The sequence below is a fragment of the Gobio gobio genome, assembly GCF_949357685.1.
Source record: "Gobio gobio genome assembly, chromosome: 20".
NCBI classification, from domain to species: Eukaryota; Metazoa; Chordata; class Actinopteri; order Cypriniformes; family Gobionidae; genus Gobio; species Gobio gobio.
Window position 1 is genome coordinate 26,702,596 of NC_137113.1, and position 288,358 is coordinate 26,990,953.

Below are 288,358 nucleotides of genomic sequence, written 5' to 3' on the forward strand. Positions count from 1 at the left end.
TTCTAGGGATTCTGGGACGAGAGGAAGGGGATATCGGAACTTGACAGTGATCTTGTTGAGTGAACGATAATCGATGCATGGCCGCAAGCCTCCGTCCTTTTTTGCCACGAAGAAGAAGCTGGATGCAGCAGGGGAAGTAGACGGCCTGATGTAACCTTGGGCGAGGGCTTCCTTGATGTAATCCTCCATGGCCTTCTCCTCCGGGATGGATAGTGGGTATATCTTACCCTTTGGTACTGGTTCACCCGGAAGCAGGTCGATGGCACAGTCCCATGGCCGGTGTGGAGGCAGCTTGGAAGCCCGTTGCGGGCAGAAGACGTCGCTGAAGGGGGCGTAACACTTGGGGACGTCAACAGAGCGTTGTTCAACTGGACTTTCGATGGATGTGGCACAGAGAGTCAAATCAGGCGGAGACGATGATGGAAGAGGAAGTTCGGTTAAACATCGAGAGAAGCAAGTGTCGCCCCACTTCAGGATTTCGCCCGTCTTCCAGGAGATGGTAGGGTTGTGCTGATCCAACCGTCAGCAGTCGAATCCTCCAGAACCAGCATGTGAGCCTCTTCCCGGTGTAATAGACCTACTTGTAGAGTGACTGGTCCAGCCACGGTGCGGACGTGCTTGCGACTGAGGGGTCTACCGGTTATGGAGCTGATCCTGTAGGTGGTCGGAGACGGAGTGGTCTTGAGGCGTAACTGGCGGCAGATGGCACCGGAGAGGAAGTTGCCGGCTGACCCCGAGTCGAGGAGCGCGACCACTGAAAGGGAGACATTAGCGGCAGTAAGGATGACGACAGTGGTGAGCGGTTTCATTTTATGATCAGCAGGAATAATAGCACTCACCATGGGCCGTGGGGGTCGTGTGGGGCATGCAGCAATGACATGCCCAGGTTCACCACAATACAGACAGAGACGAAGGGTAGGCCGACGGTGGCGTTCTTCAGAGGTTAGGCGGGAATTTTCTAATTCCATGGGTTCGTGGGCTGGTTCTGGAGTGCTGACGGGTTCGGATCGGAGGAAGGGCACGTTGATGGGATACTGGTCCTGGTGCTCTTGGATGCACGCTTGCATGCGAGTGGCGCAGCGAATGGAGTGCTGGATGAACTTCTCAAGGCCGATGGAGTCCTCGCATGCAGCGAGATGCAGCCGTACCCGAGGTTCTAATCCTTGCTGATATGTTGTTATCAGCGCCTGTTCATTCCATCCGCTGACTGCTTCAAGCGTTCTGAATTGCAAAGCATAATCGTAAATAGACATGGATCCCTGTTTTAAATTATAAAGTTTCTCACCAGCTGAAGAATCTGTGATCGGTTTTCCAAACACTTCCCGGAAGTGGGAAATAAACGCTGCGTATGATTGCGTTACCGCGCCCTGTTGTGACCAGATGGAATCGGCCCACATTAATGCTTTGCCGCTGAGCTGAGAGATGATGAAAGAAATCTTTGAAGTGTCGCTCAGGTACAGGTGCGGCTGCAACTCCAGGACCAGTGTGCATTGCAGCAGGAAGCCGCTGCAATTCTCCACCGATCCTGAGTAGGGCGCCGGTTTGGCCATGGGACTTGCATACAGGGGTAGTGAAGGAGGGTTGTTGACAGAGTGGCTGGTGTTCGCAGGTGCAGGTGAATGAACAGTAACTGGAGTGGGTGGTGGAGGAAATGTGCGCCGAAGCGCATCTACCAATTCCTGGAACGGATCCGGTTGGCTCATACTGGGTCTTCGGTGTTGGTCCGGTCTTCTGTTACAGTACACAGGAGGCAGACACAGACGTAACAGGTAATGGTAGTTTATTAGACCACAGTAGAGCAGATGTTGTGACACAGGTGAGTTAACTGGTTGTTGGTAGACTTAGAGGTGATATGAGAGAGAGAGTTACTGTCCTTTGTTTTGTAGATGGATGAACGGTGGAGCCTGGAGATCGCTGGAGAACTGAGGGACTGACTGGAACACACCCACACAGCAGACAAGGAACACGGAAGGAAGGAGACACGCTGGAGACAGGTAAGTAAGTGTAGAGAAGTCCTTGAGGTAAGCATAGCCTTGCGTATATGCGAACGAGACCGGACATGGAGTGCTGTGTGAGTGTGTGTCTTATAGTGCTGGTGAAGAGTGTTGTGATGAGGTGCAGGTGATGGTGATCAGTACTCTGGGGATGGAGTGCGCTGTGATTGGTGGAGGGTGGAACCTGACGTGTCTGTGACAGAATTGTTATTTTATTTTATTATTTTAGTAAAGAGAAAGACCTGTTACTATTTCATTATTTTGAAATTAGTTGGAACAACTTACTTCACATACTTTCATTAAAAGTTGTCATAACTCAAAAAGAACTTATATTATTTATTTATTTATTTTTGGTTGTTGTGGAGGCAAAACAGTTGTTTAGCGTAGTGTAGCATATTTTTGAAGTGGGCATATTTGAAAAAAAAAACTTAAATTGGTTTCTAATTAGTTTAGAGAGCAGTGGACCTTGTTTTCACACACTCGCTATCTAGTACTTCCCACTGCTTGCTGCTCACCTACACGCCGTGACCACTTCAAAGCTTTCAGTTCCCCTGCTGAGGCCCAGAGCAGGAAGCACAGCTGGCAGCTGTTCACAGGAGAACTGGAAGTTTTGCTTCTGCTCTCTCGTGTTCCACTCTGACCTTCTAGTTTATGGGGGCCAGAAGGGAGTACTAGTTTACAGTAGTCCTCCACCTGATGACATGTCCATATTCCCTCAGAGAACCTGACTGTGAGACCTGCTTGTTTCCAACAATGCTATAGCTTTGTACAACAGCTATTTAAAAAGAAACCACGTATAGGTTCCTTTTAGTAACGTGAATCACTCGATTATTCCATTACTCATTTGCAACTGAAAGCAAATGTAGGAGTTTCTCTTATAAATCACTGACCATTATCAGTCAAGAACAGCTAGAAACAAGAGCTCTTTCTGTTTCTTTTTGGGTGGAAAGAGAGAGAGAGAGAGAGAGAGAGAGAGAGAGAGAGAGAGAGAGAGAGAGAGAGAGAGAGAGAGAGAGAGAGAGAGACAGGTCTGCTGCTGATGTTTTTATCTAAACAGCAGTGCAGACAGTAAATCCACTGCTTGTCTCTAACTATACATTGACATATAGTTCAGGGGAGACGTTCCAGATCCCTGGTGACATACAGTATTTATTGCTGAGGTCGTTCATCAACATTTGGAGAATGTGGATAAGAGCATGTGTATATATACACAAAATACGATCTAAACCAAATCGAAGCGATCCATCATACTTTAGCTAACAAATCATCATCTGCACACATCTCTATTATGTTATTAAAGGGTTAGTTCACCCAAAAATGAAAATTCTGTCATTTATTACTCAACCTCGAGACCTTCGTTCATCTTCGGAACACAAATTTTTCTGATGAAATCCGAGAGGTTTCTGAACCATCCAGGCAGCAACGTCATTGCAACTTTCAAGGCCCAGAAATGTATAGTAAAGACATTGTTAAAATAGTCCAACTATTGTGACCATGTGATTTTTGTTTTGTTTTTGTATATTCTCATCTCTTCATATCATTATGGATGAACCACTGTAGTCACATGACTATTTTAACAATGTCTTTACCTTAATGGGGCCTTGAAAGTTGTAATGGTGTTGGTGTTGCTGCTTATGGGTGGTTCAGAAACCTCTCGGATTTCATTGAAAATATCTTAATATGTTTTCCAAAGATAAATTAAGGTCTTACGGGTTTGGAACGACATGAGGGTTAGTAATTAATGACAGAATTTTCCTTTTTGGGTGAACTAACCCTTTAATATTGGACTCGAAAACATAATAGAGTTATAATAGAATACATTTGTAAGAAATTCCAGTAACAGCAATTCAGTGCATATATAGGACACTCTATTTTCAACACTTTCCTGTGCTGTGGGCTTTAAAGTCCACTTGTGCTGCAATAGTTGCATTTTTTATTTTTTTTATTTTATTTAACCTTTATTTATCCAGGTAAACTGTTTGAGAACCACTTCTCATTTACAAACATGACCTGGCCAAGAGGCTACAGGAATAAATCAGAACATACTGTACATAGTACATAGTCAAACACATGACACATATAACAAACAATTGAATTAAAAATCGGTGGACCACAAAGAAAAGAAAAAAAGAAAAGAATAAAGTGCTTAAATTTGTATGTATAAATATGGTTCATGATTATCTGCAGGAACAAAAGTCAACTATGTAATTTTGGAGGTTTTGCTTAAAGGTGGAGATTGCTCGGGGCCGCGTAACTATTGCATTTAAACTTTCTCATTTAAAAGGTGCTTTTTCCTCTTCATTTCAGCATCTAACTTGCCACTCTTCACTACGTGCAGGAAATCCAAAAGTCCCCTCTCTTTTGTATTAGCTAAGAGCAAATGGCTATTCGTCTTTTTGAATGCAAAGATCTAGTGCAACTGTGAGCCTGAGCCAGAAAACTCCACAGTCAATGTTCCAGAAAGAAGTCATTTTGGATCCAAATAGGCTACATTTTATGTTCATATTTTATGTATTTAATGGTCATTTATTGATTACAAATAAGTAAACATGAATGCATAATTAATAAATAACAATAAATTACTTTTTAAATATACTGTTCAAAAGGTTTAGGTCAGTAATATATATTTTTTAAGTTTTAGAAAGAAGTTTCTTTACTCCAGTCTTTACTCCAGTCTTAAAGGGTTAGTTCACCCAAAAATGAAAATTCTGTCATTAATTACTCACCCTCATGTCGTTGGACACCCGTAAGACCTCCGTTCATATTCGGAACACAAATGAAGATATTTTAGTTGAAAGCTGATGGCTGAGAAAGGCTTCACACAGGCCTCCATTGGCATTCAGTACATTGACACTTCCAAGATCCATGAAAGGCACTTAAAACGTCGTTACAAAGTCTATCCCACCACAGTGGCTCTACAATAATCATACAATGCGACGACAATAGTTTTTGTGCGCAAAAAAAAATCAAAATAACACCTTTATCCAACTTGTTCTCGACTTCCGTGTATGCCTCCACGACGCATGCGCGAGAATATGACGCAGATCCGGCGTTCGGACATATGACCCAGAAGCGATTTGTTTACGAGCAGAGGAAGACGCGCGTGTCTAAGCTGTTGGATTCTACATTGATCGTGCTTTAGGTCTCGGCGTAGTGCTCAAAATGGGGTTAAAGTGTGCATTTCATGGAATCCCGAGCCCCGGCGCTACGTCATATTCTCGCGCATGCGTCGTGGAGACACACGCGGAAGGCAATAACAAGCTGGATAAAGGTGTTCTTTTGATTTTTTTTTGCGCACAAAAACTATTGTCGTCGCATTGTATGATTATTGTAGAGCCACTGTGGTGAGATAGACTTTGTAACGACGTTTTAAGTGCCTTTCATGGATCTTGGAAGTGTCAATGTACTGAATGCCAATGGAGGCCTGTGTGAAGCCTTTCTCAGCCATCAGCTTTCAACTAAAATATCTTCATTTGTGTTCCGAATATGAACGGAGGTCTTACGGGTGTCCAACGACATGAGGGTGAGTAATTAATGACAGAATTTTCATTTTTGGGTGAACTAACCCTTTAAGTGTCACATGATCCTTCAGAATTCGTGCTGCTTAATATTTTTGAGGAAAACAATATTTTTTTCAGGATCTTTTGATAACTAAAAGGTTAAAGAACAGCATCTCATTTTTTTTTACATTATAAATGTCTTCGCTGTCACTTTTGATAAATTTAATGCATCCTTGCTAAAAAATAAAAAAAAAAGACTGTAAAAAGAGGGCACAATGTACTGTATAAATATGAAAGAATTTCCCGTATTGTTTTTTTACAGGTGTTTTACGCATCGCATTAGGTTGTGTTTTAAGGGTTAACGGAAATTTTCGTAAAACTACTGGATTATTATGGAATTCCAAAGCTGCCAATATTAAAAATAAATAAATACATAAATAAATATACAAATAAATGTCAAAAAGCAAAAATAAATATATTAATTAATTAATTAATTAATAAATATACATAGAAAAGCAAAATAATAATAATTATTATTATTATTTATACATTTATTTCCTTATTTATGTATATATTTATTTTCCATATTTATTTATTTATTTATTTTTTATTTATACAGTATTCATTTCTATTTTTTATTTATTTCCACATTTATTCATTTCTACATTTATTTATTTATACATTTATGTATTTATACATGTATTTATTTATACATTTAATTGTCCGTAGGGTAATGAGGAGGGCGTGGTTTACCTCAGCCATAGCAATCGAGCTCAGGGTAGTTGAGGGTGAAGCGTTGAGGCCACAGTGACACCTTGTGGTCGAAATACAATAAGTATAGCCTACTGACTTTGATACTGTCTGTTACTTGAATAGGTATATGCACTCTAAGAAATGCCGGGTTGTTGCAACCCAATTTTGGGCCAAATATGGACAAACCCAACCGCTGGGTTAATAAAAAAAATTTACCCAACGGTTGGGTTTGTTCATATTCAACTCAAATTTGGGTTGAAACAACCCAGCATTTTTAGAGTGTGGCCAAAATCTTAAATCTTACTGTGTGACATGGATAGGCTACTCCTTATTCCGAACATGGCAGTAGAACATTGTCTGGTCTGGATTTGTAAAATGTCCTGGGCTAACAATTATGAACAGCAACATCTTCAACAGACAGGGACTTTGAAATGGAAGCGCTTGATATTTTCCATTAGCTGTCAGAACACATGGAAAGGAAGCAGCGCACATATAGGCTACAGTGACGTTGACGCAATGCATTTGAAATGAGACCACAAATTCACTTTTACATTCATATTTCACAACATGTGACAAACGCTTAAAATACAATGCATATTTCAAAGATCCAAAAATGAACGAGGCGACTGTTACAGTAGAACATTTTGTTGCATCGCGTCAATTCACGTGTGGACAGTCACAGCATCACTGAATATAATGGGGTTATGTGCGCTGCTTCCTGTCCGTGTGTTCTGACCGCTAATGGAAAATATGTATGAATATGAATATGAATATTAATGTTGTTCATAATTGTTATGGTGGCCTCAATGCTTCGCCCCCGAGCTTGATTGCTATGTCTTAGGTAAACCACGCCCTCCTCATTACCTTACGCACAAATAAATGTATAAATAAATACTGTCTGTGGCACTGCTTTAACATTTGAGACTTTTGTCCTGGGAAGGAGGATCAACTGTCAAGGAATGATAAATGTTTAAAGGCCCTCATGGGGGCATTCACAGAATGAGGAGACATGACATGGCCTAAGAGGTGAGCAAATAGATAGCCATGTTGAAAGATGTGCACATGATTTATTGCCTGTTTGGCAAGATTTCAAAGTACCACTCACATATTTTGTTTCATGTGCAGAACAATCAAGATCTAAAAAGTTATTGATGTTTCACATTGCTTTCCTCTCTCCTTTCCCCTATACGGCCCTCATAATGACTCATGGGCTTCCTAACTCCTCTAATCTAATGTAAACTGCAGTGAATATCTATTAGCGTGCCATCCAGATATAACACGTCTGAGTGTTTGGCAGGCTGAGACTAGATAGTGTGGGTGGCAAGTGTGATCTACCAGTGATTGCTCAAGCAAACCACACATCAACAGGATTAAAGCAGGGGGAAATAATTAATCTGTAATGCCGTATTTTGTGACTTGATGAAAGGTAGTTCTGTCTTTGGCAAACCCTTGGCTTTTTTATTCAGCTGTACTGGAACGTATTCAATAGTATTTCACTTCACCTGGGCGGCAGTGGCTCAGTGGTTCATGTAGGTTGTCTACAAACCGGAAGGTTGGTGGTTCGATCCCCGGTTCCACCTGACCAAGTGTCGAGGTGTCCATGAGCAAGACACCTAACCCCAGCTGCTCCCGACGAGCTGGATGGCGCCTTGCATGGCTGACACCGCCGTCGGTGTATGAATGAGTGTGTGAATGGGTGAATGTGAGGCAAAAATGTAAAGCGCTTTGGATGGCCGTAGGTCTGTTAAAAGCGCTATATAAATGCAGTCCATTTACCATTTACCATTCACCTAGCATGCAAAAAGCTTTGCTTCTGATACTTATTATTCATTGCCATTTTGGATAGCACAGCTTTTAACAAATGGGTGAGAACATACAGCAAGTATACAAATGCACTTTCCCCATATACATGTATACCCATAAAAGTATGTGGTTTGCATAAGATTTTTGGCCTATCTGGAACCTACATTGCTTTTGGTGTGCTATTGCCATCTAGTGGGAAGCATGCTCAACAACTTATTGTTTCAAACAATACAGTGTGATTATATAGTACTGAGTAATATTAATTAACTATGTACTTAGAGTTAGGGTTTGGTTGAGGGTTAGTTGCATAATTTACTGTTATTACTATTGTAAGTGCATGTAACATATGTAACAAGGACACTGTAAAAGTGTTACCTTTTGTTTTTGTTTTTTACATTTTAAACAATGTCTCTTACCAAGGCTGCATTTTCTTGACCAAAAATACAGTAAAACAGTAATATTGTAAAAATATTATTAGAATTTAAAATGCCTATTTATACATAGTTTAAATTGTAATTTATCACGTGATGGCAAGCCATTTTCAGCAGCCATTCTCCAGTCTTCAGTGTCATATGATCCTTCGGAAATCTTTTTTTTTTCTTTTCTAAATATTATTTTTTTCAGGATTTTTTGAGAAATAGATAGTTCAAATGAACAGCAATATTATTATTATTATTTAACATGACTCTACATATCTTTACTGCCACTTTTGATCAATTTAATGTTCCCTTGTTAAATAAAAGTATTAGAAAATGGTAGTGTATGTCATAACATAAAAACAGTTGCAAAAGTATATAAAATAATAATAATAACAACAACAACAACAACAATAATAATAACATAAAAGCGTTTATAAACAAAATAAATTATAAATTTAAAAACTAAAATCTAAAACTTTATAGTTGTATGTTTTTCAAGACTTACTTGAGAATGTCTTTTAAGGACACACGATTACCCTGAGGACAGTGTGTATACAGATCATTGCAAAACATCTGTGTAACAGGTAGATCCACTGGAGGCAAGTGTTTTGAACCCAAGTGCAGCATTTATTAACAATAAACAAAACTTAAAACAAAGACTTGGCTTAACTTGGTCAAAACATAAAACAAAGTCATGGCATGGCTAAACAAAACTCACCACCAGCAGGTTACAACGTTAATAACAGACAAAGACACATGGCAAACATGAGGGCTAAAATACACACACAGACTAATGACAAGACAAGTGACACCTGTGAACAGTGATGAGACAATGAACCAATGACAGGACAAGACACAAGATCACATGAGGGCATGGGATTCACATGACACTGAAACATGACAAAACCAGGAAGTGCATGACAAGACTGTGAACAAGACACTAAAACAAAGCAAGAACATGATAAACTAAAACATGAACCAAGAACAATGAACATGAACCAACACCAAGACACCATGTGACAGATCCCCCCCTCTATGGGCGGCCCCTGACGCCCAAACAACACCAACACATCAATAACCTAACAAAGAGTCTTAACAAAAAGTCTTGGGGGGCGGTCTTGGGGGAGGGATGGGGGGCCAGGCCCGTGCAGGGGCACCGGACCCAGACATGACACGGCCGGGCCTGGGAGCGTGGGCGGACCTGGACCCTGTGGCGTGGGCGGACCTGGACCCTGTGGCGTGGGCGGACCTGGACCCTGTGGCGTGGGCGGACCTGGACCCTGTGGCGTGGGCGGACCTGGACCCTGTGGCGTGGGCGGACCTGGACCCTGTGGCGTGGGCGGACCTGGACCCTGTGGCGTGGGCGGACCTGGACCCTGTGGCGTGGGCGGACCTGGACCCTGTGGCGTGGGCGGACCTGGACCCTCAGGCGTGGGAGGCCATGGCGGCAACGGCAGTTCATCAGGCCATGGCGGTAATGGCGGTTCAGGGGCCCACAGAGGCGTGGCCTTCATGGCCTCCATGTACCCCCTGCCCCCCCCCAAAATTTTCTTGGGTGGGACAGCGGGGCCGTGGGCTGGAGCCTGGACGGGGCCGTGGGCTGGAGCCTGGACGGGGCCGTGGGCTGGGGCCTGGACGGGGCCGTGGGCTGGGGCCTGGACGGGGCCGTGGGCTGGGGCCTGGACGGGGCCGTGGGCTGGAGCCTGGACGGGGCCGTGGGCTGGAGCCTGGACGGGGCCGTGGGCTGGAGCCTGGACGGGGCCGTGGGCTGGAGCCTGGACGGGGCCGTGGGCTGGAGCCTGGACGGGGCCGTGGGCTGGAGCCTGGACGGGGCCGTGGGCTGGAGCCTGGACGGGGCCGTGGGCTGGAGCCTGGACGGGGCCGTGGGCTGGAGCCTGGACGTGGGCTGGAGCCTGGACGTGGGCTGGAGCCTGGACGTGGGCTGGAGCCTGGACGTGGGCTGGAGCCTGGACGTGGGCTGGAGCCTGGACGTGGGCTGGAGCCTGGACGTGGGCTGGAGCCTGGACGTGGGCTGGAGCCTGGACGTGGGCTGGAGCCTGGACGTGGGCTGGAGCCTGGACGTGGGCTGGAGCATGGACGTGGGCTGGAGCATGGACGTGGGCTGGAGCATGGACGTGGGCTGGAGCATGGACGTGGGCTGGAGCATGGACGTGGGCTGGAGCATGGACGTGGGCTGGAGCATGGACGTGGGCTGGAGCATGGACGTGGGCTGGGCTCACTGGGGTGGAGAGTACTGTGGGAACGTGGAGCTCCTCATCCACCGTTCCCACAGTAAAAGATGAGCCACTCAACTGAAGTGCATAGTCAATATATCCAGCTAGAGTTCCTGGAGAATTGCTCTCTGGCATCAAATACCTTAAAAGGTCATTAAGTCCATTTAAGAAAATACCCTTGAGGGCAACATCATTAAAGTTCACCTGGTAGCAAAGTCCACAAAACTCCTCCACATAGTTCTCTATGGCTTGGTTTCCCTGGCGTAGACGAAGCAAGGATACAACTGCTGGGTCCATTTTGTGGGTCTGTTATTCTGTAACATACGGTCCACTGGAGGCAAGTGTTTTGAACCCAAGTGCAGCATTTATTAACAATAAACAAAACTTAAAACAAAGACTTGGCTTAACTTGGTCAAAACATAAAACAAAGTCATGGCATGGCTAAACAAAACTCACCACCAGCAGGTTACAACGTTAATAACAGACAAAGACACATGGCAAACATGAGGGCTAAAATACACACACAGACTAATGACAAGACAAGTGACACCTGTGAACAGTGATGAGACAATGAACCAATGACAGGACAAGACACAAGATCACATGAGGGCATGGGATTCACATGACACTGAAACATGACAAAACCAGGAAGTGCATGACGAGACTGTGAACAAGACACTAAAACAAAGCAAGAACATGATAAACTAAAACATGAACCAAGAACAATGAACATGAACCAACACCAAGACACCATGTGACAATCTGCAGAGCTGTTTTTTGAATTTGAGTTCTTTGTTTGTCTGTCAAACTCATCATTTCCCACTGGTTTTTTTTTTTCTTCTTTCTTTTTCTCGTAAAATCTTTATATCTGTTAGGGTACTTTTCTTTTTTTCCTCCCTATTTTAATCAAAAATAAACTTTGCTCTATCAAAATATTCATGAATGCCATTTGTTTGTGATGATTTTACTCATTTCAAATGTTATAATAAAGAAATTAAGGCACAATATAAAACGTGATGAAGACGTTGTTTTAATTTGTTTTAAAGTGATCAGAACCTTTTTTAATTGGTGTTTATGTAACTATTTATGGTACAGCCTTGCCATATGGCAAAAAATAATTACAACTCATTTCCTTGTTATTCAGATAAAATACAATAAATTGCAGTATCGGAATTAAGAGGGCAGGCCTTAAGGTAGCCAATGATGTGCTGTTTTTAAGTCAAATGACATTTGAATGTCCCTTCAAAACTCTCTTTACCACTGCCACCCTCACACAGAAGACACTGTTGAAGTGCTCCAGAAACCTCATTTCTAAACACCTCTTCTCAAGGGGGATTTTTTGCAGCATCTTTGATAAGTAAATTAGATATTTTTATTCACAAATCAACTTTGTCTAACATAGTTGTACTGTAAATAGAGAAAATATCAATGTTTCCATATGGCAATGTTGTACCACAGTGGAAGTATTGATTTATTTAAAGTGTTATTGTAGTATAGTTTTTTATAAAAAATATTTTTTACTTTGCGGTACAGCGTTGCCCTTTTGGTTTGTATGATTGAAGCTATTTCATGTAATAAAAACTTATTTGAAAAATATTTCATGGTTAGAACGTAATGCATAACATAGAAGGTTAACACTCTACACTGTAAAAAAAAAATCAGGTCTCCAATTGAAAATTTTCTAGTGACTGATCACATCTACATTTTTTAGTTGGCCAAACTGAATTTCTGTGAATTAAATTGCATCAATTCACAGAAATTCAATTTGGCCAACTGAAAAATTTAGATGTGATCGGTCACTAGAAAATGTTCAATTGGAGACCTGAATTTTTTTTTTTACAGTGTAGTGTTAACCCTCTATGTTATGATACAGTGTATAATCTAATACAGATTTACAGTGTAACAACACATTGATGACAGTGACATGTCACTTGAGGTTGTAAGAATGGAGCTGTTTCCACACAGAAACAGAAGCAAATTAAACAAAACAATTGAAGGGGAGGGCTTTAACAGACAGTTGGGCACAGGAGAAAGTTTTTTAGTTCATTTGCAGAGTTGAATGAGAATAAAGCGATGAGAATAAAGATGTCGCTGAGTAAACCTTCTGTAAAGACTTAAAGGGTTGAAAGCAATTATCAACACAGAATAAATGATTACATAAAATAACAAATATATACACCGACCAGGCATAACATTATGACCACTGTCAGGTCAAGTGAATAACATTAATTATATCTTCATCACGGCACCTGTTAGAGGGTGGGATGTAGGTATCAAGTGAACATTTTGTCCTCAAAGTTGATGTGTTAGAAGCAGGAAAAATGGGCAAGCGTAAGGTTTTGAGTGAGTTTGACAAGGGCCAAATTGTGATGGCTTGACGACTGGCTCAGAGAATCTCCAAAACTGCAGCTCTCGTGGGGTGTTCCCGGTCTGCAGTGGTCAGTATCTTTCAAAATTGGTCCACGGAAGGAACAGTGCGGCGACAGGATCCGGCGACAGGATCATGGGCGGCCAAGGCTCAATGATGCACGTGGGGAGCGAAGGCTGGCCCGTGTGGTCCGATCAAACAGACGAGCAACTGTAGCTCAAATTGCTCAAGAAGTTAATGCTGGTTCTGATAGAAAGGTGTCAGAATACACAGTGCATCGCAGTTTGTTGCGTATGCGGCTTCATAGCCGCAGACCAGTCTGGGTGCCAATCCTGACCCCTGACCACCTCCGAAAGCGCCAACAGTCGGCATGTGAGCATCAGAACTGGACCTCTGAGCACAAAGTTTTCTGTTACATCACGTGGATGGCCGAGTGCATGTGCGTCGATTACCTGGGGAACACATGGCACCAGGATGCATTATGGGAAGAAGGCAAACCGGCGGAGGCAGTGTGATGCTTAAGGCAATGTTCTGCTAAGAAACCTTGGGTCCCGCCATCCATGTGGATGTTACTTTGACACATACCACCTATAAGCATTGTTGCAGACCATGTACACCCTTTCATGGAAACGGTATTCCCTGGTGGCTGTGGCCTCTTTCAGCAGGATACCACAAAGCAAAAATGGTTCAGGAATGGTTTGAGGAGCACAACAACGAGTTGGAGGTGTTGACTTGGCCTCCAAATACCCCAGATCTCAATCCAATGTTTTGGCAGCAAAAGGGGGACCAACACCGTCATAATGTTATGACTGATCGGTGTATATAAAAACATAATAATTAGGAAAAAAAATTAATATGGAATGAAGCTTTCAACAACTCTAAATCAGCTTAAAACACACACACACACACACACACACACACGTTTTCATGTTTTATGGGGACTGCATTATATCCCCTTAACCATACCCCTAAACCATCACATAAAACTTTCTGCACACTGTAAACCCAAATAAGTTGGCAAAACTCAAAATATTTAAGGTAATCAGTTACATTAAAAAAAATTAAATTAAGGAATTCAACAGTAAGCAGAACTGGCTTGAAGTATTTGAGTAAGCTAATTCATACATTTAACTTAAAATTATCATGTAATCTCAACTTAAATATTTTCAGTAGTGGAAACTTGGCTAGTTTAACTTTGCTAGTTGGTAACACACTGCTTTGATAGGCATAGCACAGCAATTACTGAATGAGTACGACAGTATAGAACATTTAACATATATCTGTTCTCAAACTAAGCTCTTGCTCCACTCGTCACCATAGTAACCCCCCAAAAACACCACATAACTGAAACTCTTCTAAATTAAACTACTAAACATCCCATTTAACATTAATCTTGCACAAAAAGATATATATATAACACTTAATTTTAGCATTTACTCTCTAGAGAAAGTGAGAAATCCCAGCCCAGTTTCAGATATATTTAAGTTTGTATAAATTTAAAGAAAAAAGTTCACAAATGAAACAATTCAGATTACTTAAAATGCCTCAGTTTTGTGAACTCAAAAGACAGAGAAAAAATTCTAAATACTCAATTTAAGTTTACCCTACTCAAACCAATACATTATTTTGAGTGTTAGGATTTACAGTGCATTTTTACATTTTCAAAAAAACATCACTTAGGCCTACTACACTCTAAAAAAAAAAGGTTCTATACCTTGACTAAGGTGCTATATAGCACCTCTGAAGAACCGCTGAAGAAGCACCAAAATTGGTGCTATATAGCACTAAAAAAGGTTCCCCTATGATTACGAGCCAAGAACCATTTTTGGTTGATTAAAAAGCTGTTATCCTCATGGGACCAAAAATGTACCCACAAGGACAAAGATTTCAGATATTGCCATCTTTCGGATATTGCCGTATATTTAACCAGGACACACACACACACACACACACGCACGCACACAGAACCAGATCACGGTAGTACTTGCGTTTAGCTGAGTCATGGGTAGTTCATTCTGCAGTAGCATGTGCTGCCAGGAGGGCAGGGCAGGGGTGAGATTGGCGATTGTGCTGCTCCTCAACTTCCACCCACTTTCAGCCCGCAGCTTGAGCCACTGATAGGGACAGCAACGATGGTTTATCAGATTCAGTGCCAAGGCCCCTCCCTATCACAGTAGTGCACGCTCGTAGTCATTACAAATTACAGTCATTTAACATCATAAATGTGTAAGCACTTCACAGTTTTACTTTTTCCTTGTTGTTTTGAGTGACAATTGGCAGTATGTAATTACGACAATTACGCGGGGTTAGTTGTAACACACATACACATCACATCACAGTATCACTGAACATTTATTTAACCATAGCAAATAAAAAGTAAAATTTTCATCTGTGTTTTTTGTGTTTATTTAAAATTAGACACATCTGATATTTTTTTAATCGTATATCTATTTATATAGACATGAGCTGGGTTTAAATCCCAGTTGTGCAGGTTGGGCATGTTCTAACACTGCGTTACATTATTCCCCTATTAGAAATATTCTATTATATTCTAACCCACGAGGAAAAGGGTGAATAAAGACTGATGAGAGTCAATGTACAGAAATGATTCGTTATTATTATGTTTTGAACTATGCTGTATAGCTGTGTTTTGCAGTGTTTGTTGTCAAACTCAATTTTGTTTATTTATTTATTTTTTTAAATGCCATGGAAAAGTTAATAATTGTATTTTATTGACAAAATATTTTAGTTTGTCTCGGATACTTTTTTTTATTATATCAGATAACATTTTAATCTGTCATGGTCATGTTACAATGGGGCATGTTGTCACATTTCACTTCCATTCTTTCAGGGTAAATCAAGAAAAAAGTATACACTGTATTAATAAAACAAAACCACATAATTGTACTAGACATGTGAAATTAATGTGGGAAAAAAATACTCTGGACCCCAAGTGGATTTACACAAACTGAGAAAGTAAAAAAAAAAAAAACGTTACTTTGTGCCTCGCTCTCCCCTACATGTTTTAATCTTTTGAAAGCTGTTTACTGTTTATTTAATATGAGAACTTGAGGAGTATGTCTATGCTTGCTTTAGGAAATGATAAGTTCAATTTAATAATATATATATATATATATATATATATATATATATATATATATATCATAGTAAATTGGTAGCAATATAGCTCTAACACTATTTATCCACTATGGAGGAATTTGCACTACATGAAAATCATCTATTAATAGGTTTAAATGTTATTATCAAATACATTTTATTAACATATATCTAATAGGGTATAGCATATAAGATCATTGCAATTATTGAGAATTTTGCTTCTGAATTACTGCGCAACAAGCCTTGTATAGCCTACTTAAATAAAACAGTTTACACGTCTCGTTTTTGCTTTTGCAATATATTGTGTTGATTTAAATAATCACTTAGGCCTAGTGCAAAATAATGCCTATCATTGAAGTCCCTCAAGGCACGAGAAGGAATCCCAGCATGCCAACATAAGCTCGTCTAATATGACGCACAGCAGACCAACGTTGCGCAGTTTCACCTCTCACGTGATTAACTCTCGGTGAGTTGAAGAGAGAGCGACCGACGGGAACTACATTTCTGCCAACTGTTCTCGTCCGTTTTTGCATTTTGTTGTTACTATTAAGTCAAGTCTGTGGTTAATATGTAATCGAAACTGCATCGCAAAACGGTCAAATAGCTTAGATTTTTTCGCTTTGTTCAGAAGCTAACTCGTTTTAGATTGAGTAGGAGCTGTCAAATCGAGTCCTATAATGCTCTCGAATACCGAAAAAGAGCTGATTGTATATATATGGGACAAAATGACTGCAGTGGCGGAAGAAATTGGATCTGAGGCTCTTTTAAGGTAACATATGCTCTCTTAGATCAAACAAATGTAACGTTTTAGAACAATGTAGCCTAACAGACCGGACAAAAAAGTAGCATATTTTTACATGTCTAAAACTCACGTGTAGATGTCCAATATAAATTATTTAAAGCTTAATGAAACCATTTAAATTCTTACTTACTCTCTTTGGTGGATCCTTGATAGTTGTGAATATCAAAAGTCTTTTCAATGATTGATGGTCTTGTCATATTTGGCAGTTGCCCATGAGTGATGACGCAAGCGACAGAGAGGGAGGAGATAGCTAGGGCTCTTGTGCTTGACTTGTTGACCTTGTTTTCTCCCCTGTTAACTGGTTTACAGGATGTTCACAACGTTCCCCAAAACAAAGACATACTTCTCTCATCTAGATATCAGCCCCAATTCAGAGCATTTACGCTGCCACGGGAAGAAAATCGTCCTGGCTTTGGCCGACGGCGCGAGGAACATAAACACACTCGCTACTACGTTGGCATCACTAAGCAGGTTCCATGCCTACCAACTGCGAATACATCCTACAAACTTCAAGGTGTTCCTCAAACATATGTCCAGTAGGCAATATCCAAATACGTGATGTTGTGTGATGTGGTGTTTTTCCATTTAACTCACTAACGTAAACTTCTTACATTTTTCCAGCTTTTCAATCATTGCATCCTTGTGACGTTAGCCTGCCATATGGGCGAAAACTTCACACCTGTTGCGCACGCGGCGATAGACAAGTTTCTTTCGGCATTCTCAGCTGTTTTAGCCGAGAAGTTCCGATGAAGAGCCTCCGAGGAAGGATTGAATGGTTCTGCAAAGTTTATCTTTAATAAATTAGTAATAAATACGTGTGTCTTTGTATCTATATGCAATGTAATGGAATATTCAATAAAACAACAACAATAGTACTACTAGTCTTGGGACATGCACCTCCCTCATTGTACTCCTCATTGTACTCTTACACTTTGTGTCCACATTTTTTTATTGCTTATAATTTAATAACTGCACGACAGGAATCCAGTATTTTGGCTTCCTAATAAAAAGTCGTCAGTACTTAAATTTATGAAATTCTTCTCACGTTGTGAAATTGATTATTCAATATTTAATGCAAAAGGAAATAATCAGTTTTGCAATTGATCAAAAATGTCGGTAATATCTAAGGGACGTGATGCGTCATGTGGGTGTGGCGCTGTCCAGACTTCAGTGCTGAAATATTGGCTGAAGTCCAAAAGGAAATGTGACGCTCTCCGTTGTGCTGAAAGCATTTAAACAGTATAGGCGTTTCTTTACCTGTGGGTCAGTTACTTTCTCTATACCGTCAGAAAAAAAAAGAAAAAAAACTTTAACAAAGCTATACCCTTAACTCAACTTTTCTCTTGACCATAGAAGGCCGCTTTGAATAATTTTACATGGTTACAATTTATTTTAAGGTGTCTTTGTTACACTGTAATTATACATCTAAATGCTGAGTAATATTAAATAGCTAGGGTTAGGTTTATTTAAGGGTTAGTTGCATGCAATTATGCATAATTTATAGTTACTATAGTACTATAGTATATTTCCTGACTATAGTACTATAGTAACTACATGTAACGTGAAACAATGACACTGTAAAATAAAGTGTTACCTTCTGCATTTTCTTCAACGGCAAATTAGCAAATGTTTCTATTTAGCCTATTTCCCTTAATAACACATTGGCTGATGCATCATCATCGTCCTGCACACGCTAAACTTATATCTAAATATGCTACAATTTAAAAGTAAATGCTCATTGTTTTTAAGGTGGGCATCTTTTCCTATCTTTAGGAACATACTCACATTACTCACCTTAGATAATGTACTAAGGTGAGTAATGTCCCAGTGCAAGCTAAAAGTACAATGTGTTTTTTTTTCAGTTAGGTTAGGGATTTATAGTACTTTCTGGTGTGAAGTTTTCTGTGGTTCTTATGGAGCTGAAGAGGGACCTTGTGATGACGAAAGCTTTAAGAAATTAAGTTTTTCTGGAATAATTGTATTTATGTTGTAGTAGTTAACTTGTTATTTGCTTATCCCGCATTATAACCTAAAAAAATGTAAATTTAGTTTGTTATCACTGAACAAACATTCAGAATAATTAAGTCTAAATTTAAGATTTAGGTATTTGGGTTGCATATAAACTTTTTCATTCATTTAGATCACACAGTTTTACCATAAACAAACGAATAAACTTACTGTGATTCATATTTATATTATTACAAGATATATGTAATGAACTGAATGTGTTTAAATAACTGGTTTACATATTTATTCATTCAGCTTGTTTCAATCTTTTACATTTTAACATTGAATATCGCTTGTTCCACGTCAAGCCAGCTTTATTTTACCAATGTTTATACTTTTCAACTGAATAAATGTAGTTTTCACAATTAGATTTATGCGAATTCTATGCCATTTGAATTAATATATTTTGAAAAAAAAAAAACATTTTGTTCAGAAATTTATTTTATGACTGACAAATATGCATCAAATCAGGTTTATTAGGTTAAATAAACAACTTTCAAATATACATTTTATAAATGCGTAAATCTTAGATTTAGGCCTAAAAAATTGTAGCGTATATTTTGAGTGTGGTACAATAAAGCCAAACTGCATTTTGGACATTAATTAGACATTTTAAACATTAACGATTGCAACAGTTACGTGTCTTTTAAGGTTTTGTAAGACGTGAGAAAGGGATGGGCAGGAAGTAAAGATCATATCAAAATGAGCAAAGACCTCAGATGACCTTCGTGATCTCATATGCAACCTTCTAAAGTTGTGAATATTAGCACTTCAGAAATTACACCAATTTAATGTGGATTTATTGCGTAACCCTTTTTCATTTGAGACACCTTAATGGACAACGAAATCATCTCAGCCATTTATTTTTCATTATGCGTTACACAATTTTAATACAAGGATCTTCTCATCCAGTCGACGAATCTAATGATACTGCCTTCTTAATGCTGATACAACAACAGAAAGGAACTTGTGCCAAGCAGCTTGGATGTCTGGGGTGAACTCGGTCCTCATGCGTAGCGATCACCACGGTCAGGCAGTCAGCTAAGAGCTGTAAAACAAGTGGGGGAAGTGGGGTAAAGCACAGTTCCAACATAATAACCAAACATGGCAGGTGGACTGCTCTAAGTCACCAACCTGGAAATTGCCTGGGTCGACCTGCAGTGTAGGTGTTCTTGATATCTTCCATGTTTTTGAGAGCTTTCTCCAGTCCATGCACTACAGTGCATGCGCCATGACATTTGAATTAGCCATGATTGCCTCCGCGTTATACAGGTTTCCAAACCCACTAAAGTACCGCTAAAGTCCAAGGGTAGACGACTTGACATCAGACAGACAGGTCAGGAACATTAAAGGCCTTAATGGCTAACTACAACAAATACATCTGAAATCAAAATACATAAATTAAACAGGTTGAAAGAGTTCATATTAAGGAGAAAAATTAAGCAGGCGATAGAGAAAAGATTACATTGCCAAGCTCTCGCGGCCCTTTAAACTTTAAAGTCCTTGTGAATAAACTTCTATTGTGTTTCATCACCAGAGTGTGGTTCTTTAAAGGGATAGTTCACCCAAAAACGAAAATTTGATGTTTATCTGCTTACCCCCAAGGCATCCAAGATGTAGGTGTCTTTGTTTCTTCAGTAGAACACAAATGAAGATTTTTAACTCCAACCGTTGCTGTGTGTCACTCATATAATGCTTGTCAATGGAGACAAATTCTATTAGAGTAAAAAAAACATGGACAGACAACTTCAAATTAAACTCTGCAGCTCGTGACGACACATTGATGTCTTAAGACACGAAACGATCGGTTTCTGAGAGAAACCGAACGGTATTTATGCAATTATATCACCTCATACCAGACGAACGCTTAAGCTCTCCAGACTGCCATCACTTCCCGTGAGTGAGGTCAAAATTCCGGCCGGGTCATATATACATAGATACCTCATTAGTGCCTGCGTGGATCGCTCGAATGAGGAAGCTACGTATACATATCTATGACCCGGCCGGAATTTTGACCTCACTCACAAGAAGTGATGGCAGTCTGGAGAGCTGAAGACAGTCTGATATGAGGTGATATAATTGCATAAATACAGTTCGGTTTCTCTCAGAAACCGATCGTTTCGTGTCTTAAGACATCAATGTGTCGTCACGAGCCGCGGGGTTTAACTTGAAGTTGTCTGTCCATGTTTTTTTTACTCTAATAGAATTAGACCCCATTGACAAGCATTATATGAGTGACACAGCAATGGTTAAACAACGGTTAAAAATCTTAATTTGTGTTCTACTGACGAAACAAAGACACCTACATCTTGGATGCCTTAGGGGTAAGCAGAAAAACATCAAATTTTCGTTTTTGGGTGAACTATCCCTTTAAGAGCAATTCAAATGTTTGAGTGCAAAAAAAAAATCTGAAAGTTCCACTTACTTAAACTTAGATTTTTTTTTTTTTACTTAAAACATTTGATGTAACTGTAACTTCTTCTTTTTTTTAAAGTTTTGCCAACTTATTCGGGTTTACAGTGTGCCTCCACTCATGCATGCCTGGTTGGAATGACGTGATGATTGGATAGATCTTGAACGTTTTCCTCCCGAACTTTGTTAACAAAACATAATTTATTGGTATTTATGGTTCCATGAAGAACCTTGAACAACCGTGGAACCTTCCTTTCCATTGCACAAAAGGATCTTTTAGATTAGCCTATTAAAATGTTCCTCGCACAAATGAAAACAAATGGTTATTTTAAGAACTTTTGGAATCGTTATTATTTGGAGTGAATCACTTGTTGCACAATTTAATCAGCTGTCATACAAGCGGCTATTATAATCATTCTAAATATCAAGCAATTCTGTACATCCAAACCAGATCCACTTAATTTACAACTTTGTTGTGGTGCGTATCAATTCCTCTTTATTGAGTTAGAAACATACAATATGTTTCCCTTATTTCAGAGTTTTTAATGATACTGTCTGCGCAGAGCAGAGACGACAACAGCGAGGAACTTCTGCCAGGCAGCCTGCACGGTAACGGTGAACGAGGGACCCATCGTCGCTGCAATCACGATTGTCAGGCAGTCGCCCAGCAACTGAAACAGAAAGGGCAGAAGAGTGTCGCGCAACTGGTAGCTAGATGTTTTAAATAGTGTCTGAATGCATCTATAAGAGTTTAATATGCTGCTATGCTTGCATACCCTGAAGTTGTCAGGATCCACGTGCAGTTTCTCGGAGTGCAGAACGCTCAGATCGGCGTATGCGTTCTTTATATCATCCAGGTTCTTCATTGCTTTGTCAAGCCCGTGGAGCACAACAGTTCCGTGGGCTGCAACCATTGGATTGGAGATGATGGCATCTGCATTGTACAGGTTTCCAAAACCCCCGAAGTACCTCTGAGTCCATGGATACACAATCAAGGTCCTGCAATATACAACATACGCAAATTAATACAATGAAATGTATCAAAGAATAGTTGCATAAATTGTGATAATGAGGCATCATACCTCTGCAAGGCTTTGGGGCCAACGTCCTCATAATTAAGCTTGCTGAAAATGTCCTTGATACAAGCACGCTCCTGGTCAGTCCACACAACCATGTTGTCAGTTTAAGATTTTCTTCTCCGTTAGGAATATGAATCATACCTTTCCACTCTTGTCGACACTATTTATGTCATCGGGTGGCGTCGCCAAACAAGTGGGCTCACTTGATTGGCTGAAACCTCTCATGGGCAGGACGCTAGGCCTAATTGATGATTCTGGACGTTTGCAATCTTCTAGAAGTTTTACTGTAAGTTGCAAAAAACTTGCAGCATAACATACCCCCCTTTCATGAAAAGAGTCAGGAAAAATAGTTTGATGTTGGATAAAAAGTGGATCAACATATGCTGGAAAGGATATCTTTAGATATTGTAGAGTAGCCATCATTTTTTATGTAATTGTTTTACTCCCTCTCTAATCGGTTGTCTAATTACAAAAACGTGACTGTCAAAGACTATCAATTATTGTTATGATCTCAGCTGTTAGATATCTCATACATGCATACACACATTCAAAACGACTCTGCCTTATCTCTACTAACAGACTCTCCATTACGTAGATCTCAAAATGAAATGCATTTGACTGAGTGGCAAAAAAAAATCCAGTCTCATCAAATACTAAATAAAAAGGGCGTGGGCATTTTATCCATTCACCAGGCAAACATTTTAGAGCCGATTAATGATATAAATAATTTATAAATCAATTCAGAATAGGAAAATCAGAATAATCAAAAACTGCTTGAGTTCTTTTTTTAGTCGTTTTGTTTTTGCAATAGTGCCTTGTAAAAAAAAAACAAATGTTCATGTTTATCATTATTATTATTATTATTATTATTATTATTATTATTATTATTATTATTATTATTATTATTATTATTATTATTATTATTATTATTATTATATTGTAACCCTTTATATATACATGTTATATTACTAATGCAATTTTGCCAGAATGAAATGTAATATAGCCTACATCGTATGTATAGTAAAATCAGAGTTGTATAAGTCCATGAGCCAATGGACATTTTATAGGCTATTGCATAACTAAACTAAGTAAATTATCACCCAAAATAAACTGCATTGGGTTGTTTATTTAAAAATTATTTAAATTAAATGAATACAAAAAAGTCAGAATAATGAAAAACTGTGCTTCAGTTCCCTTTTTAGTCTCTTTTGCATTTATGTACATTGTAAGAAAACAAATGTTCATGTATATTATTAATAAAAATAATAATATTCAGATCTTAATAATAATAATAATAATAATAAGACAGTTTTTCTCGATTGCTATGCTATAACTGATTCAGTTGGCACAATTTACCAACCGATTCATTCAGTTCTCAAAACGTTTTCACACACATTCCAATGTTCTTAATGATTTCTGCAAAACTTCACACAAAAATTTCATTTTACACATGTTTAATTACAAACACAAGCACCTAATATAATTAACTCAAGCATCACAATGTAAACTCAAATAGCACAAATAGCATTTATTACAGCACAACTGACACATCAATCAGAATCTCAGGATAATATAATTAGGGCCACAGGTGATTGTGCTTTAGAAGATGCATCCTAACACTGAGAGAGAGGGCTGAAAGAATCATATACAGGGTTTTTTATTCTACTCACTTACAGTTCACAGTACTTTAGATAAGGGATATTTCCCTATTCTAAAGTAAACTGTAGCACATGTTACACAGCCTCAAACTCACAGTTGTCACATTTATTTGTAGCCATTATTTTTCTTGTACTGTATTTTTCGCAGAACTGAGAAATGACAGTCTTTTGTCAGAAGACCAAGAAGCTGCTATGAAATCTAGTCACTATACAGTAATTTCATTACTGTTTGTAATGTAATGAAATCTGCAGAGGATGCTGAATGTATTTATTTTTTCATTACAATAATTGGCAGTAATATTGCTTTTAACTTTTCTTTTCATATAATGTAAGATCACTTTACGGCAGTGGAATGAAAATAAAATTTTCCTGAAGATCATTGCATTTTACTGTATATTCCCTATTTTATTTACAGTTAAATAAATTGAGCTGTAGAATTATTCCTGAATCAAAATAAGAGTGTTCTAAGTGATCTCACTAATGTGCAATTTGTCGGTAGTTGTTCGGTTTTGATATATTGTTGACTGAAATATTTGATTTTGACGTGACAGTTTGAGGTTTGCATAAGTTGGTGTGTAGTTCATGGATTGTGTTTAGAAAATTGTGAATTGTTTCATGAATTGTCTCAGCAATCGAGCAAAAACTGTAATAAACATTGTATTATAATTAAAACCAGCTGAGCATAAATATGTGGGTAAAATGGCTTTTCCCATTCAATGCAATGTATCTACACTGTATCTAATATGCATATTAATGTGTTCTTGGAGCAACATGTAATGAAAAAATAAATGTAATAATGGGAGTAATAGTTGGCAACATTTTCATATATTGATATGTAACATTGATATGTAATTTATTTTCCTATTCACTTGTTATGTCTCCCAAAATGCCTGATAAACATGATGGAGGACATGTATGAAATCAATGCCCAGTTTTGTAACAGAAAGTCATATTTTGATAAGAAACCCCATAACATTTTCATGGGATGTTTATTTATAGCAAACAATTTGAAAATGAGTCAGATTTAAATAATAATTACAAAATAGTATCTAAGATCATTCAGTCATTTTTAAAGACCAAGGAGAAGTTGTTGTCCTGGTGAAACCTCAAAACAAATGGTATCTCTGAAAAGCCCTGAATGAGCTCTTTACAGGACATCCATGTCAGAGAAATTCACTCAAGTCCTCGACAGTGGCACCCATGAGGTTAAAATAATTTAGGCTAAATTAAAAGAGGACATGAAGCATCTTGCATAAGAACTAAACTAAACAACTTACTAAATCAATTAAAGAATTATTTAAATCAGGTTAGCTACATGTAGGCTATTGAAGATGCGGACATGGGCTGATTAGGATCCGACTGTTTACGACTTGGTGACTCAAGTGCGCACGCACGCACGTACAATATCTTCACGTATCATCCCTAAAATGAGGAGGGGAAAATGGGCATCAAGTCAATTTTCAGTTTTCACTGGCAGGAGTTCAATCTGACACGCAATTAGGCTGTATCTTGGGTGTGCCCACACAACTACAAACGCATAAAAAGAGGACCAACATTTAGGTGGGTAAGTCATTTGACCATAGCACGTCCATTAATTCAAAATGAGTCTCTCTGCTAAGGACAAAGCTGCCGTGAAGGCCCTCTGGGCAAAGATTTCCCCAAAGGCTGGGGATATCGGTAATGAGGCGTTGTCCAGGTAAGACAAATCAGACTTGAAGTCTTGAATTTCGATTAAAAATAACTGTACATATCTGAGGTAAGGATCTGATTAAACTGGAACTTTACATTTCCCACCATTTTGCAGAATGCTCGTGGTCTACCCTCAGACCAAGACCTACTTCTCTCACTGGAGCGACCTGAGCCCCGGCTCTGCTCCGGTGAGGAAGCATGGACAGAAGGTTATGGGTGGACTTGGTTTGGCTGTTGAAAATATCGACAACCTTTTCGGCGGCCTGCTCACTCTTAGCGAGCTGCACGCCTTTCAGCTGAGAGTCGATCCTGCTAACTTCAAGGTAAACATAATGTGTCTGACGCTAATTTATTAATAATTGAGCCTTACTTTTTAGTCGTTCAACTCAAAATGGTGTCTATTCATCTTAATTGAACAGATCCTGTCCCACAACATTCTTGTGGTGTTGGCCATGCTCTTCCCTGATGACTTCACACCTGAAGCCCACCTGGCCATGGACAAGTTCCTCGCAAGAGTGGCCCTGGCTTTGTCTGACAAATATCGTTAACCTGTGTGATATTTGTTAAGCAGTATGAATGTTGTTTTGTCGATTTGGTCACAACATGTCAATAAAAACACATCTGGAGACACGGCAATCTTTTTTTACTTTTGTTTGCATAATCTTTATAGCCTAATTATTGGATCATATGAATTATGTTAGAATTATGAAATTGTTTTAGAATATTTAGATCATGTTTCAGAACTCGAGTTAGACAGGACAGTTGCTTGAATAAATGCTACATATAGTAATATGTAGATGTCAATCTTAACAAGTAATCTTTGGCAAACACAGGCTACGGTAAAACTACTATATAGCCTACTGTTATTAATTCTGTTTCTTTTAGTTTAGCCTATAGAATATTACCCTTTATGTAAGTATGGTCAAAGTGTTGGATTTCGTGACGGATATTATATTAGGTTTAATATAAAAAGTAGGCTAGGCTATAATACATAATATAAATATACGCTTTGAGTCACGTGAGAAAGTCTTGCATATAGTGCATTTACGGTCATTCAAAGCTGATTTGTCTGAAAAGAAAAAAAGCAACAACGCTCATCAGGAGCCGCATGCAGAACAAACACCATGCAGAGCAGACGGCCTCTACAAACTATTCTGCATAAAGGGGATAGGTCTACTAAAAATTGTCTCGAAAAATTACATAAAAAATGGTAGACAAATATCACAGAACTTAGTAGACTATTAATGAAATTTACACTCTAAAAATTGGGTTGAAAACGACAATGGTTGGGTTGTTTGGCAGTGCTGGGTAAATATTAGACAGAACAAATGCTGGGTTATTTTGACCCAAACTTTTTGGGTTTGATACATTTGCTGTGTTGCACGTTATTCATTTTAAATAATAATAATAAAATGTTATTCATTTTAAATAATAATATAGGCTACTCTAAAATCTGTTATAAATAAAAGGAAGGTTCATATAAAATATTTTTTATTCCATGACAAGTCATTCTTTGACAATCATAAAAGGCTACTGGCAGGAGCAGACTCGGCAGAGACTACCCAGCATTATGATACACTGGCCCGGCGTAGCCTATATTGTCAGTAAAAATGAGTTACTCAAATCTAGCCAGCATTTGGGTATATATATATATATATATATATATATATAGAAGAAATATAGGAGACCTAGTTGTCACTTGGATATATATATATATATATATATATATATATATATATATATATATATATATATATATATATATATATATATATATATATATATATATATATATATATATATATATATATATATATATATATATATATATATATATATATATATATATATATATATATATATATCCAAGTGACAACTAGGTCTCCTATATTTCTTCTAAAAACAAGAATAAAACATACACAATTCAGTTCGAAATAATAATAATAATAATTATTATTATTATTTGTTATTCCTCTTCTTATATAATTATTCCTCGATTTCGGTGTTATATGGTGTCTGCAAAAGAAAAGCATTTAGACATTTGATTGATGTGGTTTACAGAAGCAGAATCTTGTTTTGAAGCTATAGCCTCCTGTCCTGGGTGCCACTGTCCTCGTACGAGGACATTATATTTTAGTGAATTTCTCTGACACCATACATGTCACAGTTGTAAAGAGCTCATTCAGGGCTTTTCAGAGATGCCATTTGTTTTAAGGTTTCACCAGGACAACAACTTCTCCTTGGTTTAAAAAAATTACTGAATGATCAAATGTAGCACTCTTATGGAACTATGATAATAGTTTGTAATATTTTGTAATTATCATTTAAATCCAAATACGTTTCAAATGGTTATAAATCAACATCTCAGGGAAATGTTATGGGGTTTCTAATCAAAATATGACTTTTTTGTTACGAAACAGGGCATTGATTTCATTCCACTGTAGAGGACACCGGGACTTAAATCATGTTTATCAGGCATTTCAGAAGACACAAAAGTGAATAGGGAAAGAAATTACACATCAAATTTCCTATGAAATATTAGATATTATTATGAAAATGTTGCCAACTATTATCCCATTATTACACTTCTTTTTTCATTACATTTACATTTAGTCATTTAGCAGACGCTTTTATCCAAAGCGACTTACAAATGAGAGCAATAGAAGCAACTAGAACAGTCAACGGAAACAATATGCAAGTACTGTAACAAGTCTCAGTTAATCTAGCACAGAACAGAATTTATTAGACAGACAGAAAATGAATAGAATGATAAGTGCTATCCTTGATTGCTCATTACATGTTGCTCATTAATTCATAATGATTTAATAATAAAATTATTGAATGGGAAAACTCATGTATGGCCATTTTACCCACATAATGAATAAAGTGAATAAAGTAAAGTGATATATCAATTATTTCCACCATATATTTCATAACATTGTTGAGAATCATCTTTAAACAAAGTTTGGTATAAAAAAAACCTAAACCTAAAATTGATTGGTGAATGAAATGAAAAAATAAAACAAATAAAAAAAACATTGTTTTTGCCAATACATTCCATTTCATGTCATTTTACTTTTTTAAACAACTGAGTCCCGGTGTCCACATACAAGGACATAGCATAACCTATGAATAACATATTGTAAAAAATCAATTTGTTTCTTATGCTCTAAACAACGTAATAATACTAAATAAAAACACTTTTTTCTCTGGGTCTTAGGAGGATTTGAAATGTGCAATAGTTAAAACACACTAATAATATAAAAATGTAATAAACTTTATTATGAGTAAATTCTAAACCCCAGTCTGAGATAAAACAGTGAAACATTATCAACAGACAGTTTACTGACATCTGCTGGAAAAAAAAAGAAAAAGGGTTGGCCATTTGTTATAAAAGGCAAGCACACTAATCCACAGTTTTAAATTCAATTGCAATATATACGCTGTTAAGTTAGACATATGAAATATTTAGAGTGTCTAGAAGTAATGGCATCATGAATTTGAGAGGCTTTGCATGCTTGATGTGCTCCAATATCATTTCATTATAACTCGTGTCTTCTCATCTCCAAGCAGAAGCCTGTTAAAATAATAAACAATCTGCTGTTAAAAATAATTTCTTGACACGGAAGACCTCAACAAGGAAATATTTTTGTATCAAGGCAAACTGACCTCACAAGAGCAGCAGCCACCAGACCTCCCCCTATCGGACCGACCCAATAAACCCAATGATAAGACCAGTAGTTAGCTATCAGTGCAGGTCCAAAAGCTCTTGCGGGATTCAAACAGGTGCCAGAAACGTCTCCTCTATTAAATAAAACAACATAGATTTTTCAGACAGACACAAATTCTATTATAGATATGTAACATACAAAAATCCGTAAAAATAGGGCACAATTTACTGAATTAATTTGACGAAATTTTCGTATGCCTATTTATTTTTTTACAGGAGTTTTACCTGTATTTTGAATTTTGAACTTCATTGTGTTTTAGGAAATGTCCATAAAATTACTGGATAATGTCAAGGTAATAAGCTGCTAGAGCCAGTACTTTTTTCTGTTATTATACATTTACTTTATGTATTTTTTACAGTGTAGGCCTAACGTTTGTAAAACTACATTTGCTACAATTACATTTTAAAAAAGTATTATTATTAGGGCCCAAGCCCTGAAAGGGCGCAGAGCCCTATTGTTCTTCCTCTGTTTCTTATTAGGGCCCAAGCCCTGAAAGGGCGCAGAGCCCTATTGTTCTTCCTCAGATTATTCTTTGTTTTTTTTTTTTGTTTTTTTTTTATTTTTTTTTTCGACTTCTCGGGTACTTTTGGGGCACTTAACATGCTCGAAAACTCTTGAAACTTCGCACACACATCGGAATGCGCGGCCATCAGAGCCGGGCTGAAGCTGGTACCCGGGCGTGGCAGGGGGGCTCGACAGCGCCCCCTTAAGTGGGGTCTGAAAACTTGGTCCATATATCAAACACACTTGCACGTACATGTATGAAACTCGGTACACATATAGACCTCATCGGGCCAAACAACTTTCGTGCTCATAGTTACGCGTCAGCCCAACAGGAAGTGAGCTATAATCGGTTGTTCGGAAAACCCATGCTCTGGAATTTAATATACTCCTCCGAGGCCATTGTTTCGATCATCGCCAAACTCGGTCAGCATGAAGAGAACATATCCAGGATGCTAAATTGCGAGCGGATTTTTGATATCTCAAATGGTGTGGCCGTGGCGAAGCAACGAATTTATGGCGAGAAAAGGGAAACAGGAAGTGTGTTATAACTTGTGCAAACATTGACTGATTTGGATGAAACTTCAGCTGTGTGTTTGTTGTAAGAGGCCGATCACATGGATATGACTTTTGTGAGTCAAAGTTATAGCGCCACCAACTGGCAGCAGGAAGTGTGTCACTTTCAAAAATGCTTTGAATCACCATCTTATTTTCACCCCATTTACTTCAAACTTCATCAGTATAATGTGAAAACATGAGAGATAGAGACGTATGAAATGGATTCCTGAAATTTCAAATACTGTTGCCATGGCAACGTGTCAAAGTTTAATAATCTTTTGGCTGTTCTGAGGCTCTTAGCATGCTTGAAATTGCTTGAAACTGCTTGAAACTCAACACACACATCAGAGATGTCAGTCAGTACACATGGACAAAGCCTCAGAAACGGGCGGGGATGAGGGGCTCTCTAGCGCCACCTTTTGACAAAAGTGAAGGGCTTCGTTTCATCTACAATCACCAAACTCAGTATATATATTGACCTCATCGAGCCGGACAACTTTCTAATTTACAGTCATTAGCTCCGACCAACAGGAAGTCAGATATTTTGGTTTGAAGGTAAATTTTTGGTTAAATCGGGGTCTGAGTTTTTACGTTCTCCTCGTAGGCGTTTTATTCAATCTCCACCAAACTCGGTCAACATGAAACAAAGATACTGAAGATGCTAAAATGTGAACGGATATTGGATATCTCAAACGGTGTTTCCATGGCGAGGGATTAAATAAGGACAAAAAAGGGGAACAGAAATTCTCTGTCTGCTGCTCTCCCCTCAATGAACACAAGATGGCAGCATTGTATTAGTTTTGAAGCAGGATAAAAAAAAAACTTGTTTCTCTCTCTCTCTCTCTCTCTCTCTCTCTCTCTTGTTTGTGATTTATGAGGACACAAATTTGTATAATGACATGGGTATTACACTGGTATTACAACGTGTATGTGTGTGTGTTTAAAAACATACTAAAACAATGTTTTATTAAAATGTAACCAAATAGCTTTAAAATAATCATACTATTTTTCAGATCAATATATTTATTTTATTTAATATATTTCTTCTGAATATTTATTCTCTGTCTGCCCTCCCCTCACTAAAGGGTGGCAGTGTTGTGTTATTTTTTAAACTCTCTTTCTGTGTGTGTGTGTGTGTGTGTGTGTGTGTGTGTGTGTGTGTGTGTGTGTGTGTGTGTGTGTGTGTGTGTGTGTGTGTGTGTGTGTGTGTGTGTGTGTGTGTGTGTGTGTGTGTGTGTGCAGGCCCGTCGCGACAAGGCAGGCAAACCAAGCAATTGCTTGGGGCCCCGAGCTGGCCTGGGGCCCCAAGACAGCGACAGGTTAAGAATAAAATGAAACGACAAACTGTGTGAGCGCCCCATTGATAGTCAATGCAGTAAAGTGCAATGACACTGTTATCGGGATCCCCCTTAAGGGGCCCCTCTCAGAAGTCGCTGACAGCAGCCAGCCAACCACGCGATCTCTGCTGCGGCAAAATACAAAATCTTCGGATTTTAAGCGGAATTTTATGCTTCAGGAAGCCAGAAAAGAAAATAGAGAAAGGAAGAGGAGGATAAGAAAAAACAAGATAGTGGTATGTGATAAATTACACTGGATAAAATAGCTCTACTTGTCTTGTACAAAAAAAGTGTAAGTTTGCAGCAGGTAGGCTAGCAAAAATATGTTTATGTTAGCTATCGTTACCTGCCTGATGGCAAATGCTGCTTGTAACGAACAGTTAGTGCAACTTTTTTTTCCGAAAAGACGAAATTACATGAGATTGCTATAGCTTTGTAATAGGTTTTGATGAAAGTGGCATAGCATGCTCTACTAACTATTATTTATGCTATGCATAAATAACCTGGAATAGTTAATATAGCATGCTATATTAACAATTATTATAAACATTATTTAACCAGAAAGAGGCAGAGGAACATGATTTTTTTCATAGCTTATCTTAACGTGCTAGTGTCGGGATATATACGGTAGTGACAGTTTATGCAAATATGACATTATTTTTATGAGTTACCAATAGATCTTGAACAATTACTTTATTCTGTGGCAATTTTTACACTGTTACATTTTGAAGTACAGTATCAGGACAACCCACATGTTTGACTGGTACTGTTTACATGTTTTACTGGTACTGCCCACGTTTTACTGGTACTGTTTATTAAACTATTTAACAAGGTATTATAGTCATCGGTTGCAACTTTATAATAACCATCCAGATAATGTTTATAGACAGTTTACAAAACAACTAGTAACCCTTAAGTATTCCCAAAGTGTTAGGAATATCTGGTCCGTCTATCTATGTAAAAGTAATGTTTATAGATGTTTAAAAAATGGTTACTTAAAGGTTTAAAAAAAATTAATGATACAGTGGTGTTTTTTGCAAATGTTTTCAAATTTTATGCACAGTATATGCAACAACAGTATTTGCACTGTAAACCTTTTTATTAATATAAAGTGTAGGTGAACTTAAACTGTATGGCTATGCTGGTATGCTGTGTGTGTGTGTGTGTGTGTGTGTGTGTGTGTGTGTGTGTGTGTGTGTGTGTGTGTGTGTGTGTGTGTGTGTGTGTGTCAGTGTCCTATCTGTGTGGATGCGTCTCATGTCAGCTAATCAAGGGACACTGACACACACACACACACACACACACACACACACACACACACACACACACACTCGACGCATAGATAGACTCGCGTCAGTTTCCTGCTCACATCGAGTTCTCTTTTGCTCTTGAACAAACAATAACACAGAGGATTGTGAGTATTCTCATATTCGAGTCTTAAATTAGTTAAATAACGTCTTAAATGAACTTCAAAGAGTTGTGAGGAAATGAGATGCGCGGGACAGCGCGTGAGATCCGCGGTTGTTCTTAAAGTGACAGGAGCACTGATGATGCCTGTCATTAATGTTCATCAAAGAACAACGGGAACAGAGAAAATTGTAGCTTTAATGATGATTCATCTATATTTCATTTATTATTTATGCAGTTAAGGAAGGTTTGATAACTATTACATTTCTGTATAACAGGGAAGGCCATGGGTAAATGTAACATTTATTATTTTGGTGATTTAGGTAAAATGGTTTAAAAAAAACACAGCAGAACCACAGCGCATCTGATATGACTGGCATAACGCTGGCGAAGTTAGGGACCGTCTGCAAAGTTACATACAACATTGAAACGTGTATAACGTTACCAAACTTCACTAGCATTTAAAGAGAATGACAGTCATAAAACTGACTGTAAAGTGTTCATCTAGGTGTCAGGTATGATGCACACATTAAATACATTTATAAAAAAAACTATTTATATTTAATTTATATATGAATGTAAATAATTATATGGGCCTACACAAATAATATAACATTTCAAGATTTATAGTTTATTGTAAACGTAATGTGCAGCTCTGTAAAGGGGCAACAAATATATGATAGATACGTGAGAACAAGATTTTTTTTAATCATCTTTAAGTGCACAAAACTATGAAAATATATGAAAGCGCGGCACAATGCGCTTATGCGCATCCCGGGTGCAGAATGATGCGCTTAAAGCAACATGGAGTCAGAGGGCGCAGTGCAGCGCGAGTGCACATTAAAAAGTTCACGGCATAAAGAGACGATGAGCGTTGAGCGCACAAATCCTAGTCTACTATGTATATCGGTCGGTTTCTTCACAGTTTTAAATTCCGGTTATTGTGCGTGTGATGCCTTGTGTTGTCACCCGGGTAGGGAGCACAACATCGTTCAGAAACCGCTAGATAAACTCCAGGAAGATAAATTATTTTATCTGCATATCAAGTATTATAACGGGAATATATCATCTTGGAGTGAGCTTTACCGAGCAGCTGACTGACTGTAACCAAACACGACGCGCAGTTTGAATGCTGAACGGAGAATGATGGACAGCTACAGCGGAGGAAAGACATTCAGCTATGGAATGGCTTTAGATGACTTTGTACTAGCAAATCATAAAATACTAATAATGATTGCTGAAAGATCATGTGACAATATATATTTCTGATGATTATTTAATTACCACGACATGCCTAATCTGAGCAAGTGACTGCCTGTCTTGAGTTTTGTCGACAGACGGAGGTGGCACGAAATGTGACGGAGGCGGCCGCTATGCAGGAAAAACCATAGAAAAACCCTGCGGTCATTGTTTAAACTCATCCTACTCCAACCAGGAGTCCGCAAATTTACATTTCCCCATTTCGGAGTCTGTTTCGCAACGTGTGGAGGGCGACACATCACCTAACTGCGCATTTCGCAAAATACGTGACATCACCCATAGACAGTGTGCGCGCCCGAGCTGATCTCACTGACATATCACTATTCAGACAGGACTAGTTTTCTAAATTATATTTGAGTTACAATTCTCATCACCCAACATCTGTGATTTCAAATATATTCAAAATAATGTTTTCAGAGATTGAAGTAAAAAAAACTTTCGATTTTATTTCTTTTTGTTGTTAAAATCTTGTGAATCTTGTTCAATGTGCAGATTGCCTCTCTCTCAGTCCTTCCCCTCCCCCCTCACTCTCAGGCTCACCCTGGGTGTGTGTGTGTGTGTGTGTGTGGGGTCTCTCTCTCACCCTGTGAGTTTGTGTGTGTGCCTTTCTCTCTTGATGATGATAATTTACCCCTTTCATATCATAGACTATCACAAATAACTATCACTTGTGAATAAGTAAAAAAAGAACTATACAAATACCTTGAATTAAATACTGGCCTTCTGGACTTATAACATTTTGAGCAGGAAAAGATAACTTTTCACATATTTGAAAGAGATCTATTTCATCCCATGACATTAAAAATCATCTACATTTAAATGACATCATGGGTGTGGCTTGTGGTGATAGTGGCACCAGCTGCTGCGGTTAATGTGACATATTCGAGCGATTTAAAAAAATTATCCTGTTTAAATGCATATTGCCTGCCGTGCACAGTTATGCTGATGCCACCGGCGTGGCGGTGCCACCGGCTTGGGCCCGTCATCGCTGCTCGCAGCTTTAATTATTATTATTATTATTATTTTATCGACTTCTCGGGCACTTTTGGGGCCCTTACCATGCTCAAAAACTCTTGAAACTTTGCACACACATCGGAATGCGCGGCCATCAGAGCCGGGCTGAAGCTGGTACCCGGGCGTGGCAGGGGGACTCGACAGCGCCCCCTAAAGTGGTGTCTGAAAACTTGGTCTATATATCAAACACACTTGCACGTACATGTATGAAACTCGGTACACATATAGACCTCATCGGGCCAAACAACTTTCGTGCTCTAAGTTACGTGTCAGCCCAACAGGAAGTGAGCTAATATGGGTTGTTCTGAAAACACATGCTCTGGAATTTAATATACTCCTCCGAGGCCATTGTTTCAATCAGTGCCAAACTCGGTCAGCATGAAGTCAAGACACAGAGGATGCTAAATTGCGAACGGATTTTTGATATCTTAAACGGTTTGGCCGTGGCGAAGCAACGAATTTATGGCGAGAAAAGGTAAACAGGAAGTGTGTAATAACTTGTGCAAACATTGACTGATTTGGATGAAACTTCAGCTGTGTGTTCGTTGTAAGAGGCCGATCACATGGATATGACTTTTGTGAGTCAAAGTTATAGCGCCACCAACTGGCAGCAGGAAGTGTGTCACTTTCAAAAATGCTTTGAATCACCATCTTATTTTCACACGATTGACTTCAAACTTCATCAGTATAATGTGAAAACATGACAGATAGAGACATATGAATGAATTCCTGATATTTCAAATAATGCTGCCATGGCAACATGTCAAAGTTTAATAATGTTTTTGACTGTTTGTGTGCCCTCCCCTCTATCACCAAAAGGGGGCAGTGTTGTATTATTTTTGAAACTCCCTCTCTCTCTCTCTCTCTCTCTCTCTCTCTCTCTCTGTGCTTGCTTATGTGATTTATGAGGACACAAATGTGTATGATGACATGGGTATTGTATTACAACGTAGTGGTTAATGTGGACATGAACTATGACACTATATCAGTACAGGACTCATTTTCTAAATGACATTTGAGTTACAATTCTTTTCACCTGACAGCCGTGATTTCATGTACTCATTCAGACAGAACTCTTTTTTTAAAACAGGAGTGTGAGTGTGTTTTCTATACATGTGCTTTACAGAAGGTCATGTGCTGTGTTTGCAAAGATCACTTTTGACACATTTGTCTTTAAATTCATACTGACATAGTTCAAATTTATTTTAAAAAAAAATTCACATTATTTTCTACAAGTGTCTGTTTATAAGTGTCTTTTTTCACAGAAAGTTTTTGTTTAAACGTGAATATTTGTATAATTCAGGGTCTAAGTTTTTACGTTCTCCTCGTAGGTGATTTATTCAATCTCCACCAAACTCGGTCAACGTGAAACGGAAGCTTAACGCATTAAAAATATTTAACGCAAATAACACAGCGTCCGTTTTTATATCCATTTTTGCTTAGCGTTACATGATCACCACGCTCCTATTCATGTAAATGCTTCCAAGCGCGACAAGACACAAGAGCGCGCGCTGTATGCCAGTGTCCTGTCTGTGTGTGTGTGTGTGTGTGTGTGTGTCAGTGTCCTGTCTGTGTGTGTGTGTGTGTGTCCTGTCTGTGTGTGTGTGTGTGTGTGTGTGTGTGTGTCAGTGTCCTGTCTGTGTGGATGCGTCTCATGTCAGCTAATCAAGGGACACTGACACACACACACACACACACAAACACACACACACTCGACGCATAGATAGACTCGCGTCAGTTTCCTGCTCACATCGAGTTCTCTTTTGCTGTTGAACAAACAATAACACAGAGGATTTTGAGTATTCTCATACTGTCTTAAATTAGTTAAATAACGTCTTAAATGAACTTTAAAGAGTTGTGAGGAAATGAGATGCGCGGGACCGCGCGTGAGATCCGCGGTTGTTCTTAAAGTGACAGGAGCACTGATGATGCCTGTCATTAATGTTCATCAAAGAACAACGGGAACAGAGAAAATTGTAGCTTTAATGATGATTCATCTATATTTCATTTATTATTTATGCAGTTAAGGAAGGTTTGATAACTATTACATTTCTGTATAACAGGGAAGGCCATGGGTAAATATAACATTTATTATTTTGGGTTTATGTAAAGATTTTTTTAAGTTCACTTAAATTAAAAGTTGTTTTTTAAAGACTAATAAATGTTGAAATTGGGAGCTTTCAGTTATACTGTAATGTAACGTCATTAATGTTTCATAGAGAATTTAGTATCAGTGATACTGGTCTTCATTCATAAAAAATGACAATACAACACATATTTACAATATGCTGTCTTTAAATTGTTTCTAAATTAATTTGGAGAGTAACTGAAATTATTACAATATCAAAATATTACAAACTTAAAATATTAAAAACTTGCGATTAATCGTGATTAATTACAGAAAAAAATGTGATTAATTAGTTAATTTTTTACTTTACAGTCATTAGCTCTGACCAACAGGAAGTCAGATATTTTGGTTTGAACGTGAATATTTGTATAATTTCTCTTAGCATGCTTGAAATTGCTTGAAACTCAACACACACATCAGAGATGTCAGTCAGTGGAAATGGGCAAAGCCTCAGAAATGCGTGTGTTGGAGGGGTGTTTATTACAACATAATCATGGTTTATGAAGACATTTCATGTGTCCCCGTAAATAAAAATAGCTTTAACAGCATACTAAACAATTTTTTAATAAAAATGTAAAAATGCAGAATGTTTTCTGTGATGGTAGGTTTAGGGGTAGTGTGTGTGTGTGTGTGTGTGTGTGTGTGTGTGTGTGTGATATGTAGGCTTAGGGGTAGTGTAGGGGGATAGAATGTACAGTTTTTACAGTATACAAACCATTAAGTCTATGGAATGCCATCTGCCTGTCTTTCCCCTTCCCCCTCTCTATCTGTGTGTGTGTGTGTGTGGGGGGTCTCTCTCTCACCCTGTGAGTTTGTGTGTGTGCCTTTCTCTCAGTCCTTCCCCTCCCCCTCACTCTCACTCTATCATTGTGTGTGTGTGTGTGTGTGTGTGCCTTTCTCTTTTGATCATAATTTAACCCTTTCATATAGGCTATCACAAATAACTATCACTTAAAATAAAAACGTCATGTGATGTGTTTGCCAAGATCACGTATGATGCACATGTCTTTAAATTAATTATTTACTGATATAATATAAATGTATTAAAACATAAATTTCACATGATTTTATAAAAGTGGCTATTTATAATAAACTTCCATAAAATGTAGACACGCATCTTACTCTTACCTGACACTGATATTAAAATCATCTTTGCAGTTTCTGTGATTTGGCTCCATTTATACATTTTTTATTAAAAAGAATTTATTGGACCACCCATATTGAAATGAAAGCATGTTTTATGGTGCATAAGATTGGTGCACAAACGGTAGCTAAGGTAGCTCAAAAACACATGAAGAGAAGTGTTAGAATAAAACAACATCAGCATTCGAATGGTATTCTGAACTCATTCCAATTTGACCTTTGACATAATCTGACATGAAATTCATATAAATTTAATTGATCTCATAGATGTGGCTGTTGTGGTCATAGCAGCACCAACTGCTGCAGTTAATGTGGTGAATTCAGATGACTTTGACATAGTCCTTTTATGTTTTCCCATTTTAAATGCCTATTGCCTGCCGTGCACAGTTAAGCTGATGCCACCGGCGTGGCGGTGCCACCGGCTTGGGCCCGTCATCGCTGCTCGCAGCTTTAATTATTATTTAGTATTACTCTGTAAGACAATTACTAAATGCACCAATTTTAAAGTGTCAGGCAGAAACCTCATATCTTTTATTTACATCATATTTTGGTAAAAGGTTAACAATAACACGTGTTTGACCATATATAAAGCCACAACTTTGAATACAGTGTTTTTTCGTTCCAGACTCACCCTGCCAGAATATTGATGATTACAGTGCAGCCCACCATGAAGGGCACCAGGGGGCTTTTGCTCTTTCCATTGACTGCCCCCAAGAGCACTACCATAGTTACTAGGCATGTCATGGCCATTTCAGCAAACACAACCTTCCACAGATGCTCATCAGACTTAAGAACAGCAAAGGCCGCTCCGGTAGCATTCATGTAGTTCTCGTGTGAGGTCATAACCTTGAAAATACATTTGTCTGTTGAGCACTTTTTTTGTGTGTTATGGAAAGTAATCCTAATATTAATTGTCTGTTCTTGTATTAAGTGTATTCTTGTTCACACCTTTGACATTGCAGCTCCCAGCACACCTCCGATAAGCTGACTGATAAGATAGGGAACAACCATCGTCAGCTGAATACCACCACACAACCATATAGCGATGGTGAATGGTGGGTTGAAATGTGATCCGCTGCATGGAGAAAAATAATAATTCAGGTGAGATATGAACTCACTTTCATCACTCAAAAATAATTGAACAAATCCAAAGAAGTGCATAAAAATACATATAGCCTATCTTAACACTTTATTTTATTTGTCCTTACATAAGTGCACGTAACAGTATATTATGCATAATTACTTAACCCTAAACCAAACCCTATTTCTAACCCTACTATACTGTACTATTTCTAACCCAAACTATATCGTAACATGTTGTTAATTATACTATTACGCAGTACTCAGATGTATAATTATACTGTAACAAAGACACTTTAAAATAAAGTGTAACCAAAAATTCTTACCTGATTTCTGCCATACAAGCCACCAGCACAGCCACTGCTAAACCATGTACGAGTGCTGGCTGAAGTCTTCCTGCTGCCTCCACATTTTCAATGACAGACACACAGCCAATGAAGACAAAAAACATTGTTCCCACCAGCTCGGCGACACATGGCTGGAATATTCTTTCATATTTGCTCAGATCTTTGGGTGAGGATTCATTCTTCTTCAGCAAATATTTGTCCAGCTCTTTGAGCTCCAGCTTCTCTACTTCCACAGACATTGTGCACCATCAAGTGCAATGAGTAACTTTGTGACTGTGGCAGAGGGAAGCACTATGATAACAGGGCCAACTTGACTTGTTCCACCATAAATCATTCTTATATCCCTGAACGTCTGATATCATAGTATCATAGGATTATAATGAAGGATGCAGGCAGTACCCACAAACAATCCAGTTTTAGGAGACAATGAAAAGATTTGGAAAGTTTAAACAATAACTGTGAGTTATAAGCATGGATATTTTCAGTCTAGATTTAGATAAATGGATGTTTTTGTTCCCTTATCAGATGTAAGTTCCTTCACATTTGGACAGTATTTTTTCCGCTATTATATCAATGTTATTGATTTGCCTGTCAAGTGTGTGATAACTGCCTAACCTTGGCTGTAAATGCTATCAACCCAAACGGCATTATAAAACAACACATTGACGCTTCAAGGTGAACTTTGAGCCAAAATGTGATATGTTGAAATGTGATGTTTTACAAATTATACTGTATGTGGGTCTCAGAATCATAGTGAGTGAACAGAAGACAGAGACCATGATTTGATTTCGAAATCAAAAAGAATATATATTCGATTATTAGTAATAATTTACATAATTTTTGGCCAGCCTATCATACAGTACATACAGTAGAAATTATGAACACATGCACAAATAAGAGAGAACCGACAAAATATGAATAACTTATTATGGTGTGTATAGTCAATTTACGCTTTTTTTGTTGTCTTATTTTGCCAAATAAGTTCGTCAGATAAATACCTTTACCAAGTTTAGTTTAGAGTTTTGTTCTGCCCTCATATTTAAAATAGCTTATATTTAAAAAAAAAAATTCCTCATATTTTGGTTTGGTTTAATCAAACTCAAAGGGTCATTAAACATTAAAAGGTCAACGGTCAATATATAAAAATAACTTGACTGGTCTGCACAGATTCCTGACCTCAACCCGATTGTCATGATCTCAGCCTGTGTTTTCCTGTCTTGTGAGGACTTTTGTTATGTTCTGCCTTGTGCCATGTTTGTAGTTCTTTGTAGTTTTTCATGTTGATTAGTTTCCCCAGGTGTGTCTTGTTAATTTGTTAAGCTTGTTTTCCCTTGTGTATTTATGCTGCCTTCACGTGCTATCGGAAATTTCCTAATTCCCACTTTAGAAGTCGTGATTACGAGCTTGTTGCATTCAAGTGCTTTGTTGTCGGAGTGAACAGGAATCATGGTGGACACCAGGTTATTCTTGCCTATTTATTGGGATAATCTTGTTAAAACCAACATCATATGTAGTCAACCCATGCACCGACAACCATATAAATTCCAGTTAGTCCGCTTTCTGCTGATTCTATCATTTCAGTCAAATGCAGGCTATTTTCGCTGTGTACCAAAGATACAATTCGCTTCATATGATTACTCTTACATGTAAATATGTACTACATTAATGTCAAGACAAGACGACCTAGCTGTTTTGGAGAAAAAAAACAATAAAACCATACCTGCCACAGCAGTCTAGTTCTCCCCGCCACCATGTTTAAAGCTTATGACACGCCCATCTCGGGAATTGGGGTATCAAAATTATTTCCGAACTTCCCAGTGGTAAACACGACATCAGACGGCGTTCATGTGGAATTTTTACCTAGTAAACTCGTATGTACGATAATTCCGATAGCACGTGAAGGCAGCATTAAACCCCTGTGTTTCATGTGTTCTTTGTCAGGTCTTGTCATAAATGGGAGTACGTTTGGCGTGGCTCATTCTGTTTTCTGTTCTTGGTTCGCTGATCTCTGTGGTTTTGTTATGTTATGTTATTAAACTAGTTTGCATTTGGATCCAGCTCTCCCTTTTGGTTTTGAGTTCACCCTGCGTTACACCGATATAACACCTTTGGGATGAATTAGAGCGCAGACTGCGAGTCAGGCCTTCTCATCCAACATCAGTGCCTGACCTCACAAATTCTAGAAGAATGGTAAAAAAAATCACATAAACACACTCCTAAACCTTGTGGAAACCCTTCCCAAAAGAGATGAAGCTGTAAAGGGTGAGACAACTCCATATTAAACCCTACGGATTAAGAATGGGATGTCATTAAAGTTCATGTGCATGTAAAGGCAGGCGTCCCAAAACTTTTGGCAAATATCAAAGGAACTGTGAATTGCAATTTGCATATCAGCCAAAAAAAAGAGGGACAGAGGATGATATGCTCACTATGGCTGATACAATTGCTAGCCACTTACAACAAGCAAAGGCTTATGTGTTTCCTTTTTACTGACTATACTATGCAAATAAATGTACTCTTAGAACGTCTGTTGGTTTTAGGAGTAAATGTAGTGATAGTTCATTGGATTAAAAACTTAATTTAGATAGACCACAATGAGTGTGTGTCTGGGGGGTTACATCAGATATATGTGGAAGGAAGTGTTCTGTCATCTCTGTTATTTTCTGTTTATACAAATGAATATCTTAAATAATATATAGCTCCTGACAGAAATACTTTTATGTAATCCATCTGTGGAAATTGTCCAGACTTTTAAGTATTTGGGAACTATAAATGATTGTAAATTGAAATTTTCCGGTAATGTGGATCTTATCTACAAGAAAGCAAATCAGAGGTTATTCCTGCTATCCCTTTTTCCCGTATAATATAACAGCTTGGTTTGGAAGAATAACATCTGTGAATAAAGTTAAAGTTACAGGATTATAAGGATGGCAGGTATCCAAACAAAAGTCAATAGATTGATTATATGAAATTGCTGATCAGATGAAAGATTTGGTTATAACAAAAGTTATAACGCACCCACTGAATTATGCTTTTGAACTACTACCATCTGGTCACCGTTAGAGAATACCAAAAGCAATATATAAACAAACCTTTGTGTCATATGCATAGGTCTTCTGAATAAGGGTTAGGAATGGAGTGAGGAATTAATATGTTGATGTGGAGGTTGTGTATTGTTATTGTTGTTTGTATTGTGTATGTTATATATTATTAATGTTGATCTGAATCTCTTTAGAAGGTCTGACACGAACAGAGACAAGCAACGCAAGGGACCTTGCAGCAACTTCAGAACCAGTGGTGGATATCTAAGGCCCAGCAGATTCAATCTTTTGCAGACAAGCATGATATGCATAATTTTTACAATGCAGTAAAGGCCATTTACGGCCCAATATCTTACTCTCTCTGCCCCTTGAGATCAGTTGATGAACTGACCCTCATTAAGGACCAAACAGGCATTGTTCAAAGATGGGGGGAACATTTTCAAGCCTTATTAAATCAAAAGGCATCAGTCGATCTAACAGTGCTGGAGGAACTACCAACCTTACCAAGCATACAGAGTCTTGATGTTCCACCTTCTTTTTCTGAAGTGTATGCTGCAATCAAGAAATTGTAAAACAGCAAGTCCCCTGGGCCTGATCGTATTCTGAGCTCCTGAAGGAAGGAGGGTACCTTTGCACTAGGGCAATCCATCAGTTCGTCACCCTAGTGTGGCAGCAATAAAATATTCCCCAACAATGGAAGGATGCAAATATTGTCACAATATATAAAAACAAGGGTGACCGGTCCATCTGTGAAAACAGTAGGGGGATCTCTCTTCTTTCAGTTGCAGGTAAAGTTCTGGCAAAGGTCATGCTCCATCGACTTGTCAATACTATCTCTGAAAATCTCCTGCCAGAATCCCAAAGTGGGTTCAGAGCAGGTCGAAGTACAGTGGACATGATATTTACCTCACGGCAGCTGCAGGAGAAATGTCGCGAACAACATAAGAACTTGTTCATTGCTTTTGTGGCTCTTTCCAAGGCTTTCGATACTGTACTGTCGTAGCATTGTGATCAATTTTACAGAGCATCCAAAATGCAGAGGCACTTCCCATAAGAGGTCACCTCTATTGGGAAATGCATTTTGGATGCTCTGTAAAATTGATCACAATGCTACGACAGTTCCATGATGGGATGACTGCCAATGTGACATTGGGTATACTAGAATCTGCACACTTTGCAGTAGGCACTGGAGTAAGGCAGGGCTGTGTTCTTGCGCCAGTCTTGTTTAACATCTTCTTACTGTGTGTCACAAAGCTGCTGTACAAAGAAATGGAAGAAGATGGTGGGGTTACAGTGGCTTATAGACTGGATGGTAACCTCTTTAACATCAGGAGGTTCCAGGCAGTCACTAGATTAGTTTGCTTGCGTGCTGGAATTGCAGTATGCGGATGATTGTGCCCTAGTATCACATACTGCAGAAGATTTACAGTCTACTCTTAATGCTGTTGTTAGAGCATACAACAGGATGGGCCTAGCTGTGAATATCAAGAAAACAGAAGTCCTTTGTCAATGGTCATCGCCAGTATTCACTGTTCATGATTCCCATAGTGCCACACTTTAAATATCTTGGCAGTTATTTATCTAGCGACTGTAGCATGGATCAAGATATTCAATACAGGATCAAGCAGGCTGTATCTTCATTTAGGAGGCTGAGGAAAAGAGTGTTCAGCAACACCAATTTAAATCTACACACAAAGATTGCTGTTTATTGGGCAATCTGCCTCACCACCCTTCTGTATGGTTCTGAAACATGGACTATCTATGCTAGACATCTGAAAATGTTGAAATCGTTCCACGTTAGATGCCTGCAGCGCATCCTCAAAGTGACATGGCAAGATCGAGTGCCTCATATTGAGATCCTGCAAAAAGCTAACAGTTGGAGTATAGAAGCAACCTTAATGCTCTACCAACTTAGATGGCTTGGTCATGTTGTGAGAATGCCATCAAGTCGCTTTCCACGTAAGGTACTGTACGGTCAATTACATCTTGGCTGCCGTTCTGCAGGAGGTCAGAGACTGAAATACCAACTAAAAGCCCTTCTTAAGAAGTGTGAGATAAACCCCACATCCCTGGAAAGTAGCACCATGAACCGCAAATTCTGGCGGCAACTCTGTCAGAATGGAGCACAAAGCTATGAAGACAGGAGAACTGAACTTCGCCTGTCTAAAAGACATCAGAGAAAGCAGGCCATGCTTGTTCCGACACCCCCAAGACAATATGGAGAAATGTGTATATACCCTGTCTGTAAAAGACAGTGTGCTCCCCGCATCGGACTATACAGTCATCAAATAACCCACAAATCATAGAAGAAGTCATCTTCTGATGACAATGGACTACCCAGAGAGATTTTTCATTTTGATTGCATGGCAAAGCCAAAGACCAATTTTCAGCTAAGGCTGAACAGTAAAGTACTACTAACTAACTAACTATGATCCAGACAGTGCGGTGTCTTTGGAAATCGGCTGAGAAATATATTATAAATGCATTTTTACCACAGTGAAGCATGGAGGAAGAGGAGACAACCAAGAAGTGGCTTGAGAACAAGTACATCAGGCTCATATTTTGGTCATGTTTTTGAGTCCAGATTTGAACCCTATAGTGAATATTGGTCTCACATTAAACTCAAACGAGCTGGGAGACATTTTTCAACTACTCATGAAATGAATTGAAGCCATTTACATTGAGTGCAACAACACTGATTCTTCTTCCTGTAAAAATCTGTCTGCAAGTTGTGGAAGGATATTCCATGCTTATCTACAGTATTTGTGCAATTCTTGATCATTTCCTGACCAGTGATTTGCGATTAAAATGGTTAAGACCATTAAAAGACCACTAAATATTTTGGCCTTTTTTTTTGCCCAGGACTGTGTGTGTCAGTGTATGTGTATATACAGGGGTGCTGCATATTTACATATTACAAAGTGAAAAAGTGAAGAAATACATTCAGACAATATCTAGCAAAAGACTTTATGCTTATCAACATAGAATACATAATGGCAGGCTATAAAACTAAAACAAACAAATTCATTTGTCAAAGAGAAAATGAAGCATCAGAATACAGAAAAGTTTAGAAATACTGCACTTATATAAATGTTTGACAATATCATACAATGCTTTACAAGTTATCTTGAATTTAAAAAGCTTGCAACATGAGATCCACTGAGGTCCTCCATCTCCATCATTTGAAAATAACACGAATCTTCTTGTCTCCCATTATCAACCTAGAATGAATCAAGCGATTAATTAGAATACTTATACTCACTCATACTCATACTTAAAACCTGAATAAAATATGAATTCTTCTTTCAATCTGAACAGCTTCAAAATTAAATAATTCGTCATATACTGTTTAAGATGATACACTAAATGACTTTATACTTGTCCTAAATGAAGAAAACCATTTATTGTGAAAGGAAAAAGTGAGTTGCAAGAATACCTCACAAGGCTGACAGTGACCAAAGCACCAGTCAAAGGTCCCACCCAATATATCCAGTGGTACGTCCAGTGACCGGATACTATTGCTGGCCCAAAGGCCCGTGCTGGATTCATACATGCTCCTGATATTCCACCCCTGTTTGACATGTAAGACAAATCAGTTAAATAAGAGCTTCTCAAAAATGGCCCTAAATACAGCATATCAGCACTTAGGCAGTTAGGAATTAATATTTCCTTCCGCAATTATTATTCTAAGGCTCTTGATGTCTTTGTTTCCTGTAACATATCCTGTGATGGCTTGTTTGTTTGGTTACCATGTTCATTAATGTAGGTCTCCACATTCTCCACATTGAAACAAGTGTAGCGACTTGTGAGAAAAACATCTGCTTATAAAAAAGTATGAAACATATGATGACAGTTAAGGGAGAGCAGGGAGTGTTGTAACAAAATGAGATAAAACACCATAATTTTCACCAATTAGAAATGATCTACTGGGGTTGGCGGGGTAAAATCACTATCATACATCACCACCACCCAGAGGGGAGTCAGGGGACAGCAGTACAAAAAAAAAATCTGAGCCAAGTCAAATTTGGTTAAAAATTAAACTATTATTAGTATAGGTAATAATTAATAGTATTATATTTCTATAGTTTATTAGTGTATTAATGTAGAAGTATTTCCTTCCTATGTGCCCAGCCATAATATTTCTAGATTTATATTTTTTTTAAAGCAATTTTTCATCAATAAGGCTTCACAAGTCAAGTTTTATAATATGGATAATTATAATGTAACAATTATAAATAAAATATATGAATAATTCTAATATTAGAATTATACTATACAAATATATCATCTAACACCATGGTCTAAAAACATATATAACATGTAAACATTATAAACATAAACAAAACATGCTTAGAGTTGTACTCTATTTAATTTGCTCATTTGAATGAACATGTTTCCTGTAAGTTTTTATTTAATTATTAAATTAGCATTTTGAATTACAATGTACAACATTTAAAAGATCAATGTTCTTGTCAGTTGTGTTACAGTAGTGCAGTAGTAACTCTTTGCACTCGTTGTATTTGACACTAATCTAAACCTTTCACATATGCATATACATATATATGTACATGTATATGAAACCTTTATGTATATGTATATGAAACCTTTCATATATGCATATACATATATATGTATATGTATAAAATGTTGCTGCCTTAAATTTTTAAGTACAATCAACCTGGATGTTAAAGTAATTTCAACTTAAATTACAATAAACTGACTTAAAATAATATATAGGATAAGAGTTGAATCTTATATAACTTATCAAAAAAGTAAAAAAAAAGTGCTTAATTAATTTTGATGAGTTAAAGCACTGTAAAAACCAATGTTGTCATAACTTATTGATCATATATATTTTTTTACAGTGTAGGAGCATTATATGAAAGTCTGAGACTTGAGATATAAATGTTTAAACAAAATGTCTTTCCTATTGTTAAACATTTAACACAAATGCTCTTTATGGCTGCAAAACACTAGACTAGATTTGTTTGCTTCTTTTAAAATTAAGTATGGCATAGTATTACGTACAGTAGGCAATATAATTTGTTTGTGCCTTTCCTGAAATGATAGTTTCCTACCCAGCCAAAATATTTGCAGTCACGGTGAGTCCAATGCAGAAGGGAGCGAGATGACTTCGGGTCCTTCCGTTGATGGCACCCATGCTCACAACTATGGTCAAGAAGAGTGTCATTATCATCTCTGCCATAGTCGCAGAGGCAACGCCATGAGAGGACTGAACGGCATCAAATGCTGCTCCAGTCGCATTTCCAAATGCCTCATTCGTAGTAACAGCCTAAAGAAAAAGAAAAGAGAAAGTTATATCCCATTGGTCAAAAGTGTAAATGATTGGATACTTTCAGCCACTTTGAGCAATAAGGCTTCACCAAGTCACATCACAAACACAGTTAGAAATATTAATAGAGAAGCTTGCACACATACTTTGGCAAGGCCGGCAGCAATCACTCCACCTAGCATTTGCGAGAGCACATATGGCACCAGGAGCATCAGTTCCATTCCTCCGATGAGGTAAACACACACAGACACGGCCGGATTGAAGTGACCACCACTGGAAAAGAAGACATCTTAAAATCATGCATGAAAGAAAATTTGATACAAAAATTATAATCTATTCATATATTTATATTTTGCATAGTATTAATGCATGTATAATAATTTAATTTAAATAGTTGATATTCTGTTTTGTTTAAATATTGTAAATATAACAAGCATATATATTAAAAACTTTATCAACATAGTTTTATCATATTTAAATGTGTCAATTGTATTCTCTAATTAAAAGTCTAGTCAATTGGTAACTCGGTTACCTGATTTCTCCAAAAATGGCAATTGCTATTGCCAGTGCTAGTCCATGTGCCAGGGCAGGCTGGATACTCCCGCTGATGCCCACGTTACCCATGACCGACACACAGCCCACAAACATGAAGAGAGTGGAGCCGAGGATCTCTGCCAGGCACGGCTGAATGTAGTGCTCAAAGAAGGACTTCTTAGGCGTGTTCTGATGGTTGTCCCCTCCATCGCCCGTGGCTACTGTAAAGAGCTCTGATTTGGACTCAGCTGAGGTCATTTTGTCTGTCCGAAGCTTCAGGTGTTCTGTTTGCACACACTGCAGCTTTGTACTGATAAAGGTGGACAGAGGATGGGGTGGAGTGGTGGTAAGGCGGGCCAAAAGTCAACCCCTGTCATCACTCTTGGTGGCTTGGGAAAAACACTTTACAATTACAGCAGTGGAGAGCATTGTTTGGGGGGTGACGGGTTCAGGATATAGCTTATCATCCACCAGCCTGCTATTACACAACTGAGGACAATAAAAGAGAGCATAACGAACTCATATGTCACTCAAGGTCTTCTCGACGGTCTTATGCAACTGAATTGATCAGAGTTAATGCAGTTTCCCAAACTTTATAAATCTAATGGCATATTATAGATCGCTCTGCATTTCAGCGTGGCCCGCAGCAGATTTAGCATTTATCATCTGCATTTCTCACTCTCATGCATCAAATCGGGGTTCCTGGAAGTAAATAACAGCACAAGGTCGCTCTGGGTTAATGTTTCTCTTGAGGGACTCACTGACAAAAACGAATACAGAGAAAGACTGCAGGATGCCTGGCGTTGACGGCTAAAGAGGAAACATTTCCTTTTTTTTGTGTCTTTTAATCGCCTTTTGTTTTCTAAAACAACTTCCTGGTGATTATTTGTGACGTTTGAAAAACACACACAACCATTCAAAAGTTTAGGGTCAGAAAGATTTTTTTTTAAGTTTTTTAAAGAAGTCTCTTACGTTAACTAAGCCTGCATTTATTTAATCAAAAAATACTCTACAAACAGTTGTGAACTATTACATTTTAAAATAACTGTTTTCTATTTTAATATATTTTAAAATGTCATTTATTCCTGTGATGGCAAAGCTGAATTTTCAGCATCATTGCTCTAGTCTTCAGTGTCACATGATCCTTCAAAAATCATTCTAATATGATGATATGGTGTTCAAGAAACACCAAATCACGAATAAAAGAAAGTTCAAAAGAACAGCATTTATTTAAAACAGAAATCATTTGTAACATTGTAAATGTCTTTATTGTCAGTTTTGGTTGATTTAATGTGTGTGAATATATATATATATACAATTTTTTTTTTAGACAAATTTTACTCACCCCAAACTTTTGGTGGTGTACAATCTGAAGAAAAGCCATGACATGATAAAAATGAATGAGCTTATTGAGCATACATAGTTTTATAATATATTACTTTTTTTGAGTGTTCTCTATTTAAAAGTCTAGTCATTTCATAACTTTTTTTAATTGAGTGCTTTTTACGAAAATGTGTGTGGTGTAACAAGGACATTACCATGCCTAGGATTTTAATTTTCCAGTAATTTTACACAATGTAGACGTGTAAAACGGTTTCAAAGGTATCCTAAAGAGCAACAATAAATCATGCACTTAAACTTAACTTAATACTTTCAATTTTCTTTATTCATCATCACTGTTCATGAATATTCATACAGAAGCACACTATCATTCATACAGCCAACAAAATAACTTTATTACATATTCGTTTTTGGGATCTTATGAATGTTTTACAATGGTTTAATAATGGCTATGGCCTGAATTAAAATGGCACTTTTTAGACAGAAGACACTGTCACGAGACAGAAGGAGACAAGCGAAACAAAAGAAAAGACGCTGATGCCAGTAGTCTCCATTTTTATTGGGGGTCAAAAATGGAAATAAAGATATAAATTACTTCCGTTTCCTGTCCTCTGACTTTTGGTCATGTTGTTTCAAATAAAACTTTTACAACCAAGTCCCCATTGACGTCTAAAACCCAATTTGTGAGAGGCCTGAAAAGAGAAGTCCGCTGTTAGTTACAAGTGACGTCAAACTGTCCATGAAACTCTAGAATGACGTTAATTGGGTAAAATGGAAGCCTCACCTAAACTGAGCTTATCTTTTACGGCCCAGCAGATGCAGTAGTGTTGTAGAAGCTGTTGGAGAAGTTCCCTTTCGTCTAAAAACTCCAGGCGTTCAATTCTGTGATTGTAAAACAAAAGAAAGTCATTGTAGAGATTCCGATCTCAATCTTTCCTGGCACAGGTTGTAAAGTTAAAAATATACTCCTGATTACAACTGTACATTAGTGTTGGCTTGTGTACCTAGCTACATCTTCCTGAGGAAGCATGCTGTAGACCGTCATCATGTCCAGCGCGTTCACACTTTCCCAGCCTGCCGACAGAAAGCGTTCTTTCTGTGGAAACACATGTTACTTAAACTAAAAGCATTAAAAAACATTCAGTTTTCATTTCCTGAAACAAATGTTAGCTGAAATCAAATATTACAAAAAAAAAAAAAAAATCAGCTAATTGCCAAGGCAACATTTGTTGTTTAGCTTAACTTGTAGTAAAATAACTGAAAATAGAATATAAAATAAAATTCAGCCAACATTTGTTGTTTAATTTAACTTGAAGCACTAAAATAACTGAAAACAAAACCTAAAAAAAAATTGAGCTCTTTGCCAAGGCAACATTTGTCATTTAGTTTCACTTGAAGAACTAAAACAGCTGAAAACTACAGACATTAACAAACAAAAACGAATACAATAAAAGGTTACAATTTATTTTAAGGCAGCGGCTATTTACACTCAGTGAAAATAGCATCTTTTGCAGCTATAGATGCTATTTAAAATAGCAAAAAACAGCGATACATTATATTTACACTATATAAAAGTAGCAGTTCTTTGCAATAAGTGCAAATAGTTGTTGGAGGCTATTTATATTTATGAATAGTGGCAGATACTATTTGCACCTTAGTATTGTTGTACATTAACAGGATGCAATAACAACAGTGTAAATTATTATATTTATTTAAACTATTAAATGGATGACGCCTTATTGGGGCAATATGCCCTGCCTAGACCTACCCCTAATCCTACCCAATAAATACTTAATTATTAAATCTTTAGGCACTTTATTTCCACTTCTCAAACATTTTCTTCATTTTTATTGAAAATAAAGGCCTTTCTGATCTGATATGTGATGGGAAAAATGAGAAGAGTTTGGCAAAAGGCGGATTCGAACTCGGGTCGATCGCGTTCAAAAACGACTTCCATGCGCTATACTGCTTCCAGCCTAAGCAACTGCAGACGTTGAATGGCACGCGTCTTTTTTAATCAGACATTGGTGGGCGGAGTTAGTGTAAATAGCCTTTGCCAACAAGACAGACTATTAACACATGTTATTTTAAGGTAACAAAGTTACATTGTACTTAACCAAATTAGTACCGAGTAATATTAACTACATGTACTTACTATACTGAGTAAGACTGAGTAAGCCCCGACTGAGCCTGGTTTCTCCCAAGGTTTATTTTTCTCCATTAGGTCACCTGATGGGGTTTTGGTTTGCTTGCCACTGTTGCCTCTGGCTTGCCTTGCTCAGTTGGGGACACTACATTAAATAACCAAATAAATCTAATTATTAAACTAACCATATAAACTAAATTACTGATCTAATTACTGATCTAAAGCCAACACTGTCACTGTATGATAATTGAAATGAACTGATGACATAACCGTTTTCTCCAGAATGGCTATACGGCTGAAAAAAATCATGTTGCATTATTTTCCTGTTTAACACTGTAAAGCTGCTTTGAAACAATCTGCATTGTTAAAAGCGCTATATAAATAAGGTTGACTTGACTTTAGAGTTACGATTGGGTTTGTTTTAGGGTTAGTTACTTGTTATTACTATAGCAAGTACATGTAGTAACGTGTAACTACGTTGCCTTAAAATAAAGTGGTAACAAATAAAATTACTAAAAACTTTAAATCTTTCAAAATTTGAACATTGTAATATTAATAAAACTAAAATAACACTGACACACATTGAAAAGACTAACGTATTTAGTCTTTTCATTCCAAATACAAATTCTAGCCATGCTGAGCAGATGCTGAGGTGTCTACAGACACCGCCGTGGTGGTAACCTTGAGAGACTTGAACTGATACTGCTTTTGTGAGACTGAAGTGTTGGCGTTGGCTGCAGTAAACAATGACCTGAACTTAACTGCGCTGTTTTCCTGAGTCTTGATGACCCATTGTATGTTGAGCAGGAAAACAACTTTGAATTCCAAGCACTACCCAGTGTAATGTTTTGATTGTGCATAGCAAGATACTGTTTCACTGTATGGAGAAGAATTATCAACAATCCCACAATCTGACAGCTCCTGCAGAACAATAACTTTGAAGTACATTATGAATAAAGAGCTAGAAAGTCAACGCTAGTCCTAAAATGTGAGAGTGTCATACTTGAGAGTCCAAAGACTGACACAGATCCACCCCAGCCAGATTGCACTGCCGTCTCTGCAGATTCTCAATCATGATGTGCCCAAAGCGATCGTTCATGTTCACCTAAAAAGATTTGGACATTTAGAAATGCAAAAACATTTCTCATCAAATTCTGCAGGTTTTATGAAGGTAAATTTAAGAGTTTTTTAAGACCACATAAAGAACCTTTAAGGAATAAATACAATACGTCAATGTGTTCTCTAAATGAAAATGTATAGGTAGACACTTTAAAGTTTGGAAATACAACTTCCAACAGATATCCGAAAGTAGCTGGAATGCCTCTGCTCTCAAACACTAGTATATGGAAATATAATTTACTGTACCTTCTGACCACGCTGCAGAAAAGGGATGTTCTCAAAATAATTATGTCCAGTGCTAATGCCTAAAGATTCATAAATCAACATGCATTTTCAAGAGCTAAAAAAATGACAATAAATGAAGTCTTGTTTCCTGTGAACTCTAAAGTGAGTTTATGATTAAAACAAGAATAAATATGTGCCAATGGGCTCAGAAGTTTTTTCCTTAACTCAATGACAAATATTTGTTCTTGTTAAGCATAAACTCAATTCATTTTGTTCAACTTTTCAAGACTTCATTTTACATTTGCTTCTCAAATAAATGTATCTTGATTTAAAGATGTTTAGATATTTTTACTGGAAAACAGGACAAAAATACTGAAGATGACATAAATGTTTTAGTTTTTTGGCAATGCATGCAACATTTTATGCCATGACTTTATGAATTTATGAATGTCTTCTCTGATTTAAGACTTCTCTGATTTGTGTTAGAGTGAATTAAGACCATTTTAAGCCCCTTAGACACCCTGTTCTACCAAGATCAAAATGTTCTGAACATTTAGAATTTTCAAAAATCTAAACACGAGGATTGTAATAATGATGCAGTTTATCATATTATCTCACCTGTTCATAATTAATGAACATGGCCGTAGGGAAGGTGTCTGCGACCCAGTGCACCAGTTTGGAGGACTGCTCAGGGGTCATGTACACCAGTACACATTCAGACATAAAAAGGGTGGGCAACCTGGGTGGAAAGAAGCAGGAATACTGTTAACAAGCAAAATCCTTCAATAGTGGGGAAGTGTTTCTTTACAACACCCATCCTATGATTAAGTTCCTCTAAATAGAGGCTAAATGTAACTGTGAATTATGGGTAAAATTTTACAATTCAATAACCTTAAAGAATTACCATAAACTATCAATGCACAACAGCACTTTTACAGCATTTATTAATGTAAGATAATGTTACAGTCTACATACTGATGCATTTAAGTTGTATTAATTAACATTCAGGGATTATTAACAAACAGTAATTAAAGTGAAAAATAGAATATTTATAAATGAACAGTATAAATGAATACTTTTATTCAGAAAAGATGTGTTAAATTGATCAAAAGTGACAGTAAAGATGTTTATAGGGTGATTCTCAACAGGGAAGGTGCATCCTAGTTAGGCTGTGTTCTTCCTAGTCCTTCAGAGGCTTGTAGGCAAGAGTCCTCCTCAGCATTAAACGCTAGAATTAGACGGTCTAGTACAAGGGTTCTCAACCCTGGTCCTCGAGGCCCACTGTCCTACAGAGTTTAGCTCCAACCTTGATCCAACTCACCTGCCTGTAGCTTTCTAGGAATCCTGAAGAGCTTAATTAGCTGTTTCAGGTGTGTTTGATTAGGGTTGGAGCTAAACTCTGCAGGACAGTGGGCCTCGAGGACCAGGGTTGAGAATGCTTGGTCTAGTAAGTGCGCAAGTCTAAGTCACACGTTCCCGCCCACACAGTCAAAATACTTTGTATTAACTGGCTTTCTATTAATGCAATGCAGTGAATGACAACTGTCAGTGGTCTCCCAATAGCTTAGATTATTGGCAGTTTAGCGTTAAGTGATTAATTTACACCAAAACAAAAGACAACGTATGCCTTCATCTCTGAATTTTTTTTTGTGTCTTACATTTCATAATGAACTCAGGGGCGACTTCCTGACAGTTCTTTTTCAGGAACTGCAATGTGTGCAATGGATTGTGGGTGATTGAAGGACGTGAAGGATACACTTGACGCATCCTTCAAAATGAGCTGAATGAAGGACGCGAAACGATCGCTGCCTTCCAAGTTTCCTTCAAATTGACATGGCCTTCGGCGGCACTTGATAACGTGGCAGCCAAGATATGCATTGCGGCCTTACAGGACTCAGCCTTCTGTTTGAGAAGCACTCATAATGTTACAAAATATTTATTTTACAAATAAATGCTGTTTTGGAACTTTCTCTTCAAAGAATCCTGGAATAAAAGTGTCACAGTTTCCAAAAATATATTAAGCAAAAGTTAAGGCTGTTGTTTTTAATGAGCAATGTTTCTTGAGCACCAAATCATCATATTAGAATGACTTCTGAAGGATCATGTGACACTGACGACTGGAGTAATGATGCTGAAAATTCAGCTTTGCCATCACAGGAATGCATTACATTTTTAAATATATTAAAATAATATAATATTTCAGTATATTACTGTTTTTTATTGTATTTTTGATTAAATAAATGCATCCTTAGTGAGCATAATCCTGGGCATAATCCTCGTCACTAGGCATCACAGGGACTCCACTCCTTTGGTTTGAGTCTTATCTCACAGGTAGGTCTTTCAAGGTTGCCTGGAGAGGAGAGGAATCCGAAGCACATCAACTGACCACGGGGGTTCCTCAGGGCTCAGTGCTTGGTCCTCTCCTCTTCTCCATCTACACTACTTCATTGGGACCCATCATTCAGGCACATGGCTTATCATACCACTGCTATGCTGATGACACTTAGCTCTACCTTTCATTTCAACCAGACGACCCCACAGTAGCTGCACGAATCTCCAGCTGTCTGGCTGACATCTCTGCATGGATGAGAAAACATCACCTGCAGCTCAACCTGGCAAACACTGAGTTTCTCATCTTCCCGGCCAGTCCCACTATACAACATGACTTGACCATCCAGTTAGGTACATCCTTGATTTCCCCATCAAAGTCAGTCAGAAATCTTGGAGTAACATTTGATGATCAGTTGTCCTTCAGAGAACACATTTCTAAGACAGCTTGCTCGTGCAGGTTTGCGCTCCACAACATCAGGAAGATTAGACCGTTCCTAACAGAGCACGCAACACAGCTTCTTGTACAGGCCCTGGTTATTTCTAGACTTGACTACTGCAATGAGCTTCTGGCTGGACTCCCCTCTTGTGCGATCCAAACACTTCGAATGATCCAGAATGCAGCAGCACGTCTTGTCTTCAACGAGCCCAAAATGACCCACATCACACCTCTCTTCATCTCTCTGCACTGGCTACCACTCGCTGCTCGCATCAAGTTTAAAGCGCTGACGCTACAGAGCCACCACACGCTCAGCTCCTGCATACTTTGACTCGATTCTACAAATCCACACCCTCACCAGAAGCCTTCGCTCAGCTAAGGAGCGACGGCTTGTGGTACCAGAGGCAAAAAATCCCTTTCCAGGACATTTTCATTCAACGTTCCCAGCTGGTGGAACGATCTTCCCAACGCCATCCGAAACGCAGAATCATTGACAACATTCAAAAGTCAACTAAAAACTCAGCTCTTCCGTGAGCACTTAACCTCATATAAAAAAATGTAATAAAAAAAAACCCTTTCCTTTCCCCTTTCTCCCCCTTTTTTCCCTCCCTACTCTAGCCTGTGCTACACTGAGCAATGTACACGGTCTCAGTATTTCAGGCACTTGTTGCACTTACTCGACTCTTCATGACCAATCGCTTCGTGTACCCCCAAGTTGTAAGTCGCTTTGGATAAAAGCGTCTGCTAAATGCATAAATGTAAATGTAAATGCATAAGAGACTTCTTTCAAACACAAAAATCTTACAGACCTTAAACTTTTGAATGGTAGTGCAATGCATTAACTAATGCCAATAAACTGATTCCTATTGTTAAGTGTTACCAAATAAAAGTTCCTGCAACAATCTTTTTTTTTTCAATGTTATTTTTTGGAATCAGTTTCAAGATATGCTGCATTTTTTTTCTATTGAGGACATCACAATTTAATCAGCTCATGCATTAACAAGAAGTTTATTCCTGGAATCCGAATCATTAAGGTAATATATGGAAGTGCAAAGCAGGAAATCACATTTTTGGAAGAGTGGTTCGCGTGCGATGACAATAGATTTTCCAGACTTTTTTTTTTTTTCATTTAGCAAGTGAGACACTGATGGGATTTGCAGGCAAGCTGGTAAACGGCAAGACGCCACGTTAGGGTGGACTGAACAGGAAGTTGCAAAAAAAAAAAGCAAAACAAAAAAAACTCAAGGTAAAAGACCTTGGAAATGATGCCATTGATGTCATACACCTTCTAGAACGGTAGCTTCCTTCGGGTCTCATCAGTTCACATCAAAGAAAATGTGTACTTTTGACGCATCTAAGGAAACTCTAAATGCTCCCAAGTGTACTATTGTCGTCAGGGGCATCAACAGAGATGCACGAAAACAAAACAACAGATGCATGCAAATTCTACTGGGAGGCCAAACAGGATGGATCAACCCTATGTAGGATGCGCAGAATCATTAGGTTTACTTTCTAGCAAGTCAAATTATAACTTAAATCCTATTGTTTTAATACACATTGTTCCACCAACCAACAACATTATACAACTCACGTGTGACTGAGGAAAACAAGTAAATGTGTGAACCTTTCAGAAGGACAAATCTGTGCATCACAATAAAGATAAGAGAGGCTCATCCTGATGTTGTAACTGCCATTACTACATAATCATGAATGTTGATAAGACATCACAAATATGCAGTGTAGTAGAAAGACTGAAAAAAATGTGGTATTTATTTTTAACTCGGCCAAGGTTGTTACGTTACAGTACGTACTCTGGATTTATCTGGAACTTTTTTAGTTTGTCCTCTAAAGTTGGGAGGTCTCTTAGATCAGCACTGATGATACAATATCTGTCCGAGTCCAGGCTATGACCATCTGTCAAAAAGACAAAGTTGAACAGATAATTGGGCTAGAGTGAAAAAGATCACTACACAACAGTAAAGTAAAATGCAATACATCATAATTCGATGTCAATACCCAGAAGGAGTGAATCAGTGGAGTGGGTCTCAATCAAAGGTTTCGATAGTGGAGGTTTTGTCCTGTAAAGGATGGATAGATTGATAGATAGATGGATAGATAGATAGATAGATAGATAGATAGATAGATAGATAGATAGATAGATAGATAGATAGATAGATAGATAGATAGATAGATAGATATATAGATAGATAGATAGATAGATAGATAGATAGATAGATAGATAGATAGATAGATAGATAGATAGATAGATAGATAGACAGATAGACAGATAGATAGATAGATAGATAGATATACAGATAGACAGATAGATAGGTGTTAATCATTTACTCAATTGTTGTATGGAAAACAAGACTTTTATCTCAGTGATCATTATCAGTTATCAGATTTCTATCATCAAAGTCATTCATATTTTATCATCAAACAACTCACACGAAATCCACATAACAAAATATAAGTTTGAACTAAAAACTGTTCTGCACATATAAACACTTCACTCTGTATTATACTGTACAGTAGTCTCAAATATATACAAATAATAACATATTACTCAAACAATTTGGACACCTAGTTTGAACTTGAGGGAGACTGACTTTACACAACACAAGAAAGTTACAGGCAACTGCAAAAAAAGGTTGTGAGAAAAGGTCGAGTATCATTTGTTTGCAGATGACACTTTGGTATTCTGTTATCTAATGCAATGAGGGTCGGGTTTGTATTGTATTGTATTGCGTAATTCCCTCTGTACACAGCTTGTGTATTTATTTTCTACATGTCACTAAAACACACACTTAAACCAAGGCACTTTACACAGACATAAAAATCTTCCTCTTCTTTCCATTTCACCTCTGATCTTGTTTCCTAGTGTAGTATTCTAATAAACCTGGCATTGTACACTATGAATGTTGTTTGCTCTGTGACAAATTGCTTATGTTTCTCTATTGCAGTGGCTTCCAAACTTTTTTCTGCCGGGATCCCTTTTGTACTGGAAAATATTTTCAAGCACCGCCCACCTACATGCACCCACATAAAGACTCTCATAAGCGAATATTTTGAGGCCCACAATACACTGTGGTCTCATTACCAACAGTTGTCCTGTTGAATCCGAGGGTGAGATATGCCTCATCATATTGTTTTGTCTTTGCAGCACGTCTACACCGGACGCACCACTTGTTGCACCGTGCATCAACAGCTTGATGAGGCTGTCTGCACAGAAATAGAACGGTGCATCTGACGGGAATTTTGCGGGAATGTTGCATCGCACCACATCCAGTGTAGACAGCATCACCAATTACAATGAGTTCTATTTGCTTTTGTCGCGTTTGTGCCTTGATGTATATGGGGGCTGTACATGGTGCAGCTGATGATGATCTGAATTGTACCTAAGGAGGACCGTCAGCCCGCTTCGGCAGGAAGTGGGTAATTATTTTAGATTGCTTCTGAGCCTCAGTAAACTTTTCTGAAAAAGCCCCCACAGTATCACCAAAATGACTGTAATCGGTTTAAAAGTCCAATCCGAATGAAAATGCTCCATATAAACACCTCGATCGGAATAAAAATGCCCAAACCGAATGAAATTGTAATCAGTTTAAGAGGGGTGGGATAAACCTTTTCATGAACCGATCAAACGAAAAAATTCCACCATGTAAACGACCTGATCCGATTACTTTGACTGAGTGTACATCCTTCTGTGATGTGATATACAGCGCGGGTGCCTCCACCACTGAAGAGTGCACACTGCACTCACACCAGGCTAATGTTGACAAGAGAGGAAAGTTCATTTTTATTTTATTTCTTAACAAGTTATGAACATAATGTTGGAATAATGACACAAACATAGCCTGGCTACACCATCTCATCTTGACAGCGTTTGTCCTAGGCTTCAACTGCGCCTGACAGAAGAATTAATTTTTATGAGGTGATTCTTACACTTTACAACAAACAATAAATAGCTTTTATAAAACAGTATACGTCCTGTTGCCCGTTGAGAGTTGCCACAACAATGGAACATTCAAGCAGCTGGAGAGGACGTGTGTCGACATTTCTTTCTGTTTCTCGTAAGTGTTATATATATATATATATATATATATATATATATATATATATATATATATATATATATATATATATATATATATATATATATATATATATATATATATATATATATATATATATACACTCACCTAAAGGATTATTAGGAACACCTGTTCAATTTCTCATTAATGCAATTATCTAATCAACCAATCACATGGCAGTTGCTTCAATGCATTTAGGGGTGTGGTCCTGGTCAAGACAATCTCCTGAACTCCAAACTGAATGTCAGAATGGGAAAGAAAGGTGATTTAAGCAATTTTGAGCGTGGCATGGTTGTTGGTGCCAGACGGGCCGGTCTGAGTATTTCACAATCTGCTCAGTTAATGGGATTTTCACGCACAACCATTTTACAATTTTTACAAAGAATGTTTACAAAGAATGGTGTGAAAAGGGAAAAACATCCAGTATGCGGCAGTCCTGTGGGCGAAAATGCCTTGTAGATGCTAGAGGTCAGAGGCGAATGGGCCGACTGATTCAAGCTGATAGAAGAGCAACTTTGACTGAAATAACCACTCATTACAACCGAGGTATGCAGCAAAGCATTTGTGAAGCCACAACACGCACAACCTTGAGGCGGATGGGCTACAACAGCAGAAGACCCCACCGGGTACCACTCATCTCCACTACAAATAGGAAAAAGAGGCTACACTTTCCACAAGCTCACCAAAATTGGACAGTTGAAGACTGGAAAAATGTTGCCTGGTCTGATGAGTCTCGAGTTCTGTTGAGACATTCAGATGGTAGAGTCAGAATTTGGCGTAAACAGAATGAGAACATGGATCCATCATGCCTTGTTACCACTGTGCAGACTGGTGGTGGTGTAATGGTGTGGGGGATGTTTTCTTGGCACACTTTAGGCCCCTTAGTGCCAATTGGGCATTGTTTAAATGCCACAGCCTACCTGCGCATTGTTTCTGACCATGTCCATCCCTTTATGACCACCATGTACCCATCCTCTGATGGCTACTTCCAGCAGGATAATGCACCATGTCACAAAGCTCAAATCATTTCAAATTTGTTTCTTGAACATGACAATGAGTTCACTGTACTAAAATGGCCCCCACAGTCACCAGATCTCAACCCAATAGAGCATCTTTGGGATGTGGTGGACATAAATTAGGTTAAACTACTGCACCGCCCACAGAAAAATAAATAAATATAAAAGTTACCAACACAGAACTATTGATCCACGAACGTTGCAGTTAATATAACTGGCAACGTTACGAATCTGATGCAGCAGACAAACTGTGAGCGCATGTCACAAAATGACTCCGATTGAAAGTCAGCACATGTAAACACCAGATCGGTTTAGAGAAAGTCTCATGTAAACAGTCCACCGAATCTTTCAATCGGAATGACAAAAAAGTGCGCATGTAAACGTGGCTAATGTGAGCCAGAGGTGTCCGACTGCCATATAGTAGTCAGACATGGCTTTGACAGAAGCGATGCCATGATGGCCTCCTCGACAGGAGGCAACCGGGCGTAATCCCACCACTTTTCCACCCCCACCAACCATGGAGAGGAGGTGGGTTCTCTGAGCGTGAACTCAGGCTGAATGGGGGCCACGCCCATGTGATCTCCTCTTCAGGGAAAAATGGCGCTCTTGTCCTCTCCATAACCAAAAGAGGTCCCGTGCTTCAGGAGAAGGGCGAAGACTGGCATCAGAACCGGGGGCTGCTGGAAACGTTGAGGACACAGCCACTTGGCTGGCATCAACTCATCGAGGGAGCCTCCCAGGTGAATTTGCCACGGTGGCGGGAGGAGGAGGCGTGACGGCAGGAGTGCTTCTGTTGAGGACAACAGCAAGCCTTGCACAGAGAGTCTTGATTGGCAGATCTTTGGAGAAACGACAACCAGACTCCCACAGTGCCGCTTCGGCATGGGCATGGCCCAAGCACAGCATGCACATGTTGTGTGCATCCGGGAGCTCGATGGGCTCATCACACACGCTGCACATTCCTTGCAGCGATATCTTGTCTTCTTGCTGGATCACAGGAGGGGATCGCTTCTTCTGCATCATTCGCTCGGGTGCGAAGGTCGACGGTGAAGTAGGCTTCAAAGTGAAGGAGAAAGATTCTGAGGCAAAATTACTCAGCGCGGTTGGCCCCGCCCCTCGCATGCACGCTTGCGCACCATTGGCTATTGCAGATGTGCGAAATTAATCCCATGTTCCAGCCGCGACATCACAGAACAATAGAATCCATTTCTAAAATAGAATCTTCGCGTAGAGGTGTCGCGGTTGGTTAGGACAAAATCTCTCGCATTGTCAATACAAGATCTGGACCAAAAATGTATGCACCTCTTGATGGAAATAACATCACAGCATTTATTTTCATCAAGAGATGCATTCATTTTTTATCCAGATCTTGTATTGACCTCTGTCAAGTATCCTCCAGCACATCCCAAAGACTTTCAATGAATTTAAGGTCTGGACTCAGAGGTGCCAATTAATGTGTGAAAATTATTCTTCATGCTCCCTCCCAACCATTCTTTCACAATTTGAGCCTGATGAATCTTGACATTGTTATCCTGGAATATGGCCATAATGTGTATTCCTAAATGGTTGTTTAAGAAATGAAAAGCTACAAACTCAATCAATTAGGATTGGAAGAACTGTTGCCAAACATATAACATGCTAAAAAACACAAAAATAACTGCAATAATGATCCAACCATTGACTCTTAAGCATTTGCCAATTTGAATCCAAACAGCGACTTTTTTTTGACCGGGCAGTGTGTCACATTTCTTTATTATTATTTATTAAATATATTAATTACTTATGTAGCTAGTCACATAATAAGCAGGATCATTTTGCCGTATCCCCCTGAAGAGTGTTTTTTTTTTTTTTTTTTGCATAACAATCTGCTCACACGATCAGCCTTTGAATATCAGTCAAATCAGTTTTAAAACCCCGGGCGCGGCCCCCAGATTAGGAACAACGTCAGAACCCGGAAGACTAATTCGCCGCTGGTTCCTTCGAGATTTCCTAATGGGGGTTTTCAATTTATGAGAAAAATAAGGTCCGTGGTGAAAATAGCTTGATGATATTTTGACGTTTTGTACAACAAAGTTTACACACCCATACCGAAAACGTAAATTTTGAAGCAGTTATGTTTATTTTTGAAGAAAAAAAAAGATCTTATGTAACTACATAAGAACGTGCCTGCAATGTACGTTATAGAACAAAACGTCAACGTATCATCAAGTTATATTTACCACAGGCTTTATTTTATGAATAAATTGAAAAACCCCTCTGATGTCATACCTGCACCACCCTATTGTAAGTCACTTTGGATAAGAGTCGGCTAAATGTGTATTTTGCACAGCTGTACCTACAGCAGTTTCCACTGACTGGGTTATGCAGCAATAAAAAAAACATCTAATCACCCATGACAAAACATCCTCCACACATGAATAGTAGATCATATCATGCATAACAGGTATTGAACAGTATTAATTCCGGTGGGATACTTTAATGTGATAAAAAAGCACCAAAGGACCATTAAATTTAATACAAAAAAGATGACAGATATACAATCTAACCATTGCTTTGAAGGGTGGACATATCTAGACAGAGGGTCCCTAAACTACTCATTTGGGACACTGTCTCCCTCTACAGGAATATGACTAAAAGAACATGCTAAGCATACAAAATCATTAATGTTAATGTCAAAAAGAAAATTATCGAAGAATAACAATAGTAATATTATAAAAGTAACAACACCTTACTTGATGTGGTGTATTTTTCTGGCAACAATCGTTGGGAAGTCAACTTCAAAGAACTTTTTTGGCATAATGTTTTCTTCCTAAGAATGAAAAAATACACATTAAAAAATATATACTTTTCTTTGTTTGCTTATAAAGAATAATGTATTTTATGATTCTGTTTAAGGATACATATTATTCCTATATATATATATATATATATATATATATATATATATATATATATATATATATATATATATATTAGGGCTGTCAAAAGATTAATCGTGATTAATCGCATCCAAAATAAAAGTTTGTGCTTACATAATATATGTGTGTGTACTCTGTTAATTATTATTTATATATAAATACACACACATTCATGTATATATTTAAGAAATATTTGCATGTATATACTGTATATACATTTATATAATCTATAATATATATAAATATAAATGTTTTATATATAAAAATAATATTTTTTTCATAAATATATACATGCTTGTGTGTGTATTTATATATAAATAATAATTAACAGAGTACACACACATATATTATGTAAACACAAACTTTTATTTAGGATGTGATTAATTGCGATTAATCTTTTGACAGCCCTAATATATATATATATATAGAGCCTTGGTCGCCCATGGCCCTGTCGCCGTTTCACCACTGTTCCTTCCTTGGACCACTTTTGATAGATACTGACCACTGCAGACCGGGAACACCCCACAAGAGCTGCAGTTTTGGAGATGCTCTGACCCAGTCATCTAGCAATCACAACTTGGCCCTTGTCAAACTCACTCAAATCCTTACACTTGCCCATTTTTCCTGCTTCTAACACATCAACTTTGAGGACAAAATTTTCACTTGCTGCCTAATATATAATGTTATGCCTGATCGGAGTGCATATATATATAACTATTATTATAGTATCTCAAATTAATTAATTTAAAAAGTAATAATAAAAAAACAACCTTTAATCTCCAAAAAGTGGTATCCAGTCCTGCCCCAAGATTCACCACCTGGCAGTCACATTGCGTCTTCTCGAGAAAAGCATCAAGAAGGAGATTCACCCCTTTGACACGACCATAATAACCTACAGCACATTAATAAGAATAAATAGTGAATTACATTAAACGCAGGCGCAAACATTGGCCAGCAGATGGAGATCTTACCTCTGTTGATCTCGGGTGCTTTACGTTCACCTATTTGCCTCACAAAATACTGGACGTAGAGGTCAGTCCAGTAACCTTTACTGGTAGCAAACCTATAACACAGAATAAAAACCATGCGGTTATATTAAATAAAATAGTTATTATTACACATAAATGGCACATGACATGTATAGCTACAGCACTGTTGATGACTTAACACAATTTGAAATAATGAAAGTCTTTGATGAAGTACTATACATTATAACATAAAACAATCATGTCTGCAATATTGTGAAAAAACACGACTGTAGTAGAATATTTGGTGATACTATGGATGCTCAATAATGTTGTGCTAGAATGTCGTGAGGGAATCATAGCATTTAGAAACCAGCGACAATCATGTTTAATAGTTTTATTTCTGATCACTGTTTGCATGCCGTGCTACCTTTTGCATATCGACGCATCGTCACAAGTTGCTCTGACCGCTTCATCGGCAGTGTCAGAATATGAATATGGCTGTTTGGATGCCATGAACACTTTGAGATTTGAAGCAACGTAAGAATTATTGTAAAACACTGCGTTAAATACACATGTTATATTCCTATTCAACGTAAATGCTAAACGTTAGCTAAACTGACCGGGTTTCGAAAACCGCAAGAGCCTAAAATATTTTATTGCCAATATTATCAACAGATTCTTTAAATATTTTTCAAGCACATTTATTTGAAACAAGCATATTGGTTTTCACAGCGGCATAACATAAACAGAACTGCACCAGGCGCTCCGGTTGACAATCACATGTTTACATCTATTTCCGCTGACGCACTTTCCCATAATACATCACGGGGTGACGAGGAGAGCTACTGCGCATGCCAGTAAATTTAATTCACATTTATGTGTAACATTTACATTGGTTGGGGTTCAGATGTTTGCGCTGATGCAAGTCGCACAAAGAGTCGTTTTATAAATGACGTTTTTTTTAATTATTGCTCACAATAATGTTACTCCCTAACAGTTACATCACTCAAGTCAACGATAACGGGAAATGTCCCGTTATCTACAGATACATAATTAGATATTAAACGTCAAGGATCTGAGGGTTATAAAAACTTCTATCACTTAAATGTCATTTAGAAGCTTATATAGAGAGGAAGAAACTGAATGTTGTGGATTGGATCAGTAGCTCTTTATTATGAATAAACGTCTTAAATAGAGAGAGAGAGAGAGAGAGAGAGAGAGAGAGAGAGAGAGAGAGAGAGAGAGAGAGAGAGAGAGAGAGAGAGAGAGAGAGAGAGAGAGAGTGTGTGTGTGTGTCGATAAAATGTTATTTTACAATATTGGCAAAGCATACAGAGTACTTAAAATAGACAATACATGCAAAAAAAATAATTTAAAAAAATATCTAAAACTAAAAATATAATTATTTATGCTGTACACAGAAAAGAAGGACAGTTTTGGTTAAACCTTATAGAATCGCTATGATGTAAATTCCTACAGGTCATTCAGGGAGTGTATGGGCAGCACACACACAGTAGGTAATATGAGTGGACACTGAACTCTGCGTAGTCTTCCAGGCTGCGTCTCCAGAGACCGCTTTTTGGGTTTATATGCTGTCTACATAGTCAGCACAGTAGGATTTGAGACCGCCCCTGTATCCACATTAATGGCATCATGATCAGCCTGGAGCTGCGCTGTGAAACACACTCAAACACACACTCAGTGCCCGACACGGTTGGAGTCATTAGCCCGCTGCCATGCACTTCCACTCTCTCCCGTAGATGTCACGGGCTGGCATACGTGGAAACACCACTCACTCACTCCCGATTTGAGACCAGTTGCAACACGGAGTGACATGAAACGAGCACCGCTACTCACCGGAGCTAACTTTTTTCCACACTACTGTTTTTTTCTCTCCCGTTCGGCTAGTTTTCTAGCTGCTTGAGCTAACCGTACACCGGGCTGTTTTAATGTAATTATCCACACGACTTCGCCATCGTCCTCAAGGATCTTTCGGCTCATGAGGCATCGACGAACACACTCTCCACGTCTTAAAAACTGGGTTTTGAGGCCGACGCCACTAAAATGAAGAAACAATTTAATCGGATGAGACAGCTCGCCAATCAAACAGTTGGCAGGCGAGTACAGATTTCAAGTTTTTATCTGGTTTTGCCATCTCATGGATGGGCACGGACAGCTCTGTCATGGTTTGATATGTTGTTGTTATGTTGTCAAGGAGGCCGAATTAACTAACGTTAAAACATATATTTTCGGTTTAACTCATAGTAGAACAGCAATTATAGCTAAACACTAAACTTGCTTTGTTGTTTGACATTATATACAAATATAACGCAGTTTTTTGATCACAGAGTCAACTTTTTAGATGTTACTTTTGATTTGAATACTAACTGTTTGTATGATTTGTTGCGGCCTCGTTACTGTTTATTTAATACTAAATCTTAACGGGGCAATGCTGTTAGTAAAGCATCAGATAAACTACTGAAGATTAGATATGTCGTATTCTTGAATGAATCATTCTTTTGACTCGAATCTTTACAATGAATTGGTCGGATCTGTTCAAAAGCTCTGAAATTCATCAAGAGCGGTTCTTAGTTCTAGAACTCATTCACTACACATTATTTAGGTTCTAAAACACTTGAGTCATGGCTGAAACAAACAGAACACCTAAATGTGGGATAGATAGATAGATAGATAGATAGATAGATAGATAGATAGATAGATAGATAGATAGATAGATAGATAGATAGATAGATAGATAGATAGAAAACAGCTATTTAAAATTGTAATATTTTGATCAGGCAGTCATTCACAAAATGTTGCAATTCTCGTCTCTTACTGAATTTATATGCTGTTAGATAACGTACCTGATAAACTGTAGATGTGTCTGATTCGTGAACGAATCAAACTATTGTGTCGGATCTTTGCAATGAATTGGTCGAATCTGTTAAAAAACTGGTCTGAACAATTCGTTCAAACCGATTCTTTGTTCTAGAACTCATTCACTACAAATTATATTTAGGTTCTAAAATACTTTATGACTGATACAACATACTAAAAATGACAATAAATACACCTATTTAAAAAGCGTAATATAAATAATGTAATAAAAGCAATATGCGACTACACATTTACTTATTGGAATGTGTACTGTAATATACCACACATATGCTGTGATATTATTCTTGAACCGGTTATAAGAGCTCATACTTTGTATCCTACATTGAATTGGTATGTGCATGGTCATCACTTCTAACTCCTCTGACTGCTGATAATGTCTCAAACTGCATTCTTCACTCTGCTCAGGCTGCTTGAGGGTAAATGGGCCTGATTCTCAACATGCAGGGCAGATGATGATCACAGGTCTCTTAGGGAGGTGTTACTGCTGTAAATCCTTTTTTTTTCTCAAGCCAAACAATAGTTTGTTTACTTCAAGCACTTAAAGCCACCACAAAATCAAAATTTGATGTTTACTGGCGTGAGGGCGGGACAACCTGTCACTGACATGACATTACAGCAACAATATCAAACCATAACAATCCAATCAGTTCCCGATGGACAAAATCAAGTCCTGCCCTACATTTCTTCTTGTTCGAGAAGCAGTTTCACAACTTCTGTTTCATGCCGATTTAGATATAGATTTTAAAATGAGTTTGGATCCGTTAGGCTAACTTTATTGAACAGGGGGGTATTCCAGAAAGCAAGGTTAACTTACCATCACATATACCCTGAACTCTCGGGTTGATTAACCCAAACCTTGCTTACTCGAGGTATGCTGGTTCCGAAAACATGACCGTGAGTATGTTCAGACCACTCAGAGTATGTTCCCGGTTAACACACAAAACATTCTCAACAAAGCAACAAATCGATTATTCACCATGGGAACAGACGCTAAGAAAAAGCGTGCTCCTTTTGTTTAATGGCAATTTACATAACCTACTTAGTGCACATCGTGGCGATTCTAATTAATTGAATGCAGATCCATGTGTGAGATGACAATAAAATAAATATTTTTGAATTGAATTCACATTTAAACATAACCTTGCTATAATGGCGCTTTAGAATTAATATATAATATTGTATATTATATAACTATTTGGTGGTTATGCAATAATTATTTTATATTTTCGTTTAAATAATGTTTATTCACTGAAAATAAGGATTATATTGTTTGTTTGATGCTAATTAATTGAATGCAGATCCATGTGTGAGATGACAATAAAATTAATATTTTTGAATTTAATTCACATTTAAACATTACCTTGTTATAATGGCACTTTAGAATTAATATATAATATTGTATATTATATAACTGTAACTATATAACACAGATAGTTCTATTAATATAACTATATTAATTATATTACACATATCTGAATACCTCTTAAGCAAACTAACCCTGGAATACAACCTGCGCTGGGATACTTACATACCCTCAAAGTTACCTCTGTTTTTGGAACCAAAAGTTGAGGTTATCTGCTTACTTACCCTTAAACATACCCAGGTATGTCACAGCCTGCTTTCTGTAATACCCCCCAGGCGAATAAATAAACTGTATATGTCATGTAGCATTCCTATCTGGGAATTCTTTTCAGTAATCTCGCTAGTTTAGATAGTTTTAGAGATAATAGCACATCTTTTTACAGATCATAGCACATTTGCAGGGAGGAATGCGCCTACCTATCAGCTATTCTCATTTAACTGGTGGTTAACCTGACCTTTAGCATCCATGTCCTCAGCCTCATTCCCTTTAAATGTGTGCAATTCGATCAGCCACCAGAGACTTTGCTAGCCTGGTGACAATAGAGCCGTATAAGATGAGAAATGCCAGTAGCTAGCAGTTTACTGGTGTTCACACTGAGCCCAACCGGGGGCAAGGCCTTTCCCTTTCAGAGGTGATTTATAATTTTGTTGCATTTTGGAATACCAGGAACTTTACAGCCCTCTCCGTATTTCTAGGCCTTGAAAATTACTGTCTTCTGTAAAGAAGGCGGTTCATTTACCAACACATGACAGCCCAGTGTGTTTTCACAAAATGTGTGTGTCAAATTATACATTTAAATGAAGATCTAAATGCTAGCAATGAACTTAAAAAGCATAATTTGGTTTTTAATTCATCCTAATTCAGATATCAAATTACACCAGTAATATTCACAACCATGGATGTCTGTGACTGTGTACTGTCTCAAATATTCATTTTCATATGCCCATGAGCTAAATGAGCTGTTAGGTGCCGTACCTTTGACCTTACATAGAAGTATGAAGCTCTGTAGTGTTCAATCTGTTGTCAGATCATACACACTTCAGCAGTATTATTTAATAAGATGAGGTCTAGTCCACCTGTGACCTGTAATCTTCCCTTTTTTATTTAGTATATTATTTGGAAAGGAACAGAACAGCAAGGGTAGACATACACTACCATTTAAAAGTCTGTAAGATAAAGTGTTTTTTTTTTCAAAGATATTATTACTTTTATTCCGCTAGGATGCATTAAATTGAAAAAAAGTGACAGTAAAGACATTTATAATGTTACAAAAGATTTCTATTTCAAGTACATGCTGTTCTTTTGAACATTCAATTAATCAAAATCGGAAAAAGAGATTGGGGACTCAGTCGTAGAGGATTTTACTTAAGCCACCTTTCCACTATCTCTTACAAGCAACAGACCGGAAGTCATTCAATGCAGAGTATTACAGGAGCTTCGTGGAATTTCAATCATATGCATATGCAGAAATTTTGGATCCGATTTGAGCTTCTGATGCATTGAAATATTTAAACTTCTGCGATTAGACCATTATGCGGCTGCCTGACCCGATGAGATGATGTGTTCTAATCAAAACTATGACTTTCATTCACAAATGAAGATATTTTTAACGAAATCTGAGAGCTTTCTGTCCCTCCATGCAACTACTACTTTGACGCTTTGAAAGTTCATAAAGAGATCGAAAAACTAATCCATATGAATTTAGCAGTTTAGTCCAAAATTTTCTGAAGAGACACGGTCACTTTATTTGATAAACGGACTGAATTAAGGCTTTTATTTACATATAAACATTTATCAACTCACACATCAGTTGTGGAAAACAGAAGCTCAAGCATGTTTGACATGTGAGAACCAATGAGGTTCATTCTCATGTTACACAGCACGTTTGAGCTTCTGCAAGAGCCAATGAGGTTCATTCTCTGTTGTACGCAGCACGTTTGAGCTTCTGCAAGAGCCAATGAGGTTCATTCTCGTGTTACGCAGCATGTTTGCGTTTCTGCAAGAGGTTTGTTCTCACGCATCAAGCATGTTCGGTTGAGCTTCTGTTTATGTGCAATGATCAATGTTTAGATGTGAATAAAAGGCTAAATTAAACCTGATAGGCACAATAGGCACACATTAAATAATATAAATGGATCAAGTCTCTTCAGAAAATGTAGCCTGGATGCCAGCCGAACTTAGCCCCGCCCACAACATTTGAGCTCGGGCAGTTCGGTCTGGACTTGATCCGTAGAGGAGTAATTATGCCCGAACAGAAACTGTTCGGACCAATGAAATTGTCAGGGCGGGCTTTAGACAATGATTTTTACTCCGGAAAAAATGGCATTTGGGGGGTTAAATATGTGTTGGCAGGGCTGCCTGCTAAAATTTGCATTCCTGGGTCTGTATATCACATAATTGGGGTCGCTTCAACCCGCGGACATGGCAAACAACCTGCATACTTGGCAACACAGTGCAGTTGAGTTCTGTTGACATTTGACAACTAACGTTATGCGTCGCTCCGTTGCTCTGATTGGTTGTCGGTCTATCCAATTGAGGTCTTTCCTGGTTCGGTTGAAACACGCCCCATAATCACAGCCCAACGGAGCAGTATCAGACTCATATTCTTACTAGAATTGAGTATGACAACGTCAGGCTACAGAAACCACTAAATTCATATGGATTAGTTTTATGATCTCGTTATGAACTTTTTAAAGCGCTTTTTGAAGTGGTCGTTGCATAGACTGTCAATGGAAGGACAGAAACCTCTCAGATTTCCTTAAAATATCTTTGAAAATGAAAGTCTTAAGGGTTTGGAACAACATGAGCAATTCTGACTTTATTACACGCAATTCTAAAGTTAAATTCTATTGTATAACTCGCAAAAAATATTCTGAGTCAGAATTGCGAGATGTAAACTCATAATTGTGCGATGAAAAGTCGCAATTACCTTTTAAAATGTTTTATTCTGTGGCGTAAACAAGCCTTCCATAAGATACTTTTTTTCAAAGATATTTTTCCCCCCATTTTACTTTTGTTTCTCATGAACAATTCTGTATAGTGCCATTGGTTCAATTATATAATATGAAAACATTAAAGCCAGTCATTGACTATTGTCTTGTAAACACAAATGTTTTACGTGTGGATAAAAGAGATTCAGCTGGAATTCTCATCTCTTCCTGAATTTATTTTGCAAACAATAAATCACTTCAGTGTGATGCAGAAAGCAGACTTGAAGCGGTTGAGGGTCGGACGGACACAGGGAAGGGGGGGTGTTGAGGTGGCCGGGCGCAGGGCTCAGCTGGTCCCATGGTTCCTGTGATTGTGAGGAGGCAGTACACTGTGTTCGGCATGCAGCCCCTCAAAGGAAATCTCTCCTTATTCTTTTTTAAACAGGAAGTCGTACTGAGGAAGTTTCATTTCTATGAATTAAATCAAAGAATCAACTCCGAGGCAGATCCAGCAATGATCTGGGGTTTAAACCGTGTTATGCAAGATTCTATCCGACGATCTAAACTGCACGCTTGAGCATAACACCATCCCAAGGCACATTAGTGCCACGTTACCTCGCAATTTATCAGAAGACTAGAACCACCTGTCAGTTTGCTGATGATGCACATCTATTGTCAGCTCAGGCTTTTCACTGGCCTCGGGTGCTGTTTGTTTCAGCAAAGAGGAAAAGCAAGATTGTGGTCATTAAAGTAAAAGCACGGCTATTTTGATAGCCTGTTACAGAAATCAAGCAGTGAATGCAGAGATTTTACAGTGTTTACCATATCTGCAGTGCTCTTAATCAGCTTTGATTTATCAAATACAAATCTGTTGATGTCAGTATGTAATGGACAAAATGCTTCAGGTCATGTGTTTATTCACTGAAGACAACATACAGATAAAGATAATGTAAGATAAAGTATAATTTTATCGTTAATGGATATTCCTTTTCCCCTTTATATGGCCATCCACAAAATTAGAAAACTAGAAAATAGGATTAAGTGTTAAGTAGTTCACTTTAAAATGAAAAATTAACCCCATGATTTACTCATTCTCAAGCCATCCTACGTTTATATGACTTTCTTTTCTTTTTGATGAACACAATCAGAGTTATATTAATACATTTCCTGACGCTTCCAAGCTTTATAATGGCAGTGACGGGGGCAAATTGAGTTTGAACCTCAAAAAAGTGCATCCATCCATCATAAACATACACACTGCTCCAGGGGGTTAATAAAGGCCTTCTGAAGCAAATCAATGGGTTTTTGTAAGAAAAATATGCATATTTAAAATATTAAAAAGTGAAATATCTAGTTTCTGCCTTCCATATTCAACTTAAAAGCGCGTAACTGGCGCGGCAACGTAGCGTAAGCGCTTTGAACTGCGAGAGGCGTTTTGAAAGGTTGGAAAATGCTTTGTTTTCAATGTTTGAAATGTGCTTGAATTTCGAATATCGTCTTTAAAAATGCTTGATGTTTTTTAGAAACCGTGTGATTAAATAACCTTTATTAAAGATTGAAGAAGTTGTGGCTCATTTGCGCATTACTTTCTGAGTGTCTTGATGTAAAGACATCCTGTCTTGTCAGCAAGCACATCCTGTCTTGTTTTTATCAACAGTTCAACGGGGTACGGGCGTTTTCATGGCGACATTGAGGTGATTACTACAAGATGTAGTTGCGTTTTAAGTGTTATATTCATAATGTAGGCTAAAGACAAGCATGTAGAATACCAAACTCTCTTGTAGTGTTAGACACGATGTAATAGAGCAGGGATGACATCAGGGAAGACTAAGGGTGCATTCACACTTGTCATGTTTGGTTCGATTAAAACGAATCCTGGTGCTGTTTTGAATGTTTTGAACATTTTATGAGCTCTTCGTGAGTTCTCAGCTGGTAAAAATAAAACCATATGTACACGAATAAAATGATCGCGTTTAATCCAGCACACAGCATTGTCTTGAATGTACGGTTAACCAAGCTCCGTCGCAAAATATATGTCATAAAAGCCGACCAATCCGGTTGTGACCGTATCCCTATGCCTTTGGTTCGGTAACTTTAGGTTCGCTGTTAAAAATGCCAGTGTGAATGCTAAGCAGACCAGGACTATATGTTTTGTTTTTGTTTTTTGGTCCGAACCAAATGAACCAAACGAACCGAACTACAAGTGTGAACGCACCCTAATTCGCCACTGGTTCCTTCAAGATTTTCATATATTGTGTTTTTACAATTTATGAATAAAATAAGGTCTGTGTGGTAAACATTGGCGAATACGCTCTACAGCGTAAATTACAAACACCCATATTGAAAATGCTTTATATATATTTAAATTTGGCAAATTGGTCTTCTTGATTTTGACGTCACCCCTGCACCACTCTTATCTTCAGTAATACCCCACTCATTTACTTCAGACAAATATGTGATGTATATGTGGTAGGGATGGGCATTTTTGTCAATTTCTCATTTCGATCATCGAAAGGTCTCAAAAACGAGTACTCGAGTAGGCTACTCGGGGTTCATGTTTTCATGTGCAGGGGGTGGGGCATGTCCGTCATTGAGATAATGAAAACTGTTATGAAAATGGTTGTTGACAAATACAAACGTGACATGAAAACAGGTATATGAAAACATGAACATATAAAACAAAAAATAACTGCTAGATTATGATGCATAAATGTCTTTGAAAAAGAAACATCTTTATAAAATGACCGTCTCAAATAACCAAGTCAGTAATATCGAGCATTGCATTTGAGCTGAAACATGGAAATAACACCACCCTGCAGAGCTTGCTAGCTGGTTAATACACTCAACCAAACGCACCCTATATCAATATTAATATGAAGATTAATATGAACCTATTACGACATAAATCAACACAAAAGGACGTGAATGCGCACGTGAACTTCAGCGTGCTAGATTTTGCAGGCTATGGTTTGAAACGGAACATTTTGAATGCGCTCTTCCCTTAACAACGCTGATACACGGACAACGAAAGCACACAGAAACAACATTTTATTAAAATTGTGTTCTCATTATAATGCCTTGACAGATTGACTCTGCACATCATGCACTTCATTTTATTATTCATGATCGAAGCGTTTACAGAGATCACTGGGCGTTTTCGAACTCATAACGAAAAACAACTTTAAATAAACTATAGGTCTACTGTTAAAAAATACGAGAACAGTATAGCACTGCTGCATTACTAATATCAATGATTCTGAGAAAGAAATAGCCTATCTAAAAAGAATATCTGTCTCTAAACCATGTTGAGCTCGAGCATTAAAGGGTTAGTTCACCCAAAAATGAGAATTCTGTCATTAATTACTCACCCTCATGTCGTTGGACACCCGTCAGACCTCCGTTCATATTCGGAACACAAATGAAGATATTTTAGTTGAAAGCTGATGCTGAGAAAGGCTTCAGATAGGCCTCCATTGGCATTCAGTACATTTATACTCCCAAGACCCATAAAAGGCACTTAAAACGTCGTTACAAAGTCCATCTCACCACAGTGGCTCTACAATAATTTTACGATGCGACGACAATAGTTTTTGTGCGCAAAAAAAAATCTAAATAACACCTTTATCCAACTTGTTCTCGACTTCCGTGTGTGCCTCCACGACGCATGCGCGAGAATATGACGTAGCGCCGGCTTTCGGGAATCTATGAAATACACACTTAAGCCCCATTTTGAGCACTACGCCGAGACCTAAAGCACGATCAATGTAGAATCCAACAGCTTAGACACGCGCGTCTTCCTCTGCTCGTAAACAAATCGCTTCTGGGTCATGTGTCCGAACACTGGGTCTGCGTCATATTCTCGCGCATGCGTCGTGTCAAAAGATTAAAAAGGTATAGCAAAACACTGTTTTAATGTAGTTAATGCATTAATGCATACAAATACAGTTTACAGATTAGAAAAAAATTTGTAAGGTTTCGTTAAATGATCCATTTGAATTACATTCGTATTAAAATTTGTGTATGCTTAAATATAGATACCAGACTGTTATCCTCTCACTTGCACAAAAACAGATTCCATATTCCTCAAAATGAATAAAAAAAACCCACAGTGGATGGAATACGAACACTGAAGATTTTTTTGAAAGAAATGTAAAAAATCAAATACTTTTATTTAGCAAGGATGCATTAAATTGATCAAAAGTGACAGTAAAGACCTTTACAATGTTGAGCTTTCTATTTGACTTTCTATTAACTTTCTGTTCATAAATTTATCATGGTTTTCACAATTTTTTCTTGAAATATGATTGGAATCACTTCAAAAAGGAAAATAGAGTTAAGTGCAACATGTCATATAGGCTACATACAATTATATGCTTGGGACATGCATGGCTTTTAATAGTGAGGCTTTTGTTTTTGTAAACCGGCTCTCAAAAATTATATAAAAGTGTCTGTTCGGCTTTCAAATGTAAAGATTTATCTGTATCAGCCAACATCTTAATATGCTAGAAATAATAGCAGCATAACTGTTTTCAATTGTGTTCATGAAAAGTAATGTTTCTTGAAGCACCAAATCAGAATGATCTCTGAAGGATCATGTGACACTAAAGACTGGAGCAATGATGCTGAATATTAAAATGGAAACCAGTTCTGTTTAATTCTAATAATATTTCACAATATTAAAAAATCTTACCAAACTTTTGAATGGTATAGTGTATATTTTACATCACAGGAATAAATTAGAGTCAAGTAGAAAACAGTAATTTTGAATTCTAAAACTGTTTCACAATATTACTGTTTTTACTGTGTTTTGATCAAGTGTACAAGGCCTGCAGAAAAAAAATATTTTTGCTGAGCCCTGGAAACCTTTCATTTTCAGCTCTTCTTTATGTGACATCAAGAGCTTGATTCAGACACACACTCAAGATGTTTGGAGTTCAATCTGGATTGGTTGCCGCCTTATAGGCCTTTTTTCTCGTCCTCCTGTGTTAATTGAAAGCAGCTGTCCTCCACTGTCACGAGGTTACAACCGTGCAGTTTTGGCAGAGGGAGGCACTGGGGCTGAGATTTGTGGGTAACATGGCAGACAAAACGAAGACATGAAACGGTACAGAATCAGACTCTTGAGCTTTGACAGAACAGTTTTCCATTATTCAGACCCTGCATTCTGCTTTAACTACTTTAGTCAGGCTCCATTAAGCTAATGCTGATCATCTCTGCTTGATTTCTCCTCAATAATTGCAATGACAATAATTGTTTTATTACTTTTTTCATAACAAAAAGAAAACATAAGGTCTTAAAATTACCATAATTAACTCTAAAGCCAGCTCTGGTGACAGATGTGACCAATATATAAATGGCAAAGGCATGTTTTTACATCTAGAGTTTTAGAATGGATGAAACAAAATAAACTGCATAATCATTAAAAGAGATACAGCTCATTGGCTTTGGGCATGAGCATTCGTTATTAGAACCGGCTAGAGTATAATACATGACAAAAAAATAATGCAATAAACATTAACACACATAAAACAACATAAAATGTAACACAAACATCTTATACAGAACCAGTAACGAAAATAGAAGAAACGTAAGTGTTAAATACAATATAATTCTCTTTTCACCATCAATTCTAAGGGGTTGTATTGTTCTACAGTATCTTACAGTAAAGCTACTTTCATGTTTTATACACTTGCTCAGAAGAAGTTTGGGGTTTTTAAAGATATTAATGCATTTATTCAGCAAGGGCATGTGAAGACATTTATAATTGCAAAATATATTTTTTATTTTTAAGCAGCAAATATTAAGCAGCACAACAATTTGTTAAACATTGATAATAATAATAAAAAAAATTCTTGAACAGCAAATCAGCATATCAAGATGATTTCTGATGGGTTATGTGACACTGAAGACTGCAGTAATGATGCTGAAAATTCAGCTATGCCATCACAGGAATAAAGTAGTTTAAAATATATTTAAATGGAAAACAGTTCTTATAAATTGTAATAATATTTCATAATATAAAAAAATCTTCCCAAACTTTTGAAAGGTATAGTGTATATTGTATGCATCTTACAATTAACCAATTATGTTCTTGTTCCATTACAAACATTTTTGTGTGAATTTATAATTATAATCAGTAGTACTGAATTAATTAATGTTATAACTTTATAATTTACATTTACAATTTATTATACATTTGTAATTATATAATTGTTATATAATGATATAATTGTTATAATTTAAGGAAACTTGATATTTATTGTAAGTGACTGGCTTCCAAGACACTGGGAAAATAAGGCCTTAGATGTAAAACAATAGCACTGTCTTCCTCTTAGAGAACAATTAAGATTTTGTGAGTGTACAGTGAATGTATATACTCTAGATTATGACAGACAAGCTTACACTATTGTGTAACATTTGACATCCTCCATGCTTTCGAATGTTACAGTTGCCACAACAGAAGGTGCAGACACAGAAACGGTCCCACCTCAACACACACAGGAAACATTTCAGCAGCGTTTTATTGCCGCAGACTGTTGTATGCCATTTTTTATATGTTGATGTGAACACGTAGGATCATAAAAATCGACCTGTTCTCACCGTTTTCCCCACATACTTCAGCATATGCGATTAAACATAGTGATGTCCTTTCTGATCTGATCTACAGTAGCAAACACTCAATAACTAACACTGATGAATCAGTAAAAAGATCATTAAGGAGGACAATTTCTAGGTGAGGTCACACAACCTGTCTCTGAGTCATTGTTCTGAAACAGTAGTGTGATAGATGTTTGTGTGTGTGTGTGAACTGAGCTGGTGTTGTCCTCTCACATTCTCTCTGTCTTAGATAGACAGGACATAATCTGTGCCATGGTCAAAGCCCTCTATTAGTTTACTATTAATAGGACCTTAACTATTTGTTCACAAGGCCGACAGTCGACTGCCAAAATTCCCTGGGAAAGTAAATGCCGTTTCGGACAGCTGGTTTTGTTAGACAGATTGTCAGCTGTTGGCTACTCCTAGACTTGACCATTACTAGTGGCTGCATCCGAAAACTGAAAAATGCTTTCCAAGGAATGTAGGCATCAAGGCACGTCCAATTCCAGTGTTAGCTTCACTTCCTGTCTCCTGTGATGCCTTCATCTGATTTTTGAAGGCAGCACAGACGAATCCTTCACTGCCTTTGATATCCCACAATCCTGTGCGTTCCTTTCGGTGACAGTTGAGCTAAATTTTACCAACGTTTTCTGCTTCTGATGTCATTTCTAGTGAGAAATTACAACTGTAGCAATTAAATATTGGATTCGTTTGCAGTAAAGCTCGCTCTATTTTGCTGTAGATCAGTAAACCGTTACACTGCATCAGAAATCTGTCCGAAATCGTTTTGTGCGCAAGCGCAGCGAGGCAACAAGTCAGCTGCCTAAGTTTTCAGATGCATCCAGTGTCTACACTACAGCAGGGGTTCTCAATCCTGTTCCTGGACATCTACCTTCCTGCCCTAATCAAACAACTGAAGCATCTAATTAAGATCTTCAGGAGCACTAGATAATTACAGACAGGCGTGTTGGATCCGGGTTGGACTTTGCAGGTTAGTAGATCTCCAGGAACAGGATTGGGAACCACTGATCTACCGTTTAATTTGTAAACATTATTTTACCACTTTTTAGGGCTGCATGATTTAATGCAATATAAATCAGTAAATATATATTCCGAGAACTTTGTTCTTTTGCACATGAGCTGCTCATGATCCTGTGCTTTAAATGTCTCAGGCTCGATTTGCATTAAATGTTGCTCCATACAAACTCTCATCTCTACATCTGCTCTGAGTTTGCATCACTTAACGTGCATTTGGGAATGCAACATGTTTCAACCATTTTTCCAAACTTGTAATCAGAGGTGCTTATAAACCAGCTGTTGTCAGCAAAAGTGAAACTTTTTTTCTTTTGGCTTTTAGTATGAATATGTTAGCCATACTGTTATCTATAATCTAGTGTGCTCTAAAACAATGAAAAAAATTTGCATTTAGAAGATAAGCATTCAAAACATAAGCATTCAAATTGTATGGTCTCTCACTTCCGCCAGTATGGACACTGATTTTGATGACATCAAGGTGCATTTCAGCTTCTCTTCAGATTTTGTCCAATAAAATGCTCTCTTGAATCTACAGCATCCCACCCCCAAATACACGACGAAGCTTTGGCTAAAATTGGTCACTTGTTCACACATTTACTTCTACATGATGAATGGCATATAGTGCATTATATAGGGAACAATTCAGACAGTGTTAATGCACACACACATACATACATTCTACTCCGGTCCAGAGACACGATAGCACAATGCAAATCATTTGCGCGAGTCGGCGCAGACCAGAAAATGTATCGGACCCATTTGAATTCTGCACAGAATGCTATATTTTAAAGCGATATGAAGGAGATTAGGAGGAGAAACGGTTAGAGATTAGGAGGAAACTGCGGCTTTACTGAGCTCAATGGCTCTGGCTGAGCTGTGATATAAACAAAATTAGGGTTCCCACTCATCCTGGAAAACCTGTAAAATTGATGAAACATTTTCCAGTCCTGGAAAACATGGAACATTAGAAAAAATGCAAAATGTCCTAGAAAAACTGGATAATTTAAACAAAAACAAAAAAACAAAGTTAAAAACAAAGTTTATCGCTGGCCCAAAACAATTACCGTTGGTTGACACGTGAGAGTAGTATTTTCAATGATGATGTCTTGTGTTGCCACTTGCAGCAGTTAGCTAATCCTAAAAACTGCTCAAATGTATGCGGTGCATGTTAACTGGTAAGCAGCTACCTATTTCAGTAACTTGTTAACTATTTCGATGCAATATAAGGTCAATAAGAGATTTATTTTGCAGTGTAGCCAGCTTCATTGATTAAAACAGGAGTTTTCACAACAGTGCTGAACTCCGTGAGCTTACGCTGAAGTGATTAACAGCTGCAATGATTTAAACGGAACAACCTTTGCTATCTTTATAAAGGCCGCTACATACTCCGCAAGAACAGAGAAAAAAGTTCTCGCTCCTAGGACTGCGAGAACAAAATTACTTCATTTTGTTCTCGCCAGGGATCGACCGTTACAGATTTTTTAGTGCCGATACCGATGTTTTTCATCAGCCTTAAGGCCTGTTCACACCGGGACGATTTCCGCGCATGTTTATCGCCGACGTTTAACGCCTTGTGACTAAACAAAGGGCGCCAATGTGAGTGTGCACACCGACGTGCAAAACGGCAGGCGTAAAAGCGTCATTTAAAAAAAAAACGCCTCGGTTCGTTTTTTTATTTTGACGCAGCGTGTTAAAAACTGGCCGACCAATGAGATCAGCGCTTTTGTTCACGTGCCTGGAGCTGCTGAAATGACAGTAAAACACGACTTGGTGGCGCTCAAGCACAAAACGGTCTTGCCGATCACACATTGATACGACGAAGAAGTAGTAAGTAGACAAAGAAGAAGATGAACTGCTAATGCTGCTTGCCAGTTAGCAAAAAGGCTTGCCAGTTACCCAATATCTGTGGTTTTGGCAAGCACGTAAATACTGTCTCTTCGTCTTCTGTGTGACAAGCGATTGTCAGAAGCATAAAGTGCCGCGGCACCACCTTGTGTACCGCGAGCGCATCGACTGAATGTGCACGTTCACTCGACGCATTGCCAGTGGAAATCGCTTGGGTGTGAACACTCAAGACGCGCCGAAAAAACGTCACGAAAAATGCTAGCGATAAGCACGCGCGATATTCGTCCCGGTGTGTACAGGCCTTTAGCCAATGACCGATACAGGCTGCCGATTTTCTTGAGCTGATATTTGGAGCCGATACTTCTTTTGCTCCCTCTATTTACATCATAAAAATGACACAATGATCATGACTCGTCTTAATTTAAAAAAGGAACATTTATTGTACAAAAAAAGCAATATTTAACAAATAGTAAAAAAAGGTAGAACAAGTAAAAAAAGAGTTCAGTGCTGAAAATAAATTCTGAAAATAAATATTTAAGCATAAATAAAATAATTACACTACTGGAGGAGGGGCAGCGCGCGCTCTCTGCACGTTCTCTCAGCAACACATACGAGTGCGTCCTGTCACAAAAGCAGCACAGTCCGTTTCTACGGTAAAAAATTGCTTTGGCGACTGCCAAAAAACGCAAGTTGTCGCGGCCGGTGTTGATTCTGTGGCAACTTATAGTTGTTTTGAAGAGAAGATTCCCCAGCTCTGCTAGTGGGGGGAGGGGCAGTGCATGAACTGCAGCGTCTCCAGCAGCACAGAGCTGCCTGTGGACGCCTGTCTGTAAATAAGGCCGGGAAAAAAATATCGGCGAACACAGCAGCCTTGTATCGGCCGATGCCGATACACGTAAAAAACGCAAATATTGGCCCGATATATTGGCCGGCCGATATATCGGTCGAACAATAGTTCTCGCAGCCCTGGTTTGGGAGTTCTCGCAGCTCATTCTCGACACATCATCTGAGCAGAACTTTTTTCTTGTGGGTGTCCGAGAACTATTGTGTGATTGTAGTTTTGTCGTAATGTATGATTTAAGAGCTCATATTAATATCTGATTGTATAGTTAAGCCATGGCAATAGACCATGGAAGCTTGTTTCTGCCACTGAATAAAAAAATTAAAAAAGGTAAAAAATAAAAAATTGCAACTTTATCTCACAATTACATTTGTTTTCTCGCAATTGCGAGTTTACATAATTGTGATATAAAGTCAGAATTGTGAGATATAAACTCACAATTGCGTGTTATAAAGTCACAATTGCGTGCATATAATTAAAACATGATTAAACAGGGCTGCGCGTTTCAAGGCACTTTAGTGGGCCTTTAAGGGCTCGCTGTGTTTTTCCACCAAAATAAAAGCTTAATGTATGGTTTAATTTTTTAAATTAAAGAAATTAAGACAACCTTAAATATTAATATTGTCATTTTATTTTATTTTACTTTTATTTTTCTTAATTCATTCTACAGTGAAATTTTGTTTTTATTTAGTAATAATAATAGTAATAATGATAATTTATTATTATTAGTATAGTCACAAAACTTTAGCCAAACTGTGCAGCCCTACCAACAACAAGCACAGCAAATCTGTAGGTTTTTTATTATTGTATTTTAAATTGCAATCACTTATCAGAAAGAGATTTTTAGAACTTTTTTCCCCCAAAGTTGTTCAGCCCTACTTTAAATGTAGGTTTTTGTACACTGTGTCTTTTAAATAAATATTGGATTCGTTTCTAATGATCTGTTGACTTCTTTTTCAGAGCGGAGAAAACCGAGGTCCTCAGTGATGACCTGTTACAGGTGACTGCTTTCATTTCCATCTCTGTCTCCTGTTCTTTGGCTCTGATCTATCTTGGTGGGAAACTAGTGAGTCACTGGTTTGGGAAAGGTGAACTCATTGATGTCAAGCAAATACATTCCATGCACTTTATTTTTGTCACATTAGACAGAATGTTCTCTTCTGAATAATCACAAAATGGTTTGCGTCACACTGAGTCTTTTGCTTTTGCTCTCTTTATATGTGAATTTGTCCCCAGTGAAAGTTTTGTTGCTATGGAAACTGTGCCAAAACAACCTTCTAGAAATATAGGAACAGGATTCATTATCTGAACTTCCACCAATATTGTGTCCGCTAGCTTTTTTGACAGCTTGTTTATTGCTCTTAGCCGGCTGCGTCTAAAATTATCTCCTGAGATGTTTGGACGCATCAAGCGAGAATTATGCTGACATCCCCCCCGTGGCACTCAGAGGGGCTCGCTTTTTATTCTGGGTTCTGCATGGTGCTCGAGGAGGATCACAGCAGTTTCCCATCACCCCGTTCTCAGCTGTCTGGACACCCATGTTACTTCAGGGCTTCTACACTCGTGTCACTCACAGATGCATTCTGGGGACATTTTTGACAATCTTGAGCATCTAGATAGTGGCATCCTTCCAATTTGAACCACATCCAGTTTTTCCCTAATCGCTTGTCCGGACAGGACGTGCCTGCGATTTTAATTTCGCCAATGACTAATCAGTATTATAGTGGTGTTTCCCCGTTTTCTGAACATTGTATAATATGTTCCATTACAAAAAAAATCTATAGCTCATTGTTTCTGTGTTTAGTCTGCCCTTTGCTCGCCAGTTTTTAGTCTGTGATGGCAACAGGCAAACATTTAAATACCTCTCACACCAGATAAACCAAACAACTCCCTTCGAACAGGATCTCCCTCAGCAGAAAAAGCTCTGACAATAACAGTCAGTGATTCCCCTTGTTCCCGTGCCAGGTGGCGGGCCTCTGCGCGTTCTCATGCCGGAGACGCCTGAGCGGAATGTACGCTTGACCCAGCTGCGTTGGGACGGCTGTGAGGGAATGTTGTGACGTAAAGGAGGCAGAGAAGTGTGAGGAGGTGGTTATCTCCTCTCCCAGCCTGTGGAATTCCTGAACTGGGCTGTTTTTGGAACATGAGTCAGTTTTTTTTTTTTCTTTCGGATCTCTTTTCTCTTCCTCACTGTTTGTTCAGTCATACCGCTCTCACAGTTCTGAAGTGACATTCTTGCATGGTTGTTTTTAGGGCTGACATGTGTTCGAGCAGGCCTGCCCTGCTCACATAAAAAAGCTGACTTGTCTGTCATGACTCTAGTTGTGGACCTCTGTTCTGACAAAATTTATAAGATGACACGACTCACTTTTTTTTTTACTTATTGCGGGTGGAATAAATAAGATAATAAAATAAAAAAATGTAAATGCCTGTCAAATCCAAAATCAATACAACCGAACATTGTACTTTGATCATTTTGTCAGGTCTTCTAGAGTAATACATTATTAATATAATTTATCAGTTTATAAATGTTGGCACAGTTCATTAATGATCAGATGTCTTCAAATCGGTCTGACAATCCTATCAAGCAATATTTGCAAAATACTTTCTGCTGTAGACATTTTTATTGGTTTAGATCATTTTTGTCAAATAATTGCTTGTCTTTACTGAATTTAGCTTTTATCAGTAGAATGGAATATGCTTCGTCTTTCATAGACATAAAAATTGTCTTTCCTGCATGAATATTTTGCAATATATTTAAAATAATTATTGTTGCAATTTGCAACCTCACCACTAAGATGCCGCTAAAATGTACACACTGCACCTTTAAGTTTTCTTTTAAGTTTTGTTAATCTGTGCAATCTTTTTTTACGGACTGCGATGCGTTTCCACCACTATCAACATAGCAAATCTATGACGACCTCTGCTTCTCAGAACCTAGAAAATGTGACACGGGTCCATCGTCATTGGCACCCCTTTTTATATTACAGATTGAAGTTAATAAAAATAAAAAAAGAGGGTCTGGTCTGCATCTGTATTTTCTATTTATGACATCCTAGTGTTGAGCTCAGGCATCTAAATCTTAGGCATCCCAACAGGGCAGATGAGTCATACTTGTCTTTTTTTTGTAACATAACATATCTTTTTCATGCCTCCTAAGGGAGTGGTGTAATAAATCATGCTTGACCTTACCCCACCCTCAAGACTGAAAAGTGTTCTTTTGTATCAGCAACACTTGTTAATTGACACAAACACTCAGACTGTAATGTCTAGTGTAAGACAATCTGAAGGCTATGATGCAAGGAATTTATGAAATCTGTTTCATCTCACAGAGGCTTGCCATGCTTTATTACGGTACATAACAAGCCTTAGGCATTTTTACAGGCTGTTTACTTTCAACACAATGCATATAGGCATTGAGCGGTAGCCATGGCTCAATATGGATTGTGGGCTGTTATTGATGTTTTGTTTTATCCTGCACAGATTGAGCGGCGTATGGAATTGGTGCGAGTTATTTCGCACAACACGCACAAAAGAATGACTGCGTGTTTGCAGGGGCAGATAGGCACCGATGCAGAGAAGAGACATGTAAGGGCATAACAGTGCTTATGACTGCACAAAACATCAGTCTTCACTTATCTTTTTTCTGCTTGGATTTGCATGTAATGTTGCACAAACTGTCTGTTTTTCTGTCACAGAAAAAGCTTCCACTAACAACGCTGTCACAGGCCATGCAGGACGGTGGGAACCAGCTGGGGGAGGAGTCTCTGATTGGGTAATTGGACTGCATCAACATTTACATTTTAAATTTAAAACGATTTCCCCTTAAATCTGGTTCTTTAGATTTTTCATGGATAAGCTCATTGTATCATACAAATGAGATAATGGTACAAAAGAACAGGATATTGCTGATCTTGAGTCACACATTTCTAAAAACCACCACAAGTGCTGGTATATTAGAGGTTTTGTACATGTGTTGTTGTGTCAATGCACTTTTAACTTATTCCAAAAGTTTGGGGTCAGTAAGATTTTAGGAAATTCATTCAGCAAGGATGCATTAAACTGATCAAAAGTGAGAGAAAATAAATACTTTTATTCTTTTTTCAAAGGATTTCTATTTCAAATAAATGCTAATTTGAGTTAATTCTGAAAAAAAAAATGTTCACCATTTCCCCAAAAATATTAGCACAACTGTTTTCAACATTGATAATAAGAAATGTTTTTTGAGCACAAAATCAGCATTTTAGGGTACGTTTACACGACAACGATGTACTAAAAATGGAAACGTTTTTCCTTTGCGTTTTTCATTTACAGACGACACCACTGTCAAACGATCTCTGTTCACATGGATTCACAACGATTAAAATGCTGTATTATTCATGCCAGGCCAGTAGTTGATGTCACTTTGTAAAGGAACACTATGCCACTTTTTTGTAGTTTACGCTGAAATGATAACAGCATTGTTTTCAAAAACTTGAACTTTAAAAACCTGTTTTCAAATGTTTGGGTTTTACGGCCACCAAAACGCTGTTGTCGTTTAAATGAACAGCCAAAATGGAAAAAAAGGTTTTAGTTGAAAACGGTGTTGTGTAAACGGACCCTTGTAATGATTTCTGAAGACTGAAGACTGGAGTAATGACTTCTGAAAATTCAGCTTTTCAAAATATATTAAAATAGAAAACACTTATTTTAAATAATAATATTTCAAAATAAGTTTTTACTGTATTTTTGATTAAAAATAAATGCATCCTTGATGAGCATAATGCAGAGTTTACAATTTTAGGCCTGATTTTTCACTCGCCAACAGGTTTTGGAAACAGAAACAGAAACAAAACACACACATTTGCTTGACCAGCCGTAAAATTATTTATTTACCACCAACTTTTGAGAACTCCAGTCTCACGCAATCGTGATCTTGCGTTATTTCCTTGTCACTTCTCGCTTATGTTTGGTTGTTAAACGTAGTTTGTGGACGAGACAGAGTTGTCGGCGATTCTTCATATTGTAAAGTCATGCAGTGTGAAACCCCCTGTCGCTGGTCCAATGCACAATGTGAGCAGCAACTGAATGCTACCCCAGAAAGTCGTGCAGTGTGAAAAGTACCGTGATCTGACGAGCTTGAAAATCAAGCCGTGTGAACTCTGCATTAGAGACTTCTTTCAAAAAGCTTACCAACCACAAACTTTTATGGTAGTTTATATTCAGTATATTTTATTCAGAAAAATGATGGAGATGTGCGGAGATACCGAGAACAGACTGGCATCTGAGCTAATGCAGCACGAGGTGAACATTGAGAAGGAGATCTTAGACCCCCTCAATCAGCTAGCAGAGGTATGAACTATGCATGCTAATTTCCCCAATTTCACATTTAGGTCCTTTGCTATCATCCAACACCCACTAGCAAATCTTAAAATGAATGTCAATTTAAAAACAAACAGTTTTTAGTGTTTAATTTATTTACTTAGACAAAATAGTATAGAATTATGATATCCGCCATGTATTGGTTAATGGACATATGACTAGAATGATCAAAATGGGCCAGAATGTTAATATTGATAAATTGATTTTTCAGGTGGACATTCCTAACATCCTGAAACAGAGGCGACAGTTAGCCAAGCTGGTTCTGGACTATGACTCTGCCCGAGCAAGGTAAAGTTTCTATCATACATCTCAGGTACATTATATCATAACTCTAGTTTTACCCAGTTTGCAACTAAAACGGTGTCTTCACAGGTGGTTGCAGGCAACCAAGTCGATAATCTCAGGAACAAACACACAAGCACTGACAGCCAAAGCAGACTCACTTAAAGAAGAAGTCGACGAAGCTATGAACAAAATGGAGCTGTGTAAGGTACTGATGTGCAAACAAGCCTAAACATGCCTTAACCCTACGAGTCGCTTAGTTATGGATTTTACACCAACATAAGATAGCAGGGGCGTAAGAACGATCTGAAAGATGTGGGGGAGCGGGACACATTATACACCTCATTTGCTTGGTTCATGAATATTAAATAGATTACATAACATTTGCTCTGTTCTCCTAGCTGATTTGTTGGAAGGAAGCCTAATAGGTGCTAGTCATTGGAGCGTTGTTCAGCCAAGCAAAATGAAATGCTCAAAATATAAGGTTTATGATGAATTGGGGGGTGAATTTTGATATTTCTAAAAGTAATATACACTACTGTAAAATTACTTTTTTAGCAAGGATGCATTAAATTGATCAAAAGTGACAGAACTGAACTTTTGAACAGTAGTGTAGGTGTATATTGTACAAGTGAATATTCAACATCCTTTTCTGTCTTTATTTAAAATCCTTTAAATTAAAGATTTCAAATAAGACCAGACATCAGTCTGCTAAATCCAAAGTTCATCAGCCGATGGCAGAACCATCAAGCTGCTAGTCAGCCAAATGATGACTGATTTATGATGCAGCGGTTGTTATATCCGAAAAATCCGATGTGTAATCAGTACAGCCTTCATAGAGAGATTTTACTTTCTGACTGCATAGTCATTTTTGTTAAGTGGAGACATGAAATAAGGTCTCGATTCAAACCAGCGTCAACCACATGAGCAATTAAGGCTCAACGTGTGTGTTCCTGTACAGTACAGATTTGATTGCCAGTGAACACATTACTGATACATTGTATAGCTTGAGTATAAGTCAATTTGAATAAAAGCATCTGCCAAATGCATAATGGATTGTGTCAAGAGCATGTGGTTAACCGCTGTGCTTGTTTTCTGTAATATCCAATTTCTCTGTCTGCACAGTCAGAATCACACCAATAGTTTCAATCGTGTTAATTTTTTTTTTTAAGGATCAACTTTCAGCAGACATGTACAATTTCTTCTCAAAGGAGGCAGACTATGCCCGCCACTATGTAATGGTAAGAAGCGTTTTGTTTGTCATCCATGGGTTCAATAACTCAGTTGCTATGTTTATCCCTGTTCAGTTCCATGTTTTTTCTGCCCATTGTTCATTCTGTTGGGCGTCTTTCCTTCCTCAATGTCTTCTCTGTTCTCAGTTATTAGAGGCACAAGCTGATTACCACAGAAAATCTCTCACCTTGCTCGAGAGCGTCCTGCCAACCATTCAAGCTCAACAAGGTGACGGCACAGTTTCTTATTGCTGTGTAACTGAAATAAGTACCTGATTTAGTGACTAATAGGTATCTGCAAAGCTACATATTTTGGATGACATGGGGGTGAGTAAATTATCAGGAAATTTTCATTTTAAAGTGAACTAATCCTTTAAAGAGATAGTTCACCCAAAACAAAGTTTTTCATAATTTCTTCATATTTCCTATTTCTTCTGTAGAACATAGAACAAGTTATTTAGAAGAATGTTTCTACTACGTTTGTCCTGACTTGTATTAACAATAAAACACTTCTGCAGAAGAAAGAGAGTCATTCTGGTTTGGAATTACATGAGGATGAATAAATGATGACACAACTTTTTAAGTCAACTATTCCTTTAAGGAAGCCTTGTATAATTAAAGGGATGTGAAAATTTTCATCATTTACTCACCCTGAACCTATATGACTTTCTTCTGCTGAACACAAAAGGAGGCATTTTGAAGAATGTTTCCCATTGACTTCGGTTGTATTTCTTTTGTCCATAAAATGCAAGTCAATGGTAACCAAAACTGTTTAGCTGCCAACATTCTTTAAAATGTTTTCCACAGAAGAAAGTCATACAGGTTTGGAACAACATGAGGGTGACGGAATTATCATCTAAGGGTGAACTATGTTTAAGCAGGTTTTGGACGTCAAAGACATCAATCTGAAGAGACATGATTTATTTCACAATTTAAAGACAAACACACTAATTAAAGCACTACTGCAAAAAATATAAGAACTAAAAATATTGTAAGAACATCTATAAACTATTAAACTGACTAATCAGTTAGTTGGTTGTTAGATGAGTAGCCATCTGTAGTGACTAATGTAGAGACAGTATATCAAACGAAAACTATGTGAATTTAGCCTGATGTTGCGTTCCAGTATTTTTCTGTGCAGTCCTCAGAGGCACTTAATTGTTTTTGCTCTCATTTGTACCCATAAATCTTGCACTTGAGTGCTATAAATTGTTGTGATGGTTTCCTGCGAGCACACGTGAGGCAAACAGACATGTTGTCCCAGCATGTGGCCATGAGTAATATTTCTCACATCTCACCCACCTAGTTCATCTGCCTTTTTCAGAAACGGTTAGAAAGAAAAAAAGAGCTTGAAGTGGACTTAACAGCAGGATGTAGTGTTTAGCTTCTTGAAAGCAGATGAATCACCGATGAATGTTCCTTCCTTCTATAATCCACTTCTTTTATTTTAATAAAGTGATGCTTTCAATTGATGCTGCTAGTAAATGAAGTTATTTATGTTTTTCCTGACAGATTCGTGGACTGAGAAGCCAGCGTTTGGAACTGCTCTGGAAGAGCACCTGAAGCGCAGCAGCAGAGAGATTGCTCTGCCTATAGAGGCCTGTGTCATGATGCTGCTGGAGACTGGAATGAAAGAGGAGGTACAGCACGACCACAAAGCGTTTAAACAATTTATCAGTCATACAAATGAAATGTCCTGAGCCAATCTCAAGGATCGGTATCGGGCCGATTAAGGCCAAGACTAATCCGTATTGGCTATCCTAAGCCTGATCCTTTATTTTACGTTAGCTGTCATGCAGGTGTCATAGAGTAGGTGGCGGTATGCACCTTCAAGTGGGCTTGCCAACCGCCATTAAAAGGTAAAGAAGAAGCTCAAATGTGCGTGATGCACGAGAACCAATGAGGTCTGTTATAGTGCGTATGTTTATCATATTTGATGCGCACCTTTTTTAACGAATCACTCGAAAGTCATTTATTTAGTGTATATTTTTTTTATCTGCCATCAGACTTTCTGAGATGTCGTTGCCATGGGTTGCATCTTGTTTCGGACTTGATTTGAAAACCTGGCATTCTGACACTGCAAGCTTCATGCTTTCTAACTTTATCTCTCCTTTTTTTCTTTTAGTTGCAATTATTCTGCTTATGGTACATGTAAAATATAAGAAGTTTTATATCAGTAGTACCATATTCATTAGGGGTGTAACGCTACATGTATTCGTACAGAACCGTTTCGGTACAGGGCTCTTGGTTCGGTGCACGTGTGTACCGAATGGTTCCGAATGCAATCTTTAACAGTTAACACTCGGCTTGTTTAAAGCGCTGAACATGCTTCTATCCGAGTTCCCACACAAACATATTAAGTATTCAGTCCATTTAATCACAAAATTCAAACGATAAATGCTGTTTTGACGCTCTTTAATGGTATGTGACTGATCACTGTATAGGCGCGTCAGTTCAAGCTGCGGCGCGCGAGTGAACGCGATCATCTCTTCCTGAAGAATAAACATGAATTAATATCTTAAGGTATGTTGAGGATGCATTACAACTTACTGAAGCGTATCATATGTAATCGCTCAATCAGTGTTTCAATGGCGGAAAGACATTTTAAATAAAACCACAGCTGGTTAGTTCATTAGAGAAATGAATTATTTCACTAAATATATGCACTATATTAGCCTATATACTGTATATTGATTATATTCAACATAACCTGTTAGTGATGTCTTGATTATTTAATGTATGTTTAAATAAATCTGTCCTGAAAATTACAGACACTGTGTATAAATAATAATATTTCAACAACGAATTGGAGAAAAAACATAATTTTATAATAAGATTTTAGAAGTTCATGCAAAAACTGCCTTATGTGACGTTTACTTGTTTGCATACAATGTTATTTGAGTGTTGATTATTATATCTAAAAATAAATAGCAACTGTATTTAGGCTAATAGTTTGGGCTCTGTTGTTAACCTTTAATATTACAGTAATGTCCAAGTAAGGGCTCCCTATAGTTTACAGCATTATCTTGAAGAAACTTTGTTATAATTGATTTAATTTAAGGACAGACACAATTTTTTCAGTAAACCACTGTTTAATAAAAATAAATAAAAAGCAATTTGGTAAAACTGCTGTACCGAACCCGTACCGAACCGTGACTTCAAAACCAAGGTACGTACCGAACCATCAGTTTTGTGTACCGTTACACCCCTAATATTCATAATTGTGAGCAATACAATCTATACTGTAGCTGTGTCCGAAATCGCGTACTATGTGAGTAGGTACTACATTTGAATTTTAACTTACTTCATGAACCGTTAAAAAAGTATGTTCTATATAGTATAAATGTAATCCAGACGTACTACATCTGCCATGTTGTCATTATCACATGACCTACCAGCGTCAGTTGCATCCCTTCACTCCATTCATAAATCCTCTCCCGTATCCACATGCACACTTCAGAATCTCGCCGGAAGTAGTAGGTCATCCGGGTACTTTTCACCGACTGTTTTTCAAATACTATGAATTCGGACATACTACTCTGTTGGTGTACTGTTTTTCACATACTATATAGTAGGGAAGTATTCAATTTCGGACACCGCTTATGTCTGCAATTTTAACAGATGTTAACATCTACCAAAGTCTTTATTCAGTGTAGAGAGAGAATATGTGTATTTTACTATAGTAAATATAATTACTGTAGTAACTGTTATATTGGAATTGCTCCATAGTGATAGATGCCCACTTTTTACATTTGAGCCCCTGAAAAAAACTCTTCACATCGGAATTACACATACATTGGATTGATTTTAATAACTTTAATGTACTTGAAGTGTGCATCAAACACTAGGAAAATACAAGTATCAGATTGGACCACAGTAATCTTTTCCAGTCTGTTCAAGGCATATCAGCAAATGCTTTTAGTCGTTTATTAAACCACAATACAAGTATTGTTCACCTTTTACAAGTGTCCACATTGTACCATCACCAATCTTTAAAAAAAAAAAAAAATTGTCTGAATTATCATGTTACTGCAACTGTCAAACAAAACAAAACATTAAAAAAAATATTAGGGCTGGGCATTGACACAAATTTCACGATTTTATTTCATTTCAATTCGATTCAATATTGATCAATTGGGGCCTATCAGGTACAGTACATGGCAAATTTCCCCAAGGAAAAAAATCTCAACTCATTTATTTTTATTCATTTTTTGTTTTTCTATTTTGAAGGGGACAGTGTACATTAATCAACATTCAGATAGATACCCAAGTTAGCCAAAGGATAATATGCAATAAACTATAGCCTACTTGGATCCCTAGTTGGTACATCACTATAATATTAAAGGTTAAAATTAACTGATTTGTTGGCTTCTTGCATTTTTTGCAAGTTTTTATTATAGCAACGTTAAAATAATAAATTTTGAATGACATAATTATCTTTCTACTATTTTTTTTATACATAAACATTTAAGTGGTGGTTGTCATAAAGTCATGAAAGATTAATTCAAACACATTAAATATTAAGAACAGGTTAAGTAAAAATACAATGAATAAGCAATATAGTTAATATATTTTTCAAAATGTTACTCACTAAGTTTATTTTTTATGGTCATTGTTTGTCTTTTCTGAGGTAAATATTACGCAACATTGTTCTCAAGCTGTTTTTTGACGTCTTTTCCTGGTTGAAACACTGAGACGTGATATGGATTTCATAAAGTTGTACTGTAGCTTTCAACATACCTTCTGATGTTCGTTCATGTTTGTTTTGTGCTGTACTAGTAAACAAGAAGAGAGACGATCAGTTCACGTGTGTTTGTTCGCTTATTGTTTGAATTCCATAATAAAATTGACAGAATTTTAAAGCTGAGACTTTGTTTCATATCAGAAGTAACAACGCACAAAGCTTATTTTAATTTATTGGATGGGAGGTGCGCGACAAAGTTTTGTTCATTCATCAACTGAAAACAACGTAGACTGAAAGATGGATTCTTCAATATGAGAGAAAATTGAGAAGTCTGTATTTTTTACCCAGCCCTAAAAATCTAATGGTCTAAATATGCATTCATCTTTAATTTCCTCGTTCTCCAGGGTCTTTTCAGAATAGCGGCAGGAGCCTCTAAACTGAAGAAGCTGAAGGCAGCGCTGGATTGCTCCACCTCACAGCTGGAGGAGTTTTACTCCGACCCACATGCCGTTGCTGGTACAGCCTGTTTTGTTGTGCGTATCAGTAAGATGTCATTCACAATTAATGAATGTTAATTTGGAATCGTACTCTCCTTGTTTAAGGGGCATTAAAGTCATATCTCAGAGAGCTGCCTGAACCTTTGATGACTTACCAGATGTATGATGAGTGGATACAGGCATCCAAGTAAGCCATCTTGCAGTACTTTACATAAAGGTTTAAAGGAATCATGTTTGTGTTGTTAATTACTGTGCTTTTACTTTAAGTGTCCCTGATCCAGACAAACGGTTACAGGCTTTGTGGGTTACCTGCGATCAATTACCAAAAAACAACAAGGCAAACTTCAGGTAGGTTTCAATTCATTCTGAATGTGAAGTGTAATCAGTTTGTGCAAAGTTCTGGGGTTTTATGTTCCTGCACAGATTTCATCTGAAAATGTGTTTGCACGATTTTAAAGTTTTATTGTAAATCATTTGCATATTAGTTTAGGAACTAGGATAAGAAGATATTTTTAAATAAATGGCATTTGATAGAAATAAATAATAAATAGTGAAAAAAATTCTAGTAAATACATTTCTTAATCTTTTTTTAGAAAAAGAACGGGAACTTACAGTAATAATGTAAAATATGTAAAAATAATAATGTTTTTTTTGAACATTCAAGCTTGAAAACCTATTCTACGACTAGCCAATAAAACTGCAAATTAAAAACTACTTACTTCAAGCTCCATTTGCAAAATTGCCATGCCAAGTTGGCCTCTTTTCAGCATACATAAAAACCACAATGGAGTTGCAAGGTTTAGTCACAAACTCTTTCAAATGCTTTTCATTGGTTAGAAAGGTGCAAAACCCACAGACAGATGTAAAGTCTTGTGCAGTTTTGCTTGTTAGGTAATGTTTATATTATATTTATTTAAAAAAAAGAAAAAGACAATTATTTTGTAGTGTAAAAACAAAAATGTTCTGACACCAGCAGATCACTGAAAAAATGTGTTTGTATAATTATAATTGAAGACCATGTGTGCAAAGATTGTTTTCTTTAGAATCCCTCTTTCCCGTTTACTACAACAAAGGAGTTCCAGATGGTGATTAAAATTTGTTTTCAAAATGCATTCTTCTTCTGATTCTGACATTTTCTCTGTTTTGCAGATACCTTATTAAGTTCCTTGCTAAGCTCGCACAGGAAAGTGACGTTAACAAGATGACCCCCAGCAACATTGCCATTGTCCTTGGACCCAATCTGCTGTGGGCCAAAACCGAGGGGTCAGAATATTCTGCAATATCCAGCAAACACGCTATCATATTGAACTGTGCCTTTTTTTAATCTCTCTTCTCTTTACCCACAGGAGCCTAGCAGAAATGGCTGCTGCAACCTCTGTCCATGTGGTTACTATTATTGAACCCATCATTCAGCATGCAGATTGGTTTTTCCCTGAAGGTAGGGGTCATAAAGCTTTATATATATAGGATTGCTATTTTAAGGTTTTAAGATTAACCTGTTTCTTGTTATTCCTTCAGATGTGGATTTTAATGTATCCGGCATGTTTTCGATGCCCGCACCCCTTCCGAACAACGTCAACCACCTGACCCCTCCAGATTATGATTCGGGCACCATAGAGAGGAAGAGACCTGGCAGCATGGTGGGCCCAGATGGTGAATTGCCCCGGAGAGACAGGTAAATCTTCACACACAACTTTAATTAACAGTTTGATTCCTTGAATCAGTCATGCTGGTTATTTCCTCTTGCTTCACAAATATCTGCAATTAAATTGATTAGAATAATCCAACTTAATTGATCAATTAACTTTAATTGAGCAATTAAAACAGCAGATTAGATTGCATTCACCATTAACCTGTCGGGTATTGTCCATTCTGCTGATAAATCTCTTGCTTTTCCCTTTTAACCCTGCAGTATGTGTGATGTGAGTGGGATTTCCACCAATGCAGATCACCCTCTTGGTTTCTGTGGTGTCGCTCTCCTGGGAACTTATTAGCACTAGTGGTGTCTTTGCTGTCTTTTCTTTCTGTAGCTCTGCTAATAAATTAATGGACCACAATCCTCGTAGAGGCAATACTGTACCTAGAAAGCAGCACGCTTCGCCTGCCTTCCAGCCCCCGCTGCCCCCAGTGGAGGCTGCAGGTAGTGCAGGGGGTCAGCCTGTGGCTGAACTCTTGCTCCAGCAGCCTGCGCATGCGGGCCTGGGCTTAGAGAGCTGCCAGCCCGGGCTGGCGCTGGGGATGGCCGCCCTGGCAGCAGCACAGCAGCTTCTAGCTCAGCATACTGAGGAGATCAGGTAAGACTCCTGCAATGTGCCGGACCAGTGCGATGCATTAATGAATCAGCCCTGCATGCACATGGAGTAGCTGTGGAGGATCTTTTAACTCTCTGGCTTTTCAGTAACAGAACAGCAATTAGCTATGATCGATTCATTTATTCCATGTTTGAAGGTGTCTGATAACGGGAGTTTATGGGATAAAGCAAGTAGTATTCGAATGGTCATCTGATCTAAACATGTCTTTCCCCATTCTCCTACTCCATTTAAAACAAAAGTTTTTATTAGGCTACACTGTCTGACTGATAAAAAGTGCAAAAACTAGATGGCTTAAAATGATTTCAATATCAATTTTAAATGTTTGACTTATAGTGTAGCACTTTTCACATCATACATTGTTTACAAAAAATCAAGTATATGTGATATGCTATATCACCCTACACAAGTATACTGCATGTATACGGATAAAGTTGGACAACTTCATTTAAAGAGCTGTGTGATAATACAGTTTACATTTTGCAACAATATAAACAGTCACACTGCTGAGATTTTCTATTCTGTTGTGTAAATTGCTAGACTTTAGTATATTGCTAGGTTAGAAATTTCTAACCAATTTATTCAATTAATTTAAAAAAAGCTTTAAATATCTTTGTGGACAGTGGAGGGCCTTGGAGACAAAAGGAATCAAAAAGGTTGAGAACCACTGCTTTAGGGGTAGATAAGGAACAAACCTTTGATGGTAACATATGGCAATTAGCTATGATACCCTAGTGATGCCCAAACTTAAAGGGTCACCCAAAAGTTCACAAATAGTTCACCCAGAAATGAAAATTCTGTCATTTACTCACCCTCAAGTTATAATAAAAACCTATATGAATTTTTTTTCTTCTGTTGAACACATAAGAAGATATTTTGAAGAATGTTGGTAACCAGACGGTTGAAGAATATTATTGAAGTCAATGGCTACTGTCAACTGTCTGTTTAATGTAATTGATTTGAGTAAATGATGACAGAATTTTCAGTTTTGGGTGAACTACCCTTTAAGGTAAAAATTTTGCACATAAAAAAACCAACACTAAGAAAAATGCTGAATGGCTGTGGCTTTTACCATTTTAAATGATTTAATATTAAAGGGGTCATGATTTGAGAAATCATTTCATTCAGCCTTTGATATATAAAGGTTCTTTGTGATATAAGAATATCCTGTAAGTTTCAGAGCTGAAAACTTCCTTGTTAGTCAAAGAAAAGCTTTTATAGACACCAGGCCCAGCAAACGATCGATTTCAGAATGTGCCAGGCTGTGATGTCTGAGTGTAGTGAAGCACCGCCTCAACAGAAGAAGAACAACGCCTGATTCTGTAGCCCCGCCCACCGATTTGTGCATAGCATGTTATAGATAAATAACATAGGCCTACAAAGAGCTAAACAGGATCGAAATTCCAAGCAATAAACATGCTGCATAAGCTTATTCGGATTCCAATATTATGAATGCATGGATGAACTTTATTTTTAATGAATATCCAGCTCACAAGGGGAAGACATTGCGCGTTTGTTCCTTCATTTCCCCACGGATTCATTTGTAAACAAGAGACTGGCTTTGCAGACAGGATGAGATTTTTATTTTATATGTGACAGTATGGCATTGTTACAGATCGTTTGATATCTATGGATTATGTGTACCTGTCTAACTGAACATAACTTAGCACGCTGTCACAGGGCTCGCAAAGCCCAACGTCCCGGGGCTATGTGTTTTCCAGACTACCAAAACGTATCACCGGCCTGGCGACGGACTTAAATAGTAAAATAACATTCCTTACTTGATGTGCGTTCACTCTCTTGACTTGATATTTGAAGGAAAAATACAATCGCGGAAGTTTTGATCATGCTTTGATTTGTCTGACTCTGCAGTGAGGCTTGTGCATGCAGCGTGTGTCTGTTAATGATGCACGGTTCGCGGTTATATCCGATCGGGCGGGCCAAGTAATACAAAAATAACATTCCAATTAATTGCCTATTACTATTACTTATTCGTTATGATTATGTTTTTGAATATAAAAACCACGCAAACGTCATAAGTTGACAACAATATAGAGAAATTAAAAAAGCCAGTTCATGACCCCTTTAAAATATTCCATCAGATAAGGCTTAAGTTCGTATTTATTTGCAGTTTGCATTTTGTGGAATGTTATTAAATATTATTGATTGATTTATTATTTTTTATTTTTTCTCGTTGTTTGCTTAACAGTTCAAAGAACCGAGACTCTGCTTCAACTCCTCCAGCTCAGAGAAATGGCACTGGAGGATCAGGACAGCTGATTGTGGGGACGCCTGTGGCTGGATCTACAGGACCCAGTCCTCACATGGCTCGCAGAGGTCAGTGGACTTACCTGGAAAGTCTTTAGGCTCCAATATGCTTACGGCAAAGTTTTTCGTTCTTCTCTTGGAGTTGAAAATTGAAAATGTCTGATCAGTTAGTCAACACCACCCACGTTTAGCTGAATATGCACGCTTTCCTCTCAATAACAAAATAAACCCAACAAAAAGGAGAATGGTAAGTAGATATCCTTTTAGAAGTCATCCGAATATTGTGACATGGATAGGTTTGCACCAGCTCTGCAATTCGGCACTCCAGTCAAGTCACGTTAGATTTATTTATATAGCACTTTACACAATAGATTGCTTTAAAGATAGCAGCCTAAAGCTGGGCTCCGACTACGGGAGTTTTTAAATCTTAACCGATTGGGAAATCTGGTTGCATCATGCATATAAGGAGAAACATCACAGATATTCTTGCTTGAAATCTCAAAACTGCACACACTACAAGATATTCTTAAGATTGTCATGCCAGATTTAGCACCTCACGTGATCTGACGGGGAAGCGGATGTAAACAAATATTGTCGTGGCAACTTGCTGTAAACATTATATGAGGAGACATTATAAAGGCAGTCATGCTGTTGCCACATTTCAACCAGCTGTTCCTCCATCTCCGTTGACCACCGGACCCGTACAGCTGTTTGTTGTTTTGCGGCCGCCATTTAAAAAGTACTATTTGTAATCATAGTCATAATCATTCCGATTTAAGAAAATCCTAAATATCAAACATGGATGTGTCCGCGAGCAGATTTAAGATTTGATCTGTAAGCACCTCACATTCTTTGATTCCGCTTAAAGTATATCAGGGCTTTTTATATGACAAGAGCAGCCAAGAACTCAAGAAAGAGCTTGTTTTAAGTTCTCTTTTTATTTGTAGGTACAAAGAAGCCGGCCCCAGCTCCTCCTAAACCAGCCAACCCTCCACCAGGACAACCAACCAATCAGTCAGTACAGCAAACCTCTTCAGGCACCCCTCAGTCCCTCTGCCCCTCCCCTAGACCGCTTTCTAGTTACTCTCCTACCAATCTGAGCCCCACACAAACACAGGCTCAAACAAACACGACACCTCGTCGCCACTCGAGCATCCAGCCTCCTATTCAGGCACCCAACCATCCACCCCCTCAGCCTCCCACACAGGCCACGCCCCCTCCCCAACCCACTGCTCCTGGTGACCCCGGAGAAGACCCCTCCCCTCCAAACACGCCCACTCCTCCTAGCACCCCTCCGCCCACGACAGTGTTTCAAGACAGTCCCAGTCCCACAGCTCCCCCGGTGTTCCAGTCAGGATCACTTCCTCGTCCGAGGCCTGTGCCTAAACCACGTAACAGACCTACTGTTCCCCCTCCGCCCCAGCCTCCAGCAACAGGAAGCGACAGCAATGGAATTTGCAGTGCTGCCTTCAAAACAATGGGTGAAGCTCTTTTATTTCCGTCACACTAGCTTCTGTTTAACAGCATGTTTGTTTGCATTTCTGTGAAGTTTCAGAGCACATGTAGGCTGTGTCTGAAAGATACAATTGTAATACCACTGCTTTTACATAAAGATTATTTGTTTTTATAGGTTAATAAAGATGTGATTTTGCATCAGAAAGCCTACACAGAGATTACACAGTTTGAATGAATGTGTCCAGCTGTTAGTGACAAAGTTAAAATAAAAATAAATAAAAAACAATATAAGAGTTAACGGACTAACATTTTAGAATTGCACCTCCTGGCTGTGTCTTGAGAGCATTTTGGTACGTATCAGTAATGACTGACTGAACATCCATTTTTACATTTATTATCCTTTTCTGCCTAATAGGTTTTTTTTAAATACCAAGTATTCTATATATATATATATATATATATATATATATATATATATATATATATATATATATATATATATATATATATATATATATATATATATATATATATATATATATATATATATATATATATATATATATATATATATATATATATATATATATATATATATATACCAAGTATTCTATATATATATATATACCAAGTATTCTATATATATATATACCAAGTATTCTATATATATATATACCAAGTATTCTATATATATATATATATATATATATATATAATGTATATGTTATTATTATTAATTTAATTGCATCCAAAATAAAAGTTTGTGTTTATTATTTATTATATTATTTGCATAATAAATGTGTGTGTACTGTGTATCATAATATGTATGTGTATATATTTAAGATTTTTTTATATTTATATATAAAATAGTTATATGTTTTATATATATATATATATATATATATATATATATATATATATATATATATATATATATATATATATATATATATATATACTGTAAATATAAAATGTATATATATATATATATATATATACATGAAAATATTTCTTAAATGTATACATGTATGTGTGTGTATTTAAATATACATAATTATACACAGTACACACACATATTATGTAAACACAAACTTTAATTTTGGATGCGATTAATTGTATGTGTGTATATATATATATATATATATATATATATATATATATATATATATATATATATATATATATATATATATGTATGTATGTATGTATGTATGTATGCGCGCACACACACACACACACACTACCAGTCAAAAGTTTGGAAACTGTACTATTTTGATTGTTTTTGAAAGAAGTCTCTTCTGCTCACCAAGGGCTGCATTTATGTTTTTAAAAATAAAAAAAGCTGTAATATTGTGAAATATTATTAAAATGTAAAATAACTGTTTTCTATTTGAATATGTATTCAAATGTAATTTATTCCTGTGATGCAAAGCTGAATTTTGAGCATCACTACTCCAGTCTTCAGTGTCACATGATCCTTCAGAAATCATTCTAATATGATGATTTGATGCTCAACAAACATTTATGATTATTATCAATGTTGAAATCAGTTGTGTAAAACATTTCTTTTAGGATTATTTGATGAATAGAAAGTTCAAAAGAACAGTATTTATCTGAAATAGAAAGCTTTTGTAACATTGTACTACCATTCAAAAGTTTTGGGTCGGTAAGAATATAATTTATTTATTTTTTGGAAAAGAACTTAAAAAGAAATTTATACATTTATTCAGCTAGGATGCATTAAATTGATCAAGTGACAGTATAGACATTTATAATGCTGCAAAAGCTTTATATTTCAGATAAATGCTGTTCTTTTGAACTTTCTATTCATTAAATAATCCTGAAAAATAAACACAACTGTTTTCAACATTGATAATAATAATAAATGTTTCTTGAGCAGCAAATCATCATATCAGAATGATTTCTGAAGGATCGTGTGACACGGAAGACTGGAGTAATGATGCTGAAAATTTTGCTTTGAATTGCTATATATATATATATATATATATATATAATACACAAATATATATAATACACAAATATATATAATACACAAATATTTTCATATTGTAAAAAAATCCTGTGATTAGGCAAAAAAGCTTAAATAAATTGTTAACACTTTACAATAAGGTTTCATTAGTTAACTACTTTACTTAACATGAACTAAGAATGAACAATATTTCTACAACATGTATTAATCTTACTTTAAGATTTACTTTACTTTTAACTTTAGTTAATACACTGTGAACTAACATGAACAACTGCATTTTTATTAACATTAACAATGATTAATAAATCCTGTAATAAATGTATTGCTCATTGTTAGTTCACGTTAGTTAATACATTAACTGTTAACAAATGAGACCTTATTGTGAAGTGTTATCAATAAATCAGTTATTAAATCTCACTTATCTCGCATATCGGTTATTGGAAAGGTAAAAATAATGGGTATCATGTTGGTTGTAAAATATTGTTTGATCTCTTCCCCTCAGCATGGCCAGTCAAACAGTACTTCCATTCATTAGTTCTGCTCATCTCAATCAAGCTTAATGATTTTTATGAATAAAAATCCATTCATCTGTTTGGTCTAACTTCCTAATGTTGTGTCTTGCAGATTCGGGGATGACATTTAAAGCACTTGGTCGGGCTTTTGTTCCTGACATCAACGTTGAGAAGCCTGTTACCCAACTGAAGGACTCAGACCTTGACACAGAGAGCACCGTCCTGTAAAGATGGCCTTGACCCTGACACCCTTTCCCTTAACCAAAGGTTTGCTAAAGGGCTGCTCTTCTCACATTACCAAAGTGTTTATTATCTGGGCTGTACTTCTCAAATATCCTACGCTTACGACAATCAACAATCCCAGTGGCACCAGGGAAACAAACGGCCCAAGATGTAGCATGTTTATTTGAGGCTGCCTTGTCATCGTGATGGCAGCAAAAAATGACCTGTATTGCATGAGGAACTGGGTCTGTACATTGATGGGCGAATTTGGTGAACAAGAAACTAAAATTGATTGTTATGAGGTACTTGGAGGTGAGTCTTAAGTGGCCTTAGCTAAACAAAGCAAATACTCAAATTAAAAGGTGGATGACACTAAATCAAAAGCAAAAGCTTTTTGTATAGCTTGTGACTGCAGGTCTCCAGTCAGCCAATACAGTACATTCCTTCTTTTCATTTGCAAGCCTTACTCTTCCAGTTTGGATACTAGTTACATGCAATACATTGGTTTAAAGTATAAAAATGCAGAATGACTCATTTTCTGCCTTTCACAGCTGATCATTTTGGGGCATTAATATGACTGGACCTAAATATATGTGGTAGAGAGCTACTCAGCTATGTGTAAAAGTAATCCTGACTGGTGCGTATGTGAAAGAGGCCGTTTGTTATTGGACATTTGATTGCTAAAATTAGAATTAAAGTGTTCAGTTGTCAGTTTATGTGATGGAAAAGGTCAAACATGTGCTTTAGTGATATTCTGGTATGGAAACCTTATGTTATGGCTTTGTTTGTATGTTTACCAGGCCTTGACAAGGATGGCTTTGTTTTTCCCTCCTTTTACCCCAGATATGGTACCAAAGTGGGGGAAAATGTGCCACTTGGATGCTTTTCTTACTGTATAATAGCTAAGAGAAGGCATAACTGCTTACATTTTTTTCCCTCCTAGTCTCATATTCTATAAACTTTTCATTACAAGTATTAAAATAACCCAAAACTGTTTTGCTGATATTGCAACACGATCACAAGAATCAACTCCAATGGCGATTATCATGGGCCTGTCAGTCATGTTATGATATGCGATGACATGATGATGATACGACCGAGAGAGAAAAATGAAGGCGATCATGCTCACTGTTAGCTTTTCTTTACATATTTTCCTTGCCTTTACCATGCTGCCTTACCCAAGTACACTTACAAAAGCTATTTTACCAAGGTTTGGAAAGTAAAACGACTTCACACTTATGATACTAAATGTTGATGGTGCGTTTGAAGTTCAGAGGCTTCATGTCAGAAGACTTCATCTTTAAAGAATTTGGAAAAAACAAATAATGCTTTGTATTACTGCTTCAAAGTGAAATAAAAAAAAAGTGAAACAAGAACTTGTCTTTCGGAGTTTCATTGTGTAGCTGTTGACTTCTCAAATGTAAACATTCAATTGAATTAAATGTTATATGCTCATTAACCTATTCAAATTACATGTGACGAAAGAAGCCATATTGATGAGAAGCAACTGAGCACAGCTTTAGACAACTTCCTACCTAATGTATAGGACACTGGTCAATTATGCAGTGTAGTAAAAAAAACATTTAAAGGCACAGTATGTAAGTTTCGCCACTAGAGGTCGCTTATTTAAAAACAAAACAAAGGTGTAGCTTGTTGACGCTGTGAATGAGTTTGGAATCATGGGAGTTGTAGTCTTGACTCTTCACATCCACAGCCGATGGAAAATAATCCGACGGCCAGAAATCATGTTCATGAATGAGAGAATGTATTCAGGTTTTATTAGCGTTATGAAGCAGGACGCGCCGAGAACCCTTGGGAGCGCATGCTAATGAGAGCGACCTGCGCAAAACACTGGTCTCAGAGCTTATCATCAAGGCCTGTTCACACCAGGACGATTTTCGCCTCGTGATTAAACAAAGGGCGCCAATGTGAGTGTCCACACCGACGCGCAAAACGCCAGGTGTAAAAGCGTCATCTAAAAAAAAAAAAAAACGCCTTGGGTTAGTTTTTTTGTTTTGAAAACTGGCCGACCAATGAGATCGCGCTTTAGTTCACGTGCCTGGAGCTGTTGAAGTTACACGACTTGGTGGCGCTCAAGCACAAAACGGTCTTGCCGAGCACACATTGATACGACGAAGAGGAAGTAGGTAGACAAAGAAGATGATGAGCTGCTAATTGAAAAAAAGTGTGTGAATGGTTTTGGCAAGCACATAAATACTGTCTCTCTTCTTCTTCTGTGTGACAAGCGAGTGTCAGAAGCGTAAAGTGGCGCAGCGCCTCCTTGTGTACCGGGAGCACCATCTACTGAACGTTCACTCTGCAAATCGGCAGTGAAAATCGCTTGGGTGTGAACAAAGACATGGCGAAAAACAGGTCGAAAAACGCTGATGCGTGTGCGGAAATCGTCCCGGTGTGTACAGGCCTTCATGCTGCAGTCGGGCCACTTCTGCTCTTTTTGTTGCGGATGTGAGGTAACGCAGAAAAGGCAGTTTATTATCAGTCATTTTCATGTATCTTCCTTACTCTGTATGATGACAGGACTATATATCAGAGATATTTGAAGCACTTCATAGCGTTGCCTGGTAACAAGGACATTATGATGACATTTATATTGGATCTGGAGAGTTCCTTGAAAAACACAGATTTTTGTGTAATTTGACATGAGTAGATATGGTTGAAGTCACATTTAATTCATTTAACCCTCTGGGGTACTTCATTCATTTTTGTTCAATAATATTTTTTCTTTTCTTTTTTGGTGTTTTGAGATAATTTTATGATTTTTAATTAATATTTATGCAATAATTATGACCCATTTTTTCCCACTGAATATAATAAAAAAGTAATATCCATCCATCCATCTTCTTCCGCTTATCCGGGGCCGGGTCGCGGGGGCAGCAGTCTAAGCCGAGATGCCCAGACTTCCCTCTCCCTAGACACTTCCTCTAGCTCTTCCGGGGGGACACCGAGGCGTTCCAAGGCCAGCCGGGAGACATAGTCCCTCCAGCGTGTCCTCGGTCTTCCCCGGGCCTCCTCCCGGTTGGACATGCCCGAAACACCTTCCCGGGAAGGCGTTCAGGAGGCATCCGGAACAGATGCCCGAGCCACCTCAGCTGTCCCCTCTCGATGTGGAGGAGCAGCGGCTCTACTCCGAGTTCCTCCCGAGTGACTGAGCTCCTCACCCTATCTCTAAGGGAGCGCCCAGCCACCCTGCGGAGAAAGCTCATTTCGGCCGCCTGTATCCGGGATCTTGTCCTTTCGGTCATGACCCAAAGCTCATGACCATAGGTGAGAGTAGGAACGTAGATTGACCGGTAAATCGAGAGCTTCGCCTTACGGCTTAGCTCTTTCTTCACCACGACAGACCGGTACATCGACCGCATTACTGCAGAAGCTGCACCGATCCGTCTGTCAATCTCCCGTTCCATCCTCCCCTCACTCGTGAACAAGACCCCTAGATACTTAAACTCCTCCACTTGGGGCAGGAACTCTCCACCAACCTGGAGTGGGCAAGCCACCCTTTTCCGACTGAGGACCATGGCCTCGGATTTGGAGGTGCTGATCCCCATCCCAGCCACTTCACACTCGGCTGCAAACCGTCCCAATGCATGCTGAAGGTCCTGGTTAGAAGGGGCCAACACGACAACGTCATCTGCAAAGAGCAGAGACGAAACCGTGTGGTCCCCAAACCTGACACCCTCCGGCCCTTGGCTGCGCCTAGAAATTCTGTCCATAAAAATTATGAACAGAACCGGCGACAAAGGGCAGCCCTGCCGGAGTCCAACATGCACCGGGAACAAGTCTGACTTACTGCCGGCAATACAAAAAAGTAATATTATATATATAATTTATTTTTTTTAATTAAAGCTGTATTTCATTTTAGAGTCAAGCCTAGGCCTCATGAAAGCAATTTTTTAAATGAGATCGGTGCCATCCGGTGGACACATTGAGCATTTTTATCACGCAATAGCACATTTTTACCTAAAATGAAGGTAAATAACCATTTAAAAAAATAAATAAAATCGTAGCTTCATCGGAATGGTCTGAAACTTGGTGACTTTATTGGTACTTGGTATATGAACACCCAAAACAATTGGGGACAGGATTTGAAAAGTCTAAGTGGTCGTAAAAAAAATAGTCACATTCAGGACCTTCGGGTCAAAAATGACCCCCATAGGAAATGAATGGGAAATTGGCAAAAATATGAAAATACAGAGTTTTTTTGTGCATACAATCTACAAATCAGCCAGGATGCAGAAAAAAAAGACTAAACAGTGAAGGGGTGAATCTCTAAAACATCAAGAGTGCAAAACATACAAAAAAACTCACACACACTTATACACACAAAAACACACGCACACCCAAATGAACGTGTGCCATTCCAAAAGCTGTGTGTGTGTGTGTGTGTGTGTGTGTGTGTGTGTGTGTGTGTGTGTGTGTGTGTGTGTGTGTGTGTGTGTGTGTGTGTGTGTGTGTGTGTGTGTGTGTGTGTGTGTGTGTGTGTGTGTGTGTGTGTGTGTGTGTGTGTGTGTGTGTGTGTGTGTGTGTGTGTGTGTGTGTGTGTGTGTGTGTGTGTGTGTGTGTGTGTGTGTGTGTGTGTGTGTGTGTGTGTGTGTGTGTGTGTGTGTGTGGTTTTTTTTTTTTGGTCTGTTTTGCATTCTTGATATCTGTATTTTCATATTTTTGCCAATTTCTCATTCATTTCCTATGGGGATCATTTTTGACCCGAAGGTCCTGAGTGTTTTTTTTACGACCACTTAGACTTTTCAAATCCTGTCCCCAATTTTTTGGGGTGTTCATATACCAAGTACCAATAAAGACACCAAGTTTCAGACCATTCCGATGAAGCTACGTTTTTTTTTTTTTATTATTATAAAACGCTTCGGGTCATTTGACCCAAAGTACCCCAGAGGGTTAAAATTGTTGTTAAATATAACAATAAAGCAACTGTTAAAAAGAGACAATACAATTTTATTTTGTAGAATTATTATTATTTATTCAGTCAGTCAACAGTACAACATTTATTCTTCATTGCCTTATTTTCATATGTGGAAAAAATAGCCCCTACCCTGAAGATTAATGCCAATAATAAGAAATTATTGAGATAAATATCAGTATAGTATTGGCAACTATTTTTCAAAAGTAATTGCCTAGTTATTCTGTATTAATGAGGGAAAAAACCAAAGCGTTACTCCATGGATACAGTTACAGTAAAAAAAAAAAAAATTACACAGAGATGAATGTCCGCAAAAGCGTATTTATTCAGGCAAAACAAATTAAGACATCTCAATAAAACGCAGCAATATGTGGCCTGTTGATATTGAAGCCGATATAGAACTGCTCAGGAAAACGCTAGGCTAGTCACGCCAACAATTTGTACACAAATATTAATTTACAACTAATTTGGTAAAACAAGTTCAATATAACAAATTGATACAGAAACAATCAAAACGGTAATACATTACATAAATAGAAATACTTTGCTACATGCAAATGCAAATTGTATGTTTTCTCATCTATCGTCTTTGATTTAGAGAAATAACGGAGCTTCTGACAAAGAAAAATACACATGACACAAAGACGGCCAATAAGGAAGATCATGCATTTGTTCAGAACAGAAGACGTCAGAAAGAAATGCATTATGTTACCTTAAACAATAATACCTAAAAAGGTCAGACAAGCTACATACTCATGTTAAAATAACACGGGTGATTTGTGTCCCCTTCTGAATTTAATAATGTGAGGCTTGAGCGTTTTCTTATTGGAAAAACGATTTCATGAAAAAACCTACCACAGATTCTCATGCGAAATAGTTTTATTGAAGGGTGTGCACTCTTGTTCGGCTGTGGTATCAGCGAATCACACTGGAGTACAACAAAAAAAAACACTAATACTGTGAAGAATTGAAATCTCATTTAAAACTTTTTTTTGTGTGTTAAAATACATTTGGCTTGAGGATGAGTATATTCATCACGAAAACATTCATTCACCTCTGTACCAAAATATACCATCCAAAATACCATTGGTTCTCTCCACCTGAAGTGTTCATGTTCCCATTACATTCTAAGCAGCAAATCTCAAAACAAAATTATTAATAATTAAGCTATATTGATATACTTTCTCAATGAACAGGCTGAAGTTCTGTATAAAATATATATTCTTTATTCTAAAGATATTTTTTATTTCATCTAAGACATTTTAAAATAAGGTTCGTACTTTCACGCTATCAAGTTCTCTGCGTTTATTGGCACATTCTGGGTTCGAGACAGCAGATGCTGTTGGTTTCACCAGGCCAACGGCGAGGCTATTCGGGGGCTTCTGGGGTTGTCAGTTCCTTGTGTCTCGCTCAGTGCTCTCTATTGAAGAGAAATACAGCAAACTCTCACCTCAGATGACTTTGGTGCCAATTCCCCCCTCCCTTTTTTATTGTTAATTGTACAAAACAAGACCGGTAACAACCAAAAGCATAAGACACATGATGAATAAAGCAAAAATAGGCTATTACATATACAGTCTTGTGAAAAAGAAAATACACCCCTTTTGAATTATGGTTTCACGTATCAGGACCAGAAATCATCTGGTCTTAAAATTAGGTAAATGCAACCTCAGATGAATAACAACACATGACATATTTCACCGTGTCATGATTTATTTAATATAAACGAAGCCAAAATGGAGAATCCATGTGTGAAAAACTAAGTACACCCTATGATATATGAAGTAGAACCACCTTTAGCAGCAATAACTTGACGTAATTATTTTCTGTATGACTTGATCAGTCTCTCACATCGTTGTGAAGGAATTTCGGCCCACTCTTCTTTACAACGTTGCTTTAGCTCAGAGGTTTGCGATCATCTGTTTATGCACAACTCTCTTAAGGTCCTGCCACAACATTTCAGAATGGGCCATTGCAACACCATGATTCTTTTCTTTTTCAGCCGTTCTGTTGTAGATTTGCTGGTGTGCTTGGGATGGTTGTCCTGTTGCATGACCCAATTTTGGCCAAGCTTTAGTTGTCGGACTGATGGCCTAACATTTGACTCCAGAATACTTTGGTATACAGAGTTCATGGTCGACTCAATGTTGGTATTAGGTGTTTGTGCTGATATGCTGTGTTTGGATAAGCGACAATGAGCGCATATCTGGCACTAGATTTATGTGTGTAAAGGGTGTCTCGGCCACCCTAAAATGTTATTGCTGCCCCCACTAGTTCCCCACACAGAGAACTGTCAATCTGACGCTTCCTATATGCCATTGGATCAAAATATAACTGCACACTCGCTATAGCATTTCATGATTTCAGAATGGCTAGAATAGCCCTGGTCTTCCTCACTGTAGAATGATGGACTTCAAATTGTTTGGAAACGGCCTTGTAACCCTTCCTAGATTGATGGGCAGGAACAATTGCTTCTCTACTATTTCATGGTTTGCGTTCTCAGGCTACCAAGTGTTGTTGCCGTGCGGATGGGGGTCCGGAACGCATTGGGGGTTTTCTGTTTTACTTGAGGATGGTGTTGTTTAAGTGGCGCCAAATTAAATAACTAATCCGTTTTTACAACAGAAATGAATCAATCAAAAACTTACTTTAGCTTTTCTTCTAAAACTAAATGAATTTCCTATTTTCACTGTAAAGCTGATTTGAAGCAATCTGTGTTGTAAAAAGCGCTACATAAATGAAGGTGACGACTTGTCTAAGATCATTGCCGATGTCTTTCCTTCTTGTACTTAGTTTGTCACACATCATCTCCGTTTTGGTCTAGTTTTTGTTCAATAAATGATGACACGGTGTAATATGTCATGTGTTGTTGTTCATCTGAGGTTGTATTTACGTAATTAGGTATATTTTAAAACCTGCCAAGGACCAGATTATTTTTTTGTTAAGTCCTGATACATAAAACCAGAGAATTTAAAAGGGTGTACTTTCTAAAGCATTTATTCATCTTAGTTACTGTTAATTATAACATTTACTAATACATGAAAATTACAAAAGTAACATGAATGAACCAACAAACAGTTGTATTTTTATTACCTATCATTAATGAAGATTAATAAATACTGTAACAAATGTATTGCTCATTGTAACCTTTAAAGCCTTTATGTACTGTATAATGCATTATAAAGGTATTCATAATGTACGTTATGCGTTCTTTTCATAAATAATTGTAACCAGTTCAAATGATTTATAATATTTGTAGATTCCTTGTTACATCAGAAATTGGTTGTTTGTGTTTTAATGCTTTATACTTTCTAAAGGTGTAACCTATTATAATGTATAATAACTGTGGTTATGATTATTCATGAGACCATACAATGCATTATAAGGTAGACTACACGGTATAATTAATGCATTAAACAATTATTTGCCAATAGTGTTAGTTAATGCATTAACCCAGGTGTTCCCAAACACATGTATGCATGCCAGGCCAGTAGTTGCCGATGTCACTTTGTAAAGAAACACTAGACTGAACATGTAATCTGCATGCGCATGATGTCACGGTTTTCACAAATTCACGTTTTTGTCGTTTAAGTATTGACAATAACGTTATCGTTTAAAAAAAATTGCATTTTGAAACCTGTTTTCAAATGTTTTTGTTTTCAGGCCCCCAAATTGGTTGACGTGTAAATGAACGGCCAAAAAACATACGTTTTCAGTTTTTAATTGAAAACAGTGTTGTGTGAACGGCTCCTCAAATGTGCAAACCAAATGTGCAAACAAAATTGAAAACAGTGTCATGTGAATGGCTCCTCAAATGTGCAGTGTTGGGAACCACTGCATTAAAAATAGCCGCGTTTCCACCGAACTAACACGGAACAATTTGTAAATTTGTAAATTGTAAAATTTGTAAATTGTCCCCCCCCCCCCCCCCCCCCCCAATATGTTATGATCAGCTATTACGGACATTGACCGTGCGATTGCTGAGACGAACACGCACCATCGGACAGAAAGAGCAAGACTGATATTTACTGAACGCAGAACGAACCTCCCAAAAGACTTTTAAAAATGGCAGTTGAAATAAAATGCTGCGTGAGCTCAACCAATCAGCATGTTCAGCGCCCAAGTCCCACCCCCGAAAGTTCCCGAACTTTGAAAAAGTAATACCTCGGGAGCAGGGCCGTTTGGAGGGGGAAATATTTACCCGGAACTTCATTTAGACCCTGGTTCCTGCGTCTAAAAACACTCAGTACCACCCCAAAGTTCCTAGTTCCTGGGGAAAGTTCCTGCGGTGGAAACGCTGCTAATGTTAACTAATAGGACCTTGTTGTAAAGTGTTACTGAAATATTTAAGAAACTCACCTCAAATTTGGAGATAAACTCAGCAAAGATGCCAAAGAAGGTTTCTGTGGTTGTGGCCTTACTGTCTTCTCCAAAGTAGGAGGCCACTTTATGAAACTCATCCATTGCTCTTTGCTGCAAGGAGTCTAGGGATTGCACAGCTGGATGACAGTTTTCCAGGAAGCTCTAATATCAGGGTCAAGGGCCGATACACTGATATTTATAGATATATTTTCACAGGATAACAGATTATTTGCTGACTCAAACTGTAAGAGTAACTGCATTAGTGTTCATTCAATTATAATCACCATCAAACTTATTCTTAAAAATGCTGTTGATTGGTGGATACACTCATAACCGATGCGAAGCGATCCTCTGCAGTAGATGGGATTTTTACACAGGCGGTTCGGATGTCCTGGATGGTGGAGTGAAGGTCACTGAGATCAGCAGTAATGGTCCTCTGATTTACTGCATTTCAGTAAACATCAATCGTTCATCAATACATTTAGGCCTAATTATAGCAAATATTACTTTTGCATTTTGATCTAACAGCAAGAGAAAATACACTACCATTCAAAATTTGGGTCATTTCAGTTTGTTTGTTCTTTTTATGGTTTCTACAAAAATATTAAGCAGCACAACTGTTTTCAACATTTAAAGCAACTTGATGCATTTTGGACATGGTCAAGACAATCTGCTAAAGTTCAAATTGAGCATCATAATTGGGAAGAAAGGTCATTTAAGTGGCTATACTTAAATGATATAAGCTCAAATCATCTCAAACTGGTTTCTTGAACATGACAGTAAATTCGCTATACTTAAATGGCCTCCACAGTCACCAGATCTTAACCCGCTAAACTAGAGCACTGGGATGTGGTGGAACGGGACATTCACATCATGGATGTGCTGCCGATCATTCTGTAGCAACTGCATGATGCTATCATGTCAACATGGATCAAAATCTCTGAGGCTCGTTTCCGGCACCTTGTTTAATCTATGCCATTAAAAATTAAGGCAGTTCTGAAGGTCCAACTTGGTACTAGCACAGTGTACCTAATAAAGTGGCCGATGAGTGTATATCACAATATTCAGTGGTATGAAGTGGGTACCGGCACTTATATATTGTCATCTGTAGCATACTCTCTCTATTTCTTGCATACGGCACTTCTCACATGTTGCTGGTACTCGCCCGGCTCGGAACACAATTTCAACCCTCAGGAGTACTGGCACTTTATTGTAACCACTTTAAGCACTGACAATATTACTGTATTTTTACTGTACTGTATAAAAAATAAAAATAAAAAAAATATGCAGCCTTTATGAGCGTCAAAGACTCACAAAAAAATTAAAATAAAGGTAGTAGTGTGTTGAAAATCGCGGTTATGCTAAGGGGCGTGACATTTCCGAAACACTTGAAGCGGTTGACCAATCACAGCACACTGACCAACTGAACGGAACCAAACAGAGCGTTACTGACAGACTGGGAAGAGAGGTGCTGCAACGATGTAAAATGTGAAAAATAATGTTTTTGACATTTTTAACAACCCCAAACTTTTGAACAGCAGTGTAGACACAAAAATCTAACAGGAATTTCTTCTGACAGCTTACCTTTGGCAGCTAGTGGCACTGTTATGAGGTCCCTGGAGAAGCCGAGGAGTTCTGGGAAGTGTTGGCATAGTGATTTGGCAAGAATATGGAGGAAGGTCGACTTTCCATCAACTGTTTTAGTTGTGTTTAGCTGGGAAGAATTTTGATTCATAATTAGGATAAATGTAAATATAAAAATACATATATATACAGTGCATCCGGAGAGTCTGAGAGTCCTTCAGGTGCATTTTGGCAAACTCCAGGCGGGCCTTTTATATTGAGGTGTGGCTTCCGTCTGACCACTCTACCATACAGGACTGATTTGTGGAGTGCTGCAGAGATGATTGTTCTTCTGGAAGGTTCTCTCCTCTCCACAGAGAAATGCTGGAGGCTGGAGTGACCATCGGGTTCTTGTCACCTCCCTGACTAAGGCCCTTCTCCCCCGATCGCTCAGTTTGGCCGGGCAGCCTGCTCTAGGAAGAGTCCTGGTGGTTCCAAACTTCTTTCATTTACAGATGATAAAGGCCACTGTGCTCATTGGGACCTTCAATGCTGCAGAATTTTTTCCTGTACCCTTCCCCAGATCTATCTGTGCCTCAATACAATCCTGTCGCGGAGGTCTACAGACAATTCCTTGGACTTCATGGCTTGGTTTGTGCTCTGACATGCACTGTTATCTATGGGACCTTATATAGAGAGGTGTGTGCCTTTCCAAATCATGTCCAATCAACTGAATTTACCACAGGTGGACTCCAATCAAGTTGTGGAATCATGTGAAAGTGGAAAAAAAAGCGCTGTGAATACTTTCCAGGTGCACTGTATATGTGTGTGTGTGTGTATGTATGTATGTGTATATATATATATATATATATATATATATATATATATATATATATATATATATATATATATATATATATATATATATATATATATATATATATATATATATATATATATATATATATATATATATATATATATATATATATATATATATATATATATATATATATATATATATATATATATATATATATATATATATATATATATATATATATATATATATATATATATATATATATATATATATATATATATATATATGAACAGTGTTTAATAAAAACAATTGTGTGTAATTATTGCAATCGTACCTCAGTAAGAAAATTTATTTTGAATCCTGTTGTTTTATTCGTCTTGGGCTGACCATTATTGAGATAATTTCCCATTGCTAAAACAAACTAAAAACAGTACACATTGTAAGAATAATGTTTATAATTAAGATGGCAAATGTTTAAAAATGAATGGCTCAGAAACAGCAACTCAGAATATCCAGAATTTATATAACACTTATAATATCTATACCATATCTGCTGAATTAAGTGTTTTACCTCCAGGATCTTGGCCAACCTCTTGCTGTTTTTGAGCTCTAATGAGGCTTTGTATATGCATTCATATGCTGCTCTCATTTCTTCTGTTTTCTCCTGGACAGTGGTCTTAAAAAGAAGACTCCTCAGTCTGGTTTTATACTCAGGAACTAGTAGCATCTGTAGAACAAGTCCACAAGAATCCATTATTTACATGTATTACAGAACTCAGGTAAAACAGCTTTGGTCTAAGGTAAAACAGCACCTGTAGGGCGAACTGGTCAGGGTCACTGAGCTTGGCGGGGTCCTGATCGTAATGCTGAAACTGTTTGACCTCCTCGTCGTCGGGAGCATAGAGCAGCAGTTGTTTAATGTGTGCGGGTTCCAGGCGCTCGGTGCTCATGGTCATGAGGATTTCCTGCAGTTCTTTCGGGGGCAGCTTCAGATGTGCTATGAGGATAGCTGAACAGGGCAGCCAGATTTAAAGGGTTAGTTCAGTGAAAAGTGAAAATTGTCCCATAATTTACTCACCCTCAAGCCATCCTAGGCCACTTTCTTCTTTCAGCCAAACACAATTCGAGTTATATTAAAAATATCCTTCCAAGCTTTATAATGGGAGTGAATAGTATCATTTTTTTGAAGCCCAAAAAAGTGCATCCGTCCATTATAAAAGTAATCCATACGACTCCAGGGGATTAATAAAAGTGAAGCGATGCATTTTTGTAAGAAAAATATCCATATTTATAACTGTATAAACTATAATCATGGTTACTATAATCAACTATAAAATGGTTTCCAGTAACGGACGTACACAAGTCAAGTTTCAGCGGAAGAGTTACCTCTGACCCAACACATGACGTATTGACAAGCGCAGAGGAAAGCGCAAAACAAAACATTTTTTAAAGAGAAATGTCAGAGGAGCTTGAGTTTGTTGCCCAGCCCTATTTGTTTGAACCACGAGAGGCATCTACTCTCACCTAAGCTTGCGCTACTCCTATGTCATACGTAGGGTCAGAGTTCACGCTTCCGCTAGAACTCGCGTACGCCAGTTATAATAGTTTATAAAGTTATAAATATGGATATTTTTCTTACAAAAATCGCTTCACTTCAGAAGGCCCTTATTAGAGTCATATGGATTACTTTTATGATGAATGGATGCGCTTTTTTGGGCTTCAAAATCTATAGTACCATTCACTCCCATTATAAAGCTTGGAAGAGGCAGGATATTTTTAATGTAACTCTGATTGTGTTCGGCTGAAAAAAGAAGGTCATATACACCACGGCTTGAGTATGAGTAAATTATGGGATCATTTTTTGGGTGAACTATCCCTTTAATAACACATGGATTCTTTACCTTCTCAATGGGAAAATTCCCACAGTTGCTACAGCAGCAAATACCTACACCACCTCTTTAACCCTCTCCTACACATCTACGTCACACGAGACAACAAACCTGACTCAACCCAGAGCTCAAACTAGATGATTGCACTCCAACACAACCCTACTTATACTCACAAGCATTGTAGGCCTTTTTATGGGAGAGAATCTCAACCACGTCTTTCTTTTTAAAGTTCTCGGGCAGGAAAGTGGGCTCTGGAAGAGAGACTGACACATTTAATAACAATGTAAGGATGAGCTCTCCTTGCACCAGTAGTGGAAACAATATATAGAGGGTTATGAGACTGAAAAGACGCTTTGAGATGCCAATAACTGGATGCGAATGATGGGATCTGAGACAGACATAGCTTTCCATGAGAGATGAGCTGAAAAGTACAAAAATAGACCAGGTAATTGAGTTCATTTTATGCAGCAAAATGACCAGCTACAAAAGGATGCCACATGTGGATGAAGACAGCAATACACAGACTGATGAGATGATGTTACATATTAATTCTTTATAAAAGTCTTTGCCCCCCTCTGAATTCCTCTGATTTTGTGCCCATTTGTTATAATTTTATGTGGTTTACATTTTATGTGATTTTACTATGGTAGTACATAGAAGAATTCTGTTAATATAACATCATTATGGGACCATTCAAAAGTTTGGAGTCAGTAAGACTATTTTTTTAATACTTTTCTTCAGCAAGGATGCTATAAATTGATCACAATTGACAGTAAAAACATTTATAATGTTACAAAAGATTTCTATTTCTAAAAACGATGTTCTTTCGAACTTTCTAATCATCAAAGAATCTAAAATGTATCACTGTTTCCCCAAATATATTAACTGTTTTCAACATGTTTCTTCAAATGATTATTAAATGATGAATTTGCCATCACAGAAATAAATTACATTTTAAAATATATTAAAATAGAAAGTTATTTTAAATCGGGCATAACTTTATAAAAGACCTTACAAAATTTTACCGACCCCAACCTTTTGTAATAAACTGTATTATTAGAATAAATTACATAATAAATTAATACAGACATTAATAAATATAATTCTATTACACTCAAATAACTACAGGAAGCATTTAAATACATTAAATCTTTTTTTCATGTTTTTTTTTGTTTTTTTGTTCGTGATGGCCACTTTTAAACATTGAAAGATTTTGGTTGTTGATCTGATGACATTCAGTGTAAAAACACACACAAAAAGTCAGGGGCAAACACTTTTTCACAGCACTGCATGACAGGAGATGATGATATGTACATGCAATATCACATTGAGCCGGATATAAAAAAAAAATAGAAAACTTACTGGAATTCCTCTGTGTGCCGAAGTACAGATCCAGATCCAAGTACTTCACCATGTCACTGAGTTTATGATAGTCAGGATCATCTCCAAGCTAACAAACAGACATCTCCACTCAGTAATGGATCATCACATGACCTGTACATGACCTGTACTTGCAGGTCATGTGACCTTAAACAATCAACTCTGATGTGCACTGTTGTTATTATGCATCACTACCAACCTGTCCCCAGATAGTTCCTTCAGAGTTTTCCACCTGCTCCCAGCGCAGTCTTTTCACGCTCATATGGTTGTTGTCAGAGGCTTTCGGACTGGATTTGGGCAAAGGTGGTGGATCACAAGGTGGGGGTAGAGGGGGTGGCGGAGGCGGGGGTACCTTGCTTGAGAGTGTGCCTTCAAAGCTTTGCTGGGAAGGCTGGGAATGGAGGCTTTTTTGTTTGGTCAGGCTAGGGGAGTTTCTGGGAACAGAGGTCTGCTGGCTCTGGTAGATGGACTGGCCTGGATGTCGTAGGTGAGTGTGCTGTGTGGTTGCATGCGGGGGTTGAGGGGAGGTGTGCGGGGATGATTGTAGGATGGGATGAGCCTTTGGTTGGTGCAGCTGGAGAATGGGCTGAGGGCTGGGCTGGGGAGAGGAGCGTCGGGGATGGGTGCGCTGAGCCCTGAGCTCCTCACTGGTGGGAAGAACTTTGTGTAACAAGGGGCGGTTAGTGAGGAAGGGGCGAGGTGGCGGTGGGGGTGGGACTATTATCGGGTGGTACTGGAAGGCTAGAGGAGGTTGGGGCAAGTGCTCTGGGGTCAGGGGAAGTGGTGAGGGCGGGTCGGTGAACTGGAGAGGTGGTGGCGGGGGCGGAGGACTCTGAGGGGGAGGGGGGATGTGGTCAGAGCCTGAGGAGTAGGTGACTGAGGTGGAGTCATCGCTGCTGTGATCTTCACTGCTGGCACTGCTTAACTCATGAGGCATGTTCACTTCCTGCTCATCCTGGAAACTCATCTGTCACAAACACAATTAATTTAATTAAATTAAATATGTGACCCTACATAGGACACTTTTTTTTTTTAATAGATAGATTCAAAATAAACATTTTAATAAAATAAAATAACTAAAAATAAAATAAGAAATTTGACCCAACATAGGACAAGAGATTTTAACACCAAAAAAAGAAAATAATAACATTAAATAAATTAAATTAAATATGTGACCCTACATAGAACACACATTTTTTGAATAGATAGATGGAAAATAAAAATAAAATAACTCAAAATAAAATAAGAAATTTGACCCTACATAAGACAAGAGATTTTAATCAAATAATACAATTTAAATAAAATAAAATAACTTGTGACACTTAGTTGGCTGGTAAATAGTAAACTCTTTCTGTGTCTAACACTTACCTCCTCATAGTCATTCTCTCCTCCCTTAAAGTCATCCACGATATTGACCCGGTGGCCCAACTGCTCGCTCAGAGCATCCAGGAACTTGTTGGTGTCACGACTGCGAGGTGGGCGTGAGAAGGTAAAAAGCTTCCTACGCTGGGGCAGAGGGCTAGGTTCATCAGAAGGCAAGGGGGAGCCAAGAGGGCTATCCAAACTAACATAAGGGTTAGATTCCACACTGTCTGGAGAAGGAACAGTCTGCTGGTAAGGCTCATACTGAGAGCCAGGAAAGGATTCAGTCCATGAAAGAGAGAGGCCTGATTTACGGTTCCCTGCAGAATTAACAAAATCATGAGGAACATTTATAGTACACAGGAATACAATGAGAGATATTACTAAATGTTCTAAAAGAACTAAAACATGCTAATAAATTAAATTAGGGATTTTCAAACTTGTTGATGCCATGACCCTACTTGTAAGGGACTTGTACTTGTAATCAGCTTTTATATTTATAACTTTTTATATTTATAACTATTACAATATTAACTGGAATTATAGTATAATTCTGAAGAGAAAGTTAAAAAAAAATGTCTATTAATTTTCTCAATAAATATTTATCTTAATCAATTTTTTTCTGCCAACTTATAATATTCAAATATTTTGTTTAGTTTCTCACTGTTAAAATATATTGTTGTCAATAAAATAATGTCATTACGGCTAATAACAACCAACTAGAAAACAGTAAGTAAAAATTATGCATAAAATATATTTAATTAAAAAGCTAGTGTATTAACTTTAAAATCCCAAAATATATTTTATAATTCTTTTAAATTCTTTCAAAGAAAAAAACAAACTCCTTGCGGCCCCTTATGGCTCCATGGACCCCAGTTTGAAAACCCCCATGTTAAATCTTAAATTATCTATATAAGCAAGCACATTTAGTGTCAAATGGTCACACGGGTCCTGCACAGCCAATATCGTGATATCTGTCATCATATCGGAGGCACCATGTGACAACTGTGGATGTCAGAGTAAGCTCAGAATACCTGTGTTACTCTGCGTGAAAGACAAAGTGTATGTATTGTTCTCAGCGTGGCCCATGCCGACAGCCCTGGGTGAGGAGTGACTCTGGAGAGACTGGTTGCTCTTCCCGGAATACACGTTCCCAAGCTCTGTGTACACTCCTGACATCTACGGGTTGGGGCGTGGTTAGATGAGACTAGGCATGATTTCATAATAGCAGTGATGACAGTGCAATGAATTGTGGATGAGCAGTAAATGGTACCCACGTGGTTGAGATCTGGGGACTCTGGGAAGGAAGTCCCATCCCCACACTGTCTTTCCTCTGGAGTCACAGGGTCAGTGAATGTTCCTGAGACACAGAGAGAGCCAGTCCAGAAACAGAGCATGTGCACAGAAAGCTGCCTGCCCTTTAGGAGCTAAAAAGAGACTGAGGGCAGTGAGCTTTAGCAGCAGCTCTGGAAGGGGGGTGGCTGAGAGGCGCACAGCGCTTGCAAGCACTTTATAGCTATTTCCTAATAGATGCTGGTGAATCAAAAAAATGCTGTTTGTTTACCCCACAAGAGTGACAGAATGACATGGCTACAGCTGAAGAAATGTTACAATGAAGCAATGCATAGCAGATACAATATTCTATATAAACTATTAAGTTCTATGTCATATTATCAGCAGGATCCAAAATTAACAATCATCAAATGAGAGTCAAAATTTTGGCGAGTAAATGAAATGTCGGTTTTGACTTTTTTGTGACATATGTAGTTTCCCAAAGGGATAATCAAAATAATTAAAAGTAAATTGAAAGAATATACATTACACTACCATTCAAAAGGTTGGGGTAGGAGATTTTTTGAGAGAAATTAACACTTTTATTTAGCAAAGATGCATTAAATTTAAAAATTAAAAGTGAAAGTAAAGACATTTATCATTTACAAAAGGTTTTCAAATAAATGTATTTATAAATGTAGATAGAAATATTTCAAATAAATGATGTTCTTTTGAACTTTCTATTTAATCCTAAATAATCCTTAATATATGTGTTATGGTTTCCACAAAACATATTGAGAATCACAACAGTTTTTAACATTGATAATAATAAGAAATGTTTCTTGAACACCAAATTAGCATATATTCAAATGATTTCTGAAGGATCATGTGACACTAAATACTGGAAAATTCAGCTTTGCCATTACTGGAATAAATTACATTTTAAAATACATTAAGGTGCAAAACCTTATTTTAACTTTGTAACCACATTTTAATGAGCATAAGAGAATTCTTTCAAAACAAATCCCAACATGTTGAACAGTAGTGTATATATTATATTATATTAATTATATTATGTATTTTTATGTTTAATGCGGAGAAAGGTAATTTTGCACCCTGCTTATCAATCAAAACCAGCAGACTGACAAGTGGAAAATGACATACCCATTCCAAGGTGAGTGCCGATAATGCAGTCATCTGAACTTCTCTCTCTCACATTGTTTTTGTGAGAGGTGCCTGACACTCGCATGGAGCTGCTCCGTCTGTGGGTTTCTGGACCGGTCTCTGGTTCTGCAGTAATACACATGAACAATTACAATGCATTCAGGGCAGAAAGCCACTAGAGGGCTGACATTCACACCGTGAACTCGCAGCTAACCTGCACTCTTGAAGCCCAGGAAGCGGGCGATCTTGCTCTTGCAGTGTTCCTGTTCCTCGTAGGTCAGCAGCTGGTAAATAAACTGCCAAATCAGCTGCTTGGCAGGAGTGTCCAGCACAGGAAACACATCTACAATGAGCGTGTCCACATTCCTGTTTACATGCAACAGAGGGAGCCATTTTAGAAATAATTGGGCTGCTCTCTCAGCAAGCAGTCGCACCAGCGAGTGTTATTTATTACATTTGGAAGAACCCACAGATTGTTTCCGATTATGAGTATCTATTTGTGCTTGAGGCTGAAGCTATTTTTGAATGCTTCTCACATTTGCCTTGCTGCTGCCAAGCTGCAGAAAATCCCTCGCTGAGGGAAAAGCGTACTATGACATTTTTAATCATATGAAAAGATGGTTACAGTCTATGAATGTTAATTAGCTCTGTTGCCTAAAATTGGCAAACATTTCTCACTTGTATATTTTTGACAAATAATGCATTGGTCACTAAAGTCATAACTATAAAATACAATTAAATCTGTAATTAGTTTGTTTCAGCTCCTCGTCGTCTGGTGTTGTTTATGTGATACACGCTGTTACGTTGCTCTTCTTCTGTTTGGATTATCGTTATGTTTGGATTGTGCTTGTTTGTTTTTGTTAAATAAAATCCTCTACGCCTCATCATCATCATGATCCGTCCGTGACATTATGATTCTTTGATGTTTTTTAAAGAAGTCTCTTATGCTCACCAAGGCTGCATTTATTTGTAATACAAAATACAGTAGAACTAGTAATATTGTGAAATATTATTACAATTTAAAATGTTTTCTATTTTAATATATTTTAAAATGTAACTTATTCCTGTGAACGCATTACAGTCTTTAGTGTCACATGATCCATCAGAAATCATACTAATATGATGGTTTGCTGGTCAATTATTGTTGGAACTCAGTTATTCATATTGGTTCTTATTACAATGTTGAAAATAGTTTTTGCTGCTTAATATTTTTGTAGAAATCATGATACATTTTTTCAGTATTCAAAAGAACACCATTTACTTAAAATTATACATCTTTATTGTCATATTGGATGCATTTAATGCATCATTGTTGAATAAAACTATTAATTATTATTCTCTGAATGGTAGTGTATCATAGTTTACACAAAAATGTTTTCAGTATTGATAATAATTAGGGCTGTATTTCCCGATAACGTTGTCTCTTAGTGCGCTACGAAGACTATAAAGGTATAACTTAACTAAAGGTATACCATTTCTAGGCATGTTCCCCGAACTTTACCTTAGGAGGTTGCTTAAGGTATACCTTGCGACGTTAGCAGGTGCTGTCCGTGGTGGTGGTAATGCTGAATTGGTTTATCAATTGCTCAAAAATCGATATTCACTCTATGCAGGGGCTGCATTATAAGAAAGTGTTCTTTATAATAGAAGAACTTCAGAAATGGTTGAAATTGCATTTATCAGGGCTCTTGAGATCTTATAAATATAATCCAAAATTGCAAACTAAATCCAATATAATTCTATATTTTATATAATTTTGAAATGATTGTGCGAACCTGCAACCTCTCATGCCCAAACGTCTTTATAAATCAACCCACTACACTGGCAGTATGCCATTAACATTATCATAATATATTTTGCCATACTCTTCATTTACTCCACAAGCAGGGTTTATTGCCCGCATCACATTATTGGAGTAAATCACTTTCTGTTATTCGATGACCTACTCAATAAAAGCGCAACATGCAAAACATATAATCAACAGCTACTATAGTGGAGAAAAAAGAAAGAAAGAGAAGAGCCGCCAGCAGCTAAATCTCGGGGCTGAGCTCCGTCGGGTTTGTCTTGACAAAGTCAGACCAACAAGATCTAAAAGCTTCGGAATTTGATGCCGTGGCAGGCAACATCTATTTTGAATTGCAGCTTCTGACATGGTAGTCAGGGGACTAAAGTTTTCACGGATGAAATAGTGCACATAGAAATGGCTCCGTGGACGGCACCATCTTTTATTTAGCACAACTATTCGCTGTATCGCTGCCTTAGTTTGACCAAACTCCGCTCCACAATCATTCCCTTTAAATAGACTCCATAATGGTTTGCCAGCTGATGTAGCTTTGGATAATATAATTAAAAAGCTAACAACCATCAGTGTAATGACAATTGTATTCTTTGCACGAAAACACTTCAGTTATTGGTATAGACTGAGATGTAAAGAAACAGTGGTGGCCACTATCAGAATGAACTGATAAGGTATAGCTAAGAGTGGTCCAGACCAACCTCACGAACAAATTACTTCCAGAAGGTATTCTTAACTAAGATTGTTTCGCGTATTCGCGAAACACATATTAACGTTAAGGTACACGTTAAGGTACACCTTAAGGTATAACTTAAGAACGACGTAGTGTTAAGAAGGTTTCGGGAAATCCAGCCCAGGACTCGTGAGATCTTATAAATATAATCCAAATTGCAAACTAAATCCAATATAATTTTATACTTTATATAATTTTGAAATGATTGTGCGAACCCGCAACCTCTCATGCCCAAACGTATTATTAATCAACCCACTACACTTGCAGTATGAAATTTACATTATCATAATATATTTTGCCATAGTCTTCATTTACTCCACAAGCAGGGTCAATTGCCCGCATCACATTATTGGAGTGACTCATTCATTTCTGTTATTGGATGACCGCCGTCCGCAGATGTCAAACTATGGCAGCGAATAGTTGTGCTAAATCAAAGACGGCGCCGTCAGCAGAGCCATTTCTATGTGCACTATTTCATCTGTGAAAAATGTAGTCCCCTGGCTAGGCTACCATGTCAGAAGCTGCAATTCAAAATAAATTTTGTCTGCCACGGCACCAAATTCAGCAGCTTTTAGATTTGACTTTGTCAAAACAAACCTGATGGAGCTCAACCTCGAAATTCAGCAGCTGGCGGCTCTTCTCTATCTTTCTTTTTTCTCCACTATAGTAGCTGTTGATTATATGTTTCGTGTGTTGCGCCTTTATTGAGTAGGTCATCCAATAACAGAAAGTGATTTACACCAATAACGTGATGCGGGCAATCAACTCTGGTTGTGGAGTAAATGAAGAGTATGGCAAAATATATCATGATAATATAAATGGCATAGGCATAGGCATACTGCAAGTTAGTAGGTTGATGCATGATACGTTTGGGCATGAGAGGTTACGGGTTCGCACAATCATTTCAAAATTATTTAAAATATCCACGGTTGGATTTAGTTTTCAATTTGGATTATATTTATAAGTCTCACCAGTCCTGATAAATGCAATTTCAACTATTTCTGAAGTGCTTCTATTATAAACAACACCGCTTTCTCACAAAACGCAATTAAACAGCCCCTGCATAGAGTGAATAATCTATTTTTGAGCCCTTGATAAACCAATTCAGCACCGCCACCACGGACAGCACCTTCTAATGTCGTACTATATCTTAAGTAGGTATATCTTAAGCAACCTCCTAACACGCCTAGAAATGGTATACCTTTAGTTAAGTTATACCTTTAGAGTCTTCGTAGCGCGCTAAGAGACGTTATCAGGAAATGCAGCCCAGTTCTTTTAAATTGTAATAATATTTCACAACATTACTGTTTTTACTGTATTTTTGATCAAATGAATGCAGCATTAGTGAGCGTGAGAAACTTCTATCGACAACATAAAAAAAAAACGTAATTATTCCAAGCTTTTGACCTGTATACACTATACTGTTGTTATAGAAGAAGTAGGTACTTAAACAACACGGACCACCAAACTGATCACTAACCACTTAATAAAATTCATTTTAGACAATTTTAAATCTCAGTACGTCATGTGTCTTCACCCACTCATTTATTATGAATTGTGACCTGACCTGTGCTGGAAGAACGTCTCCAGAGCTTTGCAAATGGTGTATCTTTCTTGTAGGGTGAGGAGGTGTTCAAGTTGCTGGCTGAAGGTACGGCCGTGCACGCGGATGCTGGGAGGCAGGATCTCGGCCACCCACTGCAGGGAGCTGAGGGCCGGGGAACGTGAGCGCGGGAGGGTGGGGGTCTCCTCTGGCTCCGAATCTGAGAGCGGATAGTCTACAGGGCCCTCTTCCACCACTATAGTGGGCATGGCACCACTGCCCTGCAGCATGGACACCACCTTCTCATGGGAGCAGTTCCTAAATGAGCATTAAATAGAATGAATGTATAATTTGATTAAATAATGAATGAACTATTAGCATGATGCAGCTTTGTGTTCCTCAATAGTCTATAGTGGACAAGACAAAGATGAGAAGGTATCCAAGTTTTGTTCAAATCAAACTTAAATTATATTTTATAATTAATTAATTAATTATATTATCATATCTTAATATAATATAACATAACATAATATTAGGTAACATTTTCTAATCCTTTATGTATACTGTAATAGAGTACTTATAAATCACCTGCAAACTAGTTAATTCATAGTTTATAAATTGTAGTCTCTACATTGCAAATACGTTAATAGGCATTCATTGTCATTGTAATTTACAAATGATTATTGTTTAATTAGCTCATATGTAAAGAGTTTTGTATTCTAACCCAAACTGATGTATTTTAACAAAGTGATCTCATGAGTATTTGTATGTGTTTTATGTAACGTGTGGTTCTACTACACATACATTAAAATATGTTTGCATAGACAGAAAAACATACAGTATTGGCATACTGACAGCATCTAAAAGGTAAATAATTTACTTATTACTTTACAGATATACTCTTATTACAGATATTATATACTTTACAGATATTTCAAATGTCTATGAATCCTTATTCAATCTAATAAAGGGATAGTTCACCAAAAAATGAAAATTTTGTCAATAATTACTCACCCTCATGTCGTTCCAAACCCGTTAGACCTTCATTCATCTTCAGAACACAAATGAAGATATGTTTGATGAAATCCGAGAGCTCTCTGACCCCTCAGCGATTTAATTAACACTTTCAAGGCCCAGAAAGGTGTTAAAATAGTCCATGTGACTCCAGTGGTTCAACCTTAATTTTATGAAGCGATGAGAATACTTCTTGTGCGCAAAAACAAAAATAACAACTTTATTCAACAATTTCGTTCTAGCCTGTGTCAGATTCCTACGCAGTTTACGTTGTAAAAACAGTGCAGCTCCCGCATCATCATCACACACATGCGCCGTAGTGCTCACGTGAACAGCATCTGCCGTAGAACTCGAAAAACGCTGCACTGTTTACAACATAAACTGCGTAAGAGTCTGACATAGGCTAGAAGAAATTGTTGAATAAAGTCGTTATTTTTGTTTGTTTTTTGCACTCAAAAAGTATTCTTGTCGCTTCATAAAATTAAGGTTGAACATGGACTATTTTATCGATGTCTTTACTACCTTTCTGGGCCTTGAAAGTGTTCATTAAATAGCTGTCTATGGAGGGGTCAGAGAGCTCTCTGATTTCATCATAAATATCTTAATTTGTTTACCGAAGATTAAGAATTTTCATTTTTAGGTGAACTAACCCTTTAATATTGAATTCAAGGAATTAGTTGATTCTATTATATTTGTGATCAGTGAGATTATGTTTTCAATTGCATTTAACACAGTTGATTCATGTACTTAATTATAAGATTTCTGTTCTGTGAGACTGGTGAGAGAAGCTTTGGTTTAGAGATAGGAGAGGAATTATATAATGTGGGACAAAATGCGGAAGTAGTATCTTCTCTTAAAGAATATTTATAAATATATGTACACTTGGTGTTTTTGGAATGCCATTAACGGAGTGTCTATATACACCAAGTGCATATAGCGTGCCTTGTTGGCAAGGGCTATTTGCACTAGCTCCGCCTAACAATGCCGGGTTGGCCTAAACAAGATTAAAAAAGTGGTGTCTTCAGTGGTGTATTCACTAGTCAGTAGACCGAAAGGCTCAGGAATCTAGGTTGTGTTTTTGATCGACCCGGGTTCGAATCCGCCTTTTGCTGAGCTCGCTCTTCTCCCTTTTCCCATCACATATCACATCGGAAAGGCATTTACTTTCAATAAAAATTAAGAAAATGTTCTAAAAGTGGAAATAAAGTGCCTAACGAAATGTGTAATAATAATAAAAGTATTTATTGGGTAGGGTTAGGGGAAGGTGTAGGGAGGGATTTTATTGTCCCATTAAGGCGGCATCCATTTAATATTTCTAATAAATATAATCATTTACACTGTTATTATTGCATCCTGTTAATGTACAACAATACTAAGGTGCAAATAGTATGTATCTGTCAAAATAAAGTATAAAATAACATCTAATTAGGCTACCATTAATACATATTGCAAAGAACTGCTACTTTTATTTGGTGTAAATAGAATATATCACTATTTTCACTTAGTACGCTATTTCAGTAAGTAAATAGCATCTACAGCTATTCGCACTTAGTGTAAATATCATCTATCGCTAAGAATGTTATTTTCACTAAGTGTAAATAGAATCCAGTTGCTTTTTACACTTGGTGTAAATAGCATCTATCGCTATTTGCACTTAGTGTACCGAGCACTTTTTCACTTTTTTTTATTGGCATAATGCAATGTTTTTCCCCAGAAGCAGCATGAACTTGAACATCTACAGTAGTCTGGTAAATTGCTGTGCTCTGGAGATTAACTACAAAGCCAAGAAGCAGCTAAATCATGGCCGCAGGAAAGTGATTTACATTTAGGCCTAAATCAACAAAGCTGGTGTTTTGTTAAGGAGCAGCAGAATAAAGCAAATGCATAATATGAATTCAGTGAATTTAATAACAGCTTGTTTCTGACCTAACTAACAGCTTTATTCAAAACCACATTGTTAACCCTTAAGATAAATCATCATATAACAGACACATGAAGTACTAAAAAGGCTGTTTGTTGTCTTTCCCAACAAATGAACAAATGAAATATACATTTTATGAAATAAATAAAAATATTCTCATCCAATCGCACGCAAAGCATGCTGGGAGATGAAAACCCCCTGCCCCAAGTAATGTTTAACTTGTGTTTTAGTCAATTAAAATTATTTAGTTATTTTAAAGGCACATTTGAGTAACATCGACTTGCAAATAAAAAGAAGCTGAAAGAAGCTCACCAAGATGCTCACCATACATTTATACAGTATATTAATCACTATTTTAATATATTTTAAAATGCAATATGTATGATGCAAAGCTGAATTTTCAGCATCATTGCTCCAGTCTTAAGTGCCACTGATCCTTCAGAAAACATTCTAGTATGCTGATTTGGGTGCATTTCTTATTATTATCAATGTTAAAAACAATGTTGTGCTGCTTAATGTTTTTGTTGAAATTCCTCTGATTTCAACTAAACAACATTTATTTGATGTTTTGTAACATTATAATGTCTTTAGTGTCAGTAAAGATCACTTTTGATTAATTTAATGCATCCTTCCTGAATAAAAATATTAATTTATTTTTTAAAAATCTTAAACTGGACCTAAAAAATTTGGAACAGTATAAATACATAGGCTATGTGAAATTGCTACATGTTAGGTTAACTTGATTATGTTTCTGAGAAATCACTTAACTACTAAAGTCTTAAGTATAGTACGCTTGATGGCAAAGCTAATATGTAATGATGTAATGGGAAATAATAACTACCCCTTAAATTATATGAAATAATGAAGGTTATTAGTAATTAGATAAGTTTACCACAGTATCTACTGTAATAACACTTCACTGCCATAAAACTTTTAAAGCATCAGCACAACATGAGAAAAATAAACACACCTCATGTCTAGGCCATTGAGGAACAATATGCGATCTCCCGGTTTAAGGCCACATGCCTCAGCTGGACTACCTGTAATGGGAAAACATGGGTTTGTGACTGAGAATAAAAAAACTTACATTTACATACAATACACCCACACCCACAAATAATCCACTTTGATGAATCTTAATGATGTGAAATACTATTGCCAATTGTGATTGTTTGTAATTAAAACACTACAAGATACTCTGTTGTGGGTCTGAGAGGGTTTGTAATCTGTTTTCTCATCATGATGCTGGACTCCTACTTGTTTTCATAAGCAGCCCCACACAGGCGGCTGAGTCAGTGTTAACTAGCCTCAGCACAGGCCTGCAGTGGGCGAATATCGTCATACAGACCCTCACACACTCACCGCCCTCTCTCCACTCGCAACATACAATTGTACAGACTTCAATACAAATGTACCCAAAGCTTGTTCATTAGTACAACAGCCCACTCCTTCCTTTTTTACAATGCACCAAAAAAAGAATACTCCATTTCCCTTGAAAACAAGCCACTGACCCAAGCTGTGCTTTCCATGTGCCTTTTTATTACAGCTTTCTCTGTAGCCTACAGTAGAGCTGCACGATTCTGGATAAATTGAGATTCACCATTTTTTTTGTTTAAAATAGAGATCACGGTTCTTCCATCATTCTGAATAGACAACTAAAAAATAAAATGTCATTTACTAGAGCTTCTGACAAAATGTTAATTGCTGTAGACTATTTGAAAAAAGTATTAATTTAGATTTATTCATCAAAAAATGTTTACATTTGAATTAACTAATTGTTTTTTAATCAGTTTGAATCACTCAGCGTTTTTGAACGGAAACTCTTGAATCTTTTTAACGGTCATATATATATATACCGATCAGGCATAACATTATGACCTAATACCTAATACCCCTTTTGCCGCCAAAACAGCCCTGACCCGTCGAGGCATGGACTCCACTAGACCCCTGAAGCTGTGCTGTGGTATCTGGCACCAAGATGTTAGCAGAAGAACCTTTAAGTCCAGTAAGTTGCGAGGTGGGGCCTCCATGGATCAGACTTGTTTGTTCAGCACATCCCACAGACGCTCGATTGGATTGAGATCTGGGGTATTTGGAGGCCAAGTCAACACCTCAAACTCGTGCTCAAAACCATTCACATTATCCTGCTGAAAGAGGCCACAGCCACCAGGGAATATCATTTCCATGAAAGGGTGTACATGGTCTGCAACAATGCTTAGGTAGGTGGTACGTGTCAAAGTAACATCCACATGGATGGCAGGACCTAAAGTTTCCCAGCAGACATTGCCTAACACATCACACTGCCTCCGCCAGCTTGCCCTCTTCCCATAGTGCATCCTGGTGCCATGTGTTCCCCCGGTAAGCGACGTACATGCACCCAGCCATCCACGTGATTTAAAAGAAAACGTGATTCATCAGACCAGGCCACCTTCTTCCTGCTCTGTGGTCCAGTTCTGATGCTCACATGCCCAGTGTTGGCGCTTTCAGCGGTGGACAGGGGTCAGCATGGGCACCCTGACTGGTCTGCGGCTATGCAGCCGCATACGCAACAAACTGTGATGCACTGTGCATTCTGACACCTTTCTATCAGAACCAGCATTAACTTCTTGAGAAATTTTTGCTATATATATATGAAGAGAGAGAGTTCAGTCATGAAACTCTTCTGAGCAGCGGATTGGTTCACTTAAAGCCAATTAGTCGTCCAATTGTTCTATCTACGTAACCTATTTATCCCTCACTTTGAATCGGATCAGTTCATTGCTAACCCCCACCTTCCCCAGCACCACCTGCCAAGATCTGCTCGGGGGGTTCTTCCTATGTTTCCTTGCAGCAGTCTGAATTCAATTCACTGTATTCATGTGCATTTTTTAGATGTATCCTCGCTCATCCAGCAGCAGCAGCGTAGCAGATCTAGTCTGCCAAGACCAAGCCTATGTACATTCCATGTGTATTAATAAATGCTGGTTAAATTCAATTCAGGGTTGTCATGATTGAACTATAAACTTTTAGCCCAGTGCTTCTGTGATAATTTGAATCATTGTAAGAATACACAATGCCACACAGAAATAGTGTGGTTGAAAATACTGTTTGTGAGGCTGTTTCATACTTGTACACAATATGACAACCGCTCTCTCTGGCTCAGCAGCAGCGGCAGCACAGATCTGAATATTCTGCTTGTGATCATGACACAGGCGAATTGTTGTCATTTAGGAATAAGATCGCGAGGGTGTTTGAATCAAGATCGCAATCTTTTAACGATTAATCCTGCAGCTCTGGCCTACAGCAATATGACCAACGTGGCACAAATTCTGGTGGCAAAAATATGACAGTCAAAATTAATTTCTAGCGCTAGATCTGTATCCTAGGTGACAGGATGTATAATTCTGCATCAGATCAGAAACCTTGAGAAAAACAAAAGCCTGCTTCACCTTAGAGTCAGTTCTCTTTTCATTCTGATAAGTAATGAGAGGTAGCAACTAGCAAGTGCTTATGGGTATTCGTCACAATCAGTCATACACACCTGCCATTACGGAGTCGATCCACACAGGAGCGTGACCTCTCAGAGTAAAGCCAAAACTCTTCTTACCCCGGTACACACGGATGGTTCTGCAGAGGAAGAGAGAGAGTGCAGAGCGATTACTGACTATACTGACTGATTGTAGGTTTGTTAAAACACTCACATAATATACAATACTTTTGATTTTTACAATTTTCCGAGGAACATGACTGACGCTTGTCTGTGCAAAACTGCCACATTGCTAGGGTGTAGTGTTTGGTTGCTATGTAGTTGCTAAGTGCTGTGAGTGGGATTTTTCACACATGCTAAGATGATCTGGGTGGTTGTCTACTGGCCCAAGTCAAAACAGTTGTGGTGTTGCTTTACGGTGGCTAGGGTGTTCTGGGTGGTTGCTAGAGCATTGTGGTTGTGTTCTGTGTGGTTGCTAGGTGGTTACATACTGGATTAAGTCAAAAGACCAGTTGCAAAGGTGTTGCTTTGCGGTTGCTAGGGTGTTCTGGGTGGTTTCTTACTGGCCCAAGTAAAAACAGTTGCCAAGGTGTTGTTTTGAGGTTACTAAGGTGTACTAGGTTGTTGCTAGGGCAGTGCTTGAGTGTTCTGTGTGGTGGCTTACTGGCTAAAGCCCAGTTGCCAAGGTGTTGCTTTGTGGTTGCTAAGGCCCCGATCACACAGGGCGTGTTTTTGCAGCGAGAGGCGCCTCTTTTGAATAGATTTCTGTTGGCAGAGAGCGTTATGCGCGCCTCGCGTTTTAATGCGCTCTGAGCGCATTAAGTTGAAAAAAAGTCAACTCTGAGCAGAAAAGTGACTGACGTCATCGCGTTTTTTTTCTATTGTCCAATCGAATGAATGGAGAGGCGGGCTTCCCGTTGTGGGGACCGTTACCTTGATTAGACTGACAGCACAGCTGATTCGGGGGTTTCCGAGCAACGTAAAAAAAAAACAGCAGCGCACTGCTCTTTTCTCAATGAAAAAAAAAACGTCAACCAATAAAAGCAGTGCAGTGCGCCTCGCGTTTTCGAACCAGAAAAACGCATTCTGTGTGATCGGGGCCTAAGGGGTTCTAGGTAGTTGATAGCATTGATATCCACAATAAAGGCTAGATGTCTCGTCCGCGCTGCTGGCCAATGGAGGTCGACCTCCGCACCTGGCGGCCATCTTGTCACAGTCAGCTCGCTCACTCGTTTCATTGTTTTCATGGGTGCTTGCACTTTTTAAATAACCATAACTTGCTCAATTTTCTACCGATTTTCGAACTGTTTGGTTTGTTATAAACGTCAGAGATGTAGTTATGACACTGTATACTTATGAAAAATTATTCATAATCTGTTCAAGCATCCATAATTATAGCCACGTTAATAACGTTTGTAAGAAACCAAACCATTTGTAAATCCGTCAAGATTTCAGTGAGATAAGAGTATTTGTTTCATGCAGATCCCTCGCTTTACATCAGGAGCCACAGAGCCCTGCCTGTGACAAGATGGCCGCCGGTGATGACTTTAGAGACTCCGCTGTAAGACATCTAGCCTTTATTATGGATATCTATAGTTGATAGAGCATTGCTGTTGTGTTCTGTGTGGTTGCTAGGTGGTTACTTTCTGGCTCAAGTCAAAAGAGCTGTTACCAAGGTGTTTTTTTGCGGTTGCTAAGGTGTTCTAGGTGGTTGCTAGGGCATTGCTGTTGTGTTCTGTGTGGTTGCTAGGTGGTTGTTTACTGGCTAAAGTCATAAGAGCAATTGCAGTTGCTAAGAGGCTCTAGGTGGTTGTTATAAATTGCTGGTTGGTTGCTACTAGTCAGTTCCTTCCAGCTAGTCTACATGGGATTTTTCAAGAGTTTTATAATCCACCAGGTAAAAAAGTCTGATTCCTTTGAAAAATAATAGGTGCTATGGTGGGTATGAGGTATTATGACTTCAGAACGGATTACACGGCAATTGATTTTTATGTACAAAACTTGTGAAAGAAGCTCCACTAATGATCACTAATTATCCTAGTTTGTTTATTGCCAGTACATGGCCAACATATTTCAGAGGCCAAACATCCAGCAACTTATTCATATGATAATGACCTCTATATTGAACAAAACGGACAAGCATACTGAAGCACCACTTGAATGGCTATTTAAGAAGCAATTTCCCTGCTTCTTAGAGAAAACACATGACATATCATTAGAGTAAAGCTAGCCTTAGCAGTTGCTGTGGCAACACCTCAAGGCGACACTGGAACCATCGAGTAAACAGAGATAAATGAACGCAATAAAAAACATTTTGGTCCTGTCGCAGTGCCATTTTACATAAGGTGGGCCGCCAGAACCAAACATTGATGGCGGATTAGAAAGGGGATGACAGATACACAAAGACATGCTAAAAAAATAGAAAACTCTCTATGGGGATTACATAAGGACTGAGCCAAGGAAGCATTATTTATTGAAAAGCAGATTAGAAATATAGTCTACAGGGTATCAGCACATCATATCTACTTTTGCTGTAGTATTAATCTAAACACTCTGGCTGATACTTCCCCACTAATACTTAAGACAACATTTTCACAAATAAAGAATACTGAGACAATGTGATGACATCATACAGAAAGGCACACTGTAAATGTCAATTTTAAGCAAATGTACAAGAGGAAAAAACCAAACAACAAGAGGATCCGTTTTTTGTTTTGATTGAAATTCAATAAGCAGCTTCATGGCTTGAATGTGATACGACGGCAGTCTTCCCTTTAGGTTAAGTCACGATTTTAATGATTAAAATATATCCTGCATTCTAAAACACATAGCAGTAGATCACCGTATGAAAAAGTGCTCGTGATGTGGACAGCACATGCATGTGTGTGTGTGCGTGTGAAAGCATGAGGCACAGAAACAAACACAACTCAATAGTGCTTCTCTCACCCACCCACACACAAAGTCTCTCACATATTACACAGTGTTCTATGCATTTGAGGAGACTTCCTGCAGTGTTTTGGGATAAAATTGTCTTTTCAAAACAGCATGGAAAATGAAATCTAAAAGCTAATAATTTTATCATACATAAAATAATAGGACAATGAACATTGAAAAACTACTATATAAAGGAGGCATATGATACATACCTCTGGTTGGCTCCAGTGACGTAGTGGCTGGGAATCGTGGAGGTGCTCTTCCTCAGGCCACGGTCGGATTGGGCCGGGTCATCTCCGGTATCTCTGGGCACAGAACTGGCCCGTTTCGAGCCTTGCGGACGTTCGTGGTGGTCTTGACTTCGGCTCCGGCGGAGCCTGTTTTGGGGCTCGCCCAGGCTCTTGCTACGGCACATGCGGTTGATGAGACTCTGAGAGACGGCCTCGTCAAATCGCTGACGATGCTTCTTGGGAATGAAGATCCTGGCAAACATGGTCACAGGAAGGCAACAGAGAAAAAAGGTTTAAATCAGCTACGAAGAGCCATATCGTAAAGACTCTTTAAAGGTTGCTAGTTCAATTCAGCCAGTCAGTTTTTCCATCACGACCCAAAGTGAAGAAGCTTCAGTTTTGAGTCCACCGCATTCATTTAGATGAGGAGCATCACTGTGAGACTTGTTTAAAATCCAATAGTAAATTCAATAGTGATGGACGGAGAACCGGAAAGGATGACAGAGACAAAAATGAGCAGAGTAATGAAGGACATCCAGATTTTTCATTGAATTCCAACATGTAGCAGCCTCTCTGAGTACTGTCTTCATCTGAAACTCCCACTCCAGAAGCTCTGGTACAGATACCAGAATCCAGCAATAGCAAAGGTGTGGGAGTATATAACACCAGTGCCTCTCTCTCTCTCTCCCTCTCTCCCTCGCTTTTCTTATTCCTCATTCTCTTTTCGCTGTTAGTGATGTTCTATGCTCTCTGGGAAGAACATCAAATCTCAGATGCAACACAGCAATTTTTTTTCACTTGTAGCATGACATTCATAATATAATTTAAGTGATTCAGCGCACACTGAAATGAGTGAAACGGTTTGAACTCGGAAAATGTTTGGCAGACAGGAGGCAAATACAATTTTGACTCTGATAACTTTGCCTTTATAAGATGGAGTATAAAAATAAGGCCATGTTTGTCACATTTATGCAACGTTGGCAGTTATGGAAAAGCCTGTTATACCGCCCACCAGGGAAACAGAAAAAAGATCCCAATTGAAAAACCTCAGCAAATGTAGCCTTAGTAACCCTGAGTGTAATGTCAGCGCAATTCTGTCGCTTTGTTCTCTGAAGGCGATGCACTGACATTAGCATTTAAAAGAATTCCATGTGTGATCAAATAAAAAGCACATACATCATGGCGTAAATTCTCTTGATATTTGTAGGTCTCTAATTGTCACTGGCAGACTGTATTCATTTAATGAGGCTGATTATTAAACACAAACCGAATGTAATTAATTTAATTTTCTTTAGATCAGACATTATTTGAATACTAAAAATATCAGAGCTGCTGCACTATAGATATTAATGGATAGTTCACCCAAATTCTGTCATCATTTATTCACCCTCATACAGATTTGGAATGACATGATGCAGTAAATGATGTAAATGATGACGATTTTCATTTATGGGTGAACTAAAGTAAAACATATACGCATTACTTCACAAGCAAATGACTTCACAACTCAGTTTTATAAGCACAGTCTCTATTATTCTGTATCTCTATTATTCTATATTATATCTGTACTAGGTACTATGAAAATATGAGCAGTTTCACAATAACATTTCTCTCTCCCCATTGCCTTGGTGACAGTATTGACAAAAACACACCATTAGACAATTTTAGAGAGCAGAGTTGCCTCAGGTTCCCATTATTATGGAGGCGCAGAAAGAGTGACACAGTGACTTAATTGAGTGGCCAGTCGCTGCATTAATGGCAGACAAGAATAAATAAAGCATTAAGTGCCCTAACAGGCCACTACAAATCTCAATACTACAGCACTAGCATGAGTATTCTGAATGACAGCATAAAATAGAGTGCATTAACATTATTGAGCTTCTCCGAAAATGTGGACAGAACTAACATTGCCAGACTGAATTTGCATTTGTGAAGAGAAATTCACTTAAGGGGGTCAGACGGTGCCATGCTCTGCCTATTTTCTAACCAAATGCGATGGTTATTAAGAAAAAATACACTTGAATGGGACATTTTGAACAAAGGTTAATATGAGTAGCTCTGTTTTAATAGTTTAATTAGACTTGACTGCACGATTACAGAACACAAATTATTATTAATTCTGTTTCAGTTCACTGTAATCCAAAAATGAATTCAATTCTTTATTTGAGCAGTTCTCTCTGTTTGTGGGAAAAGTAAAATTAATAAATAAACTAGTGAAGAAATACAGAAATCAGATCATTAATAAGCCACATATCTCTAAAACATCACTGGCACAACATGATGTTTTATGGCAAAGACAAAACCATTTAATAACCATGTTGGAGAAGTATCAACATATCAAATTATGATCATGTCCTCAGCAAAATACTGCATAATATTGAATAGACAAATTCCATTAAGACAGATCAATGAATGATATTAAACTTTAATGAAAATTACTCACCCAAAGCAACTCATCTTTCAGTTTATCATGACTAAGAACAAGATGAAAGTGAAGTGGCTACTTAAGAGATATATTCAGAACAAAGAGTGTCACTTTAGCCCAAATGAACAGCCTCTGAGCCATCAAGAACCATTGACTGCAACTGTCTTGAGACCGCTACCTCTCTACAATGACCTGAAGAGGATCAGCACTGAATAATGAGCAGAAAATCCATTCACCAAGAGAGAGAGAGATCAAGTGTTGGTAGAAACTGAGACATGTGTGACTAATATAAGGCTGATCATATAGTGAAGATTAAATGTGTTTAAACCAGTGATTTGATTTTTCCAATTCATGTGTTTAATTGGGTGAACTGTACATTAATTGGCCATCAACAACAATAATACCCATTTTGTGTTTATAAAATATATGTATGTATAAATAAATGTATGTTAAATGGTTAGTTCACCCAAAAATTCTGTCATTAATTACTCACCCTCATGTCATTCCAAATTACTGGCCAATAATGAGCCGGCATTCTGGCGTAGAAGCGCTGCACTGTATTTATAATGTAAACAGAGTAGGCGACTGACGACACACGACCGACAGACGAGAAGAAATTGTTGAGTAAAGTCGTTACTTTTCTTTTGTTTTTGCCTATGGTTTTTGCGCACAAAAAGTATTTCCGTTGCTTCATAACATTAAGGTTGAACCACTGTAGTCACATGGACTATTTTAAAGATGCCTTTACTACCTTTCTGGGCCTTGAAAGTTGCAATGACATTGCTGCCTATGGGTGGTCCAGAAACCTCTCGGATTTCATTACAAATATCTTAATGTGTTCCAAAAACACTTACGGGTTTGGAACGACATGAAGGCAAGTAATTTTCATTTTTGGGTAAACTAACCCTTTAACTTACAAGTAACTAACAAGCAACTTATCCATGAGCACATATCTGCACAAAAAGTGTGTGATGTGACTTTAGTAGGTGATAGTATGGCTTAGGATAGAATAGGATACAAGCTACTGTAAGTGGTAAACATATATTAAATGTATATGAAAACAATTATTAGGCCACACTACAGTTCAAAGGTTTGGGATAAGTAAGATTTTTTTTAAATAAATTAATACTTTTATTCAGCAAGGATGCATTAAATTGATCAAAAGTGCCAGTAAAAACATGTAAAATGTTACCCCAAACTCTTGAATGGTAGTGTATGTGATTTTAAAATGTTCTCTAATATCTTTTCCCTTTAAAGCATTCAGTTTCCTGTATAACGAATTACAAACTAGTGATAACTACTCTAACTGAAGATGGCAAAACAGACAATGGCTTAAATGAGGGATTTCTAGAAATTATGATTGTGCCCATATACATATTTGTTGTAAACGAAAAGAGCATAGTCCAAATGTATTGGGAACTGGCTAATTTCCTTGTATTCCAATGCAAACTAAATTTAACCAGATAGGCTTAAAATCCATACCAGATAATGTTCAAATGTAACGGATCAAAACATATTGAATAATATATACTAATTGCCAAGAGTTCAATACGGTTAATTTCTTTTCACAAATGCCATGCATTCAAATTTGACAACAACAGCACATTTAGTATTACACAGTACAAAACGCCCAGAGAACTCAAGATCCCCAAGCCGCTGAACACATGGTGACATCCCCATTCACTACCCTTCACCAGATATATCTCTAAAGAGGATTACGAGCAGTGACAAAGGTTATTATCTCATAAGACAAAGGAACAACACCTACTGTGCAGAGAGAATAGCTTGTCTCTGTTTATCAAACATGATGTTAAACACTTTATATAACCTTAATGAAGTTCTTCCTCTTATCAATTGACTTGAAGTAGGTGAAACTATAACATACAGTAGAAATATTTACTTTATTTCTCTTGTACACTTTTACCAAACTAAAACCATTATACAAATATTTTTACAACTGCACACATTATTTTTTTAAAGACATTAAAACTTTGATTCAGCATGGATGCATTCAATATTGATCAAACGTTACAGTAACAACATTTATAATGTTACAAAAGATTTCAATTTCAAATTAATGCTATTTATCAAATAATTCTAAAAAATGCATCACAGTTTTCACAAAAATATTAAGGAGAACAACTGTTTTCAACTGTGATATAGTAATAATAAATGTTATTATTATAAGAAAGGTGGTGTAAAGCACCAAATTAGCATATTAGAATAATTTGTGAAGGATCATGTGACACTAAAGACTGGAGTAATGGCTGCTGAAAATCCAATTTATAATATTGACTTGTGCTTTCTATTTATTTACTATTGAATCTAAATAGAAAGCAGTTATTTTAAATTGTATTTCTGAATTCTGCCTATTTCTGATAAAAATATTAATGCAGCCTATATATATTATATATATATATATATATATATATATATATATATATATATATATATATATATATATATATATATATATATATATATATATATATATATATATATATATATATATATATATATATTAGTCAAACATCTAATTAAATGAAAACATCTGAAAACAAATCACTTGTTAGACTGTGTAAACTGGCCTACTAAGTATCACTTGCCAAACAAATTGACAGAGCCCAAAAAGGAGCCAACAAATATATCAACACTAGAATCCTCTGTCAGTGCCATCTTATGTTATTGACCCAGTTGGCATTAAGGCATAGGCTTGACTGGAAAGGGAATTTCACTATTAACAGAGTCAGCATACATCAGAGGGTTAGAAGATTATCAGCATTGCAGCACCAGATGGAGACACATCTATCAGTGTTCTTATTAGGTCAACCCAGTTTACACTGAAAGCCATGCAAGTTAATTCTCTTACTGCAAATATGTTCCTCATAGTATAATATGTTTATAGAATATAATAAAAACAGCCAAAAAATCTATTTACTAAAAATCTATTCATATATTTAGCAAAACCTAAACTAAACTGATGCCCTCTGGTGGCCTTCAATCTGCTCTGCATGGCTAAATACAGTAGCTGAAAACATCTGGGTCAGAGTGGCCCTGAGATTAAAAATTAATGAGCACTGTAGGTGGCAGATGGAGTTGGCATAGATACCTGATGTTTGAGATGAGCTGTTGCTGCTCTTCGGTTGTCAAGATGTCAGGGAGAACGGAAGCGAGCCAGTCCACCTTCCTCTCAGCAGCAAACTGTTTCAGTACAGCAAAAAGTTTCTCTTTCACCTCTGGATCATTCCTCAAAATCTCCTCAACCTGAAACAGGAACCATTGTGATATTGTACATCTTTAATTATATCAATTCATAAAAGTCTGTGAGTTAAACTCACCCTCCTGTTGAACTCCAGAGCCTTGTGTTTGCGGTCCTGACGCATGCCGTCTGTATCTTTCTGAAACCCCTCTAGGCTGTCGCTGCTGCGTTTCTGACGACTGCCCATGCACAGCACCCCAAGACGCAGTGTTCGGCCCTGAGAGGCCTTTATCAAAGCGGCGGCCATCTCGTGGTGCTTCACAGGGATCCCATTCACCTCCATGACATAATCTCCAGCTCTGAGACCACTACGACCTGCTGGGGAGCAGGGGGAGCAATCCTCCACCAGCAGGGGGCAGTCTCCCACTATAGTGAATCCGAAGCGACCATCAGGGCCTGGAGTGATATCCATCTGCACACAGTCAGTGAAATGCAATGGATTTTACACATTGTTATGGACAGAAACAGAATATATATTTGTATGAATGCTGGTTTCTGATGGTTTTAAAAAAAAAACTTTTATTAATATATTATATATTGTATAAGTGTAAATAGTAGTTAGATGCCATTTACACTTAGTGGCAGATACTATTTGCAATACTAGTATGCAATAATAACAACATATTCAGTGTATTGTGTATGATTATATTAATTTAAGATATACTATGTAACTTTTTTTTTAAAGCAAGTACATCTAAATCATGTTTTTTTTGTCTTATCCTGAATCACTATGGTACACCTATAATAAGTGTTTATATTCAGACTATTTAAGACTGTGTCTCTTAGTACCTGCATGACTCGCCAGAGAGAAGTAGCTCCGGCTACAAAGTTCTTCCATAAAACGCATGCGGTTTCGTTTATTAACCGCTAGAGCGCCAAAAGTTACATAAACCCTATTCGCACGGGATTTGTATTATCTGGGGACCTCGTGTGATTTAGAAATGACCCCCCCTCCACACACACATCTGAATTTCGCGTGGGGCTTTCGCACAGGATAAGCAAAGCCTGTGATTTTACTCGTATTTACTGACTTATCGCCCGGATATGATGTCAAGACTTGTAAATGTTTTTTCGTTGTAGATATAGCTGTATGATATATCATAAACAGCAGTTCCTTATCGCGTGCTGCTATATGTTATCTAGGCTTGTTGCGATAGTCGGTGTTACACCGGTTACATCACTTTCCCACCGTCGTTTAGATTTTTTATATTAATAAAAATAATTTAGTTCAGTTAGAGAACAGACGTTACAATTAAAAACTGAACTGAACACAGAGCAGCAGCAGGAATCAGATTTCATGTATCACAAGAGTGAGGAGCTGACAATACGACGGAAGATTTGGTTTCAAAGCTAAATATAAAAGCGCCCATTTAAGCGAGCTTGTGATTGTACTGTTCTGTTTTTGTGTTTTTCATTAAGTATAATATTGAACACACCTTTCAAGCAATTCGCTCCCAAATTGGCTCTAATTCTAAAGTGAAAGTATAACGTGCACAGCCGCACAAGCATTTATAACGGTGCGTGTTATGAATGCAGCCTTCATTTTTCGCGAAATATGGATAAAAATGCGCGCAGGAAACAAAAACCTTGCAAAAATTATATACGACCCTCCAAATCCTGGCCAAATCACAGAGATGCCAATTCGCTCGGGACTAATATTATCACAGGACCTCTGTGTTTCGCGAAATATGGTTGGTTATTTGCAGGGGAATTTTTACTTTACAAATTACAGACATGGCCGATTCGCACAGGATTAAGATCACAGACAACCTCCGCAATTATTACAAATTACTAGAGGTCACCAGGTAATGCTAATCCCGTGCGAATAGGGCTATAGTGTACCTTTAAAATATATAGATGCTGTCTTATTGGGACATTATTTGTCCCTATCCCTAAAGCTCTATTTTACACCTACTCGATAAACTCTTTATTCCCACTATTAAATACCTGTTAGATACTTTATTTCCAATTTTCGAATATAAAAGAATAAAGCCTCTCCACGCTGATATGCAATGGGAAAAGGGAGAAGAATGAGTTCGGAAAAAGGCGGATTCGAACTTGCATCAAAAGCTGATGCCTTCCTCTCCATGCCAATAATCCTGTTATCAGCAGGATTTCTTTTGTAATTATGTCTGGCTCAATCAGACAATGGTGGGTGGAGTTAGTGTAAATAGCCTCTGCCAACATTGTGGGCTATTTGCACTTGGGGTAAATAGACTACTAGACACACAGCAAATGAATACATTCTGACAATAAATGAGCATCATATCATTGACCCACCTGTTGGATGCGTGAAACCACTCCAATACTGGGCGGGATGTTTCGTTGTGACTGGGCAAGGGCAATAACCTCTTGAGCACTAAGACTGGAAACATTCTGCCCCTCAATCTCCAAGACCTGGTCTCCAGGATGCAGTCCAGACAGGTGAGCACTGCTTCCCTCTTCCACAGTCAGGATGTAGCTGGGCCCGTTCCCCCCTATTTGAAAGCCAAACTCCTCTGGCCAGCACTGGTTGGATGCTGGCATGGTGATTACTGTGAAAAAGATGGCAAATAAGAAGATATGTGCTCTCTAATAGTCAATTAGGTTACAAAATGTCCATAAGCCTGTTAGAACTACTTATGCACACCAGAATGATCAAGTCTCCTGAGAAAAATGGAAATTTGCACTGCAGTCACAATATCCAGATGCTAAAATATGCCAAGCACCTAAAATATATTCACCTAGATGCTAAAATATGTGAATTTCTGCCCATCCTGACAAGACAAAGTAATGCAGGCTAAAGCGAACCCCGTAACCTTTACTAAATAGAGAGTCTCAGCTGATACATCAGACCTCCCAGTAACATTGACCTCATTGAAAAGGAACAGAGGCTCCGAAATCATCCGATATTGGAAGACAGATTTGCCTGAATACAGCATCAGCAACATACAACTCACGCTCATTGCATAGCAAGTACTCACTAGTGACACCAGAACCCAAAAAAACACCTGGCTGGTATAACATTGTGTATGGGCCAGCACATGCAAAGCCTAAAGGGTCATTCATCAAAGCATTAGCCTACATGTCCATTTAAAATGACTTTAAATGTGCTGCTGAAAGAAATTCATGTTAATATTAATATAACATTATCCTACTAATACAAAATTCTTGAACACTTACAAACATCTTTGGGCGGATAGCGAGGACCCGGCTTGTTCTGCCGTAACGAGTATCTCCCTTTCTTATTCTGGAGGAATTTCTTCATTTTGTCGTAATTCAACAGGTATCAAAAATTCTAAAGGGAAAAATGCCTGGTCCACGTCTTCTACGTTGTCGCCGAGATCCTCCTACTGCACCGCACCACGCTTCAGGGGAAACGCCTTGCGAATGCCCCCCATCGTCGTGTGGCATGAGCACTGCCACTTAAAAAAAGGGTGACACTGCATCGAGTGCCAGGGTGATCTTGTCTATGAGTTGACTCTGCATCTCTGGCGAGTCTTCCTAGTCCTGCCTGCAGAGCTCAAATCAAGAAACTGGGACACCTAGCACAGATCCTTAATGATTCTCTCTCCAAAAAGGGTAAAGTGAGGCCCCATTTCTCTATAAATACCTCCTTCCCATACTCTCTCTTCTAGCTGTCTCTCCAAGGGACAAAAAGTAGCCCAGTCTCAGCTTGGGGATCTGGCAGGACGATGGTGGATAATTAGAACGTCTGAATGCACTGAAGAGCGCAGTCACACATCTTTGAACAGGAGCAGTGCTATTAAAGCTCTTGTTCTGGATTAGACAGATTAAATGCTGCATCTCGAGATCTCTTGTGCCACATGGCAGGGACACATGCTGTCATCCATCCGGAGGGGATTCAGAAGAAAATAATTGATTTACTGAGTGAGCTGACATGCAGCTCAGGTGTTACATCGGGGTCTTCCAAGCTGTTTATTGAGTACTGGCCCGGGCAGATAATAAAAAAATCAACGGGCTACCACAATATAAACAGTGTGTAGTGTGGTTTCACTTTCAAGTTTACAATCTGAACAGGGAAACAGTATAACTAGCAGAAAAACGTAACAGACGTATTATGTAAAGGACTGAAGCAAAGACAAGTTATACAGGGCTAACTGAATTATTTAGTGTCAATGCTTGTATTTCCAAACACCCTGTTCCTCAATCAACATCTCAACTTACCAATACATCAGAAAAGTGCTTGTGTATATAGAACAAATATTGTATTATTTTTTTAAAGGAAATATTCCATATTTCGACAACACTAAATTATTTTAAAATGTCAAATGGCTTCTCTCTGTTATTATAGCAGAAGAAATAAATTAATTAGACATAATAAATTAGACAGAATGAACTGGGTTGTTACAGTAGAATCCATAGACATTCAAAAAAAGAATTGGATTAAATGAAAAGGGTAGTGAACTGAAACATCTGAAAATAAAACCATTCTCCAGCCTTCAATAACTTGTTAGCTCACATTTAAGTTGTATAATTTATTTTAACTTAGGCCTATATGTTGTGGTCTGACAACAAAAGGTGCAATAAAAGAGTAACTTTAAATACACATATAAAACGGCATGTTCATAAAAAATATTGTTACACATAGATTTAAAAAATGCACGCATAACTTAAAAGAAAATACCTGCTGCCTTTGCTCGGTGGAGTATTCTCGAAAGGCTTTGGTGGTATCCCTTTCCACTGAGGCATCACCACTAGTGAATGTGCAGGTCTGTAACATGATAAGTGTAAGAGGAAACAGTTTGAAGGCTATGGCAACCCTAAACTGAAAACAACTTAATATTATTAACTGCTTCTGAGGCAAATGACAGAATAAAAAAAAAGAATAATATAAAGACTGCATTGTATTCAGAATGGTAGCATATGTTAGCTAGTGGTGTAACATGATACTGAAGCTGTATCGAGTCATTTTTTCAAGAAGCTATGCCATTTGATGAACGATAGGCTAGGCCTACTCAGTTATCATTTTCCAAATATGAAAGGGAGGTGGCGATCGTCTTTTCTTCTCTAGTTGTGACGTAGGCCTATCACGAACAAGAAAAAAAAACTTCGGGGATTGATTGGATTGTTGAGGTTTGCCATTGCTGTCTCAGTGACAGGTTTTATTTTTTGGTTGGTTGGTTGGTTGGTTGGTTTTTTGTTGTTGTTGTTGTTGTTGTTGAAAATATACAATGTACAAATACCTTCAAGAGAACAGTATGAAGCATTAAAAAAACATGTAAATTCAAGACAGAAGTAATGATAATCATACATATAAAGAGGATAAATGAAAGTTTAAAAAAAAATACAAATTCTATAAAGAAACAATGATAACAAGAGAAAGATCATTTAAATAAAACAAATGAAAGAAGGAAAGAAAGAAAGCTGGTTGAACTTAATCACAGTCATTATAAAGGATTTATTTTTCATATAGTTTCAGAAACATCACAAAAAGACTTGAGCAGTGAGTCAGAAAATGTGGAAAAAGTAGGAAGTGAGCCCATACATTTTTGTTTATGGATAAAAAAATTGCTAAACAAAATAAAACAAATTGAAGATAATCTTCTGCTGGCAGATGTGAGTGACAGGTTGTCCTGCCCTCACTCCATTAAACACGTCATCGGAGAAATGAAGGGAATCTATTTTTAATAAAGATTACGAGGGCATGATTAAAAAAAAATACACATACACACACATATATATATAAAGACTTATTTATTATAACTTATTTAGCCGCTATATATATATATATATATATATATATATATATATATATATATATATATATATATATATATATATATATATATATATATATATATATATATATATATATATATATATATATATATATATATATATATATATATATATTGACGTGCCGCGGCTAAATAAGTTATAATAAATACGACAATATTCTAATAAAAAATACATTTGCATACTGTATTAAAAGATAAACGAAACGACTTAAAAACAGCGAGCCTGAAAAAAGTTAATCAATTAAAAAGAAGCCTGTAAAGACTTTAACTTTGACAACGCAGTTGTCGTGAGTAAGTTCCGTTTCCATGTCCGCTCCACCGAAAAAGACGCTTATTAAATATAGGTAATCGCGGGTTCTTGTTTAATTTATTTCCAGAATACAGCAGTGCAAGACATTTTATTTTTATGTCCAATTATATTTTTTAAATAGATTCTTTTGGGAAGGCAAGTCGGGGTGTGTTTTGACCATAGACTATAAGGTTTTTCTTTGTTGGTTTGAGATCTGGCAAACGTTTATTTCTACTTCACACTATGGTCTGTACGGAAAGAGTAAAGGTGTGAGGATGGTGCTCAGGACAGGTGAATAAAAGGTAACACTTTCCTCAGCTTGCCTCTCACTGCTACACCTGTGTGTCCAGTATAGTTTTTAAAAAATAAAACTTTTAAACACAGTTTAATATGGTTTTATTTAATAGTTATTGTTCGGCCTTACGAGTACGGTCGGTTTTGATTTAAGCGCTTAATTTGATCCCGTCATATACAACATAAACATCTGCAATAAGTGAAGTCAGTTAATACTCACATTTGTGCTGTTTAGGTAGTGGCAAATGGACTTCCTCACTCTGTTTGGTATATATGTGGCGGTAGTGCTCGCCTGCATTGCTCTGGTTTGTAAGTATTCAGGACATCAGCAGACTCCTCTCGGTCGGCTTTTGAACACATTCACAGGGGTAAGAGCCTAGGAGAAGTCCCGCAAATTTAATGAATTCTGCCGTTGTTTAAAGAGTCATTTATGTTCTTTTAGGCTGCCTCTCCATGGATCCCACAATGTCTCCAAAGCATTTGCTACAGGACTATGCACAGACTGTTCCATCAGAGGTATTAAGTTTGAACTGGTCACTTCAGACATGCTTTGCTACAACCTTTTTATGCTGGATAATAAAACTTTTCAGATGATTTCATTATATCTCAAAGCAAAATTTTTGCACTACCAATTTAAAAGAACTGTTTTCCTTTTTTATATTATATTTTATTATATTTTTTAAATGTAATTCCTGTGAAAGCAAAGCTGAATTTGCAGCAGCCATTACTCCAGTCTTTAGTGTCACATGATCTTTCAGAAATCATTCTTATGTTCCGATTTGGTGAAATAAATTAATGTAATGCATTCTTGCTAAATAATATATTTTTTTTTAAACATACAGCAGAGCATTTATAGTGCAGTGTCCCTGTTAAATAAACCAATAAAAAAATTATATATGTTCGATACATTTAAGGCCGTTATTTAAAATCCATGCATTTGGCGTCCAATGTATCTTACAGTGTATTCAAAGTCTTTATTTTATCAGTATTTCTGTTCCCTGAACATTCCCTAACATCCTATGTACAATAATTTCCTTCACATCAGGAACAACTTCTTCCTTTACTTGCACCTGTTGCTTGAAGTGGTCGTGTATGGAGAATTCTCCTGTGAGGTCTTTGGCTTCTGTTTGGACATGGGCACAAGTTCAGTCAGCCTGTGCATTCCCTACGCCCTCCTTGCACTCAAGTCCTATTTGTTCTACATGTGTTGTAGCAGAGACCCAGGTAAGCAAATGAAGACTTTTCTCATTATCAATAATAAAGAATCAAATACATTCAGTTTGACTTTTCTTTTGAAGGCACATTAACAAAGGCAGACCATACAACTCAACTGAAGGTCTACCAGTATGATGAAAAACTGTTCCAGCAGGGAGTCAGGTGTTCAACCTGTCAGCTGGTCAAACCGGCCCGATCCAAACACTGTAGTAAGTATTTGTTAATCCTTCATTTAAACTTCAGAACATGCACTGTAAAAAAAGTATCATAATTTTAACTAATTATCTGCAACAGTAAAAACCTTTTAATTGGTGAACGGTAAGTTCCCTTTCTATATCCCTCACTATAAACTTTTCTAATAGATCTAGCAGACATTTAATTTTATAGCAAAGTACTGTTGATGAGTGCTCGCAAAGTATTGAAATGTTTGTATGTATATGCACAATAGGGATGCAACAATACAGTTAGTCCACGGTTCGATACATACCTCGGTTTTTAACCACGGTTTTCGGTTCGGTTCGGTTCGGTTCGGTTCTGATGGCTTGTCACATCAGTATTTGGCTATTCTATTCTTAAATGACAGGAACAGCAAGAAGTTAAGGAGAAAAAAGACTTTTTTAATTGCAAAACTCTTTCTTTATTTTACTTAAAAGAATTGAAAAACCTTACTTAAACTTAAAACTTTACTTAAAAAAAACCCTTTTACACATTCCTAGTGTATTGTATAATATAAAATATGTATATATATATATATATATATATATGATTTACACTGGCAGCTCAGAGCTGTACAGCAGCATTTAAGTATGAAATTGAATGAATAAATGTACAAATAAAACACTACATAGACTTCACTATAAAATATACACTGATTCTTATTAAATCTAATGTATTAAAGTTTTTCAGTCAAGAGCAGTGAGTGATTTTCTCTTTGTCTTTTGGTGTTGTATTAACATTAAATGGATAGTTCACTCAAAAATGAGAAATGAATACAGGTTGGGAACAATATTAGAGTGAGTAAATAATGACATAATTTTAGAGGTGAACTGTCCCTTTAAGGACCGCGTGTTCACTAATAGGCTGCCTGCTGTCAATGTAAGACCTGCGTGCATCACAGACACGCGCCGATTTTACTTTCACTTTAGACATAACCGACTGTGTTTATGTAAATCTTGTGTGTATTTGACAGTATTAGCGCAGTAAGACGACTTAGTCCAGTAATCGCGTGTTTGACAAGCGTTTAGTGCGCGCGCTCATGTTTAAACCGCGCACACGCCGGCAAGGCTTTAAAACTCATGCAAATAATGAACTTTCGTGATTGTGAATAGTGTTCCGTGAGTATAACTCTAGCACTAACGTGTGATGTGAATGTATGTCGCGTTGTTCAGTATATTGGGATGGAGGCAAATTATAGAATTTGTAGAAAAATACTTAATTAAATGCAAAACTTAAAACCGCAATTCACATGCGCGTATTGAACCGTGAAGGCCGTACCGAACGGTTCAATATTATATTGAGAATTGTGGCATCCCTAATGCACAATATATAAAAATATCGCAAATGTACATATCGCAATATGCATTTCGCAAGGGCACGCAATATCTGAATGATTTTAATAGGCTACTTCAACATTGAGAAAATTGTACGTTTTAGGTCAATGCATATAGCAGAGAATAGACTGGCCACACGACTGTTACTTATTTGACTTTCTTGACGTTAAAAAGAATTATTAAACACAATAACTTGCAAAAAACAACTCTGTGCTGTCTGCTGTCTGACACACACCGAAACGTGCGTACAAGCCGTTTTTTCCGTGTCTTGTTACACACTCCTGTCAAATTCACACACACAGTTATGTCAAAATGGCTGTCTTGATGAGTATTCATGTAAACACAGCCGGTTATGCTTTAAGTGAACGATATCAGTTGGGGAAAGAAACCGAATGTGTGTCAATAGGATCCGTGCATTAGGTCTAAAAGTGACAGCCTGCTAATACAGTAAACCTGTAAACCTGCTAATACAGTAAACCTGTAAACCTGCTAATACCCAAGGTACCCGCGGGATCTTAAAAAGTCTTAAATGTCTTTAAATTCAAAATCAACATTTTAAGGCCTTAAAAAGTCTTAAATTCGCTGAAGTGTTGAGTTCTAGGTCTTAAATAATTTTAAACGGGTCTTAATTTTCCTACGTCCATGTAACGCTACCTCTTGCTCATTGAAATGCTCCCGCAGCGTTTTAGAGAGAGAGAGTGTGTGTGTGTGTGTGTGTGTGTGTGTGTGTTGTAGTTTGTTTTTTCGCTTGTGAGAGACCTAAATGCGTCTTGTATAGCAGCCAATCAGCTTTCGTGTTATTGGCGCGGGTCTCTTTCCGATTGTACCACAGACACATCAAACGGATTTTATTCTTCAGCTTCAGTTCTCCATTTCTTCCAGTTCCGCGATCGTGAAAGCGAAGGCGAATCTTTCTTACCTGCCATCTCGCGTAATGATCATATAAAAGTATGATAGCACTAAAAAAAGAGTTTAAAAAGCGATGTAAACCGCAAATTAATTTGCTACTGACACGGACCGATGTCAGACTGGCCGCGGATTCTGTCTGCGTTTGCAACCTGTCAGCGCTCTTAAAGTGAAAGCAACCCAATATAGCCTAGCCTATACCCCCTCCTGCCTGTGTCGTTAATATTAATCAAACAACGGGGAAAAACAAACAGTAGCCTACCTAAACTTAAAGTACTGTTTGTATCTGTGTATTTAAGTTGTATTTATTTGTCCTACTGTCAAACAAGATTCATGCATTTTGTTTGTTTTATTGCCATGTATGACTATTGTGCATCTAACATAATTATATGGTAAATGTGGCCTCCTTATTATGGAAAAAAAAAAAAAACATGCACATTTCTGAAAATGACCACCACAAAATCAGTAATTTTGTTATGTATAAAAAATTTATATATACACACACACAACCACACACACACACTACCGGTCAAAAGTTTGAGAACGGTAAGATTTTTAAAATGCTTTTAAAGAAGTCTCTTCTGCTCACCAAGACAAGACTGCATTTATTTGATCCAAAATACAGCAAAAACAGTATTAAGGCCTGTACACACCGGGACGAATATCGCGCGCGCTTATCGCCAGCGTTTTTCGTGCCGTTTTTCGGCGCGTCTTGAGTGTTCACACCCAAGCGATTTTCACTGGCGCTGCGCCGAGTGAACGTGCACATTCAGTAGATGCGCTCCCGGTACACAAGGTGGTGCTGCGGCACTTTAAGCCTCTGACACTCGCTTGTCACACAGAAGGAGAAGAGAGACAGTATATACGTGCTTGCCAAAACCATAGACATATTATGTATTTGGACAAAACCATTCACACACTTTTTGCTAACTGGCAAGCAGCATTAGCAGCTCATCTTCTTCTTTGTCTACTTACTACTTCTTCGTCGTATCAATGTGTGCTCGGCAAGAGCGTTTTGTGCTTGAGCGCCACCAAGTCGTGTTTTACTGTCACTTCAGCAGCTCCAGGCACGTGAACAAAAGCGCCGATCTCATTGGTCGGCCAGTTTTTTACGCGCCGCGTCAAAATAAAAAAACGAACCCGAGGCGTTTTTTTAAAAATGACGCTTTTACGCCTGGCGTTTTGCGCGTCGGTGTGAACACTCACATTGGCGCCCATTGTTTAGTCCCGAGGCGTTAAACGTCGGCGATAAACGCGTGCGAAAATCGTCCCGGTGTGAACAGGCCTTTATTGTGAAGTTTTTTTGTTTGTTTTTTTTTTACAATTTAAAATAACTTTTGTTTCAATATATTTTAAAATGCAATTTATTTCTGTGATTCAAAGCTGAATTTTCAGCGTCATTACTCCAGACTTAAGAGTCATATAATCCTTCAGAAATAGAAAGTAAAAAAAATATTTCAGATAAATGCTGTTCTTTAAGGCCTGTACACACCGGGACGATTATCGCGCGCGCTTATCGCCAGCGTTTTTCGTGCCGTTTTTCGGCGCGTCTTGAGTGTTCACACCCAAGCGATTTTCACTGGCGCTGCGCCGAGTGAACGTGCACATTCAGTAGATGCGCTCCCGGTACACAAGATGGTGCTGCGGCACTTTAAGCCTCTGACACTCGCTTGTCACACAGAAGGAGAAGAGAGACAGTATTTACGTGCTTGCCAAAACCATAGACATATTATGTATATGGACAAAACCATTCACACACTTTTTACTAACTGGCAAGCAGCATTAGCAGTTCATCTTCTTCTTTGTCTACTTACTACTTCTTCGTTGTATCAATGTGTGCTCGGCAAGACCGTTTTGTGCTCGAGCGCCACCAAGTCGTGTTTTACTGTCACTTCAGCAGCTCCAGGCACGTGAACAAAAGCGCCGATCTCATTGGTCGGACAGTTTTTTACGCGCCGCGTCAAAACAAAAAAACGAACCCGAGGCGTTTTTTTTAAAATGACGCTTTTACGCCTGGCGTTTTGCGCGTCGGTGTGAACACTCACATTGGCGCGCATTGTTTAGTCCCGAGGCGTTAAACGTCGGCGATAAACGCGTGCGAAAATCGTCCCGGTGTGAACAGGCCTTTAAGGCCTGTACACACCGGGACGAATATCGCACGCGCTTATCGCCAGCGTTTTTCGTGACGTTTTTCGGCGCGTCTTGAGTGTTCACACCCAAGCGATTTCCACTGGCGATGCGCCGAGTGAACGTGCACATTCAGTAGATGCGCTCCCGGTACACAAGATGGTGCTGTGGCACTTTAAGCTTCTGACACTCGCTTGTCACACAGAAGAAAAGGAGAGACAGTATTTACGTGCTTGCCAAAACCACAGATATATTATGTCTATGGCAAAACCATTCACACACTTGTTGCTAACTGGCAAGCAGCATTAGCAGCCCATCTTCTTCTTTGTCTACTTACTACTTCTTCTTCGTATCAATGTGTGCTCGGCAAGACCGATTTTGTGCTTGAGCGCCACCAAGTCGTGTTTTACTGTCACTTCAGCAGCTCCAGGCACGTGAACAAAAGCGCTGATCTCATTGGTCGGCCAGTTTTTAACGCGCCACGTCAAAATAAAAAAACGAACCCGAGGCGTTTTTTTTTAAATGACGCTTTTACGCCTGGCGTTTTACGCGTCGGTGTGCACACCCACATTGGCACCCATTGTTTAGTCACGAGGCGTTAAACGTCGGCGATAAACGCGCGCGAAAATCGTCCCGGTGTGAACAGGCCTTTAGAACTTTCTATCCAAACATTTTTTTACACATCTGTGTTCAACACTGATAATAATCATAAATGTTTGTTGATCATCAGATCCTCATGAATGATTAGTGATGGATCATGTGACACTGAAGACTGGAGTAATGATGATAAATTCAGCTTTGATCACAGGAATAAATTACACTTTATTTTATATTCACATAGAGAACAGTCACTACAGAACTGTCACAATATTACAGCTTTTTTGTATTTTTAATAACATAAATGCAGCCTTGGTGAGCAGAAGAGACTTCTGTAAAAACATTAAAAAGTCTTACCGTTCTCAAACTTTTGACCGGTAGTGTGTTTGTATATTAATCCTGATAGGATAGAGCTATGAGGAAGTGCAAGTTTACTGTTCAATTTGAATAAATTAATTTGCTTTGCAAGTTATTTTGTGATTCTGTATTTCCTGTTGTACGTTTTTTTTTTTTTTTAAATGCGTGATATAGGTCTTAAATTTAATTAAAGTCCCTGTAAAGTCAAAACTAAACATGTGTTCTGAGTTCCTCACACCACAGATAAATGTGTTATTAACCACCCAGCCAAATTTGAATCATAAAAAAATCCGGGAAGTACATAAAATAGCTTATCAAAAACCTGAAAAAATTAGCAGCATTCTCTGCTCTCAAACGCTGGGGGTGTGTCCGCTGTCGGCGCCGAAACCACGCCCACTCGCGGGAAAGCGGCAGTAGCACACAAGACAACACTCACTGATCACGACGCACCAGATGTCGGCGGGACGGGAGGATGAAGGCCTGGGCGGGGGATAGTCGGTTCTGCAGCGGATTATCAGTGAATCCCAGTTGTCTCCGGTGAAAGTTTGTAAAACGATCCGGTGTAAAGTCACTGCAGAGGTAGGTGTAGGTGATGATCCTCAGCTCTCCATCAAGGTTGCTGTTCACAAAATTAATCCACTTCTTCATCGTTTTTGTTTTGTAAGCTGTTATGTAAGTTTTTGACTATAGTAACTAACAGTACTAACAGTAACTTGCGATCGAACTGATGCGAATGTGCTCTAGTTATGATCGTGTTAGGGGAGGAGCCAGGCTCGGTGGCTCCAGTGCGTCATCGAGCCACCGTTTTAGCCCCGCCCAGAAAATCCTGAACACAGCAACGGTGAAAAACTGTTTAACTGTCTAACTTCTGAATTCAGTACTTCATAGTTCACAGTCTTTGTAATGTGTTTCAGCAATACATTTCTAACATTTATAATGTGTTTAGAAACAAATCTCAGAATTGCCTTTACAGGGACTTTAATAATGGTCTTGAAAAGGTCTTAAAAAGTCTTAAATTTGACTTTGTGAAACCTGCAGATACCCTGAATACAGTAAACCTGCTAATACAGGAAACCTGCTAATACAAGAAACCTGCTTATACAGTAAACCTGTAAACCTGCTAATACAGGAAACCTGCTTATACAGGAAACCTGTAAACTGCTAATACAGGAAACCTGCTAATGCAGGAAACCTGCTAAGGCAGTAAACCTGCTAATACTGTAAACCTGCTTATACAGTAAACCTGTAAACCTGCTAATACAGTAAACCTGTAAACCTGCTAATACAGTAAACCTGCTAATACAGTAAACCTGCTAATACAGTAAACCTGCTAATACAGTAAACCTGCTAATACAGTAAACCTGCTTATACAGTAAACCTGCTAATACTGTAAACCTGCTTATACAGTAAACCTGTAAACCTGCTAACACAGTAAACCTGCTAATACAGTAAACCTGCTAATACTGTAAACCTGCTTATACAGTAAACCAGTAAACCTGCTAATACAGTAAACCTGCTAATACTGTAAACCTGCTAATACTGTAAACCTGCTAATACTGTAAACCTGCTAATACAGTAAACCTGCTAATACAGTAAACCTGCTAATACTGTAAACCTGCTTATACAGTAAACCTGTAAACCTGCTAATACAGTAAACCTGCTAATACAGTAAACCTGCTAATACAGTAAACCTGCTAATACAGTAAACCTGCTAATACAGTAAACCTGCTTATACAGTAAACCTGCTTATACAGTAAACCTGCTAATACTGTAAACCTGCTAATACTGTAAACCTGCTAATACGGTAAACCTGCTAATACTGTAAACCTGCTTATACAGTAAACCTGTAAACCTGCTAATACAGTAAACCTGCTAATACAGTAAACCTGCTAATACAGTAAACCTGCTAATACAGGAAACCTGCTTATACAGGAAACCTGCTAATACAGGAAACCTGCTAATACAGGAAACCTGCTAATGCAGTAAACCTGCTAATACTGTAAACCTGCTTATACAGTAAACCTGTAAACCTGCTAATACAGGAAACCTGCTAATACAGGAAACCTGCTAATACAGGAAACCTGCTAATGCAGTAAACCTGCTAATGCTGTAAACCTGCTTATACAGTAAACCTGTAAACCTGCTAATACAGTAAACCTGCTAATACAGTAAACCTGCTAATACCGTAAACCTGCTAATACCGTAAACCTGCTAATACCGTAAACCTGCTAATACCGTAAACCTGCTAATACAGTAAACCTGCTAATACTGTAAACCTGCTTATACAGTAAACCTGTAAACCTGCTAATACAGGAAACCTGCTAATGCTGTAAACCTGCTAATACTGTAAACCTGCTTATACAGTAAACCTGTAAACCTGCTAGTACAGTAAACCTGCTAGTACAGGAAACCTGCTAGTACAGGAAACCTGCTAGTACAGGAAACCTGCTAGTACAGGAAACCTGCTAATACAGGAAACCTGTAAACCTGCTAATACAGGAAACCTGTAAACCTGCTAATACAGGAAACCTGTAAACCTGCTAGTACAGTAAACCTGCTAATACAGGAAACCTGTAAACCTGCTAATGCAGGAAACCTGTAAACCTGCTAATGCAGGAAACCTGTAAACCTGCTAATGCAGGAAACCTGTAAACCTGATAATGCAGGAAACCTGCTAATACAGTAAACCTGTAAACCTGTTAATACAGTAAACCTGTAAACCTGCTAATACAGTAAACCTGTAAACCTGCTAATACAGTAAACCTGCTAATACAGGAAACCTGTAAACCTGCTAATATCGTAAACCTGCTAATACCGTAAACCTGCTAATACCGTAAACCTGCTAATACAGTAAACCTGCTAATACTGTAAACCTGCTTATACAGTAAACCTGTAAACCTGCTAATACAGGAAACCTGCTAATACAGGAAACCTGCTAATACAGGAAACCTGCTAATGCAGTAAACCTGCTAATACTGTAAACCTGCTTATACAGTAAACCTGTAAACCTGCTAATACAGTAAACCTGCTAATACAGTAAACCTGTAAACCTGCTAATACCGTAAACCTGCTAATACTGTAAACCTGCTTATACAGTAAACCTGTAAACCTGCTAATACAGTAAACCTGCTAATACAGTAAACCTGCTAATAGAGGAAACCTGCTAGTACAGTAAACCTGCTAATACAGGAAACCTGCTAATACAGGAAACCTGTAAACCTGCTAATACAGGAAACCTGTAAACCTGCTAATACAGGAAACCTGTAAACCTGCTAGTACAGTAAACCTGCTAGTACAGTAAACCTGCTAATACAGGAAACCTGTAAACCTGCTAATGCAGGAAACCTGTAAACCTGCTAATGCAGGAAACCTGTAAACCTGATAATGCAGGAAACCTGTAAACCTGATAATGCAGGAAACCTGCTAATACAGTAAACCTGTAAACCTGCTAATACAGTAAACCTGTAAACCTGCTAATACAGGAAACCTGCTAATACAGTAAACCTGCTAATAGAGGAAACCTGTAAACCTGATAATGCAGGAAACCTGTAAACCTGATAATGCAGGAAACCTGCTAATACAGTAAACCTGTAAACCTGCTAATACAGTAAACCTGTAAACCTGCTAATACAGGAAACCTGCTAATACTGTAAACCTGCTAATACAGTAAACCTGTAAACCTGCTAATACAGTAAACCTGCTAATACAGTAAACCTGCTAATAGAGGAAACCTGCTAGTACAGTAAACCTGCTAATACAGGAAACCTGCTAATACAGGAAACCTGTAAACCTGCTAATACAGGAAACCTGTAAACCTGCTAATACAGGAAACCTGTAAACCTGCTAGTACAGTAAACCTGCTAGTACAGTAAACCTGCTAATACAGGAAACCTGTAAACCTGCTAATGCAGGAAACCTGTAAACCTGCTAATGCAGGAAACCTGTAAACCTGCTAATGCAGGAAACCTGTAAACCTGATAATGCAGGAAACCTGTAAACCTGATAATGCAGGAAACCTGCTAATACAGTAAACCTGTAAACCTGCTAATACAGTAAACCTGTAAACCTGCTAATACAGGAAACCTGTAAACCTGCTAATACAGGAAACCTGTAAACCTGCTAATACAGGAAACCTGTAAACCTGCTAATACAGGAAACCTGTAAACCTGCTAATACAGGAAACCTGCCGCTGTCTGTCAAACAACAAGAGAAAAAGAGAAAATCACTCCGTGCTCTTGGCTGAAAAACCTTTGTAGCTTTATTATGTATCCGTGTATATTTAATTATGTGAAGGCTACTGTTTTTACTTCAAATGTTTAATAACAAAGATAAATTAAAATAACAAAAATAATCGTCCACCCCTAGTTCAGGTTTCTTTGTTTACCTGGATGTTCTTGATGTTAAGTTTTAGGTTGATATAACTATATAGTCAAGCAAAGAGTTTTTGGTGTTTAAATATTGGCATTACACTTTTTGTTTGTTTACGTTGATGTTAAAATAATATTGTCCGATATTTTCTTTATTTTTTTTCACATTAATTTTTGCTAAAACACTGCTGGTCACTTTCAGAAGTTGTAGTGATGCTTTTTTCCCCCAGAAAGAATGTGAAACACATAAATGGTATCATTCTCAGTTTTGAGATTTTTTTTTTTAATATAACTTAAATAGATTTTACACATTTAAAGGAATATTGTATCGCATATCGAATATCGCATTATTTAACAAGGATATCGCATATCGCATTTTTCTTCAATATTGCATATATATGTGTGTGTGTGTGTGTGTGTGTGTGTGTGTGTGTGTGTGTGTGTGTGTGTGTGTGTGTGTGTGTGTGTGTGTGTGTGTGTGTGTGTGTGTGTATATGTATATATATATATATATATATATGCATATGCATATTTGCAATAAACTTAAAAACATTTTTTTTTATACATATCAACAAATAATTTTATATTGTTTTTAATTTGATTATGCTGTTCGCAATGCTTCATGGGATTGTAGTTCTTTCCCTCACTAAAACCGTTAAGCACACAGTCTTGTACCTTTTGTTTTGTTTTTTACTATATTCAAATATTTTTTTTTGTTTCAAATCAAAGTTTGTAATGTCATGATTCACCTCGTAGCTGATTGGCTTGGTTCATGGCTTAAAGGGCTTTTAACAAAGACTATTTTAAAATCCCAAAGGGAAAAACGGATGAAAAAAATACTTCTGGAACCAGCGACGCTGAGGGGTGGGCACTGTTGCACACTATTGTATAGTTTTTGTAAGTGAAAAAAATTAATGAAATGTACTTTTTTTTTTACTGTAAATTTCAGTTAAATCCATAAAACTCACAACATTGCTATCATGTTCTATACATTAAAGTTATAGTATCCTCATAGGAATAGTTAGGAATCAGCTATTACTAACACATTTTCAGAATTCAATACAATTTAAGTGGTATCACAAAATAATTTCCCTTGTCCCTCAGTTGAAAAAGAAACAAATAAGTTATAAGCAAACAATCTATTATTGTTCTTCTTATTATTAGTAGTAGTAGTAGTATTAATGTCCCAATGTACTCTCATTGTAAGTGGCATTTTACTTTGTAATCAACATTATTCCACAAATGCTGTTGATATCATTTGTACAGGGGTTTGCAATCGATGTGTCCAGAGATTTGACCATCATTGTGTGTGGGTGAACAACTGCATCGGTGCCCAGAACATCAGATACTTCCTGCTGTACCTCCTGAGTGTGTGTGCCATGGCAGGTGATATTGCTGTCCTTATAGCAGACATGTTGCTCCAAACTGTTTTGCGAACTGGACTCCTGCACGCTCACTACATTGACGGGCAGGGAGCCCAACAGCCCGCTGGACCGCTCTTTATCATCCAGGTAATAATAACTTACTAATAAATTTGCTGTGGTACATGGATTATCTCTCTAATAAATCTTTTTCTATTGCATTCTTTGTACAGCATCTCTTTCTGACATTTCCACGGATTGTCTTCATGCTGGGCTTCTTAGTATTTGTCTTTTTCCTCTTGGCGGGTTATTCCATGTTTCACATGTATTTGGCTTTGATAAATCAAACCTCCAATGAGTGGTTTAAAGGAAAAGGTCACAACTGCCAGCATTGCCATCCGTACACTGGACACAACTGCCAGACGTCATACAATCCATTTAGAGGTTTCTATCACAGGGGAATCCTCAAAAATCTTGGGGAAGTCTTTTGGCCCTTGTGTCCTGTTCAGAAAAAAGAAAATTAGGAAACTTGTTTTTTTTTAACAGTGTATTTGTACTAAACTCTGTATTTTATTTTGGTAAATGGGATTTTTAATAAATACGTTCTCAGCTTTATGTATTATTGGTACCTTTTCTTTTTTGTTTTCTCTGACTTGTTTTTTATAAGTGTTCAAATAGTTTCACATTTATATGTATATGTATACAGCATATATACAAACTTGCAGTACTCTCAGGAAAGATGCCATTTAATTTTATGTTAATGAAAATGAGGCTGTCAAGAATAGGCATATTCAATAGGTTCTATAGGAGTCCATTCAATAGGTTGTACTGTCTTAAAGTCATATGCAGTGTTTCAGGGGTTTTGCTACAAGGTTGTTTTTTTAACATATCTGGAGGACTAGGACTGAGACTTAATATGCTAATGTTATCATGATTTGGAAAACTCTTACATGGTAACATGAGCATATAATTGCTATTGTTTACAATAGGATGTGAGGGTCAGATTTCAACAACATTAAAATACTTCAATAAGAATTGAAAATAGTACTATATTTTGAAATTGAATATATTGTATATATTATAGGGTTCATGATCTGAACTCATTTTTTACAGGGTTCTCACGCTTCTTGAAAGTACTTGAATTTCAGACACATGGATTCAAGGCCTGGAAAGTACTTGAAAACAAATATAGGTCCTTGAAAGTGCTTGAATTAAAGTTTAAATACATTTTGTTTAGAATGGTGTTATTTGTTGCTTATGTTCGGGGGGTGGAGGGAACTTAAACCGATGGAGAGCAGTACATACGCTTGCTGAAAATGAAAAGTTGCGATTTTCTAGGCTGATATGGCTAGCCTAGGAACTATACTCTCCTTCCTGCGTAATAATCAAGGAACTTTGCTGCCGTACCATGGGTGCAGCGGCACAATGATATTACACAGCGCCTGAAAATAGGCTAACTTCCATCAATATAACCAATGTGACAACCTGCTTGCACAGAGAGAGTGCTTGGGACTATTTTCAGGCGCTGAGTAATATCATTACGCCGCTGCACTCATGGTACGGCTCAAAGTTCCTTGATTATTACGCAGGAATGCGAGTATAGTTCCTAGCCATATCCTAGAAAATCACAACTTTTCATTTTCCATTGGTCTTAGTACGATGTAACTAATCACATCACAACATGTAAATAGGAAAATGTTGGCGTTATTTTGTCACGTATTGAGCAGTAGGCTAGCTGGAGCCGTTTACCTCCAGTCTTTGTGCTAAGCTAGGCTAGCTGTGGGTGCGTCAGACAGAGTTGAGACACAACCATACACGGAGATGAGAATGGTATGTACAGACTTATCTAACTCTGGTGGATACGGTGAATAAGCTAAAGTCCCAAAAAGTCGGCGTGTTCCTTTAAGTAGCCTACTTTAAGAGGACTTTTGTGATGCTACATATGCTGGGTTATGAATCTGATAGGTGTTTGAAATAAAATAAATGGTGCTTGAAAAAGTCCTTGAATTTGGTGTTCATGAAAGAGTAGGAACCCTGTTTTTAGCAAATTATAAACTTTTATTGTCATTGTATAATAGTGGGTTGTGAATTTATTTAGTTGTAAAAGTTTATATTAATGTGGGATTTGTGATTAATTTAGATTATGGGGTAAAATATTGTTTTTGTGAAGTGAAAGGTTCAAGTGAGACATTTGGGGTAAGATGCCCGCCTAGGTATAAATGTAATAGATGTAGTAACCTTTTATGTTGGTGTAATTTTACAGTAAAAAAAAAAATACTGTTATATAAAATACTTTTAAAACAGATTTTTTAAATAAAGCTGTCTTAATACCTTATTGCTTGACAAGACCACTAAGTCTGTCTTAGTCTTTCTTGACACGTTCAGAGGTAGTTCTTTATTATTTTGCTTATACTAAAGACTGTATTTCCATTTCTCTATACCATGTAAAAAAAAAAAAAGCTACACTACATCAATGTGCTTTTGCTTAATGAACTCAAATAACATCATTCTTATCTAACTGTCTTTAGCACCTATCACCATTTAATTTAAGGGTGCCACTTTTAAAACTTATTAGAAGACAAGATTTATTGTTGTTCTTCATGATTGACCATCATAACCTTGAGTCAGTCTTTGAAATGTAAATAGTGCAAACAAATAGTGGAATTCATGCATATGTGGAAGATTGAGAGTAACAAAATTTGTCGATTTAATCAATTATATTAAATTGACAAATGAATAACCCCTTTTTTATAATTAATAAAATATAGGTAACCTGAATAATAAAATAAAACCTTAATGTCTAGTTAAGCCACATTTAGCCACTTGTTCGCAACTGCCTTAAAGGATTAGTTCACTTTTAAATAAACTTTTGCTGATAATTTACTCACCCCCATGTCATCCAAGATGTCCATGTCTTTCTTTCTGCAGTCGAAAAGAAATTAAGGTTTTTGATGAAAACAGTCAAGGGTTTTTCTCCATATAATGGACTTCAATGGGCTCCAAACGGTTCAAGGTCCAAATGACAGTTTCAGTGCAGCTTCAAAGGGCTTTAAACGATACCAGACGATGAATAAGGGTCTTATCTAGCCAAACCATCAGTTTCTGAGAGAAACCCAGCAGTATTTATGCTATATATATATGTGTGTAGGGGAGAACCGGGGCGAAAGTAACAAAGGGATTTTCTCAGAGCCCTTGACTACATTTGCATTCCAATTTAAGACAAGTTGTGTTTCTTGTTTCATGTGTCACAGTAATGATCAATCTATGGGTTATTTAGTGCTGTTACAGAAGGTTTGTCTTTTCAGAGTTTTTCAGTATAAAAGTAGGCCTAAATCGTGTTTAAATGTCAGGACTTCCTGTCGGGACGAAAGTAACACTTGTTACTTTTGTCCCGCTATTATATATATAATGCATATTATGCTAATTTAATTTAATTTTCATATTGTTTATACTGTTGAAGAAAAATCTTATCAAATAGATTTACATTGCAAATAAAAATTTGTAATGTCAGGTTACATTTGAAACATTTGATGATCTTTAACATTTAAAATGAAAATGTAATTTAATATATTAAGGACAAAATATGTTTGCAGTTGCATATTAACAAGGTCATAGTCAGGTATGTTTAATAAAAACAAGAGTAACACAAAAAAATCTAGCTTGTATTGTTGTGTTACTTTCGTCCCACCTGATGGGGTCAAAAGTAACAATGTGCAGCTTATGTTCAAAGTGAAATGATACTGTAGTCATTCTACATTTGTACAAAATACCACCTGCTATTGACAGACCACACTTGTGAGTTATTAACCACAGCAAAAATATATCTCAGTCTAAAATATTATCGTTTAAAATTACGTTTTTCTGAAAAATTGTACTTTCGTCCCTGCACTCCCCTAATAGTATATATGCAGTATATATGTAAAAAGCTTTTTTTCCCACACAGGCTTGAGCTTGTGTTAACCACAGACTTTATTTTAGGCATTTAACCAAAAAACTATAAAAAGAAGGCAAAAAAGACTTGACTTTGCGACGATGGAACCAGAAGTGCTGAAATGCTAACTCTTTTTTTTCTTTTTCGCCTATTACAGGATTTGGATGTGATTCCTGTAATTAGAAAACATTCTATAATCGAGTAAAAGACTACATATTTTCCTCACATCCTTGTTTTCATTCAAGAAATTAAAAAAAAGGAGCCTAACCTGATTAAGGTCCATAGGTCCATCTCATGCCATTTTTAGGGTCACTGGCCCTTTAAACCAGAGCCTGTTAAACCGGTGCGGAAATGCCTTACTAAAACGTCACGCACAGTGTCATTGACAAATGAATCGCTAGTGTCCCGTTCAGTTGCAGCACCTAGTAAATGTCGGTTCGCTGTCATTTTCTCATCACCTGACTTAAGCTAATCTCCATCTAGTAAGCGGACTATTTGTAGATCAAATGTTATTTTAGTACGGACCAAGGACAAGAAAGAAGATCGCGGTCAGGACGAGAGTAACCTGAGGAATGGCTGCGTCTAAATGTTCGAGGCTGAACGGCGCGCTGATCAGACAGTTACTGGACTCGGTGGACGTTGTGCTGTTTGACTGCGATGGCGTGATATGGCGAGGGGACCAGGCCATCCCGGGAGCCCCTAAGGTTATCAACTCATTGAAGAAACAGGGAAAGCGGGTGTTTTTTGTCACGAACAACAGCACGAAAACCCGACAAATGTACGCCGATAAATTAGGCAAGCTCGGTTTCGATGCCACTGCGGACGAGGTGTTCGGGACGGCGTACTGCTCGGCGATGTACCTAAAAAATGTGTGTAAACTCGACGGAAAAGTCTATTTAATTGGGAGCAATGCGATGAGGCAGGAGCTTGAGGAGGTGGGAATCCAGCCGGTCGGTGTGGGTCCTGACCTCATCACTGGAGTTCAAACCGACTGGGCAAACGTTCCTCTCGATAAGGAGGTCCAAGCTGTACTGGTCGGGTTTGATGAGCACTTCAGTTACATGAAGCTCAACAGAGCTCTGCAATACTTGTGTAACCCCGACTGTCAGTTCGTGGGCACTAACACGGACACGAGGTTGCCTCTGGAGGGAGGCAAGGTGGTGCCTGGTAAGCAAATATGAATGACATCCCAAATATGAATTACCTAAATGCCGTGTTGTCACAACGACCTTGTCTTCTGCTTATCTACAGGGACAGGGTGCCTCCTACGGGCGGTGGAGACCGCTGCACAACGCCAAGCTCAGGTGGTGGGAAAACCCAGCAACTTCATGTTCGAGTGTGTGGCCAGCCAGTTTGATCTGGACCCTCAGAGGTGTCTGATGGTCGGAGATAGACTGGACACTGATATCATGCTCGGTTCAAACTGTGGCCTGAAGACCCTGCTGACCCTTACAGGAGTTTCTACCGTAGCAGAAGCCGAAGCAAACCAGAAGAGTGAATGCCCACACCGGCAAAAAATGGTGCCTGACTACTATATAGACAGCATTGCTGATATTCTACCTGCACTACAGGCATAGTCAGAGATTTACTTGAGATTTACCCACTTTAGTAGAGAGTATTTATCAATATATGGGTATCAGAATGGAACAAAATAACCTATTTTAATATTACAGTTAATCTAAATGAGTCTAACAGAGTTTTTTTTCCACAAATATGCAGTGTGATTTACTATCTAGGCTTCATTTCAAACTGGCCTACCTCTTTTTTGAATATCCCACTGTTTTAAAGGTAATATAAGGGCTTTATGTTTTTACTTCAGTGTTATTGTTTGTTTTTATTGTTTTATTTTGTCCAAAAAAATTATTTGACATTTGTAATGTGTTTTATTATCAATAACGCTTGGGTACTACGAAACAAATAACCCTCAAAATTGTGCTGTTTGTTATTATTTTATTAGAAGTAGTTCAACTCTACTGTTAATTCACTGTATGATGAGTGAGAGAATATTATAAATATTTGCAATGATTATATTTTGCACTTGACAGCTTTGTTGTCACTCACTAATCCATCAACCTGGTAGGATTTTACTTCTCTCCATGGCTTGAACAAAGTGTTCATCTTATGTGACTGATCAAATAAATAAGAATTATTCACTGTACTTTTTTTTCTTAATAATGTACTTAAAGGGGTATTTCACCTAAAAATTAAATCATCATTTACTCACCCTCACATAGTTCCAAACATTCTGAGGAAGATATAAAAAAAAAAATATATATATATATATATATATATATATAGATATATATATAGATATATAGATATATATATATATATATATAGATATATATATAGATATATAGATATATATATATATATATATATATATAGATATATATATATAGATAGATATATATATATATATATAGATATATATATATATATATATAATTAGGCCACAGGTGTATAAAATCAAGTACCTAGGCATGCAGACTGCTTCTACAAACATTTGTGAAAGAATGGGTCACACTCAAGACCTCAAATAATTCAAGCGTGGTATCATGATAGATTGCCACCTGTGCATTAAGTCCATTCATGACATTTCCTGACTACTAAATAATCCATGGTCAACTGTTCTTATGTGGTATTAAAATAAAGTGGAAGCAATTGGGAACAAACTCAGCCACAAAGTGGTAGGCCGCGTAAAACCACAGAGTGGGGTCAGCGCATGCTGAGGCACACAGTGCGCAGAATTCGCTGACTTTCTGCAGAGTCAACAGCTGCAGACCTACAAACTTCATGTGGCCTTCAGATTAGCTCAAGAACAGTGTGTAGAGCTTCATAGAATGGGTTTCAATGGCCAAGCAGCTGCATCCAAGCCTTACATGCAGTAACGCCCGTTACATGCACGCCACTGGACTCTAGAGCAGTGGAGACGTGTTCTCTGGAGTGATCAATCATGCTTCTCTGTCTGACAATCTGATGGACGAGTCTGGGTTTGGTGGTTGCCAGAAGAACAGTACTTACCTGACTGCATTGTGCCAAGTGTAAAGTTTGGTGGAGGGGAGATTGTGGTGTGGGGTTGTTTTTCAGGGGTTGGGCTTGGCCCCTTAGTTCCAGTGAAAGGAACTCTTGATACTTCAGCATACCAACACAATTTGGACAAATTCATGCTCCCAAATTTGTGGGAACAGTTTTGGGTATGGGCCCTTCCTGTTCCAACATGATGGCGCACCAGTGCACAAAGCATCGGTCCATAAAGACATGGATGAGCGAGTTTGGTGTGGAGGAACTTGACTGGCCTGCTAATATTACTGACCTCAACCCGATAGAACACATTCGGGATGAATTAGAGCGGAGACTGTGAGCCAGGCCTTCTCGTCCAACATCAGTGCCTGACCTCACAAATGCGCTTCTAGAAGAATGGTCAAAAATTCCCATAAACACACTCCTAAACCTTGTGGAAAGCCTTCCCATAAGAGTTGAAGCTGTTATAACTGCAAAGGGTGGGCCAACTCCATATTAAACCCTACGGATTAAGAATGGGATGTCATTAAAATTCATGTGCATGCAGGCGTCCCAAAACTATAGTGTGTGCGTATATATATATACCTTTATTTATATAGCACTTTTTAAAATACAGATTTTTCAACACAGCTTTACAGTGATAACGGGAAAATAATGCAACAAAATTAGTTTCGGCTGTACAACCGCTCTGGAGAATACAGTGATGTCATCGTCCAGCTCATGTTCAATTCTCATACAATGGTGTCAATGCAGGGAGATCTGTAATATTGTTGAATATTTAGTGTCCCCAACTAAGCAAGCCAAAGGCGACGGGTTTGAACCCTTTTAGTTACCATCATTCTTCAAAATGTCTCATTTTTGGGTGAACTATTCTTGTAATGCCATTGCTCGTCAATTTTCTCACTATGACCACAAATAAAGTTATTAAAGTCACCTTGGTCAGTCAGCAGCCTAAGGGCAAGGCCAGTTGATGCCTTAAAACTGGCTCTGCGACGAAAAGCCCTGTCCGCAGTGCCGATCTACCTGTCCCCTTTGTCTATTGTCTGGTATGGGGTAGTCAGCCAGTGGGTTGGACTACCTGGTGTGAGGCAAGAGGTGGGGGGCAGAGGATGGCAGAGAGAAGTTAAACACCTATACTGCAGGCTCTGCTGGTCAGTCTCAGTCATGAACATTGCCTTATACAGAAAAGAGTAAGACAGGTACCGTGAGGAGAAGTAAAACAGGGCAGAATGGTGAGGTGCTGGAAGCATTCAGAAGCCGGTCTGGAGGACCCACAGAGCATGGTAAGAGATCATGTGGTTATATTGCTGTTTCCATTAGTAGAAAACATGCTTCACTCTTCAAAATAAAAACTTCTTTATTGACATTTATGGTTCTTTAACATCAATGGAAGTTTTTTTATGTAAGTAAAAAGGGGTTCTAAAATGTTCTTAACACTAAGAAAAAAACGGTTCTTTTAATAACTGTGCATTGAAAGGTTCCTTGGGGAACTCAAAATGCTTCTTCAATGGCAACTGCAAAACCACCCTTTTGGAATTTTTATTTTTAAGAGTGTAGCACAAACATGTCAGTTTGTGTTTTGCTTAGCACTGTTTTATGTTGTCTTTCTTATGTGTACAAACCATAAATATTATTTAATGTGAATGTGCAATGGCCTTAAATGTAACTCATAGGGAGATGAATGTGTGTTTGGATTTTCTAGCACTGTGGTCCCATCAGCTCCTCCAGGGTTCCTCACAAAGTTCTTTGGTGCAGTCTTGCTGCCATGCTGCTCATTGTTATCATTGCTCTCAGTGTGACGGCACATCTAGGGCTTCAGCACAAGACACAAGTAAGAGTCCGAGCCTTTCAAAATGTCAATATTGAAGCTTATTTGAACTAAAAACAAACTTTTTCCAACAGTCTTCACTGCAGGTTGTCAGATTTCCCGATCACATGGGTGACTTGATCAATCAGTCGGCTCTGATTGACAAGCACAACAATGTAGTGACCTACTCTGTGACTTCCCATGTCAACTACACCTCCACTGTGATTTTTGACATGAGACATGTAAGACTCTTTTCTTTCAGCACAGATTAGGCTTTTCCTCTAAAGCTCAGTTACATTTCCCTATCTCTCTTCCTCAGGGGTTGGTATGCTATAAACCTGACAACCAAGACAGCTGCTTTCTTCGCCGGATGGAACGTTTGGATTACGAGAATGTGCAATCTCAGCTAAACAAGTCGGAGCAACAGGTGAAGGATTTCTGCTTGTCGAGCATCCTAGTTTTGTGCAAGACCAAAAGAGCTGATGGTAACACAGACAATACCGTTCAAAAATATAGGGTCAGTAAGTTGTATTAAATTGATTAAAAGTGACAGTAAAGACTTTGAGGATGTTTCAAAAGCTTTCTATTTAAAAATTTAAAAAATGCTGTCTTTCTATTCATGAAAGAATCCCTAAAAAGGATTAAAATAAATATATTAGGCATCACAACTTTTTGTAATATTGATAATAATAAGAAAAGTTTCTTGAGCACCAAATCAGCATGATTTGTGAATGGCTGCTGGAAATTCGGTTTCGCCACCACAGGAATAAATGGTCGAGTCTCCTACTTTTACCATATGAATGAGAATGTCAAATGTGAATTGCGACGGTGTATATAACCGGATCATATTCTCACCGCAGCAGCTTTAAAGACCCTATATGCCATATAAAACGTAAAGCTGGCTGGCAAATTGACTGACACTTGAACGCAGCTCCACCCCTGTGCTCTTGGGTAGATTAGAGAGCTCTTTTGGCTGCTTTCTCCTCCGTGACTCCAGAAAGGGAGTAATGGACCGCACCAGCTCAAGAGGGTTTTAGTGTAGTCGAGTCGGAATTCCACAGACCATCTGATCCACTTTGGCTGGATCGCGTTACAGGATAGGACCACAGGGTGCACAATGGCCACTCTGTTGGCTTTTTCCTCTTATAAGTCACTACTGGAAAGACAGAGCTCCCGTCCGCAAACAGAGCCGAGACCTGTGCTGGACACACTTCTCTCAGCACTTAACAAGGAGATTCATGCGCTGGGTTATGATCTGTGCAGAATGGGATGGGTTGTTGAACCGATAAGTATCGCTGACCACTTAAAATCTTGGTCTCGGTTGAGATTTTTGCATCATTGCGTTTGATTAAAGCCATTAGAAAACTTTTTGGAAACTCAATCCGTGGCCTTTTGAACAAGATTTAAAATTTGTGGTGCACAATGAGCTATTGAGAGGCATAAACTGCTTGTCGCAGGCTCGCTCAAGCATTACTCCGCTTTAACAAGTGTCTATCTGATCTCTGTGGAGTAAGTGGTGTAATTACAAATGCCTTTTGTACTAGAGGAAGCACTTAAACCCCTCAAGACACAATTATACATTTAGGAGTTATATAGTGTTAGTTCACATAGGAACAATATGGTGAGTCTGTATCACACCATTAGAGGATAATTTACCCTGCAATGATATACAGTGAGATATGTGATGATTCTCACAGGTTCGTCAGGTCTGGGTGGTGGGAAATCAGACTGAAAAACACACTGAGTTTTTGGGAGTGCTGCCCGGCAGTCGTGTTGAAGCCTCCACCCTTCAAGAACCTCTTCAGTCCCTCTGTCAGCAGGCCTCTGTGTACTGGACTAGAAGATCTGATGGTAAGCCTTACGTCACCCATCAAATAAGCATATTAGAATGATTTATGAAGGATCATGTGACTCTGAACACTGGAGTAAAGGCTGCTTGCTCTTGTTTCTAAGATGAGGGATCATGTAGAACTATTTTCATGCGCCATAAACCAAATCTTGACTTTTCTGTATACATATTCTGACCTCTGTTTCTGTGTGACTTTCTTTGGAATTCTCCTTCCCTGTTTGTCTCTCCTTTTTACTTCTTTTGCTATGTGCAACATTGCCGACTGTGTCCGTCCACATGAAAGCAGGAGCAGAGGTGCTCTACAACTCATTGAAATTCAGCTTTGCCATCACAGGACTAAATTAATATTTAAAAAATAGAAAAAACAAAAAAAAACTTTTGGTAACACTTTATTTTACAGTGTCCTTGTTACACATGTTAGTTACTGTAGTATAATTACCAACCCTTATTCCTAACCCTATAGTAAGTACATGTAGTTCATTATTATTACTCAGTACTTAAATATATAATTACACCATAAAATGGACACCTTCAAATAAAGTAAAACCCAAAAAACACTTACATTAAACCTGCATTCTTCTGTTAAAATGTTTGTATTACTGTAAAATTATTTAGGTGTAAAATAAGGTTGTCATGGCAAGAAAATTGTAAATTTGGATAAAACTTTACCAAGGAAAGGTAGAAATGGGGATTTATTTGTTTTACACTGACTTCGTAAAAGTCAGTCATTTACAAACTGGCCCCATTCACTTCCATTATTGGTGCCTCAATGTAACCAAGATTTTAGTTTTTTAACAAAACGGAGAAAATTCGTTTTAGTGGTAATCAGTACCACAAATGCTGTACTGAGCTAAAATTGTACTGTAAATTGTACTTTTAAATAAAATGTTAAAACATTGTATGAATTGATTTTTGTGACAAGAAAATGTTCAGAAGACACTGCATAAGCCAAGAACATGCTCTATAAAGAGCACAGTGAGACAGAAACCTAATCCAGTAGTCCAGTGAGATGGAGTTGTGACCTTTTTAGAGTTACAACCAGCAGAGCATGAACGAGGAACAGGGCATTGATTATGATTGGCATCGGCACATCTATAGAAATAAGAACCTTGAGATTTCTTTCCTTTTTTTTCCCTGAAGGTCCCGGGAAACAAAGACTTATTTACTTCTGCATCGACATCTGCTTCCCCAGCAACATTTGCGTTTCTGTGTGTTTCTACTACCTGCCAGAGTGACATTCCACTGATGGTGTACCAGCACACGCCAGACAAACAAACAAATGTGTGAGAGCAACTGGAAAGGCTAAACAAATGCCCTATTTAATGCCAATCTGGCAACAAAGTCAGAACTATCTTGTCATGTTATCTGCTAAATCCTTATCTTCATCCTCTCTTGTATTTAGCCCCATTTTTGCAGTGGTTTGAACATGACTTGAACACTCCAGCTCTTGTAACCTGATGCAGACGAGTAATGGAAAACACTGCTGGTCTACAATAAAGCACTATTGTGTTTAGTCACTCATATCTTTTAATTCAAGAAGGGAATCATTCAGCGATGTCTGGATAATAATCAAAAGCGAAATGTTATTTATTGACAAAACTTGTGGATGCATACAAATACTGGGTACTGTATATGCAACAAAGTATTCTACCATACATTTGAATTAGCAATAAGGATACATTTTGACATTTTTTTGCTCAGTCTTCATCATCATAGCCATTGAGGGTTACCTTTAATGCAACAAGTCCATTTAATACCATGAGGATGGTTCATAGATGCAGATGTCAGGTGTTATGACAGCCGCAGCTTCCGTAGCAGAAGGAGTTTCTTCAGCTCACTATCCAAGCACGCTGTCATTGAAGGCCAAACACACAACAGCCTTCTGATGGCCGCTGTACTCGCGTTTGATTTCTCCGGTCTCCACACACCACAGACGTGCCAGGTTATCAGAGGAGGCTGAAAATCAGTACAAACAAATAAAGGGTTAGCTCAGCCAAAAATGAAAATTAGCCCATGATTTACTCACCCTCAAGTCATCCTATGTGAATATGACATTCTCTTCTCTTCTAATCCAAGCTTTATAATAGCAGTAATTGTTGCTCTGTTTTTGAAGTCCATAAAAAGTGCATCTGTCCGTCATATAACGTGCTCAACACGGCTCTGCTGCGTTAATAAAAGCCTTCTGAAGCGAATCGATGCATTTGTGTAAGAAAAATATCCATATTTAAAACTATATAAAGCAAAGTTTCGGCCGATCGCCTTCCGTATTCAATTTATGGGAAAAAGTATTGAAAGTGCCTCTGCAGTTCAAAAGGCTTACGCTACCAGTTACGCTTGTCAGACGTAGCGTACGCATTTTGAATGGCGAGAGGCACTTTCAACACTTTTCCAGGGAAGGCGATCGGCCGGAACTTTACTTTATTAAGTTTTAAATATGGATATTTTCCTTAAGCAATTGCAATTTTTTTTGCAAAAAACATGCGAGAACATTTTTATATCGTGGCCACGAATTAAGAACTTACTAATAAGTAAACACGTTTTACTAATTTGTTCCCTCTTTTTAAGTAAATTATGTGCACAATATAATTTGTTCCCTTGTTTTAGTTAAATCAAGATGGCCATGATTTACTAAAACGATGTTGCATTAACTGCGACTAGTCTTAAAAGTTAGTCATCTAATTTTTTTCTTCAAAACTGGTCCTAACTTTTTTTTAAGTCAGTTACGTAAAATGGTCAACATGGTGGCTAAATTATGCAACTGACCCTATTTTTCTGTTCTTTGGTTTCCCTGCATGACTACTACAAAAGGCTGCAACAAACAATATTTAGAAAGAGGAAGTCAACTTCTGAACAGAATAATTTGTATAAAGTTTTTTTTATCTTGTGGAACTACTTAATGGCAGAATACAACAACAACAATAAAACCCAACAACCCAAACCAGAACCAAACAAATGCAATCTCTTAAACTGTGTCTACACCAGACATAAACACACGACGCGGCAAAAGCCATTATAATCAGTACTGATGCTGTCTACACTGGATGTGGCACGACACCACAAATTCCCGTCAGTAAAATAATGCCTCGTACTATTTTTTTGACGTACTTCAAGAGCTCGCGCTGCTTCTGTTTCAACAACGGTTGCTTTGTTGCGTCCAGTCTAGACGGCCTCAAGCTGTTGTAGGCGGCGCAGACACTGTGTTATTTAAAAAGAATACCAAACATCTAAAAGATTTGGACCCACTTTATATTAAGTATCTTTATTTAGGCCTTGTTTACACCTGGTATTAAGATGCATTTTGGTCGATCGGATTACAAGCAGATGAGGGAGACCTGTCCGTTTATGCCTGATGATTTAATCCATCTCTTCTGTCCACTTTCAACCACTTCTGTCCTGATTTCTTCAAAAGGAGGGTCTATGGGCAGGTAAATGCATGGGCTTTTTCAGATATTTTGATCTAATGGACGTAATAAGCTCACGTAATTTACATTTGAACACGCATGGAGACGATGGAAAAACACATGGAGAGCAGCTTTCATTTCTGCTCGTTGAATGTCTGCTGAATGTGGTGAGTGTGTGTTAGAAATCAGGGATGGGGAGAGAACATTGTGCTTGGTACGTTCATTGTCTTCAAAGCAAATTCGAGTCTTCAGCAGACAAAGTTTAAATCCCGTCTGGCTAGCTCACTTCCTGTAATGTTTAAGCATTAGATCAGTAGGTGGAGAGTAGGTGGTCTCTTGTGGCTGTTCGAACACATTCGACCACATGAGAGTCTACATTACGAAAGCAATCCGGCCGAATGCGTTTTCGACTACCTCTGGAAGTGGTCAAACGTGGACAAGCTCAAAACTTTTTACAGCCCGTTTACACTTGTATTTAGAGTCGTCCTCCACTTGTGATCTGATCAACCAAAACGCTTCTTAATACCAGGTGTAAACAGGGCCATAAATTAATAGTTTGATACAATGCACTTTATAAACACATTGTATACAAACATGTTTTTACATTTTAGCTGTATTTAAAAAATACCTGCATGTAATTAAATCTGTAATTACACTGTTGATCCTTCCCTTACCCATATCATTTATCAAAGAAAGTAATATAAGGTAACTACATGGGTTAAGATTAGTACCTAGTTATTACCCAGTTACTACAATAAGTACATAGTATGTGCATGCAGAACAGGATTGTAAAATAAAGCGTTAACACCAAACCTGTCCCTAACCTTACCTGTATCCCACCTCAATAATAGAAAAAGTGTTGTGCAATACAACATAAACACAATTAGTGAATTGTACCTGACACTTTACATAAGCACATAGTAGTTAAAGCTGCAGTCCGTAACTTTTTGCGCTCTAGCGGTTAATAAACAGAACTGCATGCGTCTTGCGGAAGAACATTGCAGCCGGAGCTACTTCTCTCTGTTTATGTCTATGGCGAGTCACGCAGGGAGGAACTGTGCTCCTCCGCAGCGGTTCCTATCAGTCTGGTCTGAAATAGTCCCAATATAACCACTTATTATAAGTGTACCATAATGATTCAGGGTAAGACAAAAACACGGTTTGGAAAATGGATTCATGTTGTACATTCTCATATAATTTTTGTAAATCTTGAACACAAAAAAAGTTACGGACAGCAGCTTTAAAGACACCTAATATAAAGTGGGACCAAATATTCTACAATGAATATGTAAACTTATGATCTTCTCATATAAAACACATGAACTGTGAATGCTGATGAGAGCCCTGTGTTCACCTGTAACTATGTACTGTGAATCTCCAGAGAAGGCACAATCCCACATCCAACCTCGGGACGTCTCTCCTGGGTTGTTACTCTTAATACTCAACTCTGTCATTAGAGAAAAGTTGGAGGTTCTCCAAATTTTACAGGTCTGGTCAGCAGAGCATGTGGCCAGTAATCTAGTAAAGAGATGAAAAACATTGTGCATTGATTTGTATAATAGTTGTAAACAAGAATCAGCTATTTTAATTTTTCACTGTTCTCCCATTGTTACTCAGATTAGCGTTTTGCAAGACACTCACGTGGAGTCTGGGCTGAATTTGCAGCGTAATGAGTAGCGTTTGTGAGCAGGGATCTTGGTCTTGGGTATGAGTTGTGTCACCTCATCACCTATTCCTCCAGCCAAATTCCACACATAACAGTTGCCCTACAGTGAAAGACAAATAAACCAAATCTGACCAACCTCTACTAAACGGTTCAGATATAATATAAATATATGCAGTACACATATTAGCACAACTTCATTAGCAGTGTGGCATTTTGAAGGTTTAAAGGGATAGTTTATCAAAAAAAGTCATAATTTACTCGCCCTTGTGTCGTTCCAATGAGGGTTCCTCCATTGAATGTCTATTCACCTAAAACTCTGGCGGTTTATAAAGAGATCATATGAATTTCTTTTACGATCTCTTTATAAACGTTTTGAAGAATCCAAATTTTGGGTGGATAGACATTCAATGGAGGGATAGAAAGCACAATTATTTGTGTTTCAAAGATGAACAAAAGTCTTATGGGTTTGGAATGACATGAGGGTGAGTAAATGATGAAATAATGTAAATTTTTTGGGTGAACTAACCCTTTAATGTTATTGGTTACTGACCGAGCTGTTGACTGCAGCCATATAACTGGCATCAGGATCGATATGGACTGAATTGACAGACACATCTGGCTCTGGGATGAGTTGTTCATTGTGGTCTGTTTTCAAATCCCAGATATGAATAACACCACTTTGGTCCCCAACGATTAATTCAGCCTAAAGCAAGTACATTTAGAGAAAAGTGACTTGTTTGTTCGACTGTTTGATTGTGAGCATCAGTAGCAGATAATGAAATATTATCCAACTGACCTGATTGGGATGAAGACACACACAATTAATAGGTGCATTGACTTGAAATATTCTTTGGCACTGTAGGTTCCTTGACCTGAATGAAAACAGTACTTAAGTAGCACTTAAAATCTCTCTAACAGACTTTATACATACAGCAGAAAGCTTTCGCTACCTCAGGTCCCAGATGCGAGCCATGCAGTCTTCTCCACCCGTGTACATCCACCGACCATCCTCGTGAAAGCCGACAGACGTGATGTTCTTGCTGACACCGTCATAATTGATCACAGGGTTTGGATTATTTGAGTTTAAGTCATACATGCGTATGTGTTGATAACCTGAAATGTAAGAATAAAAGTACAGTGTGAAAACTACACAGGTATGGGGGGGGGGGGGGGGGGTGCACTATTTAAAGTTTTATACATAATAAGGCTCATGCTGAACTTACCAGCAGCAGCAATCATGCTTCTATCAGGTGTTACTTCAAGAGAATTTACCTGCTGGTGTTTGAGTTAAGCATCTTTAAAGTACATTGTGTACCAGCACACTTTAGAATTTTTTTTTTTTAAAAGGAGAACTTATTACAGAAAAATTATACTTTAAACGAATTAAGTGAATTTAATGTTTTAATACACTTAATTGCATGTTATTTACAATTAAATGAAAATGCATTGTATTTTACATTTTATTAAATGCAATCAGTTGAACTTCAGTGTACAATCTTTGACCCAAGGTACTTACATTTTTATGTAATTTCATAATTACATCTATTGATTCCAAATATGGTTCAAGTGTACTTCTGAATGTACGGACAGACATTTATTATTACTAAAATACACTTGTATTATATGTTGAAATAAACTGTTATTTGTTATGTTGAAATTAAACAGTTAAATCTCAGTTATGCAATATTTAAAACAATGCTTCAAAATGCACTTTAGCGGGAAAAATTTACACTTTATTTTAAGGTGACTTTCTTACCATGTAATTACTAAGTGCTACTTACAGTATATTACTTATATGTAATTGTATAAGTAGTCGAGTAAGAAATATTAATTTACAACATGTTCTTATTGTGGTTATGAATAGTTTTGGGTTTAGTTAAATGTAATTGTGCATTATTTATAGTTAATAGTACAGTAGGTACATATAACAAGGACGCTAAAATAAAGTGTTATCAAAACTTCTAATGTGACATTAATTCAAAGTGCACTTAAGTGTGTTAATAACCATAGTCATAAAAGTGTACGCTTTGTAAATGGGCTTTTATTTAAGTAATATTATATTATCTGCAAGTACAGTTATTTTTAAATATATGTTTAAGATTTTAAGTACACTACAAGTTCAATTATATAACATTCAATATAATTAAGCGCACTTCTTTTTCACAAGTGGAATGTATGTGGGTGGCAAACACTCTTGTTCGTGAAGGATACAGAGTCCTGGTGCTGGACGGTTCTTGTGCAGATGCCACTGTGAGCCTGCCAAAATCTGACGGTGTGATCATAACCAGCAGTGGCGAGAATCACCGGATCACTGCCGACGGTGCCTTGATTCACATTCATGATGAACTCGATGCAGACCTAACGACAACTTGGCAGGAGAATGACTCGTTTTAGCTGTGGCTGTTGAAAATTCATGAATCTACCTCGATGCGTTTAAATGTACTTGTTTCTGTAAATCGTCTATGTTGGCAAAAAGATTAAGAGAATAAACTGTTGTGATAGCTTGACATTGTTTTAGGGTGCTAAAATGCTCTATGAAAGATACAATTGGACAAACTTGATTAGAAAAGCATAACGCAAGTCAATGTTCTTACCTGAGGGCGAATAATGCACCAGAAATCCGATTAGATAAATGTAAAACTATGATCTCAACAGCGCAAATGAACATTATTTACAAATGTCAAACCTAAGCGGTGCTCCATTCAAAACCGTCCACACAGAAACAATTCTTGAATAAAAGGTTCCGCAGTGTTCAGTATTCATTGTTTTTATTAGCAATCGAACAAAATGAGTCTGAAACAAATATGCAGATACATACGTCAAGTTATTATAGAGGCCAGTTACAATACATCAAATCAAAAAATCTGAAATCAAATGCGCCATTGGAACAAAATGTCAAAAAATACATATTACTAGTTACTACATATGCATTTTAACCAAAATGAATGTAATACAAGTTGGCCTATAGCTTATTTGATTTCACATGAGGAACAATGTTGTGTCGCTTTGTGGCTGTGTTGCAAAACATCAAACATCAAAACATCAAACCGCAAAGGAGGCAAGGTTTTGCTTCACTTCAACGGGGTCAGCGAGTGCACATGACAAAATCCTTGCCCTCATTCCACTTCTGCTTCTAGGAGATGGAAGGACCTACAATTTAAAAATAAGATTAAGATTTACATCCTTAAATATTCAAAATTCAAAGAAAGTGGCAAATGGCCAACATGATTAACCTTCAGATAAATTTTGCATCTCTCCAGTTGGAACTTCCACTGCATAATTATCCTTTCAGACTCCAACAGACACAAAAATGCTTCTGTCTGTGAAGAAAAATATTTGACTTTTATTCTTTACAGTGCATACAGACATACTAATTCTATAATATATTATTTGACAGTTGATTTAAATGTTTATTTATGATTGATTATATATTATTAGACACATGTCAGGTGAATGAACCCAATGGTTGTGGTACAGTATCAATGCACAAAGGTTTTTATCAGAGAGTTGATAACGTAAGTATTAGATGCGCTCACTTTACAGCCCAGGGTTTTCTCAGCCACTGTGCCTGCCAAGTTGCATGACTGCAAAGTCCCAGTGTGATCACTGACGTCCAGCAGCAGATCAAAGCCTTGAGTAGCCTGGAGCTGTTGTCCTTGATTTGGACAGGCATCATTGGAACAAGTCTGAATCTCCTCATTGATTCGAAATTTGCATTTGGCACTAGTGGAGAAATGATTTATTAAAACTCAGGCTTGTGAACATTAGGCAGGGTTCCCACTCTTTTTCAGTGATCGTTTTCCAGGACATTTTAAATTTCACTACAGCGGATATAAAAAACAAGGATGAGGCCCTTTCTCCGTAAGTCTTTAAACGTCGTACAGTTTATGACTAACATTGAATTCAGTTATTTAATATTTTTTAACTATACAATTTAGTATTGAATACCAAATTTCAATACCATAGCAAAAAATATTGGAACTTTTTTTGTTGAAATTCATTTTTTGAAAGTTAAAGAAAAGTCAATTAATTATTAATGCTAATAATAATTACAAGTAAATAACACATTAAAAACTAGTAGCCTTCAAACATTTAAATAAACATTGCTTTAAACGGGTCAAGTGAAAAGTAATAAAATAAACAACAAATTGCATGTATTAGTTACAGAACAAGTGGCAGGTCTATTAGTCAGCATTTACATTTAATGCACAAATCTATTTTGACATATCAGAATTTTTTTTGTCTCGTCTGTTGCTATGGTTATCACTGTCAATAAACACAACTTTGGATTTATTCCAGCATTTAAATACGTTGTCCCTCCCGAAACATTGCAGTGTGTACTTAGCAGCATGAAAAATACAACTTTCATTCAAATTGTGAATGGGTTTTGTACCGATGGCAATCCTTTATTATCAAGAGAGCTCCCTTTATAACCAAGAGCTCTATTCTGATTCTGATTAACTTCTTAAACACCTATTAAACACCTATTATTGGTCATAGCGTTCATGTGCTCAACATTGCCTACAATGTTAATGCTGTAAAAACAAGTTGTAAATAGAAACCTTTGATGCTCTACAGTTGCCTATCAGCCGGGACCAGCTGGTATCATTACATTTTTTAAATCTCAGTATAGAAATGGTACCCAAGTACTTTTGACAACAATCAGAAGTTCAGAACGAAATAAAATAATTACTTAGTAAGTTAATGAATTAATGTTAAGGTTAGGTGGCTGCTTACCATATAATCATATATTGACATTCACTGCAAACATTTGAGCAGTTAATAACATTAGCTAACTGCTGAAAGGGCCAGTATGTAGGCCTACGGAAGCTTGTTCCCACCACAGAATAAAAAATAAAAATTGCGACTTTTTATCTCTCAATTCTAACTTTCTTCCCCGCAATTGCGAGTTTACATCTCGCAATTCAGAATGGCATGATACTAACTCACAATTGTGAGAAATAAAGTCAGAATTGTGAGATAAAAAGTCACAATTGTGTTATAAGCAGGCCCACACGGAATCTGCGTGTGCAGAATTCCGCAGAAAACTCTGCAGATTTCCACAGATTGTAGTGCCCGTCATTTGAGAAGGATACACAATCGCATGCACAATTGTGAGGGGTAGTAGGCTGCGCTTATTGATGTTTTTTTTTGTGAGAGAGTGGTTTTAAAATGTCTAAAATAAAATTGACCACAGAGGAGTTATGGAAATGTCACTTGTCTGCTAAAATGACTTATTTATAACTATTAAAAATAGTTAATTAATTTACTTTGGTAGGTATTTATTTAATTTGCTCTATTGTTTAATTATATGAAATTGCTTATTTAATGATTTGTGTACAATACAATTAATAAAGCAAGTGGATCCTTTTAGTGGCTGTACTATAATAGCAATCTATAGCTTTGTTAAAAAAATAAAAAAAAATAATATTTAGATTTGTATTGAAAAACCTCAAATAAAAGTTAAGAAGTGAATATTTGATATTTTATTTGTAATGTTTTCAGTTCCAATATTCTTAGATCTTTTTAACACATTTAAATCCATTTCACATAATTCCGCAGATTTTTCCAAAAAACCAGCCCAGAAATCACAAAAAAAATTCTGCAGATTCTGTGTGGCCCTGGTTATAAGGTCAGAATTGTGAGCTATAAATTAGACTTTATATAAATTAGACTTTATAACTCGCAATTGCGAGTTTATAGCTCACAAAAAAAGGCAGAATTGCGAGATGTAAACTCGCAATTGTGAGATTAAAAAGTCGTAATTTTCTTTTAAAATGTTTTATTCGGTGGTGGAAACAAGTTTCCATAAGTATGGAATGATCACATGTCAAATCTCAGCGTCCCTGAACACAGCACTCTCTGCTACTAATGGTAATTGTTTCAGATAAACTCTTCATTTCTCGACTAAAGGAAAACACAAGATTTTTTTTTTTAATAAATACGATTTTCCAGGATATATTCAATTCTATCGAATTTTTCATGTGTTTTTCAAGGAACGGAAAATTAAGTAATGAATTTTCCAGGATGTGTGGGAACCCTGATTAGGTCATTGCACAAAACTTTCAAAGTATTGCACACTTACCATTTCTTGCGTATGACTTTGGAGATAGAGGAACTTAGATCAAGAGTTGTGATGAATCCATATGTTATGCAATGAAAGACATCAGCATGTTCTTGACTTCTGGTTTTAAGTTGGTTCACAGTCAGAACATCACTAATGGAATCCACTGAGAAATAAATGCAAGGATACAGTTTTCCTGTGTGTTATTCTATGAGCTACACTACACACACTGCATTGTTAATGTAGATGTCTAGATGTATATAGATCAAACGACTTACATGGCACATCATCACCTGAGAGGATGTCTTGGTCATCCAGTCCTCCAGCTTCTAACAGTTCCCTTATAGACGTGTACAGCTGGTTGGCTTCTGCTGTATCTAGAATGCAATTAAAAGGATTTTAACGATAATGTCCAATTGTTAAAATATTACAATTGAAAGTTTTTAAATAGATTCTTTAATCTAGCATATAACATCAGTACCAGGGTTGACGGTAATGATTGTTTTTGAGGTCACTGTTGCTATCATACAACTACGAAAACTGTCAAAGGTGATGCGAGCATCTGCAATAAACAGCACTGAGACAAAACAAGTGCAATTAATTAAATTCACCACATAATAGAAATCGCAACTGAAAAATAAACAGACAAAGAAATATATTACCTGTTTCTCTTTGTCTCAGTGTTTGTACCAGCCGAATAGACTCTTTATCCCAACTGGATGCAAAAATAAATGAAATCCCTTTATTTAGTGTTTGGCATTGATGTTTGTTGAAATGAATGAAATTTTACTCACCACACTAAAGGAAATGATGTCCCAGTGTCATCAAAGAGCTTTATTTCTAGCCTCTGTCCTTTGCGTCCATCAGATTTTGTAAAGAATTTCTCCTCACCGACCTTTGGATGACAAAATCTCAATCACTGAACAGGATCAGTACATCTGTAGGGTTGAAAATTACTTTTTTTTGCCCACCAGCCACTGATGTCAGGGTGTGTTAAAGGTCACGTATTAAGCAAAATCCACTTTTACAAGGTGTTTGGATATAAATGTGTTGACAGCGTGTGAACACAACCACCCTACAATGATAAAAATCCACCCAACTCCTTATTTTTTATCTCCATTAAACCAAAGCAGTCTCATTAGACAAGCCGTTTTGATTCTCTGAGGAATGTGACGTCACATTCCTCATGCCCTGGCCACGGCCGCTGACTGACAGCTCTGTACTACCATAGAGACAGAGCGTTTTTAGGCCACGCCTACGCCGAGGGGGGGGGGGGGGGGGTACTCGTTGCAATCCAACGCTCTCCATTGACTTTGCATTGCGTGAAGTGGTCTCCTTGTCATTTCAGACTTATAACAAAACACAGAACAATGTCTAAAAGCTTAGGGGCAGGAACAAAACAATGTCCGTACACAGCCGGCAGTCTTGAATAACTTAAGAAATCACCAAGATTAAGCATTTCAAGTAATTATGTGTCCAGCCTGCCTGCCATAGAGCGTGAAGGATATATCCACACACTTTGGTCAATTAAAAAAAACATGTCCCTTCATTCTCCCACCATCAAATTGGTGTAACCACCCCATCCAGTGACCTGAGGACATTTACTCTTACCTCATCAAGTCACTCGGTAAGCCAGTGAATGATTTAACTACTGAATCATGAAGTACGGATAATGCTATCGGAAGCTAAATCAGGCTTTTTAAAAAGACATATACATTTAAAGATGTTTACTTGCAAAAACAAAGTAAAATCATTCACTTGTTGAGAATGAAGGGACATGTTTTTAAATTGACCAAATGAAGTGTGCGGATGTATCACGCTCTTGGCATGCAGGCTGGACATATAATTACTTGACATTACTTTAATCTTGGTGATTTCTTAAGTTATTCAAGCCTGCCGGCTGTGTACGGACGTTGTTTTGTGCCGCTATTTTGTATTGAAGTCTACGGGAAGTCTAGTTTATTTTCCCCTTAAAAAGGAGCGTTGACGAAATTGACAGTTAAGTTCCCGGATGTGCCGGTAATCCGTATATTCTTAAGGACATCAACACCTAAAATAAAACTCTAGAAAGGTGTACAATATGGGATCTTTAACTTCCCTGACATCCATGAGAAGGGTTGGAAGTATATAGTTGGAATCTAACCGATTGCACAGCTGCTAGAATGTTAATAATGTGTCCATCCAGACTTTGTCCATTTGCAGTAATGTCTCCCAGTGAATAGAAGTCCCTTGGGTCTTTAATTGGCATGTGGAATAGCGGCAGAATCCTGGCCTCTGTTTCTAAATCTGAGCATATTCTAATGCTTGAGTGGGTCTCTGTTACCAACAGCCTGTAGGTACTGAGATGAAATATGTTTATGTATCACTTACTAATACAGTATGAAACAGAATATTTAGTAGTTATATATGATGTTTTTTGTGTTGTTTTTTTCTCGTTTCTTTTACCTGGGTGTTGATGGGCAAAATCTTTCTTCTTTCTCATAGTCTTTGGTCACGACGAGGGGGTTTTCAATTACAACTAAAACAGAAGATGCTATTTTGGCTCACAGGTTCAGTTCAATGCAGTTCGTCTATTATTAGATGTCTTTTTTGTTTTGTTTTTTAACACAAGGAAGTGACATCTAAAATTAGTGATTACTACCACTAAATCTCACCACAATCCCGAATCTGAAAGCGACTGCTCAGTCCTTGGATGTATTCTTCATTTCCCCATGCAGACACATTGATGAAATGTTCTGGAGAATCTTTTACGGTGAAGCTGAATGTGAACCTTTCAGAGCCAACATCTGAAATAAAATAAAAATAAAAGTTACTCTGTTAAAAACATAAAATAAAATGAAAACAGGATGCAAATGTAACCAACTTTTCCTGTCAGGGAATCCTCTTGAATCAGTTTTCCCAATTATTACTCCAACCACCTTCTGGAAAATGAACAAAAAGGACGGGGTTTTTTTAAATAAAAAAAAACATTTTCCTTACAGACATTATAAGGCCAATTCTGTTAAAAGCCATTTATCATCACACAACTAAATAGCCTAGAATAAACAGATAAAATCAAGTAATTCGCCAATTATTCATTAAAATTAAGATACCACCATGCAGGCACTCAAGAATAAGTCTTCTGATATTTGGCTTCTCACCGAGTGTGTGATGTTTATGTTTAGGCCACATATTGGCATATACATTTGTACTGGAGCGTACGTCATTTTCATCTCTGTAACAGTGACACAAAAGGAAAAATACTCATGACTATGTAATTACAATAATCCAACTAGCAAATGAGAGTTATCAAAAAAAGCTAGCAACATTCCTATCGACCTGACGCTGAGGTAAAAGTGTCGCTGCTTGTTAACTTGCTTTATTTGTAACCCATTTAACTCGTTATATAATTCAAAAACTTGTACAAAAGATAATTAACCAACTTAATATTCGTTAAGATTAACAAACATTAGTAATCATGGTGGGAAATATCTCTTCTTACACAGTCAAGGGCGCAGATGAATGAACTGACGGCAGCGTCCCACTCAAGCTGATGAAATGTGACCGTCACGAGCGGGAGCAGCGTCATTTTGGCGGTTTGAGACATGATGTCACTGCTAATATTTAAAAAAAACACACGAAACAAACATAATTGTTTTGACGCATATTTTAATAGCGGGAAACAAAATAAAAAGACAGTTTAAATGCAATAGGAACAGTTTCAATAAATTATGCATTTATGGCGCAGACAATAATAAAGAAACACATTCATTCAAAACAAATAAGTTTAAATCAGTGGTGTTCTAAAATTGAGGAGGCAAAGTTTTTTTATATAAATCAAATGAAAATGTATGTCTCAGTTACATTTAATGTCGTCACAATTTTCTGGTTAAATAAACATAACTTACACAACCAAATAAAAAAGAAAAAAATTCTAATTTGTATTTTTAAAATTAACAATGTAATTAATGTTCCCTTTATTAAATTCAAGTATAAATATCATCAAGTTAGTGTTTAAGTATTTTTTTTACATTTATTCCAAAATAATAACTCAAGGCATTTAAACAAAGTTTAATAAATAATAAATAAAAATTATATTATATTATATATATATATATATATATATATATATATATATATATATATATATATATATATATACACACACACACACACAAATATATATATATATATATATATATATATATATATATATATATATATATATATATATATATATATATATATAGATTAATTAACAGTTATTATAATGTCAAAATTATTGTTGTTAATGGTAATGATAAGGCATAAGAATAATCTCAATAATAACAATAATGACACGTACTGTAATTTGCAATATTGAAGGTTTACAGTTAACATTTTACATCAGCAAGTAATTTCATTCATTCGTGAGCACATGTTCATATCAGCTTATGCAGACTAGTATAAAAATATATTAACTACATTAGTCTCTGTGGTGTCCAGGATGATCATGATATATCTGTGAACAGGACCCCCAATCCGGAGCTTTTCCTGTCCACTTCATGAGCTGAACATCCAGTTTACCAGTGTGCAAGCAACAGCAGCCTCATCAGCCAGTCAGGACAGTCGCTTCGCTTAGTGTTTATCAACCTTATCTGATGGGGAAAATAGTTTGAGGATCAATTCAAGTGGTTACTTAGTTATGTAAATAAGTAGCCTAGAAAGCCATTTTATACTGCTATTAGTTTGTTCGTGGCGACTTACCTTTTGAGACAAACTTAAGCGAGTGACTGAATATTCAAAAACGTGATAAGCCCTCCTCCGGCCCATCATTCAGAAACTCATGGCCTAGTCCATTACCACACTTGCCACACAGAACCTGCAAATGCATGAAAACAAGTATGAACACATATGTGGTTTCTTAAAATATTAACTAATGTTTTTGAATCTGATTTGACCTTGTAGGCTGTTAATGTCTCCATCATTTTGGTTACACTGTCCTCTCGGATGGTCTCTGTGAACGCAGGCCAGGGGGTGGAATGGGCATATTTGGATCTGCTTGAAAAGAGTGGATTTCCACATTGGGAACAAACATATATACCTGCAGAGAAACAAACAATACATCAGGAAAAAAATATTTTTAAATTAACATAACACAAAATTTTTGTTTTATTAGCTAGTAAAGCAACGTTGGTGAGCGACTGTCGCTACATAAGGCTAGTTCATCCGATTTATTAACCGTTACATCATTCGTCCTACTAAAGGGAGCAGTAGAGAGTAAATAATGAATAAAAAAAAAAATACTTACCGGGTTTGAAATTATCTTTATAAATCTCCTTCCCGATAAATGAACAAAATGACATTGTTATTCAGAGATCAACAGATAAATCAAGCTGCGTATTTTGTGTGCTGATCAAGTATGAGGACAAGCCTATGGGACAAGCTGGGAACTGATTAAAGGACGAGAATGTTCCGGTCACGTGACTCTTACAAAACTGCTGGGTTGAACTTTTCCAAAAGGACCATTAGGTGTCAGTGCAGATCAACTGAACACTCATATCTACGTGAATGTTTGATATAATAACATCTCAAAACGTACAAATGATACATTATTTAAAAAATATTTTTAATTATTAATTAAATCAATTAATAATAATACGGTTTTTTTAAATAGTAGCCTAGGTTATGCCTATGCTATGAAATGTTGCATGGAATGTTCATCAGCAACATTATTCTTTCTTTTTTTTTTGTTATAGGCTACAGTTGGGTCTAAAGTCGGAGACCACAGGTGAAAATGCAAGTATTTAGCATTTACCTAATTTACAAATAACAAATACCACTGAAATAAAATAAGTAAAATTTGCTTATTTTTTTATATATTTTTTCCACACAGATTTTTTAAGTAGCTGAATTTCACATATGGAATTAAGTAAAACTCTGTTGAGTAAAATTAACAAAGGAAATAAGTAATTTAGTTGATATTTCCATTGCAATACTAATAATCATTGTTGGTGAAAGTTACTTTGAAAAGTAATGCATTACACTATGGTGTTACTCCCTTAAAAGTAACTATTGTATTACTTGGTTACTTTTTAAGAATGCGTAATGCGTTACTTTTTCTCACCTGGACTGGGCTTGTTTTTGTTTTGTTTTTAACAACAAAAAAGTTCTATTTTGGGCAAATGTAAGGACCCTTTTACACCAAAATTGAAATAATAAGCCTCAGGATGAAGGTAATGCAAATTCACAGGAGTAAAGTAGAGGATGCAGTTCAAACAAACCTTTCAGCTGTACTGCCATTCTGGATAACGTAAGAATATGACGCAAGCGAACAAAGTTTAACACTTACTTCACCAATAAAAACAAAAAATCTAAAGTCATTTTTGCTTATGGTTTAACTGAATCATCGGAGGTCAGCAACAAGACATTGGTCAATAAAGTGAGATTAAATGCATAAAAAAATATTTGTTTTATTTAGGCTATTTACATATTTAATTATTGGAGGTTTGCATTCTGATTTTGCATTTGACTCATTTTTATTCATCAAATACTGCATCTTTTTTGTGCAAGTGAGATCAGTAAATGCATGCTCACATTTATTCTAAAACTACAATAACCCCCATGTTCACATGCACAGCGCCTCTGTACTTACATTGGGACAAGAGAGCTGTCAGTCAATAAATGGGAAAATTAAGTAACTTATGTTACTTGTTTGAAAAAGTAACTAAGATATTTTGTTGTAAATTTGAAAAGTAATGCGTTACTTTACTAGTTACTTGAAAAAGTAATCTGATTACATAACTCAAGTTACTTGTAATGTGTTACCCCCCAACACTACTAATAATATAATAGATGGTTGCCTTGTCCAAATACCCACACTTGCAGTCTTCATGCCTACTTAACACTTGAGCCAAATACAGGAAATACGTAATGTAGACAAGTGGTCTATAGAGGCATACTTGAACACATGTGTCAAATAGAGGAAATACATCATGTAAGTAGACAAGTGGTCAAGTGCAAAGACTGCAAGTGTGGGTATTTGGACAGGGCAATTGTGTAGACATGCACTGTGTCTATATAATAAAAGTGACATAGCACTTAAAGGAGCTGTATGTAGGACTGTGGCCAAAACTGGTACTGCAATCACTTTCAAATGACTGTAGAGCGGTGTATCCCCTCTCCCCCTCCCCCTGACTCGAGGTTGCCAGATAGGCTGCAGGATCCTGCAGGAACGTAGGCTGCTACAAGAAGCTTTCAATGGCAAGTGACGTGTCGTACACAGTAAGTTTTTTTTCTTTCTGTTAATTATGTTTATGCTTCAAGAGCGATGTTTTGTGAAGTAATTATGAATCGCAAAAATGTATTTATGGCGATTAGCCAAATATAATCGTAAATATGAACGCTTGTATGTGACAGTGCATTCCCACATGAAAAAATACTATAGTATATTATAGTAAAATTACAGCAAAGCTAAATAACATTAGCAATGGTCATACAGGTCAACTTGCAGCATGTTTTGTCCACTATATATGCGAAGAACGAATGAGGAATAATTTTTACCGAGGTAACGTTAGACTACTGTCTCAAATAGGTTTTCACATTGCCATAATAGGCGTGCTAATGTTGATTTCCTCAGCGTCCCAGCATAATGAGAGAGAAACGGGCTCTGATAATGCATTACTAATGTTAGCAATGACGACTCGCCGTTTTTATTTACCAAACAATTCCTTAACGTTACCTTTTCAATTCAATGACCCACCTCCTCCATCTGCGCTAACCTAACGTTACTTTGCACGAACATGCATAACTTTGTTCGGCTGTCATGAATATTTGAAATGTCCATTTACATTAAGTACAAGTTAGCCAAACATGAACCTTACCTGTCCAGGAGAAAATTAGCAACGTTGGCATCAGTCTTCAAATTATTCTCAGCCGTCTCCATCTTTCAAAGGCATCTCTTATACAAATCCTTGTTTTATTTCGGACTCTGTCACGACGTTTTTCTGATTCATAACGAGGTTGTTTAGGTTTCGTAAAGTTAGACATTGTTTATCCAAAAAGTTTATAGCTGCAGCTGTGGTAACTAGAGCAGAGCTGGCAACCCGAATGCAGAAACACTACTGACTTCGTGATTGGTCGACAGGTGGAGGGTGGCGCTTCAGGCCAAAACACAACATGTCAACATCAACATCAGTTGAGGGCTGCAACTTCACTTTTAAAATGACAATATCTTGGCCGGACAACCGTTGTCAGTGATATAAGTATTTGAAATTAACATGATTTCTTAATGTCTAGTGACATATCAGGGCCATTTTATGATTAATTGAAATACATTTCTTACATACAGTTCCTTTAAACACAGAGATCTGAATACTTAATACACAATACACAATACACAATGACGGTAACATTCAATGGATCGTTTTTGAGTATGAATGTGTCATTTTGAGTAGAAAATTAACTCCAAATGTCACAATATGGAAAGTTACTACCTAACAACAAAAGCAATGATAAAACAGTGCTACAGCTGGAAAACAACCTTATTCATTATTCAAGCCCCAGTGCATGATGGTGATGGGAACACCAGTATCAGAAAAGTTGAGTAGTTTTACTTAATTATAGCGTTGATATTTATGCTTTAATTTCTACAAACTTGAATTTTTTGTCTTTTTAATTCTTGCCTGAAATAACTTTTTCATGAAGAAATTGTAGTTTTGCCCAATACTTAATGTAGTATTGACTTTACCACAGAATATTTTTTTATCAGCAGACCCAATTGTGTACAAAGGATACATATAAATTCATATTTTAATTAATACAGGTATAAATTATACGTCTTATATCAATTAATTCATTATTTAGGCTAAATGAAACTAAATTATAGTATAGGTTCCAAAAGTTGAAGACCACAAGTGAAAAGAGATTGGGAAACCTAAAAAATTGTGAAGAATCATAAATATTTGTATAACTTCACATTTTTAGTTTTTTAAGTTTTAGCAACATAAGTGCTCACGCCATTCTTGATGGAATGATTTGCATCTACAAAGCTTGAGCTTGAAGAACATTTATTAAAAATGGTTCAGATGACATGTTTTTTGTGTTCAAAAGGGAGAGAAAAAAACATTGGACTCTCAGTCTTAAAAGTCTTTGCTGCAACCCAGATGTTTAGGTTGCGCTCACTCATATTTGCAATAGTGTTTAAGTAACTCCGGAAGTTCCAACCAGTCCAAAGCCATTCTGTGAATGATGTGCTTCTGAATTGTCTTTCGGCAGAGTGTCTGCAATGATGAAACTAAAACACAGGGGCGGAGAGAGGAATCATTAAAGTCTTAAAATAATATCAAACCATATTAGCAAGTAAAAATGAAACTTACAGCCATATTCCACCTGGACAATCCGAACACATTTAGTAGCTGCAAATACATCCACAACAGCATACAAGGGCTTATTGGTGGGGATCTTCTTGGCAGAGGCTCCCATGTCTTCACCATTGATGATAATGTGCATGTCGGCATACCCTTGTCCCTTAGGTACATGGACAACCCCTATCCGACTGCGGCGGGCAGTTGGGGGTAAAGCATTGGTTTTGTACAGATCATCCAGAATGTGACTGTATCTCCCAGGTCGACTGCGTCCCACCAGTTTGTCTCTGGGTATGCCCATGTTTTCTACATACAGATGAGTGTCTGTGAAAAATATTTTAGGCTTGTTTCCTGCCTCATCAATTATATTTGGCTGTTCAACACCACCCTCTACTTCTCCGCCATCCTCAATGACTTTATTATGGTTTCTTGTTATTGCGAACACCCAGCTGTCTCCCAATTCCACAAGATCAGGCAGAGAGTATTCTGGCACAGTTGCCAGTGTTCGAGGGTCATGGGCAGTAAGTCCAATCCTTAAATGACCACACCAACCCAGTTCTTTCTCTTCAATCTCCACTAGGAAGATCTCGCCAGGGCTTAAAGGGGCTTTACTGAAGCAAACGCCATTTGCAAAGCTTTCTACTCGGGTGGCCTGAGTCCCCGAAGGGTCCAGTTTCACATTTGTCCCATGAACTGAGTGAAATGCCATAAACTGATCAAAAACATCTGCCATTTTGACCGTTTTCTACAAGTTACATAAAACAAGGGAAGGTAAATGTTTTTCAAGCCTATAAAACAAATGCTCTAAAAAGGATAAAGGATTAAAAAAAAATTGTCACTCACTCATTCAGATTCAGAAATGGTACATTATCCTCAGTGTTTACTCTCCTCTTCTCTGGGGATAGTACTTGTCTTTTAAGCATATACATCCACCAGGTTGCCCTTGTGGCCTGGGGAAATTTCTAGTCCTGAAAGGCTGCCTATTTTTGACCTGCTGCATGTGGCACTGGTAGTTTTAAATAGCTGGCAAGATATGCTGAGTGAAGAATAATGACTGGGAGGAGTTTTAGCCTTCAGATCAGAACTGCTCATTGGAAAATCTCCACATTTCATAGTGTGTACTTTCTTTTTAAAATGGTTTTCATAAGGAAGTACAGAGTGAGCTTGCATTGTATATCTTTTAACATGTATCTTCACAGTACAGAGAGATCTGTGCTAAGACAGTGTCACAAATCTTTATCTAGGCCAAATTGTCCTCTTTTACCCCACCTCCCTGGCACAGTCTGAGACAATGAAAAATTAGTAAGGAGACAGGCTGCAATGTGGGAGTACAACTTTTTGTGTGTTTAATTTTTGTATCATTATTTCGCTGTTTTAATGTCAGATTTATTAATCTCATTCACATGCTCATGAATATTTTTATATTAATCGGAGTGGTCATACTATGATTATGTTAGTATGAATGGATTAACCTGATTCCCATAGCTGGAAACAGTAGGCATGTTCCAGTTTCTAGAAACCAGACAGCAAATAAGATAGCTATATATTCAGCTATTCAGAATATCCACCATAATTTAACATTAATTTATATCTGCACGTCCAAACAAAGGTAATTTTTGGATGATATTAAATAAAATTGAGGCTATGGAAGAAATATAAAGTACTGTCATAAAACTCTAGATGGCGCAGGCTGTCCTTAAAGGGATAGTTCACAAAAAAAAAAAAAATCCGTCTTAATTTCCTCACCCTCAAGATGTTCCAAACCTGTTCCAAATAATTCTGAAGATATTTTGAAGAATGTTGGAAACCAAACAGTTGACGGACGCCATTGACTTCCATAGTATTTTTTTTTTCCTACTATGGAAGTCAATGTGGTCCGTCAACTGTTTGGTTAAAACCTTCTTCAAAATATCTTCATTTGTGTTCAGCAGGGGAAAGAAATTCATACAGGTTTGGAACAACTTGAGGGTGAGTAAATGATGACAGAATTGTCATTTTTGGGTGAACTATCCCTTTAACTCAATTTGTTAGCGATCACATCGTAATCTAGCGCAGTTGATTGGTTGCTGTCGCATCAGCAGCCAATGAGCTTGTTTAACATTCAGATACTTGCCATTGCTGTTAGCAGTCTGCAGTATGCGTTCAGAAACCCTACTCCTTCCCCAGCTCCACCTGCAAGCTATTCTACAGGGGTTATTTCATGTATGTTATATGTTCAGCAGCATATCTTACATGCTCACAGCACACGTCTGTAAATGTATCGGCAGCAAGTCCCACTTGATCTGCAGCAGCTAATCTATTCCGCCAAGACCAAATACATTAACATTGCTACATTCATTACCATGCTAATCTTTCTGAGTTTTCATGACAGAAACATGTTTGGAGCGAACAGTAAATTTACATTTCACAAACATAAAAAAACATAATATGATCCTTTTTTCCATCTTGTGTAGCCTATCTATATATATAAACAAATAAGGACATGAATTAGAAATTAGAATTAGAAATTAGACATTTAAAAAAAATTGTTGTCAAAAAGTACTAAATTACCGCATAATATAGCCTATTGTAAGAGTGAGCATTTCCGGTGGTATGTCCTGAGAATAGATTATTTGAATAATGCACATTATCATAACCAGAATATGAATCTTAATCTGAAAGTGCTGTGCATGTAAACATGGTCACTGTCACAGATTCAGGACAAATGTGGAGTGTTTATGGGTCATCGAGATGTCCTGTTGTGTCTTTGTGAGCGTGTGGATGTTGGAGAGCTTTTTTTAAAATCGGGATTAAAGTGGACTCCAGCCATGCTTCCTATAATCAGATTGAGAAGCTGCTGTTCGCAAAATCACATCTGGATGGAGCCTGTGAGGGGGAGGAGTTCGTTTCTATGGGGATACACAGCTTCACAGTAGACTATATAACAGCGATGCTCTGCATAAGTGTAGTTCTGCGCGCTGCACAGCAATTACCAACCGACACATGCACATCTGCACATGAACGATATGAGCGCGCATCGGTCTGTAGCCTAACTGTAGTTTATGTCATAAAGTCTGATGGGAAGCCGTGTGCAGAGTCAGACTCATGATTCATTCAAGACGTTTTAAGAAAGTGTATTCTGTCTCCTCACTGAAATGATTATCGGAACTGCGAATCAGTGTTAGCCTACTGACAGGACAAAAAAGCTGATTATTTTTTGGGAGATCGGGCGATGGTTGCTGAAATTGGGTGAGTTGATTCTTTTAAAATGATTTCACTCACAGAAAATGTAATTTGCCAGTGCTTCTAAATTGTCACAAAGTTATTTTAATCTAGTTGATATGAGTATCCCCTATCATTACTTCATGAATCCTACAATGCAACACGCCATCTGCTGTGATGAATCATCTGCTGTGTTGCCTGTTCATTGCAACGAATTAAAGTTTATCATACTGCTCAGTATTTGTACCCATGTCTTTGAGAATTATACATTTTTTAAGTGTCAGACAGACAGATTTGAAGGGATTTTTAAGGATTGTATGTGATGTTTTATCATTTGCATGCTATTGTTCTATTTATCAATAACACATTCTACAAAAGTTGTGTCTGCTTATTTCCAACATTGAGTCTAGATCTTTCTATGGTTGACTTCCAGTAGGCTGTCCATCCACATGTAGCTATTTTACTGCCAGTAGTAGATCAGAAGAGATTATTAAAGGCCTTGTGTAGCCAAGTTTGAGATTTAAATTAGTAATCAACAAACATTTTGGGAGCAAATGTTTCACTGTACATCCTGTTTTAACCCTGTTGTTAATCATAGCTTACATTTGACAGATTTAGCAGAACTATTTCATGGTCAGCTTGAAAAAAAGCAGCACATATTTCATTCACACCATATTATGGTATAGGCACACTGTTTATACACGTATCCTTACCAGCATTGTTGATTGTTCAGTAGGATGACACATGTGAGAAGTCTGACATGCCACATATAGTCTGTTGAGTTTATTATTTCATCAGTCCATTTTGAACGGAGGAGGGATTAAAGACAGTTTGCCAGTTGATGGAGAATTGGTGTCACAGGGTTACATAACCACAGGAGGCTGTCTTTAACTTACTTTTAAATGCCTTACTTGACCTAGAAGAATCTTTGCTTTTAATTGAGTCATTGACTGAACTAGAAAGGTCCCATTTTCTCCCGACTAAGAGATATATAGCTTAGTCTCTCATTCTGGTTCCCTTGATGTGCCCGGTAGTATTTTAGGATGCTATAATCTATATAGAAATTATTATTGGGCAAAGTAAAATCAATATGGTTTCTGTTATGGATAAATGGTTTCGTTAGTGTATTCTGTATTTAAGTATTACATAACGTCTTTTAAATAGGCCTGCAGCATGAACAATCAGTAAGAATAAGATTGTTTTCCTGAAAGTGTTCATTAGCTTTTCTTTTTTTATTGAGGACTGAAATAAAACAATAATCTTAGTGTATTTTCTGCACTTTAGGGGCCAAGACACATGCTGAAATGTAACATTAACAGAGTAAATGCAAATATTCATCATAATCTTTCTCCATTGCTGTGGCTTCTACACTGAGGATAATATCAGGCACAAAGTGCATGAACTTTCTTAAATCTTTCTTAAATCCTTATATAACGAGATATAACTGTCTTTTTAAAAAGTATTTCAAAGTAGGTAGATTGTTATCGCCCAAACCTTACTTATGCATTATATAAGATTTATAGGCTCTAGACAATATTCAAGGAGGGTTATCTGTAGAGCAATGGTTCTCAGCTTTTTGACTTAAAGGCTGCCCATTGTCAGACGGTATATTTGAAGGCCCCTTTATATACAGTGCATTCTTAAAAATAAAGGTTTCAAAAGTTATGCCATATTGAGGAACCATTTTGAGTTACTCAAAGAACCTTTCAATGAACACTTAGTGTAAAGAACATTTTAATACTTTTTTACTCCAATAGAAAGGTTCCATGGATGTTAAACATTCTTCATAGAACCACAGATACCAATAAATAACCTTTATTTTTAAGAGTGAATTTACTTTCGGGGAAAAAAGCTACTTCGTCCAAAATGAGCATTGCCAAAGAAAGAATATTTCACATAGTCATAATGCTTTGTAATGCTTTATAAAACTGCTGATGGAAGCAAAATGACCGTTGCCCCTGATAAAGGGGCAAACTAGTTTCATTGTCTTTTTTTGCTGACTCAAAAATGATTTACTTTTGCTTTGTAGAGGCAAATCATGGCAGGGACTAAAGGGAATGAAGGAATCCACAAATTGTTCAGTGAGAACCAGAGGCCAAGTCTACAGCCACAGGAGGACGCGGACCGGAGGGGAATAGTGATCCAACTGACGGACACTGAGGGTGAATGGGACAATCTTGATGACAATGATCTCATATTCACCTTGGACTGTGGTGGCAAAAAGTCTCTCAGCTCCCTCCGTAACCAAAGACCATGTTCGGTCGACATTCAGACAGAGGGGGAGTGGGGTCTCAGCTCGCCTGCATTCAATGTTCCTCTCTCTTCATCAGGCTCCCTGGGAGATACTTTTGTTCCGGGATCTGGCTTCCTCTCTCCAACTCACCGGCCCCTGGCCAGCTTAGTGAAGTCATTATCTACAGAACTGGAACTGAAAGAGTCTTCTTTAAAGCCCAAACCACTCCTCAGCCTTGTTAAGTCGATTTCCACTGAGCTTTCTCGCAGTGAGCCTGAAGTGTCTCAATCCAGGTCTGATTCCAAGCTCAATCTGCACTTGTGGACGCAATTCACCCAGTCCAAAAGCCGCAATGGTGACTCCCGCACCGCCCCTCCATCTCCAGTCAACATGTCCCCCACTGAGCCCAAAGCCAGCTTCTTCAAAATGGAGCTGGAGGACACCAGACGCAAGCTCTCAGAGGCCATGCAGGAACCTCTGAGCATGTTCAGTAAGATCATGCGTGAGGACAGTGTTGGCAGCCCCAAGCACCAAAGGAGCACAGGATCGATGGACTCTCCAAGCTACAAAAACGTCGGAATTTGGAAATCGAACACTGATCTGAGTGTATCCGAATCTCCTAAAGGTGCTAGGAAAGTGGAAAGTGAGTTTCTACCAGAGTGCAACTGGCCTGTGAGACGTCGTAAACGGTGTGTGCAGAAATCCTCCCTCTCCCTCTCCCATGACCCCCATAGCAGAGAGATAGACATTGGACCTCTGATGAATAGCAGCACTCACAGAAGATCGTCCCAGAGCACAAATATAAACAGAACTGATCAAGAAAGTTTGACAGAAGATGTGACAAAGCAATACTCCTCTCCAGTGCCAGGAGTGTGTCTTGGTTATGTTGCATTAGTGTCGTACTGCTATTTCATCATTCCTTTGTCAGCGTATTGGTCTGGCCTGTTCCTTGGTTTAGTGTTTGGATTTATGGTGGGGCTTGTGCTGATCCGTTGGGGCTCCATCAGACACCTGTCCGTCAGTCACCAACATATACATGGGACCTCCTATAATAACATTCTCTTTGAAACCCTACAGAGCAATGTACCTTCTCTCAAGGTGAGTTAGATGCATTTTCATTGCGAATATATTTGTTAAAAAAAATTGGTGTTATATTCTGTACTTGCAATGGAAACTTGCATACATTAATATAGTGCAGGCACTTGTGTAAGCCAGTATAAAATAATAATCAGAATAGCAAAACATTCTATTGAACCTTAGCACATATTTTAAGATAAAGGCTCAGAAGCGAGAAGCTCACGGAAAGGAGGGATTTAGAGAGAATGATTCATCCATTGAGTCGTTTGAGAATCAGTGAAAAATGTGTTGATGTGCAATGTATATTATGAGAAAATGAAGGTGTTTTTTACTTTTGATGCATGTAAACCTGTTGTAGGAGACCTCCAAAATTAGGAGCCTTTAAAATATCATAATAGGGACACTTTTAAGGTTCTGTATACTAGAACCTTTTTTACTATGAGTGGTCAGGGGTTAGTTATGTCATATGTCTGTCTTGTCTTGTGTAAGCACATGTCTTGCACATTTGTCATTTCTGGTCATGTGCTTGTGTTTGTCATGTTTGGTGTGGTGTCATGTCTCTTGTCTATTGTCCTGACCCCGCCCCTCTTGTTACCTGATTATCGATTGATTTGCCCCACCTGTTCTCCCTCATCATCCTGCCTTGTTTGTTCCCTTTATAATCTCCTTGTGTTTGCAGGCCTGTGCTGGATCGTTGTCTTCTGTTCCCTGTCATGCTTCATGTTCCTGCTCCTTGTTTTTAGTTTATGTCAAGTTTGGTTTTCCCCCTCGTGGGTGTTTTGTTTGTGTTTGTGTTTGTTTTTATTTTGTTATTTAATTAAACCACCATATTCTTACTGCAACTGAGTCCTCGCTCCCTTTTCTCCCAACCGTTCCTGACAAGTTACATCTCTCTTTACTGTCACTTTTGACTAATTTAATGCATATAAATATCAGTTTCCATTATAAATATATCTTAGTAAAGATATTTTTAATTAAAGAATAATACCCATATTTACTAGCCATATTTAATACACACATTTTCAGCACAATTTTTCTGTAAGTAATGTATGAAAAATCAACTTAGCATAAGTTGCTTACCCTGAAAATCCACTCATAAAATTTTCATTTTGAAATATCAATACCATAAAGGTTGTTCTTACTGTGACTGTCAAAATCAGCAAAGATTTCACACCAAAAACAAATGCATCACAATAAAGAGGCAGACATTTTTGAAATTGTTACAAGTCGTTCTACGTCCTAAAGAGCATGGATAATCCATGAGGGTGCAGAAGACATGTAGTTGGGCTTTTCATTATAGGTTTAAATGCTAAGAAAAGCAACAGAACAGCACTTGCAGACTGCTATTAAACCAAAACCTGCACTTCAGTGTGTCAAAGCTCATGTCCTTTGGCAATCAGTTTTTTTTAACACACTGCAGTGAATTTCACCGTTTTTAAAGTACGCATTAAACATCTTGCTTTTCTCCAAAAACTGAGTAAAACCCTTATTGCCAATCTGCTCTGTGATAAATTCTGCTCTTCAGTGTCTGATGCAGAATAAAATACACCCACTGCTTGTCACAACTAGCTACAGCTCTTATCCTGGTGCCCTACTTCTTGAATTTGTTCATCTTTGTGATAAAACTTTGTGGTGAGGATGCAGAGATTACAGTAGAGTTTAAGCAAAGTGTTTCTGCGTTCCAGGGCTGGATGAACGAGATGTACACATATGATCCAGAGACTTACCAATCATCCCTCATGCACTCTGTGTATGTCACATTGGATGGACCCTGTTTGCGGTTTGACTACCCACGTAACAAAATTCCCCGCTGGGCTGCCATTGATGAGCCCTGCTACGAAAAGCATTTCACCCACTCGCGGATATTTCGACTCACTGGCAGCAAGGTTAGTGTACCAATGATTTTAGCCCCTTAGTAGAAAGAGGTGCACTGCCCTTCAGTGGGATTATAATGTGTCAGAATGTTGCAAAGATGTCACGTAATTATTATGAAGTTGTTGCCTTGGTAACAGGTATTTCTTCTGCCACTGGCTTTGGCACACAAGAGAGTGTGGAACAGGAAATATCCTATCTGCATAAGTTTGGCTGAAGGAGAAAGAGCTGTGGAGGAAGACGAGACAGTAGAGGGTCAGGGGGAGGCTCAGAAAGTAGAGAAACCCCCTGGCTCTATGACTAATGTTTCCCATCCTGTCACACTTTACCTCTTTGGACGAACGGGACGGGAGAAAGAGGAATGGTTCCATCGACTGTTTTCTGTGTCCATTCACAATGAAGAGGACCATTCTGAATCTATATTTGTTGGTAAAGTTGCTATAATTTATGCTGAAGTGAACATGCATACTTACCAAAAAACTTAATTTGACCAAATATATAATAATTTATAAATAATAATTCAAATAAAACATAATTTGACATATATGTGTATGCTATTTGATTTATGTAACTTATTTGATCAGGCTTTTAATGTAATTGTTTTTTATCTATTTTATTTTTGTTCATAAGGGAACATTTTAACTTTGCTTTGTGGTTATCAAAAACGAAGAATGAATATACCTCGATCAGGCATAACATTATGACAGGTGATATAACACTGATTATCTCTTCATCACGGCACCTGTTAGTGGGTGGGATATATTAGATAGCAAGTGAACATTTTGTCCTCAAAGTTGATGTGTTAGAAGCAGGAAAAATGGGCAAGCGTAAGGATTTGAGCGAGTTTGACAAGGGCCAAATTGTGATGGCTAGACGACTGGGTCAGAGCATCTCCAAAACTGCAGCTCTTGTGGGGTGTTCCCGGTCTGCAGTGGTCAGTCTCTATCAAAAGTGGCCCAAGGAAGGAACAGTGGTGAACCGGTGACAGGGTCATGGGCCAAGGCTCAATGATGCACATGGAAAGGGAAGGCTGGCTATTGACAACAGACGAGCTGTAAGTTAATGCTGGTTCTGATAGAAAGGTGTCAGAATAAACAATACATCGCAGTTTGTTGCGTATGGGGCTGCATTGCCGCAGACCAGTCAGTGTGTCCATGCTGACCCCTGTCCACCGCCGAAAGCACGTGAGCATCAGAACTGGACCACGGAGCAATGGAAGGTTTGAGGTGTTGACTTAGCCTCCAAATTCCCCAGATCTAAATCCAATCGAGGATCTGTGGGATGTGCTGAACAAACAAGTCCGATACATGGAGGCCCCACCTTGCAACTTACAGGACTTAAAGGATCTGCTGCTAACTTCTTGGTGCAATATACCCCAGCACATCTTCAGGGGTCTAGTGGAGTCCATGCCTCGACGGGTCAGGGGCCCAACACAGTATTAGGAAGGTGGTCATATTGTTATGCCTGATCGGTGTATATGCCATCACTCCAAAACATTTTAGCCCTAAATTTTAAGATTTATGTATTCAAATTGCATATAAAATTTCCATCCATTTGGATTACACAGTTTTAACATAAACAAACTAATAAACTTAATGTGATGCATATTTGTCACTCATATTTGCCAAACATACATTTATACGTTTATTATTAACTATCATTATTGTCATTAACTATTTGCATTTATTTGATTTAATAAAAAATGGCTTAGAATCAACATAAATCTGTTTATTGTGAAAACAATTAAATTCATTCAGTCAGTTTAAATATGGCTAGCTGCGATACAAGCAATATGTGATTAGTTAAAATGTATGAGAATTCTACAATTGGATTTATTGATGATAAATATATAAACCTTGTTATATGAACAGTTCACAGGTATACATCCGAGTTCGCAAAACAGTGTTCACATCATCCAAAGAACTATGTAATCCAAATAGATGGAAATTTTATATTAATATCAAATAAATAAATCTTAAATATTTCCTGAGTGCAAGTGTAAAATATTAGATATATTAATGTAATATTATTTTATATATTTTATAATTATGTTATAATACTTTTTAACAATAATAATATTTAATGTATTTAATATATCAATAATGCTAAAAGAGTATCAATACACAAGCCACTTTGTACAAAAAATATATATTAGTGTTGATTGTTATGCCATGTTTTCATTAATGTACAGTTAAAATGGGGTAAACAATGTAAGGAGCCATGGTCCCGTACCAAAGTTGCTCTTTCTCCATATTATCAGGGGGGAAAATACTAATAATTTCTTTTGCTCTGTAGATAAATCTGTATTGTGTGAGGAGAACCCTTTTGGTCTGTCACATGGTGCTGACGGCTCAGTCAAGGACAGCAGTGAAGATGTGTTCCATAGTGATCTGGTTGGCAGAGTAAAGGAGAACATTTTACCAGACTATACTTCTTACATGACCAGTCTCGTCTTCTCAGCACATGCCAGTCCTGTTCAAAGCCCCTGCCAAAGCAGCACCCAGGGCAGTCCGACTGACAAAGAGCAGGTGAGCTTCAAACAAACATGCTTTGTGCCATAGAATGCTTTGTGTCAGTGGACAAGCTTTGTCATCCCTTTAAACTAGCAAACTGTGAATAATCTTTGTCACGTGACCATGTAAAAAGGCTCATGATATACAGATGTGGCCAAAGCATGTCAAAGTAAATAAAGCACATTTATTTAGGTCTAAAACATATTGAATGCAAAAACATGAATTACATAATTGCTAATGTGTAAAACTAGATAAAATATTTAGCTAAAGATTAGCCATTAAAGCTTCATTCCTGTGGGTGAGGGAAGTGTGTCAGTTGCTTAGAGGCATTTGCTAAAATAGAGAAAAAAAATGCATGAAATACAAAATTGTTTACTGCATTTAAACCTTTGTTTTACTCAAACCTAAAAATGTACTGGCTATAGTGTATGAAAATGTGCCCCCAAATAAAATTTTGGAATGGGATTCATATATTGGCTTATTTATTAATGATCAATGATTCATATTTTCATTTTAAAATGCAAATATTTCACATATTCTCCAATGATTCAACATACACTACCATTTTAAAGTTTGGTGTCAGTAAGATTTTGAAATGTTTTTGAAAGAAGTCTCTCAACAAGGCATTTATTTGACCAAAAATACAGCAAAAATTATATAAGCTGTGCTCTACTGTTTTTTTTTAAAAAGAAAAACACTGATAAAGTACATATACTTGAAAAATGTACTTGAGTAGAAAGTAAAAATACTTCACTATTGTCCGTCTCTGCAGGGAAAGCAAAAACTGATATAATAAAATGTATCTGTATGCAATGAAAGTCGCTTTGGATAAATTTGAATTTAGTCGCTTTGGATTTAACTTTAATTTTCTATTTTAATATATTTTAAAATGTATTTTTTTCCTATGGTGGCAAATGGGAATTTTCAGTGTCACAGGATCCTTCAGAAATAATTCTAACATGCTGATTTGGTGCTCAAGAAATGCTACTGATTTCTTAAAAAAAAAAAAAATCTCATCAACCTCAAACTTTTGAACGCTAGTGTACATCTGACAGTGTATTTTTTATGCCAAAAATTCTGCGTTTTTGGGATGTCAAAGTCAATTTTCTAAATGGCAGGTGTGTATAAAGCACATTTATCTTGGTCTAAAACATGTTGGCTATACAGTACATGTTGGAAATGGTTGATTACCCATGAATGATTAAATTAAGCTTTTTTCCTGTGGGGTGTGAGAAGTGTGTCAGATGCTTAGAGGCAATGGCTAAAATTAGTTTTGCCTCCAAATACAGGAAATATTATAACAAAATTCATTTTTTTTACTGCATTAAAACATTGTGAAACGTAATTTAAGCTAATTTACTAATCACATTTTCATAATGTCATAAAAATGTCGTAAAATTTCATACAGTTTTGGAATGGGATTTGGGATGGGATTTTAAAATATATTTTAATTTTAAAATGCAAATCCTTCACACATTTTCAATGGTTCAACATATCTCTTGATATGACAGTTTACCCCTAGCAAAGTTATGGAGCATGTTGTCACTGGACCACTTTTTTTTCAGAAGTTTTCAGTTGATAGCAAATATCTTGAAATATATGGAGTATTATTATTATTATTATTTGTACCTCTATTTCCTTTCTCCTTGCTTAGAGGGCAATTTCAGTGAAAAGGGGTGCAGCTTACCCCACATTGTAGAAAATTACAATGTTTCTTCCATCACCCCTTTAGGAGCAGACCTTTTGTTGCAGTGAGGATGAATCAAAGCCTGTCTGGTTGAATGCACTAATTGGTCGAATCTTCTGGGACTTCCTCCATGAGAAGTACTGGGCTGATAAAATTCAACAGAAGATACAGCAAAAGCTGAGCAAAATTCGGGTAAGAGAACAGACAGAAAGTATGTCATGTCCTTTAACTGGACAAAGTGTGAGGATGTTTGTTTTTTGTTTTTTTTTCTTCCTCAAGCATAATTTCAAAAAGTGAAAAAATAGATTGTGATATTAATGATCCTATCCAGTGTGCTTGTTTTCCTGAATGTACCCTCTTTTACCACAGTTGCCTTACTTCATGGATGAACTGACCCTCACCGAACTGGCCATGGGCTCCAGCATGCCCCAGATAACAGGCACATCACTACCACAGGTCAACAGCAGAGGTTAGTGGGGCTACTTAGAGCCTCTTATAAAAGAGCAGATTAGGTCATTCATCCATCAGGACTGCTTGAGCGTATGTGTTATGTTCCTGCACTGAGTAGTAGATGAGATGTTATTATCCTTCTGTAATCTCAGGGATCAATGTAGCACATAACATCACGTCACTCTCCTCAGCGAATCGCAGCTCGTCTGCGAGCATGTGTACACGTGTCTGTTTACGCGCTCAGCTGCATGGTGGAATGCCCACTGTGAAGCATATGTGGGATGTATTATCCCCGCGAGAAGTGAAGCTATTATTGTGTGGGGCACAGTGTGTGTCTTTTACTCTCCGCCTCATGATCTGTGAGCATTATGTAACATGTAATGGCTTTCAACTGTCTGGCTCCCTCGCTCAGGTCTCATCTCATCCCATTTATGGATTTATAATGTGTGCTAGTAGACTTGTGGGCAGTTTATTGTGCTATAATTATATACAATTCCATCTATGAACAGATCGTATTGCTTTAATCTTAACCGTATAGATTAGTAACACAGGCTCTTAGAGTGTTAGCTGATATAACATTTTTAATTGTTACTTTTTTATTACTTTTTCTTTAATTTATAAGAAGAAATCATGCATTTTCTGAATAAGTATGAAAAATTAGTATGCACAAAATTGAAATATTTGCGAATAAAGCAAATAAGCTGTTTCCATCCAGTGAGCCGAAGAGAACAAAATAGCTATTTATGAAGCATTTTTAGAATTTGAGAGTCCTGCATGGGCCCTATTTAGTACACCTGCACCCGCAGTATTTAACAGAACACCAACCCATTCTCGGACAGCAGCACTAATTTAATTCTTTACCGGACCGTACCGGTTTGCCATAAAGTCTGTGACCCGAACCGCACCTGCCTTAAATCTACATCAGGTAGACAAAAATTATTTATTTTCTCATGTAACACAAGCAATCAAACCAACAGGGCATTTTGAGTTGATGCGTTTAAGAAAAATAGACACGCATTCCAACATGGTGTTAATTAACAGAAATAAAGATGAGAATGTGTATCCGTCGTGTAAACAATACAAAACTTTTGCCAGGCTATTTTGAACAAATGTGCATACATAGGCTACAGGCTGACACTTAGAGGTCCACATAAATTAAAAGAACATATAGGCTTGCCAAATGAGCCTATATTGTTACTATGTTAGGGATATTTTAGCGGATTCACTTTGAAATTCTCAATTTTGAGAATAGATACAGAAGGCAAAGATCGTACTCTTAAAGGGATAGTTTACCCAAAAATTAATCCCATAATTTACTCACCCTCAAGCCATCCTAGGTTGTCTGGCTATCACCAGACCAAGCTCAATTTAAGATTGAACATTGGTCTGGGGAGTCTGCTATGTGTTTTCTACTGCACAAGAATTCAATCACTCTGTACGCAATTGGATAGTCCTTCAACCAATCAGACCACAAGAGGCGTGATCAAGGGCAACGACCCATTGCTTCTCTATCCGTCATCGTGTTAAACCCGCCAATAGCGCGCAAGGTAAGATAAGCCAGTCTGTGATTGGTTCCCGCGAAAGTGTAACAGAAGCAGTAGAAATGAATGTACAGGTTTCCAGACTGAGCTGCAGGGCGAAATCAAATCGCCGGCAGATCAGGCAGGGTTTACCCAGTCTACATCCTAGGTGTATATGACATTCTTCTTTCAGACGAATACAATCGGAGTTATATAAAAAAAATGGCCTGGCTAAGCCAAGCATTATAATGGCAGCGAATGGCAGGCCAAAATTTGAAGCCCAAAAAAGGGCATCCATCCATTATAAAAGTAATCCACAAGGCTTAGGGGGTTAATAAAGGCCTTCTGAAGTGAATCAATGGGTTTGTGTAAGAAAAATATCCATATTTAAGACTTTATAAAGTAAAATTTCTAGCTTCCGGCAGACCGCCAGACTCGCAGTTCAAAACGCTCACACTATATCCGACGTCATCGTCGCGCCAGTTACGTTTTTTTCATAAGTTGGATATGGAAGGCAGTCCGCCGGAAGCTAAACAGACACTCCATTAATGGTTTTGTGGAAACCATGATACAGCATTAATGTGAAACAAAATTATGTTCGATAACAATATTATATAATTATATAACATTATATAACAAGATAATGTCCGCCGCTTCAGAAGGCCTTTATTAACGCACCGGAGTGGATTACTTTTATAATGGATGGATACACTTTTTTGGGCTTCACATTTTGGGCTGCCATTTACGGCCATTATAAAGCTTGGAAGAGTCAGGACATTTTTTTTAAATAACTGATTGTGTTCATCTGAAAGAAGAAAGTCATATAGGATGGCTTGAGGGTGAGTAAATCATGGGGTAATTTTCATTTTTGGGTAAACTATCCCTTTAATAGCTGAAGCTGTCAATCACTTCAGTTGCAGCAGTCAAACGCTGCTGTGCTCAACACTGCAATCCACGTTGTAATTAGAAACATTTGACAGTCTTCAGACTACAGAGCATGAACACAAATAAGCATGGGACCGTTTGAAAGCAGCTGCCTATCAGCATATACCGAATTGAGTTGAAATTGTCTTGGACCTGCAGTCTGTCCATGCCATATTGAAAAATTATTCCACCCATTACATCAAAATTAGCGGTTCATCCGCATGCAGGACTCTGATTTATGTTCATTTTGGCGTTTCCATCCAGCGTTTTATGCAAAATCCCAAAATGCACATAAAAATAGGTGGATGGAAACATAGTTAATGGCCCTGTCGCAAATGGCACACTTCATATGCACTTTCGGTCTTGTGGATTTACTGTGGCCCTGTCCCAAATGGCACACTTCATATGCACTTTCGGTCTTGTGGATTTACTGTGGCCCTGTCCCAAATGGCACACTTCATGTGCACTTTCGGTCTTGTGGACTTACTATGGTCACTGCGTGCAAGTGTCCGTTAAGTCCACGAGACCGCCGGGTGTCCCATTTGTCATTTTAGGTCTCAGAAGGGTGCCTGCGAATGCCCCCTTTGAGGTCGATATGCGCCGTCGATGTGCACTTCTGCCGAGCCCGCACTGGTGCGGGTTACGCAGCGGAATTCTTCCCGACAGTCAAAGCGGCATTACGTCATGAAAGTGCGGAATCAGAGGAAGACAGTCAGGGTTTAGGGTGCCATTTGGGACAGGGCCAATGGCTGCGGTGGGTGCTTGTGTCTGTTAAGTCCACAAGACCGTAGGGTGTCCTATTTGTCATTTTAGTGTGCTCACGAGCGCCCCTTTTGAGGCCAATATGTGCCCTCGATGCACACTTTTGGAGAGCCTGCACTGGTGCGAGCTCCACAGCAGACTTCTTCCCGACAGTCAAAGCAGCGTTACGTCATGAAGGTGCGGACTCGGAGGAAGACCGCAAGGGTTTAGGGTGCCATTTTGGACAGGGCCCATGTTAATTTATTTGGTCTTGCTTGCAGACTAGATCTGCTATACATGCTTCTGCTACAAAACAAGTATTTGCTTGCTACTTCTTTTAGATGTATAGACATGCTACTGTGAGCATGTAAGATATGCTGCTGCATGAACAGATATAAATCCTATAGCAGAACTAAACAGGTGGAGCTGGGGGAGTTGAGGGATTTTAGAGGGACTCTAATAGCGTGCTGCAAGACTAGCCAACAGTTAATACTGAACCAGACTGTAAATGTTGAGAAAGTAATCTCATTGGCTGCAGAAACAGCAAAGGCCAATCTTGTACCATGTGGTAATAATGAGATAGATCGCAGACTCCATGTGAAGTGTTTCATGGTTGAACTAGATATTTATTACTGAATGTAAAAGTTTTTGTAACAACAGTTGTAACAACAACAGGTAACTTTTGCTGTTTTTTAAGAATAAAAATATTTTTGTGTCTCAGGCCTATGGTTGCATTTGGAGGTGGAGTACACTGGAGCACTACAGATGACTCTAGAGACCAAAATCAACTTCTCTAAACTTGGGAAGGAGGGAGCCCTTGAGGCAGAGACAGAGTTGGAGACCTTCAATGTGTTGTAAGTTTTTGGAGAATAAAATAACCATAATTCTGAATTTAGACAAAAATGCCATTATCCTTATTATCTCAACACAGTATAGCATATACAAATTGTAATATATAACCAGGGGTGCACATAAGTGGTGCGCAAGTGCGTGACCAAAATAAAAGCTGTGACATGCACTGACACGCTTTACTGGCAGTGCATAAACTTACTTCCTGGCAACCCGCCAAAATCAAAGCCGGCTGATTTTAGATTTGAAAATAATGAAAATTCATATTGAAAAAAAAAAATGAAAATGTAAATATTAGCATTGTATTTTTAAGTGTAAAATAATTGTATTTTTATTTAATACAAATTTTTTATTTTAAAATATAATAGTATTATCACACTTTTTATTATTTTATTTAAAAAAAGCTAAATAAAGTGCAATAATGCTGTTATTAATTTATTTTTATTTTTTATAGTTATATCTAATGGGTCACACTATGTGCAGTATGAGCACCAAACCGAATCTCCAGGTGCTCTCATGAGAACCAGATGGAAAAACTTATGTGCACCCCTGTATATAACCTACACTACCATTCAAAAGTAAAAAAACAAATACTTAAATTGAACAAAAGTGGCAGTAAACACTGTTAGATTGTTACATTTTTTTTCTATTTCAAATAAATGCTGTTCTTTTGAACTTTCTATTAATTAAAAAAAAATCATATCTTGGTTTCCACAAAATAGTAAGCAGCACAACCGTTTTCAGTATTGATAATAATAAGCCATGTTACTTGAGCAGAAAATTAGCATATTAGAATGATTTCCGAAAGATCTCTGATGAAAGATCATGTGACACTGAAGATTTATGGTTGCTGAAAGTTCAGATATGCCATCACAGGAATAAACCACTTTTAAAAATATATTTAAATAGAAACCAGTTCATTTAAATTGTAATAATATTTCACAATATTACTGTATTTGTTATCAAGTGAACGCAGCCTTGGTTGGGCATGTCCGAATCCACTTTTGCTAGTTCAATGACGGAGAAAACAGTCGGCGCGCATGGTCTTAAAGGGTTGTACCTAGTCTCTTAATGAGTCATGGGTGTGTTTTGGGCGTAACGTGCGATAAACCAATCAGAGGCTCATCTCCCATTCCCTTTAAAAGCCAGGTGCGCTTGCTCCATGGCAGATTTGCTATTTAGATGACGAAATTTGCAAGCGGAAAGACTGATCGCTTCTCCAGTCCGGAGAAGAATCCTGTGCTGCTGCGCATCCCTGTGTGTATAATAAGCAGAGTGTACGCACATTGTTCACCTGCCTATAAGTGCATATTACTAACGTGCCCTTCAAATAACACAAAAAATACTCCAGTGACTTTAGACCAGGTTTTTGTGGGTTAATAGCACAGTCGTTTTCAGTTGCCTCAAAATAGCAAATGCCAACAATGAGCCTGAACACACCTTGTTTTCAGACTAGCACGGCCATGGGCAAACAGATGGGTGCGAGTGCATTTGCTATTTAAACAACGTGACGCTGCACATGAAAATGACAACTGCGTCGGGCTGAAACTAGCAAAAACCACTTGCTTCGCACCATCCGCGGGGTGCATGATAGGGCCCTAAGACTCAGTACAATCCGAATATCATGTGTGGGTTTATGTTTATATCTGGTTGTGATGAGGTCCTGTCTGGATGTGTTGTGCAGTAGTAGGTCCAGGCTCTCTGTGCTGGCTGACAGTGATGAGGAATCCTCAAGTGCAGGATCCTCTGATGAGGAGGACGTTTCATCTGCTGACACTCAAGGAACTCTGACAGAAAAGGCTCTAGCTGGTGTTGATGGGTAATTATTATTACCAGAACAATTCACACAATTGAGATCTCAGAGTTTGGGATGTTGCAGCTGTTTGCGTTATTTGGAAGGGATGCATTTCGTTCTTCTAAATTAAACATCAAGATGTCAAGTGTCTTGCTGACATTAACAGGATAGTTGACCCAAAAATTTAAATGTAATCATTTTCTTACCCTAATGTTGTTCCAAACCCAAATGACTTTCTTTCTTCAATTGAACAGGCAATATATTGAGATATTTCAGAGAATGTAAACCCTGCTTCTTGTCAATACAGTGAAAGTGGTTGGGGACTAGAGATAACCGTGGTCACTATTCACTTTTAATGTATGGAAAAGAGCAGCTTGAACATCTTGGTAAATGTCCCCTTTTGCATTCCATCCAGGGTTTTGGAGCGATGTGATTTTTGGTTGAATGATGCCTATAAAACATCATCTCTGTCTTTTTTGAGTTCTTTGTCAAAAATGCTGCTTAAAATAAACCAAAGCCACCTGCTGAAAAATGTACTTTGCTTCCCACAGGGCTGCAGCTGGAGGCAGCACTAGTAGGCGGATTTTGAGAATTGTCGACAAGATTGCCAAGTCGAAGTACTTCCAGAAGGCCACAGAAAATGAGTACATAAAAAAGAAGATCGAAGAAATGTCCAACACCCCTCTGCTGCTTGCGGTGGAAGTCCAAGAGCTCTCTGGAACCCTCGCCGTCAACATTCCTCCTCCCCCCACCGACAGAATATGGTACGAGCCATTCTCACTCAACTGAACACGCTCTGTTAATGTTGCATTGGGGACTGAAGCTTTGCTTAAGCTTACACACTGTTTACAGAGATTATTGAAAGCAATCACACTCCTTAACGATTGGTGTCATTCACTCTTGAAGGTTTAACTTTGTTGTAATTAAATTTGGATTAGATAATTACGGATTAGAGACGAGTGTAACACTGTCTTCTAACTGCGCGTGATGTGATGAATTCAGTGATGCAATGAGGAGGAGCAAGATTGTGTACCAATGCAATTCCACTGTGGGTGCCCCTTGTGAAAAATTAAGACACTTCAGCATATTTTTGATTTTAAAAAAGTACTTAGTATGGAATTAATATACTTTAAAATAACTGAATGTTATGCTTCCAGACATTTAATTGCATAATTGCAATTAAATGAAAGTGTTTAAATTGATATTAAATGCAAATGGCTGAACTTGTTTAGAATGCTTTTTTAACCCACATATGAAGGATTTTAGTACATCTTTATATGTTATTTCATAATTACTTTTATTGCCTTGAAATATACAGTCACCAAAAGGATTATTAGGACAACCATACTAATACTGTGTTTGACCCCCTTTCGCCTTCAGAACTGCCTTAATTCTACATGGCATTGATTCAACAAGGTGCTGAAAGCGTTCTTTAGAAATGTTGGCCCATATTGATAGGATAGCATCTTGCAGTTGATGGAGATTTGTGGGTTGCACATCCAGGGCACGAAGCTCCCGTTTCACCACATCCCAAAGATGCTCTATTCATTGGGTTGAGATCTGGTGACTGTGGGGGCCATTTTAGACTCATTGAACTCATTTGAACTCATTGTCATGTTCAAGAAACCAATTTGAAATGCTTCGAGCTTTGTGACATCGTGCATTATCCTGCTGGAAGTAGCCATCAGAGGATGGGTACATGGTGGTCATAAAGGGATGGACATGGTCAGAAACAATGCTCAGGTAGGCCGTGGCATTTAAATGATGCCCAATTGGCACTAAGGGGCCTAAAGTGTGCCAAGAAAACATCCCCCACACCATTACACCACCACCACCACCAGCCTGCACAGTGGAAACAAGGCATGATGGATCCATGTTCTCATTCTGTTTATGCCAAATTCTGACTCTACCATCTGAATGTCTCAACAGAAATCGAGACTCATCAGACCAGGCAACATTTTTCCAGTCTTCAACTGTCCAATTTTGGTGAGCTTGTGCAAATTGTAGCCTCTTTTTCCTAGTTGTAGTGGAGATGAATGGTACCCGGTGGGGTCTTCTGCTGTTGTAGCCCATCCGCCTCAAGGTTGTGCGTGTTGTGGCTTCACAAATGCTTTGCTGCATACCTCGGTTGTAACGAGTGGTTATTTCAGTCAAAGTTGCTCTTCTATCAGCTTGACTCAGTCGGCCCATTCTCCTCTGACCTCTAGCATCAACAAGGCATTTTCGCTCACAGGACTGCCGCATACTGGATGTTTTTCCCTTTTCACACCTTTCTTTGTAAACCCGAGAAATGGTTGTGCGTGAAAATTCCAGTAACTGAGCAGATTGTGAAATACTCAGACCGACCCGTCTGGCACCAACAACCATGCCACGCTCAAAATTGCTTAAATCACCTTTCTTTCCCATTCTGACATTCAGTTTGGAGTTCAGGAGATTGTCTTGACCAGGACCACACCCCTAAATGCATTGAAGCAACTGCCATGTGATTGGTTGATTAGATAATTGCATTAATGAGAAATTCAACAGGTGTTCCTAATAATCTTTTAGGTAAGTGTAGTTAAAGTGCTGCTGAATGTACTAGCAGGCATATAAGGTATCTAAAATATGTAATTTATACGCATTTGCAGACATGTCTTTGGATACATGCACCAGAATATTAAGTGTTTTGTTGTTTCTCTTTTAGGTATGGCTTCTGCGGACCCCCGAAGCTTGATCTAAGAGTCAGACCCAAACTGGGAGAGCGAGAAGTGACTTTCTGTCACGTGACTGAATGGATTGAAAAGAAGCTACAGGATGAGTTTCAGGTTTGTTTTGATAATATTGTGATGGCTTCACTAGAAACTTAAACATGTTAAAGGGATAGTTCACCCAAAATGAAAATTACCCAATGATTTACTCACCCTCAAGCAATTCTAGGTGTATATGGTTGAATACAGAAGGCGGTCCGCCGGAAGCTAGATGTTTTACTTTATAAAGTTTTAAATATGTATATTTTTCTTACACAAACCCATCGATTCGCTTCAGAAGGTCTTTATAAACCCCCCAGAGCTGTGTGGAGTACTTTTATAATGGATGGATGCTCTTTTTTGGTCTTCAAATTTTGGGCTGCCATTCACTGCCATTATGAAGCTTGGATGAAGCCAGGACATTTTTTATATAACTCTGATTGTATTCATCTGAAAGAAGAATGTCATATCATATGGCTTGAGGGTGAGTAAATTATGGGATAATTTTCATTTTTGGGCTATCCCTTTAAGTATATGACAGCTTTTCATTTAATTTAGTTGTTTATTTCAGTTAAATTATTTACTTTACCATTTTTTAATTAACCTCCATAACAAATCCTTGTCCGATTTCTTAATATTTTTCCAGAAAGTTTTTGTATTGCCCAACATGGATGACATTTACCTGCCGCTAATGCACTCTGGGATGGACAATCCGACAGCTTCGCAACAACACCCTGCAAAGCTGTCCCAGCATTCCTCTGTGGCCTCCACTGAAAGGTGTGATCTGGAACATCCTTCAGATTCAGAAGTACAGTAGTGCCTCCTTGTGGACAGGCATGGCAATACACCGATATCGCTCATTTTACTTAAAAAAACTAGGAGTGTAACTTCAGTAATCAGCTTCATTTTATCATCAGCCCAGAGGATAATGTCAGTAGCTCCCACACATTCTATCTTAATTTATTATCCCCATCATGATACATTCCCATTTGTCGGAAACCCAAAACAGTTATTCCTATCAAACCAGTGGCTTAATGTGTGTTTAAACCATTTTATTACTTTATTGTGTTTATGTCCTAAGGACAAATAATTATTTGTTGAACTTATACAATAGCTTAAATTAGACATATATACGTATTTGCAATATAGAAAAAAAGAATTTATTAAAGAATTGATATTTAGAAATACAACTCGTTTTGAAAAAAAAAATTATCTTACATACATGTTCCACAAGTGTTTGCTTTTTACATTATGAATTAATATATAGTATCAACGACAGTTTTTGTACGATTTCACATTTTCTTGTCAAGTGTCACTTCAAGATTGTAATATTTTAACTTAAGCAGGCATTTGAATGTTACAGTAATTGTTTTTTCTCTTTAATATTTATGCGTTAGCATCAATGTCTCACTCTATTAACCTCTCAAAGCTCTGGGAGGAGTGTACAAAAAAATATTTTTTTTTTGTTTATCATCATGCTTTTCTCTATATACAAACAATAAATCTGTAATATTGGTGGGTTGTGCTGCCCTTAAAGGGATTCTGTCATTATTTACTCAACCTCATGTTGTTTCAAACCTGTATGACTTTCTTTATTCTGTAATCTGCAGAACACAACATGTTTGTGTTTTAACTGTCAACCATTGACTATTGTATGGACAGGAGAAAGAAAGTCAAACAGATTTGGAATGAAGGTGAACTATCCCAGATGATTACAAAAAGGGAAAGACACATTTAATAAAACTCGCAAACATAAAAAAACCTAATTTGAATGCTTTCTTTGAATCCCTTTTTGTTATATATAGCTATCTGACTCTGTTAGTGTGATGGCGTCTGCTGCTGCTCGGACTGGCGGCATTAGTGTCTGTCCAGGTGCTGGTTCCCTCCCCTGCTTCAATTTCCAGATCGCCGACCTCCAAGCTCTCACACATCAGATTTATCTGTCTTCTTATTTGGGCCATCCGGCTCTGCATGCGCTGCATCTTCCTGCGTAGGTTGGCTGCGATGGCCCTCTGCTTCCTCCGCTCGACTACGTAGCGCTGCTGTAGCTCTCGGTAGCAGTTATGTTGGGCCTGGTTCTTGCGGACGAGAAGCGTGCCGCAGCCCATGGGACACAGCTGTCGCCAGTAGCTACAGCTCTGATCATGTGCCTGCGCATCCTTCCTTAGCACCTGCTGCCCACAGCCCTCGTGAGGACAGAGCTGCCCCTCATACGGACAGTTCGAGATGTGGAGGTACTCGTTAGAAAGCGGGAAAGTGGCTCTGCAGCCCTGCTGTGCATTTCGACACTAGGAACACAGACACATGGTGTTGTTTCACTTTCACATTTTAAGCACCAGACACAATATATTAGACTTGAGCTTTAAAAATGTTGCCTACCTTGATTGATAAACGGCCAATTGATTTGCTCAGCTTAAACAAAACCAGCATTTGGTTCTGGTCAATATGCTGCCTGCAGCAAGGGCATTTCACCTGTCTGAAACAACACATTTGCTCAAACATACGACACGTTTTTTGAAAGCAGAAGTACTGTACACTTCTCTTCAAAAGTTTGGGGTCAGTAAGATTTTTCTAAATACTTCAGCAGGGACACATTAAATTAATAAAAAGTGGCACAAAAGTTTTTTTTCTGTCCTTTTGTCACAAAAATCGAATAAATGCTGGTATTTTGAACCTTCTGTTCATCAAATAATCCTGGAAAAAATGCACCATTTCTTTCAAATCCATTAAAAAATATTACCGACCCCAAACTTTTAAACAGTAGCATATACTGGAAAGTGTTACAATCCATCCCACCTGGTTAAGCATGATATTTTTGTAAACAGGCTTGTGTGTAATGTATATATCACATTGAACAAGAGAACCTGCTAATTCAGATAATTCCAGTTATGCCAATTAAGTTATAAATCAAATTATAACCCAGACAGGAAATGTAATACAAATACTTCCTCATTTTTTGTGTAATTATTTCAACAATCCTTTTACAACACTTCCCAGCTTCCCATAAACTGGTTTGTCTTATTATAAAATATTGAAAATTGTTACCTTTTCATCCACTGTAAAATGCATTCCTTGCAGAAGACATGGTTGCATTTGAGTCGTACAGGGCAGCGTAGAACCGCTCTACAGATGACACAAATCAGGTCATCATCTGGGGTATCCACAAACTGCTCCACTTCATAACCTCCAGTCTAATACCAAAAGAAAAACATTTATCATTTACAAAATGGCATCAATATATAGTAATGGCATATGGATGCTGATTGCTAGCATCATTACTATTTGTTAATGACTAATATTAAATAAATCAAACTATTTCAAATCACCTTTTTACTCATCACATACCAACATCAGACTTTTTAAACATACTGTTTAAAGTTTAAGCTTGTAAATATACATAGAGTATTTTTTCCCACCAATATCTAATTTTATCTAATGTAATTAAAAAAAGAAAAAGAAAACTCACCATTTTCACTTGTGTTACGAGGACACACTAATACATATGCTGTATATGTTGAATAATTCAGAGAGGCAAAAAGATGACAGATCTGTCATCACAACACACAGCAAAACATCCCAAAGGAGATCACTTGACCCTGGATCATTCAGAAATGCATTGCGGAAGTCCAATTTTCTCTTCTTTTCCATTCTAGCACAAGTGACAAATGTGGTTAGCACCTGACAACTTTTTTACACTAACCATTGGGACTCTATTTTGGTACCATCTAGGTTTTACTTATTAGACAAAAGCATTGCTATGGAAACCGGTGAACTTCAATGGCTGCCTGCTCTAGAGGCTACAAGCCCTATTCTCTAAACACACAGGTCGGAATGGCCAATGAAAACACAGCAGCATTTTCTACACAATAGAATATATCATAAATCACTCCCACATTTGAACAATTAAACTATAAGTCAACAACTGTTATTGGAAAATATTTAGCTAAAAAGGTTTTTACAATAAAGAAAACACCAGGTTGTACTGGCCACCATTCATATGTACAGGGGAGAATGGGGATAACATCTACATTCATTACATAGTTGACCCTTGTTTTTTCAGTGTTTGTTTTTTATCTACACTAGTCTACACAACATATTTAGCACAAAACATAACATATGAAGGAATCTAGATGAAACTTACAATCAAAACCACAGAAATTTCCAGCATACAGGACAAACTGGAAGCGGAATAACTAACAATATAGTATGCAGTGATGGGGAAAGTTACCTAATGCATTACAAAATTGCATTACTTTCTAAAAAGGAACTAGGCTAATTGCAATACTTAAGTATACTTTTAAGAAAAAGTAATGCATTATGTTACTTTTGCGTCAGATTTTCTCACCTGGGCTGGGCTTGCTTGTTTGTTTTTTAATTACAAAAAAGGTATTTGTGGCAAGGAGCGAGGCAGAGGGACCGTGAGAACGGGGCGAGAGTGATAATGAGCGCCAGCTGCGCGCCGCACCAGCCTTGTGTCTCACTGAGGAGCTTGGACGCATAAAAGGAGGAGCGACGACAGCGAAGGACGAGAAAGTACCAGGCCTGGAATTTACGTTGTGTTTTTTACGTTTTATTATGTGTGTGAGCGGCAGTCAGCCGTGAGGGGCTGCCGCTTTTACTTTCAGTTTGTTTGTTTTATTGATTAAAGTGTGTTGAACGTTCACCGGTTCCTGCCTCCTTCTTCCCATAACAACAAACACCTTTACAGTAGCCTATTTTTTTCACATCAAAAGTGCAAATACAGAAGGAAATGCAAGTTGACACGTGTACAGTAGAGGGCGCAGCTCAAACAAACGCAGCTCTTCTGGATGGCAGAAGAATAGGACACAGGAAAAGAAAGTTCAACACTTTAGCATTTCAGCAATAAAAACAAACAAAAAATGAAACGTGTTTATCTAAAGTCATTTTAGCTTATTAATATGGTTGAATTGGATCATTGAAGGTCAGTAGCAAATACATTGGCTTATAAAGTGAAATTAAATACATAAAGTAGGCTATATTTGTGTAATTTTACATGATTAACTATTGCAGGTTTTTATTCATTTTATGGAATACTGAATCTGGTTTTGTCCAAGTGAGATGAGAAAATTAATGTTCACATTTAATCTAGAACTAAAATAACCCTCTATGGCATGACTTTTTATTTTTTGTGGAAAAAAATATTTCACCCCATTTTTTGGGAGCTTGGGGGTCCCTGATAATATATCCATCATAAAAAGTGTCGCCCCCACCCCTGAACCAGATTTTGGTTTGTTGCCTCAGGGCAACAATGTGCCATAAGGGTACTAAAACTCCAAGGATTTCTACATAGGTGGAAAAGGTGGAAAACAAGCAATATGTGCATTAGATAAAGTTTGATTTTTACAAACATCAAACAATAAAAACCCCTACTACTAATTACAACTAACACCTCATGTATTATATTCATACACCAATCAGGCATAACATTATGACCCCTGACAGTTGAAGTGAATAACACTGATTATCTTTTCATCATGGCACCTGTTAGTGGGGGGCAGCAAGTGAACATTTTGTTCTCAAAGTTTATGTGTTAGAAGCTGGAAAAATGGGAAAGCATAAGGTTTTGAGTGAGTTTGACAAGGGCCAAAATGTGATGGCTACACGACTGGGTCAGACCAAAAGTGGTCCTAGGAAGGAACAGTGGAGAACCGGCGACAGGGTCATAGGTGGCCAAGGCTCATTGAGACCCGTCAGCGTGCCCATGCTGACCCTTGTCCACTGCCAAAAGTGCCAACAGTGGGCACATGAGCATCAGAACTGGACCATGTGCTGAACAAACAAGTCTGATCCATGGAAGCCCCACCTCGCAGCTTACAGGACTTAGAGGATCTGCTGCTAATATCTTGGTGCCAAATACCACAGCACACCTTCAGGGGTCTAGTGGAGTCCATGCCTCAATGGATCAGGGCTGTTTTGGCAGCAAAAGGGGGACCAACACAATATTAGGGATCAGTGTTAATAATAAAAATAAAAAAACAAAACAAAAATGACACACACATAATGCACATTCTTTGAGTTCCCATTCAGTCAGTCACGTTCGACGTACGTTGTTGATACGCCGGTCGGAACCGCTCCGGTTGTTATGACACAGGGTTGCCAACTTTCACGCATTTGGGGTGACACTCACGCTTTCAGGCTCTGTCTCACGCTCTCACGCTGCCCAACTTAATCTCACGCCAAACTGCCAAACCTGCTTTTGATATTAAACAAAGTCTAAGCTTTTAGATTTGTTTAAGTTTTAATGCGAAATTCAAACAATAAATAGCGTTTTGGCGCTAATATGGCATAACAGTTAAAGCCAGAGTGTTGAAAAACGGAGATGCGACATGCTCTCTCATCTCGCGGGTGCGCGCGCGGTCACGTGCTCCACGGAGCTCTCAATACTTCTAGCGCTGTGTCAATGCATTTGAATGGCTTGATACACAACATCTCCACTTCAGGGGCCCGTTCTTCGTACCTCGCTAACTCAGTTAGCCGGATTTGATTGTTGACGATTTGGCATGATCTTGGATTGTTTGGTTCTTCGACGCTCATCCTGGACTTGCTGTCATAGTAACAGGTCCGTGAGCTTAAACCTGCTCGGGAGCAGGCTTATTTCATGTAAACAGGATTAGATTGTATATTGAGGTGATACTTAAAATCTGTCCCAGCCACTGCTACTTTAATACAAGAGTTCATTACTGAACCAGTAATAATAATAATAGCAATAATAATAATTTTAAAAAATAATATAAAAATTTTATATTGTATAGGCCTATGTAGGCCTATATGAGAATGTATAATGTTGTGTATAATACTATAGCCAGACACTTGATTGAACGATTTATTTGGGATGGAATAATTACTTTATATAATTTTATTTTTATTGGTTTAGACACATGTTGTGCAGTTAATCTGAGCCGTGTATTAATTTAAGTGATGACTGATATTATGGGAGTGGCTTGATGCAGCGCAAGAGAGGATAATTTGATCTTGACCCATAAGAAACTTGAATACTGTCACGTTACAAATCTGCTTCAAATTGAATTAAGAATTACATTACAACATTGAAATAAAAATGTAAAGGATGTACAAATACTGTATAAAATCGTGAATATAAATAATTGGTAATCATGTAAAAAAAAAAAAACATTTATCATTTATCAATTATAACTTTTATGTTGGTTTGGTCGTTTGGCTGTTTCCTTATAAAGGTTCAGAAATTCGTGGGGGTTTTTTGTGTAATTTGTCAAGTTTTTTTTGCCAGGTGGCTTTTTTAATTAGATGATGTCATTACGTTGCTGTCTTGACGCCAGCCAATCGCTGCATTGCTGATCGTGGTTTCGAGTATCGATGCATCTGCCCTCTTCAGGGAAAACAAGAACGCGCAGTGATCTTAGATCATTTAATCCAGATATTTTAATCCAATCCGCAAATTCGTCTGAAGAACCAAATTAGCCAGACATCAGTTATCACGATTAAAAGATCTGGGATCTGTCAAATCATCTTAGATGTATTAAGCGAGGTACGAAGAACGGGCCCCAGGATGCGCACGCACCCTGTAATGTTTGTAAACAGGAAACCCGTGTATTGTGTGCATTGATTATTACGTCAACCATACAGGATCGTTTTATTATAGAGAGTGATGGAGATGCAACATTGTTAACATTAATGTTAATGTTTTTCCTGTATTTAGCCCTCATACACTCATACACATTGATGGTCAAATGTGACCATACACCTTAACTATTTTTCAATTGAATAAATGTTCTATATTTTAGTTCAAAAATATTAATTGAATATTTTGAGATATTTTGGTACTAAATACTATCTGTGCAATAATTATGGTCCTGACCACTTAAAATATTTTTTTTCTAATATTTTTCTTATTTATATTACAATTAGTATTAAGGTTGAATTAGAGAATTCTTATTCAAAGAGGCAAATTAGAGTCATTTTGTGGCTTGAAAAATAATAATTTCCATTTGTAATGCCATTACCCACTGGTGCCTTTATGGCTCTTTAATCAATATACATCTATCTAATCTAGTTGCTCAAAAAAGTATTGCAGTTTTGCATTTTAAGAAATATTTTGATATGATCAAAAACAAGATTTCTTTAAATGGGAAATTTTAAAATGTTAATAACGTACATATCCTTATTTCCTTATATGTACAGCAGGCTATGAATTGATACTGAAATCGATATACGATATAATCTTATATGTACAGCAGGCTATGAATTGATACTGAAATCGATATAATCGTACGGTAATTGGTTAAGTCCCCCCCCCCCCCCCCCCAGAAAATCTCACTCCAACCTGATCTCAAAAGTTGGCAACCCTGTTATGATCCTTTAATTTCTTGTAATCTTGTCTTAATTTCTTTAACTTCTCTCTGCACTGTTTTCCAGTGTGACTGGAACCGAGTCGATATCTTCAGGTAACGTTATACCTTTTCATTGCGGGTCGCCGTTTCCAGTTCCCGCTGGATGTCCTCCTCCGCATATATGCTCAAAGCCTGAACCTAGTCGTCGGTCGAATTTTTTTTGTTGAACTCCATTGTTGCACAGAAAATATTTACTGAACGCAGAACCCACCTCGCAAAAAACTTGTAAAAATGGTGGTGGGGAAATAAATGCTGCGAGAGCTCAACCAATCAGCATATTCAGCGCCCAAGTCCCACCCCCGAAAGTTCCCGATCTTTTCAAAAGTACCACCTCGCAAGCAGGGCCGTTTGGAGGGGGAAATATTTACCCGGAACTTCATTTAGACCCTAGTTCCTGCGGTCGAAACACACCGAGTTCCCCCCCAAAGTTCCTGGGTCCGGGGGAAAGTTCCTGCGGTGGAAACGCGGCTAAAATAAATCTTTAAACAATCAAACATACTTCTTTACATACTGATGCACATGCATATATATATTTTTTATATAAAGTTATTTCAATTTAAACATGTTAAAAAGTGATATTTATCTAACCAATTGAGGACACTGTCCCATGTGGCTTTGCTTCATGAAAGGAATGCTCCACCCCCAAACTAAAAGTCACACCCACTTCAGCCCCTCATTTCATTGAACAGACATGTCAGGTGAAATTATATATATAAAAACATTAGGCTATTAAAAAAAAGTTAAAGGGGCGGTGTGAGGTCCAAAAAGGTATGTTGCCTGAGGGCAACACCACGCCATAGAGGGATAACATCATGTTCACACAACGCACTTTCTCTCAACATAGGTACAAGAGAGCTGTCTGTCAATAGGAAAACAAAGCAACGTGTTACTAACGTGAAAAAGTAGCTCAGATATTTTATTATGAATTTAAAAGTAATGCGTTACTTTATTTGTTACTTGAAAATAGTACTCTGTTACTCTGATCATGTAGCTCACTTGGTACCCCCATGTATTACCCTCAACACTGATAGTGAGTGAATGTTGATGCAAGAACCAGACAATTCCTCTGCACAGGCCTATGACCAGCTTGTGCTCCATACTAGTATGATGAATCTGACCTTCAAACAGAAGGAACTGAATGAAATATTTGAATGTTTCAATCGAAAATCTGATTTCTGACTTGTGATGCAGTCTGAATCAATGACACCATGTTCGTTCATTGACCAGAGGAGAACTGCCCCCCGACTGAGGCTGGTTTCTCCTAAGGTTTTTTCTCCATAATGTCACCTGATGGAGTTCCATGGAGTTCCTTGCTACTGTCGCCTCTAGTTGGGGACACTTAATATTCAACAATATTATTGATTTGACTGCACTGACACTATTGGAAAACTGAACTGAGCTAGACAGCAACATCACTGAACTGACTTCAGCTGAACAATGACACTTTTAGACACTTTATTTTCTTTTAGAGCTGCTGTACAGCTGAAAATAACTTTGCATGATTGAATCATTTTCTTGTTATCACTGTAAAGCAGCTGTATTGTTTAAAGCATTGTATAAGGTGACTTGACGCAATGGGGAGTAATAAGTGGAAATTGACAGGAGAATTTGACTTTGTCACCACACGTGTCCTCAAACACATACATATCTCTAGAATAGTATACTAACAATCAACAAACAATCAATAAAAGCCAAAGGTGACAAACTGTTCCTGGTAATGTCTGTTTTTATCGCTCATGTAAGGAAATACAGCTTCCTACAAAGAAATCTCCAGCCCTATGTTAATGTTTAAAGTTTATTACGGGTAGATGACTTGTTCATCTTACCGTCATAATTACGCAAAAACTCAACACTCTGATGGTGAAATGAATTAGTCTTGCAGTATTTAAAGCCAAAGAGCATAACAATAAATGGAATAATTTAGTTTGTTTTCTCGTTAAGCTCTCTACACAAAGAACATGACACTTTCTACACTAAAGTTTCTGCAGCAATCAGTGTTTTATGATCTGGGAATGATTCATATATTTAGAGCTTCTGTATTATTACTTCTATATGTATATGGGTTGTTGACGTGACATGGAATTTTCACTGTCACACAAGATAAAAATTAACATAATTAGTATTGTCATACTTTAAAATGCAGTAAATGGTTAAACATGCATTTGTCTTACATGGACCTGTTGTTATAAAAACTGCTGTGTTATTAGATTTTTGACATTTTTGAGCCAAATCTCAAAATTTTCCTATGGCGTGACTGTCTCAAGCATGGTATCAAATATAAAAATGTTATTAAATAGCGAAGGCATAATTTTTCAAGTGTCTATTCTAGTAAATGGCAAAACAAATTTTTACATCCATATATTTCTAAAAGCATAGGATCTTGATACATTTTGTCACTGAAAACCATGTCCTCCTGTGTGACACCATATCCTGATTTTAAATCGGGCAATTCCACAGACAACTTTAATTAGTTGAAGGACCCCATTCAAGGTCATGTCAGTGAAGGCCCCCAGTGAAGCACATGACGTGCACATGGTTGTTTTTTGTCTCAGAATTGTTCAAGTATTAACTTTTTTGGAACCACTATAAAAGTGTTAAGTTTTGTTGTCCTTTGGTGTGACACGCCTAAATTATATATTTTTTTAATTAAAAATGTATGTTAAACACTTTCATGCATGAATTATGGAAAACATTATCTAAATGTTTTTAAGATTCTTTTTATTACTTTATGATGCTAAAATTGAAATCCATTTTCATTTTTACAAAATTCTGTTTTATTTAAAAACTATTTAATTGTCCACGTATGTGTACACCATGCAAACAAAGGCATAAAATGGGACAAGTCACAGATGACAATATGGAACATTGTGTTGTGTCATGCTATGCTATGTATATCAGGTCAGTTCCTAAAAACATTAATATTACAATATAACAATGATAAAACACATATTGTAGGAACTGACACTGCCCTCAAGTGGTTTGGAGAAAATGACCATGATAAATGAACCCTAAATGGAGTTAAATTAACTGTCCACAAATGTGGACACCATCATGCATGAAAGGGTTTAAACAGTATCATGGAGAGTTATACAAATGTGTCTTGCTAACTGCTAATGACAGGTTAGCTACAAATAGCAAGTTCATTAACTGACTCAAAAGGCTGAAACATTCTATGGTCTGAAAGATAATGTCCACTGGTGTGACCTGTACAAAGATGTCACACAAGAGGACAAGGTCTCTTTAAAAAGCATTTTAAATAATAATAAAAAAATTGTCTTACTTCTTTTAAAAAGATTTAAAACTCCTTTTTAATCTTTTTTTCCCCCCTCAGTGTTCTTAAATGCAATAATTACATTGGGGGGGAAATTCTGATGTTTTGCATAAATATTTTATTGTTTACTGTGTCATGAAAATAAGTATAAAATGTGATATCATCACTCATCTTAAAATTGTATAATTTTCAGCAGTTTTGAAAGCATGACAGCAAAGTTTGTTTTGTATTTATTGAAAAAGTCCAAGAAGTCCAACAAGTCATGGGGAAAAATAATGTTCTTCATAATTTCATATTAAATAAATAGCACTATATGAACATAAGTGTCTAACAATGAAGATGCATCTCTCTCATGCTATTTGTATATTGTTAAGAGTTTCTTTTCTTAATTTTTGCGGTCACACCATAGGACACATTTATGGTACAGGTCAGTAAAAATGTTTTTTTTTTTTTTTTTTAAACAGTGAAAGAATTGATAAAGTGAGTGACCCCTTATATTTTCTCAAACATCAGACTTTACACTACATAAATATATGTATTTTTGTTCTTCAAAAATGGTGTTTTACAAAAAAGAAACATTTTTACCGCCTATATGTCATCTGCCCATATCATGTTTTATGTGTGCATGCAGATATGTCTATAAATTAAATTACCACATCCAAAGAAAAAAAAAATCCCATGATATCAGAATCATTAAAATGCAGTCAAAACATTTGAAACTTATTCAGGTATATAAGCCCAAATAAAATAAAAAACGTCTTCCAGTATGGAATACTAACACCAAGACTTTAAAAAATATAACAGTCTGAATATAATGTAAATGAAAAAATAAAACTGAAAACCAAATCCTTTAAATATGTATTGTAACTACCTTCAACCGATATAATACATTTGAGTTATTTAAGATAAACATAATATAGCCCCAAAAATGATTACAAGAAGTTTATAATGAACCCAGATTAATATTGTTTTATCTTATACTCAAAGATGACCCAAAAAAAGGTATAAAGAGTCTCTCATTATCATTTGCATCCATACACTCTCTCACTCCTTTCAAGCTCTACCTCAGTCTACCAGGATTTCTCTTTCAGGGGCAAGCCGTGCAGAGTTTGCCAGAGCAACTTTACGGGTGTAGGTCGTGCAGCGATGTAGGATCTCCTGAGTGTGTGGTCGGGGTGGTACCCTGGGAGCTCCGAGTCCTTTCATAGGGTGGCCAGTGTCTAAGCTGATAGGGCTGGACTGGCCACTGGACAGACCACTATCAATGCTGTCTGACTCTTTATCCTGCTGTCTCAGGCCCTCTTCCCCCTCTGAGCTGGACATGCTTGGGCTCATGGAGGTGGTGTCCGAGGAACTAAAGCTGAAGTCAGTTCCATCATCGCTGAAGCTGCCAGACTCCTCATGCTGTACCGGATCGGTGTTCTGGCTCTGGGGCTCTGACAGCATTTCCAAAGAGTTGGAGTCGAGGAAACTAATTCTATTTCGTGAGCGAACCTGAGGCTCCAGTTTCGAAGAGTTGTTGGCGGACAGGTTGATAGTGGAGCTGTGAAGTTTCCTCTGAAGAGTGTGAAGGCCAAAGCTGGGGCTGCTGTAGAGCTTCAAGTACATGGAGGGCACATAGCCTACCTTTCTGTTATATCTGTGCATAGGAAATACAAGCTTAAGGTGAAGTTTTGTATGGGGCAGACACATCATGCACATTTAGAAATAACCATTTTTGCATTTCTATCTATCTATCATATTTCACACGTATTTATTACTGTATTTTTTTAAATAATGGGTGACTGACTGTATATTATCCTACTTGCAAGGCTACTTGCCAAATAAATTGATATGAAATATATTTAAGCTTACATCCTTTTATGATGTCAGAAGCAAACAAAAGACATGTGGGAAATCGGTTGCTATAGGGCAAGTCAATCAAATGGTTTAGCAGCCATTATGCAGAACGTGGCAAATGGCCAATCAGATAATATGCCTTTTGTCTTCCACATAACTCTGGTTTACTGATACATACGTCTTAAAACAATTCCTATCATTCTCTGAATGTCAGTGCAATCTGAGTAAATGATTATAAATACCTAACAAGCCACCAGCCATTATCAGACCTCTGTAACACCTCCACAACAGCGCCGATGCTCAGAGAGAGCTCGTCCTCTTTTTTAGATGTGTAACTTCTTGTAGCGCAGTACAGAGACACTAGGGGAGCAAGGGGGGGATCGGTTAGCAAGGTTATCTTTGGTGATTCAATTCGACAGAATGTTTATGTAACAATTGTGTCTTACTGTCAAAGGTAGGGGAGTCAAAGTCATCCTCATCTTCTTCTTCTTCCTCTTCACATAACTCTAAATAGGGTGCCGGAAACCAAGCTAGACGTTTATCCTCATTCTCGACAAGCCACCAACCTGATCACAACACCCACAGAAAAATATTAAGAAGCTGCAAGGAACTGCTCTGTGAATTTCTTTTAATTCTCTTCCTTATGGGAGAAGATACCTACCTGCTTTGTCTTTGATGAGCACATCCAGTCTTTCATCCACAGCTACTTTAAAGGGCCTGTTCTTTGTATCTTTGGTCTCATATGGAGCAACGCATCGAAATGTCTTGGACACAAACGGCTGGGTCACATTGCCATAGCTCAGACGTTTATTTGCCAAGTCAGGTCCTCCGTTGACGGTGGGGATGCTGTTTGATTGCAGAATCATCACACTGCAGGAAGAAAAGAGCAGCTCTAAGAGGCATTTACTGCACACATATTTGTTGACACGGATATTAAACTGTGCCAACCAAAACAGATCAAATTAGAAATATGTGAGCTACTGCTACTATATTCTTTGAATGCTGCAGTTACCTACTTATTTGCTGCAGGGAAATAGTCTTCATGGCCTACCTGTTTTGGGTGTATTCTGGCAGAAGCTCCTGCTCAGTTGGCAGGAAAAACTGAATGACTTCTGTGGAATGTGACACGGTCGTGTCACACTGCAACAGGTTGGAACAGTACTTCTCCAGATTCCTCAGACGGGACACTGACTTAGCCGAACCCTTCAACTGAAGCGATGCCATCATGCACTGAGCTGCAAACAACAGAAATGTCATTGAACAACAAAACAAATACATTGTGGATAAAACTGTTGTCTTTAACAAGGCCCTCTAGGGGGTTAATGGGAGTACTGCGGACATGCAGGCAAAGTTCAGCTATGTTTCCCTCCAACATGACATTTTTTTATAATAATGCATTGTGTAACTATAATAATTATTAATGATTATTTGAAAGGCTTTGCAATATGAGCATCAATATGTAAAGCATGTAAATACAGTAATATGCTATTACGTTATGCATGCTATTATAGGTCAGGCTATATATATATATATATATATATATATATATATATATATATATATATATATATATATATGGTTTTTTTTTTTTTTGAGAAAAAAGTGTATATATAATTTAAAAAAAAACTGTCAATCATACCTCCAAATCTGGGAAGCAATCTATCTTCTTTCAGAAGTGGGTTTTCCACAAGAAACCTTTTTTTTAATTGCCTCTGTTGAAAAGAAATGTAAATTAAATAATGAGTTATACACTTCTAACGATTTGTACTAAGTAGATGCCTGTAAAACTTACATGGAGGGTTTTGAAGTCTCGGAGGGATCTGTAAACTATCAGCTCACTCTGGTCTGACCATAACACAGATGTCATGAATTTCTGTCACAAATGAAAAAAAAAAAACAATTATAAATCACAAGCTACTTTCAATAGCATTGTCAGCATTTAAAGTTATCCTATACGACTACATCACATTCTTACTTTGTCTTTGTCCTTCTTCATTACACCGATAAGACGCACATCGACTGGAAAGCGAGGGTCACTCATAGCTGACGCGGTTTCTAATGAACGAGATCACTGTAAGAAATCTCTCCTTCCTTATTCTCTTCCAGCATCACCAGCATCCTCAACATTTATAGCCGCAGCCATGGGCGTGTTGTTTATCTCACGTGATGATTTAAAGTAAGTTGAGTGAGTGCAGGAGAGGAGAAATATGATAAGCGGCAGCGCGCACGTGCGGATTTGAGCCACTGGTGGCAGAAGTTATGACAATAATATTAGTCATAAAAAGTCAATGTTGACTGGAAAAAGGTTATGAGTCAATATTTGTCAGTGATAAAACTCCAGTGTTGTCTCTGCTTATCTATCTATCTATCTATCTATCTATCTAGGCTATCTGTCTGTAAAAAAAAAGTTTAATTATTATATTAGCAAGTCTCAAGCAATATGTCAGTATATATGTTTAAATACATTTTAGTAGGCCTATAGGTTTTCTCTAAACATAGCAATTAAAGGTATAGTTCACCCAAAAACGAAAATGTTATGTTTTTCTGCTTACCCCTAAGGCATCCAAGATGTAGGTGTCTTCGTTTCTTCAGTAGAGCACAAATGAAGATTTTTAACTCCAACCGTTGCTGTGTGTCACTCATATAATGCTTGTCAATGGGGTCTAATTCGATTAGAGTAAAAAAAACAAGGACAGACAACTTCAAATTAAACGCCGCGGCTCGTGACGACACATTGATGTCTTAAGACACGAAACGATCGGTTTCTGAGAGAAACCGAACGGTATTTATGCAAATATATCAACTCATATCAGACGAAAGCTTCAGCTCTGCAGCCTGTCATCACTTCCCGTTGGTGAGGTCAAAATAGCGGCCGGGTCATAGATATGTATACGTAGATTCCTCATTCGAGCGATCCACGCCATGATCCACGCAGGCACTAATGAGGTATCTTTGTGTCTATGTCTTAAGACATCAATGTGTCGTTACGAGCCGCGGGGTTTAATTTGAATTTGTCTGTCCATGTTTTTTTTTACTCTAATAGAATTCGTCTCTGAAGAAACGAAGACACTACATCTATAGGGGTAAGCAGAAAAACATCAAATTTGTTGATCAAAATGTATTATAATGGGTCTCAGTTGAATAGTCTCATCCCCCCACAACATTTAGGCATTAGTTCATAGCACGAGTCTTTACATGCAGAATGGTTGAAAAAGTTGTCATAACATGTCAAGCATATTTTCTATACATTTCCATTAGACGTTTACATTTCTACTTTTGTTTTTTTATTTGTTCTATACAATGCTGTCTTTTCCTTTCTGTGTCGCAATGACATGGTCTGTCAACAAATTACCGTACAAATAGTAAAAGGGTAAATGTGAATCTTGTCCAGTCTCTTGCAATCAAACTTCCACATACACTAAGGTGTAACCTACAATTTACAATAATTGTCATCAAACTTTAGCCATAGTTTACATCAGAACATCCCTCCAGAGTACGCTGCTATATTGACAACATGATAAGCAATTTGACTGTCTTATCCGTACACAATGAAACAATCCATACACGGTGTCATTCTGATGGCACTTTTAATTTTTGGGTGAACTATAACCCTTTAAGAACTATGACCAACTTATGGGTAATCAGTCTTACTTTTCGGTCTCTAATAAGACCAACCTACTTTTTTATGTAACTTTTTTTAATGTACATTTTTATGTTGACTAGTCTTAGTGGTTAAAGGAGTAGGGCCTTTCCCGCAAGGGATAATAACTTTTCATCAAAACAACCAACGTGAGCAGTCCATTCAGGCCTGTCATCCTTTAGTAATTTTCCCATGATGACCTGGTGGTTTTGTGGGGGTGGACAGGCTAAGTGGGGCTCACAGGTGTGTCTTCAAACTGAGGGTGATGAGAGGGCAGACAGATAGAACATTGATCTGAAGCTGCTGGCGTCACGCTGGCCTTGAAGAACCGCCAAAACTCCTCTGCAGAATCAGCTCAAGGTCATCAGCAGTGAGGGTTTGTCATGCCTCGTGCATGCACACATCATCACCTGGAAAAGGACCCCAAACGCACGTTTTGGCTATCCGGATGAAGGCACCATACACGTGCTTTTCATGTACCACCCACTGAACCGGGGCAGTCCGAGAGAAAATATGTGCCCACAGACTTGATCTGGAGCCAGCTGCAGTAATGAACAATATGATGACCACTTGGAAAATACCCTACAGAAAGTCCCTTACAAAATTGGCCAAAATATTTCTAAAATACGGCTTTTCTTCTTAGAAAGCTCCATCCTCTGTATAAGCAGAAATAGTTTTCAATTAAAATTTTTTGTTAAAAATAGTTAAGCTTATAAGCAACATTTCATAATAAGTCAATACCATTGGGAAAATATATATTTTTCACCACACTACATTTATGAGAGATATGACCGTCCTAAAAGATATTTAGTTGATTTGTCAATAACATCAAGACATTTCCTCATAATAGCTAATAACTGAGTAGCTAGATGTGCATGCATGTATTAGATTTGAAAGACGTTGTGACAAAGTATGCCTTTGTTATAATGTAATTTGCTTTTATGTTTCATTAATGAGATTAAGAATCATTAAGTCTTTCTAAAGTCGATGCTTAGCTATTTTCTTTGTGTTGATCAAAAATGGCCTTTAAAGGGATAGTTCCCCCAAAAATGAAAATTAGCCCATGTTTTACTCACCCTCAAGTCATAGGTGTATATGACATTTCTTCTTTTAGACAAATAAAATCAGAGTTATATTATAAATGTCTTGGCTCTTCCAAGCTTTATGATGGCAGTGAATTGTTGCTTCGTTTTTGAAGGCCATCAAATGCGGGTTCAAGTCATATCAGGATACATATCTTATCTCTTTTTTTTTCTTCTTTTTTTTTATAATTAGCATTATAAAATAATAGTATTAAGACACAGCTATTCAGCAGCTAATTTTCAAAGATACACCAAAATTTAAAAGATTTTATTGGCTATAGCTGTAAAACTCCTCTGCGATTGCTTGAATATGTGTTAGTCCATGTGCAATATTCCATATTTACAAACAAACCTCAGTCTCAAGTTTACCATTAGGGTTGGTCTTTGAAAAACAGCCCATAAACATGAAGTCAGTTTCTTGGATATAACAACAGCTCTTCCTGTAACAAGAAATATACTTTATTCTTTTTCCTTGTTCGAGCATAATAAAGTTTACTTACTCACCCCTTCCAGCACCACTTTTAATCTCCTTGCCAAAGCATTTACAGGTTTATTATACAACAGTCATAAATATATATCTTAAATTATGGGCTTTTGTGGAATCAATTGGTTTGCTTGTGCTTTTTCATGTAATGTTGTATTATTGCTGCAGACTGTAGTCCTTCATTTACTCACAACAGATGGTTTACTGTTCTTATATTAATTTATTCACAGGTGTGGAGATTCGTAAAAGGAAATTCTCAGTGTTTATGAGACATGGATCTTCTTCTTGATGGCCATGCCCAGAGCCAAAATAATAATAATAGCAATAGTCTACAGAATTCCATCCTAAAGCAAATTAATTTTATGTAAATTATTATATTTTTCTTGCTTTTAAACAAAATAATTTCATGGCGCAAAACCTACCAAACTTTTGGCTGTGACTATATCCATAATAAAACATGGCCATGATTTCCTAATTGCTTAATGGTTAGCACATTTAAAAAAATATTACACAAAATTCCCGTAAGTTAATTCATTAATTGGCATTGCCTGGACACACTATAAAGATAATATAAAGATAAAGATAAAGATAAAGATAAAGATAAGATAAGATAAGATAAGATAAGATAAGATAAGATAAGAAAGACACTATAACAATAATTATGTTAGCATCCACACCAACAGGTTGTGCAACATGGCAAAAATCGGCATACTCTTTGAAAAGTATACCATATACCATTTTAAATATACCATATAAAAGAAACAAAGAATCAACTCTCCCCACTTATCAGTTTTGCTTTAATTAAATTTGCCATATTGATGCTGCTTTGTCATTAGTTTCTTTCCTCTAGAGGATGTTAAGGTTAAATAAATGTTGGCTTGTCAACATGATTGATTATTCAGGATATTCTCTTTTTTACATTATGCAAATGTGAGTAAAAGAAAAGGCTGGAAAGTTTTGTCCTCAGTGTTATTTGGGAGACATTTATTTGTGTGATTACAGTTGTTATCAAGTAAAACATCATTGTTGTGCTGTTTTACTCATACAGAGTTAAGGCCTGTACACACCATGAATGATAACTAACGATAATTATGTTAGCATCCACACCAACGGCCGGCAACGTTTTGTTTATTCTAAGCGTGCTGCACTTACGTCATATGTCACTTTTAAGTGCTTTAGTTCTTTAAATTCAGATGAATTCTGATTGACTGTCAATGTTTTTATCATTCATCAACAGGATAAAATCTCTCTGAAAGTGATTCCATCAATACTGTTCCTTCAATATCATTATAGCTGTGATGTGGACTGCGCTATTCTCATTGAATTAGAAAGGTTATTCAAACGTTGTGGTTATAGTTATCATTCATGGTGTGAGCAGCCTTTACAGTTCATTGATGAATTGATGTATTTAGTTTGATTCAGTGGTGTTAAATAATATTTTTGACTCAAGTTGTTATTTAACTTATGACCAAATTCTTGTGTGAGCAAAAAGGTCCAATCATGCCATTATGTTAACCAAAGTAGAGCTCTAGATTGACTAGTAGAGCTGATATGACAATAGTCAAGTTCTAAATGCCTCGAATGAAAAGCTTGATCCTCAAATGACTAATTATAGAAGGTGGGTGTGTAGCTGTCAATCAAATTTATTTCCCTTTTACATTTTGCTTTCCTGCTACATAACTGTTACAGGAAAAATAATTGAAACTAGTTTCAATGACAGCGTAGTTGTATAACATACAAAATGTTACCTGTTCTCCTCCCTAACCGCTCCCAAGCAACTATTTTTAGAGGACAATTGGCGTTACATCTGTTCTAATTCATTCATTAACTATTGTTGCAGTAGGTTGTAAACACTTTTCATTGGCGATAGGTCACTATGCTAAACCAAAACATTTCTTGGGGAAGTGTTACATAGACCAGTCAATCATTTTCAGACTGAATGCTGATAACAATGGGATCACTTGGGAGAGAATTGTCAGAAGACTTCAATGTCGCAGAGCTGGCAAAAGCTGTGAGAAGAGTGACTTTACAGCTCACACTACGCATTTCCGAAATTAATAAAATATAGACTTCTGGTAATCCATTATCAGGCCAAATCAATCTGTCCAAATCAATCATTTTGGATCTAACAGCACAGTGCAGAGTACAGACGTTTGGTTAAAGTCCTTATATAGGGATGTATGAGTGGAGGAGTTGTGCTTTATCAGTGGTGTCATGAATTCACACCATTTTTTTGATGTAATAAAAATCCTTGGAACAGAAGATGCTCCCTTCTCCTTATTCATTGCGCTTTGGGCACTTTTTCAACATAATATTAACATTCTCCCAAGGTGAAAATCCTTCAATGGACACTTTTGGACAGCTGTGGAGGATTTTAGAGACGATTTAAGCAGCACTCAAACACCAGTGTAGTCAAGGAGGTCGTCCTCAGATGTGACAATTTGTCATGAACTTCTACACTCAATGCCAAGAAGGGTCAGAGATGTATATGTAAAGTTGTGGAGGACATACTATGTTCTACAATATTAAAGGCACAATATGTAGTTTTCGCAGCTAGGTTGCCTATTCAAAACAAAGTCGTAGCGATGACGCAGAGGTTAAGCGCGGATTCATGGGAGATGTCGTATCCACCTCAAAGCTGGTGGAAAAGAATCGGGACGGGACAGAAATCATGGTCATGGATGAGATTATTAACGTTACTGTAGTATGAAGCAGAGAAGGGCCGAGTGTTGTGGGAGCGCAACGTGGCCACTGGAGTGATTTCTAATGAGAGACGAGCGTGATACACGGCTGGAGAGCAGCGGAGCTTTTATTATGCCACAGTCACCGCTTCCGCTTCTTCTGGTCAAGTGTGGGTAATGCAGCGCTGTTGATCATATTAGATACATTTGAACGTGTCGAAAATGATGTACTAATGTTACTCTGTGTGTTAGCTCGGCGGCTGCTATGAGACACTTGTTGCACACTGCAGTAAGCTAGATCGACATTTGTCATGGTAAAACATGGTACTCGTGGTAAATCAAGAAAACGAGATTTAAGGCTAACTGAAATCAAGGTATGATGTGATGATAGGCGACGTACTGACAAATTTTTCGGTTAAAAATTATGCAAAATCAATTTGAGCAAGTACATAACCAGCCAGTGTTCAAAACTATCTCTTACCTTAGCACAATTCACAACGGTAAGCTTTTAATAATGTGTTTTGAAGAATTTGAGCCGTACTGGCGGGTTCCCGCGGGAAATTCGAGCATGTCTTTGCTTCATTACGTCAAGTCTGTATACATAAAGGACTCCGGCGAGTAGTAGTATCGCATGTGAGGATGCTGCAGGTGGCGAATCATTTATAGCCTTTTCTCACAGAAGCTGGAATAATTCAATTTATAATTTTGATGGCAGATTGTAATTCAGAAAGCTCCAAACGACAATCATCAGTGACAACTGGAGATTCACCCGTAGACAAAAGCAAAAGATTAGACTGTACGGAAATGGAAATCTACAGTTAACGCTAATACACACAAAATACACGTATAGCCACAATTATAACTTTAATTATAATTTGCACGGTTTGATGTTATGTGAGCTAAGTAAACATCATAAGATTGAATCACCGTTGGTAGCGCAATTTATTGTAATGCTTTTTTTCTCAGTTGGTTAGAACAAAAGTGCCAGACATGTTACTTACTTGTTCAGATGATATTTTGCGGGGAAAATTCTTATTTTGGTCATAATTCCAGGACGCAGAATCTGTGATTCCGAAGTACAGTATCCACACCGGTGCGATGACTGACAGCCAGCCACACATACCCCTCAAAACATTAGATTCAAAATGATGTTTTGTGTGGTTTGTGAAAAAATATATTGTTTAAGTCGCTGAAATAAGGCCCTAAAAACCATGCTCAATATTTGTTCACAAGACTTTTTAGAACTGGATCACGTAAGCTAGCATTTTGGCTTCAAAACTATGTAAAGATCACTCTGGCCACTCATTCACATAAAACAATATGTTGGTTTAAAATTTTTAAGACATGTTTCGTATGCGGGGTGGGCGTGAATGATCATGAATATTGATGTGTTTCACACCTGAAACAAAAGACACTCCCCTAATGGCCCATCAAAGTGGAATGAGTTTCAGTTAACTTTCAAACGCATTTCAGAATGAACTTCACGGGCTGAGAGATGACAGAACATGCATCATGTTTGTTTTCTTTATTTTGCAAAAGGCAAAAAGTTTTGTTTTTGTTGTGAGTGTACACAAATAAAAGAAGAAACTTAAACTTTTTGAATGATGTAAAACACCTGACAATATGACCAAAATCGATGGAGTATTTTAAGTTTCTTTTGCACTGATATGAAAAAAAGCGATCGCGCGGGCAACCCCCAACTCAAGGGGGTTAAAATAATCTTTTTTATCATGATCACTGTGGAACCTCGTGTGGGATGAATAGCCAAATCGTATGTTCACACAACAACGGTAACCTCCAATGTAAAAGTTTTTCCTTCACGTTTTTTTTGTGTACAGATGACAACATTGTTAAAACGGTCTTCATTCACAATGATCCGCGAAAAACCGATTAAAACACTGTATTCTGGCAAGCCAGGTCAGTAGTTGCCGATGTCACTGTGCAAAGAAAAACTACGCGTCTATAAACTCTTTATTATTGAAACACGCCTATAGACTGTACGTGACGTCAACGTCAGTCGGAGTGACTGCGGTTACACCCACTGAGTGGCAAAAGACTGAGAAGCAGCATTGGTTATCTGCGTGAAAATGTAAATTAATGGCCAAAACACATTCAAAGTTTTCAATTTTTAGTTGAAAACTGTGTCATGTAAACGGCCTCTAAATAACTGCAATGTGGGTTAATTTTGACATGCTAACAAGGAAAACATTCCTAAAGTGCTTGTGTATGCTGTTCAAATGAGAACATGTCCTGATTTCCTTATTCTGTCAGATGTAGTATATGTCAAGAATAAAGCCATTATACCCAGTGCCATCAGCATCTTCAGAAATGGGTGTTTCTCACTGAAGAATGTGGTTAGTGTGGATATTCCTGTAATGTAAGTTAGTTGGGTGTCTTAGTCAAACACGGCAGGTTTTTACTTTCTATATGACAGAGTAATGTTATACAGTTAGTTACTCACCTCTGTCAAGCATCTTAACCTCAGGTCTCCACACAAATCAGTAACTGTTGAAATAGGACTGGTGCTCTAATTCAGTGCAGCACAATAAATCACATCAAAACTGTACAAAAGTTTGGGGTTGTTGAGCAAAAAAGTATGCTCACCAAGGCTGCATTTATTTGCTCAAATATACTGTAAAAACAGTAATATTGTGAAATATCATTACAATTTTAAAGAACTGTTTTCTATAATATATAATAAAATGTATTCCTGTGATGGCAAAGCTGAATTTTCAGCATCATTAATATTCTAATATGATTTGCTGCTCAAGAAACATTATTAGCCTATTATCATGTTAAAAACAGTTACTTATAAATATTTTTAAGCAAACATTTTTTTCAGGATTCTTGGATTAATAAAAAGGGCAAAAGAACAGCATTTATTTGAAATCGAAATCTTTACTCACTTCAAACTTTTGAATGGTAACCTATAGGCCTATATTTTTTCCCTTTGTTGTTGTAACAATAACTGTAACTATTTTTAGATGGATCTTTACCATTCGCACACTCATTATCAATTGTATTAGTTGTAGCTGTGTTGCTTACATCATGTCTGGCTGTTTTTAACCTTATACGGTGTTTAATTTAGTAGCAAACCCAAAAGAGTGCTCAGGTGTTAATATTCAAAGCCTATACAGTAGTCTACTACAGTTCAGACTGGGATGTACGATAAAAAATAAAAATAAAATAAAAAGTAGTAGGCCTTTCTTATGCTGAATATGCTCACAGTATGTTATTCCAGTGCTTCTTTTTGTTAACAACAACAGATTTTTAAAAAGGATTCTCATTACGAATTTGCTGCATGTTGCGTTCATGTTGAGCGACTCAAAACATATCACTTGCAGAGAAGCATTTACTGTGAACAGAAACTGAAAGCTAGGGGCGTAAATCGCGGGGGGGAGGACCCCCTCAACCTGAGGGTTGTCCCCCCCTGAAAACCATGCTGAGTATTGTAAATAATATAATGATATATAGGCTACTTAAAATAAATGTGTAAGTAGTAAAACAATACAAACGCAAACGGGACAAAAAATGCGTTTTAAGTTTAGAAATATTTCATTTTTATAGTAATAAAATAATTTGGTTCAGTTAGAGAACGGACACAACTATTAAAAACTGAACGCGTCTGCTCAATACAGCACGAGCCGAACGGGCAAACAGCTGACAGACAAGATGATGATAGCGGAAGATTTGGTTTCAAAGCGAAATGTAAAAGCGCCTATTTGAGGGAGTGTGTCAGTGTACTGTTTTCTTGCTGTGTTTTTCATTACGAATAATAGGCCAATGAACCCAAAATGCAAGCAACCCGCCCCCGAATTGGCGCTCATTCTAAACCGAAAGTAGGCTATGTGCGGACGCCCGCTCCGCCAGATCTTTGTCGGGTTTTGCTCAATATGATAATAAGTGGCAGATCAGAGGGCTTGCTGCAGTTGAATATCTAAAGATCTGACTCCGTCCAAAACATGAATATCTAAAGATCTAACTCCGTCCAAAACATGCAGCACGTCAGATTACTCGCACTAAACCATATCACATTCTCAAATCCATCCATTCATAAAAAGGTTAACGGGCAACTGACGAGTGGCACCGTTTCAGCGCTGCTTTTAATCGCACTTTGCACTTTGAACCCTGCTAATCGCGAGCTCGTGCAGCGCTGTCAGAATCAATCCGTGTATATATTAGAAAACTTGCAAAGAACTGGAGATGCTGACATAAATAGGCTAATCTTTAAAAATTTTCGCATCGTTTCTGTGACAATTAACGGCATGACTAGACTGTGCACCTCTACTTTCTTTTATCAATTAAGGCTATATAGGCCATTTGTGTCTATCTCAATCATATATAATTAATGTAATCAAGTAGCCTATGCTCAATTGCTCATGCTCTTTGCTATTAAACTGAGTTTGCCGTGCAGGTGTGATTACATTTGTTTTAATAAAATGACCACCTATTTACTTGTCTTTTTTCATTTATTCTTTTTAAATGTACACTTAGGATCTCCACCTCAAAAAAAAAAAAAAAAATGCATGGACAACAGTGTTGTGAATATAATTTAAAAAGGGGTCATGAACTGGCTTTTGAATTTTTTTTATACTGTTGTCTGAGGTCAACTTATGACGTTTGCGTGGTTTTTCAAAAACATCATAATGAATAAGTAATAGGCTATTTTCTGTCTTGGTTTTGAGGCTCTCTGAAGAAACGCTCGGTTTTGATGGGGGTGTGGCACTGAAGACTTGGAAGTAACGGCTAGGATTGGATAAGATTAGCATATTTAATGAGATTCAGCTCCCCTCAGTACATGTGGAAATTGTTTTGAAAGCGTCTGGGGAAATGCTCACAGGACTCGCAAAATATCTTTATCAAACAAACACAATGATTAATCTCTCATCCACCCGCAATTAATTTGAATGTTATTTTTGTATTACTTGCCCGGCCCGATCAGTGAATATAACCGTGAACCGTACACACACACAAGAGCGCGCGCCCAAGAAAGGAATGTTATTTTACTTTTTAAGATAGCCCGTCGGCAGGCCGGTGATACGTTTTGGTAGCCCGTCTGAAAAAAACATAGCCCAGGGATGTTGGGCTTTGCGAGCCCTGCAGGCCCATAATGTTACACATGTCATCGTTGGGATCGGTCATTCAGAAACATGGCTTTTCCTATCACTGCTATACCGACGACACTCAACTCTACTTCTCATTTCAACCTGATGATCCATCGGTTGGTGTTCGTATCGCTGCCTGCCTAACAGACATTTCAGCCTGGATGAAGGAACATCACCTGCAACTCAACCTTGCAAAGACAGAACTGCTTGTGGTCTCAGCCAAACCAGCACTGCATCACAATCTCTCCATTCAGCTAGGATTATCAACCATAACTCCGTCCAGGACAGCCAGGAACCTTGGGGTTGTGATTGATAATCAGCTAAAATTCACTGACCACATTACTGCAACAACCCGGTCCTGCAGATTTGCATTATTCAACATTAGGTTTAGATTAGACCCTTCCTATCAGATCATGCCACACAACTACTGTACAAGCTCTTGTTCTCTCCAGACTGGACTACTGCAATGCTCTTCTAGCCGGCCTTCCGGCATGCACTATCAAACCCTTGCAACTGATCCAGAATGCAGCGGCGAGGTTGGTCTTTACTTTAGTGAGCCGAAGAGAGCACACGTCACGCCTCTCCTCATCAGTTTGCACTGGCTACCAATAGACGCTCGCATTAAATTCAAGGCACTGGTGCTCGCCTTCAAAACATCCACTGGCTCTGCACCAATATACCTAAACTTGCTCGTTCAGACTTACACACCCTCCAGGAACTTGCGTTCTGCCAGTGAACGACGCCTTGTGGTGCCATACCAGAGAGGCATGAAATCGCTGTCACAGACCTTTTCCTGGACCGTTCCCACCTGGTGGAATGACCTGCCTATCTCAATTTGTGCGGCCGAGTCTGTAGCCATTTTCAAAAAACGTCTAAAGACACATCTTTTCCAGCAACACCTGACCGATCGAGAATAGCACTTATCATTCTATTCATTGTCTGTCTGTCTAATTTATTTATTAAAAAAAAAAAAAAATTCTGTTCTGTGCTTGATTAACTGAGACTTGTTACAGCACTTGCATATTGTTGATATTGTTGCCCTTGGACTGCTCTAGCTGCTTCTATTGCCCTCATTTGTAAGTCGCTTTGGATAAAAGCGTCTGCTAAATGACTAAATGTAAATGTTACAAGTCAGAGTCTGATTAAGATTTAACCAACAACACCACAAATAAAGGAGCCTGTGACAGCGTGCTAAGGTATGTAATCAATAGATATCAAACACATATAAAAATGTGTGTCACATAAGTGTGTGTTGTACCATTCCTGTCGGATCCAATATAGGGCGTTGTATTTTAATCTTAGTATGTCTTACGCACGTGAGCTGGAACCGGCATGTTTATTGCTCGTAAGCTCCATGAGTCTGTGGGCGGGCTTGAGGCGGCGCTTCTGCATTCTATGACATCAATGGTCGACATATTCTGAGATCGAGCGTTTTCTGGGCCTGTTGTCAATTAAAGCTTTTCTCTGACTAACAAGGAATTTTTCAGCTCTGAAATTTACAGGATATTCTTATATCACGATTAACTTTTATATATCAAAGGCTCAAAGGAAAGTTGATTTCTCAATTCATCACCCCTTTAAATTGTCTAATTCAAATGTTAATAAGTACCTGTCCCGTTTTCTGAAAGCAGGCAAGTGACACTAAAGAAAAAAACAAGAGGAAAAGTGTGCTCTCTGAGACTAGCAAGACCATTCCAGGAACATTAGTAGACTGGGAGTGTTACTTAATTTGCAATGTATTAGTCACTATCACTGCCCTCGATGGTTGCCGTGTTTATTTAATTTTTATTAACCTTTATTAGCACATTAGTACAGCTAACATAAAAATCAATCTTCAAGGATCAAAATGTGTAAGATAAGATACAAAATTGAATTGGTGTATATTAAAGTTTCAAGAACACTTTTTCTCACGAAACTTTAATTGGATAAAAAAACTAAATCTAAAACTACATGACAATACAGAAATACAAAAACATACAAAACAATATTAACCCAGATCTTAGCTTGTTAGCTTGTTAAAGCTGAGGATTGTGCAGGCAAGACACACAAATATTTTTTTTTGTTGTGTACTTCCTGCATGAAAAACTCCATGTCCTCCATTCTCTCAAAGGTGAAAAGGAAGGGCCTGGATTGTGTCCTGATCCATGTCACCTTCATTGAAAATGCTGTCAATAAACACAAAAAACACAACCAAAAAGAATAAAAATGTACAAGAATAACTTTGATCAAGTCTTGTTTACAATGTTGCAATGTAGAGGTTTTGGGGTGAAGCACTTTGCTCAAGAGCATAAAAAGCTTAATCTTGGAAATTTTAGACACCATCAATAGGACCAGTGTGGGTGAAGGTTTTGTTCTGTCCAAACAGTAACACACACCTGATTCTACTAATTTAAGCACTATTAGTTGATCAGTCAAATTGCGTTTTACTTTCCTACTTAGCTGAAACAAATCCTTGCACATGCCCAGGTCAAAGAGCATTTCTATAGTTTTACTTGTTTATGAATTTAACAACAATCAAATCCTAATGACATTAAAAAAAATCAATTACTATGTAATTTGCCAATCTGTGTATGGTCTTGTACAATATGATAAGAGAGAGAGAATGGGTAAAGAGCAATACACAAGAATAAAATAAATGTTTATCAGATTTATGCACCTATAACTCTGGAGCTAAGGAATATTAATAATTTGTTGAGCAATCTACATATTGGCAAATTACATATAGGGTAGTGATTGAAGTAAACTTAGTTTACCCATTTGGAAGGGTAAATATATAAATGAATCGGTTATAGGATAATAGAGTGTTAACATAGCTGAGACAAAGCTTTAAATGCTTCGCTAAACCTCAAATTAAAGGTTAAGTCTTTACATACTGTAATTTCGTGGAAATGTCTTTGATTACCCACTATCTTTCCAAGTGATACACTGACTGAGCTGTGCAGGCTCCTCGATGGAAGCGTAGCTCCTCCTGGCTGCTGGAGAGCTCCGCTCCAACGAGAAAGAGCTAGGCGTTAGTCCATTTAAATAACGCCAGCTGATTGGTTTACTTTTACAGGAAGCTTGTCTGTTGCAATGTAGCTTTAGGTAATTTCAAAATTAAAGGTTTCGATCAAATAAGGTTAAAATTAAAGGTTTTCTTTTCGTTTTTTCCCCCCAGAATAATGTATGCCTACTCAGATTATATAACCTCTTCTAAACTATATTTGTGCAATAATGTTCTTCTTTTCTTTCTCTATTAGTCATTAACATTTTTGATCCTCATAAGAAAACATTCATAAAAGAAAAAAATATAACATTTAGTTCACGTAAGCCTATCTATTAAAAATAGTACACATCAACATTTTTTATAAACAAATAAAAAAACAAATACACTTTGGCATACGAAGTCAGTACATTCGACTGTCTGCAAATGGAGAACATATTTATATATCTTTTTACGTTCATTTTGATCAGAATTGGGCGGCATCGGTGTAAAATAAATGTTCGAAATCCTACAGTTGAAATCCCTGTAGTCTACAGGCGGAGCTGTAGGGACTTTTATTGTGAATTGTCCTTTACGGTTCTTATGTAGGTCACAGTCATCAGCTTCACGCCTTTGGTTTCACGTTGCTGCTGCATGCTGTAACATCCCTTGCCACAGAGTATTTATTAATAATTGAGTTAACCTTAATTATACGTAATACGTGTGCTTTCTATTATTCTTGAAACGTGAAAGATGATTTGTCAAATTAGCTTCAACGGCTGATCCAGCTTTCTAACCTTGACTGAATGGTGGATCACAGTTGAACAGTTGAACGTTAAAGCGAATACATAGTTTTATGATGTTACGGAATATTTGTAGGTATAACAGACAGTTTGGCCAGGTCATTTGGCCATTTCCTCAAGGGCATCATGTGCCTAGCTTATCGACACACCTACAAAAGGCTAAATATGGCAGTGCACTAACGGGTAAGATCAGATAATTACAGGAATGTGTACAGTAGAATGACAAACCTAATATATTGATGCATGATCTCTTGTTCTCACATCGCGTTTTGCAGAGAGAAAGAAGTTCTTCGAGAACGTCTCGATATCTCAAGGTGAAGGTGAGCGTCATTAAGCATGCTCTGATGCCCATAGCAACACACATCTGCAACTTAAAAGGAATAATAATAAACGTAGGTTTTCGGCAAGAGAAAAAGTTATGCATGTTTGAATATGGTCTTTTTGTTGTCTACAGGGGGCTTGTTTGAAATAAACCTTGACAAGAGAAAGCTGAAGACTCCAGGTGGAAAGCTGTTCACAGTTCCCAATGAAGCGCTTGCCATAGCGGTTGCAACGGAGTGGGACGTTCAGAAGGACACACTGAAGTTTTACACCATGCACCTAGTAGGCCATTTTTATAAAAAGTTCAAGTTTGAGTTTCTAAATTGTATATATTAACTATATTATCACCCAGCAATATATTCAAATTTGCATATAGAATATATTCAACTTTATTCGTAAACATAACGTATACTCACATAAAGCAATCAATTACAGTCATGTGAAAAAGAAAGTACACCCTCTTTGAATTCTATGATTTTACATATCAGGATATAATATAAAAATCATCTAGTCTTTAGCTGGTCTCATAATTAGGTAAATACAACCTCAGATAAACAACAAATGACATTACACAGTGTCATTATTAATTTAGCTTAAATAAAGGCAAAATGAAGAAGCCATGTGTGACAAACTAAGAACACCCTATGATTTACGGTGTTTTCACACCTGAAAGTCCGCACCAAGGTCCGAACCGAAGTTCATGTTTTGATACATTTTATACATTTGGTGAGGTTTGGTTTCACATTGCAATTATGCGAGCACAAGAACTTTACTTGCGTCCTGTCGTCATCATCTATGTAGGCTGCATCTTGACATTGATTGGTTTGTAAACGGATGTGCGTCTGACATCAGCGTGTTGTCAATTCGGCGAGTAACTCTGGCAAGAATGAAAGAACAGACGCATATCGTTGCCACTATACTGTTATTATTATGGCATTGCTACCTGCAGCACCAACTATACTCAAGGCTAGTTCAAATTTGCCAAATGAATGTCCTCGTATGAACATTTTTATCGTCGCTGGCAGGAAAGGAGGAGAAGACCGCAAGCAATCCTGCGAGCCCTGGCACCTCCGTTTGGGGAGAGACCAAGGTGTGACCACCGGAACTTCCTGTAAATGGTCTGAAAGTCCGAACCATACAGAAAATGCTTTCACACTAGAAACCAACCAAACCTTTGTTCAGTTGGATCCTGACCGAGACTACCTCTTTTCATCTGACCAAATTTTGTCTGTTTGGTCCGGACCATGTTCCGGGTGAAGTTTCACACCTGTAATTTTGATTCGGATCAAACTGAAAAGTCAGAAAATCCGGACCAAACAAGGTAGGTATGAAAGGGGCCTAAAATCTTATAGAACCACAAGCAGCAATGAGTTGAAGTAATTATTCTGTCTCTCACATTGTTGTGGAGGAATTTTTGGCCCACTCTTATTTACAATGTTGGTCCAGTTTATTGAGGTTTGTGGGCATTTGTTTATGCACCGCTCTTGCCACAGCATTTCAGTCAGGATGAGGTCTGGACTTTGACTGGGCCAGTGCGACGTCTTGATTCTTTTCTTTTTCAGCCGTTCTGTTGTAGATTTGCTTGGGATTGTCCTGTTGCATGACCCAATGTCATCCAAGCTTTAGCTGTCGGATGGATGGCCTCACATTTGACTCTAGAATACTTTGGATTACTTTGGTCCTGTGGCTCCAAAACAAGCCCAAATCAGCACCCCTCTAGCGTGATGGACAGATGGTATGAGGTGTTTGTGCTGATATGGCTGTTTGGTTATCGCCATATGTGGCACTGTGCATTATGGCCAAACATGGTCACGTCTGTCCAAAGGACATTGTTCCAGAAGTCTTGTGGTTTGTTCAGATGCAACTTTGCTAAATTATGCTCTGCTGCCATGTTCTTTTTTTAGAGAGAAGAGGATTTCCCCACGCAACCCTTCCAAACAAGCCGCACTTGTTCAGTCTTTTTCAAATTTTATGGTTATGAACTTTAACATTTTACATGTTAACTGAGGCCTGTAGAGTCTGAGATGTATCTGTTGGGTTTTTTGCTGTTTCTCTGAGCAGTGCACACGGTCTGATCTTTGGTTGAATTTGAATGTTTTCAATTTGCAAATAATCTTCCTCATTGTATAATGTTGGGACTTCAAGTTGTTTGGAAAAGGCCTTATAACCCTTCCCAGATTGATGGGCAGCAACAATTCCTCCTTGGCATTGTGTTCACACTAACACCTGGGGTACTTACTTCGTACCCCGCATAACACCTCTGAGATGATTTGACAGATGCCAGATCCTAATCGTGATAAATGAACTCTGGCTAATTTGGTTCTTTGAATTTGCGGATTTGATTAAAATATCTGAACTAAATTGTCTGAGATTACTGATAGACTACACAACATTATAATATTATTTTCTTTTCTTTTTTAATTATTATTATTGTCCCTGACCTGGTTTCTTGTAAGAAAATAGCAGTGGATGGGACAGACTTTAAGTATCGCCTAAATTCGCTTAAAAATATGTAAACGGGATGAATTAAGCCTGCTCCTGAGCAGATTTGAGTTTAAAAAAACCGTCAGGCGTAAAATCCAGATATCGGAATAATCCACATATGAAGAACAGGCCCCTGAATGCTCCAGACCAGCAAACTGCCAAAACTTCTGCTTTTATAGAGGTGGTCACACTTGCTGGTGATCAATTCATCAAAGGCATTTGATTAGCAGCGTCTGACTGCTACTCACCCTGCAAATTCCTATGTAAGCAGTGGTGTACTTAGTTTGTCACCCATGGTGTCTCCATTTTGGCCTAGTTTTTGTTAAATAAACCATGACACAGTTTAATGTCATGTGTTGTTGTTCATCTAAGACTGTATTTACCTAATTTTAAAACCTGCTAAGGACTAGATTTTTATTTATTTATTATCATGTCCTGATATGTTAAACCATAGAATTCAAAGAGGGGGGTACTTTCTTTTTCACATGACTGTATATACTACACTATGTAGCAGATCTCAACTGCTTGGTTCTGTATATTGTCACAAAATGTGAACTACACTGAACAAAATTATAAACGCAACACTTTTGCTTTTTCCCCCATTTTTCATGAGCTGAACTCAAAGATCTAAGACTTTTTCTATGTACACAAAAGGCCTATTTCTCTCAAATATTGTTCACAAGTCTAAATCTGTGTTAGTGAGCACTTCTCCTTTGCCGAGATCCACCTCACAGGTGTGGCAAATCAAGATGCTGATTAGACAGCTTGAGTATTGCACAGGTGTGCCTTAGGCTGGGCACAATAAAAGGCCACTCTAAAATGTGCAGTTTTATCACACAGCACATTGCCACAGATGTCGCAAATTTTGAGGGAGCATCCAATTGGCATGCTGACTGCAGGAATGTCCACCAGAGCTGTTGCCCGTGAATTGAATGTTAATTTCTCTACCATAAGCCGTCTCCAAAGGTGTTTCAGAGAATTTGTCAGTACATCCAACCGGCCTCACAACCGCAGCCCATCACCAGCCCAGGACCTCCACATCCAGCCTCTTCTTCTCCAAGATTGTCTGAGACCAGCCACCCGGACAGCTGCTGCAACAATCGGTTGCAGAAGCTGAATCTGCATGTTCGTCGTCCTCATCGGGTCTCGACCTCACTGCAGTTTGTCGTCGTAACCGACTTGAGTGGGCAAATGCTTACATTCGATGGCATCTGGCACTTTGGAGAAGTGTTTTCTTCACGGATGAATTCTGTTTTTTATTGTACAGGGCAGATGGCGTCGTGTGGGTGAGTGGTTTGCTGATGTCAACGTTGTGGATCGAGTGGCCCATGGTGGCGGTGGGGTTATGGTATGGGCAGGCGTATGTTGTAGACAACGGACACGATGCATTTTATTGATGTCATTTTGAATGCACAGAGATACCGTGACAAGCTCCTGAGGCCCATTGTTGTGCCATTCATCCACGACCTCATGTTGCAGCATGATAATGCATGGCCCCATGTTGCAAGAATCTGTACACAATTCCTGGAAGCTGAAAACATCCCAGTTCTTGCATGGCCAGCATACTCACTGGGCATGTCACCCATTGAGCATGCTTGGGATGCTCTGGATCGGCATATACGACAGTGTGTTTCCAGTTCCTGCAAATATCCAGCAACTTCGCACAGCCTCAATGGAGTGGAGTGGACCAACATTCCACAGGCCACAATCAACCACCTGATCAACTCTATGCGAAGGAGATGTGTTGCACTGCGTGAGGCAAATGGTGGTCACACCAGATACTGACTGACCCCCCCAGTCAGTACATATTTATTAGTGGTGGGTTGTTATCGGCGTTAACGTGCTGCGTTAACGTGAGACTCTTGTCGGGCGATTAAAAAAAAATATCGCCGTTAACCTATTCTCAAAGTTCGGTTGGGAGCTGGGTCTATACTACGCAAGCTATGATGAATTTCACCTTGATATTTTAGCGCGGATGTATACCTAGCCGAATTGCACTGTAGGGGGTGCGAGAACGAGTCTTCGAACCTGTGTGTATGCCTACTAGTGTTGTCAAAAATATCCATATTTCGCTATGTATCGATACTGAAATATCTGAAACGATACGATACTCATTTTCTACAGTATCGATATCAGCTGCGCTCTACTCTCCTCTCCGACGACAGCGAGTTGACACGCACCTGCCTCCTCTCATTCAGTCCACTTAACTCTCTGAACATTGCGAACGGGTGTTCTGCTGAATTTTACTTCATGACAGCGCGTGTTAGTATTGGTGTGACCAGTCTGAATTTTGCGCGGGATTGCACATAACGTTAATTCTACTAATTCCTACAGATTTTGCGCTCGCATCTGAAGCACACACACACATACCGCAATAAAGCCGCCTCTGACATACAAGTGCAAAAATGAGCTCCTTTTTCCATCTTATTAATGGTCAAATACACTCAAAAATGTCTCAATGCCCATCTTGGTGAGTTTTAACGCAAACACAGTCGTAACCAACTCACAGGAACAGTTTTTGGGATCCATGCATGCGTCAGTTCTTAGAGGGACAGAAGTTATTTATTATTCAAACTACAAAAAGACAAACGATCACTTACGAGCACACATATTCTGAATGCCTTCGGCAGAATTCAAATGAGCCATTTTAATCTAGATTAATCTAGATTAATTCCAAGTTTACAGTGAGATTAATCTAGATTAAAAAAAAATTATCTATGCCCACCACTAATATTTATACAATATGTATAAATATTTTGTGTACATAGAAAAAGTCTTAGATCTTTGAGTTCAGCTCATGAAAAATGGGGGCAAAAACAAAAGTGTTGCGTTTATAATTTTGTTCAGTGTATATTATTGCCCAGTTCTAATTTGCTAAAGGCAACTATAAAGCATGAAGAAATTCAGATATTAAAATTACATGATTTTCTGTAAAGCTGCTTTGAAACAATATGTATTGTGCATTGTATATACAATTGAATTTACATAAATGGTATACAGTATTTCCTAATATGACTTATTTCTGTCTATACAGACCACCCTTTGCAACACAGCTCTTGATAACCCAACACAAAGGACGAAACAACAAATGATCTCAGCAGCGTTAAAGTTTTTGGACACTGACACTATATGGTAAGTTCACTGGTTTATTACTTGATGGTATTTAAAGCAGCACTAGGTAACTTTTCAACCTTTATAATATATTTTCAAACCTCTTGTGGTGATACATCGACTTACAATAGGTTGAATGACACGTCTGCCATAGCCTGACGGGGTCTGTATCGTTTTTAATCGTACTTTTAAACTTCGGGTTTCGGGTAGTAACCCGAGAAAAAAAAGAACTACAAAATTCGACTGCTTTACGGCATATACGTCACTTCCACCACCACCCCCACTTCCTTAAATTCGGACGTGCGAGCCAAACTATCATTTGTTTGCCGAATGCTATAGTCATGGCCGAAGCAGCACAGAAAAATAAGAAGGCAAAGATTTTGTCGGAGGAAAGCAAAAAGAGGAAACGAGAAAGTGATGGGATTAAAGGCAGGACGAGGATCAACATTGGGCCAGCGTTTGCTCGTTGGCGTGAGCTGGAGGAGGAGGGGCTACATTCTTGCAAGTAAATACATAAGACGTACAAAATCATATTTTAGGATACCTAACATGTCTGTGATATTGGTTTATTTGTCTTTCCTCAAGCTATGATGCAAATAGATTTTTCAAATTTGCTGATTCATCTAGGGTAGCTTGATATTATAATATTGACGATATATGGTTATTACCTACCACTCAAACATTGAACTGAAGTATCATATACATTCTGTAAAACGGGAACCAATAGACTAGGCTACTATAATGACGCTGGCTTGTAAACGTGAGCATCGCGATCATTTGGCGTTTGAAAAAAATAAAACCCATGAAATTATATTCATATGACATGCTGAAACATATGCCACTGTACCTGGGATGAAGACATTTCACACGCGACGCAAGCTGAACACCTGCATGTGAACTCCTGCAGTGTTCAGGGCTATCATGGTTGTCATGTCAACAAATGCACGTGCGATGCATCCACTGATGTAGAATGACAGTTTACGACAGTAGTAGAGGACAATACTGTTTCCCAACTGTAGGGGGACCCTGAGAGCAAAAACTACCTAGTGCTGCTTTAATTATTAAAACCAAGACCTTTTAGAACTTCTCTACCATTAAAGGTAAATGGTATTAGATCTCCTAAATACATCTGCTGACAGGATTATGATTTCATTAAACCAGATCTACCTTCCTTGTAGTTACAGAGTAGAAGAACCTCGAGATCTTGTGGAACTGCAGACAAATGAATGGGAGCCTATAATGAACTGGATAGAACAAAGGTGATATTTAGTCATTTTTGGCTAGTTTTTTTTTATACAGTTGGCTAGATTATGTAATAATCACAATATATAGCCACAATAAATGGTGTATATGAACATCTTGTTATTTTTAGATACAATGTAGTCATTGGCTCATCCTCCAGTATAATGGGCCCTCAAATCCCAGAAGAGACTAAGGAGACATTTCGTCAACACCTTAATTCCTACAATTTTTGGTCTCTGACAGGTATGTGTTGCTTTTGCATCTTATGTAAATGGACATGTTTAGATAAGAGTTTGCATCTTTTGCGAATGGGCCTGTTTGAACAGTGCAGTTTCTAATGTTCCTACAGGGCTTGAGTATGTGATCACTCAGCTGAAATCGTTGATCTTGTCCTTTGGGCTGATTGACAGACACTTAAGCGTGGAACAAGCTGTTCTGCTGTCTAGACTTGAGGAAGAATACCAGGTATGGTTGTTTCTATTTTTATTCTAACTGTTTAATGATACTTGCTTGGTACCATTTTTCCCATGTTAATGATTACTGTTCTGTTCGGTTTTGTCTTAGATCCAGAGCTGGGGAAATGTGGAATGGGCCCATGATTATGACATGTATGAGTTGCGAGCACGAACAGCTGCTGGTGCAATGTTTGTGCATCTGTCTTCTGAAAGCACAGCTGTTAAGAGAAAGATTTTGCAGGATCGATAAGGCCAAAAAGGCACTTTATGGGACTGAACATTTCAATTTTTTGTTATCTCTGTCTTTGTTTGCTTTTTTACAGTAAGCAGCGGTGACATCAGTTACCTAACCAGTAAATGTTTTGAGCAATAATATAGATGTCTAAAGGTCATGATATGTGTTTTTAGTTATAACAGCTGTAGCATGAAAAAACTGTAAAAGCTTAATTCCAGTATTTAATGTCAAAGCTGTGAAACGGTTCAGCAAATATGATATAACTGAAGACTTTTTGATCAATTACAACCTTGTGCAAATGTCTGATTGAGTCACCTCATTTGTTTTTGCTACAAGCAATTCCCTTAAGGTCAAAGTCACATACAAAACGTCTGGTACTTTAGTGCAGAGTCTGAAAGGGCAAACTGATACATAACCATTTGTAATAAAGTATGAAACCTGCGTTATGAAGCAGTCATGTCAACGAGTTCACTACTGTGCCTTTAATTAGCTGGCGTGTCATTTTAATAACAGACTGCAAGTTCGGCCAATAGCTCTGCAGCCCTGAATTAAGCAACCAATAGGAGTCGTCCATGGGCGGGGTTTGAGTGTTTACTGTCTCATTGACTGTGTTAGTCGGTGGAGGAGATGTTGACAAGATGGAGTTCTTGCTGGGAAACCCATACAGTACTCCGGTGGGACAGTGCATTGGTATGTTTTTCACAAATTAAATGATGCTTAAAAATTGCGTCGCAACAAGTTAACGTCTAAAGCGATGCATTTAGCTTAGCCGCTGTACAGAAGCTTAACAAATGGATTGCCTGTCAGTTAGCTGGCTAACAGCTAATGCTCATTCATGCTAGCTGGTTTACCTCACAGTTCTCAAAATGTGCTATAAAATAGTAATTTCTGTAATTCTTTAAATTGCCAGTTCTAGGGAGGCGAAATGCTGAAATGAGTTTAAGTAAACTGAAGTATTACAGCTGGTATTAGCCTGCTAGCTAGAGGACACTGCGTTTATCTCTCACACCCAGTTTCATAGCTAAAGCTTGAGGTAATGTGTGCAAATGAATCATACTAATGATCAACATTTATAAATGGCCACTCTATGTGAAGAACCTGACCGATTGCTCTGGAAGACACCCAGCAGTCAAGCACATATTGCACACCAGTTTGCAGATCAGTGCCGATGTTTTTCCAGATTCTCTGAATAATTACAGGCATTACCCATTCTCTTATCAGTTTACCTTTTGATCTTCTCCAGAAAGGGCCACAGATGGCTCCCTTCAAAGTGAAGACTGGACCTTGAATATGGAAATATGTGACTTAATCAATGAAACAGAAGATGGGTGAGACGTGAAAGATGCATGATTTATAGCATTTAACCTTTTTGCTGACGTTCAGTAAACCTTAGGAAACACTCTTACACAAATCCAGAAGTTGCTGTCATTGTTATAGTTGTACACATTTTTCATGTGAATAAAATCAAGTGCAGGACGTTACATAAATGGAATAGTCTTCAACAATGTTATTTATGGAACTTGGAAATGCTTTCTAACAGAACATGATTCATGCACTTGACCTTGTCACTGTAACTTCATAATGAATTGTTTTTAGCTGCATATATATCTGATTTATAGGCCTAAGGATGCGATAAGAGCTGTGAAGAAGAGGCTTAATGGGAATAAAAACTACAGGGAGGTGATGCTTACACTGACGGTGGGCAACAGTCAATGGACACTTTTCTCTTTATGGTCTTACTTACATCTGATAATTCCTTTTAGATTGTCATCTTTATTTAGATTTTCATAATGTGTTCAGGTTCTTGAGACATGTGTAAAGAACTGTGGCTATCGGTTCCACGCGCTCGTCACCACCCGGGACTTCATTGATGGCATTTTGGTGAAAATTATATCTCCTAAAAACAACCCACCCGCCATAGTGCAGGACAAAGTACTAGCTTTGATACAGGTATGGCAAAAATCTGGATTTTTGGTTTTGATTGTTCATGATCAGTGAAGAAAAATGCCTTGTGGTTTAAACACAACATGAGGAAATGAAACATGACAAAAAGAGAGCATGATGGAGAGAGATACAGAGGAGGTGCATTATGGGGCTGGTTACCTGATGCTTGGTAGTCAAGGAGATCTGGCTGATTCGTTGGCACTGAAGTTGTGCTCATTACAACCTAGTGGATCAGGTTACCAAGTTTGGCTCCAATGACCAAGGGTAACTTCAATTTACATGATCTTGCATTTAATGTGATGCCGGAAATTTCAAAATATAATAAAACGATCAAAATGGAATCTTTAGAATGGCTTTGTCCAAAGAGAAACAGGCAAGTGAAGTTTGTTTTTTTGTGAAGCTTTGCATTTTTGTTTGCCATTCAAACAACTTTATTTAAAACAGTCCCCTAAATGTAGTTACTACACTACTTCTCAAATGTCTGGGGTCATTTTATTTTATTTTTTGAAAGAAATGAATACTTTTATTCATTATTTTATTAAGGACACATTACATTGTTCTAAAGTAGCAGTAAATAAAATCTATTTCAAATAAATGTTATTCTTTTAAACGTACTATTCATCAAAAAATCCTGAAAACAAAATGTATCTCAGTTTTCACAAAAATATTACAGCTGTTTTCAACATTGGTAATAATAAGAAATGTTTATTTAGCACCAAATCAGCATATTAGAAAGATTTCTGGAGGATCATGTGACACTGAAGACTGGAGAAATTCAGCTTTGTTATCACAGGAATAAATTACATTTTAAAATATATTCAAATATATATAAAAAATTTAATTGTAATAATATTTCACAATAGTACTATTGTTTTTGATCAAATAAATGCAGCTTTGGTGAGAGTCTTCTTGCAAAGTTTCATTAAATTTTTTTTACAGATCCTAAAAATGTTGTACAGTAGTGTAGCTTTGTTTTTCAGTGTGCCTACAATTTTTAACAAGGTTTTGAATGTTCAAGTAGAGAAGATCTCAGCAGCTATCCTTGATAGCTTTAGAAAAGTTTAATAGTATACACAACTATATTACTAGCTATTTAGATGCATTTTTCATGTTTTCACATATTATGTTTGCATGTACTCTATACATCAGGCATGGGCAGATGCCTTCAGGAGTAGTCCAGATTTAACAGGAGTAGTCCACGTCTATGAAGAAATGAAGAGAAAGGGTATAGAGTTTCCACGATCTGACTTGGAGACCTTGTCCCCCATTCACACACCACAACGGGTAGGTGTTGACGCCAGGCATGTTATGGTTTGTTTCTCACAGAGGTTATGGTGGCTTCCTCTAAAATATAAAGCCCCTTATCATTTACTTAACTTTATCGCTTTACCTTCCCTCTTTATCTCTGCATTATCGCTCATTGTCTTGCTCTCTTGATAATAGCTGCAAAGTGCTCCAGAGTTGGACCAGCCGAAATACAGTGCCCCAGTCCAGCCCAAGCCACAGCCTCACCCTGCCTCCGCCCCTCCCTTCTCCGCCCCTCCCTTCTCCGCCCCTCCCTTCTCTGCCCCTCCCTTCTCTGTCCCAGTGACCCAAACTTCACCACAGATGCCCAATCTGCAAATTTCTGGGCCCATCAACCCTTCCTCTGAACAGGTACTATAGAACCTCCTTGTTTCGTTCTTTTAAATGGTATGGATCAACATTTGTTTTCACAGATTGCTAAATTATGTAATACAATATCATTGATTAGATTTGCAAGCTGCGCAGCGAGCTCGACATTGTGCGTGGGAACTCTAAGGTGATGTCAGAGATGTTGACTGAGATGGTTCCTGGTCAAGAGGATCCGTCTGATCATGAGCTTCTGCAGGTTTCTCATTCAATATTTGAAAGCGCTACATAAGGCCACTAGAGGGAGTCTTGGAACAGCATTATGTCAACAATTGTTACTATTCAGTATTACAACGTTTGTTTTAAGGAATTGAACAGGACGTGCAGGGCCATGCAGCAGAGGATAGTTGAGCTCATCTCACGCGTGTCCAATGAGGAAGTCACGGAGGAGCTCTTGCATGTCAACGACGACCTCAACAACATTTTCCTACGATATGAGAGGTGTTTTTTGCCTTTTTCTTTAAAGGGATACTCACCCTCATGTTGTTCTAAACCCATTAGACCAGGGGTGTCCAATCCTGATCCTGGAGGGCCACTGTCCTGCAAAGTTTAGCTCCAACCCCAATTAAACACACCTGAACCAGCTAATTAAGGTCTTATTAGGCATACTAGAAACTTCCAGACAGGTGTTGAGGCAAGTAAGAGCTAAACTCTGCAGGACAGTGGCCCTCCAGGACCGAGTTTGGACACCCCTGCATTAGACTTTGGTTAATCTTTGATACAGAAATGAAGATGATTTAAATCAGGGGTCTCCACACTCGGTCCTGGAGGGCCGCTGTACTGCAGAGTTTAGCTCCAACCCCAATTAAACACACCTGAACCAGCTAATCAGTGTCTAACTAGGGCCTTGTAAGACACTGATTAGCTGGTTCAGGTGTGTTTATTTGAGGTTGGAGCTAAACTCTGCAGGACAGCGGCCCTCCAGGACCGAGTGTGGAGACCCCTGATTTAAATGAAACATATGAGGCTTCTGTCCCTCTATTAAAACTAAAAAATAAGAAGATCCAAAAGAGATCATAAAGGTGTCATAAAATGAATCCATATGAATTGAGCAGTTTAATCCATGTCTTGTGAAGAGATATGAGCACTTTATATGATGAACAGATTTAATTTAGACTTATTTACATCTAAACAATTATGGACACGCATACATAGAGCACATCACATATGGTGTACACAGAAGCTCAAATGTGCGTGCGTTGATGCGCGAAAACCAGTAAGGTCTGTTTTAGCATGTGATGCACCCACAAGCTTCTGTATATGTGTGTTTATATGTGAATAAAAGCCTAAATCAAATCTGTTTTTCATATGATGTGATCGTATCACTTCACAAGATTTGAATTAAACCGCCGGATTCATTTTACTGCCCTTAATGACCTTTATGGATCTTTTTTGGTGGCCTGGACATTCAGTGGAGTAACAGAAATCTCCTGTTTCACTGCGAAATGTACTTGTGTTTCAAAGATTAACCAAAGTCTAATGGTTTTGTAACAATGTGAGGGCGAGTACATTTTTGGGTGAACTAAAGTTTCAAGAAAAGGCTGTTTTAAGATTTTAATGATTTTTTTTGCTCACTTTTCTTGCTCTTTCTTTAGATATGAGAGGTTCCGATCTGGCCGAACTGCGCAAGGCGTAAACAATGGGGTGGGTTGTGTCTTCTTTTAAGAGAGTTGTTTGATCCGTGTGTTCGCATCAGTTCATCATCAATGTGTTTTTTCCCCTTCCAAACACATGTAAGGTAAATTGTTCATGCCAAAAGCACAGCTCAGAGTGAAACGTAATTTTTTTCTTCCGCTCATTGCTTGCTTTTTGCTGTAATATATGCTCTGAGAAAGCATGGTATGTTTGCTTTGAGATGCAAACACTTTCATCGTGTGCGGTTATCAACTGAAAATGTGATTGCATGTTGGTGTTACTTATTGTGTGGTTTGCTCTGTTTTGTGATTTGTTTTTCTTATTTTTTTTTTTTGGTATTGCTAGCTGAGGGAGGCAAGTATGAGTCATCTAATCTCATTTTTTTTTAACTTGGTCATGCACATGCTAAAGAATGTTATTTCAGTATTGGCTGGTGCAGTCCCAGTCCTGTGTTGCATCCGGTCTGTTTTGACAATGAACCTCCACTAGCATGTAGAATGCCTGTCCTGCAGTCTGTGACCGTTGCTTGCCACCCCCTCCATCTGCTTACCCTAGTACTAGTTCCTCCACTGCTTCAAATAAAATAGGCTACATGTGGATTTGGGAATGGTGCATTTCATGTAATGGATATATGATTTTGAATAGCATAATACAGCAATATTCTGCTACTTTAAGCTATTTTAGTAGTTTTCAGGATTGCCTGAGAGAAATACACAACTGTTCAGTAAAGTTTGGGGTCAGTAAGATACATTTTTATCGTGATATATCACGGTTTCAACAAAAACATTAAGCTGCACAATTGTTTTCAACATTGATACAAAGAAACTCAGCATATTTGAATGATTTCTGAAGGATTATGTGACACTGAAGACTGGAAATTCAGCTTTGCCATCACGGGAATAAATTACATTTTAAAATATATAGTAGAGAACTGTTATTTTAAATTGTAATAATATTTTGCAATTTTACTGTATATTTGACTAAATAAATACAGCCTTGGTGAGCGTAATACTTTTTTTCAAGAACATTACAAATTACAAACTTTTGAATAGTAATGTATTTTGGGTATTTTTATTTTAAAAAAAAAACAATTGTTGAATTTACTCATGGGGTGTCTAGTACTACGGAAAGGTGAGATGCACAAATTAAATATGATGTACCGTAATTCAGTGTCATAGAATCTGAAACCAGTTATAGAGGCATTTATCACAAATTGTTAATGTTCTTTTTCTACTTTATTACATAGTACAGCTATTATGGCTTCTGACAAATCACATTTTGACAGCATGTGTCTATTATTATTATTATTCATGGGCTTTTGCATTGTAATAAATTTAAATCCTTTATCGTTATGAGCATGTGCCACGACACCAACAAATAACATTTTTGACATCATTTGATGTTTCTTTGACTTGTAAAACAGAGAATCCAAATTAATTTAAGCACTACTCCTCTGAAATACTGGAAAATACCTTCCTTAAATTGCAAAGAAACAGGCTTGAGTAACATTTACACACACTGAGTAATAATTAGCCTGGGAATATCCATTAGCCACCCCTCTCGTGCCCAGTCTAATAGTCAATGTTCCTGAATAGTCTCACCACTTTACCTTTTCATCAATTCTTAGTGTACTTTTAAGTTTAAAGATTAGACATACTCTCACAAAAGAGTTGGTGAAACCGGTGTAAGCAATGTATGTATTACATCCCGACCATTTGTCTTAACTCCTCTCAACCTCTAGAACTGACTGCTGGGTCTCTTTTTAAGCTAACTTTTAAGTAAAAAAAAAAAAAGTATAGCATGTAAACCAGTTTGAAAATGTTCATGGTATAAAGGTAAGATGGCAAATAAATAATCGTTCACCCTAAAGTGTCTGTAACCAATGTTTGTCTATATGAAATGGTGTTGCATATCCACAGGTCCTGAACGAGGCGACAGAAGATAACCTGATTGACCTGGGACCGGGGTCTCCTGCGGTGGTCAGTCCCAGGATCAGCGCTACTCCTCCGTCCAGCCTGCCTCCCTCCGTGGCTGCAGTTCGTTCTGCCTCTCCAGTCACACTCTCCTCCAGACTGGCTGTTTTGGGTGAGTATCATACCTTGGATCCACAATATTCTTAACATTTTAGATATCTAGAGATACTGTTTTGCTTGCCTGCACTAATGTGAGAATACCGTTACTTCACAGATGTCGGTTCTGACAGTGTGAGTGGCACTTTGAGCTCTTTGACTACCTGTCAACCCCAAGATGACTTTGACATGTTTGCCCAGACTAGGACTGGTACCATTCCTGAGCGGAAGAGGTATGAAACAAATCAATTTCTTTTATCTAATAGATTATAAATATATAATAGAGTAAAATGCCCCCCTTAAAGGGATAGTTCACCAAAAAAATCTGTCATTTTCTCACCCTCATGTCGTACCACACCCATTAGACTTGAAAATTCAAAACTCAAATTAAGATGTTTTAAATGCAACCTGAGAGGTTTCTGTTCCTTCACTGAAAGTCCTGGTATCCCAAAAGGTCATAAAGGCATCATAAAATGAATCCATTTGAATCAAGTGGTTTAAAAGTCTTGTGAAGAGATACTAACACTTTATATGATGAACAGATTTAATTTAGGCTGTTATTCACTAATACACACACATACATGGAGCTCATAACATATGGAAAACAAAACATGGAGGCGCATGTGTGCGTCACACTAAAACAAACCTCATTGGTTCTCGTTTTTACCATGTGTGATGTGCTCTATGTATGTCAATTTTATCGATGGCTTTTGATCATACGTCATTCCCCATGTTATTAAAACATTAAGCTAATTAGTTGTAATACCCCACAGCGTTAACATTCCTAATTACTTTATCAAGTTTTTTTTATTAATTAATAAAAGTATTTATTTGTTTATTTTGAATAATGTCTCATTTAATGTAAAATACTAAATCAAATAGTCTAAAATAATTTATATATTCACAGATCACTATAATTCAATTATAATAAATATGAGGGGAGGGGCATCATATCCTATAGTATGTTATTATTTAAATCCTATAAAAGAGGAAAATGTTTTTATTACATTATATTATCCAAGGTTTCACAGACAATGCTTAAGCCTAGTCCCAGACTAAAATGCATGTTTGAGTTGTTTTAACTGAAATCTTAAAACATATCACTGCCATTGTTTTGTGTATTAAAGTATGCTAGCATGCTAGGTGCTTGCCTACAAACATTTGTGAAAGAATGGGTCGCTCTCAGGAGCTCAGTGAATTCAAGCGTGGTACCGTGATAGATTGCCACCTGTGCAATAAGTCCATTCGTGAAATTTCCTCATTACTAAATATTCCATGGTCAACTGTTAGCAGTATTATATCAAAGTGGAAGCAATTAGAAACAGCAGCAACTCAGCCACGAATGATAGGCCACGTAAAATCACAGAGTGGGGTCAGCGCATGCTGAGGCGCACAGTGAGCAGAAGTCGCCAACTTTCTTCAGAGCTAACAGCTACAGACCTTCAAACTTTGTGTGGCCTTCAGATTAGCTCAAGAACAGTGCGTAGAGAGCTTCATAGAATGGGTTTCAATGGCCAAGCAGCTGCATCCAAGCCTTACATCACCAAGTGCAATCCAAGCGTCGGATGAAGTGGTGTAAAGCACGCCGCCACTGGACTCTAGAGCAGTAGAGACGTGTTCTCTGGAGTGACGAATCACGCTTCTGTCTCGTAATCCGATGGACGTGTCTGGGTTTGGCAGTTGCCAAGGAGAACGGTACTTGCCTGAGAGAGGGGAGATTATGGTGTGGGGTTGTTTTTCAGGGGTTGGGCTTGGCTCCTTAGTTCCGGTGAAATTAACTCTTAATGCTTCAGTATACCAAGACATTTTGGACAAAATGTGCACAAAGCAAGGTCCATAAAGACATGGATGTGCGAGTTTGGTGTGGAGGAACTTGACTGGCCTACACAGATTACTGACCTCAACCCAATAGAACACATTTGGGATGAATTAGAGCGGAGACTGTGAGCCAGGCCTTCTCATCCAACATCAGTGCCTGACCTCACAAATGCGCTTCTAGAAGAATGGTCAAAAATTACCATAAACCCTACAGATTATAAAGTTAAAGTTCATGTGCATGTAAAGGCAGGCATCCCAAAACTGTTAACTGTTAATACTTCATTTTATTTTATCCTTGTTATTAAAAATAAGCAAAGGTGCAAATTACAAACAATATTACAAATACAATATAAGAAAGAAATGAAATAAACAGTGCTTTACATATTTCAGGTAGACTACAGTAGATCTATTTAACAGCATTCAAGTAAGAAATTAAATAATCAAATCAAATAACATTAATCACACAGACAGCAGCAGGAATATTAGGCTGCTGTCACTTTAAGAGCTGCACAGATACAATACATTGGAACACATCTGATTTCTTTCTCAACTGTTTACGTTCACTAAAGACGTACCCGTCTGTGTTTACGTGAATACTCGCCAGGACGTGCATTTTGATGGCAGTGTAAGGGTCCCTCACTTTATTTTCTCATGCATGCATGTTTCTTTATTGGTTTCTTTGTCATGCGCTGCACGTATATATATTACTCCCTGCAGAGAGTTGAAGCAGCTGAACATGCGTCCTGACTCCTGCTCACACACCTCACATTATTAAAGTACCGGTACTAATAAAACATTTTATCGCTAAAGTAATGTTCTTAATAGCAGAATATCGTGATACTTTTCTAGTACTTGTATATCGTGCAACACTAAATTGAACCAAGGTTTAATCCTGGCTTAATCTAAGCCTTGTCTGTGAAACCAGGCCTATATTACGTCATGTTGTTACATTATTTTGTGTTACATTTATGTATGTTACATTGTGTGCGTTACATTGTGTTCGCATTTAACTCACACATTGCTGGTTTGCAGTGCACCATTCGAAGACACAAAGGCTTCAAGTGGAGTGGCCCCGACTTTGGATGTCAGACAAAACACTGGGGTGAGTTTCTGTGAGCGTGTGTTTATTTTAGGGCAGTTTCCTGCCTTTTCCATCAGCATATGTATGTATGGAGCTAGATGTTGAGATTCTTATTTTGGAGTGGTTTAAAAAGATGAATATGAATTACTGCTATGCTAAGTAGTACGTAGTACACAGTAATGTATGTAGTGTACCATACTCCATGCTTAGAAGATGACACTAGTTGATGAACGGAAACATTTGAGTTGCAAGAAATTCTTTCTGGATTCAGTTCAGAATACTTTTATTTTTACTTATTAGTCATTCTTGACTGATTTTATTCAGTCAGGGCAGTTCAATTGAGAATTCCTGTTTTCTGCTGTGCATGTGTTTCAGTTATTGCCACGTGTCCATATGGGGGTAGTTTACTAATATTGGATTAAGACTTTTATGTTGAAGTCTTATTATTTTTGTTTTGTTTTTTGTTGTTTGTTTGTTTGTTTTGTCATGTTTTCTTGGGATTATTTTTAATTTTTAATTTGCTTGGCTCCGGCCCATGGTTTGGGCCCGTAGGCAGCTCTTGACCAGTCCTCTGTCATGGATGACATTGAGGAGTGGCTCTATACTGATGTGGTGAGATTTCCTTTTGTTTATTTTTATTTAACTTTTTTTTTGTCTTCTTCGGGACATAACCCACTTATTTGAAAAGAAATATGCCCTTGTAACTGCATATTTCTTTTTGTTTGCCTTTTTATTCCTCGCTGACCCTCTCACCCTCTTTTTGGGGTCTCTAACGACTCTCCTTGTATGGTTTTTCTGCGTTCCTTACTTTTCTGGGATATTCTGTCAGTTATTTTAGTATACACTGAGTGTGTAGTGAACAGAACCTTGCTTAACATGCTTTTAACACTTTTATTTTCTATACTAATGCCTTTGGATGTTTTGGGATATAATAATTCAGATAATCTGTTCAATCAAGAAAAATTCTAATGGTATTTTGAAGGGAAGAATGTAGAATGTTTGCTGTGGCTGCAAATAAATTGTGAACCTTTTTTAAAAAGCCTTCATGCTCTGAAATATTTTACCCTTTTTTTACTTCTCTTCAGAAAGGAGATGAAGGAGAGGAGGGTGTGACAAGTGAAGGTATGAACAATTACTTGATTTACACTACCGTTCAAAAATTTTTTTTAGTTTGTTTGATTGTTTTTGAAAAAAGAAAAATTAACACTGTTAATTCAGCAAGGATGCATTAAATTGATCTAAAATTACACTAAAGGACATGTATAATGTTACAAAATATTTATATTTAAAAAAATTGCTGTTCTTTTCAACTTTATATTCATCAAAGAATCCTGAGAGGGAAAAAATACTGTTTTTATTGCATTACAGTTCCCACAAAAATATTATGCAGCAGAACTAATAAGAAGAAAATAATAAGATATGTATCTTGAACACCAAATCAGCATATTAGAATGATTTCTGAAGGATCATGTGACTGAAGACTGGAGTAACAGCTGATGAAAATTCAACTTTGTCATCACAGTAATAAAATAACCCCTTAAACCTGAAGTGTACGGTGCCCCCCCCCCACACACACACACCACAGAAAAAAATCATATTACTAAACCACCACTGAATAGAATAACACAAAATAGTTCTCATTTCAGCTTTTTAAAGCTGCAGTCCGTAACTCTTTGCGCTCTAGCGGTTAATAAACAGAACGGCATGCGTCTTGCGGAAGAACATTGCAGCCGGAGCTACTTCTCCCTGTTTATGTCTATGGCGAGTCTCTTTAAATACTCTTTTTCCGAAAGTCTCTTTAAAGCACCCACGGGCGCTACCTAGCTACTAAAAAAATGTATAATCATATTTCTCAAAACTGCTGCCTTGATCAACACAAAATAGGTGTCATTTGAAAGCTTTGAGTCTGAACTTTGCCAATTTGAGCAACTCCTAAGTAGTGCTGAGTTTTTTCCTGATAAATAAAAAAAAGTTTTCATAATTTATGAAATAATACTTCTTATGTACTGTAATATGTCAAAAACATCATACAGACCAGATAGTCATGTGTCATAAATCATTTGAAAGGCTCACGGAGTAGAACACAAGCATAATTGTTTTGGGCTTTGACTAAACTTGAGCAAGTTTTTTTTTAGCAAGAACCTAAATATGCTATTGCTACACTTAATGGCAAACATTGCACTGGTCTGCTGGACTGAAATAAATAAACAATATTTTGTTGAATAAGCTTATGTATTCAGTCATTACTCAATGGTATACTAAAAATCCATATGAAAAAAATTACTTCTCACTGTTCTCAGGTCAAATATTTATATGCAATTAAAATGCGGTTAATTTCGATTAATTAATTCCAAAGCCTCTAATTAATTAGATACATTTTTTTAATCGAGTCCCGGCCCTAATATATATATATATATATATTTAAAATCATTTAGCTGTGGTACTGAAATTGGTACCGAGTACTGTAAAAAATTTTATGGTATTGGTACCGAGTCCGACTACTGCAATTTTGGTACTGTGACATCCCTAGCTGACAACATTTATTACCCAATTACTGAACTATTATTTGGAGGAGTACTGTACACTTCAGGTTTGTTCATTCATAGGATCTTTTGTCTTTTGTAAGACAAGTAAAAAAGAGAAAAAGGTTCATAAGCAACTGATTTTCAGTTATTTGTTATTTCTACTTCTTTCCAGGCACAGAACACTTATTTTTTGAGAGTTGTTCAAGTGTGAGAAGATCCTGTTGTAATGTTTAATAATTTATTTTATAAAAAAAAAAAAATAATTCTTTGAAGAAAAAGTTGATTTTTGTTTGTATATGCTGTCAATTATAGCTCTTCAAAAATCGGTATCGGCCGATCTCATTAACAAAAAATCGGAAATCGGAATCGGCCAAGAAAATTGCCATCGGTGCACCTCTAGAACTTTCCTCCTACCTTATTTCCTTCCTGAGTTATGCATATCAAATAAGGAAGATATGTGAAATTATATATTTTTTAATATATCTTTTTTAAGCAGTTTCTCAGCATGAGAATCTCCAAATATAATTAAAAAAAGAAGGTTTCTATCAAACGATGCCTACCTTTTGACTCTCCTTGCTATAGTCTTTACGTTTGTGTGTCGCACAGAAAAAACAACTCTAAAAATGCTTTCAGGGCTTAAGGGGTTAAAATACATTGCATTTATATTACATTACATTTTCTACAATTTTACATTATTTCTACTTATTTACTATTTTTCTGTTTTTACTGACCCAAGCTTTTGAGTGGTAGTGTATCTATTCATAGACCCATCATTTAAAGGCAATTGTTGACTTTAAACACTTTCTTCCAGAGTTTGACAAGTTTCTAGAGGAGAGAGCCAAAGCAGCAGAGATAGTGCCCACACTGCCGACACCCCCAAGTGACGAGCTTTCTGCTGCTTCCGGCGGTTCTGCCAGTGCAAGTAAAAAGGCAGGCAGGCCCGAGGACGCCCTCTTTGCCTTGTAGATAAGTGTCAGATCCTCAGGGGCGGCTCAGCTCTGCTCCCGTGGCAGTGGTGGGTCAGTCCCTTTGCAGATCCATCAGCATCCCCTCTTTCTCTCCTGCTTCTCTAGCACAATCAACACTATCACAGCTGAAGTGATCCGAACTGTTTCATGATCTAGGTGTTTTCATAATGGACATTTTCATACTTTACCAAGTTTTCATTCCATTGATAATGCTGTATAAGTTCCACCCAGAACTCCCTAAAAGCATACCGTTCAATGTGGGTTCGAGAGGTCAATGTCTATTTTTTTAATTGATATTTGTGGTATAAAGCAAGGAAATTAATGTAAAGTCTACTACCAGATCCGGCCATGTCTAACTTTTGTGTTCACTGTGGTCCTGCATGAATTATCTCTCTCCTCAAGGATAATCTGTAAAGGGAGCTAATAATGGTTAGATTTTCTTCTTCCTTTTTTTTTTCAACTTTATCTACCGGAAGATTTGCTTTAAAGGGATGTTATACGTAGGATTATTTATTATTACATTTCCAATTAATACCTCCGACAAGACATACCGTAGCAGAAAGATGATGGTAGCAATTCAGATTTGAGAGTTGTCATATTACCGGATATTAGAATCAGCTAAATGTTTCAAAGGCAAAATGACAGGTATGCTGTCTGTACCACATCTCTTCACTACATAGGTCACATCAAAGAAAAATTCTATGATTATTATTGCACTGGATACTTTAAAATGTTATTATTTTACCTGGCAAAAGCGTTGCCTATTAGAAAGCATTAACAAGAACAAAAAGTATGCATTTCAATTTAATTTGCACTGAAAGAGTTATTCGCCTTTCGGCTGTGTTAAAAGAGCTTTTGTTCAAATACAAAATTTTAGCTGGCCTTCATTTCAACGCTGTCTATTACGAGACTGAAAACAAATGGAGTTTCTAGAGAACTGATGGTGACTGCAAGGCAGTTTAAATTGGATTTTACGTTGCACAACTGCTGCAGAAACGGTGTCAAGCTTAACGTTGTTGTTATTAGGGAATGAAATGGATCTGCCTTAAAGAACAGGTTGTGGGTAGTTTAAGGTGTAGTCTGCTAATGGTCATTTAACGTTTGGTACTCTCATGTTTGCACACCAGACATTTGATTTAGTGAGGTGAATGTGCCGATGTAATATCTTTAGTTCGAGTGCTGTGTCTCGCTGTTGTGTACATACTGTTGTGACGGACCAAATGTTAAACCGTAGCAAATAATTTAAGTGTAGAGTCAACTAACTTAAGACATATATTGCTTTTAACATCCAGATGAGTTTTAGTCGTGTGTGTGTGTGTGTTTGTGTAAGATTTTATTTGTTCATATAAGTGAGCATAAATCAAAGGGACAGTGCACTTTTGCATGGCTAATAATTTGATATGATTTGTCACACTACACAAAACAACCCCAGATCTTTTGAGTAACTAAGCTTTGGCCCTCTTGCACTTATCATTTCAGTTGGATAACTGGGTGATTTTGAGGATCGCCTTCTTTGGAAGAATTATTGGGAGTTCATTATGCTTTGCTTGTAAATGTTACAGTTAGCGCAAAAAACTCTGGTAGATCTGTTAAAACAATTTAAGGGAAGCTGTGAAAAGCTCAAGCTGTTGTACATACAGCACTAAATCAGGTGACCAGTAATATTTGGTTTGTTAGTTTGGGAATTTAGAAGAGCTAAGTAAAATAAAAAGGGAAGAAATTCAAGGTTAGCTGTAGCAGGGATGCAGTCAGATAATAATGCACGAGCATTAATATTAAAATATCGTGGCTTTGTTCTGTTAATAACAGGAGACTTTTCATAATTGACTTGTTAGTTTTAAGAGATTTATATATATATATATACCCCTACGCATTATTAATATGTACACTAAAATCAGTGTAAAACAAAAAAATAGAGATTTTACCTCCCATTTAAATGCTGTTATTATGGTTTTTAACACTATTGCTGAAATTGTTCATCTTGACATGGATAATGTTGTGCATCCAACTTTATTGAAATTGAGTTATTTATCATTTTATTAGCAACTACCTTCAATTTCTCAACAAATGTGCAATTTCATCCATCAATGCTGCACTACAGTTTGATTTCGTTTGAAATGGTTTTGGCTGTAAATTAGTCTCATAAATGTACAGTTTGAGAATGTAAAAGACATTTATTTTGCATCTTTTATTTCAGAAGTCAGTATTGGTTACTTTATATTAGTATGAAGGAACTGTAAAGATCATATAGGTTTGGAGTTTCCACTTTTTTTTTTTTTTTTTTTTTCTTGTTGCAGTTTGGAGTGAAAATGTTTCACTGACTTATTCCAGGCAGACAAATGATCCCCAGCATGTGGTCAGGTTATGCCAATGTCTTCTGTAAAGAAACCCTTTTGTACCTTTGAAAGCATTTCTTTATAGGTACGGCACTTTTCTTCTCTTTGAAATATGTATTTGGAGTTGTGTGTGTGTGTGTGTGTGTGTCTATGTATATGTATGTGTGTGTGTGTGTGTGTGTGTGTGTGTGTGTGTGTGTGTGTGTGTGTGAACAGCCGCTCCTGATATCCTGATATCTCCTGCAGACACCATGTTTATCATGTATACCAAGGGACGGGAAGGAGAGAATCTTGCTATCCAACATGACCCATCTCTGTAAAGGAAGTAAAACTGCAGGGTGTGTATGTGTGTGAGTGTGAATGGCTGGCATAAGCTGTACTCTCTAACCGGTGATCATTTCTCTGGTCAATCTTGGTTTTACAGATTGTACTGGTGTTGGTCTGTGTGCTTACCTGTTGTTATACCTCAAGCTGCTCTCTGTACTGTTTGATTCATGCATGTGTTGAACTCCAATAAAACATACCAAGATGATGATCTGTTACCAGACTGTCTATTGTAAAACTGTATGTCATATAAAATACATTATCTTCTCTAACTAGTGCTGGGTGGTATGACCAAAAATCTGTATTTTTTTTTTTTTAAATTCTGGTGGTTTCACTGTATATCACAGTATATATGTTTTTCTTTTCATGGCTGGACCTTTATAAAAGTTTATAGTGGTTTATTTTTATGTTAGGAGTACATATAATATAAAAACATTGCAATGCCAATTACAAATTTACTTTAAATAATTTGTAATCAAATTGATTTATAAAAACTAACAATTTAGTTAACCTTTTAAAATGTAATCAAATGAAAATGTATAAATTTACGTGTATAAAAACATTCATTTCTTAAAAAAAATATTGTTTTAATAAATTATTATTAATACTTTGTGAAGTACATTCTACTGTGCAATAGTAATATATTTATTTCATGATTTCTTTAAGTTAGACCTTTTATTTTGACAGGTTGTAATGAAGACCTTTGAAATTCTGTTTTAATAAATTGTATTATTATTATTACTACTACTACTACTACTACTACTACTAAGAAGTACACTAGTACAATGGTAATATATTCCTGTTATAATTTCTTCACACTAATCCAAACTCTTTGACGGGTTGTCGTGAAGACCTGCGACGCTCATTCACAGATACAACCATGGTATCGGATATGTCCTACTTCCCACTTCTGAAGTCGTGATTACAAGCTCATCACATTCAAACTAGCATTTACGATAATTCCGATAGCACATGAAGGCAGCATTAAATAAATCTTTGGAAGTAAATCATTTTATGTTTTATGTATGTAATGTTCCCTTTCGTTCAGTCACTACGACGTACGTTAGTGACTAACGAATGGGGGTTTCGCTTAGAAGCCAATCATCTTCATCGTATTCAACAGCGCCCAATGGCAGTGCCAATGCCATGGGCATGCGGAATTTGCATGCGTAACTCCGCCCCACCTCGTGGGTATATAAGGAAGTACGCTGCGAACATCGCATTATGTTTCTGCTTTGGAGCCAAGAGGATCTCTTCACTCCTACAAGCCTGAATTCTGAAGTCTTCTCTTCAGTCTTCGAGAGACCAGCGGTTCTCCAGGGTGTTGGTGTTACGGCGCGTTCCAGCGATCTCATGCTGCCTGCCTGCTGATCTGTGCAGTGATCTGCAACAGCTGTGTGTGTGTTTCCCTGGGCGCTTCGGCACTCTGCAGAGCTTTCCTCTCAAAAAAAGAGCTTGCGCGTGGCACGTCTTTTTCAAGACGGTTCGCCCGTGCACTTCCGGGTGCGATCGATCTCCGTTGCTGTCTATGGGCACATTCACTGCTCGATGTGTTTGGGCTTCAGCACGTTCGGGCAGTGTTTGTGGATGCGTCATGTTCCCACTGCGGGAACGTGACCATCGCGATGTTGCGGTCGAGACTCAGTGATCTCCGTGAGGAGAGAGAGTCCCCTCTGCCACACCCCAATCTACCGTCTCCAAGTGAGGCGGTACTTTGGCTGGTGGCCAGGGGGACCTGAGTGCGGTGCCGTGGTATTAAGAACCCCGACGATCATTCCTCGGGCCACGCCCCCTCTTGCACATTGCTTAAACCCGCGAGTGTTGGACTGAAACAGCGGCCCGTCTCTGACGCCTTGTTCGTTTCGTTCACGCTCCAGATAGCAGTGAGATGTCGATCGCCGCATCCCAAGGTGGGCTGGAGTCCTTTGGGGATGACGATTAGGAGTTGTGCTCCGCCTCCGGGTGTGTCAGCGCTGCCTGATCCGACCTAAGGTTGACAGCCATGTTATCTCGGGCAGCCGCGAGTCTCGCGCTGGTGTGGAACTCCGCCCAGTCGCGAGTGCTCGTGGTTGCGCGATTGGTTTTTGGGGACGGCACCCGACAGCTGTTGGGCCCCGCCCCCAATGCCTTTCGCTCCCGAGGTGCATGAGGAGATCACGCGGTCCTGGAAGTCCCCGTGCTTCCCGCGATCGTTTGGTGGCCTCCTCCGCCTTCTCTGCCCTTGATGGGGCCGCGGCCTAGGGTACACTGGGGCCCCCTCACCCCCATTGTTGAACTCTCTGTTGCGCACTACGGTGTCCACAGAGGGCTTGACGTGGCGTGGTGTGGCTGTCCTAAGCACCCTCCCAAAGCCTGTGGGCTCGTCTACTTCGGTGGCGTGGTCCTGCAGAGCTACGGGCAGGCCGCCGCCCCGTTGCACATGCACAAGGGTGGAGCCGACTCAGGGCTCTTCATTGAGCTGCGTGCCGCGACTGATCCCGCCCCCGGGCGGTGAAGGTGGCCACACGCTCCCTGGGTCGGGAGATGTCCACAGCTGTGGTCCGGGAGAACACCTGGCCTTACCTGGTGATTTGGAGGACGTTGAGTGGGCCCGCCCCCTCAACTCACCCATATCCCAGGCTGGCCTCTTCGGCGGCGCGGCTGGGAACTGCGCCCAACAGTTCTCGGCCGCCCCAGAGCAGACTGAGGCTGTAACACGTACTGCCCCGGCGGCCAGCTGCTGCACCAGCCGCCGGCTCAGTCGCCTCAGTCCGCTCGCCGCCGAGGGCGCCCTCCCTCTTCCCGCCCGGCCCCAGCAGCAGCCTTAACCTGGGCCGCGCCGTGGAGGTGGTTGAGGATGTCGCCCAGTACGCTCCCCAGACTGGTTAAACGCCACGCTGGAGGTGGACAACTCAGAGATGGGTTCCAGTTCTTCCTAGGGCATGGTAGCAGGGCCTCTCCTTTCCCCGGTGGAGGGCCGGGGGAAAATCCTTCCGCTGCCGGCCCCCGGGCTAGCAGCGCTTGGGAAGAACTCATGTTCCTGTCTCTGAGGACCCAGAGACCGGTGATGACAGTGCGCGCCACCCACGGGTCCCGCCACTCGCATCCCTCTCTGTCGCCAGCCTCCTGGCAGAGCAGACCCCAGTGGAACGCGCATCCTTCCCTGGTCTCCTCTGTCAGGACGCAGCCGTTAACCGCACCCCCACACCGGGACGCCCAACAGCCTCCCTTGTCCGGGTCGGTAACGCTGCATCGCTGCCCCACCCCGGGTACACCTGTAGTCCGATTGACCCCGCTGGTGCAGTTCCTGGGAGCCTGGCTTCAGATTCCAGGGCTGTCCCGCTGGGTCGCGAAAGACAGTCAGGTGCGGCTACGCGATTCAGTTCGCGCAGGTTCCTCCCTGCTTCCGGGGAGTCCGTTCCACTATGATCGGGGCTAATGCCCCCGTCATGCGAGCGGAGGTTGCCACCCTACTGGCGAAGGGTGCGATCGAACCTGTCCCTCCAGCCGAGGTGAATTCCGGGTTTTACAGCCCGTACTTCATTGTACCCAAAAAGACCGGTGGGCTTCACCGATCCTGGACCTGCGCGTCTTGAACCGTTACCTCCACCGGTTTCCGTTCAAGATGTTGACAGCGAAACGCCTTTTCAAATGCGTTCGTCCAGACGATTGGTTGCAGCGATCGACCTGAAGGACGCCTACTTCCATGTCTCCATTCTACCTCGACACAGACCGTTCCTACGGTTTGCTTTCGAGGGGCGGGCATATCAGTACGCAGTTCTACCATTCGGGCTATCTCTGTCCCCTCGCGTCTTTACGAAGATTGCCGAGGCAGCCCTTGCGCCCCTTCGGCAGCACGGGGTTCGCATCCTGAATTACCTCGACGACTGGCTCATACTGGGTCACTCTCGAGAGCAGGTTTGCGGACACAGAGATTTGGTGCTCCATCACCTAGCCCGTCTGGGCCTTCGGGTCAACTGGGAGAAGAGCAAACTTTGCCCCGCGCAGAGGATCTCTTTTCTCGGTATGGATCGACTCGGTCGCCATGTGCGCGCTGCTTTCGAGCGAGCGCGCGCAGTCTCTGCTGACTTCCCTTCGACAAGTCGAGGGCAAGAGTGCGGTTCCACTGAAACTGTTTCAGAGGCTCCTGGGGCATATGGCATCTGCAGCCGCGGTAACGCCGCTCGGATTGCTTCATATGAGACCGCTTCAGCACGGGCTACGCGATCGAGTCCCGAGATGGGCATGGCGGTCTGGCACGCTCCGGGTACAAGTGACTCGGGCCTGCTTACAGACTCTCTCCCCGTGGTCGAACCTCAGTTTTCTACGGACCGGAGTGTCCTTAGAACGAGTTTCCAGGCATCTTGTTGTATCAACAGATGCATCATCCACGGGCTGGGGTGCCATGTGCAATGGACAAGCAGCCACGGGCTCCTGGATAGGACCCCAGCGCCTTCTGCATGTCAATTGCCTCGAGTTGCTGGCAGTACGGTTCGCCCTGCACCGCTTCCGAGCGTTGCTGAAGGGTCAACATGTACTAGTCAGGACAGACGACACGGCCGGGCGGTCTACGCTCCCGCCGTATGTCTCAACTCGCCCGCCATCTCGTTTTTTGGAGTCAGAAGCATCTGAGGTCCCTTCATGCTGTCCACATCCCGGGAGTCCTGAACCGTGCAGCCTACGAGCTCACGGCTTCAGCCACTTCCTGGAGAATGGAGACTCCATCCCCAGACGGTCCAGCTGATATGGGAACGGTTCGGCGACGCACAGGTAGTCCTGTTGCCTCCCAGGACTCTTCCCATTGCTCCCTGTATTATTCCCTGACCTATGGTCGGCACGGATGCACTGGCGCACAGCTGGTCGTCGGGGCTACGCAATTATGCGTTTCCCCCAGTGAGCCTTCGCGCACAGGTACTGTGCAAGATCAGGGAGGACAAGGAGCAGGTCATGTTGGTCGCCCTGTTGGCACGGCCGGACCTGGTTCTCAGAACTGCTACTCCTTGCGACAGCCCCTCCCTGGCCTATTCCTCTGAGACTCCTCACTCAGAGACGGGGCACCTTTTGGCACCCGCGTCCAGCGTTCTGGAAGCTCCACGTGTGGCTTCTGGACGGGACGCGGCTGGTTTGAGTAGCCCTCTACCTGCGGTGGTCGCTACCATCACTTCCGCTAGGGCAGAGTCTACACGACACCTCTATGCGTTGAAGTGGGACCTCTTCGTCACATGGTGCTCTTCCCGCCAGGGAGACCCCTGGAAATGCCCGATCGGGTCTGTGCTTCGTTTCTCCAGGAGGGGGTGGGACGAAGGCTGTCTCCTTCCACCCTTAAGTGTACGTGGCCGCAATATCCGCCTACCACGATCTCCTGGGAGACAAAAAGGTAAGTAGCAGCACGACCTGATCATCAGGTTCCTGAGGGGGGCGAGGAGACTGAATCCTCCTCGCTCTCCTCTCGTTCCCTCTTGGGACCTCTCAGTAGTCTTAAGTGCTCTGCAGAGGCCTCCCTTTGAGCCTTTGCGGTCGGCTGAGATTAAGCTCTTGTCTATGAAGACGGCTCTGCTGACCGCATTGGCCTCGCTTAGAGGGTCGGGGACCTGCAAGCATTTTCGGTTGACGAAGCGTGCCTTGAGTTCGGGCCGGCTAACTCTCACGTGATTGAGACCCCGGCCCGGATATGTGCCCAAGGTTCCCACCCCTCCGTTCCGAGATCAGGTGGTGAACCTGCAAGCGCTGCCTTTGGAGGAGGCAGACCCAGCCTTGGCATTGCTCTGTCCAGTACGCGCTCTCCGCGCTTACGTAGACATGACGCAGTGTTTCAGGACCTCAGACCAGCTCTTTGTCTGTTATGGTGGAGAGCGGAAGGGAAGTGCTCTCTCAAAGCAGAGGTTGTCTCACTGGATAGTGGACACCATTGTTTTGGCTTACCAGCAGCAAGGCCGACCATGTCCCCTTGGTGTGAGGGCACACTCCACCCGGAGTGTGGCCTCCTCTTGGGCTCTAGCGCATGGCGCCTCGCTAACAGACATCTGCAGAGCTGCAGGCTGGGCGACACCCAACACATTCGCCAGATTCTACAATCTCCGAGTGGAGCCAGTGTCCGACTATGTACTCGCCCCTACGGGTGGCCGGTAATGGACCAGGCTCAGGTGTCTTCGCTTGCTCGCCATTCCACTCCCAGGACTGGATACGTGCGATATTTTCCTCAGGTGAGCTCCCCGAGAGCCCTGAGCTCCTCCAGCACTGCTTACGCCGACATCAGTTCAGTCTGCCCTTTCGAGCCCAGACCCTCATGTCCGGCCAGGTGCTCCGTGTGCATGGTTCCCCTCCGGCGACCCCCACACGAGTATTCCCACCGTAAGCCTCCTCAGTGAGCAGGTGTCTTTCCCTTGGCAAGTCCCTGCCACCCCTAGGGTTAAAAATCCACCTTCGGCTGGTACCCTAGAGATCTTCCATATGCAACCCTCAGCGGGTCATATGTGTATTCTCTAAGTCCTCCCTACGGTAGGCATCTTGGCATTCCCTCACTGGGATATGCTTCCCAGTGTACCTTGGTATTCCTGTGATAAGTGGGAGTCCTAGGGCCTTAAGTGGCGGGATCTCACACTTACGCAGGGCACTGGATGACAGCTGAGTGGCGTTGTTGAATAGGATCCCCCATTCGTTAGTCACTAACGTACGTCGTAGTGACTGAACGAAAGGGAACGTACGTTTCCTTAGCCACGTCAGCTGTGCTGCCTGGAACGCGGAGTTCAGTCTTGGCTCCTGCAGCAGTAACATAATGCGATGTTCGCAGCGTACTTCCTTATATACCCACGAGGTGGGGCGGAGTTACGCATGCAAATTCCGCATGCCCATGGCATTGGCACTGCCATTGGGCGCTGTTGAATACGATGAAGATGATTGGCTTCTAAGCGAAACCCCCATTCGTTAGTCACTAACGTACGTCTCCGTTCCCTCCTCAGGGAACGAGGGTTACATACGTAACCGAGACGTTTGTAAGACTGACTTGTAAGGCTTTATTGCTTTTGAATTTTATGAAGTATGAAATAGCTATTGGTAAAACATAAAATAAATTATACAATAAAATTAATACAGACTAATGGTAATTATAGCTAACTTACCTCCCAACCCTAAACTACCACTTCCATAAAATTAAAATTTACTGTAGTTTCATAATTTTTATAAGTATATATAATAATAATATAAGTAATATTTTAAATACTTTTAAGACTGAGGAATACAAACAGGTATGACAAACCATGTGCAAATTCATAAGTCAACACGATTGCGGAGTATTTTCTAATACCAAAAACGCGGTTTGAAATCGCTGGTGTTTCTTACGTCACAAACTAACTTGTAACCAATCATGTCAATGTTCGGCGGGCTTTAGCATATCATCAATAACTGCTGCTGTGAAGCAGGGGTCTCTCAAGAGAAGCCAGGTTATCCCGGTATATTTTTCTGTTGAAATGAAATATCGGGTAGATTTAGCAATAAGCGGGCCTTCAGAAGCAACAGAAGATAGTTACATGTTTCCCGGAAGACAAATTAATAAAAATGTACCTTGATCTTCAAATTCTAAGTTTTCACCCCCAGCTCTTGCATCGTGTTTCCTTCTGGAGCATCAGTGAATGTTTGAACCTTTTTAGTAGTTGTGTTTGAGTCCCTCAATTGTCCTCAGTGTGAAAAGATGGATCTCAAAATCATACAGTCCCAGCTGGAGAGGGTTCAAATATGCAAAAGATGCTGGAAAACTGAAGAATGTGCAGGACCTGGAGGATTTTTCCGAAGAACATTTTAACTGCTCAGGGCAAACAAGGGACTCAAGAACAACCATCACAAAACCAAACAAAAAACAGCCGTTGATCATCCAGGGAACGACACATAGTATTAAAGGTCCCGTTCTTCGTGTTTTTTTGAAGCTTTGATTGTGTTTACAGTGTGCAATATAACATGTGTTCATGTTTCGCGTGTAAAAAAACACAGTATTTTTCACACAATTTACTTATCTGTATACCGCTGTTCTCACCGTCCTAAAAACGGCTGGTGATTTCCTTGTGCTATGAAGTCCCTCCTTCAGAAATACGTAACGAGTTCTGATTGTGCAAGCGGTTCCTGTGCTGTGATCCGACCACAGCTTAGCGCACGTGAAAGCGGTTCCTTTGTTGTAATTTGACAGCAGCTTAGCGCACGTTGGAAAGGTCACGCCTCTTAACGGGGAGATGTATGCGTTCAATAATCTCTACAGCGTCCCTGGGAAAGCCAAACAAAGGTGATTTGACTCCTGGATGAAAATAACAGCGTCTCGATGACATGGCGATAAACACACTCAACGCAACAGTTCCTTTTCTCCACGCGACCGTCCGCTTCTCCACGTGGGACAGCAACAAGACCGCGCCCCCTTTTTCGCGTTTCTTTGTGGGCGGAGGTTAGTCTGTTCTACTGCTCTACTGACGTAATTAAAGAAGGAAGTACCAGGATGTAGTCCAAGCCAGCCGTTCGCTGTAGGCTTTGAAAGGGAACTTCTGTTAAATAAAATATCTCGCTTGGCATTGAACTTTGAGCTTTATAATTTTACAGGTATTATTTATGCTCTAACAGCAACATTACACACTAACTAAAGTTTGAACAATGGAATCGCGAAGAAGGGGACCTTTAAAGGTAGAGTTTGCAGACGACACTACGGTGATCGGGCTCATCAGCAATAACGATGAGACTGCCTACAGGGAAGAGATCCAGCACCTGGCCACATGGTGCGCTGATAATAACCTGCTCCTCAACACCACCAAAACGAAGGAGCTCATCGTGGACTTCAGGAAGGAGTCAAGAGGCACACACGACACCATCCACATCAATGGAATGGCTGTTGAGCGTGTCTCCAGTTTCAAGTTCCTGGGGACCCACATCTCGGCGGACATGTCGTGGACGACCAACACCTCCAGCCTGGTCAAGAAGGCTCACCAGCGCCTCTTCTTCCTGAGGACACTGAGGAAGAATCAGCTCTCCTGGCTATCCTGGTGAACTTCTATCGCTGCGCAATAGAAAGCATCCTGACCAACTGTGTGGCAGTGTGGTATGGGAGCTGCTCTGTTGCGGAGCGCAAGGCACTGCAGCGGGTGGTGAAAACTGCCCTGCTCATCACAGGGACTCCACTGCCTGCCATCGAGCACATCCAGAGGAAACGCTGTCTGCATCGAGCTCGCAGCATCCTCAAGGACTCCTCTCACCAAGCCCACAGACTGTTTTCTCTCCTGCCCTCCGGCAGGCGTTTCAGGATCCACCGGACCAGGACCAGCAGACTAAAGAACAGTTTTTTCCCCAGAGCTGTCTCTTTATTGAACTCAAACCCCCGTTGATCCACTTCCCTCATAAACTGATAACTCTCATACCTCACATCTTCCTTCACTTTGTTATTTGCACTACCGACTGTTTATCACAGTAACAACTGTTTACATATGCATCTTGCACTGCCAAATCTTAACTGGATTATGCTCATTTGCACTGCCGACTGTATTTATAGTACCATTGTTTACATTGCATTTTTGCACTGTACTTCTAAATGTAATATGCAACCACTTTCCACTGCACTTTATACTTTTTTTTCCGGATAGCTCTGTCCATAATTTATTGCACTACCCTAATCCACTGCTATTCCTCATATTAGCCTAACATATTATTGTATACCTCTATCTGTAAAATTCTGTTTATAGTAATAGCCATCTGTATATTGTATTCATAGTACATATTCACCTGTAAATTCTGTTTATAGTAATAGCCATCTGTATATTTATTCACTGTACATATTCACCTGTAAATTCAGTTCTGTTTATAGTAATAACGTCTCTCTATTTATACATATTTATACATATTCAGTACATATCCATGTCCTGCACTTACGCATCCATTGTATATCCTGCACTTGCTGCTATTGCACTTCTGGTTAGACCTAAACTGCATTTCGTTGCCTTGTACTTGTACTTGTGTAATGACAATAAAGTTGAATCTAATCTAATCTAATCTATAAGAATTGGTTAAAAAACGTTTTTTCCAAATTTGTTTACACTTTCTTTATATATCAATACATAATTAAAAAGTAAGTACTCTGAAAAAGAAAGTTTAAAAATTGAGTGTCTGTAGACCTCTCACGGCTGTTTTAAAGACAGTTCATTATTTCCATTCACTCCACCTTCTCCCTTCTGGGCTCTTTCCAAAGCCACGCCCCCAAAATACATGAATGCCGACCGCTCAGCTGGAACAGTGACTGACGAATGGGGGTTCCAATATAACCGCGCCACTCAGCTGTCGTCCAGTGCCCTGCGTAAGTGTGAGATCCCGCCACTTAAGGCCGTAGGACTCCCACTTATCACAGGATTACCAAGGTACACTGGGAAGCATATCCCAGTGAGGGAATGCCAAAGATGCCTACCCGTGGGGAGGACTTAGAGAGTACACATATGACCCGATGCGGGCTGCATATGGGAAACTCTAGGGTACCAGCCGAAGGTGGATTTTTAACCCTAGGGGTGGCAGGGCTTGCCAAGGGAGAGACACCTGCTCACTGAGGAGGCTTACGGTGGAAATACTCGTGTGGGGGTCGCCGGAGGGGAACCATGCACACGGGGCACCTGGCCGGACATGAGGGTCTGGGCTCGAAAGGGTAGACTGAACTGATGTCGGCGTCGACAGTGCTGGAGGAGCTCAGGGCTCTCGGGGAGCTCACCTGAGAAAAATATCGCACGTATCCAGTCCGTGGAGTGGAGTGGCGAGCAAGCAAAGACACCTAGAGCCTGGTCCATTACCGGCCCCTCGGGGGGGCGAGTACATAGTCGGACACTGGCTCCACTCGGAGATTGTAGAATCTGGCGAATGTGTTAGGTGTCGCCCAGCCTGCAGCTCTGCTCTTAGCGAGGCGCCATGCGCTAGAGCCCAAGAGGAGGCCACACTCCGGGTGGAGTGTGCCCTCACACCAAGGGGACATGGTCGACCTTGCTGCCTGTAAGCCAAAACAATGGTGTCCACTATCCAGTGAGACAACCTCTGCTTTGAGAGAGCTCTTCCCTTCCGCTCTCCACCATAACAGACAAAGAGCTGGTCTGAGGTCCTGAAACACTGCGTCATGTCTACGTAAGCGCGGAGAGCACGTACTGAACAGAGCAATGCCAAGGCTGGGTCTGCCTCCTCCAAAGGCAGCGCTTGCAGGTTCACTACCTGATCTCTGAAGGGAGTGGTAGGAACCTTGGGCACATATCCAAGCCGGGGTCTCAAGGTCACGTGAGAGTTAGCCGGCCCGAATTCTAGGCAAGCTTCGTCAACTGAAAAAGACTTCAGGTCCCCGACCCTCTTGAGAGAGGCCAATGCGGTCAGCAGAGCCGTCTTCATCGACAGAAACTTAATATCGGCCGACCGCAAAGGCTCAAAGGGAGGCCTCTGCAGAGCACTCAAGACTACTGAGAGGTCCCAAGAGGGAACGAGAGGAGAGCAAGGAGGATTCAGTCTCCTCGCCCCCCTCAGGAACCTGATGATCAGGTCATGCTGACTTAACTTTTTGTCTCCCAAGAGGGTCGTGATGGGCAGATATTGCAGCCACATACACTTTCAGGGTGGAGGGAGACAGCCTTCGCTCCAGCCCCTCTTGGAGAAACTCAAGCACGGACCCGATCGGGCATTTCCAGGGGTCTTCTTGGCGGGAAGAGCACCAGGTGACGAAGAGGTTCCACTTCAACGCATAGAGGTGTCGTGTAGACTCTTCCCTAGCGGAAGTGATGGTGGCGGCCACCGTAGGTGAGCGCTGGACGCGGATGCCATAGGGTGCCCCGTCTCTGAGAGAGGAGGTCCGGTCTCAGAGGGATAGGCCAGGGAGGGGCTGTCGCAAGGAGTAGCAGTTCTGAGAACCAGGTCTGGCTGTGCCAATACGGGGCGACCAACATGACCTGCTCCTTGTCCTCCCTGATCTTGCACAGTACTCGTGCGAGAAGGCTCACTGGGGGAAACGCATATAAGCGTAGGCCCTGGGGCCAGCTGTGCGCCAGTGCATCCGTGCCGAGCGTGCCCTTGGTCAGGGAATAGTACAGGCTGCAGTGGGAAGAGTCGTGGGAGGCAAACAGATCTACCTGTGCATCGCCGAACTGTTCCCAAATCAGCTGGACCGTCTGGGGATGGAGTCTCCATTCTCGAGGAAGTGGCTGAATCCGTGAGAGCTCGTCGGCTGCACGGTTCAGTTCTCCCGGGATGTGGATAGCACGAAGGGACCTCAGGTGCTTCTGACTCCATAAAACGAGATGGCGGGCGAGTTGAGACATACGGCTGGAGCGTAGACCGCCCTGGTGGTTGACGTACGCTACAGTGGCCGTGTCGTCTGTCCGGACAAGTACGTGTTGACCCCTCAGCAACGCTCGGAAGTGGTGCAGGGCGAACCGTACTGCCAGCAACTCGAGGCAATTGACATGCAGAAGGCGCTGGGGTCCTGTCCAGGAGCCCGCGGCTGCTTGTCCATTGCACATGGCACCCCAGCCCGTGGAGGAGGCATCCGTTGATACAACAACATGCCTGGAAACTCGTTCTAAGTACACGCCGGTCCGTAGAAAACTGAGGTTCGACCACGGAGTGAGTGTCTGTAAGCAGGCCCGGGTTATTTGGACCCGGAGCGTGCCAGACCGCCATGGCCATCTCGGGACTCGATCGCGAAGCCAGTGCTGAAGCGGTCTCATATGTAGCAATCCGAGCTGCGTTACCGCGGCTGCAGATGCCATATGCCCCAGGAGCCTCTGAAAATGTTTCAGTGGAACCGCACTCTTGCTCTCGATTTGACGGAGGCGAGTCGATCTCCATACCGAGAAAAGAGATCCTCTGCACGGGGCAGAGTTTGCTCTTCTCCCAGTTGACCCGAAGGCCCAGACAGGCTAAGTGGTGGAGAACCAGATCTCTGTGTTCGCAAACCTGCTCTCGAGAGTGACTCAGTATGAGCCAGTCGTCGAGGTAGTTCAGGATGCGAACCCCGTGCTGCCGTAGGGGCGCAAGGGCTGCCTCGGCAATCTTCGTAAAGACGCGAGGGGACAGAGATAGCCCGAATGGGAGGACTGGTATGCCCGCCCCTCGAAAGCAAACCGTAGGAACGGTCTGTGTCGAGGTAGGATGGAGACATGAAAGTAGGCGTCCTTCAGGTCGATCGCTGCAAACCAATCGCCGGGACGAACGCATTCGAAAAGGCGTTTCGCTGTCAACATCTTGAACGGAAGCCTGGGTAGGTAACGGTTCAAGATGCGCAGGTCCAGGATTGGTCTCAACCCACCGGTCTTTTTGGGTACAATGAAGTAGGGGCTGTAAAACCCGGACTTCATCTCGGCTGGAGGGACAGGTTCGATCGCACCCTTCGCCAGTAGGGTGGCAACCTCCGCTCGCATGACAGGGGCATTGGCCCCAACCATGGTAAAGCGGACTCCCCGAAAGCAGGGAGGAACCTGCGCGAACTGAATCGCGTAGCCGCGCCTGACTGTCTTTGCGACCCAGCGGGACAGCCCTGAAATCTGAAGCCAGGCTCCCAGGAACTGCACCAGCGGGGTCATTCGGACTACAGACGTACCCGGTGTGGGGCAGCGATGCAGAGTTACCGACCCGGACAAGGGAGGCTGTTGGGCGTCCCGGTGAGGGGGTGCGGTTAACGGCTGCGTCCTGACAGAGGAGACCAGGGAAGGACGCACGTTCCACTGGGGTCTGCTCTGCCAGGAGGCTGGCGACAGAGAGGGATGCGAGTGGCGGGACCCGTGGGTGGCGCGCACTGACATCGCCGATCTCTGGGGGATCAGGGATGGGAGTGTTAATTCTTTGACCAAATTAGGGTGCTGCTGACCCGGGGGCCAGCAGCGAACAAAGGATTCTTCCCCGGCCCTCCACCGGGGGAAGGAGTGGTCACCATCTCCTGGAAAGAATTTCCCATCCCTGAGCCGTCCGTTTCAGGAGTGCCGCTTGGCCTGGCGTTTAGCGGGGCGCGGGGCGGCCTGAGGGGACTGGGACGCCTTCCTACGGCTTCCTCCGCGACCCGGCCCGGGTGAAGGCTGCTGCTTGGACCGGGTGGGAGGGGCGGGAGCCTTAGGAGGGCGTCCTCGGCGGCGAGCAGGCTGAGGCTGAGGTGGAAGCAGCAGCTGGCCGCCGGGGCAGTATATGCTTTATAGCCTCAGTCTGCTTCTGGGCGGTTGAAAACTATTGGGCGAAGTTTTCAACCGCTCCGCCGAAGAGGCCAGCCTGGGATATGGGGGCATCGAGGAAACGTGTCCACTCGGTGTCCCGCATATCGGCCAGGTTTAGCCACAGATGTCTCTCCTGGACCACATTTGTGGACATCACTTGACCCAGGGAGCGTGCGGTCACCTTCGTCGCCCGGAGAGCGAGGTCGGTGGCGGCACGCAGCTCATTTAAGAGCCCCCGATCAACTCCACCCTCGTGCATGTCCTTGAGGATCCTGGCCTGGTAGACCTGGAGGATCGCCATGACATGCAGCGAGGCGGCAGCCTGCCCCGCAGCTCTGTGCGATTTCGCCACCAAGGTTGATGTGAATCGACAGGCTTTGGAGGGGTGCTTAGGATCACCTCGCCAGGTTGAAGCGCTCTGAGGACACAGTTGCATCGCAACAGAACGTTCAACCTGGGGGACCCCAGTGTACCCTTTGGCCGCGGCCCCATCAAGGGTGGAGAAGGCGGAGGAGACTGCAGACCGATCACGGGAAGACAACGGGGACTTCCAGGACTGGGCAATCTCCTCATGCAGCTCGGGAAAGAAAGGTATTGGGGGCTGGGACTGACGTGAGTCAGCGCGGGCTCCCAAAAACCAATTGTCGAGCCGCGAGCGTTCGGGACAGGGTGGAGGGTTCCACTCTAACCCTAAACTCGCGGCTGCCCAAGACAGCATGGCTGTCAGCTCTGGGTCCAACTCGGGCAATGCTGGCGTGCCCGAAGGCGGCAGCACAGCCGAGTCATCATCCTCAGAGGACTCGAGCCCACCTTGTGATGCGGTGACCGACATCGCATCATCCTCTGGAGCGCCAAACGAAATGCGCGAGGGAGCCGGAGCTGGCCCCGCGATTTCAGTCTGAACACTCACGGGTTGCGGAGCGCTAGAGGGGGGTGTGGCCCGAGGCATGAGCGTCGGGGCTTTGTTCCACACCGTAACCCTCAGGTCACCCTGACCACCAGCCGAAGTACCGGCCACGGGGGGCACGGTAGATCGGGGTGTGGTTGAGGGGACTTTCACTTCATTACGAAGATCCTTAAGTCTCGACCGCAGCACCGTACTTCCTTATATACCCACGAGGTGGGGCGGAGTTACGCATGCAAATTCCGCATGCCCATGGCATTGGCACGCCATTGGGCGCTGTTAAACACCTTGAAGGTAATTGGCTTCTAGGCGAAACCCCATTCGTCAGTCACTGACGTACGTCGGAGTGACTGAACGAAAGGGAACACAGAGACAGCCTATAAAAGGCTCAGGTTCAGTTCTCATCCCTCCCTCGGGTCATTTTGACCCGAAAAAAATTTAATTAAATAAAAAAGAGTGTTCATCAGAGTGGTCCAAGACCCTAGGACTTTTGTCACACTTGAAACACGAATACAGAAAAATTAAATTACTGAATTCGAGGAGTTTTGTGGTTGAAATTTAAAAAGTAACAAATCATTCCCTCATGGGTCAGTTTGTCCCCCATAGGTTAGGAATTAAAGGAATGCTTCAGTACCCTAACCTTAACCCAAAAACCTAAAAATGCTCAATATTCAAACAAAAACATGCTAAACCTATACCAATTTATATATGTGTATTTGAATGCATACTGAAGAGAAATTACTTTAGGACAAAGACACCAAATAGGATATTTTGAGCTGAAATAAAAGCTCAAAAAGTGCATGAAATTGTGAATTATTTTGAATTTCAGTTGAATGTAAAGAATGTGCTTAAATTATTATTTATTGATAAAATCTAGTAATTTAAAGGTAAATATAAAAAATAAAAAAATACATTAAAAAAATGCAGTAAAAAGTAGAAAAAATATTATCAGGCGTATCATCTTAGGGCTTTGGGTCATTTTGACCCGCAAGGGAAGGATTTGTTACAAAGTGGGAGCTATTTCAGAAGAGAGTACTTGTTTCACACACACACACAAAAAATCTAGTTTGGATGAAAGTACAACTTTCAGAAGGAAATGATCTCAAACAGAAGTGAGTGTCAAATAAACAGGAAGAGCAGCTCAAGCTGTAAAAGGTGAGTGTTTGTATCATAACCACCTTATTTCAGAGATATTTCACTGGTATGTATTACGTGACTGCCAGTGAAGGGGTTGCGCTGTTTCTCGTAAACCTTTGAAGACAAGAATCCTCTGTGCTTGTGGACAAATTTGACAACAATTTAGAGGAAATGATGCAAGCACCAATGAGAATCAGACTCGCGTGGCACATTCCTGACTAAGGGTTAAAATGAAAACCTCTTGTGTTTGAAATGCTGTAGTAGTAAACACTTACAAGTGCATAAACACATTAATCAAGGGCAATGGAAATTAATTATTTCCTGATTTGTGCTGTGTAATTAACGTGATAACCTCTATGCCTCAAATTATGCTCTGCATAGAAAACATGGCTTGACAGATAGAAATGCAGCAATGACGACTGCACATTTTCATGCCATGGCCTGTTCACAGTGTATGGTCTCCTGAGATTATGTTGATTCCCACAGAATATTTTGATTTGAAAAAGATCATATTAAAATAATTTTCTAGTTACGTTTAGCTGGTGTCATTCCAAGCATAGCATCTTTAATGTTTAAAAACCCCATAACCCGCAGTTATTTAAAGAGCTCTCGGTGGCTTCCAGGTTATTCAGAAGCATACGTGCACATCCAGCCTTATTCATTGGATTGAGTTATTCAATGAACACTACATCCTTAGCGTGCAATAAAAATCACACCTTAAGGAAATCATGATTGTTATTATTGCATTATTGGATTGCTTTTTCCCCTTTTTAAGAAGTATTTCTTAAAGGTTTCATCGCTATCTTGTTTTTGTAATAATTCCCTGGACAAAATCCAATTTTAAAACAGGGGGAAAGGCAATGAAAGCTAAACATTTTGAGTAAATTAGCTGTTTATGTTTATTATATGCGTGCTATTATCGTTGCACATCACTGATTTCCCAATTTCCCCGTTCAGTGCTGTTTACTTAGCCCTAAGCCTCTCATTTCACCTCGCTGACAATGCTTCAGTATAACGCAATAAATATATGCACAAAAAGAGGGTTTATTTACAAATATGAGAGGGAAAGATACAATTTTTATCTTAAGATTTGTACAACAACAGACAAGCCAAGCGAACAACACTGTCACAATATTCCAGAACCAGAAGAGACATATTAATCTATGAAGCGTAAACTTGTGTTGATTAAAAAGCAAAGCAAAAATTAGCTTTTACTCCTTAAACTAACAGTACCCAACGCCTCTGCAGGGTAAAGGAATGCATCCGGAGCTTTGAGTTTCTTGGGCCTTTTAAGATCAAGCCTTGAAGCACTTTATGCTAAGTTAATTTACCCAAATATATCCACACCAGAGCGCACAACATCAACAATGCTGTTAATAGAAACCTGCTGATCCATAACAGTTTTAGAGTTAGATGTTCACTGGGGGCAGTGCAATATTTACCTTAATATCAGTGATCGATCAGAGGATTTGCAAGCCGGCATAAGGCGTTTAATTATAATTGCATCAGGATAGGTGTTGTAGTGGCAGCAGGATTTGAATAAGGTCACATCTCTGGCTAACCTTGCAAGTGTAATGCTATATTAAATGCCACTCATGTTAAGTGTGTTGAAACCTTTCTGATGCAGTCACTCCGTAATATAAAGGTTAAATTGAAAAATGTCCCCTCCTGAGCACAAAGCAAGCCATGATTGATACACCTTAGAAGGAAAATAAATGTTAACAGGCTTCCCGTTCTAAACTCCCAGCTTTATGAGTGATATGTATTCTAATAGAGTGTTTGGATCGCATTTAGTCAGACTTCATAGAAATGGAAAAGGTCAGTCGGAGAGATTAGGGAGATTTGGAGAAGGTTAGACTGCACTTGTCTGACAGTTTGCTAATATTCAGTTATGTCTATTCAAATATGCCAAAGCATTTCTATACCATTAATAATACAAAAATTCATGACGTGAAATGGACTTTCTACATACGTACATATGTGTGTAGAGAGTCCGTTTCTCATGTCACGAAAATAGGTAGGCTACAGGACATAAAAGGTACCACTGTTATTAAAACTGGCTGAGATTTTGTGTTATTTATGTATAATCTGTTTTTGTTTAATGATATCAGTTAATTTTTTTTAATCAATTTTAATGTCAGAATATTTGTTATAGAATTGTTAGGAGATTTTTCTCGTAGTTGACTGGAAGAAAAAAGGGCCTTATCAATAATTACTGCTTCATTGCCTTATATTGACATTCAAACAATATTTTGTAGATCTCAGTATTGCTCCCTCACTCAAAATTTTTTTTTTTTAAATGTACGCATTTTAATTAATCGTAAAATTCCATCAGATTGAATTGAATAATCCTTACGTAATTGAATTGAATAAATTGAACAATCCATAATCAGTTATTCAATTAAATTATGTGTATAAACTTACTAATTTAACAGATGATATGTATATAGTTTGAAGGGCTATAAGACATTGCAATTGAATCAGCCAATCAATAAAGACTGATAATTATAGTGTATCACATCTCACTTTTTCTCTTTTTCATCTTTTTCCAAAGTTGAAAGATTCCCAAATAAAACATCAAAAGCAAAAAACACCCCGGGGAGGGCTTTAGATATAAAGGGCTCTGGTTTTGCCCGGGGAGCATATGCTCAGTCTATCAGTGATTGATACGGATCACAGACTGTCAAGGGCCAACGATACACATTATAAACAACATATGTAAACAATGGAGTCATTCAGCAGTTGCGCAGTAAGCAGGGAATGCTGATTACACTAACCCCATAGCTATGTTAGCGCATTTGTTTGCAAACACTTCGCTAACTGCAAACCCGTGTCCTCAACACCAACACACCTTAGGTGAGCATAAGATTTGTATTTTTTAATACTAGAGGAAAATGAAATTGTGAGTTATGTATTGGTAACACTTTACAGTAAGGTCCCATAACGTTGCATTAACGAACAATGAGCAATACATTTGTTACAGCATTTATTCATCTTTAACGTAAAAAATACAGCTGTTCATGTTAGTTCAGGCCCATCGAATATTGTTAACAGACCAAACTTTTGTTTTTAGTAATGTGGTAACACTTTAGGTTATACTTTAAGTACTGCGCAATATTAATTAACAACATGTACTTACAGAGTCAGGGTTGGTTGCATTGTAAGTAGTAGTACTATTACTACTTAGTAGTAATGTTTGCATAAAGTACATGTAACATCTGTAAAATAGTGTTATTATCACGTTACATGTAATTATAAATTAGGCTAAATTACATGCTGCAACAAACTCTAAACCAAATCCTAACCCTATAGGAAGTACATGCCATTACTCAGTAGTGTTACACTTTATTTGAAGGTGTCGTTGTTACAGTGTAATTATATATTTAAGTACTGAGTAATATTAATAAACAACATGTAGGGTTAGGGTATGGTTGAGGATTAGTTGTATATAATTATGCATTACTGTTATTACTACATGTAACGTGTAACAACTAAAATAGTGTTACTACACTTTATTTTAGTGCCAGTGTTACATATGTTACATGTAACTATAAATTAGGCATTATTACATGCAACAAACTCTAAACCAAACCCTAATCCTAACCCTATAGTGATGTAGTTCATTACCCGTAGGGTTGTACTGAGTAATATTAATAAATACCATATACTTTCTATAGGGTTAGGGTAGGATTAGGATTTGATTTAGGGTTAGTTGCATATAATTATGCATAATTTATTGTTATTACTATGGTAAGTACATGTAACATATGTAACAAGGACACTAAAATAAAGTGGTTACCCTCAGTAGCTACTTAAATGTATATTACAAGGACACCTTAAAATAAAGTGTAACCGATAATGCTTTAGTAAATGTTAAAATTAACATTAATTAAGATGAATGCATGCATTATAAGTCAATTTGTTATTGCATGTTATGTTGCCTTATTTTAAAGTGTTACCTGTTTGACATTAACAGTTTAATTGATTGGTTTCAACAACATTAACAGTCCTTCAAAAATCATAACGATATGTGAAG

The 288,358-nt window shown here is 38.5% G+C and overlaps 21 protein-coding genes across 27 annotated transcripts in view; 9 read left to right on the top strand and 12 right to left on the bottom strand.

Annotated features, from left to right (window-relative positions):
- Positions 1-16,671: 16,671 nt before the first annotated feature.
- Positions 16,672-17,740, top strand: hbae4 (hemoglobin alpha embryonic-4; the record flags this gene model as incomplete). Its single annotated transcript, XM_079845463.1, has 3 exons — positions 16,672-16,957; positions 17,300-17,504; positions 17,612-17,740. Exons 1-3 carry the CDS (start codon positions 16,866-16,868, stop codon positions 17,738-17,740), a joined length of 426 nt encoding a protein of 141 aa, XP_079701589.1. The 5' UTR covers positions 16,672-16,865.
- Positions 17,741-21,951: 4,211 nt separating this feature from the next.
- hbbe2 (hemoglobin beta embryonic-2) lies at positions 21,952-22,583 on the bottom strand (the record flags this gene model as incomplete). The annotated part of the gene is made up of 3 exons (XM_079845387.1): positions 21,952-22,080; positions 22,186-22,408; positions 22,492-22,583. The coding sequence occupies 3 exons, from the start codon at positions 22,581-22,583 to the stop codon at positions 21,952-21,954; spliced, it is 444 nt and encodes a 147-aa protein (XP_079701513.1).
- Positions 22,584-25,727: 3,144 nt separating this feature from the next.
- hbae5 (hemoglobin, alpha embryonic 5) lies at positions 25,728-26,383 on the top strand (the record flags this gene model as incomplete). The annotated part of the gene is made up of 3 exons (XM_079846172.1): positions 25,728-25,842; positions 25,951-26,158; positions 26,255-26,383. The coding sequence occupies exons 1-3, from the start codon at positions 25,748-25,750 to the stop codon at positions 26,381-26,383; spliced, it is 432 nt and encodes a 143-aa protein (XP_079702298.1). The 5' UTR covers positions 25,728-25,747.
- Positions 26,384-29,369: 2,986 nt separating this feature from the next.
- On the bottom strand, positions 29,370-40,580 carry aqp8a.2 (aquaporin 8a, tandem duplicate 2; the record flags this gene model as incomplete). The annotated part of the gene is made up of 5 exons (XM_079845650.1): positions 29,370-29,412; positions 29,505-29,639; positions 39,546-39,760; positions 39,863-39,989; positions 40,321-40,580. 5 exons carry the CDS (start codon positions 40,578-40,580, stop codon positions 29,370-29,372), a joined length of 780 nt encoding a protein of 259 aa, XP_079701776.1.
- Positions 40,581-46,335: 5,755 nt separating this feature from the next.
- Positions 46,336-49,706, bottom strand: aqp8a.1 (aquaporin 8a, tandem duplicate 1). The gene is made up of 5 exons (XM_079845649.1): positions 49,208-49,706; positions 48,822-48,948; positions 48,461-48,675; positions 46,819-46,953; positions 46,336-46,603 (listed from the first exon to the last, which is right to left on the bottom strand). Exons 1-5 carry the CDS (start codon positions 49,465-49,467, stop codon positions 46,561-46,563), a joined length of 780 nt encoding a protein of 259 aa, XP_079701775.1. The 5' UTR covers positions 49,468-49,706; the 3' UTR covers positions 46,336-46,560.
- A 1,149-nt stretch (positions 49,707-50,855) lies between these two features.
- Positions 50,856-66,622, bottom strand: lcmt1 (leucine carboxyl methyltransferase 1). Its single transcript, XM_079845648.1, has 12 exons — positions 66,424-66,622; positions 66,231-66,321; positions 65,807-65,898; positions 65,606-65,727; positions 64,650-64,726; positions 58,824-58,885; positions 58,619-58,721; positions 54,659-54,779; positions 53,700-53,801; positions 51,555-51,646; positions 51,335-51,432; positions 50,856-51,242 (listed from the first exon to the last, which is right to left on the bottom strand). Exons 2-12 carry the CDS (start codon positions 66,314-66,316, stop codon positions 51,220-51,222), a joined length of 978 nt encoding a protein of 325 aa, XP_079701774.1. The 5' UTR covers positions 66,317-66,321; positions 66,424-66,622; the 3' UTR covers positions 50,856-51,219.
- A 795-nt stretch (positions 66,623-67,417) lies between these two features.
- Positions 67,418-105,475, top strand: arhgap17a (Rho GTPase activating protein 17a). 2 transcript variants are annotated; one of them, XM_079845651.1, is made up of 20 exons: positions 67,418-67,920; positions 84,273-84,312; positions 86,796-86,900; positions 87,011-87,087; positions 88,532-88,643; positions 88,885-88,961; positions 89,046-89,163; positions 90,128-90,196; positions 90,335-90,416; positions 91,700-91,827; positions 95,276-95,387; positions 95,474-95,555; positions 95,636-95,716; positions 96,518-96,631; positions 96,715-96,806; positions 96,887-97,043; positions 97,399-97,662; positions 99,887-100,014; positions 100,893-101,426; positions 104,015-105,475. In XM_079845651.1, the coding sequence occupies exons 1-20, from the start codon at positions 67,868-67,870 to the stop codon at positions 104,128-104,130; spliced, it is 2,541 nt and encodes an 846-aa protein (XP_079701777.1). In that variant the 5' UTR covers positions 67,418-67,867; the 3' UTR covers positions 104,131-105,475. The 2 variants fall into 2 exon arrangements, with proteins under 2 accessions (XP_079701777.1, XP_079701778.1); XM_079845652.1 differs by lacking the exon at positions 97,399-97,662 and having other exon boundaries at positions 67,496-67,920.
- A 3,624-nt stretch (positions 105,476-109,099) lies between these two features.
- grid2ipb (glutamate receptor, ionotropic, delta 2 (Grid2) interacting protein, b) lies at positions 109,100-145,439 on the bottom strand (the record flags this gene model as incomplete). Its single annotated transcript, XM_079845456.1, has 23 exons — positions 109,100-110,477; positions 113,417-113,581; positions 113,745-113,863; positions 115,004-115,133; positions 116,140-116,226; positions 116,377-116,532; positions 116,618-116,814; positions 117,868-117,957; positions 119,057-119,144; positions 119,274-120,041; positions 120,443-120,756; positions 121,471-121,615; positions 121,714-121,796; positions 122,873-122,998; positions 123,093-123,238; positions 126,968-127,261; positions 130,849-130,918; positions 133,399-133,484; positions 136,491-136,760; positions 142,043-142,197; positions 142,272-142,604; positions 144,473-144,726; positions 145,355-145,439. 23 exons carry the CDS (start codon positions 145,437-145,439, stop codon positions 110,406-110,408), a joined length of 4,233 nt encoding a protein of 1,410 aa, XP_079701582.1. The 3' UTR covers positions 109,100-110,405.
- Positions 145,440-148,205: 2,766 nt separating this feature from the next.
- Positions 148,206-163,340, top strand: zdhhc4 (zDHHC palmitoyltransferase 4). The gene is made up of 7 exons (XM_079845457.1): positions 148,206-148,524; positions 148,752-148,884; positions 148,959-149,032; positions 149,562-149,740; positions 149,815-149,940; positions 160,902-161,146; positions 161,230-163,340. The coding sequence occupies exons 2-7, from the start codon at positions 148,762-148,764 to the stop codon at positions 161,518-161,520; spliced, it is 1,038 nt and encodes a 345-aa protein (XP_079701583.1). The 5' UTR covers positions 148,206-148,524; positions 148,752-148,761; the 3' UTR covers positions 161,521-163,340.
- Positions 163,341-165,293: 1,953 nt separating this feature from the next.
- On the top strand, positions 165,294-167,183 carry pgp (phosphoglycolate phosphatase). Its single transcript, XM_079845459.1, has 2 exons — positions 165,294-166,094; positions 166,179-167,183. Exons 1-2 carry the CDS (start codon positions 165,500-165,502, stop codon positions 166,502-166,504), a joined length of 921 nt encoding a protein of 306 aa, XP_079701585.1. The 5' UTR covers positions 165,294-165,499; the 3' UTR covers positions 166,505-167,183.
- A 1,997-nt stretch (positions 167,184-169,180) lies between these two features.
- bricd5 (BRICHOS domain containing 5) lies at positions 169,181-172,842 on the top strand (the record flags this gene model as incomplete). Its single annotated transcript, XM_079801063.1, has 6 exons — positions 169,181-169,234; positions 169,654-169,782; positions 169,854-170,000; positions 170,078-170,185; positions 171,456-171,609; positions 172,748-172,842. 6 exons carry the CDS (start codon positions 169,181-169,183, stop codon positions 172,840-172,842), a joined length of 687 nt encoding a protein of 228 aa, XP_079657189.1.
- On the bottom strand, positions 171,981-179,623 carry mlst8 (MTOR associated protein, LST8 homolog). Of its 3 annotated transcripts, none has more exons than XM_079801060.1 (9): positions 179,269-179,623; positions 178,886-179,042; positions 177,898-177,949; positions 177,625-177,787; positions 177,471-177,546; positions 177,225-177,377; positions 176,650-176,774; positions 176,363-176,526; positions 171,981-173,563 (listed from the first exon to the last, which is right to left on the bottom strand). In XM_079801060.1, exons 2-9 carry the CDS (start codon positions 179,012-179,014, stop codon positions 173,445-173,447), a joined length of 981 nt encoding a protein of 326 aa, XP_079657186.1. In that variant the 5' UTR covers positions 179,015-179,042; positions 179,269-179,623; the 3' UTR covers positions 171,981-173,444. The 3 variants fall into 3 exon arrangements, with proteins under 3 accessions (XP_079657186.1, XP_079657188.1, XP_079657187.1); XM_079801062.1 differs by having other exon boundaries at positions 173,120-173,563; positions 178,886-179,032; positions 179,269-179,409; XM_079801061.1 differs by having other exon boundaries at positions 173,120-173,563; positions 178,886-179,074; positions 179,269-179,387.
- On the bottom strand, positions 179,428-185,946 carry meiob (meiosis specific with OB-fold). The gene is made up of 13 exons (XM_079801059.1): positions 185,879-185,946; positions 185,602-185,659; positions 185,393-185,524; positions 185,184-185,256; positions 184,882-185,077; positions 183,533-183,633; positions 183,401-183,453; positions 183,220-183,315; positions 183,017-183,115; positions 182,760-182,904; positions 180,211-180,397; positions 179,908-179,994; positions 179,428-179,824 (listed from the first exon to the last, which is right to left on the bottom strand). Exons 1-13 carry the CDS (start codon positions 185,942-185,944, stop codon positions 179,717-179,719), a joined length of 1,401 nt encoding a protein of 466 aa, XP_079657185.1. The 5' UTR covers positions 185,945-185,946; the 3' UTR covers positions 179,428-179,716.
- A 1,094-nt stretch (positions 185,947-187,040) lies between these two features.
- Positions 187,041-188,134, bottom strand: msrb1b (methionine sulfoxide reductase B1b). Its single transcript, XM_079801064.1, has 4 exons — positions 188,008-188,134; positions 187,658-187,800; positions 187,464-187,578; positions 187,041-187,354 (listed from the first exon to the last, which is right to left on the bottom strand). Exons 1-4 carry the CDS (start codon positions 188,060-188,062, stop codon positions 187,335-187,337), a joined length of 333 nt encoding a protein of 110 aa, XP_079657190.1. The 5' UTR covers positions 188,063-188,134; the 3' UTR covers positions 187,041-187,334.
- A 3,613-nt stretch (positions 188,135-191,747) lies between these two features.
- On the bottom strand, positions 191,748-193,069 carry neurl2 (neuralized E3 ubiquitin protein ligase 2). Of its 2 annotated transcripts, XM_079845701.1 has the most exons (3): positions 192,905-193,069; positions 192,074-192,806; positions 191,748-191,991 (listed from the first exon to the last, which is right to left on the bottom strand). In XM_079845701.1, the coding sequence occupies exons 2-3, from the start codon at positions 192,792-192,794 to the stop codon at positions 191,876-191,878; spliced, it is 837 nt and encodes a 278-aa protein (XP_079701827.1). In that variant the 5' UTR covers positions 192,795-192,806; positions 192,905-193,069; the 3' UTR covers positions 191,748-191,875. The 2 variants fall into 2 exon arrangements, with proteins under 2 accessions (XP_079701827.1, XP_079701828.1); XM_079845702.1 differs by having other exon boundaries at positions 192,074-193,066.
- A 1,910-nt stretch (positions 193,070-194,979) lies between these two features.
- Positions 194,980-215,397, top strand: tex2l (testis expressed 2, like). The gene is made up of 12 exons (XM_079845711.1): positions 194,980-195,289; positions 197,292-198,593; positions 200,258-200,458; positions 200,585-200,873; positions 202,740-202,972; positions 204,690-204,836; positions 205,014-205,113; positions 209,001-209,133; positions 210,813-210,947; positions 211,475-211,687; positions 213,607-213,727; positions 214,296-215,397. The coding sequence occupies exons 2-12, from the start codon at positions 197,301-197,303 to the stop codon at positions 214,464-214,466; spliced, it is 3,036 nt and encodes a 1,011-aa protein (XP_079701837.1). The 5' UTR covers positions 194,980-195,289; positions 197,292-197,300; the 3' UTR covers positions 214,467-215,397.
- A 57-nt stretch (positions 215,398-215,454) lies between these two features.
- On the bottom strand, positions 215,455-223,868 carry rnf151 (ring finger protein 151; the record flags this gene model as incomplete). Its single annotated transcript, XM_079846306.1, has 4 exons — positions 215,455-215,937; positions 216,029-216,125; positions 216,695-216,840; positions 223,863-223,868. The coding sequence occupies 4 exons, from the start codon at positions 223,866-223,868 to the stop codon at positions 215,455-215,457; spliced, it is 732 nt and encodes a 243-aa protein (XP_079702432.1).
- A 929-nt stretch (positions 223,869-224,797) lies between these two features.
- On the bottom strand, positions 224,798-229,249 carry noxo1b (NADPH oxidase organizer 1b). The gene is made up of 8 exons (XM_079845934.1): positions 229,122-229,249; positions 228,939-229,019; positions 228,786-228,858; positions 228,198-228,381; positions 227,808-228,016; positions 227,593-227,712; positions 227,389-227,506; positions 224,798-226,946 (listed from the first exon to the last, which is right to left on the bottom strand). The coding sequence occupies exons 1-8, from the start codon at positions 229,185-229,187 to the stop codon at positions 226,373-226,375; spliced, it is 1,425 nt and encodes a 474-aa protein (XP_079702060.1). The 5' UTR covers positions 229,188-229,249; the 3' UTR covers positions 224,798-226,372.
- Positions 229,250-243,703: 14,454 nt separating this feature from the next.
- atpaf2 (ATP synthase mitochondrial F1 complex assembly factor 2) lies at positions 243,704-252,054 on the top strand. Its single transcript, XM_079846196.1, has 8 exons — positions 243,704-244,086; positions 244,179-244,223; positions 244,358-244,506; positions 249,743-249,840; positions 250,998-251,078; positions 251,192-251,304; positions 251,411-251,526; positions 251,626-252,054. The coding sequence occupies exons 1-8, from the start codon at positions 243,957-243,959 to the stop codon at positions 251,764-251,766; spliced, it is 873 nt and encodes a 290-aa protein (XP_079702322.1). The 5' UTR covers positions 243,704-243,956; the 3' UTR covers positions 251,767-252,054.
- Positions 252,055-252,329: 275 nt separating this feature from the next.
- Positions 252,330-268,398, top strand: tom1l2b (target of myb1 like 2 membrane trafficking protein b). 3 transcript variants are annotated; one of them, XM_079801555.1, is made up of 16 exons: positions 252,366-252,441; positions 252,995-253,079; positions 253,371-253,449; positions 253,552-253,701; positions 254,845-254,979; positions 255,139-255,212; positions 255,243-255,351; positions 255,449-255,565; positions 255,674-255,807; positions 256,962-257,010; positions 258,921-259,086; positions 259,189-259,303; positions 261,921-261,990; positions 262,522-262,581; positions 263,055-263,091; positions 265,306-268,339. In XM_079801555.1, exons 1-16 carry the CDS (start codon positions 252,390-252,392, stop codon positions 265,458-265,460), a joined length of 1,587 nt encoding a protein of 528 aa, XP_079657681.1. In that variant the 5' UTR covers positions 252,366-252,389; the 3' UTR covers positions 265,461-268,339. The 3 variants fall into 3 exon arrangements, with proteins under 3 accessions (XP_079657680.1, XP_079657682.1, XP_079657681.1); XM_079801554.1 differs by having other exon boundaries at positions 252,330-252,441; positions 255,139-255,351; positions 265,306-268,393; XM_079801556.1 differs by lacking the exon at positions 262,522-262,581 and having other exon boundaries at positions 252,330-252,441; positions 255,139-255,351; positions 265,306-268,398.
- A 16,950-nt stretch (positions 268,399-285,348) lies between these two features.
- Positions 285,349-288,358, bottom strand: part of foxl3 (forkhead box L3) — a 5,082-nt gene continuing 2,072 nt past the window's right edge. Inside the window, exon 3 of the mRNA XM_079846182.1 lies at positions 285,349-288,358. This exon is cut by the window's right edge and continues 681 nt beyond it. The gene's annotated coding sequence lies outside the window, so the exon portion shown is untranslated.

What these genes read in the sequence shown, in the direction of transcription:
- aqp8a.1 (XM_079845649.1), bottom strand. Translation starts at nt 49,467, where the DNA reads ATGACCTCAGCTGAGTCCAAATCAGAGCTCTTTACAGTAGCCACGGGC. An exon ending in GCCATTTTTGGAGAAATCAG is followed by an intron (nt 48,949 to 49,207) that starts GTAACCGAGTTA and finishes CTTCTTTTCCAG; the next exon opens with TGGTGGTCACTTCAATCCGG. An exon ending in ACTGCAAATATTTTGGCTGG is followed by an intron (nt 46,954 to 48,460) that starts GTAGGAAACTAT and finishes CATGTCAAACAG; the next exon opens with GGGTGGAATATCAGGAGCAT.
- lcmt1 (XM_079845648.1), bottom strand. Translation starts at nt 66,316, where the DNA reads ATGGCATCCAAACAGCCATATTCATATTCTGACACTGCCGATGAAGCG. An exon ending in TGTTCATTAATTATGAACAG is followed by an intron (nt 53,802 to 54,658) that starts GTGAGATAATAT and finishes AAATCTTTTTAG; the next exon opens with GTGAACATGAACGATCGCTT. An exon ending in AAAAGATAAGCTCAGTTTAG is followed by an intron (nt 51,243 to 51,334) that starts GTGAGGCTTCCA and finishes TTCTCTTTTCAG; the next exon opens with GCCTCTCACAAATTGGGTTT.
- arhgap17a (XM_079845651.1), top strand. Translation starts at nt 67,868, where the DNA reads ATGAAGAAACAATTTAATCGGATGAGACAGCTCGCCAATCAAACAGTT. An exon ending in GGGGAGGAGTCTCTGATTGG is followed by an intron (nt 87,088 to 88,531) that starts GTAATTGGACTG and finishes TATTTTATTCAG; the next exon opens with AAAAATGATGGAGATGTGCG. An exon ending in CCCTCAATCAGCTAGCAGAG is followed by an intron (nt 88,644 to 88,884) that starts GTATGAACTATG and finishes TTGATTTTTCAG; the next exon opens with GTGGACATTCCTAACATCCT.
- zdhhc4 (XM_079845457.1), top strand. Translation starts at nt 148,762, where the DNA reads ATGGACTTCCTCACTCTGTTTGGTATATATGTGGCGGTAGTGCTCGCC. An exon ending in TTTTGAACACATTCACAGGG is followed by an intron (nt 148,885 to 148,958) that starts GTAAGAGCCTAG and finishes ATGTTCTTTTAG; the next exon opens with GCTGCCTCTCCATGGATCCC. An exon ending in GTGTTGTAGCAGAGACCCAG is followed by an intron (nt 149,741 to 149,814) that starts GTAAGCAAATGA and finishes TTTCTTTTGAAG; the next exon opens with GCACATTAACAAAGGCAGAC.
- pgp (XM_079845459.1), top strand. Translation starts at nt 165,500, where the DNA reads ATGGCTGCGTCTAAATGTTCGAGGCTGAACGGCGCGCTGATCAGACAG. An exon ending in GGGAGGCAAGGTGGTGCCTG is followed by an intron (nt 166,095 to 166,178) that starts GTAAGCAAATAT and finishes GCTTATCTACAG; the next exon opens with GGACAGGGTGCCTCCTACGG.
- mlst8 (XM_079801060.1), bottom strand. Translation starts at nt 179,014, where the DNA reads ATGAATGTGAATCAAGGCACCGTCGGCAGTGATCCGGTGATTCTCGCC. An exon ending in AAGCATGATTGCTGCTGCTG is followed by an intron (nt 177,788 to 177,897) that starts GTAAGTTCAGCA and finishes CTTACATTTCAG; the next exon opens with GTTATCAACACATACGCATG. An exon ending in TGTGTCTTCATCCCAATCAG is followed by an intron (nt 177,378 to 177,470) that starts GTCAGTTGGATA and finishes TACTTGCTTTAG; the next exon opens with GCTGAATTAATCGTTGGGGA.
- meiob (XM_079801059.1), bottom strand. Translation starts at nt 185,944, where the DNA reads ATGACGTACGCTCCAGTACAAATGTATATGCCAATATGTGGCCTAAAC. An exon ending in TTCTAGCAGCTGTGCAATCG is followed by an intron (nt 183,634 to 184,881) that starts GTTAGATTCCAA and finishes TGTCATCCAAAG; the next exon opens with GTCGGTGAGGAGAAATTCTT. An exon ending in AATCATTACCGTCAACCCTG is followed by an intron (nt 183,116 to 183,219) that starts GTACTGATGTTA and finishes ATTGCATTCTAG; the next exon opens with ATACAGCAGAAGCCAACCAG.
- neurl2 (XM_079845701.1), bottom strand. Translation starts at nt 192,794, where the DNA reads ATGGCAGATGTTTTTGATCAGTTTATGGCATTTCACTCAGTTCATGGG. An exon ending in TGTCCAGGTGGAATATGGCT is followed by an intron (nt 191,992 to 192,073) that starts GTAAGTTTCATT and finishes CCTGTGTTTTAG; the next exon opens with TTTCATCATTGCAGACACTC.
- tex2l (XM_079845711.1), top strand. Translation starts at nt 197,301, where the DNA reads ATGGCAGGGACTAAAGGGAATGAAGGAATCCACAAATTGTTCAGTGAG. An exon ending in TTCTGAATCTATATTTGTTG is followed by an intron (nt 200,874 to 202,739) that starts GTAAAGTTGCTA and finishes TTTGCTCTGTAG; the next exon opens with ATAAATCTGTATTGTGTGAG. An exon ending in TTGGAGACCTTCAATGTGTT is followed by an intron (nt 209,134 to 210,812) that starts GTAAGTTTTTGG and finishes TGTGTTGTGCAG; the next exon opens with TAGTAGGTCCAGGCTCTCTG.
- noxo1b (XM_079845934.1), bottom strand. Translation starts at nt 229,187, where the DNA reads ATGAGTGACCCTCGCTTTCCAGTCGATGTGCGTCTTATCGGTGTAATG. An exon ending in ATTGCTTCCCAGATTTGGAG is followed by an intron (nt 228,382 to 228,785) that starts GTATGATTGACA and finishes TGTTGTTTGCAG; the next exon opens with CTCAGTGCATGATGGCATCG. An exon ending in AATGGCTGGTGGCTTGTTAG is followed by an intron (nt 226,947 to 227,388) that starts GTATTTATAATC and finishes TCCTATGCACAG; the next exon opens with ATATAACAGAAAGGTAGGCT.
- atpaf2 (XM_079846196.1), top strand. Translation starts at nt 243,957, where the DNA reads ATGATGTTACGGAATATTTGTAGGTATAACAGACAGTTTGGCCAGGTC. An exon ending in CTCGATATCTCAAGGTGAAG is followed by an intron (nt 244,224 to 244,357) that starts GTGAGCGTCATT and finishes TGTTGTCTACAG; the next exon opens with GGGGCTTGTTTGAAATAAAC. An exon ending in TTGGACACTGACACTATATG is followed by an intron (nt 249,841 to 250,997) that starts GTAAGTTCACTG and finishes CCTTCCTTGTAG; the next exon opens with TTACAGAGTAGAAGAACCTC.
- tom1l2b (XM_079801554.1), top strand. Translation starts at nt 252,390, where the DNA reads ATGGAGTTCTTGCTGGGAAACCCATACAGTACTCCGGTGGGACAGTGC. An exon ending in CTGATCATGAGCTTCTGCAG is followed by an intron (nt 255,566 to 255,673) that starts GTTTCTCATTCA and finishes GTTTGTTTTAAG; the next exon opens with GAATTGAACAGGACGTGCAG. An exon ending in ATTTTCCTACGATATGAGAG is followed by an intron (nt 255,808 to 256,961) that starts GTGTTTTTTGCC and finishes CTCTTTCTTTAG; the next exon opens with ATATGAGAGGTTCCGATCTG.